This window comes from Cololabis saira, chromosome 21 (genome assembly GCF_033807715.1).
Source record: "Cololabis saira isolate AMF1-May2022 chromosome 21, fColSai1.1, whole genome shotgun sequence".
NCBI lineage: Eukaryota > Metazoa > Chordata > Actinopteri > Beloniformes > Belonidae > Cololabis > Cololabis saira.
The window spans coordinates 2,316,139-2,604,496 of record NC_084607.1 but is presented as its reverse complement, the minus strand read 5'-3'; the positions used below and the strand labels follow the sequence as shown (position 1 = coordinate 2,604,496).

Genomic DNA, 288,358 nt, shown 5'->3' with positions numbered 1-288,358 from the left:
ACCTTGTTCGGTAAAAGCAGCCCCACACTGATCACATTTGTACGGCTTTTCTCCAGTGTGAATACGCTGATGACGCCTTAGATGATCTTGTTGGGTAAAAGCTGCCCCACACTGATCACATTTGTACAGCTTTTCTCCAGTGTGAATACGTTGATGACTCTTTAGCTGACCTGACATGGTAAAAGCTGCCCCACACTGATCACATTTGTACGGCTTTTCTCCAGTGTGAATACGCTGATGACTCTTTAGACTACCTTGTTCGGTAAAAGCTGCCCCACACTGATCACATTTGTACGGCTTTTCTCCAGTGTGAATACGCTGATGACGCCTTAGATGATCTTGTCGGGTAAAAGCTGCCCCACACTGATAACATTTGTACGGCTTTTCTCCAGTGTGAATACGCTGATGACGCCTTAGATGACCTTGTTCGGTAAAAGATGTCCCACACTTATCACAGGTGTACAGCTTCTCTTCAGTATGAATCATCTTTTGTACCTTCACACCTGGTGAAGGGGTGAGGACTTTATCCCTCCTATCACAGCAGTAACTTGTGTTTCCCTCTTTGGCTTTATGTTTCTGTAAGGAAAGAGAAAAAGACTTAGATCCTGTTGTTGGCTGACCTGACAAATCCTTTTTCAGTTCAAGTCAAGTGTTGTCTGTCATGTTCGCAGTGAAACAATGAAGAGTTTTATGTCTGAGTGCTATGTTAAGCACGTTCTGTTATCAATGGCTCTTGACAGCCAGAAACATTCACATAAAACATCTCAATATGTCAAAACAAAAGTGTGAAGGGCTAAAGCTACCCACCCTCAGAACAAAATCATAATTTTTTTTATAGAAATTCCTTGAGATGACTGGTGGTGTGTTTAATGCATTCTGTACAATTATTATTTTGTTCATTGTGGATGGATTATATACGATACAAATATAACTGCCGGCATTCAAGGCTGTTTGTGGATCATTGTAGAGGTGACTGGGAGATTGGACTCTTGAATTTAGGATATTGTAGGAGACCGGTTCAATTATGATTATAATTACTGATATTGCTTATTGGTTGTTTGTGTTGTATTTATTTTTTTGTTATTTTGTCTTTTTCCTTTCTTTTCTTTTCTTCTCTTTTCTTTTAATTTTATTTAATTTTTATAGGTTATATATGATATTGTGAAGAAGGGACAGGACTAAATAAGCGTTCTGCTTCCTCCTGTTCCCTCTCAAACACATTGTTTTGCTGTGTGTTTTATTTTTGAATGAGACTGTTAAATTGTTTTGCTTTTTTTATATTTTGATGCTTTAATTTGATTGGGTTTTGTTGTGTTTGAGACAAAGCCAATAAAATTAAAAAAAAATAATAAATACAAACTCAAAATGTCATCAGTCAGCACTTCTTCTGCCCTGACCTTGTGTGTGCGGTACACAGTGTAGACAGCGAGCTAAACATTAAGACCCAATAAAGACCCTGACGCAACAAGGATAATTTAGTTATCTATATGAAGTACTTTAGTGAAACTGCAACAGAAACAGCAACACAGAAACAACAATAAATATCAGCCACAGTAATTGCATTAGATAGATTAGTCCACAAATGCCTAAAAAAAATCCCCAAGAACTTCAGGTGCACTATATGACAACTGTGATGTCCTCAACAAAAGAAAACTGTCATAAGACATACAAGTTGAGTTGATCTACAGTTGAACCGTGGAAATTATGCAAACATAAACTATTGGGTTTCTAAAGCTTACACAAAATAATTTGCTCTACACACAACGGATTTCACATAGACCAAAAAATAATTGCAATATTCAACATCTATTCAATTCTGCTGTCAATCTTGTGTCACCATCATGAGCGAAGTCAGCAAGAACACAATAGATCTCAATGGATGAGATGTGCATCCCAGAAAATCTGGGAACATGTTGAATAGTGGAGCTGCCATGTGTGGCCTGGCACCATTGGCTGTTACCAACAAGAAAGGTGCCACGAAGGGAACATACATCTACCGACACCAACAACCACCATTTCAAGCTTCTTCTCTGTCACTCCATTTCGCCGTGGTGCCGTACCGCCCGCAACCGCTAGTTCGCGATCTTTTCCTGAATGGTTTATCTGACTTTTCCGGTCACAGTGAATGAAAGAGATAAGGACAACTATTGTGTAAAAAAAATAAAATAAATAAAAAATAACACATACACGAAGAAAAGAGCGCTGTAAGTTCACAACTGCTTCAAACCGGAAACCGGAAATGCGTTGATACCAAGCGAACAAATCAAAGCCCTCTCGGTCTGCATCGCCTCGACGCGTGGTTACAATTTGTGGGAGGTGCGCGTCAGTGACGGCGTCAGTGACGGCGTGTGGTACACGCCGACGCGTACCACACGCCTAAGGCACGGCATCATTTTGACGCAGAACCATAACTCAGCCTTAAGTTATTATTATTGTTCATTCCTTGACCGTTAAAAGTATTGTGTTGCATTCAATACATTAACAGAATAGAATAAAGTTATTAATCTCCAAATGAAAATGTTTATTCAGAGGTTCTCTCATTACATGAATAAAAATACTTTTGAATTTGAATCCCATTCACTAATGCTCTGCTTACAGTCTACATCTATATTATATATTCGTATGTAGACAAGTTTAAAAGTCTCTTGGGAAGGTCACGTGTTTGTGTCTTCTGCAGGGCGCGCTTGCGCGAATCTCATACATATTTGTTGCAAGTTGCTTGGCGACCGAAAAAAAGTTTTTCCGGTCTGGCGCCGTTTTCCCATTCGTTTGGACGTACAGTAGCTACAGCTCGGTTTGCAAAATGCATGTGTCCCCGATTCAAAGAAAAGCCCTGGCTTTAGTTCTTCTTCTTCTGAGGAGGAGAAGACGAGCAGCAGCAGCAGCAAGGAGGGGATGGGTCCATGAAATCCTCATGAGAAGACTGGATTTGGGAGAATACAGGCTCGTTCGGGAGCTACAGATGCCCAGGTCCACTTCAGGCTGAATCATATTTTATTAAAAAACCTTTCTGAACTATGTTGTTGTTTTTTAGCTCATGTCAGTCATCTAGATTTTTATACTGAGTGGACCTGTAGTGCTTCAGTTTGCAAAAGTATTGACACGTGGTCTTTTCATAACCATATAGTTCTATAGTTCATAACCAAGATCATTCTTTCTTCCATCTTGATCGTCTCTGTTCTACAACAATCCTCATTCCTGGTCCTCGAGACCCGCTGTCCTGCATGTTTTTGATGTTTCCCTGCTCCAGTAAACCCTGATACAGATGACTGTGTCACCAACGGCAGCTGTCGCCGGCTTTCCCATTCATTGTGTATGTGCTGCCGCCGCGCAAAGGCGCAGGGCTTAGCGCCGAGGTCGGCAACGCGAAACAGGGCGCACCCCGCCGGGTTGCCGCGGCGGCAAGGGCGCAAGACGGCGCAAAACGGCGCAAGCTGCCGCTGCAAATTGAAATTTCACTATGCGCCCTGTGACGGCATCTCGGCGGTGTCCAAAAGGTGAGAAGGTGTTGGAGGGAGAAAAAAAACTTGCAGCTTGTAGATCAGAGACGATCAAGATGGAAGGAAGAATGATCTTGGCTGCGAGTCTGTGTGAGGAGCTGTGGGATGCGAGATTGCAGGACTATCGGGACATCAACAAAAAGGGAGAGAGAAATCTCCCAGAATTTGGACATACCTGGTGTGTTTAAAAGTAGGGGTGGGACGATACGGGTAACTCACGATTCGATACTGTGGCGATATGTGGCCCATGATATCGACAATATCACAATATTTTCGATATTCGATATATTGTAAGAAATTTCATCAACGATACATCTCGATATATGTGACTGAAAAAGAAAAAATACCCATAAAAAGGAAAACGTCTGTAGTTATGTACAGTATTTATTGAATAGCAAAACTTGTAACAAACAAAACAATGCAAAAAAGCGCATTTGTGGACAAATTAAAGTGCATGAAATATAATATTACACTGTAACGTCAGCAACAATTTAAATTAAAGCGCTTTATGTTAACCTGGGCAGTGAACACATCAAGGCATATTCTTCTTGAGGAACACTAACTGATCCGCATGCTCAGACGTAAGAGCACACCTCTGAGCAGAGATTATGTCACCAGCTGTAGAAAATATTCTTTCTGATGGCACACTAGTGCCTGGGAGACACAAGTATCTCTGGGCCAGTTTGGCAAGGTGTGGGTACTTGCATGCCTCAGATATCCACCAAGACAACGGTTCATCTGACAGTGGAAGAAGTGGAGAATCTTGATATCGCTGGACCTCCTTTTCAGCCCTGGAGTTAGGTGACGATGGGGTCGGGGCAGATCTAGCGTGCTGGAATGTTTGTCCAAGGAGGTTAGCAAGTGCAGATCTCCTTTTTTTTTGGTGTGTGTGGTGGTCCGTCCTCATCACTGACATGATCAGCAGGACCACTCCCCTCAGTACTTCCTCCCTCCTCAACATCACCATCAGACTTCATTCCCATGTCTGCATCCTCCTGTAAGACAAGAGAGCATTTGGCACACCTTCATTATAATTTTTATTAATAAAAACATGTTCATCACAACATCAAATCTTCAGCCACTAATAATTTAAAAATTTCACAAATCATTGCAGATGGTTGTATGTGCAGATGACATTTATCTACCAGTAGTGTTAGGGTTGAAACTTTAAAGATACAAATTCAACTAGAATTCAAATGACCTAACAACTGTTCAGTGTTTATAAGTTCTAATTACCATCAGCGCAGCAGCCTTGGACACCACTATGGCATACGTCTCCTGCACTTCTGAGGGCGACAAGAAGAGCATCGACTTGAACCTGGGGTCTAGAGCTGAATGAACATAGAGGAAGCTTTTCTCCTCTGCAGACATGTAGCGCTTTGATAGGTCCTCGTGGATGGCACGCTTTATGTCTTTGATGAGACGGGCATCCTCAATTGTGCTGAGCGTGTCACTCAGGAGTTGAGCGTGAAGAGAAGCGATGTCAGAAACGGTTGGGCTTTTCTCCTCACACATGCTCTTTGTTTCTACCAGCACGGGATGGAGAGCTTTCACAACCTCTTCTGCATTCCTGATGTCTCCATCAGTCAGGGCAGAGATGTCAGTGATATTCTTTCTGACCTTTTAAAGAAAGAAAAGAACAGAATGAAGGCTAATCAAAACCAATATATAATTTATTAACAAATTAATATACCATCAGAATTATATCATGTTAATGTAACACCATTTTTTATATTGTACAGGACTGTCTCAGAAAATTAGAATATTGTGATTTTCTGTAATGCAATTACAAAAACAAAAATGTCATACATTCTGGGTTCATTACAAATCAACTGAAATATTGCAAGCCTTTTATTATTTTAATATTGCTGATTATGGCTTACAGTTTAAGATTAAGATTCCCAGAATATTCAAATTTTTTAGAATTTTTAGGATATTTGAGTTTTCTTAAGCTGTAAGCCATGCTTGCAATATTTCAGTTGATTTGTAATGAATCCAGAATGTATGATATTTGTTTTTTTTTTAAATTGCATTACAGAAAATAACGAACTTTATCACAATATTCTAATTTTCTGAGATAGTCCTGTATATCATTCACAAATTTTTAAACACATCACACACACTACAGATTTTCCATACAATTCAGTAACAAGATATAATAAACACCTTACCTCTGGAGATAAGAGGGCAGCAGTAACAGCTGGCTGTTGCTCCAGAAAGCGGATGATCATTTCATAGGCTGTTCCAGCGGACAACAACATCAGCTATCAGCTTGTGGTGCGGAAGGTTTAGCATCTTCTCATTCCTCTTCAGGGCTTCAGCTGCTGGGGTGCTACTATGGAATAACGTGCAAATTCTCCTAATTCTCCCGAGCAGTCGAGCTGGCAGTTTCAGGGTGCGCTGCACCGCGAGATTCAACACATGAGCGAAACAGCGAACCTGTATATATCCTGTAATGATTACAGGATATATACAGGTTCGCTGTTTCGCCACCACAGTGATCCCGTGTATAAAGCAGCACATCTCTTCTCTGAGAGAAATGTTTCAGAAATATTTCCCGAACAACAGTGCTCAGTATGCCTGGATTATGGATCCATTCAGTGCAGCAGGTTGGTATTTTAAGATTTTATTGATCATAATCAATCATATATTTTATTTATGTTGTATATACTTACTAACTGAAATATACAGATTTCTTCATGTTTATTATGCAATGAAAAATAAAGTAATCCAATTTTTTTATTCTATCTGCAGTGCCTGCTGATTTGAGCCAACCTGAAGAGGACCAATTCATTGACATGACCTCTGACTCCACCCTGAGGCTGAGGTTTACAGCTCACACTCTTAGTGAGTTCTGGATTGGAGTTGAAAGGGAATATCCCCTCATCGGACAGAAAGCTCTTAACATCCTTCTTCCCTTTGCAACTTCATATCTCTGCGAGATAGGCTTTTCAGCTGTAGCTTCTCTGAAAACAAAGCACAGATCCCAGCTCAACATTGAGCATGATTTGAGGGTGGCAGTTTCCAGCCTGCAACCCCGTTTTGAAAAGATGTGCAGGGCAAAACAGGCACACTGCAGCCACTAGTTCTGTGTTGCAGGGAAAGTTCACTTGTTTATGTTTTAGTTTTTTGCACAGATTGCAAATTAAGTTGACACAACTGCACTTTTAATTTCTCTTTTTGAACTTTGTGCAGTGCAAAACAGGCACACTGCAGCCACTAATGCAGGGAAAGTTATCTTGTTTATGTTTTAGTTTTTTGCACAGATTGCAAATTAAGTTGGCGCAACTGCACTTTTATTTTCTCTTTTTGAACTTTGTGCAGTGCAAAACAGGCACACTGCAGCACTAATGCAGGGATAGTTCTCTTGTTTATGTTTTTGCAAATAAAGTTATTCTGTTGTTCTAATAAAGTTGTTCTCTTTTTGAACTTCGTGTTAATAGTTGTTTTTGATTTTGATTCAGTATCAAATATGACTGATATACTTGGTGCTAGTAATTTCAATACATTTAAAATAATTTCAAGTAATTCGTCAAGATTTCTGTTGGGGCGACGGGGGCAAGTGGGGCTTGAAAATCCCCACTTGTTCAAAGTGGGGAATGACGAAAAAAGTTTGAGAACCACTGCTGTAATCTCAACAGCTACGGACATGTTCGCTGCGTTGTCAGTAACCACTGCTGGCTCTTTTTCAGTGAGCTTCCACTCCTCTGCAGCCTTCTTAAGCACTTCTGCCATGTGAGCGCCAGTATGACTTTCATTCATAACCCGAGTTTGAAGGACGTAGGTTTGTGCATCCCAGTTTTCGTCTATGAAGTGGGCAGTAATAGTTACAAAGGACTCGTGGCCCTTGAAGTCCAGCCATCGCAGGTTAGTGCAACTCGTTTAGCAGAGTGAAGTGCAGCCTCCACTTTTGCCCTGGTCTCTGCATACAATGCGGGGATGACTTTGTCTGTGAAGTGCCGACAACTCGGTACCTCGTACCTTGGTTCCAGCGTTGCTAGCATTCTGCAAAAGCCATCATTTTCCACCACGCTGTATGGGCGAAGGTCCTTGCAAATAAATTTGGCGATGGACTTGGTGATACTCTGTGCCCTCGGCGACCCAAAGGGCAACTTTGCTTTAAAAGCAGTCGTGATTGTCGGCTGACTTTTTTTGCCTTCACCTGCGACTAGTTCACTGTGATAACGAACGAGGTGGCATTGCAGATTTGTAGTGTTGCTGTTAAATTTTACCTTCGCAAAACAGTTCTTGCAGATTGTATATTCCTTATCCAGTGTTTTCCCGTCATCTGTCTCGTAAAAGCCGAAGTGTCTCCACACTTTAGAGTGGAAACTTGCGGGTGGGTCTTTGATTTGTTTTTCTGTTTTCGTATTATCCGCCATTCTTGCCTGTTCCCCTCACGTGGTTGTTCTTCTTCTTCCGGTCGCTGCTTTTACCATTCACGGGATTAGAGTCCCCACAAACAGGACAGGATTAAGTACTGACGGTCGGTGACAACCGCGCAAATCCATTATGTTATAATAAAATATAAAATATCGATATTTGCCATCAGTATATTGATTATTTATTGCGACAGAGAGCACAACGATATATTGCAATATTGATTTTTTCCCCCACGACTATTTAAAAGTGGTAGAAATGTGATATTCTTTTGCTCTTTTAACAATAAAATGTTAATTTAAAATAAAATATAGCATTTACATGCCTCATATCAGCATCAATTGAATCATTTATCAATATATGGTTATGAAAAGACCACGTGTCAATACTTTTGCAAACTGAAGCACTACAGGTCCACTCAGTATAAAAATCTAGATGACTGACATGAGCTAAAAAAACAACATAGTTCAGAAAGGTTTTTTAATAAAATATGATTCAGCCTGAAGTGGACCTGGCCATTATGGAGCTGTAGCTCCCCAACAAGCCTGTATTCCCCCAAATCCTGTCTTCTCATGAGGATTTCATGGACCCATCCCCTCCTTGCTGCTGCTGCTCGTCTCCTCCTCCTTAGAAGAACTAAAGCCAGGGCTTTTCTTTGAAGCAGGGACAGATGCATTTTGCAAACTGAGCTGTAGCTACTGTACGTCCAAACGAATGGGAAAACGGGGCCAGACAAACTTTTTTTCGGTCGCCTAGCAACTTGCAACGAATATGCGCGCTGCTCTGCTCCGAGTCTGCGCCCACTCGACGCCGACTCTGCTCCCACCTGCGCCGTCTCTGCGCCGAGTCTTCGCCCACCCCGGCGGTGTGCCGCGTTCTATGTAAAAGTAGCTTTTTTCTGCTGAAAAAATGCATATGGAAAGTTCGGAAGAGTGTCTTTTAATTAAAAGTAATACGTGTTTACGAACAACAGCACTACAGTGGCTTCATTAATACGCAGCATATCGCTCTTAATTTCAATTTCTAGTTTTTGCTGCAGATAAGATATTTACTCCAGCCTGTCTGTGTGCTTGGCGAAGGACACGTGCACGGTTTGTGCGTGAAGGTGAGGGCATCCGTGGCGTGTCTGTAGAGCGTTGTCAGGATGATCCATCCATGATTTTGCGGGGTTTAACATAAATACACAATTGAGCTTGAGTATTTCGTTGAGTAATAGTATGTTTTGAAAGTTGAAAGTGATTCCATTCCTTTTTTAATAAATGTTGATTTCTTTAACTTTGTACCTTTGATTAAAACGTACTAAAAACAGAAGTAATTTCCAGGTTTGATAAATCACAGTGCAAATTTACATTTTCTTCCTTCCAGTATTGTGCAAAATAGTGTGTAAACGCCATATCTTGCATATTCCTTGAGACAAACTTATTAACTAATAAGGGCTATTTTGCATATTTGAAAGACAGTCCTCATTGCAAATCTGTGAATAAATCGGGTTGTACATTTACAGTATTTGCGTGTCATTACTGTGCTATGAGGTTTGCACACACTACAGGACTGTCTCAGAAAATTGGAATATTGTGATAAAGTTCTTTATTTTCTGTAATGCAATTAAAAAAAACAAAAATGTCATACATTCTGGATTCTTTACAAATCAACTGAAATATTGCAAGCCTTTTATGATTTTAATATTGCTGATTATGGCTTACAGTTTAAGATTAAGATTCCCAGAATATTCAAATCTTTTGAGAAAGGATATTTGAGTTTTCTTAAGCTGTAAGCCATGATCAGCCAGAATGTATGGCGTTTTTGTTTTTGTAATTGCATTACAGAAAATCACAATATTCTAATTTTCAGAGACAGTCCTGTACATGCAATGCTTAGTAGATCCAGCCCAAACACTGCATCCAAATGCTCCTGGCCCGGCCCGGACCCATTTTGCCTAAAGTTAAAGAAGTACATTTTAAAATTATGAATAAGGTCTATTCTGTGGCAGAATTTCTTAAAAAAAGATTTAAATTTGAGGTAGATCAATGTTCCTTCTGCAAAGAGGATGAAGAAACACTGGATCATTTGTTTTATGAATGTCCTTTGTCTCATTGTTTCTGGACAAACATACACAATTGGATTTCTCTTAAAATTAATAATGTTCCACCTTTTGATTTAAGCCATATTATTTTCTTCATGGGTGATTTGGAATTTTCTGTTTCTGATATTATTAATATAATTTTGTTACTGGGTCAAAGACGTATAAGGCCTTTGAGTAGCCCATTTTTAAAATAAAGATATTTTTGGCCATTTTCCAAACATTTGAAATGTAGTGTACACATACATGTATGTGAAAACTTCAAACAAAGGTATTTTTGTGTTTTTAAACCTTTAAACCGTCATTTGGGGCGACCATGTATCTCAAAATTAATAGATATCCATAACAAAATTTATATTTTAATAAGTATCAGTAATTAAATTAACTGTTCAAGAAAGATAGACACATTTTTCCTTTCATTTTTTGAAAACCATTTTTAAATACATTCTATCCATAATGGCAGTGTCACCCTCTTACTTACTCTAAAATTCATAAAACAGATTTAAAATGTGTACAAGGTGTATCCACTTATGCATGCTATACCAATAATTTATATTTGAACCAAAACTGATAGACATTCAATTTTGAATTTGATACAGAATTGCCATTTGTTGGTTACCCCACATGACAGGTGGTCACCCCACATGATGCTTTCAAGTTTAATCAAATATAACAGGCTAACAGTTAGCTATATGATCTAAGCTAGCTACTTCTCACCACATATCACTAACAAATTTACCTTCAAAATATAGATTTGCAAATAAAACGAATTATTTACAGTTTTAGGGTGGTCACCCCACATGATATCAAAATGTGACGTATACACTGCAGCAGTTAGAAAGAGGATTTATTTGTAAAGGAGAGAGAGACTACTGACCTGCAGGTTGTCTCTCTGGGACCCTCATGGAGTAACTGGCTGATGCAACATCCTCTTTGAGATGATTGTCAATATAAAAGTCCCTCAATTGTATCTTTTTCATGGTCACCCCAGATGATAATTCAGACAATGAACATATTCGGACAAGATTAGTTTGTGTATTATGATTGAAATGTGTGTACAAATGTTCCATAACTTTGTCAATAAATCTAAAACAAGTTTGAAAGTATGCCCAATAGGGCAAGCATTATTTTTAAATTGTTTTAATGTGATTTAAAACCAGTTGTCCAAACAGAAGTCAAGGTCGGACGGTCACCCCACATGATGTTTTCACACTTCAGATGGCAGAAAATGACCAATAACCAACATGTTTAAATAAAATAAGAGTGGGCACATGTAGAAGGAACGTATTAGACATACATGTTATATTTTTTATTCATGTTTATGTTTATTATTAGGTAAAAAGTTCCATCGGACAGAAAAAGTAAGCGTCACGTCTTTGACCCTACTGGGTAAGTAACCATATTCATTGTGCCAAATGGAGAAATTGTAAATCCTCCTTTTGGGGTTTTATTAACGATTTTCTAAGATTTTTTTCTCATGTCTCAAAAGAGTAGAAAACAAAAATGCAAGTAAAATAAGTCTACACATTGCTCGTTATTTGTTATTCTAATTTAATATTCAATCTCCTTTTCTATGCTCCATTATGTGAATTTAAATGCTTAATTTATTTTGTTATTCATATGCACCTTTTAATTCTTAGAGCGCCTTGTTTTTTTGTTTTTTGTATTCCTTACAAGAATCCCCATTTTTTAATTTTATTTTCCTTTCTTTTCATATTGCATTTAAATTGATATTTGTCCATTATCCTCTTTGAGAGTTTGTATATTTTCAATAAAGTTTTGTTCCAAAAAGAAAAGAAAGAAAAAGCTACTGACAATGAACTAAAGTGTTTGGATGATCAGCAGCAACAGAAAGAGCGAGGAGGAGCGGGAACGTGGACCTGAACACTGACCTGCAGACCAGCGGAGGAAGAGTCCGCTTTGGTCCTGCTGCTTGACTCCTGGTCCTGGTTCTGACCCCGGTCCTGGATCTGGTCCTGGATCTGGTCCTGGATCTGGTCCTGGTTCTGACCCCGGTCCTGGATCTGGTCCTGGATCTGGTCCTGGATCTGGTCCTGGTCCTGGTCCTGGATCTGGTCCTGGATCTGGTCCTGGATCTGGTCCTGGTCCTGGATCTGGTCCTGGATCTGGTCCTGGATCTGGTTCTGGTCCTGGTTCTGGTCCCGGTTCTGGTTCCGGTCCATCTCCTCCAAACTCGTGTCCACCACTCGAGTGTTTCCTGCTGGTAAATGTAGATTGTCGTCCCGGAGACTAGAATGTTGTATTTAGAGGGAAATGTTCTCCCCCCGACAGCGCTGGATTCACTCTAGTGTCTAATAGAGTCCAACACAAACTCACCTCTTGGTAGCGACATTCATTTGTCAGAGAACCTCCCGCGGGGCTACTGCGCATGCTCCTGACTACTGTGGCATGCTGGGAAATGTGGTTTCCATGTCACATTCGTCTAGCAACGCGCATCCTATTGGAGCAGCGGGATCACGTGACCGCGCCTCGACCCGCGGACCAAAATCTTCCTCCGCTCAGAAGAAACTAGTCCCGTTTTGCGGCCCCGATCACGGGACTCTTGGGGGGTTTTGAGCTCTGGACTTTTACTGATAAGGTGAGCAGGAATCAATCTTTTTGATCATACAGACTGTGTCGTCTCCAAAGGTGGGAGCGGGATGAAACGATAACGGGGTTCTAGGCTAACGGCTAACGGCTAGGCTAACGGCTAGGCTAACGCTAGGCTGGATCAAGCTGAGAGAGTTTGGTTTCTGTTCATTCCACGTGAGCAGATCGTGCTAAACTCAAGTTTGACTCCACAGTGTAACTTTTGAGGTGGTTCATCCGTTGTTTTGTCCTGGAGGACACAAAGAGGAGACCAGTATAGAGCTGCATCAGTCAGAGCTGCACTGATGCTTCTCTACAACAATAGAAATAGAAGAGAAATAGAAAGCCTTTATTATCATTAGACTGCTACAATGAGATTAGGCAGCAGCTCCGTAAAAGTGCACACATGCAAAGACTCTGGAAACAAAGACTGGAAACAACAACATGACAAACAGGAAACAGAAATATAGAAACACTATGAAAATGAGAGAATAATGATGCACATGAATGAGTAAAGAATATTGCACATGAATGGGTGAAGAATATTGCACATGAATGAGTGAAGAATATTGCACATAATGAGTAAAGAATATTGCACATGAATGAGTGAAGAATATTGCACATGAATGAGTGAAGAATATTGCACATGAATGAGTGAAGAATATTGCACATGAATGAGTAAAGAATATTGCACATGAATGAGTGAAGAATATTGCACATGAATGAGTAAAGAATATTGCACATGAATGAGTGAAGAATATTGCACATGAATGAGTGAAGAATATTGCTCAGTGTGAGGAGCTTATGAGTGTAGAAAGTTCCAGCTTGGGGAAAGAATGTGTCCCTGAGTGTTTGTTGGTCCGTAAGGACCTGAAATCCTCCCAGAGGAAACAGGTCAACGTGGGACGAGAGGACAGAGAGAGACTTTCAGGATTTTTATTCCTACCTCTGTTTTGAGTCGCCGTCTTGTTTATTTAAAAGAAAAAAAGAAAATTGTTGACACGATTCTAAGTTGTTGTTTTGAATAATTGAAGTTTGCACTTTAATATTTTCCCACCAGGAAACACTCGTGTTTGGAGGAGATGGACCGGGATCAGGACCAGGACCAGATCCAGGACCAGATCCAGGACCAAGATCAGATCCAGGACCAGATCCAGATCCAGATCCAGGACCAGGACCGGGGTCAGAACCAGGACCAGGACCAGGACCAGATCCAGGACCAGGACCAGGACCAGATCCAGGACCGGGTCCAGGACCAGATCCAGATCCAGGACCAGATCCAGGACCGGGGTCAGAACCAGGACCAGGAGTCCAGCAGCAGGACCAAAGCGGACTCTTCCTCCGCTGGTCTGCAGGTCAGTGTTCAGGTCCACGTTCCCGCTCCTCCTCGCTCTTTCTGTTGCTGCTGATCATCCAAACACTTTAGTTCATTGTCAGTAGCTTTTTCTTTCTTTTCTTTTTGGAACAAAACTTTATTGAAAATATACAAACTCTCAAAGAGGATAATGGACAAATATCAATTTAAATGCAATATGAAAAGAAAGGAAAATAAAATTAAAAAATGGGGATTCTTGTAAGGATTACAAAAAACAAAAAAACAAGGCGCTCTAAGAATTAAAAGGTGCATATGAATAACAAAATAAATTAAGCATTTAAATTCACATAATGGAGCATAGAAAAGGAGATTAAATATTAAATTAGAATAACAAATAACGAGCAATGTGTAGACTTATTTTACTTGCATTTTTGTTTTCTACTTTTTTGAGACATGAGAAAAAAATCTTAAAATCATTAATAAAACCCAGAAAGGAGGGTTTATAATTTCTCCATTTGGCACAATGAATATGGTACTTACCCACTAACACAATTATATTAATAATATCAGAAACAGAAAATTCCAAATGACCCATGAAGAAAATAATTTGGCTTAATTCAAAAGGTGGAACATTTTTAATTTTAAGAGAAATCCAATTGTGTGTCTGTCCAGAAACAATGAGACAAAGGACATTCATAAAACAAATAATCCAGTGTTTCTTCATCCTTTTTGCAGAAGGAACATTGATCTACTTCAAATTTAAAACTTTTTAAAGAAATTTAGCCACAGGATAGACCTTACTCATAATTTTAAAATGTACTTCTTCAACTTTAGGCAAAATAGGCCATTTAAGAATCATGGAACAATCTGGATTTAAAAACATTACAAATAAACTTGTTACCAGATTTTTTATCAGTCAGAGTACATCCTTCCATTAATAGATTTGGTAATACATTTGAAGCTGTATTATACACCAAAAAGTTCTGAATTAGGTGAATTAATGGTAGAGGAATAACGCTACATATTTAGTTGAATTCTCTATGAGAACAATTGAAATTATATATTTTTTGGAAATCTGTCTAACTTAAAAGAATCCCTTTACTATCCATTAAGTCAGTTACATATGGATAGAGCCATATGAAATCCGTGTTAACGGAATCGCGGACGGAATCGCGGAAATGACCAATAAAAATGGAATTAGAATAAAACGCGGAATATTACAGAATTGGCCCTAATCTGGCTTTAAATTCAGTTTTCGGGAGAAAATGGAACATTAGAAATCAAGTGAAGACGGTGGAGCGAGCTTAAGCCACGCACGCGAACGCGCATATACACAACACACACGTGCTGCTGTTTACATCATGATCGTCAAATGGTTTTACATTTTAATTTGAAGGTTTAACAGGATAATAATAATAATAATAATACATTTTATTTATATAGCGCTTTTCTGGGCACTCAAAGACGCTTTACATTAAAACAAAACACAGGATGTTCAATGTGTTTATGTGAGTTAAGATAACTGACCAGCGTCCTCCATGCAGTTGTGCTGTGTGTTAGGGTGGAAACAGAGCTCTCTGATTTTCACAATAAAATGGTACGGGCGTGTACTTCCACTTCCACAGTGCTCCACAAAAAACAATGACATCCAAGCGAGCGGCTCCCTCCCCTCTAGGGTCTGCAAAAAAGTTACGGAACTCCACGCTAAGTGCTACATACAGAGCAGAGCAGTACACTGACTTCTATGCATCAGGCAACAAGCTTTTTTGTAAATATTGTCAACATACGGTGGACTGGACTCGAAAAAACACGTGCGACGATCACATAGCCTCCAAAAGCCATGTAAGGAACAAGGAAAAACAACGTGCTTCTCAAAGCACACCAGCCCTGCAAGACTTTGTGGCTGTTTGCGCCGAGTCTGATATCCCTTTGAACAAGCTTAAGAAGCTACGACCGTTTCTAGTGAAACACTGCAAGCAGGGAGGATCGCTGCCCGAGAACGAAACGACGCAGTGATTCTTAACCATAGGGCCGCGGCCCACACTTGGGCCGCGAGCGCCATCTAGTGGGCCGCAAAGATTATTACAGGGGAAGAAAGAAAAACTGCAAAACTGTTCAATTGTTAAGATGTGTTTATATTAATTTATTATAAAAATGTGTTGAGACAATTAACAAAGAAAAGGGGAAATTCAAACTGCTGGTAAATAAATAAAATAAGATAGCATTTGAAATAAAATAAAATCTATTTTATTTTTAAGAGAGAAAAATATGTGTAATTAAAGTTACACATGTTAAGTTGCAAATATGTACTTTTTTTAATATAACAGTCAGATGCAGATGTTGATACAACTATGAGGCTACTTGAATATATATATATATATATATATATATATATACATATATATTATGATGTTCTGGACCTTCGCTTGAGTAAATTTTCTCTAAATGGACCTCTTAAAGTTGAATACCCCTGCTATACAGTGTTAATATTTAACTTAAATATTTAAGTTGCTGCCTGCATTGTTGCATAGTTTGATGCATTATTGTTGTTCATTTGTGCACTTTATGTTATTTTTATAACAAAACTCTGAGGTGGAGTGTTTATTATTTATTATTTCTCTTTAAAATGTAATTGAACAGTATTTCACTAATTTCAGGCACTTTAAACATTAAATGGACTGTTATATATTATTAAATTGTGGACATTTATTCATTTCCACTTACCAGACACTTTTTTTAATGGTAAAATGACGATAAAAAGCAAAATACAGAATTCAGAAATATTAAAATGGAAAAAACGGAATTTGAGAAAAAATAAAACGGAATTGGGCAAAAAATAAAACGGATTTCATATGGCTCTACATATGGAATGCCTTTATCAAACCAATTACATTTAAATACTGATTTTCTACCAATTGTAATGACTCTATTGTTCCATAAAGTTGACTTATGAGGAGAGAAGTTGTGGACAAATATCATTTTACAAAAACTAAGTATTTGTTTTTGAAAATTAGACAACTTAATGGGGATCCTGTTCACATCAAAATCACATTTCAAAACCAAATCTAGACATCCTATCTTCTTAAACAAAGATCTTGGGATGTGAAACCACGTGGAGTTTGGTTGTGACAGACAGACTTTTATCCAGTTCACTCTAAATGTGCCGATCATAGATTGGAATTCTGGAGCTTTAATAACACCATTGACATACTCCTTAACCAGCTGGGATCTTTTGATGTAATGTGTTTTATTCCTCCACAAGAACTGGAAAATGACTGTGTTGGCTTTATTAACATTATTTGAGGAGATATATAATGAGTGACAAGGATAAATCAGTTTGGAAATACCTTCCGCTTTAGATAAATTGGTTCTGCCAAAAATAGTAAGGTCTCTAGTCAACCAGTGGCTGAGTGATTTCTTCAAATCTAATATATGGCTGGAGATATTAGTGTCTTCTCTTCTAATTACATTTTTAGATATTGTTAATCCTAGATATTTAATTTCAGATTTGACTTCAATTGAAGCAACAGAGGATTCAGAGCTTGTATGTATAGGGAGAAGTTTGCATCTTAAATTCTTTGCTGAAGATTGTGACTCCTTGAATATCCTTAGAATTATTAATAAGTAATGTTAGTAGTTGTGTTGCCAGTATAAAAAGTTTCTGTGAAATCGGGCAGCCTTGGCGAATACCACGCAACACTGCAGATCTAGGAGTCATTCCAGGGTTAAGAGAAACAGCTGCTGATGTCGGTGTATAGCATTTTAACAATATTACAAAAATAATCCCAAAACCCAAAAAGTGCAGAGCTTTCAACAAGATATAATATTCAACCGTATCAAACGCTTTGGAAAAAATCAAGAAACATCACATAACTGTCAGTTTCAATATAGTCACTGTAGTGTAACAAATCAAGAATCAGTCTAGTATGGTTAGTTAAGTTTCTACCCTTAACAAAAGCTGATTGACACTCATCCACTAAAGTTGTTAAACCCATATCTAGTTTATTGGAGTACACATGTGCTAGCAATTTGTAATCATTGCATAACAAAGTTATCAGCCTCCAATTATCTAGTAAAAGTCTACCCTTGGGCTTTGGGATTAGGGTAATAATTCCCTGTTTCATGATAGAAAACAGGCGTCCAGTTGAAATACATTCTAAAAACATTATAAAGTAATTCTCTGATATCTTCCCAGAAAAAGACATAAAATTCCACAGTTAGACCGTCAAGCCCTGGAGACTTCCCTTTAGACATTGGTCTAATTGCTATATCCAGTTCTTCAATTTTAAGGTCATCCTCCATATTTTGCACAAAACTGTCATCAATTTATTTTCCACACCCCTTTATTTTTTTAAAACTGTTCACAATCCTCCCGTTGAAATATTGACTTATACAAATTATTATAAAACATTCTTATTTCCTCATTCACTTGATTTTGGTTATCAATGCTGGTATTTTTAATCAACAATATGAATTTTCCTTTTTGTCTGTGTTTTTCCAGACTAAAGAAATAAGAAGTGTTTTTTTCACCTTCCTCTAGCCAACGAGCTCTTGAGCGAATAAAGGCCCCTTTCTCTTTTTCCACATAAAGAATATCTAGTTGGTTTTGTAGATCATGCAGTTTGACTTGTTTTTCTTCTGTTAAATCTGATTTGTGACACAAATAGTTTATACTACTAATAATTCCTTACTGTTTTCGTTTTTTCTCTTTAGAAATGCATTTACTTGTGCTAATGGCAATTTCCCATATTTTAAATTTAAACCACTCCCATTTCATCAAAGGTGACATTTCCAAGTCATCAATTTCTTTTACCAGATTTTTAGTTTTCTTACAAAACTCTTTTATGTTCAAGAACAGGCATCAGATTCTTCCGCGGATCCGCGGAATTCCGCGGATTTTGGTCTCAGCAAAAGATTTCCGCGGTTTCCGCGGAACGGGGGAAAAAAAAAAAGTAGGGTTACGGCGTAGGTTCTGCGTCGATTTAACGCAGTACCATAAATCAGCCTTCACAGACAGACAGCCAGGACGCGGCAGCAGCAGAAATGAAGAGGAGCCGGCAGCTCAGTTCAAAATACATTTTTGCAGCGGGACAAAAAAGCAGCAGCACTGCTGTGTTGCAGGTAGGCTGTGCAGAGATGAGTATGGGCTCGCCACCCGCCCCTTGAAATACGGAATTGTTACGTAATTGGGAATTAAAAGTTGCGTTCTGTATTGAACCAATACGGAACCCCTTTGCGCTCCGTTGCCTAGTTAAGCCTAAATTATGGTTCCGCGTTAAATCGACGCAGAGCCTACGCCGTAGAGTACGCGGCGACCCGCAATGTACGGCGTAGGTTCTGCGTTGGTCTGACGCGGAACCATAAATCAGCCTTTACCTCTCACTGCTGCTGACTGCACCGACACACGCGACTTTAAACAAAAAAAAAAGTCAAGTCAAGATGTCTCCAGAGGCTCCAGACACCCCACCTCATCCTAAAAGAGGAAACAGAGGTCTCTCTGAGGTGTCAGACAGCATGCTGCAGGAACCTCCACAAACGTAATATAACATCCCAGAGGAGCCACAGTTCCTCATACCTGAAACATCCCCTGAGCTTGATATGGTGTGATATGGGACATATATTATGCTCTTATTTATTGCTCATAATATACAGGTGAAGGTCAGAAAATTAGAATATATTGCTAAACTTAATTAGTTTCAGTAAATTCAACTAAAGGTGAAACAAATATATGATTTCCCACTACATGCAAAGTGAGATATTTCAAGCCTTTATTTGTTATAATTTTGATGATTATGGCCCACAGTTTATGAAAACCCCAAATAAAAAATCTCAAAAAATGTGAATATTTTATGAAATCAATAAAGAATTAAATAATCAAAATTATAACAAATAGTTCAGTGGAGCTCCTCATCACTGAACTTTGAGCAGATCTGTTCGGAGTTCCACACCACAGTTCTGAAAGACAAGGAGCTGCTTGTCTTTTGTCGTTTTGTCATTTAATTTAGGTGTGAAAGGGGGATTCTGGCCATTGTAGAAGTTTAAGATATAATTATCTTCATTTCAAGATTTATTCATGCATGAAGAATTACCTATGAGGATGAATGCGTGTTATTATGTTATCAAAATGCATCATTCTTTGCAAAAATTCTGATTTTTTGTGTGTATTCTTGCATTGATAAAAGATGTGATTATGGAGCTTTGAGACCACCAGAATGCACCATTTTGAGTCTATTTTTCAAAATTTTTCGGGGGGGCATGCCCCCGGACCCCCCTAGAGGGTTCCGGCACGTTGCGCCCTCACTCGTCCGCGTCAAGAATTTTCCTCTTTTTTTAGGACAAGCCATTCTGATGCCTGCAAGAAGACTACTATTAAACTTCCATATAACATACATACATATAAGAAAAAGAAAAAAGACTCAAGCCCACCCAACCGAAGACACTTTTCAGCAGTTCAGTCTGCGTATCCACTTTTCCAGTCAGAGCCATAACTGCATGGAGAATAGCAGCGCTGGTCGCCTCCTCTTCCTCACCGTCCTGTTTCCCCCTATTTTTCATCTTCTCTGAGTGTGGACTTTTATTAGGCGTATGCCTCAAATTAAGTTTGCCTCCTTTTAGAGGAGTTTACGTCGACCTCAATGTCCTCAATATCGCTGTCCCCACACGTCTCCTGGAGAGCAGTTAAAGAGTAGTCGTGTTCGGACATGTCTGCTCCAGATTCAATTCAATTGTATTTATACAGCGTTTAATACAACAAAAGTTGTCTCTAGGCGCTTTCCAGAGACCCAGAACAGATCTACTTTCCAACAGTCTTCTTAAGTGTCCAAAGAGAAAGCTTTAAGAAGTGTGCTTTTTTTTGGTAAATTTAAGTGAGCAACAATGTCCAAGTGAAAAAGTTTGGGTTGTTGCCTAAAAATATAAATATTTTCAAGGACTAATTAGTGCCTCTTAACGGAGCCTGCAAAAATGCTGCCACTCACTCCGCCATCTTAGATCCTCTTCATTGTCAGCAGTTTGAACTGAGCAGCAGAAAACACAAACACGTGACCTTCCCAAGAGACTTTTAAACTTGTCTACGTCTGAATATATAATATAGATGTAGACTGTAGGCAGGGCATTAGTGAATGGGATTCAAATTCAAAAGTATTTTTATTCATGTATGAGAGAACCTCTGAATAAACGTTTCCATTTGGAGATTAATAACTTTATTCTTATGTTAATATATTGAATGCAACACAATACTTTTAACGGTCAAGGAATGAACAATAATAATAACTTGGGCTCATCAGTAGTAGTAATAATGAACATATAATTTTAAATGAACATGAAACACCTTAAATTGGCTTCAAATCAGACAAAACCAAATAAACTTCAATAAACACCTCAATAAATGAAAGTTCCAAAGGTACAAAATATCCATGCTGGGTTCACTGAGTTAGTCCACAAGCCCTGAACAAAGGATGCAACACTTAAGACAGCCCAGTTTTCAGGCCGTGTCCTAGTGGTGCTGCAGTGGTTCCCAAACTTTTTTGCCAGGTCTTTTGTACATAACAGAATTTTCGAGCCCCACACACACACACACACACACACACACACACACACACACACACACACACACACACACACACACACACACACACACACACACACACACACACACACACACACACACACACACACATCTGCAATTTATTTCATATATTGAATATATGTGCTAAAAAATTGTCCATCTCTGTAAAGATAGATTTTCAACCTGACCAGCTCACAGGGATTGAAACAACAACAATACAAACAACGGCCAAAATCTGAACATTTGCTTTACAAAAATTACACCATTAATCCCCACATTTTTTCAGTAGAATTTCTATAAACAATGTATGATTTTGTTTTGAGGATGGGTAGCTTTAGCCCTTCACACTTTTGTTTTGACATATTGAGATGTTTTATCTGAATGTTTTTGGCTGTCAAGAGCCATTGATAACAGAACATGCTTAACATAGCACTCAGACATAAAACTCTTCATTGTTTCACTGCGACCATGACAGACAGCACTTGACTTGAACTGAAAAAGGATTTGTCAGGTCAGCCAACCACAGGATCTAAGTCTTTTTCTCTTTCCTTACAGAAACATAACGCCAAAGAGAGAAGAAATAGGAGGGATAAATTCCTCACCACTTCACCAGGTCTGAAGGTCCGAAAGAGGATTCATGCTGAAGAGAAGCTGTACACCTGTGATCAGTGTGGGCGAGCTTTTACCACGTCAAGTATTTTAAGGAATCATCAGCGTATCCACACTGGAGAAAAGCCGTACAAGTGTGATCAGTGTGGGGCAGCATTTACCCACCAAGGTCATCTAAGGACTCATCAGCGTATTCACACTGGGGATAAGCCGTACAAATGTGATCAGTGTGGGGCAGCTTTTACCCAACAAGGTAATCTAAGGACTCATCAGCGTATTCACACTGGATTTAAGCCTTACAAATGTGATCAGTGTGGGGCAGCGTTTACCATGTCAGGTCATCTAAGGAGTCATCAGCGTATTCACACTGGATTTAAGCCTTACAAATGTGATCAGTGTGGGGCAGCTTTTACCATGTCAGGTCATCTAAGGAGTCATCAGCGTATTCACACTGGAGAAAAGCCGTACAAATGTGATCAGTGTGGGGCAGCTTTTACCATGTCAGGTAATCTAATGCGTCATCAGCGTATTCACACTGGAGAAAAGGCTTATAGATGTGATCAGTGTGGGGCAGCTTTTACCCGACAAGGTCATCTAAGGCGTCATCAGCTTATTCACACAAGATAAAAAATTGTGTCTGGTATCAGCGGGGGCAGCTTTTACTCGGAAAGCTCCGTTAAAGGTACCAATTTAGACATGTTATGTTCTGAGAAAAAAATAAATCTTTAGTTTTGTTTTCAATTTCAACTGAAAAATGTGTTTATCTTAAAGGGGACCTATTATGGCATTTAATGTATATTTTAAACAGGCCTTGAATGTCTTGAAAAGAATCTAAAGCTTGTTTTTTTTCTACATGAATCAGAAATTCAGCCTGTGGGCCATGTCTCTAGTTTTACCGCTTCTAACCTCTTTTCTGTGAGTAATTCTGAGGGGCGGGGCTATGATAATGAGGCTCTGTGCTGATTGGCTGCTTCAATGACGTGTAGCAGGGGAGGAGACAAAGCCTCTCCGGGCAGAGCAGCCGGCTGCGTACACAAAGCATGTCCTATGCGAGGGAGCTTCGGTGACAAAATCAATTACATCGCTTTATTTTTTTTGTATTGGACTGTCCTGACTGGCCGCGAGTTTAACGGTTTCAGTGTGGACAGAGAGCGTCCGATGTCCCGCAGCTCGACGCGATAGACGGCAGTTATGACACTGTGTAAACGGATCTTAAAGGGAAAGTTCGTTTTTTTACAACCTGGTCCATATAACGGTAGCGGATGGGGCACAGCGGGACACAGACGATGCAGCGTCTAAATAACACATGATTGCCGCGAAACTCGTTCATTTATTTTATGAATCAATAGATCTGCTTCCAGGACCTGTTGTCTACATCCGGGGCTGCGTGTGTAACAAATAAATCAGTTTGTAAACAAGACCTCTGAACTCATGACGTCATCTCTGTGCGCGCACTCTGTCCTCCGTTCAGTGAGCTCTTCAGCCGTATACTCTGGCTCAAAACGGTAAGGACGTCCATCATATTCAAAGTCGTCATCCACAACCTCAGAATTTGACAAATATTCAGACATGTTTCAAATAACTAACAGTAGCGAACTCCAGCTGTACACAGAGCTGTGTCTGGGATGCGCGCACAGAGATGACGTCATGAGTTCAGAGGTCTTGTTTACAAACTGATTTCCTTTTTTTATTTTTCTGGTGACTCTAAATGTTGAAATAGCAGTAAAAGCACATTCATTGATGAAATGACATAAGGGATGGAAAGGAGGGATGGCAGTTTTACAGGGGGGATGATTTGGACTGTTTTTATTTCGGGGGGGATGATTTGGACCGTTTTTATTTCAGGGGGGGCTGCCGTCCCCCCTCATCCCCCCTCAACTCCAGTACTGGTTATATATGTGTATATATGTGTGTGTGTGTGTGTGTATATATATATATATATATATATATATATATATATATATATATATATATATATATATATATATATATATATATATATATATATATATGCAGTGTTGTGCATGAACGCGTTCAAATGAACGCGTTCATTGAACACGTTCATTTCTGTGAGAACGTTGAACTGAACGCAACATATTTACACATAAAGAACTTGAACGTGAACTTGTTCATTCTGGAGATCATGAACTGGAATTTGAACTGTTCAGATTATGAGTTGCAGCTTCACTGTTTAGGTCCAATTAGTACGGAATAATCCTTCTTATTTCACCAGCGGGCGGCATATTTAAAATGCTCGACGAGCCCGGTGCAGTCTTTAGGAATGAAGGCTGATTTATGGTTCCGCGTTACACCAACGCAGAACCTACGGCGTAGGGTACGCGGCGTGCGGACCGTATGCATCGCGTCGCCGCGTACCTTACGCCGTAGTCTTCGCCGTCGATTTAACGCAGAACCATAAATCAGCCTTGACGGGTGAAGAGAGACGTTGCAGTCGCAGCGTCAGCGAGCCGTCAGATGAAGATCCGCTTATCATTATCTGCGGGAAGTTTACACATCGTCTCCCAAAGAGTCTGACGGTAGGAAACTAACCTTTATGTGTAAATTATGTCCACCTGCGCTGAGAAAACAAGTCTGAGCGTCTGCCTCGTTAACTTCAAATTTGAAACGTCATGTGGAGTTAAAGCATCAGTCCAGTGGGAGAAAATATCTGCGAGTCCTTAACAATCAAAAAAGTTCCCAGAAAGACCAAGAGGTCTGATTTCCCAGTAACAGGTAGACAAATTGATAATGCACTACAATGTTGGAGATTTACAGCCTCTGAATAAAGTTGAAACGCCACTAGGACAATACATGATTGTATTCAGCAGGGTCTCCAACCCTGTCCTGCATGTTACATGTTTCCTTGCATCATCACACCTGATTCTAATTAATGGCTGTCATCAGCTTGTCATCCAGGTCTGCACAAGTCTGTTAATGACAGTCATTTATATCAGGGTTCTGAGGGGAAATATCTAAAACATGCAGGACAGGGTCCTGAGGACCAGGGCTGAAGACCACTGGTATACGGTGAACAGTTTTAGGATAGGGGGACAGCGGCGTTTCATTCGTACTTCTCACCTAAAAATATTGAAATGAACTGAATTTGAACTAGTTCAAAATGAAAATGGTGAACTATGAACGTGAACAGTTCATTTTTAAACTATGTGAACTGAACTTTGAACTAGTTCATGAGAAGTATGAACTAGCACAACACTGTACATATGCATACACATACACATATGTATGTGTATATATATATAATATATATATATATATATATATATATATATATATGTATATATATGTATATATATATATATATATATATATATATATATATGTATATATGTATATGTATATATGTATATATATATATATATATATGTATATATATATGTATATGTATATATGTATATATATATATATATATATATGTATATATGTATATATATATATATATATATATATATATATGTATATATATATATATATATATATATGTATATGTATGTATGTATGTGTATATATATGTGTGTGTGTGTGTGTGTGTGATGTATATCCAATGTTCCAGTGTTTAAGTGTGTTACGTTGTGCAAAGTATGAACAATAAACATTAAATCCCGCCAAACCATGTTTTTTTTTTATCAGTACTTCACGGATGATATTGAAAACACATAAAAGCAAGTGTTATTTAGCGACATATTGTTAATTGTTGGGTTTAAAGTCAGGGCCTGTCGGGTAACAGCGCCACCGGTAGGCAGAGTGGGGCAATGCCTCACCTCCCTGCTGAGGAGAGGAAAATCCCCTGATGATTAGGTGACTGAGAACACCTGCCTTCAGTGCTCCAGCAGAATCACTTCAGACAAGAGACGAGAAGCATGTGTTCAGCTTGGGTCAAACCTTGAAGAAGCTACTGGTATGATTGTTTTGCACTTTAAAATCATTTAAGTTACAAGGACTTTGAATATTAAGTTAATTAAAATATTGAAAAAGTAAATACTACATGTTTTGTTTAAAAGTGATATTAATACATTTCTGTTTCTGTTCGAAGGTTTTCAACCTGACATCCTGATGTTCTGACATTCCTCCAATGAAAAAAAATAAAAATTGGAGAAAGGAAGGAAAGAGTTGTCCCGTTGCTTCCTTCATGGTTTACCAGGCCTTTGTCAAGTTTGGGCAGTAGCTGAATACTGAAAAACGAGATAACTTGTGAGTTGAAAACCAATGCATGACAGTGAAGACGAAGAAGGATTACAGGCCTGATAGAAGTCAAAAAGGAAGCTGTCGAAGCAGAAGGGAAAACTGGACTTGATTATAAGCTGTAAATCCTCACAAAATGGTGGAGGAAGCTTTTGGAAAGACAATGGGCCAACTGAAGAAAGAAAGGACTTTGGCTAAAAGTGCTTTCACCAGAGCAGCTAATTTCCTCACCAGAGGAGCACAAGACATGGCTAAAATTGAACTACAACAGGAGTTTAGAAAGCTCACCTGTGAAGCAAGACAACTCTGTGAAGCAAGTGATGACTACAAAGCTGGTTTACTAGCAGACCTTGAAGCTGAAGATGAAGAAGCAGATCTTAGCAAGCAACAGGAGGCTGACCTGGAGAAAACAATTAATGACTGTCAGTCAAAATTGGATGAAGTCAGGGAGCTGGTTCGATACAGACTATGGTCAAGCTATAGACAAGATGAATTGGAGACTGCAATCCAGGAAGCAGAGAGAGCTTGTGAGGATGCTGCTGCAATGCAGGTTAGTGCTGTAAATCAAGATGGCTATGAGGTACAGATGACCTTCATGAAACAGCTGGTCCAAGAAGCTACAAAGAGCCTAGAAGCTTGGGAGATGTGGATTCAAGTGGAGGAAAAAGCTGATCTGGAAGGCAGAGTGAAGGCCCTTAAACTAATGAGTAATAAGCTTGAAACGAAAAGAGCAAACTTTGCCATAGCACAAAGCGTTGCAAAGGAGGAGAAAGATGCAGTAGCCCCAGTGTCAGCAGCAGCTAGCATAGCAACCACACCAGCTGCACACGCCGCACCCATTGTGAGAATAAAGCCAACTAGTCTGCCCAGGTTTTATGGTTGCAAAAGAGAGTTTCACCAATGGAAAAAGGACTGGGAGAGCCTACAAAAGCAGGGGGAACCCACCGGCTCAGTAGAAGTGAAAAAAATGCAACTGTTGGACAGTGTGGATGAAAAAATCTCCAGAGACCTCTGTCTGTCATCATATAACAGTGCTCAAGACATGTTCAGAGTATTGGAGAACAGATTTGGAAATAAGTCCACAATCACTGTGGAGATAATCGAAGAACTTGAGAAGATTCCCGCCTTAAAAGCACATCAGCCAAGAAAGGTTGATTTAATCCAAACTGTTGAAAAAGCTCTGGCTGACCTTACAGAGCTTGGAAAACACGGGTGCCATCAAGAACCCTCTGGTAATTAAGTCCATCGTAAGCAAGCTACCAGACGTTGTGAAGAGAGACTGGCTTGTGTTCATGGTGAATCCCGCAAACAATGTCACTCCTGACAACCACTTCGATAGTCTCCTCAAGTTCCTGAAAACTCAAGAGAAAATTCTGGAGAAATTGGAGCAGCTCGGAGTAACTGAGAAGCCAGAGAGGCAAGAGAGGAAGTTCGAAAGGAAATTTGCTTCCACACGTTCTGCAAGACAAGAAGTAGGATGTGTTGTCTATGGAGATGTAAGGCACGGAGAGAAAGTTTTTGTTCTGTAAGCGGTTCAAGGAATTGAAGCTGGCTGGGAAACTGAATGCTGTAAAGAAGCTGGGAGCATGTAAAAGGTGCTTAGGATGTCATATAGAAGAGGATGAATGTACAAGCACCTACCTGTGCAGAAACAAAGACTGCAGAAAGGGGAGCTCATCAGATCACCATTTCTTTCTCTGTCCAAGAGGAGGATCCAGGAGGGGCGAGGAAGACAGAGGTGGGAAACACAGCAGGAAAAAGACTGAGCTTACCGAGGAACAGGAAAAATTCATGGCTGAACTCTCCCCTGAAATGGCAGACGAATGCAGACAGGCTTTTACCAACATGACTGCAATAACCAACTGTGCAGAGAAGGACCAGTTGGGACTAGTGAAGGCAAATGTATTTGAAGAGCTACCTGTTATTATGATGCTGCTAGAAATCACTGCAAATGCAGGTCAGAAGATCGGAACCTTGATCGACTTAGCATCGGACACCAACTACATCACTCACAGAGCTGCTGAAAGACTTAAGCTGAGGAGTGAAGCGATTACCTTAGTTGTCCAGGGAGTTGGAGAAATGGCGATGAGAGTCAACACCAGGCGATATCTACTCCGAGTGAGAGTCAAGACACCCCGAGGGACGGAACGAGCCCATGAACTCGTCTGCTATGGTCTAAATGAAATAGCAAAAATCCACAGAGTCATCAAACCTGAACAGTTGAAGTTCTTTCCAGAGACTGAGCTGGAGGATTTGAAGCGACCAGAGAGTGTTGAACTACTCATCAGCCACCGCGAAGGCAGACTTGCCCCACAGAGAGTGAAGATCGTTGGGGACCTCGTCTTGTGGGACGGCCCACTGGGGGAAAACTGTAGGAGGAGCTCATCCAGATCTCTTTGAGGAGGTTTACATGGCAGCACATCAATCTGAAACACAGTTTGCTCGCTCAATGAGAACAGCTGCTGTGTAATATGAAGAGCTCATTGAGGCAAGAGGGAGGCAGGCTGACACCATGGTTGCTGGCAGAGAGTTCCTTGATTGGTGGAAATGGGACAGCATCGGAGCAGCCTGTGAACTGAAGTGTGGTGGATGTCGCTGTGGTAGCTGTCAACCAGGGGGAAAGGAGATGACACTGAATGAAGAGAAGGAACTTGAAATTATAAGACAAGGCCTCACCTATGTAAGAGCGGATGACCACAGTAATGCCCCACACTGGGACACAAAGTATCCCTGGACTGAAGACCCAACTTCTCTTCCCAACAACAGGAGTGGAGTGGTGGCTACCTTTCTGAGGACAGAAAAGCAGCTCAGGAAGGACCCCGAGTGGCAGGCCGCCTACACAGCCCAAATACACGAAATGGTGACAAGAGGAGCAGCAAAGAAACTCACCAAAGAGAGTATTGACTGTTGGAGAGGACCGTTGTGGTATGTGAGCCACATAGCAGCACCAAATCCCCACTCTTTGACAACACCAATACGCATCGTATGGAACAGCAGCCAAAAATTCAAGGGGCTGAGTATGAATGATCTCCTTCTAAAAGGACCCGACGTTCTTAATCCAATCCAGGCAGTCTTACTCAGGTTCAGAAGAGGAGTTTTCGCAGCTCTGGGGGACATCAAAAAGATGTATAACTCTGTGTGGCTGGAAGACCGGGAGATGCACCTCCACAGGTTCCTCTGGAGAGATACTCAGGATGAGGAGATCGGAGAGTATGCAATCACCAGAGTCAACATGGGTGATCGACCAGCAGGATGCATAGCACAGCTGGCTATGCGGGAGACGGCAAGGCTTCCAATCTTCACTCACCAAGAGGAGGAGCGTAGAGTCCTAGAGGAGGACAGCTATGTTGATGATATCCTGACATCCCACAGTAACTCAAACAGGCTGGAAAAGACCATCAAGGGCGTGGAGGAAATTCTGAAGGCTGGTGGATTCTTCCTGAAGCCGTGGGTCCGATCAGGGCAAAGTGGGAGGCAGACAAACCCGGAGGCAGGAATACCTGGATCGGGAACATCAGCAGGAAAGGATGGAGTCATGATACTTCCAAATCAAAGGAGGGAAGGTGAAAACAGAGCCCTAGGGATTGGATACCTGGTCCAGGAGGACAAGCTTTACATCATAACCTCAATCAACTTCTCAAGAAGAAGAAAGAAAATAAGAACTGGACAAGACCTTCTTGAAGGGGAAGTGAAAGTAAAGACTCCTGACCCACTAACCAGAAGAGAGCTATTAAGCCAAGTAGCTGGACTCTATGACCCAATCGGGCTAGTCTCACCTACCAAGCAGAAAGGAGCCATACTTGTCAGGAAAGCATTCCAAGAGGCTGGAGGTGGAAGTCTGACCCGAGACACTTGGGACAAGCCACTTTCTGGAGACCTCAGAAAAGAAGCCATCAAACTGTTTGAGGAGTATGTGCGTCTTGGCCAGATCACTTTCCACAGAAGTCTCACACCAGCTGGCTGGGTTGGAAAACCTTGGGGTGTAACATTCTCGGATGGAAGTGACAAGAGCTTCGGAGCTGTGGTGTACCTCAGATGGGAGACAGAGCAAGGCATCCAGGTCAGATTGGTTGGATCCAAAGCAAAGCTCACACCACTGGACCAAAAATGGGAACCAGTCAAGGCAGAGATTTGTGGTGCAGTCTTTGCAACCCGGCTCAGAAGATACTTTGAAAAACACAGCCGAATGGAAGTAGAACGTTGGTTCCACCTGCTAGACAGCCAAACTGTGCTGGGAGCCATTCACCGAGACAGTTATGGATACCAGACCTTCTTTGGAAACAGGGTTGGTGAAATCCAGAAAGCCGGATCACTTGAGGACTGGTGGTGGATCCCAGGAGACGTGAATATTGCTGACATTATCACCAGAGGAGCAACTCCTGAGGTTCTCCATGAGGATTCAGAATGGCAAAAAGTGACCATGGTTCCTGAGGCAGCCAGTGGAGGTGTGGCCAAAGAAGTCAGCTAAAGAAGTTGCAGCAAATGCCAAGGAGGGCATAGACCGACTCCAAAGGAAGGCTTTCTCAGCAGTAATGACCAGGGCTCAAGCAAGGAGAAACCAGAGTGTTGCACCACAAACTACTGACTGCAGTAAACCTGGGACTCCTCCAATGACTCCTGATAATCGGAGAGAAGATCCAATCCGCCGACCTCCAGCAGGCTCTGCAATCAAACTGCTTGTTGATGAAAGGAGGTTCAGCAGTTTAACCAAACTGATCAGAGTCATTGCCTGGGTGTGGAGAGCTGCAACAAAGTGGAAGATGAAAGGCTCAGCTGTTAGTAAGCCAAAGTGGGAGGTAATAACCCCAAAGGAGGATGCTAAGACCAAGGCCAAACAAGCTGTACTGTCTGCTGGGGAGTGTGAAGACGCATTTCGAGACCTTTGCCTTGCGGCCCAGGAGGGGGTCACCTTTCATGACACTACCCTCAACAGACTGGCTGTATATAGAGACAAAGAATCAGGATTGCTGCTATGTGGATGAAGAATACAGATCTTCAATGAAGAGGAAACCGCAGTACCAATCCTACCATATGAGGCTTGGATATCGACACTTCTAGCTCAGGAAGCCCACAAAGTGAACCATGAGGAGGTAGCAGGAACACTCCTACGGATGAGGAAGAAAGCCTGGGTTGTAAGAGGCCGAAGATTGGCTAAGAAAGTTGGTTACAGCTGTGTGATATGCAGAAAAGCCAGAGCAAGGAAGTGCCAGCAGATCATGGGCGACCTTCCAATGGAGCGGACGCAGCCAGCCAGACCATTTGAGTTCACAACAGTAGATCTATTCGGACCGTATGAAGTGAAGGACGCGGTGAAAAAGAGAGTGAAGCTAAAGGTCTGGGGTGTTGTCTTCTGCTGTATGGCATCGAGGGCTATACACACAGATGTCGTTAGTGACCAATCAACCGAAAGGTTTTTACTTGTTTACTTAAGATTCACAGCATTGAGAGGGCATCCAAGAAAGCTGTGGTCAGACCCTGGGACGAACTTTGTGGGAGCCAAGCCTGCCCTGAAAGAACTTTATCTCTTTCTGCAGCAGTTAGAGAAGGCAGAACTAGAGAATGAGGCTTCCAAACACGGAACAGACTGGAGCTGGAAGATCCACCCAGCAGACTCGCCTCACAGGAATGGAGCTGCTGAAGCAGCCATTAAGCTCGTGAAAAGAGCCCTGCATAACCTGGGAGGAGATGGAATCTTTACGTGGGGGGAGTTTTAAACATTCCTTCACATGGCAGCCAACCTGGCTAATGAGAGGCCGATAGATGCCCGGACTCAGAGTCGAGAGGACTGCATAGACTACATCAGCCCAAACTCTCTACTGCTAGGTAGAGCTGGACCTAAGGGAGACCCAGGAAGCTTTGACTTTGAAAGCTACTCTTACAAGAGGCTAAGAGTGATCCAAGCAGAAGTTAACAAATTCTGGAAAAAGTGGAGTCAGTTGGCTGGCCCCAACCTGTTTGTCAGGAGTAAATGGCATACAAGAGAGCGCAATGTTGCCATTGGAGACATCGTCTGGGTAGCGGACCAGAACGCCTTGAGGGGCCAGTATAGGATGGCCAGAGTTGTCGGTGTCAACACCGACAGGAAAGGAGTCGTGAGGGATGTGTATGTTCGAACCTTCCCAAGCTACCCAGTCTCCTCTGGGAAACCTGCCAAAGGGGTTGGCAAAGCAAAGACGGAGCATTCAACCCAAATCCCTGCTACAGTTCTTCACAGAGATGTCAGGCAGATAGTCGTCTTGCTTCCAGTAGAAGAGCAGGGTAACACAGAAGATACAGGTGATGAAGAGGATGGACCAAAGGTGGGACAGGCCACCACTAAGTAGATGGCTGTGACCTCCTTGGGTTCAGGAACCAGGAGCTCAAGTGGGAGGTGTTGGGTTTAAAGTCAGGGCCTGTCGGGTAACAGCGCCACCGGTAGGCAGAGTGGGGCATTGCCTTACCTCCCTGCTGAGGAGAGAAAAATCCCCTGATGATTAGGTGACTGAGAACACCTGCCTTCGGTGCTCCAGCAGAATCACTTCAGACAAGAGAGGAGAAGCATGTGTTCAGCTTGGGTCAAACCTTGAAGAAGCTACTGGTATGATTGTTTTGCACTTTAAAATCATTTAAGTTACAAGGACTTTGAATATTAAGTTAATTAAAATATTGAAAAAGTAAATACTACATGTTTTGTTTAAAAGTGATATTAATACATTTCTGTTTCTGTTCGAAGGTTTTCAACCTGACATCCTGATGTTCTGACATTCCTCCAATGAAAAAAAATAAAAATTGGAGAAAGGAAGGAAAGAGTTGTCCCGTTGCTTCCTTCATGGTTTACCAGGCCTTTGTCAAGTTTGGGCAGTAGCTGAATACTGAAAAACGAGATAACTTGTCATTAATTAAATGTGCTGACTGTTCATTGCTCCTATCAGCCCGGTTAAAGTCCATTATACTGAATGGAGCGAATCACCAGTCCAATATGGCGGCCCCGCGTTATGTTCCGCCCATGAGCGGTTACGTTCGTTGCTCAGTCTAGTGTTCTATATGATGTCTATGGAGTTACCGCTTCTAAACAATGGCGGCGCTCCAGCCGGCTGAGTTGGTTGTGGGCGTGGTTTCATCAGAGGAGGCCTGCCTATGGAAATCTGCTCCTGTCCTTACGTAACGACAGGAGCAGATTCTGAACGGCTCGTAGAAGTCACATGACACTGGGGGCTTCAGCCGGGCGGGGGGTACAGACCTTGCAGATTTTCATGGCATTTCATCTTTCCTGTGTTGCCAGGGTGAGGGGAGACCACTTTATATATGTTAAAACAAGAAAAAACGTGTTTTTCATAATAGGTCCACTTTAAATTAGATTTTTCACCAGTTTATGTTCCATTGTTTAAATAAAAATGTTCTTTGTTTGCCTGCTGGATTTCAGTTTCCTGCTTACTGCAAACTCACAACAAGACATCAGTGTCAGAATATTAGAAAAGAGTCACACAGTAGTGCATTTGTCATGTGGTTTTTATCACCATATGTACTATTCATGCTGGATTTAAATTACCCCTGGACCTACAATAATTCTTTTTTTTTTTTTCAACCTTGTCTGCACACATATTAATGGTTGATACCATGCCGGGAAAAACCCAAGGCATATATATATATATGCATTATTACTATATTTAATATATATATATATATATATATATATATATATATATATATATATATATATATATATATATATATACATACATACATACATACATATACATACGCACGCACGCATACACATGCATATATATACACATACAAACCCAGTGAGTTTTTTTTTTTTTTTTTTTTGTGGGGCGGGAGACTACTGCTAACCCAGGAAGCAAGAGCACGTGGAGGCACATGCCGAGCACTGGAAATCTGCAACAAACACACATTAATTACTGCAATAAAATGACTTATTTGCCCTTTAGTGGACACATTAATTACTGCATTAAATTGACTTATTTTTCTAGTGGTCACATAAATTACTGCATTTAACTGCATTACCTGCATTTAAATGCATATATTTGCACTCAAGTTGACACATTAATTACTGCATTTAAATGCATTAATTTGCCCTCTACTGGACATATAAATTAATGCATTAAAATGACTTATTTGCCCTCTAGTGGACATTTAAATTACTGACTTTAAATGCATTTATTTGACCTCTAGTGGTCACGTAAATTATGGCATTTAAATGCATTTATTTTCCCTCTAGTGGCCATATTAATTACTGCATTTTCATGTATTTAAACGCATTTATTTGCCCTCTAGTGGACATATAAATTACTGAATTTGAATGCATTTATTTGCCCTCTAGTGGATTCATAAATTACTGCATTTAAATGCATTTCTTTACCCTCTAGTGTACATATTAATTACTGCATTTAATAACATGTATTTGCCCTCTAGTGGACATATAAATTACTGCACTCAACTGCATTTAAATGCATTTAAATGCATTTATTTGCCCTCTAGTGGTCACGTAAATTACTGCATGTAATTGCATTTATTTGCCCTCTAGTGGACATTTAAATTACTGACTTTAAATGCATTTATTTTCCCTCTAGTGGACATATAAATTACTGCATTTAAATGCATTTATTTGCCCTCTGGTGGACATATTAATTACTGCATTTAAAAACATGTATTTGCCCTCTAGTGGACATATAAGTCACTGCATTTAAATGCATTTACTTGACCTCTAGTGGACATATAAGTTACTGCATTAAAATGACTTATTTGCCCTCTAGTGGATATATAAGTTACTGCATTTACATGTACTTATTTGCCATCTAGTGGTCACGTAAATTACTGCATTTAAATGCACTTATGTGCCATCTAGTGGTCACTTAAATTACTAAATTTAAATGCATTTATTTTCCCTCAAGTGGACATATAGGTTACTGCATTTAAATGCATTTACTTGACCGCTAGTGGACATATAAGTTACTGCATTAAAATGACTGATTTGCCCTCTAGTGGACACATTATTACTGCATTAAAATGAGTTATTTGCCCACTAGTGGACGTATAAGTTACTGCTTTTACATGCACTTATTTGTCCTCTAGTGGATACATAAATTACTGCATTTAAATGCATTTCTTTACCCTCTAGTGTACATATCAATTACTGCATTTAAATCCATTTATTTGCCCTCTAGTGGTCACGTAAATTACTACATTTAAATGCATCTATTTGCCCTATAGTGGACATTTAAATTACTGACTTTAAATGCATTTATTTGACCTCTAGTGGACATATAAGTTACTGCATTATAATGACTTATTTGCCCTCTAGTGGACACATTATTACTGCGTTAAAATCACTTATTTGCCCACTAGTGGACATATAAGTTACTGCATTTACATGCATTTATTTGCCTTCTAGTGGAGAATTAAATTACTGCATTTAAATGCATTTCTTTGCCCTCTAGTGTACATATCAATTACTGCATTTAAATGAATTTAAATGCATTTATTTGCCCTCTAGTGGACATTTTTTTTTTTTTTTTTTTTTTTTTTTTATTTCGTTTATTTCGGCATGTTTATATAGACACATTTCATCTCCAGAACATTATACATTGCATACTCAGCACATGACGAAAAGGGTACGGGAGAAGCTGACGCTTATCAAAGTCCCGCCCCGTTCTATGTAAGATTCATGATCACATCAACAACAGAATTCAGTAAGATACATAGTTTACCACATAGCAATTTGTCTAATTTCATCCTTCACAGTCCAGATAGCATGTATGTTTGTACACGTGTCCAGTCCACTCATCCTGATCACCGTTCCTGTGATTTACTACTGTGTCCACTGTTCAGTTATTTTTATGTCCAAGCCTCTTTTTGCATGCAATCCACTTTGCAATGGAGGTGCGTGTGTCAATGCAGATTTTGATTAGTCGCCGTCCTCTGGCTCTCTAGCCGCCTTTGCCCCCTCCGCTCGTACTGACTTCATCTCTTCCCGAGCTTTGGACACCTCCGACCATACATAGAGCTCAATGTCACACACACACATTTTATAGTGACTTTGTTTTGTTTCCATGTTTTGTTTCCATGCCAGGTGTTCCAGTGCTGAATTTCCCACATTGCCATTGTTTTGTACACATAGCCAGACATTGCCTTCCTGTACCTAGGTTTGATAATCCTTCAATAACAGTTTCTTTAACCCATGTTTGAAAACAGTTACATTTCTTGCTAACTTTAATTCATTGTTTAGGCTATTCCACATTTTCACACCAGCTACTGACAAACTATGGCTTCCCATCGTTGTCATTTAAATTACCGACTTTAAATGCATTTATTTTCCCTCTAGTGGACATATAAATTACTGCATTTAAATGCATTTATTTGCCCTCTGGTGGACATATTAATTACTGCATTTAAAAACATGTATTTGCCCTCTAGTGGACATATAAATTACTGCACTCAACTGCATTTAAATGCATTTATTTGCCCTCTAGTGGACATATAAGTTACTGCATTAAAATGACTTATTTGCCCTCTAGTGGACATATAAGTTACTGCATTTACATGCACTTATTTGTCCTCTAGTGGATACATAAATTACTGCATTTAAATGAAATTCTTTGCCCTCTAGTGGACCTATTAATTACTGCATTTAAATGCACTTATTTGCCCTCTAGTGGTCACGTAAATTACTGCATGTAAATGCATTTATTTGCCCTCTAGTGGACATATAAATTACTGCATTTAAATGCATTTAAATGCATTTATTTGCCCTCTATTGGAGAATTGAATTACTGAATTTAAAAGCATTTATTTGCCCTCTAGTGGACATTTAAATTACTGACTTTAAATGCATTTTTTGCCCTCTAGTGGACACATAAATTACTGCACTCAACTGCATTTAAATGCATTTATTTCCCCTCTAGTGGATATATAAGTTATTGCATTTACATGCACTTATTTGCCCTCTAGTTGTCACGTAAATTACTGCATTTAAATGCACGTATTTGCCCTTTAGTGGTCACGTAAATTACTACATTTAAATGCATTTATGTCCCCTCTAGTGGACATTTAAATTACTGACTTTAAATGCATTTATTTGCCCTCTAGTGGACATATAAGTTACTGTATTGAAATGACTTATTTGCCCTCTAGTGGTTACATAAATTACTGCATTTAAATGCACTTATTTGCCCTCTAGTGGTCACTTAAATTACTACATTTAGATGCATTTATTTGCCCTCTAGTGGATATTTAAATTACAGGCCTAAATGCATTTATTTGCCCTCTAGTGGACAAAAAAATTACTGCATTTAAATGCATTAAAATGACTTATTTGCCCTCTAGTGGACATATAAGTTACTGCATTTACATGCAATTATTTGTCCTCTAGTGGTCACATAAATTATTGCATTTAAATGCATTTATTTGCCCTCTAGTGGACATAGAAATTACTGCATTTAAATGCATTTAAATGCATTTATTTGCCCTCTTGTGGACAAAGAAAGTACTGCATTTAAATGCATTTAAATGCATTTATTTGCCCTCTAGTGGACATATAAGTTACTGTATTAAAATGACTTATTTGCCCTCTAGTGTACGTATCAATTACTGCATTTAAATGCGCTTATTTGCCCTCTAGTGTTCACGTAAATTACTACATTTAGATGCATTTATTTGCCCTCTAGTGGATATTTAAATTACAGGCCTAAATGCATTTATTTGCCCTCTAGTGGACAAAAAAATTACTGCATTTAAATGCATTAAAATGACTTATTTGCCCTCTAGTGGACATATAAGTTACTGCATTTACATGCAATTATTTGTCCTCTAGTGGTCACATAAATTATTGCATTTAAATGCATTTATTTGCCCTCTAGTGGACATAGAAATTACTGCATTTAAATGCATTTATTTGCCCTCTTGTGGACAAAGAAATTACTGCATTTAAATGCATTAAAATGACTTATTTGCCCTCTAGTGGACATATAAGTTACTGCATTTACATGCACTTATTTGTCCTCTAGTGGTCACGTAAATTATGGCATTTAAATGCATTTATTTGCCCTCTAGTGGCCATATTAATTACTGCATTTTAATGTATTTAAATGCATTTATTTGCCCTCTAGTGGACATTTAAATTACTAAATTTAAACGCATTTATTTTCCCTCTAGTGGACATATAAATTACTGCATTTAAATGCATTTATTTGCCCTCTGGTGGACATATTAATTACTGCATTTAAAAACATGTATTTGCCCTCTAGTGGACATATAAATTACTGCACTCAACTGCATTTAAATGCATTTAAATGCATTTATTTGCCCTCTAGTGGACATATAAGTTACTGCATTAAAATGACTTATTTGCCCTCTAGTGGATATATAAGTTACTGCATTTCCATGCACTTATTTGCCATCTAGTGGTCACGTAAATTACTACATTTAAATGCATTTATTTGCCCTCTAGTGGACATATAGGTTACTGCATTTAAATGCATTTACTTGACCGCTAGTGGACATATAAGTTACTGCATTAAAATGACTTATTTGCCCTCTAGTGGACACATTATTACTGCATTAAAATGACTTATTTGCCCACTAGTGGACATATAAGTTACTGCATTTACATGCACTTATTTGTCTTCTAGTGGATACATAAATTACTGCATTTAAATGCATGTCTTTGCCCTCTAGTGTACATATCAATTACTGCATTTTAATGCATTTATTTGCCCTCTAGTGGTCACGTAAATTACTATATTTAAATGCATTTATTTGCCCTCTAGGGGACATTTAAATTACTGACTTTAAATGCATTTATTTGACCTCTAGTGGACATATAAGTTACTGCATTTACATGCACTTATTTGTACTCTAGTGGATACATAAATTACTGCATTTAAATGCAATTCTTTGCGCTCTAGTTGACCTATTAATTACTGCATTTAAATGCACTTATTTGCCCTCTAGTGGTCACGTAAATTACTGCATGTAAATGCATTTATTTGCCCTCTAGTGGACATATAAATTACTGCATTTAAATGCATTTAAATGCATTTATTTGCCCTCTAGTGGAGAATTGAATTACTGAATTTAAAAGCATTTATTTGCCCTCTAGTGGACATTTAAATTACTGACTTTAAATGCATTTATTTGCCCTCTAGTGGACACATAAATTACTGCACTCAACTGCATTTAAATGCATTCATTTCCCCTCTAGTGGATATATAAGTTATTGCATTTACATGCACTTATTTGCCCTCTAGTTCTCACGTAAATTACTGCATTTAAATGCACGTATTTGCCCTCACGTAAATTACTACATTTAAATGCATTTATTTCCCCTCTACTGGACATTTAAATTACTGACTTTAAATGCATTTATTTAGTGGACAAAGAAATTACTGCATTTAAATGCATTTATTTGCCCTCTAGTGGACATATAAGTTACTGTATTAAAATGACTTATTTGCCCTCTAGTGGTTACATAAATTACTGCATTTAAATGCATGTCTTTGCCCTCTAGTGTACGTATCAATTACTGCATTTAAATGCACTTATTTGCCCTCTGGTGGTCACGTAAATTACTACATTTAGATGCATTTATTTGCCCTCTAGTGGACATTTAAATTACAGGCTTTAAATGCATTTATTTGCCCTCTAGTGGACAAAAAAATTACTGCATTTAAATGCATTAAAATGACTTATTTTCCCTCTAGTGGACATATAAGTTACTGCATTTACATGCACTTATTTGTCCTCTAGTGGTCACGTAAATTATGGCATTTAAATGCATTTATTTGCCCTCTAGTGGCCATATTAATTACTGCATTTTAATGTATTTAAATGCATTTATTTGCCCTCTAGTGGACATTTAAATTACTAAATTTAAACGCATTTATTTTCCCTCTAGTGGACATATAAATTACTGCATTTAAATGCATTTATTTGCCCTCTGGTGGACATATTAATTACTGCATTTAAAAACATGTATTTGCCCTCTAGTGGACATATAAATTACTGCACTCAACTGCATTTAAATGCATTTAAATGCATTTATTTGCCCTCTAGTGGACATATAAGTTACTGCATTAAAATGACTTATTTGCCCTCTAGTGGATATATAAGTTACTGCATTTCCATGCACTTATTTGCCATCTAGTGGTCACGTAAATTACTGCATTTAAATGCATTTATTTGCCCTCTAGTGGACATATAGGTTACTGCATTTAAATGCATTTACTTGACCGCTAGTGGACATATAAGTTACTGCATTAAAATGACTTATTTGCCCTCTAGTGGACACATTATTACTGCATTAAAATGACTTATTTGCCCACTAGTGGACATATAAGTTACTGCATTTACATGCACTTATTTGTCTTCTAGTGGATACATAAATTACTGCATTTAAATGCATGTCTTTGCCCTCTAGTGTACATATCAATTACTGCATTTTAATGCATTTATTTGCCCTCTAGTGGTCACGTAAATTACTATATTTAAATGCATTTATTTGCCCTCTAGGGGACATTTAAATTACTGACTTTAAATGCATTTATTTGACCTCTAGTGGACATATAAGTTACTGCATTTACATGCACTTATTTGTACTCTAGTGGATACATAAATTACTGCATTTAAATGCAATTCTTTGCGCTCTAGTTGACCTATTAATTACTGCATTTAAATGCACTTATTTGCCCTCTAGTGGTCACGTAAATTACTGCATGTAAATGCATTTATTTGCCCTCTAGTGGACATATAAATTACTGCATTTAAATGCATTTAAATGCATTTATTTGCCCTCTAGTGGAGAATTGAATTACTGAATTTAAAAGCATTTATTTGCCCTCTAGTGGACATTTAAATTACTGACTTTAAATGCATTTATTTGCCCTCTAGTGGACACATAAATTACTGCACTCAACTGCATTTAAATGCATTCATTTCCCCTCTAGTGGATATATAAGTTATTGCATTTACATGCACTTATTTGCCCTCTAGTTCTCACGTAAATTACTGCATTTAAATGCACGTATTTGCCCTCACGTAAATTACTACATTTAAATGCATTTATTTCCCCTCTACTGGACATTTAAATTACTGACTTTAAATGCATTTATTTAGTGGACAAAGAAATTACTGCATTTAAATGCATTTATTTGCCCTCTAGTGGACATATAAGTTACTGTATTAAAATGACTTATTTGCCCTCTAGTGGTTACATAAATTACTGCATTTAAATGCATGTCTTTGCCCTCTAGTGTACGTATCAATTACTGCATTTAAATGCACTTATTTGCCCTCTGGTGGTCACGTAAATTACTACATTTAGATGCATTTATTTGCCCTCTAGTGGACATTTAAATTACAGGCTTTAAATGCATTTATTTGCCCTCTAGTGGACAAAAAAATTACTGCATTTAAATGCATTAAAATGACTTATTTGCCCTCTAGTGGACATATAAGTTACTGCATTTACATGCACTTATTTGTCCTCTAGTGGTCACGTAAATTATGGCATTTAAATGCATTTATTTGCCCTCTAGTGGCCATATTAATTACTGCATTTTAATGTATTTAAATGCATTTATTTGCCCTCTAGTGGACATTTAAATTACTAAATTTAAACGCATTTATTTTCCCTCTAGTGGACATATAAATTACTGCATTTAAATGCATTTATTTGCCCTCTGGTGGACATATTAATTACTGCATTTAAAAACATGTATTTGCCCTCTAGTGGACATATAAATTACTGCACTCAACTGCATTTAAATGCATTTAAATGCATTTATTTGCCCTCTAGTGGACATATAAGTTACTGCATTAAAATGACTTATTTGCCCTCTAGTGGATATATAAGTTACTGCATTTCCATGCACTTATTTGCCATCTAGTGGTCACGTAAATTACTACATTTAAATGCATTTATTTGCCCTCTAGTGGACATATAGGTTACTGCATTTAAATGCATTTACTTGACCGCTAGTGGACATATAAGTTACTGCATTAAAATGACTTATTTGCCCTCTAGTGGACACATTATTACTGCATTAAAATGACTTATTTGCCCACTAGTGGACATATAAGTTACTGCATTTACATGCACTTATTTGTCTTCTAGTGGATACATAAATTACTGCATTTAAATGCATGTCTTTGCCCTCTAGTGTACATATCAATTACTGCATTTTAATGCATTTATTTGCCCTCTAGTGGTCACGTAAATTACTATATTTAAATGCATTTATTTGCCCTCTAGGGGACATTTAAATTACTGACTTTAAATGCATTTATTTGACCTCTAGTGGACATATAAGTTACTGCATTTACATGCACTTATTTGTACTCTAGTGGATACATAAATTACTGCATTTAAATGCAATTCTTTGCCCTCTAGTTGACCTATTAATTACTGCATTTAAATGCACTTATTTGCCCTCTAGTGGTCACGTAAATTACTGCATGTAAATGCATTTATTTGCCCTCTAGTGGACATATAAATTACTGCATTTAAATGCATTTAAATGCATTTATTTGCCCTCTAGTGGAGAATTGAATTACTGAATTTAAAAGCATTTATTTGCCCTCTAGTGGACATTTAAATTACTGACTTTAAATGCATTTATTTGCCCTCTAGTGGACACATAAATTACTGCACTCAACTGCATTTAAATGCATTCATTTCCCCTCTAGTGGATATATAAGTTATTGCATTTACATGCACTTATTTGCCCTCTAGTTCTCACGTAAATTACTGCATTTAAATGCACGTATTTGCCCTCACGTAAATTACTACATTTAAATGCATTTATTTCCCCTCTACTGGACATTTAAATTACTGACTTTAAATGCATTTATTTGCCCTCTAGTGGACAAAGAAATTACTGCATTTAAATGCATTTATTTGCCCTCTAGTGGACATATAAGTTACTGTATTAAAATGACTTATTTGCCCTCTAGTGGTTACATAAATTACTGCATTTAAATGCATGTCTTTGCCCTCTAGTGTACGTATCAATTACTGCATTTAAATGCACTTATTTGCCCTCTGGTGGTCACGTAAATTACTACATTTAGATGCATTTATTTGCCCTCTAGTGGACATTTAAATTACAGGCTTTAAATGCATTTATTTGCCCTCTAGTGGACAAAAACATTACTGCATTTAAATGCATTAAAATGACTTATTTGCCCTCTAGTGGACATATAAGTTACTGTATTTACATGCAATTATTTCTCCTCTAGTGGTCACATAAATTATTGCATTTAAATGCATTTATTTGCCCTCTAGTGGACATAGAAATTACTGCATTTAAATGCATTAAAATGACTTATTTGCCCTCTAGTGGACATATAAGTTACTGTATTTACATGCAATTATTTCTCCTCTAGTGGTCACATAAATTATTGCATTTAAATGCATTTATTTGCCCTCTAGTGGACATAGAAATTACTGCATTTAAATGCATTAAAATGACTGATTTGCCCTCTAGTGGACACATTATTACTGCATTAAAATGAGTTATTTGCCCACTAGTGGACATATAAGTTACTGCTTTTACATGCACTTATTTGTCCTCTAGTGGATACATAAATTACTGCATTTAAATGCATTTCTTTGCCCTCTAGTGTACATATCAATTACTGCATTTAAATCCATTTATTTGCCCTCTAGTGGTCACGTAAATTACTACATTTAAATGCATCTATTTGCCCTATAGTGGACATTTAAATTACTGACTTTAAATGCATTTATTTGACCTCTAGTGGACATATAAGTTACTGCATTATAATGACTTATTTGCCCTCTAGTGGACACATTATTACTGCGTTAAAATCACTTATTTGCCCACTAGTGGACATATAAGTTACTGCATTTACATGCATTTATTTGCCTTCTAGTGGAGAATTAAATTACTGCATTTAAATGCATTTCTTTGCCCTCTAGTGTACATATCAATTACTGCATTTAAATGAATTTAAATGCATTTATTTGCCCTCTAGTGGACATTTAAATTACTGACTTTAAATGCATTTATTTTCCCTCTAGTGGACATATAAATTACTGCATTTAAATGCATTTATTTGCCCTCTGGTGGACATATTAATTACTGCATTTAAAAACATGTATTTGCCCTCTAGTGGACATATAAATTACTGCACTCAACTGCATTTAAATGCATTTAAATGCATTTATTTGCCCTCTAGTGGACATATAAGTTACTGCATTAAAATTACTTATTTGCCCTCTAGTGGACATATAAGTTACTGCATTTACATGCACTTATTTGCACTTACTTATGCACTGGATGTCCAGAAATTTCTTGCTTCTAAATTCAGATAAAACAGAGGTTATCATTCTTGGTCCAGAGCATCTTAGGAAGGGATTAGATGGTGTTGCGATGGCTTCCAGTGCAACTGTGAGAAACCTTGGTGTTGTTTTCGATCAGGATTTGTCGTTTAAACCATATGTTAATCAGGTTTGTAAAATAGCGTTTTTCCATCTCCGTAATATTGCAAAAATTAGGAAAATCCTCTCGCAGAGGGATGCAGAGAAACTAGTTCATGCGTTTGTATCTTCTAGACTGGATTACTGTAATGTGTTGTTAGCAGGATGTCCAAGTAATTTGCTGAATAGGCTCCAGCTGATCCAAAATGCAGCAGCACGAGTACTGACAGGAATTCGCAGGAGAGACCACGTCTCTCCAGTGTTAGCGTCGCTCCATTGGCTACCTGTAAAATTCAGAATTCAATTTAAAATTTTATTACTTGCATATAAAGCCCAAAACGGCTTAGCTCCGCAGTATTTACAAGATTTGATAGTACCTTATGTTCCTGGCCGAGCTCTCCGCTCCCAGGGTGCAGGTTTACTCGTAGTTCCTAGAGTATCTAAATGTAGATTTGGAGGGCGGGCGTTCTGCTATCAGGCACCATTACTTTGGAACCAACTTCCAATCTGGGTTAAGGAGGCTGACACCACCTCCACCTTTAAAACTAAACTTAAAACCTTTCTGTTTAGTAAAGCTTATAGTTAGTGTTAAGTAAACCTCTAGCTGGTGTTGGTAAATCTCTAGGTAGTGTAAACTTTAGTGTGTTAGAGTCAGTAGTCATTGTCGCAGCTATAGAACAAAACTATAATAGTTAGTCTCAAATATAGCTTCGCGGTAGATATGCTGCTATAGGCTTATGCTGCAGGGGGGCACCGACATGATCCGCTGGGCGGTGCCTCTCACCCTTCTTCTCCTCTCCTTTTCCCTGCCTCTCTTCTCCATTACCATTTTTATTTATTATAAATATCTCATAGCTATCATTTTTGTCCATCGTTCCTGTAGTTTCTTGTGCAGGCCCCCCTTTTTTCTCTTTTGTGTATGTTTGCAGGCCGGAGCCTCAGGAGCTGCGTTCTGGCCTGTGTTCCCGGCCCTCCCCCCCCTCTGGTCATCCCATTGCTTCTTCCACCTGCCTACGTGGATGTCTGCTGTTGCTGCTTCCGCCTGCCTGCACCCCCCCCCCCCTCTGGTCATCCCGCTGCTGCTTCCACATGACTGTTGTGTGCTGCTGATGCCCCCCCCCCCCCTCTGGTCATCCCGCTGCTGCTTCCACATGACTGTTGTGTGCTGCTGACGCCCCCCCCCCCCCCACCTCTGGTCATCCCGCTGCTGCTTCCACCTGCCTGCTGTGTGCTGTCGACGTCCCTGACTCCCCCAGTCTGGCCTTCGGCAGGAGGGTCCCCCCTTATGAGCCTGGTCCTGCTCAAGGTTTCTTCCCTCCTAAAGGGGAGTTTTTCCTTGCCACTGTTTGGCTTAAGGCTTTTCTCCCACTAAGGGAGTTTTTACCTGCCATTGTTTATATAATAATTGCTCGGGGGTTTATGTTTATGTTTATGTTTATGTTTATGTTTATGTTCATGTTCTGGATCTCTGGAAAGCGTCTAGAGACAACATCTGTTGTATTAGACGCTATATAAATAAAATTGAATTGAATTGAATTATTTGTCCTCTAGTGGATACATAAATTACTGCATTTAAATGAAATTCTTTGCCCTCTAGTGGACCTATTAATTACTGCATTTAAATGCACTTATTTGCCCTCTAGTGGTCACGTAAATTACTGCATGTAAATGCATTTATTTGCCCTCTAGTGGACATTTAAATTACTGACTTTAAATGCATTTAAATGCATTTATTTGCCCTCTATTGGAGAATTGAATTACTGAATTTAAAAGCATTTATTTGCCCTCTAGTGGACATTTAAATTACTGACTTTAAATGCATTTTTTGCCCTCTAGTGGACACATAAATTACTGCACTCAACTGCATTTAAATGCATTTATTTCCCCTCTAGTGGATATATAAGTTATTGCATTTACATGCACTTATTTGCCCTCTAGTTGTCACGTAAATTACTGCATTTAAATGCACGTATTTGCCCTTTAGTGGTCACGTAAATTACTACATTTAAATGCATTTATGTCCCCTCTAGTGGACATTTAAATTACTGACTTTAAATGCATTTATTTGCCCTCTAGTGGACATATAAGTTACTGTATTAAAATGACTTATTTGCCCTCTAGTGGTTACATAAATTACTGCATTTAAATGCACTTATTTGCCCTCTAGTGGTCACTTAAATTACTACATTTAGATGCATTTATTTGCCCTCTAGTGGACAAAAAAATTACTGCATTTAAATGCATTAAAATGACTTATTTGCCCTCTAGTGGACATATAAGTTACTGCATTTACATGCAATTATTTGTCCTCTAGTGGTCACATAAATTATTGCATTTAAATGCATTTATTTGCCCTCTAGTGGACATAGAAATTACTGCATTTAAATGCATTTAAATGCATGTATTTGCCCTCTTGTGGACAAAGAAAGTACTGCATTTAAATGCATTTAAATGCATTTATTTGCCCTCTAGTGGACATGTAAGTTACTGTATTAAATTGGCTTATTTGCCCTCTAGTGTACGTATCAATTACTGCATTTAAATGCACTTATTTGCCCTCTAGTGGTCACGTAAATTACTACATTTAGATGCATTTATTTGCCCTCTAGTGGATATTTAAATTACAGGCCTAAATGCATTTATTTGCCCTCTAGTGGACAAAAAAATTACTGCATTTAAATGCATTAAAATGACTTATTTGCCCTCTAGTGGACATATAAGTTACTGCATTTACATGCAATTATTTGTCCTCTAGTGGTCACATAAATTATTGCATTTAAATGCATTTATTTGCCCTCTAGTGGACATAGAAATTACTGCATTTAAATGCATTTAAATGCATTTATTTGCCCTCTTGTGGACAAAGAAAGTACTGCATTTAAATGCATTTAAATGCATTTATTTGCCCTCTAGTGGACATATAAGTTACTGTATTAAAATGACTTATTTGCCCTCTAGTGTACGTATCAATTACTGCATTTAAATGCACTTATTTGCCCTCTAGTGGTCACGTAAATTACTACATTTAGATGCATTTATTTGCCCTCTAGTGGATATTTAAATTACAGGCCTAAATGCATTTATTTGCCCTCTAGTGGACAAAAAAATTACTGCATTTAAATGCATTAAAATGACTTATTTGCCCTCTAGTGGACATATAAGTTACTGCATTTACATGCAATTATTTGTCCTCTAGTGGTCACATAAATTATTGCATTTAAATGCATTTATTTGCCCTCTAGTGGACATAGAAATTACTGCATTTAAATGCATTTATTTGCCCTCTTGTGGACAAAGAAATTACTGCATTTAAATGCATTAAAATGACTTATTTGCCCTCTAGTGGACATATAAGTTACTGCATTTACATGCACTTATTTGTCCTCTAGTGGTCACGTAAATTATGGCATTTAAATGCATTTATTTGCCCTCTAGTGGCCATATTAATTACTGCATTGTAATGTATATAAATGCATTTATTTGCCCTCTAGTGGACATTTAAATTACTAAATTTAAATGCATTTATTTTCCCTCTAGTGGACATATAAATTACTGCATTTAAATGCATTTATTTGCCCTCTGGTGGACATATTAATTACTGCATTTAAAAACATGTATTTGCCCTCTAGTGGACATATAAATTACTGCACTCAACTGCATTTAAATGCATTTAAATGCATTTATTTGCCCTCTAGTGGACATATAAGTTACTGCATTAAAATGACTTATTTGCCCTCTAGTGGATATATAAGTTACTGCATTTCCATGCACTTATTTGCCATCTAGTGGTCACGTAAATTACTACATTTAAATGCATTTATTTGCCCTCTAGTGGACATATAGGTTACTGCATTTAAATGCATTTACTTGACCGCTAGTGGACATATAAGTTACTGCATTAAAATGACTGATTTGCCCTCTAGTGGACACATTATTACTGCATTAAAATGACTTATTTGCCCACTAGTGGACATATAAGTTACTGCATTTACATGCACTTATTTGTCTTCTAGTGGATACATAAATTACTGCATTTAAATGCATGTCTTTGCCCTCTAGTGTACATATCAATTACTGCATTTTAATGCATTTATTTGCCCTCTAGTGGTCACGTAAATTACTATATTTAAATGCATTTATTTGCCCTCTAGGGGACATTTAAATTACTGACTTTAAATGCATTTATTTGACCTCTAGTGGACATATAAGTTACTGCATTTACATGCACTTATTTGTACTCTAGTGGATACATAAATTACTGCATTTAAATGCACTTATTTGCCCTCTAGTGGTCACGTAAATTACTGCATGTAAATGCATGTATTTGCCCTCTAGTGGACATATAAATTACTGCACTCAACTGCATTTAAATGCATTTAAATGCATTTATTTGCCCTCTAGTGGACATATAAGTTACTGCATTAAAATGACTTATTTGCCCTCTAGTTGACCTATTAATTACTGCATTTAAATGCACTTATTTGCCCTCTAGTGGTCACGTAAATTACTGCATGTAAATGCATTTATTTGCCCTCTAGTGGACATATAAATTACTGCATTTAAATGCATTTAAATGCATTTATTTGCCTTCTAGTGGAGAATTGAATTACTGAATTTAAAAGCATTTATTTGCCCTCTAGTGGACATTTAAATTACTGACTTTAAATGCATTCATTTGCCCTCTAGTGGACACATAAATTACTGCACTCAACTGCATTTAAATGCATTCATTTCCCCTCTAGTGGATATATAAATTATTGCATTTACATGCACTTATTTGCCCTCTAGTTCTCACGTAAATTACTGCATTTAAATGCTCGTATTTGCCCTCACGTAAATTACTACATTTAAATGCATTTATTTCCCCTCTACTGGACATTTAAATTACTGACTTTAAATGCATTTATTTGCCCTCTAGTGGACAAAGAAATTACTGCATTTAAATGCATTTATTTGCCCTCTAGTGGACATATAAGTTACTGTATTAAAATGACTTATTTGCCCTCTAGTGGTTACATAAATTACTGCATTTAGATGCATTTCTTTGCCCTCTAGTGTACGTATCAATTACTGCATTTAAATGCACTTATTTGCCCTCTGGTGGTCACGTAAATTACTACATTTAGATGCATTTATTTGCCCTCTAGTGGACATTTAAATTACAGGCTTTAAATGCATTTATTTGCCCTCTAGTGGACAAAAAAATTACTGCATTTAAATGCATTAAAATGACTTATTTGCCCTCTAGTGGACATATAAGTTACTGTATTTACATGCAATTATTTCTCCTCTAGTGGTCACATAAATTATTGCATTTAAATGCATTTATTTGCCCTCTAGTGGACATAGAAATTACTGCATTTAAATGCATTAAAAGGACTTATTTGCCCTCTAGTGGACATATAAGTTACTGTATTTACATGCAATTATTTCTCCTCTAGTGGTCACATAAATTATTGCATTTAAATGCATTTATTTGCCCTCTAGTGGACATAGAAATTACTGCATTTAAATGCATTTAAATGCATTCATTTGCCCTCTAGTGGACACATTATTACCGCATTAAAATGACTTATTTGCCCTCTAGTGGACATTTAAATTACTGACTTAAATGCATTTATTTGCCCTCTAGTGGACATATAAATTACTGCATTTATATGCATTTAAATGCATTTATTTGCCCTCTAGTGGACATATTATTTACTGCATTTAAATGCATTCATTTGCCCTCTCGATGACTTATTAATTACTACATTTAAATGCATTTATTTGCCCTCTGGTGGACATATAGGTTACTGCATTTAAATGCATTTACTTGACCGCTAGTGGACATATAAGTTACTGCATTAAAATGACTTATTTGCCCACTAGTGGACATATAAGTTACTGCATCTACATGCACTTATTTGTCTTCTAGTGGATACCTAAATTACTGCATTTAAATGCATTTCTTTGCCCTCTAGTGGACATTTAAATTACTGACTTTAAATGCATTTATTTGACCTCTAGTGGACATATAAGTTACTGCATTATAATGACTTATTTGCCCTCTAGTGGACATATAAGTTACTGCATTTACATGCACTTATTTGTCCTCTAGTGGATGCATAAATTACTGCATTTAAATGCAATTCTTTGCCCTCTAGTGGACCTATTAATTACTGCATTTAAATGCACTTATTTGCCCTCTAGTGGTCACGTAAATTACTGCATGTAAATGCATTTATTTGCCCTCTAGTGGACATATAAATCACTGCATTTAAATGCATTTAAATGCATTTATTTGCCCTCTAGTGGAGAATTAAATTACTGAATTTAAAAGCATTTATTTGCCCTCTAGTGGACATTTAAATTACTTACTTTAAATGCATTTATTTGCCCTCTAGTGGACACATAAATTACTGCACTCAACTGCATTTAAATGCATTTAAATGCATTTATTTCCCCTCTAGTGGATATTTAAGTTATTGCATTTACATGCACTTATTTGCCCTCTAGTTCTCACGTAAATTACTGCATTTAAATGCACGTATTTGTCCTCTAGTGGTCACGTAAATTACTACATTTAAATGCATTTATTTCCCCTCTAGTGGACAAAGAAATTACTGCATTTAAATGCATTTAAATGCATTCATTTGCCCTCTAGATGACTTATTAATTACTGCATTTAAATACACTTATTTGCCCTCTAGTGGTCACGTAAATTACTGTGTGTAAATGCATTTATTTCCCCTCTAGTGGACATATCAATTACTGCATTCAACTGCATTTAAATGCATTTATTTGCCCTTTAGTGGACATTTAAATTACTGAATTTAAATGAATGTATTTGCCCTCTAGTGGACATATAAATTACTGCATTTAAATGCATTTAATTGCATTTATTTGCCCTCTAGTGGACATATAAATTACTGCTTTTAAATGCATTTAATTGCATTTATTTGCCCTCTAGTGGACATATAAATTACTGCATTCATATGCATTTAAATGCATTTATTTGCCCTCTAGTGGACATATTAATTACTGCATTTAAATGCATTTAAATGCATTTATTAGCCCTCTAGTGGACACATTAGTTACTGCATTGAAATTACTTATTTGCCCTCTACTGGACATATAAATTACTGCATTTAAATGCATTTATTTTCCCTCTAGTGGACATATTAATTACTGGATTTAAATGCATTTATTTGCCCTCTAATGGACATATAAATTACTGCATTAACTTCATTCATCTGCCCTCTACTGGACACATTTACTGCATTGAAATTACTTATTTTCCCTCTACTGGACATATAAATTACTGCATTAAAATCACTTATTTGCCCTCTAGTGGACACATAAATTACTGCATTTAAATGCATTTATTTGCCTTCTAGTGGACATATTATTACTGCATTTAAATGCATTTATTAGCCCTCTAGTGGACATATTAATTACTGTATTTAAATGCATTCACTTGCCCTTTAGTGGACACATAAACTACTGCATTAAAATTACTTATTTGCCCTCTAGTAATAATAATAATAATAATAATAATACATTTTATTTATATGGCGCCTTTCAAGACACTCAAGGTCGCCTGACAGAGCAAGAAATACAGTGACAACAGTAAAAACAAGTTTAAAAAAATATAACACAATGTCGACAGCAGAGTCTAATCAAGATGTTCGTACGCCTGCCTGAATAGATGGGTTTTGAGGTGTGATTTAAAGGTGGGAAGAGTGTCTATGTTCCTGATGTCAGGGGGGAGGCTGTTCCAGAGGCGAGGGGCAGAGCGGCTGAAAGCTCTACCCCCCATGGTGGACAGGCGGGCTGGGGGAACAGTGAGGTTGGTGGAGGAGGCAGACCTGAGTGACCGAGTGGGAGTGTTGATATGGATGAGGTCTGACAGGTAAGGGGGGCAAGATTATGGATGGCATTGAAAGTGTTGATGAGGATTTTGTAGTCTATGTGGTATTTGATGGGAAGCCAGTGGAGTTGGTGGAGAACGGGGGTGATGTGGGAGATGGCAGGGGTTTTGGTAATGATGCGGGCTGAAGCATTCTGGACCAGCTGGATTTTATGGAGGAGTTTGTGGGGGAGACCGAATAGAAGGGAGTTGCAATAATCGAGACGGGAGGTGACCAGAGAGTGAACCAGGATGGCAGTGCTGTTGGGGGTGAGTGAGGGGCGGAGGCGGTTTATGTTGCGGAGGTGGAAGTAGGCGGACCGGATGGTGTTATTGATTTGTGTGTGGAATGAGAGGGTACTGTCGAGGACGACACCCAGGCTCTTGACCTGAGGGGAGGGGGAAACCGAGGAGTTGTCTATGGTGAGTGTGAAGCTGGGCTGTTTGGTGAGTGTGGTTTTGGTGACAATGAGGGCTAACTCGGTTTTATTGCAGTTTAGTTTGAGGAGGGATGAGGTGAACCAGTCTTTGATGTCATGGAGACAATCACAGAGGGAGGGAGGTGGGAGGGTGGGGGTGGGTTTGGAGGAGATATAGAGCTGGGTGTCGTCCGCGTAGCAATGAAAGTTGATGTTATGTTTACGGAATATTGAGCCAAGTGGGAGGAGGTAGATGATGAATAGAATGGGGCCGAGGACAGAGCCCTGGGGAACACCAGAGGAGAGGGGAGAGGAATGGGATGAGAATGATTTTAACTGTATAAATTGGGTGCGGTTTGTGAGGTAGGAGTGGAACCAGTGTAGGGGTGTGTCAGATATGCCAATGGATGCTAGGCGGTCGAGGAGGATGGAGTGTGAGATGGTGTCAAATGCTGCGGTCATGTCGAGGAGTATGAGGATGGATAAATGTCCAGAGTCAGATGCCAACAGGAGGTCGTTTGTGATTTTAATGAGTGCTGTTTCTGTGCTGTGGCGGGGCGGAAACCGGATTGAAACTGTTCGTAGAGGTTGTTGGTGGAGAGGTGGGCCTGTAGTTGAGAGGCGACAACTTTTTCCAGGATTTTTGAGAGGAATGGTAGATTGGAGATGGGGCGGAGATTATTGAAATTGTTGGGGTCTGAACCAGGTTTCTTTAGTAACGGTGTGATAGAGGCATTTTTGAGTGGGGATGGGACAGAACCAGATGTGAGAGATGAGTGAATAATGGCTGTTATCAGGGGAAGTATAGAGGGAAGGGAAGCTATGACAAGGGGGGATGGCAGGGGGTCGAGTTGACATGTTGTTGGTTTGGAAGTCCGGATGTGCAGGGGTTCTTAACCTTTCTGACCTCGAGGCCCAATTTTTTTCTTTACAGAGCGGCCCAGGGCCCAAGCAAAAACCTTGTCAAATAAAATGATCATCACAGACTTTTATGAAACATGTCAATGTTAACATGCACATGTCAAGCTCGATTTATACTAGGACAAATCAATCAGTTCAGGCTTATTAATAAAAGATCAATAATTAGATTTTACTTAAAGGAGCTGTCTGTAAGAAATGGCCAAAACTGGTACTGCAGTCACTTTCAAAATACTGTTGAGCGGCGTGTACCCTCCCCCTCCCCCCCCGATCAGAGGTTGCCAGGTAGGCTGCAGAATGCAGCAGGAATGTAGGCTGCCATGGCTGCGATAATTAGAGCCGAGCTGGCAACCCGGATGCCGAAACAATACTGACTTCGTGATTGGGAGATAGGTGGAGGGTGGAGCTTCAGGCCAAAACAAAAAATGACAACATAAACATCAGTTGAGGGCTGCAACTCCTCTTTTTAAACTGGAATATCCTGGCTTGAGTGCTGTTGTCAGTGACATAAGTATTTGAAATGAACATGATTTTTAAATGTCTGTTGACATATCGGGGTCATTTTATGATTTGTTTTATTATTGCTCTTACATACAGCTCCTTTAAAGCAGCACAACGTAACTTTCAGCTTTGTTGAGTTTGGCGCCTCCTTTGGACAAAAATCGGTAGTGCTTTACCAGAAAGAACATTCCATTTCCCATGAGCACCAGCGCTTACTGCCGGAAAACTCCTGTCCCCGTCGCGTGCATTTGTTTTGATGAGAGAAGACGGGACGGACTTTCAAAACTACTTTTCTGTTTTCAGTGGTCGTTTGCAGGATGGATAGCGAAGAGGTAATGTATCTATTTTTGGTTAAACAATATAATATGTCGATGTTGAAAAACACTAAGTTCAACTTGGTTTTATTAAGTTGTTTCAGCGAGATAATGCGCCCTACAAACTCATACGCTCTGCACCTTTTTCCTGTCACGTTTTTTAGAGGGACTTCGTCATAAATTAGTAGTCCAACATACTTACTGACAAAATGAAAAAATACTTTATAACCTGTGAATAACTGAATGCCCATTCCTTATAATTTGCAGATCAGCCCTGCACAATTTTACAGGAAAAATACTAGAAATGTTCTATACATTTTCTTTGCATTGCATTATTTCCTCTAGTGCTGTAATTCTATTCAATTGTATTATTATTTTATAAAGCTTCCTCATTGCGAATTACACATTTTTATGATCACTATTATTTTTCTGTCTGTTGTTGTTGTAATTTTAGACTTACCAAAACCAAAGACGAATATGTGAATGTGAATATGTGAAAACATTCTAATTTTGATTCTTATTGATCATAGAACTCTACATTTACATTTGTATCATAACAATTCTGTCTCTTGTTTTATCAGGAATCTGCTGTTCTTGAGAACACCTCTACCTCTACCTCATCAGAGTTTGAACCCCCACAAAGACAGAACCAACACGCAGCATATCGCCAGTTTGTGCTCTGGCAGCATGGTGGAAAATAAGAGACACCTTTCCAGACCCAATGGGACAGTACAGTGGTTTCAGGGCTCGCCGTCTTCTGTAGAATGGAACCTTTATGAGGATTACTGCAAATATTTTGATATTGTTTTTTTTTTGTTCCATTTTTTCCTATACAATTGTTTTTGTGTGTGTTTAAAATAAAGACATTTGTGCAAAACAAGACAGACTTTTATTTACACACCTTTCAGAAAATAGAACAATTCTTGAACTTTGTTATTTGCATAGTGACAGCAGTTATCCCATACATACTTATTATAAACAATAAGTAATCTGTATCACAGTAGCAGTAATGAACAACTGTATGACAGGATAAATTACTATGAATAAAGTAAACAAGTGTAAATAGAGTAGTAGAAAAATAAACTAAAAATAATGAACTGATAATAAAAACTGAACTATGAAACAGTGTAAGAAGTTACTGTAAATAAATACAATGACTATAGTAGCAGTAGCATCTTGTGTCCATCCATGTTTCGTGCTGGGAGAGTCCGTGTGCGATTCACTGCTGGAGTGTAGGAGAACCTTCCCTGATGATTCACTGCTGGAGTGTAGGAGAACCGCTTCCCTGATGATTCACTGCTGGAGTGTAGGAGAACCTTCCCTGATGATTCACTGCTGGAGTGTAGGAGAACCTTCCCTGCATGAGGATGTGATTCTGGAAGTTTTCCAGATCTGATGTAGTCCTGCAGAGAGTGAGAATAAAGATACAAAAACATTATGTCTTTCTGATAATTACTGACCTATAAATCATTCAACATACTTTGTTGATCACAAGTTTGAATTTTTTTCTTTGTTGAAGTCACTGTAATTACGCAGACAGTAAAAGCAAGTAATGTATAGCTATAGAAAAATTAGAGAAATATATTTATACACTCACAAGATAAAACGACACATTATAAACACCATATAAGGTTTATGTTACCCTTATTATTATTTTAATATAATTCCAACAAAGTAGATTTATTTTATATGCTTATATAGTGTTTATATTGTATTCTTTTTATCTGGAATTGTATACTTTGCCTATATATTTCATTTTTCTGGCTATGTTTTACTATATCTACAAATCTGTTGCGTTTACCATCAGTGTATAAGTATCTGTATATACAGACCTGAAGAGTCAAAAGGTTTACATAGATATTGACATTTGATACAGTAGCAACACTTACACCAGCTGTAGTAGTTTCAGGATAATTGTTTTTGTAAAACACACTGACATAGGCAGTGGCAGAGCGCGGGTCTCAGTACAGAGGGGGCGGAGCATTCTCGATGGGCCCTTATGATAGTCATTTTAACGTTCAACAACACCTCATCCTACCCCTCAAACAACATTTATTCTCACTTTTATTGAGCCAAGCAAGCCTATAGGCCTATGCTGCAGAAACACACACACACACACACACACACACACACACACACACACACACACACACACACACACACACACACACACACACACACACAGGCCTGACAGCTGTCAATCACATGGCTCTGAAAACTCAGATAGTCACGGACTGACTCAGTTCCATCTTTGATACAGCTTAAATACAAAAAAAACAAAACATAACTGGTCTAAAATTACACAATCTATTTCGATAGATATATACACAGCGGTCTATAACATCAACGAGCTCTATAACAGAGAATAGACTCGGCGGTCCAGTTGACAACAACACAAAGCTCATTCAAATTCAAAAATTATTTATGAAGGTTACACTGACTCACCAATGGCAGTTGACTCTTCCATAAAACTTTGTACATGCTTAGTCCTCTTTTAAAGTTTAGCGCTCATCTCCTTCATGGCAGCAAATTTGCCGAGTCGGCAAATTGGCTGTAACTGTTAAGGCTGATTTATGGTTCCGCGTTACACCAACGCAGAACCTACGCGTAGGGTACACGGCGATGCGCACGTACGTTGCTGTAGGCTTTGCCGTACCCTACGGCGTAGTTCTGCGTCGATTTAACGCGGACCATAAATCAGGCTTTACAGCTTTCATTAATGAACTGATTGGCTCACAGCCCTGATGCGTTCAAGACAGTTATAAAGTAAGAATTAGCCTACACTGGCCGCACAATGCACATTGTATCGTAATTATAGCCTACAATTTACGATTATATATGAACGTTTCACACAAAACGGGGCCCTATCATTGGGCCCTATGAGCTTGTGGGCCCCGGGGCGCCCGCCCCCTCACCCCCCCTCTGGCTCCGCTACAGGACATAGGTGTTGACAAAAGTGCATACCTGAAGGTGATGAACGTCTTTACATCCTTCAACCATCTCTTGTCCAAGACGACAGCTACAAGGGCTTGTAGCGAGAGAACGCCGGGCCAATGTTTATTCTCCACCTGGCATTTAGCTTGTTACTCTCCCGCTTTCTTTTTTTCGCCATCCTCCACTCCATTAAAAATTTTATTTTCTTCGTTTTTTTTCGCTGCTTCGGCCATGATAACAGCTCCGCGTTTAGCTCAACACCAGCTTCTGCCTTCTCCTAAGCACTGCGCTCCACGCCCCGCCAATTTTCGTCTCGACTACGAATCGGGAAGGAGGGGGAAGTGACGTATCCTGTAAAGCAGTCAAAGCCGTAAAATTTGTAGTTTTTTAGTGTGGAAGGGTTCCTACCATGCTCCTCAAAGTTACATAGTGCCAGTGAAGGCAATACAGACCCCTCAGACCATGACAGAGGTTCATTAAACCTGTTGGAAGTTGATGTACCATCACAATGACTCTGGAAATCTGATATTAAGGTGGAAAAGTTACATAGTGCCGCTTTAAGCGACAAAAACTCATAATTTAGCCACTATAACAAAGAATAATATATAAATAATAATAATTTCATAATCCGTGTATATGTCACGACAACGGCTCCCATTGACTTTGCATGGTACAATATCTGTGGTGCTCACACGGAATTATACCATTTTCCGTGTGAGCACCACGGAAAATAGTGCTGAAAGGTCGTGGGCATTTCACGGATTTTTGTGAGATCAGGTTGTACCTGCCACTCAAAACATTCTACGTTACTATTTAACAGTTACTGTGGCAACGTTAGTTCTGCTATATGACACACGCTGCGTCCAAAATCGCATACTTCCACCCTAATGAGTAGCAAAATGAGTATGTGAGATGTTTTAGTGCGTCCGAAACATTAGAACGTACTCAATAGTATGTACTATCCATACTCAATAGTATGTACTATCCATACTCATTAGTATGTAGTATCCATACTCATTAGTATGTACTATCCATATCAATAGTATGTACTATCCATATCAATAGTATGTACTATCCATACTCAATAGTATGTACTATTCATACTCAATAGTATGTACTATCCATACTCAATAGTATGTACTATCCATACTCTTTCCGGGTCATTTTTTTTAGTGTGGATTGATGGACACTAGCCGAGCAGAAACTTCCCACAATGCAATGCAGCGGCATTTGGTTGCTAAGTGATACGTATATGTCACAAGTATAATATTAAGTATACTAATATCATTATATAATATTAATATTATAATATTCGTATATAATAATATTATATAATGTCATCTTGTCATCTTGTCATCCCCCCCCCCTCCCTACGGCAGGGAGTGCCGTGTGCGCTCTTAATAGTACGTCCGAATTAATGCACACTACTGATATTTACTCAAAAGTGTGCCGAACTTAAGTACTTTTTAGTATATACTTTTTAGTACGGCATTTCGGATGCACCGACACTTGTTGGTTCTCTGTAGGTTGTGTTAAATGTTAGAAATGAGTTATTTCCTCTAACAGTTGGATTTCCTCCAGAGTAGCTTCTTCTCGGGGTTGAACTGGTCCGTCTAGTTCTGCTGGTGAACCTGCGGGAGAAGGTGTTGACGGATCAGGACACGCTCTTTCACCTGGGAATCCTCAGGTAGAAACAGCAGAACTAAATGTGTTTGGGTGTTTGAGACGCAGCTGAGGCGTGTCAGGTATGCACTTCCTTATCAACGAAACTAAAACAGCCTCTGCACTGAAAAAATAAATCTAATCATGTAATCATTTAAATCTGTGATATTAACAATTAAAAATGAAGTTTGGTGCTTTACATGAATACATGTAGTTTTGAACTTAATCTGCATTTTTTCAAAAAACAAGACATTGTGCTTTTTTTCCTTAACAAGCAATGATCTCGTATTTACTTTCCCTTTAACTATTTTAATCTATTGGGCAGATTGACCAACGTTTAGATGAAACATGTTTTATTTGTTTAAGTACAAACCACAGTAAAAAATATCTTGCTTGATCTACTTTAAAAAAATTAAGGCAACGTTTTTGCATGAGATTTTTATGTAGATCAAGACTAGTCTTTGTATAAACTACTTAATTTTTAGTATGTACAAAATTCATTTGCAAGTAAAGCGAACATAATTTTGTTAAATAAAGTAAACTTAACACAATTAAGTTGACTGCACTTGCAAAATGTATTATTTACATACAAAAAATTAAGTAGTTTATACAAAGACTAGTATTTCTTGATCTACATAATAATCTCATGCAAAAAGTTGACTTGTTTCTTTAAGTAGATCAAGCAAGATATTTGTATCAGTGTTTGAGACGCAGCTGAGGCTTGTCAAGTATTTACTTCCTTATCAACAAAACTAAAAACAGCCTCCTGTTGGTCGAATATCTGTCATCAACATCAACTTCGCCGCTGCTTCTGACGGTTTCTGAACTTTACTGATTCCATGGATCCATTCACTGAATCCAGTCTAGCAAGAGTTAACGAGACTGAATTACACCTGGAGACGAGGGGGCGGAGTCTGGACTCTCACCTGGAGACGAGGGGGCGGAGTCTGGACTCTCACCTGGAGACGAGGGGGCGGAGTCAGGACTCTCACCTGGAGACCAGGGGGCGGAGTCTGGACTCTCATCTGGAGACGAGGGGGCGGAGTCTGGACTCTCACCTGGAGACCAGGGGGCGGAGTCTGGACTCTCACCTGGAGACGAGGGGGCGGAGTCTGGACTATCACCTGAAGACCAGGGGGCGGAGTCTGGACTCTCACCTGGAGACGAGGGGGCGGAGTCTGGACTCTCACCTGGAGATGAGGGGGCGGAGTCTGGACTCTCACCTGGAGACGAGGGGGCGGAGTCTGGACTCTCACCTGGAGACGAGGGGGCGGAGTCTGGACTCTCACCTGGAGACGAGGGGGCGGAGTCTGGACTCTCACCTGGAGACCAGGGGGCGGAGTCTGGACTCTCACCTGGAGATGAGGGGGCGGGGTCTGGACTCTCACCTGGAGATGAGGGGGCGGAGTCTGGACTCTCACCTGGAGACGAGGGGGCAGAGTCTGGACTCTCACCTGGAGACCAGGGGGCGGAGTCTGGACTCTCACCTGGAGACCAGGGGGCGGAGTCTGGACTCTCACCTGGAGACCAGGGGGCGGAGTCTGGACTCTCACCTGGAGACCAGGGGCGGAGTCTGGACTCTCACCTGGAGACCAGGGGGCGGAGTCTGGACTCTCACCTGGGAACGTTTTACAGACTCAGATCTGGTTTTTCAGGCCGTGGAGTCGAGTCATCAGGAGAGCTGCGGACCGATCCAACAGACTGTAAGTTTGATTCATGTTTCAACTCTGACTCCAGAAACTGTTTTCTGTAAACTTGACTCTTTATTTAAAGCTTTTGTACAAAGTAAATATGAAATAAAAGACTATCATCCAGGTCAGAGAAACTCTCAAAGGCTGAAACAAACGTGACTTGAGGACAAGAAAAAGGACGTCTAGTTGACTTGTTTAAAACCTTTGAAAGAAAAGGACACAGATAAAAAAAATAAGCAGATCAAATTAAATTAAATTAAACTCTGACTATGAAGACTTATAGAGTGGTTCTGACGATGACCATTGGAATTTGATTTATGCCAATAAAACTGAAAACTAAAACACAAAAACCGCTAACTAACCCCAAAAACTACAGAGGAGCATGCAGGTGAACAAGCCTGTGTGTGTGTGTGTGTGTGTGTGTGTGTGTGTGTGTGTGTGTGTGTGTGTGTGTGTGTGTGTGTGTGTGTGTGTGTGTGTGTGTGTGTGTGTGTGTTGAGTATTGTGAATTTATAAAAAAAAAAATTATTTACAGAAATATTTTAAAAAGCTGGTTCAGTTTGAGAGAGGAATTCAGTTTCTTGATGCCGGTGATTCAACAGATACATAAATCCGGCTTCCCTTTTTCTGTTTCAACTGGTATAAACCGGTCTTATCAGGTTTTTATTTGTGCCTTTTTATTCTAAATGCAAATGAGCTACACTTTCCTAACTTCCTCTGAAAACTTCTCTGAAATAATAGAACGTAAAACAGCCGGATTCAAAAACGTGTGTTCGTGTGTGGCCAACTTTGAAATGGATAAAAAGGTTTATGCCAACAAAAGTGGGTATAAAAACAGATTCTGCATCTGCATTGATACAAATATCTTGCTTGATCTACTTGAAAAAAATAAGTCAACTTTTTGCATGAGATTATTATGTAGATCAATAAAGACTAGTCTTTGTATAAACTACTTAATGTTATGTATGTAAATAATACATTTCGCAAGTGTGGGGGCAAAAATTGTTGTTCGTTCAATAAAGGTGTTCAAAAATGAATGTCAGGACACACTCAGCTGTCTTTCTGGAGTTTTAATGAAAAGAGAAAAACATTCAATGAATGGAGGTTCAGACAATGCCGACCTGATCAGACGAACAGTCAGCCTGTAAATGCCCTAGCAATGTTTAAGCACACGCTACCTTATAATGGCCAGGCTGGGAACAACTAGACAAAATATCACCCTGGCAACCATGCTAGACTCTGTGTCAAAGGAGCATGACCTCGCCAAGGAATGTTCACTTGAAAACAGGATTTGTGCATTAGTGTTAAAGCATACAAGGCAAAAAACATTGTTATACCAAAATTTCCCATTACATTCCACCCTTTTTAGCATTTTATGCTAAACCATAATAAAATAGGAAATTTTGCAATGACCTACCCCGTGACCCTGATGCTCTGCCCCGCATCAGACAAACGCTAGCACACCCAGTCTCCAACTTGGGAGTTAAAAAACCCAGGCAGGGGATCATAGGTCACGGGTACAGAAGAGCCAAAACCCCTCCCCCCACTCGACACGAGGAGGGTAAAAGACTCATCCGTCTAGCTACACTGAACCTAAATAAAAGGGGGGAAAAAAATAATATGAAAGGGAAATGTCCCATAATGAAATATAAACTAATCTACTTCAAACAATAACAAAACAAATCACATTTAGCACAATAGTCCATGAAGGAAAAAGGAGAAGAAAAAAAAAGAAAAATCAAAATCACCATGTGACCAAGCAGTAAGGATAAAATGTGAGGAAAAAGGGTAAAATCATAAAAAAGAATGACAACATTTCTCATATGTCCTGGCATAACTCTCCATGTATTAACCCTTCGTAACACAGGGCTAATGCTTGACTCCCTCTCATTTTGTCAACAGGACATAACAGCTCAATACAGTTCAGAACAGCATAAATGAAAACATCCGCTTGAGGAACGATTAATGCAGAATATAAAGTTGAAGTAACTCTTCTTCCTCCACGAAAAGAGGAACCCACTCACCATCCCGATCCACCTCCTGGGCAAACCACCCAGGTGCGGTGGGGATGGCAGAAGCCACTAGTTTCTTCACTAATGGCACAATACAACAAAGAAAAACACACAAACCCAAAAGAATAGTAAGGGGGGGCAGAGAGGTGGAACAGCGCAGTTTACCACCCTGAAATGGAAAACCAGGACCTCCTCTGCAAATGCAACAAGTTATTCAGGTGTGCAACAACATGTGTCATATTGATCTCGTTGGTCAGCTTCCTCATCAGCGTGGCCATGGCACGGTACCACATGTCCTCTAGCTGCGCCGTCGTGTTGGTCGTGTAAACAGCAGACCTCCTCACCAGGCGGTGAGGTGTATTTGCCGCATCAGAATTGTGGTCAGGAGGAGGTGAGATTTTCGTGCTGTTGGCCTGTGATGTGTGGTCGTGCAGGCTCTCCAACAGCAGCAGAATCAACCCCGCCCCTATGGAGATGACCAGCAGGACGCTGGTCGCCACCCTTAGACCGCATCCGAGCCACCTAAGGGGATGGTACGGCCGTGGCCTCTCGATCAGGTACATGGCGTGCGTGTGGATCAGGTACGTGACTTCACAACAGACAAAATAAAGAAAAATTATTTACATGTTTCACGCTTGTCACAATCAACCCAATCATACACAGCTCATACTCGCAATGGCAAGAATCCCATTTCCATACAATCCGGGTCAAATACAGTATCAGAAAAGTAATCTGCAACCATTCGAATGGTGAATCAACTGAATTTTACAATTCTACGTCACCATGCCTCCATTCAGTGTCTAGAATGATTCAAAAAGACTATATTATTCCATTTCTAAACACTGGCCAAAACGTCCTCTGAAGCTCTTGTGTTGTCCAGCAGACAAAGATCTCCCTCGTCAGACACAGACCACACCACATCAAGAAGCCATTTATTTGCATCATTTTAACAAAAAGAAATGTCAACAGAAAGGAAATGAGATAACACCTCCCTCTCATCCACGCAGCTTCACGTGAACGTGCAGCAGACTGCAGCCGTTTACACACACGAGCATTTACACACACACACACACACACACACACACACACACACACACACACACACACACACACACACACACACACACACACACACACACACACACACACACAACCTTGGGCCCTGCTGCAGCCTGCAGCAGCCCCCTTTTCTCCTATTTTTCAATATCCCATCAAAACCCATGTTTCTTACGCCATTATCTATCTGAGGGGACATTGTCCCATTTTTAACATGCTTTTAGCCTTAAAGGAGCATGAGGCAGGATTGAGGCAGGATTTATGACAAAAATTTGTATACGTTTTAAGTTTTCTAGTAATAATGTCAGATGAAGCGTTCCAAACCAAAAAGAATGAGCCCTCTAGTGTATCTCTCTGTTGCCTTGAACAGGCTGTGTGCTGCAAAATGTGCTGCAATTGTGACCGGAATTTCCCGCGCTGTCCTGCGGATGTGACGTCACATTACGCTGCATGCGCGTTCTCCCCGTTCTCCCGTGCCGGCTTCGCAGTTGGCTGCAGTACCCCTGACGGCTGTCGTGGTCAAGGGTGGCGCTAATGAGTCTCATTTCTTAAAAGGAGCCTCATGCTCCTTTAAATTAGTTTAAGCCGTCTGTAAGAAATGGCCAAAACTGGTACTGCAGTCACTTTCAAAATATTGTTGAGCAGCGTGTACCCCCCCCCCCCCCCCCCCCCCCCCGACCAGAGGTTGCCAGGTTTTTCATCCAACACGTTTGTAGCGGCTGCTGCGATAATTAGAGCCGAGCTGGCAGCCCGGATGCCGAAACTTTACTGAATTCGTGATTGGGAGATAGGTGGAGGGTGGAGCTTCAGGCCAAAACAAAAAATGAAAACATCAACATCAGTTGAGGGTTGCAACTCCTCTTTTTAAACTGGAATATCCTGGCTTGAGAGCTGTTGTCAGTGACATAAGTATTTGAAATGAACGTGATTTTTAAATGTCTGTTGACATATCGGGGTCATTTTATGATTCGTTTTATTATTGCTCTTACATACAGCTCCTTTAAGTCCGTATATTATTTCGCATAAGATTTATTTTAATTCTCTCCAAAATCTTTATTTCCTAGTTTAAGGGACGTCTCCCGTCGACTAAGAGTATTTTAGAAATTATTTTAGGAAATCCTACTGAAGCAGTTAAAGCAGCACAACGTGACTTTCAGCTTTTCTGAGTTTGGCGGCATCTTTTGGACAAAAGCGGTAGTGCGTTTCCCATGAGCACCAGCGCGTACTGCCGGAAAACTCCTGTCCCGTCGCGTGCATTTGTTTTAAGAGAAGACGGGACGCTTTTCTGTTTCACCAAGTGAACAGACGGAACGCAAAAAAAAAGATGTTAAACTGCTGGAAAGGAACTGGAATTTACCGGGATTCCTTAAACAAGGAAGCCAGGGAGTGGTATATGGAGAAAATAATGATTATTAACGGTCTGGATCCATACGAAATCCCTACTAAAGAATGGAGCTCCTCGTCGGAGCGCCACTCTTTAGAAGGATTTACTGCCGCAGTTCTGCACAACCCACGTCTTAGGCTACCTTGTTTAGGAGTGTTTGGCAGCTGCTTTGGTAAATGTTTGACTCACCATGTGTTTCAATAAATTAGTATAATAGTACAACATACAGTACATGTTTTGTATTACTCTTACTTTTCTTTTCTTTTTTTTGACTGCTATATAATGCTGAAGAGGCTCCGAGGCGTGAGCAATATTTGTTTTTCCTCGTGACATTATTTTTTTCCTCTGCAGCTACAAATCAAAGGGAGGTCTATAGGATCAAAACAGTCTAGAGACAAGTCAGAGCCTAGGGAAGTCGCTAAAGCTGAAGAAATGCCCACAACCGGCTGGCTGATTTCTTCTCTAATTCTCGTGATTTTACTTTTAAAGAAGCTCATAAAGTCTTCACTACTGAGAGCTGCAGGAATGCACGGCTCAACAGAGTTGTAACTCTTTGTCAGCCTGGCTACAGTGCTGAACAGAAAACGTGGGTTACTTTTGTTATCCTCTATAAACGTTGAATAATAAGCTGTTCTGGCTTTGCGAATGGCTTTTTTATATACTATTAGAATATCTTTCCATTCACGATAGGAGTCTACAGACTTACAAGAGTGTCACTTCCTTTCCATTTTACGCACGTTTTGTTTCAACATGCGGATATCTGAATTATACCAGGGAGTTAAGCTCCTGTGGCTAGAAACCCTCCTTTTCAAAGGAGCAACTTCATCTAAAGCTGAATGCAACAAATCAGCAGTGTTACTAACAAGAAAATCAACATCAACATCAGAGCTAGAACCCAGGTCACTGGCCTCTATTGCTTCAGTAGAGGCTTCACTATTTTCCACTGTCGCAAGATGAGCAATGGCCTCCTTAAATTTAGCAATAGCTTCATCAGACAAACATCTGCTAAAATAATACCTCCTGCCCTGCACTTCAACATCGACAATATTAAATTCAAACGTTATTAAATAATGGTCGGATAAAAGGGAGTTTACAGGTGACACCAACAGATCATCAGTTTCAACACCGTAGGTGAGAACGAGATCGAGAGTATGATCAAAACAATGCGTCGGCCCGTCCACTTTTTGTGAGATACCCATTGATTCTAGAAGAGAATTGAAGGCTAATTTAAGATTATCGCTTTCAACATCCATATGAATATTAAAATCACCCACTATGATGAATTTATCTGTACTGATCACTAATCCAGAAAGGAAATCTGAAAATTCAGACAGAAACTCTAGATAAGCGCCAGCAGGGGGCCGATACACTACCACTAACAAAACTGGCTTCTCTGATTTCCAGCTTGGAAATTTCAGACTAAGCGTGAGGCTTTCAAATGTATTATAATTGCACTTAGGTTCAAATTTTGTTTGGAGACTGGAGTTATAAATTGCTGCGACTCCTCCGCCTCGGCCCGGGCGGAGTCGATTCATTCAAACTAACATACTCTTCCTCCTGTAACCATGTTTCTGTTAAGCAGAAAACATCACTCCTACTCTCTGTAATTATATCATTTACTAACAGAGACTTGGAGCTTAACGATCGTATATTTAGTAGTCCGCATCAAATTTTTCGGTCTCTTATTGGTAGCAAATGTGCATTGGTTTTAATTTCTACAAGATTATTTTGGTTAACGCCTCTATAACGCCGCACCTGGTGAACTTTTGGAAGGCGAGGAACTGCAACCACTTCTATTTTGCTAGGCACCTGGTTAGAGTTGCCAATTACATCATGTAATCCTATAGTTTTAGAGTCGCCAATTACATAATGCAATCCTACAGTTTTGTTGGCAGGCGTTGGTCCTCGAGAAGCAGCAGAGAAGTGTGTTAAACTACAGCTCTGCATCCTGGCCTGGAACAAATCTGCAAATCTGGTCCCAAGGGAAAGATTACTATCAGAGGGTTCTCTCAGACGTTTGTAAGTTTAATTTTCACGAAAGGAAAACAGTGTGCTACTCAAGGTTTACCCGTATCAGGGTCTGTGCAGCTCGCTGACGGAGATAGGAGTCAAGGTTTACACCGTGTCCTAACTGCATGCGACGCGAGCAAGCGTCAGCATCAAAAACAATTTCATTGCTTTATTTTATATTGGACTGTCCAAACTGGCTGCGAGCAACGCAGCGCGACGCGGCGCGCCGTTTTGAGCTGGACTTTTGTCGGAGGCCCGGTTTCTATTTTCTTCCTGTCGCTTGCGTTGAAAGCCGGTTGAAAGCGCTGTAGGAAACAGTCATTTCAATACAAGAACCTCAATAAAGTTAAAACTTCTAAAAAAGGTCAGAAACTTCAGCACTGACCCCACACACCCCGGACATGCCCTGTTTTCCCCACTCCCCTCTGGAAAAAGATATCGCACACTCAAATCCAGAACCACAAGACTGAGTAACAGCTTTTTCCATCAGGCCGTCAAAGCCATCACCCTACCCCTAAACCAGCCCACCTGACATGGACTGACACCAATCCCCCAACCCCTCCCACACACACTCATGACACTCGTGACCGTTTCCTACAGCGCTTTCAACCGGCTTTCAATGCGAGCGACAGGAAGAAAATAGAAGAACATTTAAATATCACAATATCAAGCTTGTTTTCTGTTTAGAAAGTACAAACGTAGGAAGATTACAAGTACTCACCCATCTTTTACTTTTCTCTTTACTCTTTTAGGAGTTTCTTTCAGGAGCGCACGGGCGGGGCTGAATAAAGACTGATTTATGGTTCCGCGTAAAATCGATGGCGTTGGGTCTGCGTTGGTGTAACGCGGAACTATAAATCAGCCTTTTAAAAAGCGAGTTTCAGCTGTCAATCAAAATAACGTGGGGGCCAATAACGCTTTCAGTGTGGACAGAGAGCGTCCGATTCCACGCAGTGCGACGCGATAGTCGGACGCTCGCGTGCAGTTAGGACAGGCTGAAAGATTTTACTTTACTCACTATTAAATTGAGATTTCTTAAAAATCTTTAAGCACAATAAATTTAGTTTTGATTTTAGAATAACCGCAATTTGGATTATCTTTAAAACAGAAAATAAAAGAGTAGCACTGCTAAATTTTAATTTTAATTTACCCTTTAACTTTAACCGGATTCCAGAAGAGCCGAAATTCCAACTTTAATTATTTTTCAAAATTAATTTTTTGTTCTCCAGACAGTCAAAATTGTTATGCCAGACATTAACAGACAAAACACAAACTTCTCCTTACTCCACCTGTCCTAGTATTTATGGCCCTAAGTGCCCCCAGGCCCGGTCTGGTGACTCTAGATTCCCGAAACTCAGAGCCCCCAATTTTCAAACTTGGAGTAAGTCTACCATTCTCTGACACAAAGCCTCTCGTTTTAATTTTTCCGACAAAATGAGGGCCTTTTTTCCCCTAAACGTGCCCCAAAAGTCACCAAATTTTGCACGCAAGCCAAGCCTGGTGTGATATTTAATAGTTTGCATTAATGGGCGTGGCCTAACGGTTCAACAGCGCTCCCTAGAAAACTTTGTTCCTCAAGCCCCACAATACGGTTGTGGCAGGGTGGAGGAGCAGCCACTCAGCTGATTGGGCACAAATGTGCACAAATGTGCCCAATCAGCCTCTCCACCCTGCCTGCCTTCATAAAGAGCAGCTGCACACCAGCAAGAGGTCTGCTGGGAGAGGGCTCTGCTGAAGGCAGGCAGGGTGGAGAGGCTGATTGGGCACAGGTGTGCCCAATCAGCTGAGTGGCTGCTCCTCCACCCTGCCACAACGGTTTGACGTACATGCACGAAAATCGCTACACACCTGTATCATGTTGCAACTTAAAGAAAAGTCTTTTGGCGCCATGGCCGAAACGGAACAGGAAGTCGGCCATTTTGAATTAATCGTGTAACTTTGGCGCAATTTATGCCTTTTTGTCGGCCGTTAATGTGGCCGAACCGTAACATGCACCCAGGTGTGTTATACATCAAAATGTGCGTCTCCATCCTGCAACGACGCACATTACTTTTCTCAGTCAAAAGCGTTACCGTGGCAACGATAGACGCCAAAAAGCGCAGCCCGCCTTCATCTGATTGGTCCATATTTGATAATCCCTACTTTCTGCCATAACTTTTGAATGGTTTGGTATAGAGAGTCGTGGGTGGTGTCATTCGCTAAATGTCCAGGCCTGAAGAATCTACATGAAGTCATACAAGCTTCCACTGCAGCCTGAACGTGCACACGTGTGGAGGCCCCGTTCATCGCCGCTTGCAGCTTCAATTATTGTTGTCACTGTTCTGTGTCTATTATGTGTGTTTCTCTGCAGATGAAGGTAGGTGTGTGTGAGCTGATGTGAATCCAGCAGCATGGATCAGTGTGAGGGCAGAGAGGAGGGAGTCATTCCGTCCAAAACCTCCCCGAGGGGAAAACCTGAGAGTCGGAGAGAAGAAAAGAGGTGAGATGATCAACTCTAACTGTCCATGGCTCTTCTGCACGTCAGAGTTCAGCCCTCACCTCACCAAACACCTTTATTACAGGAGACAACGTCGTCTTGGACCTGGATCTGAACCTGGACCTGTACCTGGACCTGGACCTGAACCTGGACCTGAACCTGGACCTGAACCTGGACCTGGACCTGGCCCTGGACCTGGACCTGGACCTGGACCTGGACCGGGACCTGAACCTGGACCTGGTCCCAGCTGTGTTTCCTTGAAGAGTGATGCATCAAAGTATTTATTTTTCACTTTTAAAGATGCTCCTGGTTTTCCTTCAGAGAGGTGAGTGGTTTCTAAACGTTGATTCTGAGAAACGTAACTGAAACGTTTCCATGGTAACATGTTTAAAGTGAACATTTCTCTGTTTTGCTGCCGTTGTTAGATGGTTGTTGATGTTTCCAGAAACACAGCAGACTATAAAGGGGGTGTTGGAGTCTCTTCTGAGTGACTGTAGTTCAGCGGTTTGTCCAGCAGGGGGCATCTTTCTGCTGTGGTTGCAACATCATTTAGGGAGGAAGTTCTCCTCAGGTGGACGGTGTTGCTGGATGCAGGAGGACAGATGGTTCCTGGAACCATGTGAACATTGATCTGATCCAAGATGGCGCCTCCTATGGTCGCCTCGGTGTTTCGCTCTCTGATTTCTTTCAGCTTTCTGTGTATTTTTCCTGTTTTCTGCTGCCCTTCACGGTTCACCTTCAGCAGAGAACAACTACTTAACATTAGGAAGTCTTCTCCCGGTACTTTTTGCCCAGTTTTCACCGATCCTGACAGCATAAAAGAGATTTTGGTCGGAGCAGCAGCGGCTGTTTACCGGCTCTACAGAAGACGCAGACGGGGAAAGCGCGAGGGAGCTCTCGTGCGGCTGAGAGCGAGAGGATTCCGAACCCCGCTCCCCTCCATCCACCTGGGGAACGTCCGCTCCCTTACTAATAAAATAGATGAACTTCTTCTACTCATCTCAAAGAACCGGAATTTTAGCAGATCTGCCGCCGTTTGCTTCACTGAAACCTGGCTCAGTGATCTCGTCCCGGACAACGCAGTACGGCTGCCGGGATTCCAGCTCATCCGAGCGGATCGCAGCAAGGAACTCTCAGGGAAGACATAAGGTGGTGGAATCTGCTTCTATATAAACGAAGGTTGGTGTACGGATGTGACAATGCTAAAAGACTCTTGCAGCCCTCACTTAGAGGTTCTCTTTGTGAACTGTAAACCTTTTTATTCACCGCGGGAGTTCTCATCCTTTGTTCTGGTCGGGGTATATATCCCACCGGACGCGTGTGTGGCTGAAGCCACGCAGCGGCTGGCCGACCAGATAACAGACTTGGAGAGAAAACTCCCGAACTCACTCTCTATTGTTTTGGGGGATTTTAACAGAGCAAACCTCACTCACGAACTCCCGAAATACAGGCCACATGTCACGTGTCCCACCAGGGACACGTGACTCTGGACCATTGTTACACCATTATTAAGAACGCATACCGCTCTGTTCCCCGCGCAGCTCTAGGACACTCGGATCACTGTCTTCTTCATCTGATCCCAACCTACAGGCAGAAACTGAAAACATCTAAGCCTGTGGTGAGGACTGTGAAGAAGTGGATAGAAGAGTCAAAGCTGGAGCTTCAGGCCTACTTCGACCATCACCACCATCATCATCATCATCATCATCACCATCATCATCATCATCATCATCATCACCACCATCATCATCACCACCACCATCATCATCACCACCACCACCCCCCTCCCCCCTGCTGCTCCACCATCACCATCCCCCCCTCCTCTCCCCCTGCTGGTCCACCATCACCATCCCCCCCTCCCCCCCCTGCTGCTCCACCATCACCATCCCCCCTCCTCCCCCCCTGCTGGTCCACCGCCACCACCCCCCCTCCCCCCCTTCGGGTCCACCTCCACCATCCCCCCCTCCCCCCCAGCTACCCGCTTTTTCACACCTCACCACAGCCAGCTGTGTGAGGTGCCCTCATGCCTCAAATGCTCCACCATCATCCCAGTTCCCAAGAAACCCACCATCACAGGACTAAACGACTACAGACCCGTCGCCCTGACGTCTGTGGTCATGAAGACCTTTGAGCGGCTGGTGTTGAGCCACCTGAAGGAGACCACACGCTCCCTGCTCGACCCCCTGCAGTTTGCTTACCGGGCAAACAGGTCGGTGGATGACGCAGTCAACATCGGACTGCACCACATCCTGCGTCATCTGGACACCTCAGGGACTTATGCGAGGATCCTGTTTGTGGACTTCAGCTCGGCGTTCAACACGATCGCTCCCGCAATCCTCCACCAGAAGCTCACCCAGCTCACTGTGCTGCCCCCACCTGTAAGTGGATCAGCAGCCTCCACCTGTCAGTGGATTACCAGCTTCCTGAGTGACAGGAGGCAGCAGGTGAGGCTGGGGAGCATCACATCCAGCACCCGGACCTTCAGCACTGGCCATCACCGACTGCACCTCAGGGGACCTGTCTGTGAAGCTCCTGAAGTACGCGGACAACACCACCGTCATCTGCCTGATCCGGGAGGGGGACGAGTCCCTGATCCGGGAGGGGGACGAGTCCCTGATCCGGGAGGGGGACGAGTCCATGTACAGACGGGAGGGGGAACAGCTGGTCCACTGGTGCAGTCGGAACCACCTGGAGCTGAACCCGCTCAAGACTGTGGAGATGACGGTGGACTTCAGGAAAAACCCACCGCCACTCCCCCCCCCCCCTCACCATCCTCAACAGCACTGTCTCCACCACAGACTCCTTCAGGTTCCTGGGATCCACAATCTCCAGGGACCTGAAGTGGACCACCCACATCAACTCCGTCAGGAAGAAGGCGCAGCAGAGGTTAAACTTCCTGCGTCAACTCAGGAAGTTTAACCCGCCACAGCAGCTGCTGATCACCTTTTACTCTGCCATAATCCAGTCTGTTCTCTGCTCTTCCATCACTGTCTGGTTTGGATCAGCCACCAAACTGGACAGGCACAGACTGCAACGGACAATCAGGTCGCCAGAGAGGATAGTTGGGACTAACCTCCCATCTATCGACGACCTGTACCGGTCCAGGACCAGGAAACGGGCAGGTCGAATCTCTGCAGACCCCTCACACCCAGGACCAGGACCAGTACCAGGACCAGGACCAGACCCCTCACACCCAGGACCAGGTCCAGGATCAGGACCTGGACCAGGACCAGGACCACACCCCTCACACCCAGGACACAGCCTGTTCCAACTCCTCCCCTCTGGACGGCGCTACAGAGCTCTGTGCGCCAGAACTTCGAGACACAGGGACAGTTTCTTCCCCCAAGCGGTTCCTCTGATGAACTCTCACAACTAATAGAGTCTCATAGTAACCAAACACGTGCAATAAAAAAAAATAAAAAATCATCTAGCACCTTCCTTGACAACCATGTCTGCCTCACTCTGCTGCACCCCTCACTTTGAATTTCTTTGTATAATTTGTATAATCTTTTTGTATTTTTTTTTGTATAATTGTCCTGTAAAATTCTTTTCTTTCTCTACCTCAAACTGCTGCACCTTAAATGTTTATTCTGTATCATAGAAATTCCACATTTGTTTTATTGTTTATTTTACTACCAAAGAGCGAAACTACCGGAGTCAAATTCCTTGTTCGACAATGTTCGAACCTGGCCAATAAAGATGATTCTGATTCTGATTCTGATATTGATCTGTTGAGAAGGTGGTCTTTGTGGACACTTGCTGGACCTTCTTGTACCACCAGATTGAGAGCTGGTACTGGGAGAAAGACGTGGACGTTCTCAGTCTGAGGAGGACCAGAGAACCTTTAACATGACAGGAAGTCCTCTGGTGGACTGTCCTAATCCAAACATGACTCCATGGACCTTCAGACATCATGTGACCTAGTTCTTCATGATTCCTCCACAGAGAGGACCAGCAGATCTCAGAGTCCCCCAGCGGTCCGTCTGTTCAGCAGCATCAGACCCAGCTGGACTCCATCTTTCAGGTCTGTACATGAACAACAACTCCTTCTCCACCTGTTGTCCTGATGTCCATCTGCATGCTGGTCTCTGGAGACCAGTGGACTGTCAGTCTGTCCAACATGGGTCTGATGTTTGTCTCCATGCTGGTCTCTGGAGACCAGTGGACTGTCAGTCTGTCCATCATGGACCTGATGTTTGTCTCCATGCTGGTCTCTGGAGACCAGTGGACTGTCAGTCTGTCCAACATGGACCTGATGTTTGTCTCTGTGGTTTCAGTCTGGTTGTGTCCTTCATGTGGTCTTCTGTTCCAGATGCTGGAAGACGACGTCATCATGTTTGTGAAGGACGAGCTGAAGAAGATCCTGAAGGTTCTGAGTCCAGATTACCCAGAATCCTCAGAGAGTCTGGAGGAGGATGAAGATGAAGAGCAGAAGAGCATCAGAGAGACATTCATGAAGATCACAGTGAAGTTCTTGAGGAGGAGGAAGCAGGAGAAGCTGGCTGACCTCCTGCAGAGCAGTAAGACGTTTCTCTGAACATCTGAGCTGCTGGATAAACCACACCCAATGTCTCAGTAGAGGACCAACATTCACAGATCAGACACAACATTAAACCCGCTGGAAGGTGGAGGAACTCAATTTAAGAATGTATTAATATTATTACTATACAAAGATGGTTGTTATTATTATTATTATTATTATTATTATTATTATTATTATTAATAATAATAATAATAATAATAATAATTATTATTATTCCCTCTATTGTTCCCTCCCGCGGGTCTCCTCGGCTGCCACTGGGGGGGCCCGCGGGCGGTGGGTTTCCTCCCGCCCTCTTCTCCCCTCTGTGGGGTTGCTGGTGGCCTGGGTTCCGGGTTCTTCATTGTCGGCCTCTGGTCTCGCGGGTGGCGGGGTTGCTCCCACAAACAAACAAACAAACAAACACACACATAATCATATACATACACGTACACACACACATAGACATACACACACATACATATACACATACACACACACATAGCCACACAGACATATACATACACGCACACACACAGATAGACATACACACTGGCTTGTTCACCTGCATGCTTGCTCTTTAGTTTTTGGGGTTTGTTAGTCGCGTTAGCTTAGCTCAGACTGTGATCAGATCTCGAGATTCGGGGCGATCGGTGCTCGTGTTTTGGTCGGTTCCGTGTTTCGTTTGTGGTTTTTGTTGCAGATTTCCAGTGCTTGACGTGAGGCCTCCGTGTGTTCTTGCTTCCTGGTTAGAAGTGGATGTCACCCCCCCCCCCCACCCACCCCCCCAAAAAAAAGAACAAAAAAAAACACTGGGTTTGTATGCGTGTATATATGTATGTGTATGCATATGTATGCGTATATATATATATATATATATATATATATATCAAATATAGTAACAATGCACATATATATACCTTAGGTTTTTACCAGCATGGTATTAACCATTAATATGTGTGCAAACAAGGTAAAAAAAAAAGTATTCAGTTCCAGCAAACACAAAACAAACACAACTCGTGTGTCTGAAGTGAATTGTTGAGGAATCACTTTTCTTGTTCCTCTGATTGATCGGAGGGGTTTTTGGGAGGAAAATGCTTCAATACTCCTCATTGAACCAGTGATTAGTGAATGTTGAAATTTTGATTCTTTAGAGGAAGTAGAACTTGTTGTGGGCTGGTTTTAATCACTACGTGGTTTTCTTTATTTCATCTTTATTTAGATACCGTTGATACCGTTTGTCAATCCAAACTCAAAGGTCAGCTGCAGAAGAAGCACCAGCATGTGTTTGAGGGGATCATTAAAGCAGGAAACCCAACCCTTCTGGAGCAGATCTACACGGAGCTCTACATCACAGAGGGAGGGGCCGGAGAGGTCAACGATGAACATGAAGTCAGACAGATTGAAGCAGCTTCCAGGAAACCAGAAGGAGCAGAAACAGCCATCAGACAGGAAGACATCTTTAAACCCCCACCTGGAAGAGGAGGACCAATCAGAACGGTGATGACGAAAGGAGTGGCCGGCATCGGGAAAACACTCCTAACACAGAAATTCAGTCTGGACTGGGCTGAAGGCAGAACCAACCAGGACATCCAGTTCCTGCTTCCATTCACCTTCAGACAGCTGAATGTGCGGAGAGAGGAGAAGTTCAGCTTGGTGGAACTAGTTCATCGATTCTTCTCTGAAACCAGAGGAATCTGCAGCTTTGAAGAGTTCCAGGTGGCGTTCATCTTTGATGGTCTGGATGAGAGTCGTCTTCCTCTGGACTTCCACAACAACAAGGTCCTTACTGATGTTACAGAGTCCACCTCAGTGGATGTGCTGCTTACAAACCTCATCAGGGGGAACCTGCTTCCTTCTGCTCGTCTCTGGATCACCACACGACCCGCAGCAGCCAATCAGATCCCTCCTGAGTGTGTCTCCATGGTGACAGAAGTCAGAGGGTTCGCTGACCCACAGAAGGAGGAATACTTCAGAAAGAGGTTCAGGAACAAGAAGCAGAGCAGCAGGATCATCTCCCACATCAAGACATCCCGGAGCCTCCACATCATGTGCCACATCCCAGTCTTCTGCTGGATCACTGCTACGGTCCTGGAGAACGTTTTGGAGAACGTCCTGGAAACCAGAGAAGGAGGGGGGCTGCCCAAGACCCTGACTGAAATGTACATCCACTTCCTGGTGGTCCAGGCCAAACTGAAGAAGGTCAAGTATGACGGAGGAGCTGAGACGGATCCACACTGGAGTCCAGAGAGCAGGAAGATGGTGGAGTCTCTGGGAAAACTGGCTTTTGAACAGCTGCAGAAAGGAAACCTGATCTTCTATGAACCAGACCTGAGAGAGTGTGGCATCGATGTCAGAGAGGCTTCAGTGTACTCAGGAGTGTTCACCCAGATCTTTAGAGAGGAGAGCAGCCTGTACCAGGACCAGGTCTTCTGCTTCATCCATCTGACTGTTCAGGAGTTTCTGGCTTCTCTTCATGTCCATCAGACCGTCATCAGCTCTGGAGTCAACCTGCTGGAAGATCAACGAACAACTCAACGTTCTTCAACCGGTTTCTATCAAACAGCTGTGGACAAGACCTTACAGAGTCCAAACGGACACCTGGACTTGTTCCTGCGCTTCCTCCTGGGTCTTTCAGTGGAGACCAATCAGAACCTCCTACGAGGTCTAATGACATCAAACCAAAGAAGTTCACAGAACAATCAGGAAACAGTTGAATACATCAAGAAGAAGATCAGTGAGGATCTGTCTGCAGAGAGAAGCATCAACCTGTTCCACTGTCTGAATGAACTGAACGATCAGTCTCTGGTGGAGGAGGTCCAAGAGTCCCTGAGGTCTGGACGTCTCTCCAGAGATAAACTGTCTCCTGCTCAGTGGTCGGCTCTGGGCTTCATCTTACTGTCATCAGGAGAAGATCTGGAGGTGTTTGACCTGAAGAAGTTCTCAGCTTCAGAGGAGGCTCTACGGTGGCTGCTGCCGGTGGTCAAAGCCTCCAAGAAAGTTGTGTAAGTACCAACAGACACATGTTGGACCTGTGGAGTGGAGGCTAGTTTCTGACTACGTCTGGTTTTACCTCCATATTTCATGTTTTCTTCACTTGTTTGGAGTCTTTTTTTCAGCACAACCTCACATGAGTGAGTTTACGCTGGTTCTTTCATTTCCAGAAACTTTAATGACACATTGGACCTAAAATCACACACAAGCATGAACTCTGACAAGGAAACACAACAGTGAAATAACCTGGTTGTTGTTCTTTTCTTCCGTCTGCAGACTGAGTGGCTGTCACCTCTCAGGGAACATCTGTCCAGTTCTGTCCTCAGTTCTCAGCTCTCAGTCCTCCAGTCTGACAGAACTGGACCTGAGCAACAACGACCTGCAGGATTCTGGACTGGAGCAGCTATGTCCTGGACTGGAGAGTCCACACTGTAAACTGGAGTCTCTCAGGTCAGGATTCATTCAAGTCTTCTCCAGGTCCAGAGAACATGCTGCTAAACGTGTCTGCAGCAGGACACTTGAGCAGAGAACATGCAGCAGACCTGTGTTGTGTGTCTGCAGCAGGACACTTGAGCAGAGAACATGCAGCAGACCTGTGTTGTGTGTCTGCAGGCTGTCAGGCTGTCTGATCTCAGAGGAAGGAAGTTCTTCTCTGGTCTCAGCTCTGACCTCCAACCCCTCCCACCTGAGAGAGCTGGACCTGAGCTACAACGATCCAGGGGATTCAGCAGGGAAGCTTCGGTCTGGACTGGAGGATCCCCGCTGGAGACTGGACACTCTCAGGTAGGACAATCTCAGGTAGGACACACTCAGGTAGGACACTCTCAGGTAGGACACACTCAGGTAGGACACACTCAGGTAGGACACTCTCAGGTAGGACACTCTCAATTCAATTCAATTCAATTTTATTTATATACCGTCTAATACAACAGATGTTGTCTCTAGACGCTTTCCAGAGATCCAGAAAAACTCCCCTTTAGGAGGGAAGAAACCTTGAGCAGGACCAGGCTCACAAGGGGGAGACCCTCCTGCCGACGGCCAGACTGGGGGAGTCGGGGGGGGGGGGGGGGGGGACTGGGAACGCAGGCCAGAACGCAGCTCCCGAGGCTCCGGCCTGCAAACATGCACAAAAGAGAAAAAAGGGGGGCCGGCACAAGAAACTACAGGAGCGATGGACAAAAATGATAGCTATGAGATATTTATAATCAATAAAAATGGTAATGGAGAAGAGAGGAAGGGAAAAGGGGAGGAGAAGAAGGGTGAGAGGCACCGCCCAGTGGATCATGTCGGTGCCCCCCTGCAGCATAAGCCTATAGCAGCATATCTACCACCAAGCTATATTTGAGACTAACTATTATAGTCTTGTTCTATAGCTGCAACTATGACTACTGATTCTAACACACTAGAGTTTACACTACCTAGAGATTTACCAACACCAGCTAGAGGTTTACTAAACACTAACTATAGGCTTTACTAAACAGAAAGGTTTTAAGTTTAGTTTTAAAGGTGGAGGTGGTGTCAGCCTCCTTAACCCAGATTGGAAGTTGGTTCCATAGTAATGGTGCCTGATAGCACAACGCCCGCCCTCCGAATCTACATTTAGATACACGAGTAAACCTGCACTCTGGGAGCGGAGAGCTCTGCCAGGAACATAAAGCACTATCAAATCTTGTAAATACTACGGAGGTAAGCCGTTTTGGGCTTTATATGCAAGTAATACAATTTTAAATTGGATTCTGAATTTTACAGGTCTCAGGTAGGACACTCTCAGATAGGACACACTCAGGTAGGACACTCTCAGGTAGGACACTCTCAGGTAGGACACTCTCAGGTAGGACACTCTCAGTGGTGGAGCGCAGGTCTCAGTACAGAGGGGGCGGAGCATTCTCCATGGGCCCTTATGATAGTCGTTTTAACGTTCAACAACACCTCATCCTACCCATCAATCAACATTTATTTTCATTTTTATTGAGCCAAGCAAGCTTATAGGCCTATGCTGCAGAAAGCAGAGTAAAGTCACAAACTTGTTCAGAAGAACACACACACACACAGTCCTGACAGCTGTCAATCACCTGGCTGTCACTGTCAGATAGTCACGGACTGACTCAGTTCCATCTTTGGTACAGCTTCAATACAAAAAAAACATAACTGGTCTAAAATGACACAATCTATTTAGATAGATATAGACACAGCGGTCTATAACATCATGTAAACATAATTTCTGAGCTCTATAACAGAGAATAGACTCGGCGGTCTAGTTGACAACAACACAAAGCTCATTCAAATAGGAAGGTGGTCAAATACCACAACATTCTGATAAATACATTATTTATGAAGGTTACACTGACTCACCAATGGCAGTTGACTCTTCCATAACCCTTGGCCCGAACAAAATAATCCAGGTAACGTGGAAAACAAGGTAACATTCAAAACTTTGTACTTTGGGGGTGTAGTGGATACAGGAGTGTCCTACAGGTGATGGGGGGGGGGGGTGTAGTGGATACGGGAGTGTCCAACAGGTGATGGGAGGGTGTAGAGGATACGGTGGTGTCCAACAGGTGATGGAGGGGAGATGTAGTGGATACGGGAGTGTCCAACAGGTGATGGGGGGATGTAGTGGATACGGGAGTGTCCAACAGGTGATGGGGGGATGTAGTGGATACGGGAGTGTCCAACAGGTGATGGGGGGTGTAGTGGATACGGGAGTGTCCAACAGGTGATGGGGGGGGGGGTGTAGTGGATACAGGAGTGTCCAACAGGTGATGGGGGGGGGGGGTGTAGTGGATACGGGAGTGTCCAACAGGTGATGGGAGGGTGTAGAGGATACGGTGGTGTCCAACAGGTGATGGAGGGGAGATGTAGTGGATACGGGAGTGTCCAACAGGTGATTGTTTGTTTGTTTGTTTATTTGTTTTCACATATAGAAAACATTTGTAACACAATATAAAAGTACAAAGAAATGTGAAATGATGGGGGGATGTAGTGGATACGGGAGTGTCCAACAGGTGATGGGGGGGTGTAGTGGATACGGGAGTGTCCAACAGGTGATGGGGGAATGTAGTGGATACGGGAGTGTCCAACAGGTGATGGAGGGGAGATGTAGTGGATACGGGAGTGTCCAACAGGTGATGGGGGGGGGGGGGTGTAGTGGATACAGGAGTGTCCAACAGGTGATGGGGGGGTGTAGTGGATACGGGAGTGTCCAACAGGTGATGGGAGGGTGTAGAGGATACGGTGGTGTCCAACAGGTGATGGAGGGGAGATGTAGTGGATACGGGAGTGTCCAACAGGTGATGGGGGGATGTAGTGGATACGGGAGTGTCCAACAGGTGATGGTGGGGTGTGGTGGATACGGGAGTGTCCAACAGGTGATGGGGGAATGTAGTGGATACGGGAGTGTCCAACAGGTGATGGGGGGGTGTAGTGGATACAGGAGTGTCCAACAGGTGATGGGGGGAATGTAGTGGATACGGGAGTGTCAACATAATTTCTGAGCTCTATAACAGAGAATAGACTTGGCGGTCTAGTTGACAACAACACAAAGCTCATTCAAATAGGAAGGTGGTCAAATACCACAATATTCTGATAAATAAATTATTTATGAAGGTTACACTGACTCACCAATGGCAGTTGACTCTTCCATAACCCTTGGCCCGAACAAAATAATCCAGGTAACGTGGAAAACAAGGTAACATTCAAAACTTTGTACTTTGGGGGTGTAGTGGATACAGGAGTGTCCAACAGGTGATGGGGGGGGGGGGGGGGGGGGGGGGGTGTAGTGGATACGGGAGTGTCCAACAGGTGATGGGGGGGGGGTGTAGTGGATACAGGAGTGTCCAACAGGTGATGGGGGGGTGTAGTGGATACGGGAGTGTCCAACAGGTGATGGGGGGATGTAGTGGATACGGGAGTGTCCAACAGGTGATGGGGGGGTGTAGTGGATACAGGAGTGTCCAACAGGTGATGGGGGGAATGTAGTGGATACGGGAGTGTCCAACAGGTGATGGGGGAATGTAGTGGATACGGGAGTGTCCAACAGGTGATGGAGGGGATGTAGTGGATACGGGAGTGTCCAACAGGTGATGGGGGGGTGTAGTGGATACAGGAGTGTCCAACAGGTGATGGGGGGAATGTAGTGGATACGGGAGTGTCCAACAGGTGATGGGGGGATGTAGTGGATACGGGAGTGTCTAACAGGTGATGGGGGGGGTGTAGTGGATACGGGAGTGTCCAACAGGTGATGGGGGAATGTAGTGGATACGGGAGTGTCCAACAGGTGATGGAGGGGAGATGTAGTGGATACGGGAGTGTCCAACAGGTGATGGGGGGGGGGGGGGTGTAGTGGATACAGGAGTGTCCAACAGGTGATGGGGGGGTGTAGTGGATACGGGAGTGTCCAACAGGTGATGGGGGGATGTCGTGGATATGGGAGTGTCCAACAGGTGATGGGGTGGGGGGGTTCTGACATCTCTGCTTCCTCTGAGAGAGACTGAGCTGGTCTGACCCTCCTGCTCCTTCCAGGGTGGAGCCTGCTGGACAACGATGGTTAACACCAGGACTGAGGAAGTGTAAGTGTGTTTTTATTCAACCATATTCACTCGTTCATGAGTCAATCAGTGATCAATAACTGATCAATAATAACTGCAGCTGCTTGTTTGTTCTCTCCATCAGATTCCTGTCAACTCACCATCGACACAAACACAGTCCACAAGAACATCAAACTGTCTGACAACAACAGGGAGATGACACTTGTGGGGGAGGATCAGTCATATCCTGATCATCCAGACAGGTTTGATGATGATGATCTTCCTCAGCTGCTGTGTAGAGAAGTTCTGACGGGTCGCTGTTACTGGGCGGTCCAGTGGAGTGGAAATGTTTCTGTATCAGTGAGTTACAGAAGAATCAGCAGGAGAGGAAACTCTGATGACGGTTGGTTTGGAGGAAACGATCATTCCTGGAGTCTGGACTGTTATCCAGGTGGTCAGTACCGTGTCTGTCACAATAACAGTGGAACATCCGTCACCTCCTCACATCCGTCTTCAGACTGTGGCAGAGCAGCCGTGTACGTGGACGTTCCTGCTGGAACTCTGTCCTTCTATGAAGTCGTCTCTGACAGACTGATCCACCTCCACACCGTCAACACCACCTTCACTGAACCTCTCTGTGCTGGATTTGGACTCTGGCCCTGGTTTGGTTATTGTTCCTCAGTGTCTCTGTGTCCAGTTTAGTCTCCAGAGTCTCCTGTCAGAGAAACTGTCTCTGTTGGATCCTGGACTTGGACTCTGGTTCTGGTTCTTCAGAGTCTCCATGATGATGACGATGATAATGATGATGATGATGAAGGTGATGATTATGATGAAGGTGATGATGATGATGAAGGTGGTGATGATGGTGATGATGATGATGACGATGATGATGATGATGATGGTGATGATGATGAAGAAGGTAATGATGATGATGATGATGATGATGAAGAAGGTAATGATGATGATGATGATGATGATGAAGTTGATGATGATGATGAAGGTGATGATGATGATGATGATGATGATGATGATGATGATGATGATGATGATGATGATGATGATGATGATAATAGCCGTTAACCTTTAGTTTTTTGGTTTATTGTATTTTTATTTGATCTTTTTCACATTTAAACATTAAATAATTTACTGGACAGTTGATATTTGATCATAAATTAGATTTTTATCTCATTATTCTTGTTTTATTTTTCATTCTGTCTCCAAATGTTTTTATCTTTGACTTCACATTTACATTCTTAAAGTTTTGTTTCTTCCCTGAAAGAAAATTTGATCTTCAAATCTAAACATTTCTATTTTATATTCAACTTTTCCAGTTGGTACAATATTTGATTGATTTATCTGATTGTTTTAATTTGATCCCTTCAGTTTTCAAAGTTGATGTAAAAATGAAGTGAGAAGATGGAAATATTCATGTAAGATCCAACATGTAAAAACACCAGCAACATGTTTAAAAGTATTCAAGTAGTCTTAAAACCAGTTTTTTAAGGGAAGGTTTATATACTGCAACTTTAAACGCTTGAGGTAAATATCCTAAGTTTAGGGATACGTTGATCTGGTCCAGTATTGTCGTACCAATAAGAGAAAAAAATTACGTATCCTCACCACCTTCTATAGGGGCCCACACCTACCACCACCATCCTCACCACCTTCTATAGGGGCCCACACCTACCAGCACAGTCCTCACCACCTTCTATAGGGGCCCACACCTACCACCACCATCCTCACCACCTTCTATAGGGGCCCACACCTACCACCACCATCCTCACCACCTTCTATAGGGACCCACACCTACCACCACCATCCTCACCACCTTCTATAGGGGCTCACACCTACCACCACCATCCTCACCACCTTCTATAGGGGCCCACACCTACCCACACCATCATCACCACCTTCTATAGGGGCCCACACCTACCACCACCATCCTCACCACCTTCTATAGGGACCCACACCTACCACCACCATCCTCACCACCTTCTATAGGGACACACCTACCACCACCATCCTCACCACCTTCTATAGGGACACACCTACCACCACCATCCTCACCACCTTCTATAGGGGCCCACACCTACCACCACCATCCTCACCACCTTCTATAGGGACCCACACCTACCACCACCATCCTCACCACCTTCTATAGGGACACACCTACCACCACCATCCTCACCACCTTCTATAGGGGCCCACACCTACCAGCACAGTCCTCACCACCTTCTATAGGGACACACCTACCACCACCATCCTCACCACCTTCTATAGGGGCCCACACCTACCACCACCATCCTAACCACCTTCTATAGGGGCCCACACCTACCACCACCATCCTCACCACCTTCTATAGAGGCCCACACCTACCACCACCATCCTCACCACATTCTATAGGGGCCCAAACCTGCCCCCACCATCCTCACCACCTTCTATAGGGGCCCACACCTACCTTACTTGCTTATGGCAGTCCATCGTTGTCGATGATGACTTCATATCTCCCGGGGGGGGGGGTTCAGCGCTTGGTGCGCTCATGCCACCTCTTGTGGCTGTGCAGACCAATTGCTGATCCGCACACTTTTCCACACAAGGGGCAGGTGTGTGTTGAACCTGGTTGAGCAGTCCTTGCAGCGCGCTCATGCCGCTGCCTGCGTTTTTCCGCACGTGTTAAGGATGACTTCTCCTCCAGGTGGGAGACACCTGAGAGGCAGGAGGATCGCCAGATGTCTCGGTCTGCTGCTGTCTTTTCCAGGTTGGTTGGTGCTATGTTGCAGTTCTTGAGCAGTGCCTTCATGTGGTCCTTGTAGCGCTTTTGTTGCCCTCCTGCAGACCTCAGGCCGGATTGAAGTTGACCATAGAGGACCTGTCGAGGTAGGCGGGCTGCAGGCATGCGGATCACATGACCTAGCCAGCGGAGCTGTCTGCGAGTCAGAATTACCTCTATGCTGGATGAGTTGGTGCGCTCGTAAATCTCTGCAAAGGTCATGTGATGTTCCCATGTGATGCCCAGGATCCTTCGCAGACAGCGGATGTGAAAGGCCTCCATAGATCTTATGTGTCGTCTGTATGGTGTCCAAGCTTCAGAGCCATACAGTAGTGTGGACACACATACTGCCTGGTACACTGCTGCCTTGGTTGATGCCTTCAGGTTCTTGTTGGTGAAGACCCGTGACCGTAGGCGACCAAACGCGGCTACCACCAGCATCCTCATCACCTTCTATAGGGGCCCACACCTACCACCACCATCCCCACCACCTTCTATAGGGGCCCACACCTACCACCACCATCCTCACCACCTTCTATAGGGGCCCATACCCACCACCACCATCCTCACCACCTTCTATAGAGGCCCACACCTACCACCACCATCCTCACCACCTTCTACAGAGGCCCACACCTACCACCACCATCCTCACCACCTTCTACAGAGGCCCACACCTACCACCACCATCCTCACCACCTTCTATAGGGGCCCACACCTACCACCACCATCCTCACCACCTTCTATATGGGCCCACACCTACCACCACCATCCTCACCACCTTCTATAGGGGCCCACACCTACCACCACCATCCTCACCACCTTCTATAGGGGCCCACACCTACCACCACCATCCTCACCACCTTCTATAGAGGCCCACACCTACCACCACCATCCTCACCACCTTCTATATGGGCCCACACCTACCACCACCATCCTCACCACCTTCTATAGGGGCCCACACCTACCACCACCATCCTCAACACCTTTTATAGGGGCTCAACTACCACCACCATCCTCAACACCTTCTATAGGGGCCCACACCTACCACCACCATCCTCACCACCTTCTATAGGGGCCCACACCTACCACCACCATCCTCACCACCTTCTATAAGGGCCCACACCTACCACCACCATCCTCACCACCTTCTATAGGGGCCCACACCTACCACCACCATCCTCACTACCTTCTATAGGAGCCCACACCTACCACCACCATCCTCACCACCTTCTATAGGGGCCCACACCTACCACCACCATCCTCACCACCTTCTATAGGGGCCCAAACCTACCCACACCATCCTCACCACCTTCTATTGGGGCCCACACCTACCACCAACATCATCACCACCTTCTATAGGGGCCCACACCTACCACCACCATCCTCACCACCTTCTATAGGGGCCCACACCTACCACCACCATCCTCACCATCTTCTATAGGGGCCCACACCTACCACCACCATCCTCACCACCTTCTATAGAGGCCCACACCTACCACCACCATCCTCACCACCTTCTATAGGGACCCACACCTACCACCACCATCCTCACCACCTTCTATAGGGGCCCACACAAATAAATGCAATAACACATGTGTCCACTAGAGGGCAAATAAATGCATTTAAAAACGGCAATTTATGTGTCCACTAGAGGGCAAAAAAAAGCATTTAAATGTAGTAATTTATGTGTCCACTAGAGGGCAGATACATCTATTTAAATGCAGTAATTTATGTGTCCACTAGAGGGCAAATAAATGTATTTAAATGCAGTAACATACATGTCCACTAGAGGGCAAATAAGTCATTTTAATGCAGTCATTTTTGTGTCCACAAGAGGGCAATTAAATGCATTTAAATGCAGTAACTCATGTGTCCAATAGAGGTCAAAATAATGCCTTTAAATGCAATAACTTTTGTGTCCACTAGAGGGCAAACAAATGCAAACAAAATTCCTATTGAACCGCCAGTGACAAGTTTTGTTACCCGCAGCTGCGCTGAGACGCAAAAAAAAAAAAAAAAAAAGCTACGCTGAGACCCTGCCGTGCAGCGCGGCTGTCGGCAGAGATTGTATGAGGTGAAGTGAAGTGAGATGCCTCACTCCATTGGGAAAAAAACGTCTGGTGACAATTGCCGACAATTTTGATTATCGCTTTTTGTCGACAACGTCGACGAATCGTTGCAGCCCTAATTATGATCGGAACACAAGCCATTTCACGGCCCAGTAGTAACGGCTCTACGGCCCGGTACCGGTCCGGGGACCGGGAATCACGGCTCTAGTGGACCTATTATTTACTGCATTAATATTACTTATTTGCCCTCTAGTGGACATAATAATTTCTGCATTTAAATGCATTTTTTGCACTCTAGTGGACACAAAAGTTATTGCATTTAAAGGCATTATTTTGACCTCTAGTGGACACATGAGTTATTGCATTTAAAGGCATTATTTTGACCTCTAGTGGACACATGAGTTATTGCATTTAAAGGCATTATTTTAACCTCTAGTGGACACATGAGTTACTGCATTTGAATGCATTTAATTGCCCTCTAGTTGACATATTAATGGCTGCATTAAAATAACTTATTTGCTCTCTAGACGACATATAAATTACTGCACTCAACTGCATTTAAATGCATTTAAATGCATTTATTTGCCCTCTAGTGGACATATAAGTTACTGCATTTAAATGCATTTACTTGACCTCTATTGGACACATTATTACTGCATTAAAATGACTTATTTGCCCTCTAGTGGACATATAAATTACTGCATTAAAATTACTTATTTGTTCTCTAGTCGACATATTAATTGCTGCATTTAAATGCATTTATTAGCCCTCTAGTGGACATATACATTACTGCATTTCAATGCATTTATTTGCCCTCTAGTGAATATATTAGTTACTGCGTTTTAATGCATGTATTTGCCCTCTAGTGGACATATTAATTACTGTATTAAAATTAATTATTTGCCCTCTAGTGGACACATAAATTACTGCATTTTAATGCATGTATTTTCCCTCTAATGGACATATTATTTACTGTATTAAAATTACCTATTTGCCCTCTAGTGGACATAATAATTACTGCATTTAAATGCATTTTTTTGCCCTCTAGTGGACACATAAATTACCGAATTAAAATGACTTATTTGCCCTCTAGTTGACATATAATTTACTGTATTCAAATGCATTTATTTGCCCTCTAGTGGACATATAAATTACTGCGTTTTAATGCATGTATTTGCCCTCTAGTGGACATATTAATGACTGCATTAAAATTACTTATTTGCTCTCCAGTCGACATATAAATTACTGCACTTAACTGCATTTAAATGCATTAATTTGACCTCTAGTGGACATATAAGTTACTGCATTTAAATGCATTTACTTGACCTCTAGTGGACACATTATTACTGCATTAAAATGACTTATATGCCCTCTAGTGCAGTGATTCTTAACCATAGGGCCGCGGCCCACACTTGGGCCGCGAGCGCCAACTAGTGGGCCGCAAAAAAATTCTGTTTTGTACATGTGGGCCGCGGGGGCCGCGGGACTGCATAGCAACTCCCGACCAAATGAGGAGGAGAAGACACTCAGCTAGCTGTACGTGTAATAGTAAGAGAAATGGTGTGTATTTACAGAGAAAATCCTTCATTTTGCACAGAGTACGTTTAGATCCGCCAGGATCAGGGATCGATTACTTGGGTCTGCGCCCAGAGCGAGCGAGCGTGGCGTGATCATTTATCCCAACGCGGCCGGGGAGGTCGGTGCTGCTCGGGCCGCGGCTCCGTCGTTACTGCTGAAGGATTGTAGATGTAGATGCGTGGGCTGTCGTGTCTGCTGGACTGGACTGTTCGGACTTTCGAAAAAGCATCGGAAAGTGACTCTGCTGCAGCGCGACCAGAGAGCTGCGGTGCTGGCTCTGCCCGTCTCAGCTGATCAGGCTCGGATGAAACCCGAAACACTGAATCCTGACAACTTATTAATGTAAATAACTTAAAGTAAAATCAAACTAAGTTTTGTCGTCGCTATATTTTTAAATATGCAACCCAGAATGGACAGATTCATCCTTGTTCAGTCTTCCCACTGGGACAAAACCAGTGTCTCATACGTTCAGAGACCGTGGCGTTCAAAGTGCGAAAGTGAAACGCCACTGAAACAAAACACAAAGTTTTTCATCAAACATATCCACTCAAGTCTGAACTGAAGTCACAGAAAATAAGCTGACCATCTTAAAACATGTCTGGGTCCACATACAGCTGTGAAGCAGCTTTCTCCACAATGAACATAATTAAAACTAAATATCGTTCCAGGTTCACAAGCACCTTCACATGTGGATGAGAACCTGACACCATCCTGCCCAGATTTAAAGTCCTGGCAGGAGAAGTTAGAGCTCAGTTCTCTCACTGAACGACAGAAAGTGGGGGCATAAGATTATAAGAGGGGAAGAAAGAAAAACTGTTAAATTGTTAAGATGTGTTTATATTAATTTATTATAAAAATGTGTTGAGACAATTAACAAAGAAAAGGGGAAATTCAAACTACTGGTAGAGAAATAAAATAAGATAGCATTTGAAAATAAAATAAAATCTATTTTATTTTTAAGAGAAAAAAATATGTTTAATTAAAGTTAAACATGTTAATTGGCAAATATGTACTTTTTTTTAATATAACAGTCAGATGCAGATATTGATACAACTATGAGGCTACTTGGATATACATATATATATATATATATATATATATATATATATATATATATATACCGTATTTTCGCGACCATAAGGCGCAACTTTTTTTTTTTTTTTTTTTTTTTTAAATGTGCCGGGCGCCTTAAGAAACGGTGCGCCGTGTCTATTACCTGAATTACGGTAATGTAAGGCCGGCCACCATGAGAACTGTAAAAAGAGAAGGGGGCGGGTGAAGCCCCAGTGAGTTGCGACGTGAATGAGACCATCCACTGAGCTGTTTAATGCGGAAACAGATGATGAAAACTTTTAAGGATTTGCTTGATGTGTAAAATACAACCAAACTAAGTTTTGCTCCGCTCTATTTAAATAAGCACACTTGTGTGTGCGTGTTCTGCAGCGCGTGTGTTTTGCATGTCAGAACCGAGGATGCACCTGCCGTGGGTTTGCGGGTCCGATCGCCGCATCCCGGGGCAGATCCGGCTGAAGTGCCGGTGCTCTTACCCCAGGAGTCCCTACTACAAGTCCATGTGGGCTCCTCCGGTCCCGGCCGGTCGGAAGCGGTCACTTTCCCCGGTTAAAGCCGCGGCTGGAGCAGCGCGGTGATGCGCGCTGCTGCAGCCGACTTCCTGGTTCCCAAAGCGGGTCCGATGACCTGGTTCCCGGCCGTTTTACGAGCAGAGATTTCTGGGGTCTGTCTCAGGTCAGATCAGCTTCACCTTCCGAAATTTGCAGCCAAATCTGTCGGTTATAAACCCGGTACCGGATCCCGACATGCGCGGGTGTTTTTCGCAGCGCGACACACACTTACTGGTTTATGTGGCGCTTGCCTGGCGCAGCTGATGGACAGAAACTGTATGGGGATTTTTTAAATAAAAACTTTGCATAAGACGTTTCCAGCCGGAGTCATTATAAGGGTGAATGAAAAGAGGGGGCTGGATGAAAGGATGATGATCAAGAAGCTGAGACAGGTCTGGAAATTCGGACTGGCAGCTGAATTAACGGAGCTCCTGTCGCATACAACCCGGTACCGGCTCCCCGACAGCGCGTGTGTGAGCGGGTCCAGCGCGGCGGTCCCGGGACCCGGGACCGCCGCGGGACCAGCGCGGGGGGGGGGGGCGGACCGGGACCGGGACCCGGGACCCGGTCCAGCGCGAGGGAGCAGACGGGGAGCGGGACCCGGGACCGCCGCGGTCGGGATTTTTAAAAGAAAAGCGTTCCCTAAAGAGACTTTTCCAGCCAGAGTGAAATGAAAAGGGCTGGATGGATGACGAGATGATCAGTGGCTGAGACAGGTTTATGTGCAGCAACCCGGTGTTTTTTTTAAATTCTTTAATGCAGAAACAGAATATGAACCTTTGAAGGGTTTGATTGATGTGAAAAGTGAAATAAAATATCAAACTAAGTTTTGCTTCCGCTGTATTTTTAGCGCGTGTGTGTTCTGCAGCGTGCGTGTGTGCAGCTCCGTCTCCGTAGACGGCGCCTTTTGGGTCGGTGCGCCATATGTGTGTTTTAAAACCAAAAATGACACACAAAACTGAGGGTGCGCCTTTCCACACAGTGCGCCATATGGTCGCGAAAATACGGTATATATATATATATATATATATAATGATGTTCTGGACCTTCGCTTGAGTAAATTTTCTCTAAATTGACCTCTTAAAGTTTTAGTTGAATACCCCTGCTATACAGTGTTAATATTTAATGGGCCACTCTGTACTGAAAAAATTGGGCCCCAAGGTCAGAAAGGTTAAGAACCCCTGCTCTAGTGGACATATAAATTACTGCATTAAAATTACTTATTTGTTCTCTAGTCGACATATTAATTGCTGCATTTATTAGCCCTCTAGTGGACCTATTATTTACTGCATTAATATTGCTTATTTGCCCTCTAGTGGACACATAAATTACTGCATTTTAATGCATGTTATCCCCTCTAATGGACATATTATTTACTGTATTAAAATTACTTATTTGCCCTCTAGTGGACCTATTATTTACTGCATTAAAATTACTTATTTGCCCTCTAGTGGAAATATAAGTTACTGTATTTAAATGCATTTATTTGCCCTCTAGTGGACATATAAATTACTGCGTTTTAATGCATTCATTTGCCCTCTAGTGGACATATTAATTACTGTATTAAAATTACGTATTTGCCCTCTAGTTGACATATAAGTTACTGCATTAAAATGATTAATTTGCTCTCTAGTCGACAAATTAATTGCTGCATTTAAATGCATGTATTGCCCTCTAGTGGACATATTAATTACTGCATTTAAATGCATTTATTTGCCCTCTAGTGGACACATAAATTACTGCATTAAAATGATTTATTTGCTCTCTAGTCGACAAATTAATTGCTGCATTTAAATGCATGTATTGCCCTCTAGTGGACATATTAATTACTGCATTTAAATGCATTTATTTGCCCTCTAGTGGACACATAAATTACTGCATTAAATTGACTTATTTGCCCTCTAGTGGACATAAAAGTTACCACATTTAAATGCATTTTATGCCCTCTAGTGGACATAGAAGTTACTGCATTTCAATGCATTGATTTGCCCTCTAGTGAATATATTAGTTACTGCATTAAAATTATTTATTTGCCCTCTAGTGGACATATAAAGCAGCCTGGGGTTGATTTAGTGAAGTGAAGTGAAAACAAATAATTCAAAAAATAATTGTATTTTTTTTTTTTTTAACTCTTCGGGGCCCCTAGTGGTCACGGGGCCCTAAGCAGCTGCTTAGTTGCCTTATGCCTTGGGCCGGCTCTGGCTGCAGGGGCGTCATTTCCACCGGGGACGGTGGGGACGCGTCCCCACCACTTTGTCTGACGAGCAGATTTGTCCCCACCACTTAAGAAAAAAAAAAAAAAAAAAAAATTAAGTAAGACGCGATTTGTCCTGTATTTTCATTAACGCCCCATACACACGTCTGTCACACACACACATCAACACTAAATGTATCAATAATGAACAAAATAAAACACAGGAAACATTAAGGCCAGCAAAAACTTTGTGGCGGGACAACAGGACCTGCTGCGTCTGTGCCCAGATCTTTATATGTGTGTGACAGACAGCGGGGAGGACTCGGGCTTCACTTCCAGGTAGGGCTTGGGAATTAGGAATTAAAAGTTGCGTTCCGCAGGCCTGGTTCTACGAGGGTGCATGCATTGCACCCTCATTTTATGTGTCTTCATGCTCAGTTGAAAAGACGAAAAGAAAACTGACAAATGCTGATTATGGCTTACAGTTTAAGATTAAGATTCCCAGAATATTCAAATTTTTTGAGATAGGATATTTGAGTTTTCTTAAACTGTAAGCCATGATCAGCAATATTAAAATAATAATAATAATAATAAGCAATGCCTATTATTTATCATGAAACCTCAATTCGGAAGTAATGGGCGTAGCTCGTACCCAGCACTTTTCAAACCTTACTCAGGTTTATGGTAAATGTCCCCAGCACTTCTGAAATCAAACTGACGCCCATGTCTGGCTGTGGAGGGCAAATATGGACTGTCCAGCAAGTTTTGATCTGGAGAAGCTGAATAACATTTGGACTTTTTTTTGTTGTCAAAAAAAATCCAACACAATCTTTCCCTCCACTGTTGCAAGGCTGTAGCGGTGATTTGTGGGTGGATATTATTAGACCAATTCTCAGAAGAGATTACAATTACCAGTTCAGTTTCCCATTTTATATTTATATAGTTTGTGGCGTGGCCCCGTAGGTCGACTATATACACGTATAGTTCAACAATCATTTTTCCAGATAATTTCGAGCTATAGGCCCTGATGAATATCTGAGTTGCAAATTCCTATAGAAATAGTGTTGGTCAAGCGTCATATCTTTCCCACATAGTTTTAAAGTCTATAAATTCCTGGTTATCAACCATCAGACAGAACGCTGTAATTCCTTTACTCACCCACTGGGTGAAGCTGCTGTCTTTCACAGCTGGCTCAGCGTTTGGATCGTAAGCTGGCCATAATAGTATTTGAGTTTCTTTTTTAACTTTGAGTTTCTCCACTAGACCAGACCAGAATTCCATTGAAAACCTAACCCACAGACTCTGGATATCATGTTTTGTAGCTGGTGTGTATTCTAGTAAACTCAGAAAGGGTTTATCTAAGAATGATAGCTCGATAACTTTCCATTTTGCAAAATATTCCAGATCACACCAGAGTATCAATGGTCTTATTTGTGATGCCAGATAGTCCTTGAGGCTTGGAAGGCTCATCCCTCTTTGGCAGTTGTAAGGTTGTGTATCTTATAGGGGACTTGCCACTCTATTTTAATCAGGATATTGACTTATCCCAGTTGCAAACTTGTTATCAGGGATTGGAATAGATAAAGCCTGAAATAAGTACAGTAATCAGGGCAAAATCAAGTGGCAGGGAAGCCCATCTATCCAGATCCTCTTTTATCTTTCCAGTAATATGTTGATAATTATTAGTGTATAGTTAGGATATGTAATTAGTTAGTGTCAGCAGAAGTATTTAATCATTATTGAGTCCTAGTAAAACGTGTATTCATTTTTAAGGTCTGGTATTGGGGTAACATTAAACACTAAAGCTTGCGTTGTGTCAATGTTATGGGTGTAGCCTGACATGGCACCATACATCTGCAGCAAGTCCATTATTCTGGACTTGCTGCAGTATTCCCTCCCTAAATGTACAGTTGAAGCTCTTATGCAGCATAGGTATTTCCATCATTGATTTATACCATTCTCAATGGAACCCGTCAGTCCCTGGAGATTTTTGCAGCATTTCAGCCTTATCTATTTCTGCAGTTGATATTTCTTTTATTCATTTGTCGTTATGTAATTTCCCCCGTGAGGGCAAGTCCAAATGGTTCAGAAATGATTTGACCTTACTGGAATCAAATGGTGTGGGCTGAGTGTACTGATATACTGAGAGACTGATAAAAATGTTCAAATGGTTTTTGTATCCCTTCTAATTCATTGGTAGTCTTTTAGGAAATAGGATTTCTAATTCTACATGCTGCATTTTCTGAAACGTTTTACTAGTTGGCTGCTATGAATCAGGCCAAAGGAAACAGAAGCAGCCGTAAACTGGAGGACGCCCCAAATATGTTTTGGAACCGTGGAGCTGGAAGCTGTTGCTGCAATTTGATAGTGATGTTGGAGCAGAAGGGTGCCATGGTGACACCTGACTGTTATTTATTTTCTCTGGAAGAAAACACAACACAAATTCTTTCAAAATGATTTCCACAGCAGTGGAAGCACGTTTCCCAAATACATGGCAAAAGTCTGCAAAGCCGATAGTTGAACCTCGGATTCAGGAGGAACAATGCGGTTTTCGTCCCGGTCGTGGAACACTGGACCAGCTCTATACCCTCCGCAGGGTGCTCAAGGCTTTGTGGGAATTTGCCCAACCAGTCTACATGTGTTTTGTGAATCTGGAGAAGGCATTTGACCGTGTCCCTCGTGCCATTCTGTGGGGGGTGCTAAGTGAGCATGGAGTCCGGGGCCCTCTATTAAGGGCTGTCCGGTCTCTGTATGATCGGAGCAGGAGTCTGGTTCGCATTGCCGGCAGTAAGTCAGACTTGTTCCCGCTGCATGTTGGATTCCGGCAGGGCTGCCCTTTGTCACCGGTCCTGTTCATAATTTTTATGGACAGGATCTCTAGGCGCAGCCAGGGGCCGGAGGGGATCCGGTTTGGGAACCTCAGGATTTCATCTCTGCTTTTTGCAGATGATGTTGTCCTGTTGGCTTCATCAGACCGGGACCTTCAGCATGTGCTGGGGCGGTTTGAGGCCGAGTGGGACGCGGCAGGGATGAGAATCAGCACCTCCAAAACCAAGGCCATGGTTCTCCATCGGGAAAGGGTGGCATGCCTTCTCCGGGTGGGTGGAGAAGTCCTGCCTCAGGTGGAGGAGTTCAAGTATCTCGGGATCTTGTTCACGAGTTCAATTCAATTCAATTAAATTTTATTTATATAGCGTCTAATACAACAGAGTTGTCTCTAGACGCTTTCCAGAGACCCATACCCAGAACATGACCCCCGAGCAGTTATTACATAAACAATGGCAGGTAAAAACTCCCCTAGTGGGATAAAAACCTTAAGCCAAACAGTGGCAAGGAAAAACTCCCCTTTAGGAGGGAAGAAACCTTGAGCAGGACCAGGCTCATAAGGGGGGACCCTCCTGCCGAGGGCCAGACTGGTGGGTCAGGGACGGCAACAGCACAGCAGGCAGGTGGAAGCAGCAACGGGATGACCAGGGGTGGGGACCGCAGGCCAGCAGGCAGCTCCCGAAGCTCCGGCCCAATCAGCAAGTCCCAGGTTGGGGTGCAGGGTCAGGGAAAGACTTGTGCTCCGTAATGCAAGCTACAAGCCACCCACGACCACCTGCAGAGAGAGAAAAGGGAGGAGAAGGGGGGCCAGCAACGGGATGACCAAGGGTGGGGACCGCAGGCCAGCACGCAGCTCCCGAAGCTCCGGCCCAATCAGCAAGTCCCGGGTTGGGGTGCAGGGTCAGGGAAAGACTTGTGCTCCGTAATGCAAGCTACAAGCCACCCACGACCACCTGCAGAGAGAGAAAAGGGAGGAGAAGGGGGGCCAGCAACGGGATGACCAGGGGTGGGGACCGCAGGCCAGCACGCAGCTCCCGAAGCTCCGGCCCAATCAGCAAGTCCCAGGTTGGGGTGCAGGGTCAGAGTGAGGGAACGATGGAGCGGGAGATTGACAGACGGATCGGTGCAGCGTCCGCAGTTATGCGGTCGATGTACTGGACCGTCGTGGTGAAGAGGGAGCTGAGTCGAAAGGCGAAGCTCTCGATTTACCGGTCAATCTACGCACCTACCCTCACCTATGGTCATGAATTGTGGGTAGTAACCGAAAGGACAAGATCACGGATACAAGCGGCCGAGATGAGTTTCCTCCACAGGGTGGCTGGACGCTCCCTTAGAGATAGGGTGAGGAGTTCGGTCACCCAGGAGGAGCTCGGAGTCGAGCCACTGCTCCTTCACGTTGAGAGGAGTCAGCTGAGGTGGCTTGGGCATCTGTACCGGATGCCTCCTGGACGCCTCCCTAGGGAGGTGTTCCAGGCATGTCCCACCGGCAGGAGACCCCGGGGAAGACCCAGGACACGCTGGAGAAACTATGTCTCTCGGCTGGCCTGGGAACGCCTCTGGCTCCCCCCGGAAGAGCTGGAGGAAGAGCTGGGGGAAGTGTCTGGGGTGAAGGAAGTCTCGGCATCCCTGCTGAGGCTGCTGCCCCCGCGACCCGGGAACGGATAAAGCGGATGAAGCTGAGTGAAGTCTGCAAAGTCACAGGCAGCCTTCCTTTATTTGTCTGCCTTCAATGGTTTTGATGCAGTTCTGAATTTCTCATTTTTAGATGACTATCGTTATCGGGAGATGATCACCATACTTTTGAGGGAGTCAAGGGAGGCTTTGTTTGGGCGTTCATTTCCAGACACACTTCTTCCCCTTAACTCCACCAAACCCATCAGGGTTACTGCCAAGTCTTTAACAAAGAGGGAATCTGGGAACCTGCCTCACTCACTCACCACGCATCTGCAATCAGCCCTGGACTTCTACTTAAGCACTCCACTCCCAGCAGGGACCTATCCACCTGTCCCCGACCTGTTCACCTGTCTCTGACCTGTTCACCTGTCCCCGACCTGTTCACCCATCTCTGACCTGTCCCTCTGTCCCCGACCTGTTCACCTGTCTCTGACCTGTCCACCTGTCTCCGACCTGTTCACCTGTCCCCGACCTGTTCACCTGTCCCCGACCTGTTCACCTGTCTCTAACCTGTCCCCCTGTCTCTGACCTGTTCACCTGTCTCCGACCTGTTCACCTGTCCCCGACCTGTTCACCTGTCCCCGACCTGTTCACCTGTCCCCGACCTGTTCATCTGTCTCTGACTTGTTCACCTGTCGCTAACCTGTCCCCCTGTCCCCGACCTGTTCACCTTTCTCTGACCTGTCCCCCTGTCCCCGACCTGTTCACCTGTCTCTGACCTGTCCACCTGTCTCCGACCTGTTCACCTGTCCCGACCTGTTCACCTTACCCCGACCTGTTCACCTGTCTCTAACCTGTCCCCCTGTCCCCGACCTGTTCACCTGTCCCCGACCTGTTCACCTGTCCCCGACCTGTTCACCTGTCCCCGACCTGTTCACCTGTCTCCGACCTGTTCACCTGTTCCCCAACCTGTTCACCTGTCCCCGACCTGTTCATCTGTCTCTGACCTGTTCACCTGTCTCTAACCTGTCCCCCTGTCCCCGACCTGTTCACCTTTCTCTGACCTGTCCCCCTGTCCCCGACCTGTTCACCTGTCTCTGACCTGTTCACCTGTCCCCGACCTGTTCACCTGTCCCCGACCTGTTCACCTGTCCCCGACCTGTTCAAAATCAGAATCAGAAAAAGCTTTATTGCCAGGTCAGACATAAATCAGACGAGAGAACTTGACTCCGGTCCACACCGATGGCACCATTAATACGGACGCCATTTTTAGAGGAAGGATGACACTGGGATGGGGGGGAGGAGGGAAAAGAAAAGGCATCTTCACACTGTGTATTAATACCTAGTGTCAAGGTGCAAGAAAACACCTCAGCACAGAAAAGCAACATACACACAACAAAACAACATCATGCTTATGGGTATATGATATGGGCAGGTCGGGGAGGAAGGGGGGCACGACCCGACAAAGGGTCATCCAAGTGAGGGCCGCGGCCATTGCAGCTGGCGCTCAAACCCGGAGTCTGTGGGGGAGGGGCTGATAAGAGGGGGGCCGAGGAAGGCGTTGACATTGAGGGAATTGTGTGTGCTTATCAGTTAGTGTCTGTGAAGCGGTGAGTCCATGAACCCGCTCAGAGTTGCTCCTCAGCCAGTTTCCTTGGTGTTATCAGACGGCTCGGTCAGTTCCGAAAACAGGTCCACGGGTGATCTGGAGGGGGAAGGGTTATTCCGTGGCAGAGTCACCTGTTTACATTCCTCCAGGGAGATAGTGACTACAGCGATCAGCCAAACCGCTGTGTCAAGGCCAGATTATAGAATCAACAATTTTTATTGAAAAAACAGGCAGACCAGTAATTTTCCGTCAACCTTCGAGTCTCTGGTTCCTCAATGGCGACTCCAAACAGACGAATTTGTGATCAATTCCCGCCAAGCCGAGCTTCCAACTTCTCCAGGTTCTTTTCCATCTTGCCAATGAGCTCAAAGACCGCCGCTAGCCTGCATCCAGCTTGCGGCCTTGCTCCAACAGCGTTAAAGTCAGAGTGTTAGTCGCAGCGCTTATCCCTTCAGTCACGTCAGGCAGCTTGGATAGGGCCAAAGCAGCTGTCACAGACTTGCGCGTTTGTCGATAGACGAGGAATCCCCCCGCTCCAATTAGGAGAAATCCTGCTATCATAAATCCAATTATGAAGGCATCTTCAACATCCTCAACTGATAAGATCTTGATGCATAAAGGCTTCCACTGCTTCCAGGAATCCATTATATATCCAGAAAAAAATGTCCCGTCGGGGCAAGAGGGCTCCCTCACCCCCTCATTTCTCATCGCAAACATTTGGTCAATTGTGCTGAGGGACCAGTTAATCAATTCCATGATTGTAGAGTTTCGGAGGAGTGAAAAGAAAAGACTCTGAAGACGAGACAGGACACAGGTCGGGGACACCTGTCCCCGACCTGTTCACCTGTCCCTGACCTGTTCACCTGTCCCTGACCTGTCACCTGAACAGTTACGCTTTACTCAGTTTCATACTGAAATAAAAAGTCAATACATGATGCAGCAACACCACATTAGTCTATATGCACCCTATATAGTGTAGTGATCTGATATTTTTAGATGATAATCATACAGAAATTAACCAACATCAAGCTTCACACGAGGTCTTTGAAGAAATCCAGATCAGCAGAATAACGAGAGGACACATGTGGCCTTTTTTATCTTGCTTCAAAGTCAAAGCAGCGCAAAACATACAGGGCTTCCACAGAAACTCTGATTACATTTACAATTAAGTTTACCGTTAGCATAGCAACTTAGAACATACTGTATGCCAATAACGCCTGTGGCAGGGTGGAGAGGTTGATGGGACACGCGCACCTGTGTTCCATCCGCCTGAGTGGCTGCCGCGCCTCCACCCTGCCTGCCTTATAAGGCAGAGCTGGACAGCAGCTCCTCCGACCCCCTTTGCTGCTGTCCAGCTCTGCCTTATAAGGCAGGCAGGGTGGAGGCGCGGCAGCCACTCAGGCGGATGGGACACAGGTGCGCGTGTCCCATCAACCTCTCCACCCTGCCACAACGCCTTTTTCTTAATTTGGTCCCTTTTCAGAATGTGACATGGTAGTCACTGAAATCTAATGCTTAATTGTCTGCTCAGTTGCTTTTGACTCAATATTAAAATGTAGTGTTAAATAAAGGGAATTGTTCAACAGAATGAGGGCAGTACAACACAGACTTCACTTCTCTAGTGTGAATCAGCTGAACGAAATATAGATGTCATGGTGTCATTTTAGAATTATTGCAAGTCCAGAGGTAATTTAAATCCAGCACAATAGTACATATGGTGATAAAAATCATATGAAAAACGCACTACTGTGTGACTCTTTTCTAATATTCTGACACTTATTTCTTCTTGTGAGTTTGCAGTGAGCAGGAAACTGAAATCCAACAAAGAACTTTTTTATTTAAATGATGGAACAATGGATCAATGGAACATAAACTGGTCAAAAATCAAATTTAAATTTTTCAGTTGAAACTGAAAACAAAACTCCAGAGTTTTCTTTTTCAGAACAACATAACATGTCTAAATTGGTACCTTTAACTGAGATCTCCAAGTAAAAGCTGCCCCACACTGATCACGGACAATTTTTTATCCAGTGTGAATATGCTGATGACTCCTTAGATTACCTTTTCGGGTAAAAGCTGCCCCGCACTGATCACATCTGTACGGCTTAAATCCAGTGTGAATATGCTGATGACTCCTTAGATGACCTTGTCGGGTAAACGCTGCCCCACACTGATCACATCTGTAAGGCTTAATTCCAGTGTGAATACGCTGATGATTCCTTAGACTACCTTGTTGGGTAAAAGCTGCCCCACACTGATCACATCTGTAAGGCTTATCCCCAGTGTGAATACGCTGATGACTCCTTAGACTACCTTGTTCGGTAAAAGCTGCCCCACACTGATCACATCTGTAAGGCTTATCCCCAGTGTGAATACGCTGATGACTCCTTAGACTACCTTGTTGGGTAAAAGCTGCCCCACACTGGTCACATTTGTACGGCTTATCCCCAGTGTGAATACGCTGATGACTCCTTAGATGACCTGACATGGTAAAAGCTGCCCCACACTGATCACATCTGTAAGGCTTAACCCCAGTGTGAATACGCTGATGACGCCTTAGGTCACCTTGTTTGGTAAAAGCTGCCCCACACTGATCACATTTGTACGGCTTTTCTCCAGTGTGAATACGCTGATGACGCCTTAGATCATCTTGTCGGGTAAAAGCTTCCCCACACTGATCACATTTGTACGGCTTTTCTCCAGTGTGAATACGCTGATGACTCCTTAGATGACCTTGTTGGGTAAAAGCTGCCCCACACTGATCACATTTGTACGGCTTTTCTCCAGTGTGGATACGCTGATGACTCCTTAGACTATTTTGTCGGGTAAAAGCTGCCCCACACTGATCACATCTGTAAGGCTTTTCTCCAGTGTGGATACGCTGATGACTCCTTAAAATACTTGACGTGGTAAAAGCTCGCCCACACTGATCACAGGTGTACAGCTTCTCTTCAGTATGAATCCTCTTTCGGACCTTCAGACCTGGTGAAGTGGTGAGGACTTTATCCCTCCTATTTTTTCTCTGTTTGGCTTTATGTTTCTGTAAGGAAAGACAAAAAGACTTAGATCCTGTCGTTGGTTGACCTGACAAATCCTTTTTCAGTTCAAGTCAAGTGCTGTCCGTCATGGTCGCAGTGAAACAATGAAGAGTTTTATGTCTGAGTGCTATGTTAAGCATGTTCTGTTATTAATGGCTCTTGACAGCCAGAAACATTCAGATAAAACATTTCCATATGTCAAAAAAAAAAGTGTGAAGGGGTAAAGCTACTCACCCTCAGAACAAAATCGTTTATAGAAATTGTTTATAGAACTTCCACTGAAAAGATGTGGAGCTTAATGGTGTAATTTTTGTAGAGAAAAGGTTCAGACTTTGGCCGTTGTTTGTATTGTTGTTGTTTCAATCTCTGTGAGCTGGTCAGGTTGAAAATCTATTTTTACAGAGATGGACAATTTTTTAGCACATATTTTTAATATATGAAATAAATTGCAGATGTGTGTGTGTGTGTGTGTGTGTTGAGGCTCGAAAATTCTGTTATGTACAAAAGACCTGGCAAAAAAGTTTGGGAACCACTGCAGCACCACAAGGACACGGCCTGAAAACTGGGCTGTCTTAAGTGTTGCATCCTTTGTTCAGGGCTTGTGGACTAACTCAGTGAACCCAGCATGGATATTTTGTACCTTTGGAACTTTCATTTATTGAGGTGAAGTTTATTTGGTTTTGTCTGATTTGAAGCCAATTTAAGGTGTTTTCATGTTCATTTAAAATAATATGTTCATTGTTACTACTACTGATGAGCTAGGTGTAAAGTTATTGGCCCGGTTTCCCAGATCAGTTAAGTAGCTCTTAACAGCAAAACAGTTCTTTCAACCCTTCTTAAGGAGCCTGTGAAAGAAAAACGCGTTTCCCAGAGTCGCTCTTAGCTTAATAATCTCTTTCATTAAGAAGGACATGTAAGATGCTGCTGACCCAGTCTTTACAACCATCTTAGTGAACAAAGACTCACAGATTCAGGCGCGTCAGGCAAATCAATATCACACCAAGCAATGAGATATTAAAACAATGCACCCCGCACAAATTTTTAACTATTTTATACTTTAGATTTATATTGTTTAGCATTCATTGGTGACAGGAAAGGGGGGGGGGGGGAAGAAAAATAAGGAATAACAAGTGTGTTCCTGAATATATGCTTTATGCATTAAGCACAAATAAAACAATCATCATAACCATAATTTATTCAATTCAATTCAATTAAATTTTATTTATATAGCGTCTAATACAACAAAAGTTGTCTCTAGACGCTTTCCAGAGACCCATACCCAGAACATGACCCCCGAGCAGTTATTACATAAACAATGGCAGGTAAAAACTCCCCTAGTGGGAGAAAAGCCTTAAGCCAAACAGTGGCAAGGGAAAAACTCCCCTTTAGGAGGGAAGAAACCTTGAGCAGGACCAGGCTCATAAGGGGGGACCCTCCTGCCGAGGGCCAGACTGTCAGGGGTGACTGAAGGGATATGGGTCAGGGACGGCAACAGCACAGCAGGCAGGTGGAAGCAGCAACGGGATGACCAGGGGTGGGGACCGCAGGCCAGCACGCAGCTCCCGAAGCTCCGGCCCAATCATCAAGTCCCAGGTTGGGGTGCAGGGTCGGGGGAAGGTTGAGAAGGGGCAGGGCCAGGGAGAGGAGTCTTGACGGACAAACCTCTCCCCCGCCTGCCCGGGCCGTTACCCTGCCCCTCTCACTCCCACACTGCAGGTTCCGGTGTCCGGCAAAGGATGCTGCAACATGGACAAAAGAGAGAAAAGGGAGGAGAAGGGGGGGCCAGCACAAGAAACTACAGGAGCGACTCTGGCACACTAGAGTTTACACTACCTAGAGATTTACCACCACCAGCTAGAGGTTTACTAAACACTAACTATAGGCTTTACTAAACAGAAAGGTTTTAAGTTTAGTTTTAAAGGTGGAGGTGGTGTCAGCCTCCTTAACCCAGATTGGAAGTTGGTTCCATAGTAATGGTGCCTGATAGCAGAACGCCCGCCCTCCAAATCTACATTTAGATACTCTAGGAACTACGAGTAAACCTGCACTCTGAGAACGGAGAGCTCTGCCAGGAACATAAGGCACTATCAGGTCTTGCAAATAATGCGGAGGTAAGCCGTTTTGGGCTTTATACGCCAGTCCTTGATGTCCCTCAGACATGCCTGAAGCCAAATTATGATTTATCATAATTTGTCTGCACACATCCCACATCTGCGTGCACATATGAGATAATGTACCACACTCAAAAATGCTTCAGGGCACATCAAAGTGGTCTTCAGACCTGGTCCTCAGGACTCCCTGTCCTGCATGTTTTAGATACGTATTTCCCCTCAGAACCCTGATAAAAATGACTGTCATTAACAGACTTGTGCAGATCTGGATGACAAGCTGATGACGAACATTAATTAGAATCAGGTGTGATGATGCAAGGAAACATGTAAAACATGCAGGACAGGGTTGGAGACCCTGCTGTAAACAATCATGTATTGTCCTGGTGGCTTTTCAACTTTACTCAGAGGCTGTAAATCTCCAACAATGTAGTCCATTATCAATGTGTCTCCCTATTGCTGGGAAATCAGACCCCTGAAGGAGCAGCAGTGGGACTGGGGTCGTTCGGGGCTGTTGGGTCCTCTTGGTCTTTCTGGGAACTTTTTTGATTGTTAAGGACTTGCAGATATTTTCTCACACTGGACGGATGCTTTAACTACACATGACGTTATAAATTTGAAGTTGACGAGGCAGATGTTCAGACTTGTTTTCTCAGCGCAGGTGGACACAATTTGCACAGAAAGGTTAGATTTCTACCGTCGGACTCCTTGGGAGACGATGTGTAAAATTCCCGCACATAATGATAAACGGATCATCATCTGACGGCTTGCTGACGCTGCGTCCGCGACGTCTCTCTTCACCTGTCAAGGCTGATTAATGGTTCCGCATTACACCAATGCAGACCCTACGGCGTAGGCTACTGCGTCGATTTAACGTGGAACCATAAAACAGGCATCATTCGTTAGGCTGCAACGGGCTCGTCGAGTATTTTAAATGTGCGCGCCGCCCGCTGGTTAAGATTATTCCGTAATAATTGGACCTAAGCAGTGAAGCTGAAACTAACATAATCTGAACAGTTCAAATTCCAGTTCATGATCTGCAGAATGAACAAGTTCACGTTTAAGTTCTTTATTTGTAAATATGTTGCGTTCAGTTCAACGTTCTCACAGAAATGAACGTGTTCAATGAACGCGTTTATTTGAACTCGTTCATGCACAACACTGCTGGCTGCACTGCGTTTTTACGCAGTGGGGAGCTTCCTGGAGGTGGTGGGGGATGGCACCGGACTGAGCAAGGCATCGGTGTCACGGAGTGCGGCAGCCGTGACACCGATCCTCCTGCGCCATGCCCGAGCGCACATCAAGATCTCACCACAAGGGAGGAGATCCGCCAGGTCCACCAAGGATTCCAGGCCATGGCTGGGATCCCCCGGGTGATTGGTGTTGAGGAGCAGCGCTGCGTTTCTCCACACACCCGCAAATACAACGTTGATGAATGCAAGATTCTGCTTAATAGTGAAAAAGGTCAAGCAGCTAAATAAACTTCAGAATTTTTTTTTTAGGTGAAGGATTCTGTTTTACTAGTCACGAGGATACAATGTGGTCCTATATGCTGATTGTTAAGTTAATTTGTCCTTTCGTCCATCTTTCACATTTAAAAAAAACAATACATTTCCTCATTATTCTCTTACCAAGACTACTTCTTATTTAGTTGCAGTCCTGTTTTCATCATGAAAAAGGGTCATTAAAGTAGTGGGCGACCGATAATCGGCCGTGGCCGATTATCGAATTCTATATTCATCATAATTTTATTAATAATCGATATCGCCCCCCCCCCCCCAAAAAAAAATCGAAAAAAAATAATTTCGATTTTTTATTTTTTAAGAAAATCGGCTGCATAAAGTGCATATCTTATATTTACATTTTTGAAAATATTTTTAAAATCTGCTGTATAGTTCTTAAATGATCAAAGTGGAATAATATACAGTACAGGCTTTTCTCGCTCTCTCGTCTCGTCTCTCCTTCTCTGAGACATAAAACAAGTGCACCCTCCCTGTTACACGTCAGTCACGTGCTGTCGTGTGTGCATTATCATTGGCCCCCGACCAGCTGCAGGTGTCGGCGCTGCTGTCCGGCACCGCAACTCGCTTTAACTTTTCCAAACTCGGCCCGTTTGCGCCATGAGCTCATCCGCGCGGTTGTTACGCGACTCTTTTCAAAGCAAACCGGTTTAGTAAAGACGGGAGGGGATGTTTTCTCCTCGCACGGCTCCGGAGAGCGGAGGAGCCGCTCAGCGCGACACGCGCAGCCCAGCATTTAGGCTGATTTATGGTTCCGCGTTACACCAACGCAGAGCCTACGGCGTAAGCGCGCGTCGCCGCGTACACCACCACCCTCCTCCGTACCGAGTGAGCGCGTCTTCAGTGAAGTTTCAGACATCTATGAGAAAAAAAGAAACCGTCTAACTGGAGAGCATGCAGAACAACTCTGCTTTCTGCACCACAACCTTGTGCTTCTTAACTGGGAGTATTGAACCTGAGGGTTTGACTTGTGGTGTTCTTTGACTTATTGTTTACACTTTACACAGTTTGAGTTACAGTATGAAGATTCCTCTTATTTAAGTTCTCCCATGCAGCTTTGTTTTTATTTATCATTATTGAGGAATGCTGGTGTAAAGAAGAGGGATGGGGGGGGATTGCATCTAATGTGATCATTTACTGAAATACTGCATTTTCTTTTTGTATTAAGAATGTTCTAGTTAAAGCAATAAATTGCTCACCATTCATTTAAATGAATTCTTGTATTGAAATGAGTTTTCTCCCAAAAAGGTAAAAAAGGGTAATAATCGTATCGGCTGATATCGGCTAAAAAAAAGCTGATCGGTCGGACACTACATTAAAGTATATTTATCATATACTTGCTGCAGTGCTGCGTGTGAAAATGCGCTGATAGTGATCGGTGATCGATTTGCCTGACATCGATTGATTTAGTTTCAGAACCGCGGTGGTGGACAGCTCCTCCAAAGAGCTTCTAAAATAGGGAAACTAAAGAACGGTGTTAAGAAGTCATCTGGGAAACACCCGTATCTTAGGGTCCTCTCTTAATTGAAACCTTCTTTGAACCTCTCTTAAATCCTTAAGAGAGGTCGGATCTGGGAAACCCCGCCATTGTTATTTCATTCCTTGACTGTCAAAAGTATTGTGTTGCATTCAACACATAAACATAAGAATAAAGTTATTAATCTCCAAATGAAGATGTTTATTCAGAGGTTGTTATTACATGAATAAAAATCCTTTTGAATTTGAATCCCATTCACTAATGCCCTGCCTCCAGTCTACATGTTGAGACATGTTTTTCATTGCTAACATTAGTTACATTATTAAGCATTAATTAACCATTTACAGATTAACAATCATTATGTATAGGAAACACATATAGCCTACAGAATGCAAAAATGTCCTACATTCTGGATTCATTACAAATCAACTGAAATATTGCAATCCTTTTATTATTTTAATATTGCTGATCATGGCTTACAGCTTAAGAAAACTCAAATATCCTATCTCAAAAAATGTGAATATTCTGGGAATCTTAAACTGTAAGCCATAATCAGCAATATTAAAATAATAAAAGGCTTGCAATATTTCAGTTGATTTGTAATGAATCCAGAATGTATGACATTTTTGTCTTTTTTAAATTGCATTACAGAAAATAAATAACTTTATCACAATATTCTAATTTTCTGAGACAGTCCTGTAAACTTGCTTGCGTGGTTGTGCTTGAACCACTTCTGAATATCCATGTTAGTTTGTGTTAACGGAGCAGCAGAGAGCAGCGTCTTGCAGATGAGTGAAGTACACTGGCTGATTTATGGTTCCGCGTTGCACCAACGCAGAGCTTAGGGCGTAGGATACGCGGGACGCGAACGTACGCCGCGCGTCGTCGCGTACCCTACGCCGTATGCTACGCCGTCGATTTAACGCAGAACCATAAATGAGGCTTAACGCGCGCGCATTTGTCAGTTTTCTTTTCGTCTTTTCAACTGAGCAAACACATAAACTGAGGGTGCAATGCTGATGCACCCTCGTAGAACCGGGCCTGGGCCTGTCCCTCGTATCTTAACCACGGGAACCGTGCCATTGTTGTTGAAAGCTGTACTTTTTTTTCCTTCTCCCCCGCTCTCCCCCGCCTCTTTCGCCAACCTGTCACTCTCTTCATCAGAAGAAGAAGAATCCATGATTCGTTTGTTGCCTCCATGGTTGCCTCTGGCACATGTTTCTTCTTAAAATAATCGGCTATAGACCGCTTCATACTGCATCTGCTCTGTTTACCTTTTTGAGCGCGCTGCGTGTACGCGCGCGTACACTGCTGTGCACGTAACGTGCGCAGACCGTACCAGGTGCAGTCAGACAGGTATAGGACTCACACTCGCAGGAATGAGCCAAAAAGTAAGATTGTATTATCAACCACTCCATTAATGCACTAACACAGCCGAGTTAATTTTTTTTTTTTTCCACTAGTCCTCTTGCAAGTAGCACCGGAGCGACCTCATTAAATTTTAACTCGCACCTTAAAAAATTAGGTCGCATATGCGACCTATTAGGTCGCATATGCGACCTATTAGGTCGCACTCTGGAGCCCTGTGTTGAGAGCATTCTTAGGACTGGTTATGTTATCAACATGTCAGGAGGCAGCACCAGACACATGGTGGTGATGCTGCTATGAGCTGTTGGACGGTGAGTATGAGTAAGGACAGTATCCCCACTAAAAGAAATGTGACTACACCACTGGCTGTAACGATTCCTCCAGTAACTCCATTAAAAAAAAAGATGGAGGAATTTTCTCTGCCTCGAATTCAGCCTTGTTTAATTGAAGGATAAATGTAAACCTCCAGACTGCTGCGTCCGTATGCGCTGCCACATTCATCATTATATATATTATATATTCAGACGTAGACAAGTTTAAAAGTCTCTTAGGAAGGTCACGTGTTTGTGTTAAGTTTTGCTCTCAATCAATCATATTATCTATAGTTATTTTAAGTTGTATAATCTCATGCCTTTCTGATATGCTCCCATATTACATGGTTTATGACCAGTTTGTTTTTTGCATAGACATATTTACATATCCGCCCCATGGAGCTGCTGCTGTGATACGTCAACGTCGCCGCCATATTGGATGTTCAAGACTGCGCTGAAAACTAATACAAGTAAATGGACTTATTTTCATAAAGCGCCTTTCTACGAAGAAATTTACGTTTTACGTCTCATTTATTCATTCACACACGCACTAATATACTTGGGAAACAGTTAGGCACCAATATAATATATTTAATTTTCTCAGATGGCAAAAATAAGAACTTTATTGATCTCACATAGGAGTAATTCATGTTATATCAGCTATAGAGAACAAGGTAGTGCCGAAAAACTATTTATATCCCCCCTCACAAAAATAAGAAAAATAAAGAAACATATTTTCTCATCGACAAAGCATATTTTAAAGTAAAAAACAACAACATTTGAACCATTTTTCAGACAATAAAATAACATTTGAACCATTTTTCAGACAATAAAATATTCAAGTCTCATTCAAGATTGTTCTTCCTCCTGTTCCTTTCCGACTACGGATATGTAAACTTAGTCGTTAAATCATTATCTGTATGGGTTTTGATGAAAAGATATACTATCATGAGCAGACTATAATAAAATAAATGAATGAATCGTGCACAGTGTTTTCCACCATTTAACGTTAGTGTTTTCCACAATGTTGGCAGATTATGGTGCTGAAATGCTTCAAATGTTACTTTATTGTCTGAAAATGGTTCAAATATGTTTTTTTGTTATTTCAAAAATTTTAAATATGTTTTGTTGATGAGAAAATATGTTTCTCTATTTTTCTTATTTTTGTGAGGGGGGATATATATTGTTTTTCGGCACTACCTTGTTCTCTATAGCTGATAGAACATGAATTACTCCTATGTGGGATCAATAAAGTTCTTATTTTTGCCATCTGAGAAAATTAATATATTATATTTGGTGCCTAACTGTTTCCAGAGTATATTAGTGTGTGTGTGAATCAGAGGTGTGGACTCGAGTCATGTGACTTGGACTCGAGTCAGACTCGAGTCATGAATTTGATGACTTTAGACTCGACTTGACAAAATGTTAAAAGACTTGCAACTCGACTTGGACTTTAACAACAATGACTCGTGACTTCACTTGGACTTGGGCCCTTTGACTCGAGAAGACTTGCTACTTTCACCAAAACACAAAGATTAAAAAGTATTTAAATAAAGAACGCGCTCTCACTCTCTCTCTGTGTGTGTGTGTGCGTTCGTGTGTGCATTTGTGTGTGCGCGAGCTGGCGCAGCATCCAATCAGATTAGAGCCACGTTGCGACAGCAGCCAATCAAGTTGCAGGACAACCAATGAAGAAGAAATTGAAACCAAAGCGCCAGTTTTTAAAAATGATACCGAAGGTAATTTCGTTTGGGTACAAAAAATACGAGGTAGTGAACAAAAAACGAATTGCAGTGTGCAAAACATGCGGGTCGAAGATCACAGACGGAGAGGCAACAACTTCCAACTTCGTCCGACATCTGAAGCTGCACAAAGAACGGTAAGTGGAGCTAGCGAGCTCATGCTCAGCTAACGTTACTTTATCTGCTAAGTAAAGTAACTTTGCTAGTTGTAGTTAATGATGCTGTACTGGTAACGTTACATTACAAACACGGTAATCTGTTGCGTTGCGTTGCGGCTTTAACCAGCGCTGCAAAGCCTCAGCTTCGAAGGTAACGCAACGTTCACGTTACTGCATGGATTTACAGTGTATGCAATTCAGATGGAGTGTTTTCAGCTTCAGTCTGATAGTCAGTATATCCAGTAGGCCTATTAGACACGGCTGGCTAAGCAGTGGTAGTCATTATTTTTGCTTTAAAAAAAAAAATCAATAAACATTCATAAATGTCTTAACACTGTACACAATTAAATTAATAGTAAGACAATGTTAAGATCAGTACTGGAGTTGATGGGGGATGAGGGGGGATGGCATCCCCCCCTGAAATAAAAACGGCCCAAATCATCCCCCTATAAAACTTCCATCCCCCCTTTCCATCCCTTATGTCATTTCATCAATGAATGTGGTTTTACTGCTATTTCAACATTTAGAGTCATCACCAGAAAAATAACACCAGAAAAATAACTTATTTGACAATTTTCACTGTTTCAAGTACATTTTCATTTGATTTTTCCAGTGATGAGTCTTGTTTTAAATGTAATGAATTTTCTTTTACTAAAATCAGACATTTTAACTAGAAATAAGACAAATATTCTTGTTAAGATTGTGAGTTTTTGCAGTGATCCATTTTACTTATCCTGTGAAGGACAGAGTCATATTGATAAGTTCAGAAAACTGTTCTTTAATGTTGTGTTTTGATGTATTTGATGTAAGTCCAGTGGATATTTAAAGCTTACAGAAGGCTGCATTTAACTTCTGCTATGTCATTCCTGCAGTATTTCTGCAGCTGTTTTGGTCAGTGCTATTATTTGTAATCAGCACAAATAATCTGCCCCCATATGATTAAATCCACCATCCCCCCTGATTTTATTTTACAACTCGAGTACTGGTTAAGATTGATATATTAATAATGTGAGTAATGAAGGGTAGTTTTCAAGTATTTCATGTGTGGCTATAAGCAATTTTCTGACATCTGTTTAATATGCTGGTATCTTGCAGATTTGACGAATACCAGATGAACAAAAGCATCCCAAATGAACCACAACAGCCTTCAATCTCACAATTCCTGGATACATCTGTTGGACATTACAGCATGAGTCATCCACAACAGAAAGCTATCACCAATGCAATATTATCTGACTTGATTATTGATTGCAACTTGCCCCTGTCTATCGTGGAAAACAAGAGCTTTCGCCACTTTCTGACAGTACTTGATCGTAAGTACAGCCCAGTGTGTCGCAGAACATTGACATCAAAAACAGAGAACCTCGCTGAAGAGAGACGTTCAAAATTAAAAACTCAACTGAGCAACACTCACCATGTTTCAGTCACTGTGGACATTTGGTCTGACCGAAAGATGAGGGGGTTCCTTGGTATCACTGTGCATTGGATAGAGAAAGAGGCGGAGACAATACAGCTAAAGTCCAATCTCTTGGCCTGTAACCGCTTCAAAGGCTCACACACAGCTGAAAGAATCTGTGACCAATTTGATGCAATATGCGATGAGTACAACATTAAAGATAAACTGGACTACATTATTAGTGACAATGCTGCTAACATGCGTAAAGCCTTCACTGTGTGCTTCCCCACCGTACAAGAAGAAGATGATGATGATGACGGGGATGATCTAGACGACCCAGAGCTCTGGCATGACTTAACCGTGGAAGACCAGCTAACAGTAGATGCTGCCATGGCAAAGAAACAGCGCTTGCAGTGTTTTGCGCACACTCTCCAGCTGGTGGTGGGAGACGGCTTGAAAGAAACGAAAGTGGCATCTCCTTCTCTTTCAAAGTTATCCAAACTCAGTTCACTGCTGCACACAAGCACGACGTTCAAAGATGTGTTTGATGCTGAATTTGGGGAACAGAAAGGAATTCCTGCTGCTGTGAACACAAGATGGAACTCAACACTAAGGCAAGTGAAGGCAGTTCTCCAGTGTGATCATCCAAAGCTCTGTGCTGTTCTGGAAAAGGCTGGGCACAAGGAGTTGTCATTCACAGCACGGGAGTGGAATCTGTTGAAGGAGTTGGTGGACATCTTGAAGCCGTTTGGAGAAGCAACAGATATGACACAGGGGGAGAAAGTAGTCACAATCAGTGCTGTTGTTCCATCTATCTTGTCCCTCAATCACCACCTTGAGAAGATGAAGCCTCAAGTCCGTTTCCTGAGCGGCCTGGTCAGAAGTCTCCAGGCATCCCTGAACAAAAGATTTCTTGGAATCTTCATCAATGTGAAAATGGCCAGGACACAAGATGGGGTCACTGCCCCCTTTTCAGACCCAGTCTACCTCAAAGCAGCTGTCTTGGATCCAGCTTTTGCTCTGTTGTGGGTGGAGCCCCATGTGCTCGTCAGTCGTGATGTCAAGGCAGAGGTGGCACGTTCAGTTGTTAACTGAACTTATGAGTCCCTTGATCCTTCCGGTTGATGTGAGTGAACGCTGGCGCGTCTTGGCTGCCGCTGCTCACCAACCCGACTTTTTTCCTTTTACTTGTTTAACACCATTTGATGCCTGCTAACTGCCTCTGCCAGCGGTATCAGTGTTTTATATGAATTACCTGCTTGCATCACTACGATCATCTGTCAGCCACTGAGGAATCCCACTGCTGCAAACGGGACCTCTCTGAGTTTGGCGTCCTGACGTGCGGCTCCTTACCACCGCTTCCTGGTTCTTCCTGCTGCGGCTCTGCTACAATGCGGATACTCAAGCTCCTGCTCTGGATTGCCTTCTTCTCCACCATCGTAACTGCTCTGCCTCGACTGACATACTCAACTGATGCAATCCGCTGGCTCCGATCACGGAATAAGCTACCAGCCAGCCTACTCGTCCACCGGGATATCCTCCGACGTCCGAGATACATCCACCGCGGGTCCCGCAGGAAATTCTGCTTTGATGACAGCAGTTCCATCCGATCTTTCTGGTCGAGGGATTCACGCCGACATGACAAGGCTGGAAACGCCGGTAGGACTGCTAACCATCACATATTGGCTTCTCTTCCCAGGACGGCGGAGCCTTCTCCCTCTAACTGTTTTAAATTCTCCACCTTCAATGTTCGCTCACTAACAAACAAAGCACTGCTTATATCCGAATCCATCACAGATTTAAAACTGGACTTTATATGTCTCACCGAAACTTGGCAGCAGCCGAACGACTTCTCTCATCTGAACCAAGCATCCCCACCTGGCTTTGTTTACATCTGTAAATCTCGCTCTTCCGGGAGAGGGGGCGGTCTCGCGCTCATCTATCGCGAGAACCTAAAAATCACGCCTCTACCAGTGACAGAGCCCTCCTCCTTTGAAGTTCTGGCTGCTCAGCTGAATGGTCCCATACCTACCCTTATTGTCACCATTTATCGACCTCCTAAACCCTCTGCCATTTTTATTAGCAAGTTCACATCCCTTTTAGCTGATCTTTGTGCTATGTCCCCTAATGTTATTTTAACTGGTGATTTTAACATCCATCTCGATAAACCCACTGAAACATTTGCAAAAGATTTTATTTCTATCCTGAACAGTTTTGACCTGGTTCAATTTGTTAATTTCCCCACTCACATCAAAGGACATTTTCTTGACTTAGTTTGCTGCTCAGGAGTCACACCTTGTAACCTCAGTACTGTTGATTTTCCCATTTCTGACCATAAGCTTGTTACCTTTGATATACATCTTCAACTTTCAAAATCCACCCAGAACCGTTCCATATCTTTCAGAAACCTTAAAAATATCAATATCACTGAGCTTAACAGTCTAATTAGCACCTCCATCCATTCCAGCTCCCCTCACTTCCACACTGCTTCTGAACTGGTTGATCACTATAATACTAACCTCCAATATGCTTTAGACACACTTGCCCCCCTGAAAACTCGCACAGTTACATTCACTCGGTCCTCCCCCTGGTACACCCCGGAGCTTCGCCAGCTTAAAGCGCGGGGTCGTCAGCTGGAGCGATTGCTGAGGAAAACCGGCCTAGTGGTACATCAGCAAATGTATCTTGACCATTTCACTTCCTACAAATCTGCCATCAACACAGCCAGGTCCACCTACTACTCCCATATCATCAACTCTGCTGACAGCAACACCCGGACTTTATTCTCAACTGTCAACAAACTCCTGAAACCAGCTGCAACTCCCTCTCATCTCATCTCCACCTCACAGTGTCAAGAGTTTCTGGACTTTTTCAATTCAAAAATTGTCAATATCCACCAACAGCTGACTCTTCCTGCACCAACGCAACCCACCTTCTCCCAGTGGAACACCCTGGACCCTCCACCCCCCAACACCCTGTCCACATTTCAACTCCCATCTGTTGACGGTATTAATAGACTCATCAAAGCATCCAAGAACTCTACCTGCCCTCTTGATCCTCTCCCCACTGCCTTAATTAAAGCCTGTCTGCCAACAGTCTCACCCATAATAACTGCCATAGTTCACTCCTCTCTTTCCACTGCCACTGTTCCACCATCATTAAAGATTGCTTCCATCACTCCCATTCTCAAAAAACCTGGTTTAGATCCAATCGACCACAATAATTATCGCCCCATTTCCAACCTCCCATTCATCTCTAAGATTCTGGAAAAGACAGTAGCAACCCACCTCCAGAACCACCTGCACAACAATAGCCTCTTTGAGCCATTTCAGTCTGGTTTCCGCCCAAAACACAGTACAGAAACTGCATTAATCAAGATCACCAACGACCTCCTCCTGGCAGCAGATTCTGGCCTTCTCACCATCCTCATCCTTCTCGACCTCAGTGCCGCCTTTGACACCATCTCCCACTCCATACTCCTGGAACGCCTGGCTGGCACTGGGGTCTCTGGTACTGCAATAAAATGGTTCACCTCATATCTCTCTGACAGGAAACAGTTCGTTCAAGGCAAAAATGTACACTCACAACCATCACTCATCACACATGGCGTTCCACAGGGATCAGTACTTGGACCGCTTCTCTTCATTGTATACATCCTCCCCCTTGGTAACATCCTCCGCCACTTTGGAATCCAGTTTCACTGTTATGCCGACGACACACAACTCTACATCTCCACTAAACCAAGCACCTCCCTCCCCCCCCCCACTCTTACTGACTGTCTCAACACCATCAATTTCTGGATGACAAACAACTTTCTCAAATTAAATGGAAATAAAAGTGAAGTCCTTCTCGTCGGCACAAGGTCCACACTCTCCAAGACCCACCCCTTCAATATCTCCATTGATGGTCACCCGGTCCACATCTCCTCCAAAGTCAAAAGCCTTGGCGTCATTCTGGACAGTGTTCTCTCTTTTTCCCCCCACATCAGTAACATTACCCGTACTGCTTTCATGCACCTACGGAACATCGCCAGAATCCGCCCATCTCTCACCCAGCACAACACCCAGGTCTTGGTCCATGCACTTGTCACCTCACGCATTGATTACTGCAACTCCATCCTCACTGGCCTCCCCAACAAACTTCTCCACCGTCTCCAAATCATCCAGAACTCTGCTGCCAGAATCACCACCCGTACAAAACGCACTGACCACATCACCCCCATCCTCATCCAGCTCCACTGGCTACCTGTCCACCACCGCATCCAATATAAAGTTCTTCTCCTCACATTTAAAGCTCTCCATAACCTGGTCCCTCAATACCTGTCAGACCTTCTCCACCCGTACACCCCCACCCGTGCTCTACGCTCCTCCTCAGCTGCTCTCCTGTCTGTACCCAAATTTAAACTGGCCACTATGGGTGGCAGAGCCTTCAGTTGCTCTGCACCCAGACTCTGGAACTCTCTCCCCCCCTGCATCCGTCAGATTGACTCCATTGGACAATTCAAATCTCACCTCAAGACCCATCTGTTCAGACTTGCATATCCAGTCTAAATTTTTTTTTGTATTCTATTTTATTTCCTGTTGTATTTTATTCGTATTTTCTATGTTTTTTGTAAGGTGTCCTTGGGTGCTCAGAAAGGCGCCAACAAATAAAATTTATTATTATTATTATTATCGAGTTAAAGGTAAATTTTATTGAGTTTGATGTAACTTTTTTTCCCCTCACAGTCTGATCTAATTGATTGCAACAATATTTTTTTCAGTCTAACTTCATCCCCCACACTAATGGTAATAAGGGATTGTTTGTTTCTACTATTTTTCTGTTTTGCCAGAACTGATCCTGCAGGATGCAGCAGGGACAGGGCAACCTGTGCCTCTTATTGACGAAGAACAGGCAGAAGAGCTTGGACAAGGAGAAGGGCTGTTTGCAGCATACCATAAGAGACAGAAGAAGGATGTGGGGACCACTCCAGCACTACAGCTAAGTCACTACCTTGACATAGCAGAAGGACATAATGCTCTTTTGTTTTGGGCAATGAACATGAAGACTCTTCCTTCACTGTTCCAAGTGGCCATCAGAGTCTTGGCGGTGCCTGCCTCCAGTGCTCCAGTGGAGCGAGTTTTCAGCCATGGTGGCATCATCCTACGGCCCCATCGTGCACAAATGACTGACAGACTTTTATCCAATTTGGTCTTTTGCAAATGCAATGCAGCATAGGGCCCTGAAATAACAGAAAATGTTCAACCCTGTTCATTGTTATGTTCATGTATTTATATTTTTCCTTCTCCGTCAAACACATGCGTGCGTACACACACACACACACACACACACACACACACACACACACACACACACACACACACACACACACACACACACACACACACACACACACACACACACACACACACACACACACACACACACACACACACACACACACACACACACACACACACACACACACACACACACACACACACAATATGAGATAAATACAAGATGGGTCAGAAACTGCTGTGGTGCTAGTTATAGTGGAATATGCTATGGAAATATAATGTCAGCACTTTTACTACTAATTTCAGTTGCACTTTATCAAATTTGTTTATTCTGTGAAGAGATTAGTCTAAAAGGAAGAATATTCTTGCAGAATATGAGTTCAATGTTAAATGATACTGGTTAATAGTGCAATGTCGACACTAGTTTTCTTGTAAAGTTCAATGGCACTTGTTTTTATCATTTGTTTTGATAAATAAATATAGATTTTAAAAGCATACATGATCTGTGTAAATTTAATATATTATTACTCTGTTGTTAAAATGACTCGAAAGGACTCGAAACTCAAAGTGTAGGACTTGCGACTCGACTTGTGACTTGTCAGTCTTGACTTGCGACTTGACTCGGGACTTGAGGGCAAAGACTTGGGACTTGACTCGGGACTTGAGGGCAAAGACTTGAGACTTACTTGTGACTTGCAAAACAATGACTTCCTCCCACCTCTGGTGTGAATGAATAAATGAGACGTAAGACGTACATTTCTTTGTAGAAAGGCGCTTTATGAACATAAGTCCATTTACTTGTATTAGTTTACAGCTCAGTCTTGAACATCCAATATGGCGGCGACGTTGACGTATCGCAGCAGCAGCTCGATGCTCCATACGTAAACATGTCTATGGTTTTTTGTATGAGATTGTATTGTAAGTCATACGGCCAGCTTCCTGGGATGTTATTACTGTCGTGATTCTATTTTATATGTTGTGACACTTTAGCTTATAAACTTTATTACAGGCTCAAATGTCCCACAGGGTATAAAGACAACAACATACACTACATCAAATATAAAAACATGTATAAAAGGTAAGAGAAAAAGGCAAAAAAAAAAAAAGTAAAACAAAAAAACAAAAACAAAGAAACACAGTCTCATGAGAGGCACTCCAGCCAGTGTCCTCTGATGGTGGATGTGAACCTTATTGCACTCAGCCCAGGGTCTGTCATTTGATTGATTAGGCAGTTCAATGAGCGGTCCAGTCTGCACAATTTAGTTCACTTTACAGGAAGGACGTTAAGGAGCGACAGGTCTTTTTTTTCTTCGGCCCCTTTTTCATGACATCCATGGCTACTGGAGTGTTTAACCAGTGCTATGAAGAAGTTAAAATAAACACATTTTGAGACCGTTTCCTACCGGCGGTTCTTCATGTGACTGCCAAGGATGGAGAAGCTGCAAATCTAACAGTTTGTGTTTTCTGCTGCTCAGTTCAAACTACTGACAATGAACTGAAGTGTTTGGATGATCAGCAGCAACAGAAAGAGCGAGGAGGAGCGGGAACGTGGACCTGAACACTGACCTGCAGACCAGCGGAGGAAGAGTCCGCTTTGGTCCTGCTGCTGGACTCCTGGTCCTGGTTCTGACCCCGGTCCTGGATCTGGTCCTGGATCTGGTCCTGGTCCTGGTTCTGACCCCGGTCCTGGATCTGGTCCTGGATCTGGTCCTGGATCTGGTCCTGGTCCATCTCCTCCAAACAGGAGTGTTTCCTGCTGGGAAAATATTAAAGTGCAAACTTCAAGCCATAATCAACAATATTAAAATAATAAAAGGCTTGCAATATTTCAGTTGATTTGTAATGAATACAGAATGTTTGACATTTTTGTTTTTTTTTTTAAATTGCATTACAGAAAATAAAGAACTTCTCATTTTCTGAGACAGTCCTGTATTTATGTTTCCTGTTTGTCATGTTGTTGTTTCCAGTCTTTGTTTCCAGAGTCTTTGCATGTGTGCACTTTTACGGAGCTGCTGCCTAATCTCATTGTAGCAGTCTAATGATAATAAAGGCTTTCTATTTCTATTCTATTTCTATTGTTGTAGAGAAGCATCAGTGCAGCTCTGACTGATGCAGCTCTATACTGGTCTCCTCTTTGTGTCCTCCAGGACAAAACAACGGATGAACCACCTCAAAAGTCACACTGTGGAGTCAAACTTGAGTTTAGCACGATCTGCTCACGTGGAATGAACAGAAACCAAACTCTCTCAGCTTGATCCAGCCTAGCGTTAGCCTAGCCGTTAGCCTAGCCGTTAGCTGTTAGTGCGAGTTGTGCTCTTGAAAGATCGTTGTATAAACTCTCTACAAACACAATAAACACACTGGTTTGTGATGGCTAACGAAATAAAACGGATTCCTCTGAATTATTACTTTTATCTGTGCACTCTGTTCTCCTGCATGCTCCTCTCTCTCTCCTCCCGTCGTCCGTCCCGCTAATCCGTCCCCCTCCTTCGTTCCGCTACAGCAGTGTTTCTCAATCCTGGTCCTCGTGGGCCCCTGTCCTGCATGTTTTAGATGTTACTGTGGTGTGTTAGGAATCACACACACGAAGTAATATCCATTTGTTGAACTTTAATTAACACCTTCAACACATACAGGTTCTGTGTAGTTGTCTCTCTAACGCAGTAGCTCGTTAATAAAACCTCGTGTGTCTCATCTCGCGATATGTTACTTTTATTATGAGAACACTAAAGTTACCCTTCATCAACACACCTGATTCTAATTAAAGGTCCTAATTAGCTTTTCATCCAGTTCTACACAATTCTGTTGATGACACAGGTACTTTTATCACGGTGTGCTGAAGCAGGGTAACATCTAAAACATGCAGGACAGGGGCCCACGAGGACCAGGATTGAGAAACACTGCACTACAGAATGTTAACCCCGTAAATGCTGATAGAAAACAACAGATAACTGTAGCCCAGTTAAAATATAAGCCATGGTTTAAATAGAAAATAATTAAATATGGGTTTGTTTATTTCAATTCAATTAAATTCAGACACATCTCGAGAAGAGGTCCATAGTAGGGCTGGGCGATTTTGGACAAAAATAAAATCCCGATTTTTTTTCTCTGAAAACCCGATTTTGATTTTTTTGGTAAAACTACAAAAGACAATGGAAATTGTTTCAAATATTTTCTCTTTATTTTTAAAGAAAAATAGCAAACAAATTTCCCTATTGGGAATGAAGTGCAATTGAAAGATCCTGTAAATCCTCCTTGAGTTTCGTAAAGTGACAACATTTACAATTTTCTTGACCAAACAAAGATGACTAGACGGGCTCTGTCTGTAATGCAGCTGCAAAAAAGGAAAATCAATTTTACGATTTTCCTTTTTTTTAACATCGATTGTGATTAATAAATCCGATTTAGATTTAAAATCGATTAATCGCACAGCCCTAGTCCATAGTACCATAAAAATATACATATAAGAGTTAGGGCTGCTACCCGTCCCGTAAAATACGGAATTGTCCTTTATTTGAGAAAAAATGTTGCGTCCCTTATTGAACTAATACGGGACTCGATTTGTCCCGTATTTTCATTAACGCCCCAAACACACGTCTGTCACACACACACACACATCAACACTAAATTTATCAATAATGAACAAAATAAAACCGGAAATATTAAGGCCAGCAAAATCTTTGTGGCGGGACAACAGGACCTGCTGCGTCTGTGCCCAGATCTTTATATATATATATATATATATATATATATATATATATATATATATATATATATATATATATATATGGAATATTATTATTAGTGTGTGCCAGACAGCGGGGAGGACTCGGGCTTCACCTCCAGGTAGGGCTTGGGAATTGGGAATTAAAAGTTGCGTTCCGTATTGAACCAATACGGAACGGACATATATTATGCTCTTATTTATTGATGTTATAATAAACAGGTGAAGGTCGGAAAATTTGAATATATTGCAAAACGTAATTCGTAGTAAATTTAACTAAAGGTGAAACAAATATATTATTTCCCCACTACATTCAAAGTAAGATATTTCAAGCCTTTATTTGTTATCATTTTGATGATTATGGCTCACAGTTTATTAAACCTCAAATAAAAAATAAATTAGAGAATATTTTATGAATTCAATAAACAATTCAATCATCAAAATTATAACAAATAAAAGGTTTAACATATCTTGCTCTGCATGTAATAAGACTAGGTAATATATTAGTTTCACCTTTTAAGTTGAATTATTGAAATAAATCAACTTTTACACCAAATTCTAGTTGAATTATTGGAATAAATTAACTTTTACACCATATTCTAGTATAATTATTGAAATAAATTAACTTTTACACCATAATCTAGTTGAATTATTGGAATAAATTAACTTTTACACCATATTCTAGTTGAATTATTGGAATAAATTAACTTTTACACCATATTCTAGTTGAATTATTGAAATACATTAACTTTTACACCATATTCTAGTTGAATTATTGAAATAAATTAACTTTTACACCATATTCTAGTTGAATTATTGGAATAAATTAACTTTTACACCATATTCTAGTTGAATAATTGAAATACATTAACTTTTACACTATATTCTAGTTGAATTATTGGAATAAATTAACTTTTACAACATATTCTAGTTGAATAATTGAAATACATTAACTTTTACACTATATTCTAGTTGAATTATTGGAATAAATTAACTTTTACACCATATTCTAGTTGAATTATTGGAATAAATTAACTTTTACACCATATTCTAGTTGAATTATTGAAATACATTAACTTTTACACCATATTCTAGTTGAATTATTGGAATAAATTAACTTTTACACCATATTCTAGTTGAATTATTGAAATACATTAACTTTTACACCATATTCTAGTTGAATTATTGAAATAAATTAACTTTTACACCATATTCTAGTTGAATTATTGAAATAAATTAACTTTTACACCATATTCTTCACCTGTATCTTTATTCTACATCTGGGCTGATGTGGACATACAAGCAGCAGCATAGGAGGATATTTCAGTTGTTATATGATTGTCTGTCTGTACAGGCATGCAAGTTCAATGCTATTAAAGCACTTTAAACTTTAAATCAAAACATTTGGTTTTTTCATATAAAATAAACACATTTTTATTCAGTTTAGAAGTTTTGGGGCTTTTTTTGGCTCCTGCGCTGCTGAAATCAGGGCGTCCTTTATTTCTATTTCTGAAAGGTGAAGAAGAGGTCCATAGTACCATAAAAATAAACATATAAGAGGTCCATAGTACCATAAAAATAAACATATAAGAGGTCCATAGTACCATAAAAATATAAGAGGTCCATAGTACCATAAAAATATACATATAAGAGGTCCATAGTACCATAAAAATATACATATAAGAGGTTCATAGTACCATAAAAATAAACATATAAGACACAACTCGCACTAACGGCTAACGGCTAGGCTAACGGCTAGGCTAACGCTAGTCTGGATCAAGCTGCGAGAGTTTTAGGCCGTAAGGTGAACCCCGTTATCGTTTCATCCCGCTCCCACCTTTGGAGACGACACAGTCTGTATGATCAAAAAGATTGATTCCTGCTCACCTTCTCAGTAAAAGTCCAGAGCTCAAAACCCCCCAAGAGTCCCGTGATCGGGGCCGCAAAACGGGACTAGTTTCTTCTGAGCGGAGGAAGATTTTGCTCCGCGGGTCGAGGCGCGGTCGTCATGTGATCCCGCTGCTCCAATAGGATGCGCGTTGCTAGACGAATGTGACACGGAAACCACATTTCCCAGCATGCCACAGTAGTCAGGAGCATGCGCAGTAGCCCCGCGGGAGGTTCTCTGACAAATGAATGTCGCTACCAAGAGGTGAGTTTGTGTTGGACTCTATTAGACACTAGAGTGAATCCAGCGCTGTCGGGGGGAGAACATTTCCCTCTAAATACAACATTCTAGTCTCCGGGACGACAATCTACATTTACCAGCAGGAAACACTCGAGTGGTGGACACGAGTTTGGAGGAGATGGACCGGAACCAGAACCAGGACCAGATCCAGGACCAGGACCAGGACCAGAACCAGGACCAGAACCAGGACCAGAACCAGGACCAGAACCAGATCCAGGACCAGATCCAGGACCAGATCCAGGACCAGGACCAGATCCAGGACCAGAACCAGGACCAGATCCAGGACCAGATCCAGGACCAGATCCAGGACCAGATCCAGGATCAGGTCCAGGACCAGATCCAGGACCAGATCCAGATCCAGGACCAGGACCAGGACCAGATCCAGGACCAGGTCCAGGACCAGATCCAGGACCAGGACCAGATCCAGGACCAGATCCAGGACCAGATCCAGGACCGGGGTCAGAACCAGGACCAGGAGTCCAGCAGCAGGACCAAAGCGGACTCTTCCTCCGCTGGTCTGCAGGTCAGTGTTCAGGTCCACGTTCCCGCTCCTCCTCGCTCTTTCTGTTGCTGCTGATCATCCAAACACTTTAGTTCATTGTCAGTAGCTTTTTCTTTCTTTTCTTTTTGTAACAAAACTTTATTGAAAATATACAAACTCTCAAAGAGGATAATGGACAAATATCAATTTAAATGCAATATGAAAAGAAAGGAAAATAAAAATAAAAAATGGAGATTCTTGTAAGGAATACAAAAAACAAAAAAACAAGGCGCTCTAAGAATTAAAAGGTGCATATGAATAACAAAATAAATTAAGCATTTAAATTCACATAATGGAGCATAGAAAAGGAGAGGAATTATTCAATTAGAATAAATAATAACGAGCAATGTATAGACTTAATTTAAGCTGGGCATACACTGTGCGATATTTAAAATGGTTTGATTCAGCCCCATCTCAAACTGCACGACTAGATCGCTGAGTTCAAAAGTTCACAGCCCACGATTTATGGTCTCACACTGTACGACCTGATGCTCGGATGCTCCGTCTGCTCACACTATACGTTCATAATCCTCCGTCTGTTCACACTATACGATCATAATCCTCACGTCGGACCTCTGTTACTGGAACTCGAGGCCGGTTTTGGGGCAGGGGTGGGCTGTGTCCACCCAAACGTGCGTCCTGCCCACCCGATCAAAGGTTATGGGGATCCTTTATTTTTTTTATTATTAAATTTTTTTTTATATACATAAAAAAAATCCCAAAATATCTGTACCGTTTCTGATTGGGCAGGCACTGCGCATCATTTTTAGACACAACAATGAACGCAAACCGCAAAAGTTGTGTCTCGGCGGAGGCAAAATGAACACTTCTTTGTGTTCAGAACAGCGCAGAGCGCACACTAAAGGCTGATTTATGGTTCCGCGTTACACCAACGCAGAGCCTACGGCATAGGGTGCGCGGCGACGCGCACAGTACGTGGGAAATGCAGTCTTTTTTTCTGCTATTAAAACATTGATTGATTGATTGATTGATTGATTGATTGATTGATTGATTGAATTGTTTATTTAACACATAAAAAAATATAAGATTTTAAAACAAATTCAAAACATACAGAAAAAAAAGCAACAACAACAAAAACGTAATACAAACAGGGGGGGAAAAAAAACAGTGTCCGAAAAGGAGCAGGTAGAAGTAAAACGTATTTAACCCTGCCCCTTTGTTACCTCTATCATAAATTAAACATAAATATTAATAATAAATAGCTGCAATTACCTAATAGGGTACAGATTTTCCCATTGGTTGAGCCTTTACACCTAACCAGCTAACAAACACCATATTGCCTTAACATAACTCCTCCTCAATCAAATAACTTCCCACAACTTCCTTTTTGTACCGTTTTTTAAATTGATTGCTACATTGCTTCAACCCACCACCCAACCCATTCCATAAATCCACTCCAACAACTGAGATACACATGCTTTTCCTTTTAGAATCAACACATTGTTGTTTGAAATTATATTTTCCTCTTAAATTATAACCCCTCTCCCTGTCACAAAACATTTTCTGTAAATTGCCTGGAAGTGAATCAGTTCTCGCTTTGAATATGATTTGTAGACTTTTTAGTTTGACAATGTCCCAGAATTTCAACACATGCGACTTTAAAAACAGTGTGTTTGTGTGATCCTTAAAACCCACATTGTGAAATATCCTGATTGCTTTTTTTTGCAGTCTGAATAGCGGTTGTAAATTGCTTATATATGTGTTGCCCCAAACCTCTACACAATAATCCAGATATGATAATACTAGTGATGAATACAGAATGTGCAATGATTTATAATCCAGCATGTATCTTGTTCTCCCCAATATTGCTACACTCTTTGCCAGTTTTGTTCTTATGTGATTTATATGGGGTTTCCAGCAGATTTTGTAATTCAGTATCACTCCCAGAAATTTATTTTCATACACCCTTTCAATAGGTACATTATTGATCGTTATTTGCACAGTATCAATTGGGATTGTGCGATTTCCAAACAACATAAATTTAGTTTTCTTAAAGGAACTGTATGTAAGAGCAATAATAAAACAAATCATAAAATGACCCCGATTTGTCAACAGACATTTAAAAATCATGTTCATTTCAAATACTTATGTCACTGACAACAGCTAGACCCTCCAGAAAAACGCGGGCAAAAATCCTTGATTCCGCGGACTAAAATCATTGATTCCGCGGGCTAAAATCATTGATTATGCGATTAAATGTGCGGGTTTTTTATGTGCTTTTATGCGGTGAAATTGCGGAATATGCGGAAAGTTGCAAAATATGCGAAATATGCAGGAAGTTGCGGATTCGGCGGAGCTCTTCCCTCTTAAATTCAGCGGGTCGTCTGATCTGAGGTCGAAGGAGGAAAAAAAAAGGAGAGCGCGGGTGGAGAGGAGAGGAGGGGCGGTGGCAGCCCGGGGGCCGGCCGCCTCTCTCCCTCCAGCCCGCGGCTTGGTGCTCGGATGATTGCCGGGCGCACCGGCGCGACGAGGGGGACGAGACAGCTCCGTCACCCCACGCGTCCGCCGCCACTATCCCCCAAGTGGATGGGAGCTCCGCCTCCGCCGGCCCTCGCAGGTGCAGTGGTGCGCGGTCAGCACGGATCCTGAGTCCACCGGCAGCCGCGCCCACCACGCAAGCGGGCTCTCTTTTTCCTCTCACCCCCGCGGGTGAGAGCTGCTGTTTGGGGGATGGCGGTTTCTGCGAGGGGGGTGCGGAGGTCCCCGGGCGGGCCCCGCACGTCGCGACCGGGTGTCCCGACATGTCACTGACAACACTCCCCCCTTTTTCCAAACTTTATGCGAAAATGTCGGCGATGATGCGGTGAAATCAAGCGAGCTCCGCATAATTCGCATATTCAGCGCGGACATATGCAATATTAACCCCAGTAAAAGAGATTTTTCTGCACCAGACATTGAAATCCACGGAAGGTCTGTAAATCCACGGACAGCCGTGAAATCCGCGAAAAATTCCGCGATCACGGAATCGCGGATTCCTGGAGGGTCTAATCTCAAGCCAGGATATTCCAGTTTAAAAAGAGGAGTTGCAGCCCTCAACTGATGTTTATGTTGTCATTTTTTGTTTTGGCCTCAAGCTCCACCCTCCACCTATCTCCCAATCACCAAGTCAGTATTGTTTCTGAAGCTCCACCCTCCACCTATCTCCCAATCACCAAGTCAGTATTGTTTCTGAAGCTCCACCCTCCACCTATCTCCCAATCACCAAGTCAGTATTGTTTCTGAAGCTCCACCCTCCACCTATCTCCCAATCACCAAGTCAGTATTGTTTCTGAAGCTCCACCCTCCACCTATCTCCCAATCACCAAGTCAGTATTGTTTCTGAAGCTCCCCCCTCCACCTATCTCCCAATCACCAAGTCAGTATTGTTTCTGAAGCTCCACCCTCCACCTATCTCCCAATCACCAAGTCAGTATTGTTTCGGCATCCGGGTTGCCAGCTCGGCTCTAATTATCGCAGCCATGGCAGCCTACGTTCCTGCTGCATTCTGCAGCCTACCTGGCAACCTCTGTTCGGGGGGAGGAGGGGGAGGGTACACGCCGCTCAACAATATTTTGAAAGTGACTGCAGTACCAGTTTTGGCCATTTCTTACAGACGGCTCCTTTTAAGGTTAAAACATAATTTGTTAACATCAAACCAGTGTTTTAATTTTTTTATTTCTGCTCTGACCAACTCCAAAAGCTGCTGTAGATCTTCCCCAGAACAAATGATATTTGTATCATCTGCGAATAAAACAAACTTAAATATTGCTGATGCTTTACATATGTCATTAATGTATAATATAAATAGTTTAGGTCCTAACACTGACCCCTGTGGGACCCCACAGGTAATGTCCAAAAGAGTTGACTTATGATCGCCCATCTGCACAAACTGCTGTCGGTTTTCAATGTAACTTTTCACCCACCTCAGCACCACCCCTCTTATACCAAGCTTTTCTAGTTTATTAATTAATATATCATGGTTGATGGTATCAAATGCCTTCTTTAAGTCTAAGAATATTCCTACTGCATACTTCCTGTTATCTAAACTATTGATAATTTCTTCAGTCAATTCCATTATTGCCATTGAAGTTGATCTGTTTCCTCTAAATCCGTACCGACTGTCCGTTAATAAATTATGCTTTTCAATGAAATCATCTAACCTTTGGATAAACAGCTTTTCCAGTATTTTAGAGAACTGGCAGAGTAGAGATACAGGCATATAATTTGTGAACTGATGTTTGTCCCCAGCTTTGTATAATGGAATGACTTTTGCAGTTTTCATTTTAATGATAAATTACAAATGTAAGTTAGAGGGTTTGCAATACCATGAATGACTTTCTTAACTACTGTCATATCAATTCCATTCAAATCAGTGGATGATTTATTTTTGCAGTTATTAGCTATATTTATGATTTCAGTTGTTTCTACTGGTTTCAGATAGATTGAGCTTTGATTCCTTACAACATGACTATCAACTACCTCCCCCTTCCTTGCCTGTGTGACATTTATTTTTCCGGCCAGCTGTGGTCCCACGTTTACAAAAAAGTCATTGAACCCATCAACTACTTCATTCATATCATTCCCTATTCTGTCATTGTCTGTAAAATAATCAGGATAATTGGTATTGGTGGAGCTATTTCTAATAACACTGTTTAATATATTCCAAATCCTTTTAATATTATTCCTATTGGTCTCTAATAATTTGGTATAATATTCCTTCTTGCATATCCTCATAATATTGGTTAGTATGTTTTTGTATCTCTTATATTTGTTTTCTGCTTCGATAATCCTATATTTTATAAATTGTCTATATAGAAAATAATTTTTTTACAGGCATTATGCAGTCCTTTTGTGATCCATGGCTTGTCTGTGTGTTTTTTTCTGCTGTTGCACTGTATAATTGGACAATTTTTATCATATAGTGACTTAAAAATTTCTAGAAATGTTTCATAGGCTGTGTCAACAGTTTCTTTTCCATAAACAGTATTCCAGTTTTGTGATAATAATTCAGTTCTGAATGCGTTCAATGATTCATCTGTTTTTAGTCTTCTATATTTGGATTCGCAGTCCTCCTTATCACTTCAGACAGTCACTGTCATGGATCACAAAAACAGGAAGATGATCACTGATGTCATTTATTAGCAGCCCACTCACTAAGCTGCTTTCCATATGATTTGTAAATATATTATCAATTAGGGTGGCGCAGTGTGTCGTTATTCTGCTTGGTCTGGTGATCAGTGGATTTAATCTCATACTATACATTGCATTGGTGAATTCTTCTGTCATTTTATGTTTGTTAGGATTAAGTAAATCTATATTAAAATCTCCACAGATGAACATAGTCTTCAGGTGTGTTTTGGTATACATTTCTTCCATACAGTTTTTAAAAGTTTCAATATTGGATGCTGGAGCTCTGTATACACAACTAACAATTACATTTTTTTGTTTTTCTATGCAAATATCTACAGTAATACATTCCATCAAGTCATCAATAGTAGTTGTCATGTTCCCCATAACCTTATAGTTGAGACTGTTGCTTACGTACAGAGCAACGCCGCCTCCTTTTTTGTTCCTCCTGTTGATGTAATTTAATTCATATCCTTCCAACTCGAAATCCGCTCCTACAGAGTCAAGCCAGGTTTCAGATATTGCTATGACTTGGAATGGTTTCTTGAATTGACTTAGAAATTATTTTATGTTTTGATAATTAGCATTGTAGCGACCCAGCTGATCTGACGTCATTAAATAATCCAGCCGTTCACGCCCCTCTCCTGCAACCAATGAGCACACGCCAACACCCCTGCAAATTACTTCAAAACACACCCATCCACTCTTGTCAGACCTGCGGTAAAACACAGCCAAAGACACAACTAGTGTTGACACAACTAATATTGATTGATCTTACCTGCTACGGGAAGTCCTTGTCCTTAAAGCCATTGTGCATTGAAGCCCACGGTAAGAACCTCCTGAGCATCTAGCAGTTACGAGCATCTTTCAATTATAACCATTGGTAAAAATAAGCCTTACTGAATCCATAGAGTTCCTAGCTCCATGACTGCTTTGTCCCCCAGACTGACCAGACTTTGCTGACGGGAGGTACAGTGTCTTGTTTTATTTTGTCTTTAAAATCATTTCACCATGTGGTGTGTTTACCTGACACTGTTTCCTGGTTGCCCGTAGGGTGGGGATCCGCGGTAAAACCCGGACCGGATCTAATTTTTGTATACTGGAATACACAGTCGGGGATCGGGAGTGGAATGACCGGAATTCCGGGATTATATGGAATGGACTGAAATACAAAGAAACAAACGGAAACTTGTGTTGTGTCTTGTCTGAATAATTGTTTATTTATTGTATGTTGGTTATTTTGGAGCACTATCACATTGTTGTACGGGTTGAAGGTCTGTTTATTTTTGAGTTGAAAGTTATTTTTATTTGTCAGACGTGACTCTGACTGGCACCCCTTAGACCAGCCCGTTACAGCATATAAGCTCCTGCTGTTGAAATTAATAATTGACATTTTCTGTTGTAAATCCACATCACTATTGAATAGCTCATCAGTGTAGTAGCCACATTTGTTGTTTAAGAGGTTGAAAAAATTATTGTCCGGATCAATGTCTATGTCCATGTTTAAGTGTAATGAGTTCTCACATGATTTATGTCGGAGATTACCTTAGATTTGTTAGCGTCACTGGTATTTGTCCAGTTCATCCATTTCCCTGATGGCCAACACTTTGGCTTCCTCCGGTGATCCGTTCAGTCTGATGAACACCTTACAGTTTCTGGTCCATGTTGACTGGATTTTTTTTTTGCTTTCTTAGAAAGCGTGCCTGCCTGGCAATGTCTGCATTTTTCTTGGTAAGATGTTCATTCACATAGACGTTGGATCCTGTCAGCTTCCTTCTTTGTCCAAGTACGGCGTTTCTTTGTTTTCTATTGGTGAATCTAATTATTATGGCCGGTTTGTCGTTCTTGTTTCTCCGAGGAAGCAGGTGGCATGCCTCGATGTCCGTTTTGCTGACGGGGATGCCTTTGTTGTTGAAAAATGCCGTTACCTGTTGCTCGACGGACTCCAAGTCTGCCTCGCTGGTTTCACCGGTGTTGTCCCGTGTCAACGCACAAGCGTATGACCGGGGCTTTGTCTCCAACCCGCTGATGATCACATCATTAATGCGGGAATACTGCTCCAGCTCCGCCACCCGACACTCTAGTATGGCCATCCTTCTGTCCTTCTCAGCATTTTGTCTCTTCAGTTCTTTTATTTCTCCCATCAAATCTATTATCAGTTTTTGTTGTTTAGTGACAGTCGCGATTTCCCCAGACATGAAGTTCAAAGCTTTCTTAATCTCCTCCACCTCCTCGTCCGAGATCGCATTGCTTTGTTTGTTTGCTTTAGGTGGCATTTTGTTGATTTGTCTGCAGTGTCGGCTGGTGGATGGGTTGCAGCTACAGTTGCTGCAGACAGGGCTTTGGCCTAGCCTGGCCTGGTGGATGGGATGGTATCAGTCAGGTGGTGGATGAGCTGGTAGCTGAGTTAGTGTTGGGGCCTGGTGGCTAAGCTGGCTTTGGCTTTGGGGCCTTGGAGCTGGGGCCTGGCCTGGTGGTTGAGCTCCTGCTATGGCCTGGGCCTGGCCTGGTGGTTGAGTTGCTGCTGCTGCTGCTCACCTTGCCATGGTGTTGTGCTGCTGCTGGGCCTGGTGAGGCTCCTCCTGGGCCTGGTGGTGTAAGCTTTAGAAACCCATTAGTTTATGTTTGCATGATTTCCACGGTTCAACTGTAGATCAACTCAACCTGTATTTCTTATGACAGTTTTCTTTTATTGAGGACATCACAGTTGTCATAGAGTGCACCTGAAGTTCTTGGGGATTTTTTTTAGGCACTTGTGGACTAATCTATCTAATGTAATTACTGTGACTGACATTTATGGTTGTTTCTGTGTTGCTGTTTCTGTTGCAGTTTCACTAAAGTACTTAATATAGATACCTAAATTATCCTTGTTGCGTCAGGGTCTTTATTGGGTCTTTATGTTTAGCTCGCTGTCCACACTGTGTACCGCACACACAAGGTCAGGGCAGAAGAAGTGCTGACTGATGACATTTTGAGTTTGTATTTATTTATTTTTTTTAATTTTATTGGCTTTGTCTCAAACACAACAAAACCCAATCAAATTAAAAGCATCAAAATATAAAAAAAGCAAAACAATTTAACAGTCTCATTCAAAAAAAAACACACAGCAAAACAATTTGTTCGAGAGGGAACAGGAGGAAGCAGAACGCTTATTTAGTTCAATTCAATTTTATTTATATAGCGTCTAATACAACAGATGTTGTCTCTAGACGCTTTCCAGAGAACCAGAACATGAACATAAACATAAATATAAACATAAACCCCCGAGCAATTATTACATAAACAATGGCAGGTAAAAACTCCCATAGTGGGAGAAAAGCCTTAAGCCAAACAGTGGCAAGGAAAAACTCCCCTTTAGGAGGGAAGAAACCTTGAGCAGGACCAGGCTCATAAGGGGGGCCCTCCTGCCGAAGGCCAGAGTGGGGGAGTCGCGGACGTCAGCAGCACACAGCAGTCATGTGGAGGCAGCAGCGGGATGACCAGAGGAGGGGGGACGCAGAAAGGCGGAAGCAGCAGCGGGATGACCAGGGGGGGGGACGCAGGCAGGCGGAAGCAGCAGCGGGATGACCAGAGGGTGGGGGCGTCAGCAGCAAACAGCAGACATCCACATAGGCAGGTGGAAGCAGCAATGGGATGACCGGGGATGGGGGGGGGGGGGCGGGACCGCAGGCCAGAACGCAGCTCCGAGGCTCCGGCCTGCAAACATGCACAAAAGAAAAAAAAGGGGGGCCGGCACAAGAAACTACAGGAACGATGAACAAAAATGATAGTTATGAGATATTTATAATAAATTAAAATGGTAATGGAGTCCTGTCCCTTCCTCACAATATCATAGCATATATAACCTATAAAAATTAAATAAAATTAAATAAAAGTAAAAGAAAAGAAAAGAAAAGAAAGAAAAGAAAGGAAAAAGACAAAAAAACAAAAAAATTAATACAACACAAACAACCAATAAGTAATATCAGTAATTGTAATCATAATTGAACCGGTCTCCTACAATATCCTAAATTCAAGAGTCCAATCTCCCAGTCACCTCTACAATGATCCACGAACAGCCTTGAATGCCGGCAGTTATATTTGTTTTGTATATAATCCATCCACATTGAACAAAATAATAATTGTACAGAATGCATTAAACACACCACCAGTCATCAAGGAATTTCTATAAAAAAATTATGATTTTGTTCTGAGGGTGGGTAGCTTTAGCCCTTCACACATTTGTTTTGACATATTGAAATGTTTTATGTGAATATTTCTGGCTGTCAAGAGCCATTGATAACAGAACATGCTTAACATAGCACTCAGACATAAAACTATTCATTGTTTCACTGCGAACATGACAGACAGCACTTGACTTGAACTGAAAAAGGATTTGTCAGGTCAGCCAACAACAGGATCTAAGTCTTTTTCTCTTTCCTTACAGAAACATGAAGCCAAAGAGGGAAACACAAGTTACTGCTGTGATAGGAGGGATAAAGTCCTCACCCCTTCACCAGGTCTGAAGGTCCAAAAGATGATTCATACTGAAAAGAAGCTGCACACCTGTGATAAGTGTGGGACATCTTTTACCGAACAAGGTCATCTAAGGCGTCATGAGCGTATTCACACTGGAGAACAGCCGTACAAATGTGATCAGTGTGTGGCAGCTTTTTCCCAACAAGGTCACCTAAAGAGTCATCAACGTATTCACACTGGGGATAAGCCATACAAATGTGATCAGTGTGAGGCAGCTTTTACCCAACAAGGTAATCTAAGGCGTCATCAGCGTATTCACACTGGAGAGAAGCCTTACAGATGTGATCGGTGTGGGGCAGCTTTTACCGAACAAGGTAATCTAAGGTGTCATCAGCGTATTCACACTGGATTTAAGCCTTACAGATGTGATCAGTGTGGGGCAGCTTTTACCAAGTCAAGTAATCTAAGGAGTCATCAGCGTATTCACACTGGAGAAAAGCCTTACAGATGTGATCAGTGTGGGGCAGCTTTTACCAAGTCAGGTCATCTAAGGAGCCATCAGCGTATTCACACTGGAGAAAAGCCTTACAGATGTGACCAGTGTGGGGCAGCTTTTACCATGTCAGGTCATCTAAGGAGCCATCAGCGTATTCACACTGGGGATAAGCCTTACAGATGTGATCAGTGTGAGGCTGCTTTTACCAAACAAGGTAGTCTAAGGCGTCATCAGCTTATTCACACTGGAGAAAAGCCGTACAAATGTGATCAGTGTGGGGCAGCTTTCACCTTGTCAGGTGATCTAAGGTGTCATCAGCGTATTCACACTGGATTTAAGCCTTACAGATGTGATCAGTGTAGGGCAGCTTTTACCAAGTCAAGTAATCTAAGGAGTCATCAGCGTAGTCACACTGGGGATAAGCCTTACAGATGTGATCAGTGTGGGGCAGCTTTTACCAGGTCAGGTAATCTAAGGAGTCATCAGGGTATTCACACTGGATAAAAAATTGTCCGTGATCAGTGCGGGGCAGCTTTTACTTGGAGTGTTCAGTTAAAGGTACCAATTTAGACATGTTATGTTCTGAGGAAAAACGAAATCAGGACTTTTGTTTTCAGTTTCACCTGAAAAATGTGTTTAAATGAGATTTTTCACTAGTTTATGTATCGTTACATTTAAATAAAAAAAGTTCTTTGTTTGCCTGCTGGATTTCAGTTTCCTGCTCACTGCAAACTCACAACAAGACATCAGTGTCAGAATATTAGAAAAGAGTCACACAGTAGTGCATTTTTTATGTGCTTTTTATCACCATATGTACTATTCATGCTGGATTTAAATTTCCTCTGGACCTGCAATAATTCCAAAATGACACCATGACATCTGTATTTTGTTCAGCTGATTCACACTAGATAAGTGAAGTCTGTGTTGTACTGCCCTCATTCTGTTGAACAATTCCCTTTATTTAACACTACATTTTAATATTGAGTCAAAAGCAACTGAGCAGACACTTAAGCATTTGATTTCAGTGACTACCGTGTCACATTCTGAAAAGGAACCAAATTTAGAAAAAAGCGTTATTGGCATACAGTATGTTTTAAGTTGCTATGCTAACGGTAAACTTAATGGTAAATGTAATCAGAGCTTCCGATGAAGCCCTATATGTTTTGCTCTGCTTTGACTTTGAAGAAAGATTTTTAAAAAAAGCTGTTTTTTGGTGTATTTTTTACTGCATGATGCGGCCACATGTGTCCTCTCGTTATTCTGCTGATCTGGATTTCTTCAAAGACCCCGTGTGAAGTTTGATGTTGGTTAGTTTCTGTATGATTATCATCTAAAAATATCAGATCACTACACTATATGGGGTGCATATAGACTAATGTGGTGTTCATTTGACATGTACATAACATGTAGATATGAAGATATGTGAATGATGTATGCAGATATGAATATGTATGCACAATTTAAATATAGCATGAGATATGAGTATGTGGGCATGACTGTAGTGTGACAGAGAATCATTTAATAAGGTCATACGCATATCAGAAAATATATTTTCCCTTATTCCATTCCACCCTTTCGATCATTATACTATCGCTCAAAAGAATAGACTAATCACACTGCAGCAATCACACCAGAATATCTGCAAATGGAAAATCATCAGTCTTCTCCACGGGGGGGTTCAACAGGTAACTTCTTATGGTAAACTTTAGTCAGGGACATTTCAATCAAGCAGTGGAAGACAGGAGTAGTGACATCATGTATGTTTTCCATTGTCCAAACCAAAAGAATCAACTTAAGGCAAGTTTATTTATACAGCATATTTTAGCATCAAAGCAGTTCAAGGTGCTTTACAGAATAAAAATATGAATAAAATAGTGGCAGAATAAAGAAAAGACTTAGCACCATTTCTCTCCCCGGGGGGGTCCAGCACAGTTTCTCTCCCCGCGGGGTCCAGCACCGTTTCCCCCTCCCCGGGGGGTTCACCACGTTTCCCTCCCCGGGGGGGTCCAGCACCGTTTCCCCCTCCCCGGGGGGTCCAGCACGTTTCCCTCCTCGGGGGGTCCAGCACGTTTCCCTCCCCGGGGGGGTCCAGCACTGTTTCCCCCTCCCTGGGGGGGTCCAGCACAGTTTCTCTCCCCGGGGGGTCCAGCACTGTTTCCCCCTCCCCGGGGGGTCCAGAAACCGTTTCCCTCCCCGGGGGGGGTCAAGCACCGTTTCTCTCCCCGGGGGGGTCCAGCACTGTTTCTCTCCTCGGGGGGTCCAGCACCGTTTCCCCCTCCCTGGGGGGGTCCAGCACCGTTTTTCTCCCCGGGGGGGGCCAGCACCATTTCCCCCTCCCCGGGGGGGTCCAGCACTGTTTCTCTCCCCGGGGGGTCCAGCACCGTTTCCGCCTCCCCGGGGGGTCCAGCACCGTTTCCCCCTCCCCGGGGGGTCCAGCAACGTTTCCCCCTCCCCTGGGGGTCCAGCACCATTTCCCTCCCCGGGGGGTCGAACACCGTCAGGTAGCCCCCCAGGCTACACGGCGAGCCCCGCCAGGACCCGCGCACCCGGGTACTGATGTTTTTCTAACAAAAACACATTTTGTTTTTCTTATCCTAACATGAGCTAGTTTCATTTACGTTAGTTTCATAGATACATCACATTGAACACGTTCATAACAGTTAAATAGTATGAAACAACTTCTTACTTGTGAAATTTTATTTCCTGTTTCTTGGTTTCTGTGTTTCTTTAACAATAACATCCATATGTGGCACAAACGTCTAGCATTTTGGTGTCAGACGCACATTCGGGCACGAAAACCGATCTGACTGGTCCAACTGCTTGTCAGAAACCCTGGCCCAAGTTGGCAGCCGTGTTGACGTGCGTGACGGGCCCGAATGCGGCATCTAAGTGTATAAGTCTATGGAGTGAACATCTCCAGCTCTTACTGGAGCAGGGAGGTGCTGCTGCGCAAATGCTGGGCTGCCTCTGCCAGCTTGAGAGGGAAGATAAATGCATTTAAATGCAGTAAAATATATGTCCACTAGAGGGCAAATACATGCATTTAAATGCAGTAATGTATATGTCCACTAGAGGGCAAATGAGTCATTTTAATGCAGTAATTAATGTGTCCACTAGAGGGCAAATGAATGCATTTAAATGCAGTAATTAATATGTCCACTAGAGGGCAAGTAAATACATTAAAATGCAGTAATGTATATGTCCACTAGAGGGCTAATAAACGCATTTAAATGCAGCAATTAATCTGTCGACTAGAGAGCAAATAAGTCATTTTAATGCAGTAATTTATGTGTCCACTAGAGGGCAAATAAATGCATTTAAATGCAGTAATTTATAAGTCCACTAGAGGGCAAATAAGTAATTTTAATGCAGTAACTTATATGTCCACTAGAGGGCAAAAATGCATTTAAATGTAGTAACTTTTATGTCCACTAAAGGGCAAATAAGTCATTCTAATGCAGTAATTAATATGTCCACTAAAGGGCAAATAAGTCATTCTAATGCAGTAATTAATATGTCCACTAAAGGGCAAATAAGTCATTCTAATGCAGTAAGTAACGTGTCCACTAGAGGGCAAATAAATGCATTTAAATGCAGTAATTTATATGTCCACTAGAGGGCAAATAAATGCATTTAAATGCAGTAATTTATATGTCCACTAGAGGGAAAATAAATAATTTGAATGCAGTAATTAATATGACAACTAGAGGGCAAATAAATTCATTTAAATGCAGCAATTTATGTGTCCACTACAGCAGGGGTTCTTAACCTTTCTGACCTTGGGGCCCAATTTTTTCAGTACAGAGTGGCCCGGGGCCCATTAAATATAAACACTGTATAGCAGGGGTATTCAACTAAAACTTTAAGAGGTCCATTTAGAGAAAATTTACTCAAGCGAAGGTCCAGAACATCATAATATATATATATATATATATATATATATATATGTGTGTGTGTGTGTGTGTGTGTGTGTATATATTCAAGTAGCCTCATAGTTGTATCAACATCTGCATCTGACTGTTATATTAAAAAAGTACATATTTGCCAATTAACATGTTTAACTTGAATTAAACATATTTTTTTCTCTTAAAAATAAAGTAGATTTCATTTTATTTTTCAAATGCTATCTTATTTTATTTCTCTACCAGCAGTTTGAATTTCCCCTTTTCTTTGTTAATTGTCTCAACACATTTTTATACTAAATTAATATAAACACATCTTAACAATTTAACAGTTTTGCAGTTTTTCTTTCTTCCCCTCTTATAATCTTATGCCCCCACTTTCTGTTGTTCAGTGAGAGAACTGAGCTCTAACTTCTCCTGTCAGGACTTTAAATCTGGGCTGGATGGTGTCAGGTTCTCATATGCATGTGGAGGTGTTCATTGTTGAGCCTGAAACGATATTTAGTTTTAATTATGTTCACTGTGGAGAAAGCTGCTTCACAGCTGTATCTGGACCCAGACATGGGCAGGATGTTTTAAGATGGTCAGTTTATTTTTCTGTGACTTCAGTTCAGACTTGAGTGGATATGTTTGATGAAAAACTTTGTGTTTTGTTTCAGTGGCGTTTCACTTTCGCACTTTGAACGCCACGGTCTCTGAACGTATGAGACACTGGTTTTGTCCCAGTGGGAAGACTGAACAGGATGAATTTGTCCATTCCGGGTTGCATATTTAAAAATACAGCGAGGACAAAACTTAGTTTGATTTTACTTTAAGTTATTTACATTAATAAGTTGTCAGGACTCAGTGTGTCGGGTTCATCGGAGCCTGATCAGCTGCGACGGGCACAGCCCGCACCGCAGCTCTCTGGTCGCGCTGCAGCAGTTACTTTCCGATGCTTTTTTGAAAGCCCGAACAGTCCAGTCCAGCAGACACGACAGCCCACGCATCTACATCTACCATCTTTCAGCAGTAACGACGGAGCCCACCGCCCGAGCGGCAGCCTCAGCCGACGTCCCCGGCCGCGGGGACGCGTCGGGATAAATGATCACGCCGCGCTCGCTCGCTCTGGGCGCAGACCCAATTAATCGATCCCTGATCCTGGCGGATCTAAACCTACTCCGTGCAAAATGAAGGATTTTCTCTGTAAATACACACCATTTTTCTTACTATTACACGTACAGCTAGCTGAGTGTCTTCTTCTCCTCATTTGGTTGGGAGTTGCTATGCAGTCCCGCGGCCCTCGCGGCCCACACGTACAAAACTGAATTTTTTTGGCGGCCCACTAGATGGCGCTCGCGGCCCAAGTGTGGGCCGCGGCCCTATGGTTAAGAATCACTGCACTAGAGGATGAATAAGTCATTTTAATGCAGTAATTAAGGTATCCACTAGAGGGCAAAGAAATGCATTTAAATGGAGTAATTTATGTGTCCACTTGAGGGCAAATAAGTCATTTTAATGCAGTAACTTATATGTCCACTAGAGGGCAAATAAGTCATTTTAATGCAGAAATTATTATGTCCACTAGAGGGCAAATAAGTCATTTTAAAGCAGAAATTATGATGTCCACTAGAGGAAAAATAAGTCATTTTAATGCAGTAATTAATATGTCAACTAGAGGGAAAATAAATGCATTTAAATGCAGTAAATCATGTCTCAAACTAGAGGGAAAATAAGTCCTTCTAATGCAATAACTTATATGTCCACTAGAGGGCAAATAAGTATTTTTAATGCAGTAATTAATATGTCCACTAGAGGGCAAATAAATGCACTTAAATGCAGTAATTTATTTGTCCACTTAAGGGCGAATAAGTCATTTTTAATGCAGTAATTAATGTGTCCACTAGAGGGCAAATAAGTCATTTTGATGCATTAATTTATACGTCCACTAGAGGAAAAATAAGTTATTTTAATGCAGTAATTAATATGTCCACTAGAGGGCAAATAAATGCATTTAAATGCAGTAATTAATATGTCCGCTAGAGGGAAAATAAATGCATTTAAATGCAGTAACATATATGTACACTAGAGGGCAAATAAGTAATTTTTTTTTTTTTTTTTTTTTTTTTTTAACCTTGTCTGCACACATATTATTGATTGATACCATGACGGTAGAAACCAAAAGTGTATATATGTGCATTATTACTATATTTAATATATACATATATATACGCACACATATGCGTACACATACATAAATATACACATACTAACCCAGTGTTTTTTGTTTTTTGTTTTTTGTTTTTTTTTTGGGGCGGGGGGGGGGGGGGGGGGGGTGACGACATCCACTGCCAATCCAGGAAGCAGGAACACACGGAGACACACGTCAAGCACTGGAAATCTGCAACAAAAAACCACAAACAAAGCACGAAACCGGCACGGAGCCAACCAAAACACGAACAGCAATCGACCTAAATCTTGAGATCTGATCGCAGTCTGAGCTAAGCTATCGCTACCGCTACCTAAACCCAAAAACTAGAGAGCCAGCATGCAGGTGAACAAGCCAGTGTGTATGTCTATGTGTGTGTGTGTGTGTGTATGTATATGATCATGCGTGTGTGTGTGTGTGTGTGTGTGTGTGTGTGTGTGTGTGTGTGTGTGTGTGTGTGTGTGTGCATGTGACTAAATGACTATGTGTGTGTGTGTGTGTGTGTGTGTGTGTGTGTGTGTGTGTGTGTGTGTGTGTGTGTGTGTGTGTGTGTGTGTGTGTAATAAACCAAACAAAGCTCCACCTGAAGTGTATCTATAGTGGGGGAGGCGGGGGAGCAACCCCGCCACCCGCGAGACCAGAGGCCGACAAGGAAGAGCCCGGAACCCAGGCCACCGGCAACCCCACAGAGGGGAGAAGTAGGAGGGAGGCAACCCACCGCCTGCGAGGCCCCCCCCCCCCCCACCCGGCGGCGGCCGAGGGGGCCCGCGGGCGGGGCCCCCACCGCGCGGAAAGAAGCAGCCAGGGATCCCGCGGCGGCGGACCGCGACCCGGCCAATCCCCGGCCACCCGGTCCGGGCCGGACACGCGGCCAGGAGGCCCTCACCCTTCAGGCCAACGACCCCCACCCGGCAGGGGGCCAGCCTGCCCGGAGAGACAGAGCCGCCCCGGCCGCCGACGCGGGCAGGCGCACCCGTCCCCCACGAAAGTGGCCCTCCAAGACCAGAGGGGCGCCCCGCCGTAGAGGCAGCAGGGGGGACCGGAGACGGGCCCGGAGAGAGGGAACCCCCCAACAAGGCGACACCCGCGCAGGCCCGACAACGGAGGGCCCCAGACCCAGGCATCCCATTCATTCATCCATTCACCTATCCGATACCTATACTAATAATAATATAATATACTATACATAATAATAATAATAATAATACTAATAATAATAATAATACTAATAATAATAATAACCATCTTTGTATAATATAATATTGATAAATTATTAAGTTTTTGATGTCCTGCCAATGGAGGCTCAAATCCTCCATGGCAGGACCCTTCCATACCGCATTCTCACCGACACAGACATACAATCACGCACCGTTTCCCCCTCCCCGGGGGGGTCCAGCACCGCCAGAAGGCACCCCAGGCTGCACGGCGGGCCCCGCCAGGCCCGGGTAACCCGACCCACCTGTCCCAGGCCGGTGAGGGAACGCGGGTGATGTGGGACCCCCTCCCGCCCCTTGTGTTGAGTGCATGTGATTAATGCCATAAAAACAGGGAGGAGGGAGGGCCAAGTATCGATTGACACCGACCCCCCCCCCTCCCGAACTACGTGTCCTTGTCAAGTGTATTTATAAAGTGTTGAATGTGCAGTGTCTAGTTTGCTATTAAAACCGTGAGGCGGGGAGTGCCGGGCCACGCGGGACAGTGCCCCCCACGACCCGGACCCCCCGCCTTTCGCCTATGTGCGTATGAATCGTGTAGGGGGGGCAAGAGGGGGAGCGGAGGCCGAAGCCAGGAGGCAGGACCAGCAAAGCCGGCCCTGATAAGACACCCGCGTCCCCCCACCGGCCATCCAGTAGACGGGGGCCGGCCCTCCGAGCCGGGCCAGGGCCCCACCGTACCTCCACGGGCGCCCCCGGAGCCGCCGGAGCCCCCAGACGGAGGGGGAAACGGTCCAACATCCTCCCATTCATACTGACAACATAAGACATAGATACCTGGGAATGGCGCCACCCCGCCGCCGCGCCCGCCCGTGCACCCCCCGGTCAGGGGAGGCCCGATCCCCGGACCCGGCCCCACCCCCCCCCGAGGCCACCCCGGTGGACACCCCAAGGGTCACGGAGTCCCCACATCCGCAGGGGCACTTGGCCCCCGCCCAGCGACGGAGGACCAAGGCAGCAATGCCCCCCCAGCGCAGACAGCCACCCCCCACCCAGGCAGGACCGGGCCCTCCGGGTGGGACCCCCACGTCCACGGCCCAGCCCCCCCCGGGAGGCCCGGAGACGCCCAAGCCACAGCCCCCCGCCCGAGACCTCCCCAGCCACCCCCCCCACCGCCATGAGGTACCCCCCCCCACAGGCCCCCAAGGCCCCCACCGGCCAGGGACAGGACCCCGCGGCCCCACCCACCGCCCCCCAGGGGCCACCAGAGGCCCGCGCCCCAGACCGCCCAAGCCGACCCCCAACCCCAAGGGCTACGAGATCACCACCCCCCCGCCCCCACTAGGTAACGAGGCCAATAATCGGGGACCACAGAGAGTGCAATTCAGCCGAGTGTTGTTCAGTGGAGGCAGACATTATCTCACTACTAATATGATCTGATAAAAGATTCCTAAAATGGTTAATACATAAACTGGATTTTTGTTTCCAATTTACTAGAATGGTTTTCTTTGCGATACATAAAGCAGTGAGAACCCGGTGTGTCCAATTAGGTTCTATTTGAGTGTCTCCCAGGTGACCTAATATACATACCGTGGGGCACACTGGGATTCTGTGGTCGATCCATGTGGATAAATCCTCACAAATCTCCTTCCAGAACCTCTGTACCGGTGTACAGAACCATAAAGCATGCATATAATTATCTGGGGTGTTCTCTGTGCACTGTGAACAGATATTAGAGGTGACAAAGCCCATCTGGAACATCCTTTGTCCAGTATAATGTATTCTATGAAGAACTTTATACTGTATAAGTTGTAAGTTTGGGTTTTTAGTCATAGTAAACGTATTTAAGCATATTTGTGACCAAGAAAACTGGTCGGTATTCAGAGAGAGATCCGCCTCCCACTTGGAGATCGGGAGAGAGACTGACTCGTCCAGTTTAGACACTAACCTGTAAAGTTTTGATAACAACTTTAAATTGCTTAGATTTAATAAATCTATTATCTTAGCGGGAAGTTGTAAGTCTAATTGTCTAATTTTGTATGTTTTATTTATTATGGCCTTGAGTTGTTGATACTCTAAAAATTTACTCCTGCTAACTCCGTATTGAACCATAAGTGTATTGAAAGGTACAAACTGTCCTCCTACAATTACGTGCTGTAAATACCGTATTCCTTGATCTCTCCATTGAACGAAGTTAACCATCTTTTTATCATTTTTCACGATGTCTGGGTTGTTCCATATGGGTGTACGGTCACATGGAAAAAGTGAAATTTTAGCTACTTTAAGAAATTCCCACCAAGCTGATAAAGTTGTGCTAATATTAATGCTTTTGAAACATTGATGACATTTGATACTTTGACTAATAAATGGTAACTCTGAGATTTCTAGTTCGTTGCAAAACACTTGCTCTGAGTCTAGCCATTGACTATCTAAAGGATGATCTTTTGACCATTTTACAATATACTGTAATTTATTGGCAAGGAAGTAATACTGAAAATTAGGTAGCTCTAAACCTCCATATTCTTTAGATTTCTGCAATGTCTTTAAACTAATGCGTGGAGTTTTATTTTTCCACAGAAATTTTGAAACACCTGAGTCCAGCGATTTAAACCAGGAAATAGGGGGTTTGAATGGTATCATTGAGAAAAAATAATTTACTTTTGGTAAAACCATCATTTTAATGGTGGCTATTCTACCCATGAGTGAAATGGGGAGAGAGCTCCATCTAGCAAGATCATCTTCTATTTTCTTTATAAGCTGAACATAATTTAATTTTATTAACTCTGACAGCCTAGGGGAGATGTTTATGCCTAAATATCTAATGTTCCCTGATTGTAATTGAGTATTGGATATATTCCTAAAATTGCAGTTCACGCACAAAACGTGGATTTAGACCAATTAATAGAATAATCAGACAGAGATGAAAATCCCTCTATAAGTGCGATTGTCTGTGATAGTGAAGATGGTGAGTTCTGGAGGAAGAGGAGTACGTCATCCGCATAAAGACTTATTTTGTGCTCTACTATTTTGCATTGTATACCTTCAATATTTTGATTTTGTCTAATAGCTGCTGCTAAAGGTTCGATAAATATTGCAAATAATGAGGGAGATAGAGGGCAACCCTGTCTAGTGCCTCTTTGCAAGGTAAAACTTGTAGAGATTTGATCATTTGTCCTTACACGTGCCTTGGGAGAGCTGTATAATATTTTTACCCAGTCAATGAAAGATTCACCAAATCCAAATTTATGTAAGGTTGCCAATAGAAACTTTCAATTTACCTTATCAAATGCTTTTTCCGCGTCTAAGGATATAATAGTACTTTCCTGTTTATTGATACTGGAATAATCTATAATATTTAATAATCTGCGAATATTAGTAGAGGAATGTCTACCTTTAATAAAGCCTGTTTGATCCGGATGTATAATAGAAGGGGTGACTCTTTTCAGACGTTCAGTAAGGGCCTTGCTAATTATTTTAAGGTCTACATTTATTAATGAAATTGGGCGGTAGCTCGATGGGAGCAAGGGATCTTTATCCGGTTTTAATAAAAGACTAATATTAGCAGAGTTCATATTTAAGGGTAAGCTTTTATTTTCCCTAATATTTAGAATCATTTTATAAAATGTTGGTGCTAATATGCTCCAGAATTCCTTATAAAATTCAGCTGGGAAACCGTCTGGGCCCGGAGCTTTATTATTGGGCATATGTTGAAGAGCTTCATGGAGTTCTCCTATTGAGAGTGGTGAATCTAAATTCGTAACCTGTTCCTGATGTAACTTTGGCAGGTTAATTTCTCCAAGAAACTCATTAATGGATTGATCAGATGGTTCAATTTGTGACGAGTATAATTTATAGTAAAAGTCTCTAAAGATTGAATTTATTAAACAGGGATCATGTGTAACTTCCCCTGACTGGTCCTTAATAGATGTTATGGTTGTTTTTTCTTTGTTTATTTTTAATTGATTGGCTAAATATTTTCCCGATCTGTTAGCATGTGCAAAGTTTTCCAGGCGAAGCCTTTGTACTAGAAACTGCGTTTTTGCGTCAATTATTTTATTTAATTCTATTTTAGTTTTCCTTATTTTGCTAAGGATACGTTCATCTGCAGAAGTCTGGAAGGCCTCCTCTAGCGTCTTTATTTCACCTTCTCATTCTTTTGTTTTTAAGTTGTCTTTTCTTTTTTTATTTGACGAAAAGGAAATTATTTTGCCTCGCATTACTGCTTTCCCTGCTTCCCATAGAACGCTTGCTGATATTTCCGGCTGGTCGTTAATTTGCAAAAAAATATCCCATTCTTTCTTAAAAAAGTTAGTAAAGTTGGGGTCTTTGAGTAATGATGTATTAAATCTCCAAACTTTGGAGGATGATACGCTCCCCCTCTTCCCCAGAGTGAAAGAAACAGGTGCGTGATCGCTAATATTGATTGGGTGTATTTGTGATTCTGAGATATCTCTCATCAGAGAGCTACTGACTAGAAAATAATCTAACCTAGAGTATGAGTGGTGAACGGCTGAGAAAAAAGTGTAGTTCCTAAGGGTTGGGTGTAAAGAGCGCCATGTATCGCAAAGACCCAGATCATTCATGTATTGCTTAACAATACTTGCTGACTGCCAACTCCTGTGTCCGCCTGCATTACTGAGCCTGTCCACTCCAGGGTCCAGAACCATGTTGAAGTCTCCTCCGATGATCACTGTGTTGTCTAGGTGAGCAGAAAGTGAGGTGAAAAAAAGAGTGAAAAAACGAGGAGTCATCAACATTTGGACCATATACATTAGAAATACATAAATTCAAGCTTTGAATTTGCAAGACTAAAATTAAATATCTACCCTCTGAGTCAATGTGTGTGTCCTTTACAGTGAAATTTACTCTTTTATTAATGAGAATTGCTACCCCTCTTTGTCTGGAGTTGTAACAGGCGGAGAAAGCGTGCGGAAATTCTGGCGTGGCCAATGCATCTGCTGAAGCTTTAACTAAGTGTGTTTCTTGTAGTAAAACAATGTCTGCCTGCAGAGTTTGAATCTGATTAAGAAGTTTTAATCTCTTTGCTGTGTTCCCGGCCCCGTTTACGTTCCAGGTGACGAACTTTAATTTATCCATAATCCAATCACTGAAAATAACATTATATGTAAATGGTAATGTTGCAGGAGTTGGATGTGTGTGTGCCATGTTAATCTAAATGTATGTTTGTACCAATTAACCAACCGGAAAGTGCAGCAGAGTGAGACATGGAGGGAAAGAGGAAAAAAGGAGTGTGACAATTGGGGTGGGGTGAGGGGGAGGGAAATAATTCTAACCATAATTAAAAGAAAAAAGAAAACAGAAAAAGAGATAGAGAAGAGGGGGAAAAGAAAAGAAAAAAAAGAAACGATCACCGATGTGTGACTGTAACTCATTGAGACTAGCAGATCAAAAATTATAAATACCTTAATATGTGCCGAAAATGTTTATGAAACTTTATCTGATCTAATCACCCAGTGTTTATAAAGCTATCTCTCTAACTAATTACCAAATGTTTATAAAGCTATATCTGATCTAATCACCATTTAGTGAGAGAGAAAGAGAAAGGAAAAAAAGGCAAATTGTACTTATCTCTCAGAAGAGGCACGGCGTGATGTTGGGGTTCCGGTAAAGCTCCCCGTTCACGTACAGCCGGTCCACGGTGATGACAGCCCGACATCCCTCCGAAATGAGCCTCCTCCGGACCGGGAAGAGGACTCGGCGACGGTCCAGGATCTCCCGGGGGAACTGGTCGTTCACGGAGAACGGCAATCCGCGCAGCTGTGGCCCCTGTCTTCTCACCTGCTCTTTCTGCTTAAAGTGTTCAAACTTGGCAACAATGGGTCTGGGTCTCTGGGCTTCCGATCTTCTTCCTCCAAGGCGATGGACGCGGTGAAACATGATGGAATTCGCCATGTCTTCGGGAAGCTTCAGGTGGTTGCGGATGAAATCATTCTCAAAGCCACTTAGCCGGGCGTCGATGGACAGCAGGGCGTCTGTAGTGGTGTTACCTGGGGGGGAGACGGCTCCAGGTGATTTCTCGTCCCGGGATCTTTTTGACGATGAGGCGTTCGGGGTAGCTGCGTCTTTTTTCCCCATTACAATTCGATTGTAACTTTCTTCCATATACTCCTGCAGGGACTCTATGGTTTCTTCCTGATCCAGATTATTTATATCTATGTAACCTCTCTGTTGAATAAATTTTCACTTACTGTACAATTTACTATTTGTTTGATAACCAAAAGTATATGTTTCCGCTCGACATTGAATGCTGCTGCTGTCTCTGTGTACCTCGTGCTCCTACCACATCTAAGTAATTTTAATGCAGTAATTAATATGTCCACTAGAGGGCAAATAAATGCATTTAGATGCATTTAAATGCAGTAATTTATATGTCCACTAGAGGGCAAATAAATGCATGTAAATGCAGTAATTAAATTCCCACTAAAGGGCAAATAAATGCCTTTTAATGCAGTAACTTATATGTCCACTAGAGGGCAAATAAAAGTATTCAAATGCAGGAATTAATGTCTACACTAGAAGGCAAATAAGTAATTTAAATGCAGTAATTTATGTTTACACTAGAGGGCAAATAAGTTCATTTAAATGCAGTAACTAATATTTCCAGTAGAGGGCAAATATGTCATTTCAATGTAGTAATTAATATGTCCACTAGAGGGCAATTAGATGCATTTAAATGCAGTAATTTACGTGACCACTAGAGGGCAAATAAGTAATTCTAATGCAGTAATTAATATGTCCACTAGAAGGCAAATAATTGAATTTAAATGCAGTAATTTATGTGTGCACTAGAGGGGCAAATAAATGCTTTTTTTCTGCACACATTAATGGTTAATATCATGCTGGTAAGAACCTAAGGCGTATATATGTGTATTGTTAATACAAAATGCTCCCTGACCCAATACAGAGGTTCTTTTCAATTCAGGAGACTCGTTACAATCTTAGAGGTGTCTGTAATTTCACAGTACAAATGGCTAAAAAAGGTATGAAAAGGAGATGTGTCTCCATCGTTGGAGTTAAATTCTGGAATGATGCCAAAATAAATTTAAAAACATGTCATTCTTTTGTTGTATTTAAGAAAATGGTTTTTAAAGCTATTTTTGAAGCTTATAAGTGCAATTGACCATCTGTTAATGTTTCTTTGCTTTTCTATTGTTTCTTTGCCTTTTGTTGTTTCTTTGCTTTTCTATTCCCTTTTTGGTTTTCTGGAGGTTGGTAGCCAAAAATAGAAAGTTGGTACTATAGGATAGGCTTTTATAAGCAATTTGCTTCTGCCTATGCCTTTTCAGTTATTGTTCAACACATTTTTTTGGTTTTGTATGAAAAGTTAATGCTGTGTACAATGTTTTTTTGGTGTTGTTTTGTGTTGCAATGACTGAATAAACTTCATTCATTCATTCATTCATTCAAAATATATATGATTATATATATGATGAGGCGCACATCGAGCACTGGAAATCTGCAAAAAAACAAAACAGACATGAAACAAGCAAGGAGCCGGTAGACACACGAGCAGCAACCGTCCCAGGTCCCGTGACCCAATCACAGCTAGGCTAGGCTACTGCGATTAACTAACCCCCAAAACTACAGAGCAAGCATGCAGGTGAACGGGCCGATGTAATTGTCTATGTGTGTGTGTGTGTGTGTGTGTGTGTGTGTGTGTCTGTCTGTCTGTCTGTGTGGCTATGTGTGTGTATATGTTTGTGTGGCTATGTGTGTGTGTGTGTGTGTGTGTGTGTGTGTCTGTGTGTGTGTGTGTGTGTGTGTGTGTGTGTGTGTGTGTGTGTGTGTGTGTGTGTGTGTGTGTGTGTGTCTTTGTGGCAATGTGTGTGTAATAGTCCTATCACCTGAACTGTATCTATAGTGGAGGAGGGAGGGTGCAAAAGGAAGAACCCGGAACCCAACCCAACAACGGAGGGCCCCAGACCCAGGCGAACCCCAACCACCCGGCCCGGGCTGGACATGCAGCCAGGAGGCCCTCGCCCCCCAGGCCAACAACCCCCACCCGGCGAGAGGCCAGCCTGCCCGGAGAGACAGATGTAGTAATTAATATGTCCACGAGAGCCCGACGCGGGCAGGCGCTCCCGCCCCCACAAAAGTCAGGGTCAGGGTATCATATTGACAATGACATTGTGACTCTAGTTTAAGTCTTTTCTTTACTCTGCCACTATTTTTTCTTTATTCTGGAAAGCACCTTGAACTGCTTTGATGCTAAAATATGCTGTATAAATAAACTTGCTTTAAGTTGATTCTTTTGGTTTGGACATTGGAAAACATACATGATGTCACTATTCCTGTCTTCCACTGCTTGATTGAAATGTCCCTGACTAAAGTTTACCATAAGAAGTTACCTGTTGAACCCCCCGTGGAGAAGACTGATGATTTTCCATTTGCAGATATTCTGGTGTGATTGCTGCAGTGTGATTAGTCTACTCTTTTCAGCGATAGTATAATGATCTAAAGGGTGGAATGGAATAAGGGAAAATATATTTTCTGATATGCGAGTGACCTTATTAAATGAATCTCTGTCACACCAGTCATGCCCGCATACTCATATCTCATGCTACATTTAAATCATGCATACATACTCATATCTGCATACATCATTCACATATCTTCATATCTACATGTTATGTACATGTCAGATGAACACCACATTAGTCTATATGCACCCCATATAGCAGGGGTTCTTAACCTTTCTGACCTTGGGGCCCAGTTTTTTCAGTACAGAGTGGCCCGGGGCCCATTAAATATTAACACTGTATAGCAGGGGTATTCAACTAAAACTTTAAGAGGTCCATTTAGAGAAAATTTACTCAAGCGAAGGTCCAGAACATCATAATCATCATAATATATATATTCAAGTAGCCTCATAGTTGTATCAACATCTGCATTTGCCTGTTATATTAAAAAAGTACATATTTGTAACTTGAATTAAACATAGTTTTTTCTCTTAAAAATAAAATAGATTTTATTTTATTTTTCAAATGCTATCTTATTTTATTTCTCTACCAGCAGTTTGAATTTCCCCTTTTCTTTGTTAATTGTCTGAACACATTTTTATAATAAATTAATATAAACACATCTTAACAATTGAACAGTTTTGCAGTTTCTCTTTCTTTCCCTCTTTTAATCTTATGCCCCCACTTTCTGTCGTTCAGTGAGAGAACTGAGCTCTAATTTCTCCTGTCAGGACTTTAAATCTGGGCTGGTTGTTGGTGGTCATGCCGTAGCCACGGTCATATACACTGGTCTTAAATGAAATAATAATAATAACAACATATTCATATTTATTTTCATTTATTGAACATAAAATAAAAACTAAACAAATAATATAGACAATTAGAGTCAAGTTCAACATTAAACAAAAGTCCAGAATGCTACCAGCACTTGAGCATCAGTTTTTCAATAGTTTTATATCCCCATTTCCCTCTTTAATCATCTTCACTATTGTCACTATCTTCCCATTCAGGATCAGTCCATGCACAGCTCAAAAAGGGCCCTGCTGAGATTCTCCTTGGTGCTTGCAACACCCTCTCCTGAAACCTGGACCCTTTTGTCCATTAAGCCTTTATCTTCATCTTCTTTCTCCTCAATGAGGTTGACTTGGGTTCCAGTGCTGATGAGTGTTGGCATGTTGACCTCAGCATAATCTTTACCCCCAACTCTGGGAAGAGTTTTGAGAGATGGGAGGTTCCTGGTTTGTTTCTGTCTTCACAGCTTGGTGGCTTCATTTAACATCTATTGACACTCAGGGGTTCTTCTTCCTGGGCCATTTATGGAGATGTGCAGGAGTGTAGAAAGCATGTCATTTTGAACCGATTATCCAGGTTTTTCACAAGCTCTGTGCTGTAGCTCTGGACCAATGTTGTAAGAAAGTGCATGATTTTAGGATCCTTTTCACCACTGAGTTCTAAAGCTGCACATGGACCATCAGAAGCAACATGGTCACTCAGGTCTTTGAGAACATCATAGTTGGTCTGGATGTTCTGAATCATAGCTTTTGTATGTTCAAGAGATGGCTTCAGACATGAATAACATGTGTGGTCTTTTTGAAAGATCTTGGACAATGTATTGAGGTGAGGTACCACTTTGTTAAGCATCAGTAGTGTACCAACAAACTTACTGTTGTTCATACGTTGTAAAAGACCAGCTGCAGTTGCATCATTATCTTGAAAGTCTCTGAAAGTCTGGAGTTGAAAGAGCAGAGCACACAGCTGAGCAGGTGTAAGCAGAGTGGAGAGTCTTGCTCTTCATTGCCTCTGGAAAGTACTCTTCCAATAGTGGGATGACTTCAGAAGGAGGGACAATATTCTTGTCTGGCTCTGTTGCCCTGCCTGGGTCTGCAGTGGAGCTGCATGGTTGTACTGTTGTTGCCCTGCCTGGGTCTGCAGTGGAGCTGCATGGTTGTACTGTTGTTGCCCTGCCTGGGTCTGCAGTGGAGCTGCATGGTTGTACTGTTGTTGCCCTGCCTGGGTCTGCAGTGGAGCTGCATGGTTGTAATGTTGTTGCTCTGCCTGGGTCTGCAGTGGGGCTGCATGGTTGTTCTGAATGTACTGTTGCCCTGTCTGTGTCTGCTGTTTCCTCTTCTGGAACTATAAAACAAACACGTGTATAATTCATGTAGCACATGATTGGAATTTACTTGCAGCAGTAACAATATAACACATGTAGGCCCACATTCAATATGACATAAGTGCTACCATTGAAATAAATAATCTGAAAAAAATTGAATTGGCAACAATGGATGTCCCTTTTGGGATGAATAAAGGAATCTGAATCTTAATAATATTCTGAAGCACTTCAACTGACAACTACTTTTCTTCTTTAAGAAGTCTTCCAAAGTTGGCTGAGTTGCCATTAATTTTCTTTTAGGCGGCATCTTTTTCCACACCTTTCTCCAAACCTATGGCCAGGAATAAACAATGAACATTCAAAGCAGGAGAACATTACTCCAAACCCGTTCATTTTACAGTGTTTCCCCTAGAATTTTTTTCAGGTCTAGTGGTACCCACCGAAAAACGATGCACCGAAATGAAAATTTTAGGCCAAAACAGAAGCCGAATAAAATTTAAAGACTTGGTTGTATACCGAGTACCGAATAGCCTACTAAATGCTGTTGTTCACAGTTTTTCATTTATTTTGCCTTTTTTTTCACAATTGCATAGATTAAATTGCAATGACATTATTAACAACAAAAACAGTAAACTATTAGTTGAGCCACTGTCAAGCAGCTGGCGATGCTGTTGCTTAAATTGACCAAAAGGTGGCTCTCTAACATCACAGATTGTCTACTGTGCGTGACTCTGACGGTGTCACATTCCTGGTAATTAAGGAGTTAAAACTCACTCGCCACTTACGGGACTTGTAGCCAGCAGGCAAACTTATTGCTCCACCAGAAATTAGCAGTAGGAGCATTTATTACATTTATTAACTGTAGTACCGCTATTATGAGAGGTTATTTCTCACAGTATTAGCCTAAAGGGACTTAAGCCTGAATTATGGTTCCTCGTTAAATCGACGCGGAGCCGGCACCGTAGGTGCGTGTTGCCGCGTACCGTACGCCGTAGGCTCTGCGTTGGTGTAACGCGGAACCATAAATCAGCCTTTACTCACTGCCGCAACGTGTTGCCTCCACTCATTTAAATGAGAAGGCGGCGGCAAGTCGCACCGCATTGCATATTCAGCGCCGCACAGAGGCTCCCAAATGGAAATGATTATTGATTTCTGAATGAATGGATAGATACGTCGCTTATTTTTGGCATATTATTTTTTTCTTTTCTGGCCTGGCGGGGGCTCTCATTGGCCTGGCGTGGCCAAGCCTGTACAATTGTAGGGGAAACACTGTATGCGTAATAGACAGGCTATATTAATTTTTCAGACATTTGCTCTATTATTATTATTATTATTATCGCCATCAATATCTACTCTATTTTTTATTATCATATCATATTATTACAATAACAAATTGCATCTTCTTTTATTCATTAGTGTAACTAATGAAGTGTATGAAAATACACTCTCACGTGTCTCAGGTGGTGCTAATTGAAAGCTTGAAGAGAAAACTTTTGGCGTCTCTTTTTAATACCAACTGATTAAACTGATGAAATTTTGCAGTGGATAGCCTGAGTAAGTAAGGACGTACCGTTTTTATGGTGACAAAAAAAAGCATTTGCTGAGCTCTGCTTGTTGCCTCCTTCCAACACATTCACTCCGCTGAGCGCGCGCACACAGCCACAGCCACGTCGGGACCCCCCCCCCTCCTGAAATAAAAATGAATGTGGTTTTACTGCTATTTCAGCATTTAGAGTCAACACCAGAAAAATAACTTATTTGACAATTTTCATCTGTTTCAAGTAAATTTTCACTTGAAATAAGTAGAAAAATCTTCCATTAGGACAAGATTTATCTTCTTATTACAAGCAAAACAATCTTGTTCCACTGGCAGATTTTTCTACTTATTTTAAGTGAAAATCTACTTGAAACAGGTGAAAATTGTTGTTTTTTCCAGTGATGAGTCTTGTTTTAAGTCTGAGATTTTTTTTTTACTAGAATGAGACATTTTAACTAGAAATAAGACAAATATTCTTGTTAAGATTTTGAGTTTTTGCAGTGATCCATTTTACTTATCCTGTGAAGGACAGAGTCATATTGATAAGTTCAGAAAAGTGTTTTTTATTGTTGTGTTTTGATGTATTTGATGTAAGCCCAGTGGATATTTAAAGCTTACAGAAGGCTGCATTTAACTGCTGCTATGTCATTCCTGCAGTATTTCTGCAGGTGTTTTGGTCACTGCTATTATTTGTAATATATTATATTATTTGTATTCAGCACAAATTATCTGTCCCCATATGATAAAATCCACCGTCCCCCCTTTTTTTTTTTTACAACTCGAGTACTGTCTGCCAGTGAATGTGAGCGTTTTCTTGTGTACACATAATTTGTTTGGAAAATTCAAGAAAACAATTTTCTTTTTAAAAATCAGGATAATGTCCTACTATTTAAATATCACTTAATCATCTGCTGTTACCCACCGCCTAATTTACCTGACATCAGTTGAATAAGGGGAGTACCGCCACTTATTTTTGTCCACTTAAAGCACTGCGCGGAACCATAAATCAGCCTTAATGCGGGCAGGAGTGTGTTAGCATATTAAAAAAACAATGAGTCTATAATTGTTCTCAAGCATATTTAGACTGTTCGATTCCAGCTCAACCAACTCTCCAGTGATTGGAAACACAATCCCAGTCACCAAAAAAATAAAAAATGATTCCGTATAGGCTAATTTAAACCAAGCACACTTTATGCATGAACATGCTCGTGGCATCCTATTGGGTTTTGTTTGTTTTTTTAAAATAACATTTTAAACACATGCCTTGTAGTTGCTCTAGGCTTCTGTACGTTTATCGATAATCGATTCAACATTCAGCCAAACATTTTATTGTAAACTACAGTCATTACAGGTACTCAATCATCCAGTATTGAATTATTTTAAATATTGAAAGAAAAATACCATATAGTAAAATTAAGCGATGCCCCCTTTCTCCTCAGTTGAAGAATTTAGACTAGAACCTAGTTGAATGTTTTGTCTTATTTAAACATGAAATTGACTGTGAAGATGCTTGAATGCCAAAACTACAAACAAACAGGATTTTGTAAAAATCAACTGTATAGATTTTATTTATCTAAGATCAATTTATGCTTTGATTTTTATTCAACAGAGGTGCAGATGTTTTTTGAGACTGTCACAAGATGGATGAGCTAAGTGACTACTTAAGGTCACGGCATGTGCCTGAGGAAGACATACAGCGAATGGAACAGGAGAAGGTATTTAATCTAGAAAATATTTAATCTTAACGTTTGGAAGAGCTTTGTAAATATCTGGTGCTGTATATGCAGGTTGTTCTTTGTTATAATTGAATGCACTTGACCTAAGAATTCATGACATATTTCTTCATTTTAGATTGATTCCAGTGTTATACACCTCATGACAGATGACCAGCTAAGCGAGTATCTGCCATCCTATGATCTGAAAATCCACTGGCTGTTTTTGGATACTGCAGACGGAAGGAACAAGAACCCAGCAGTCGCAAATCAAAGATCTTTGAGCGACTTAAAGGAAAGTTCAGAAGAAACAAAGGTGATACTGTGTCTGAGAAAGAGCATCAAACCCTTCCAAAGAATGCTCAGAAGAATCAGAGAAAAACTGAGCTGGGATGGATGCATTTCAGAGAAGGAGAATTTGTGCAGGTTCGCACCAAAAAGGATGGAGGAACCAGAAAAGAGAGTGTCCCAAAGGACAGTATAAAACAGAACTTGATTGAAAAGGCTGTGCAGTTGTTTTTTCCTGGTGGAAAAAATGCAGAGGGGAGCCTCACTGATTTTGAAGTTGATTCAACTGACTTTCAGCAGAATTCATTAGAGCATCGTATCACAGTTGGGGAACTGTATGAAAAGACAAAGTTACCTCTCTTGCGTTTCTATTTAACAGATGCTGTGGAGTTAAATACTTCAAATGTCATTTATGTTGGAAGCAGCACAGTAATTGCAAATGCAAGCAGTGAGAGTGTTTCCCCTCTTTACACCACAGTCGAGCCAAATGGTGCATCTAGTTTGCCAGAACATGAAACATTACTTCATGTGGATGATTTAGATGAAAGTGGCATTGTAACTTTCCGCACAGAAAGGATCTCTGAGATGGAGTACTCCAGTCTTGATGATACCTTGCCTCCCGAACTGTCTTTTGAATCACCTTTGCCTCCTTTCATGGATATGTTGCAGGAACAAGCCAATCAGAGAGAAAGAGTGAAGAAACTATTGTTCTTCATCGTGGACAGATTCTTAGAGAACTTATGGAAGTGTTTTCTGAGGAAAATATTGTTGGACCACACCCAGTGATCATGTGGACTGTTATAAAGGTTTATGAACATTTTGTGAATGTATACCGTATTCAAACGTTGAAACCCTGGTCAACCCCCCCCGGCCTGAAACTGGCTTTAATGTGCCTCATAAAATGGCGACTGTGCCATGAACTACAATCCCAGCATGCCTTGCGGGATGGGGCGGCGCCTGAGAGCGACGCGCACCCAATCCCGAGCGAGGCACTGATGACGTCATCGCAGCGCGCTGAGATACAAAACTCCATGCTGCACCGAGACTTGGCCTCTTCGCCTCTCTTCAGCCAACGATCCTGGACGCGCGTTGCTGTCCAGCAGCTTTTAGGAGCTGTGGGGGGGGGGGGGGGGGGTTTCAAGGAGCCCTCGAGGCCCGCACTGACGGGGCGCAAGGTCCGATCCCAGAGCGCTGCGCTGGACTCTGTCTCCCTGCCTTAACTCCTTTCTTTTTCCCCGAGCCCTGTCTTTCATCCAGGACGACCGCTCCGGGAGACAAAACCCGCCCGGAGCTCCAGCCTTTGGACCGCGAGGCCCTCGCGCAGCCCGGCGACACAACACGGGAGGAGTCGACGTTCTGAAGGGAGGAACCGGCCCCCGTGCGCAGCGAGGCGGTGTGCTGAGGACGCGGTCAGGACCAGAGAGCCGGTGTGAGGTTTCTCCAGCCACTGTTCACTTTTTTTTTTTTTGTTAGGAAAGGAGAGAGACCGAGCGGCCGCAGAAACTGAGGATCCCCGTCAGGAAACCCCTTGCAGGACCGAGCCGCAGGACGGAGCCTGCAGCCTCAGGTCCGGACTCCCGAGGACGCGTGAGCTGCGGTCTGGGCGATCAGTCACTGGTGTAGACCTGAATTTATGTTTAATGAAATTACTGTGTGCATATTACGGTTATTTGTTCATTTGGTGGCGCCGTTTCGCCAGTAGTCACGTTTAAAACACCGGGAGTAACACCCGGAGACCCGAGGAGGCGTGAGGTTTTGAGACCTGGGTGTTGGGAGTTTAACTGGGAGTGTTACAGAGCTAAATCTGTGTTCAGAGCTGAGATTACATCAGCATCATTATCAGGACTGTTGTCATCAATTTGTTGTCACTACTTTCTGCTAGTCATTCATGTTTTAAAGCGCCGTTTCGCCAGTTGATCACGGTTTAAGCACCGGGATCACCATCCGTTCTAATTGCACGTGGCGTGGTTACAGTTCCGCCATCTTTAAAAAACGCAGCCATCTTTATGCAGCCACAATATTTTAAACCATACATGTTCGTGATATCATTTTTATTATTGCTTTGATTTCTTTTTTTTTTCCATTCCATGCAGTTAACTTTCATGTCATATTTTTCTATTGATGTTTTTCTAGTTAATTAATTGTTTTATAATACTTAAGTTCTGCCATCGGGATTTATTGGGTATCCATTTACATCTTCTTTGATACCCGTATGTAAATAAATTCTGATTGATTTTTAATGAGTGGTTGTTGTTATTTCATGCAAGATTTGGTCACAAATTGATTTGTTTAAGCAGAGCCTAGTGTTCGGATATCACGCCTTCATTGTTATTCTGTAAGATATAGTAAGATTTGCTGTTCTGCAGGACAGCAGAACAGGATGCCTTACTCCCCCGGAGTAAGGCATCGGGGGTGGTGCCCCTACGAGAATTATCATTTTGATAAAACAATTTGATAAATAGTCAACTTTATTAATTATTAATAATTATTAATAATATTCATTAATAGCCTTCGATAACTGGACAGCCAAGCTACCCGAGTTGCACAACAATATCATGGAGGATGACATTTATTTTCGAGTTATTCTTCCTGATGGAAAGCTTGAAAAGGCTGTGGATGATGGAGGTGTTTTGAGGGATATACTGTCAGAATTTTGGAATGACTTTTAAGAGCAGTGCACTATGGGAAATGGCTTCAAAGTGCCATACCTACGTCATGATTTTGGTAAAAAAGAATGGGAAAGTTTAGGCCGAATAATCACTTTTGGTTGGCAAAAAGAGAAGTACCTTCCTGTAAAACTTGCGCCTGTACTTCTGGAGCAAGCTGTTTTGGGCTTTTGTGGAGAGTGATCTTGTGGACAGCTTTTTCAAGTATGTGTCAGAGTCTGAGCGAGTGATCTTTGAATCTTGTCGTTCAGATTTTGAAGGTGTTGACCAAGAAGAACTGTTGGAAATCATGGATATTCACAACTGCCGGAGGCTTCCAACAGCAGATAACATTGAGCAAATCTTGAGGGAGCTTGCTCACCAAAAACTGATTCAAGAGCCTGCCTTTGTGATTAAACAGTGGAGCAACATGCTCACACCTGTTAGATCAGAGCTGAAAGGGATTGCAGCAGTCTATGAAGAGCTACAACCAACATCACGAAAGATCATAAGATCAATTACTTACCCCAGTACCCAGAATGCACAGGAGAAACAAGTTGTCAAGTATGTAAGTACATACCTAAGAGAGTCAGACACCCAGCACCTCTCCTTTTTCCTCAGATTTTGCACTGGATCAGACTTGTTCACAGGAAAGAGCATCACTGTAAGCTTCACACAACTTGAGGGATTTCAGAGAAGACCTGTTGCTCATACATGTGGCTGTTACTTGGAGTTGCCAGTCAGTTATGACAACTACCCAGATTTTCGTCATGAAATGAACAAAGTCTTAGAAAGCTACGTATGGGTAATGGACATTGTCTAAGGTACAAAAATCTCAGCCAACAGAAAGTTCAGAAAGTTATTTCAGCACTTCAGCCCACAATACCTTCATTTAAACTGTAAGGTTGTTTTTTTTTTGTAATCCGTCTCCCATCTCAGTTAAATTTGTTGAAATTTCATGAACTAGTAGACCATAGTATTCTGCAAATTATGTTTAAAGCTCATAAAAAAACTTTACCAATCAACATTCAGAAAAGATTTGAAAAAAGAAAAAGCAAGTATAACTTAAAAGGAACAGAGATTTTTATAAAACCAAGATGCAGGACAAAATTGATGGAACGTTGTGTTTCTGTGAAAGGAATCAATTTATGGAACAATCTGAACAAAGAAAACAAAGAATCCAAATCAAACATTACATTTAAAAGAACAATTAAAACCTATATGTTAAGGAAATATAACGAAAAATGTTGAGTTTGATTGACATACCCGTAGGCGGTGGTAATTTTATTTAATGTTATTTTAATTTTATTTTAGTTGTTTTTATTCACTTAGTTTTTTGTTTTTTTTTTATTATTATTAAATGATGTTATTTGTGAAAGGGGCAGATCAGATAAGATTCTTCTTCTTTCTGCTCCCTTTTCATTCATAAGTTAGGAACATTTGTATTTGTGTTTGTATTGAATTGTTTTGTTTTTTTTGAATGAAAATAAAGAATAAAATGAAATGAAATCTTTTGTTTTGATAATAAAAAACGGAAAACGGATCGTTATCCATTATGCGTTTGCCGATTTCATTGATATGTTTGAAAATCGAAATTGGGAATTAAAACAGCGAATGGAAAACTTTGTCTATTTCCTATTCGTTTCCGAGGGGGGGGGCAGCTGTTTTTTTGACGCTGCAGCTGAACTGACTGTCACAACATCACTGCAGTTTCATGACGGAGTGAAGATAGATTAAACTCATGTTTCACTGCAGTGATGTTGTGACAGTCCGTTCAGCTGCAGCGTCCAAAAGAAAGCTGCGTGAACTCTAACATGCCCCCGCCCGAAATGAATAGGAAATAGAGAAAAGAGTTTTCCACCCACTGTTTGGTCCGTGTATCTTTTGGTCATTGGATTTTTCCATCATGAGTGGGAATCAAAAAACAAAAAACGATTGGTTTATTTGATTTTCCTTTTAAAACAAAAAACAAATATTGAATTACACTGCATTTTTTCTTTTTCTGTGTTAATATGATTTAACAAAGATTCAAAATACGCTTTTATTTTCATTTTCTATTTCATATAAGAAAAATGAAATTACTAGTCAACAGGAACGAAAAAACGAACCAAAAACAACCGTTTATTCATATTCAGTGCAGTGTTTGGCGGGTGTGCTTGTGAGAACTGGGGTCCCTGGAGGTCCTGGAGAGCCAATGTCCCCGTAGCGCGAGGTGTCCCCGGCGAGCTGCAGTGTTTGGCGGGCTGTCTGTGAGTGTCCTGGGGTCCCTGGAGGTCCTGGAGAGCACAAGTCCCCGTACCGGGAGCTGTCCCCGGTCCTGGCCGGGATCAGTGCAGTGTTTGGCCGGTGTGCTTGTGAGAACTGGGGTCCCTGGAGGTCCAGGAGGCAAAGGGAAAGCCCAAGTAGCCTACCCCCCGTACCGGGACGTGGTCCCGGTCTTGGCCGGGTGCAGTGCAGCGTTTGGCGGGCTGGGTGTGAGTGTCTGGGGTCTCTGGGTGCCTGGGTCCTGGTCCCGGGACTCGTGGGTCCCTGGGTCGGGTCCCGGGACTCGTGGGTCCCTGGGTCGGGTCCCGGGACTCGTAGGTCCCTGGGTCGGGTCCCGGGACTCGTGGGTCCCTGGGTCGGGTCCTGGGACTCGTGGGTCCCTGGATCGGGTCCCGGGACTCGTGGGTCCCTGGGTCCTGGCCACTTTCGCCCGATTTTCAGACACTTTGGCCGGGTTTCGGCTTCCTTCGGGCCCGCCTCTGCGGCGCTGCTCCCCCCGACCACCGGGGGGCTGGCAGCGCCTCCCTCTCGGTAGCGAGACCGAGTCGACCCGTCCGCCCCAGGTGTCCCCCCACGGAGCCCCGCCGCCGCCGGGAAAACGGATAATGGATAATGGATAACGATCCGTTTTCCGTTTTTTATTTTCAAAACAAAAGATGGGAAACGGATTATTTTGGATTATTTCTGTTTTTATTTTTCACTTCAAAACAAAACGGATGGCCGCAAAGTACACGGACCAGTCCTTGTTACAATGTATGTATAGATGGGTTAATATTAAATACTCCCTGTTGTAACAAGTCAAAATGAAGGTAAAATGAAATCATATGCTGTTCTGTATGCTGTGATTGTTTAAACATTTGAAATAAATAATTCAGCTGACACATCTGTGGATTTTGCATTTTTACTCAACTCTTACAAATAGTCATAAGGACAACAAAGTATTTTGTGTGTACATACTCTTTTGTTAGAAAGAACTGAAAATATTTGGCACATCTTTGTGTCTAAAATAGCTACAATTATATTTGCATTCATCACAGATAAAAATGTATTACAATTTTGACAATTGCAATCAGTATGTACGTTTCAATTTGTCTTGGATTGGAAAAAACATTTCTGATATATGAAATGTGACACAGGCCCATGAAAGTTAATGAACTAGATCTAGTTCATTGTTTATCAGCTGTCTGAGTTTAATATACAGGTTAACTGTTTCAAACACATCAGTTGTTAATTTCAGATTATACTCTGTCATTAGGTCCACACAGATATGGAACACATCTTCATCACATGGGAAGTCCTTGAACACACACTCTTCAAGGCAGGTTTGAACCTTCTCAAGGTCCACGTGGTGCAAACAGTCTCTGCCTCCGTACAGTTGAGGGACTGCATGCAATATCGAGGGGCGTCCATGAGGTGATCGTGAGTTGTGGACTTGACGGACTCTGTGGTTGTTCCAAGTCAATACAACCTCATTAAGTTCTTCCTAGGAGGCAAATAATATTCAATCCGTTGGTTTCCAGTGCTTGGACCAAAGGTTACACTGTCTCTTTCAGCTTGGTTCTCAGAAAAATGCAAAAACCGCTGCATTTCAGCCATATGGCCATTTTCTATTCCTAAATCCAGTCTGAGTCTGGCAGGACACCCACCAGCATCGATCACAGCTTCCACAAAGTAGCCAGCGATGATCTTTGGGTCATTGTTTGTTTTGTAAGCTTCAAGCCATATCATCTTTCTGGAAAACCCATCAATGCATCCACTGATTGCAATTCCAAATGGCTTAAGTTTGTCATAGCCATCAATGTGCCAAACATAGTTTGGGCCACAGCTGTGGTAAACACGCCTTCGGAGTCTGTTTCTTGTCCTCAGATCAACACCTTCACCATCCAATAACTGTAGCAATATTCGAACTGTTTCTCTGTCTGTGACAATTCCATGTAACCAACATGGCACTGACCAGATGTTTCCAGTTGCTGTTCAATGAAGGTTGCCACCTCAGCTACATCGGTTTTATTCTTTCTACGCCAGAGCTGCTTCTTGCTTAAAATCCTTTCAAGGGTGTGTTTGCTTAGTACAATCCCATGTGAATCAGCAAGCAAATTAAGTATTTCATCTGTTGTAAAGCCACGTTTAAAGTACTCCACAATGTACTCACAATTCATTTCTGTGTAAAATTGAATGTGCTAAAGAGCTCCTACTTTGACCGTAGTATGAAAGTATATCATACTTATGACTTTTTATCTCATAATTATGAATTTTTATCTCATAATTTCGATTTTTTTTATCTCAGAATTTTGACTTTTTATCTCATAATTTCGACTTTCTATCTCATAATTTCGACTTTTTATCTCATAATTATGACTTTCTATCTCATAATTATGACTTTCTATCTCATAAGTTCGACTTTCTATCTCATAATTTTGACTTTTTATCTCATAATTATGACTTTCTATCTCATAATTTCGACTTTTTATCTCATAATTATGACATTCTATCTCATAATTTCGACTTTCTATCTCATAATTTCGACTTTCTATCTCATAATTTCGACTTTCTATCTCATAATTTCGACTTTCTATCTCATAATTTTGACTTTTTATCTCATAATTTCGACTTTCTATCTCATAATTTTGACTTTTTATCTCATAATTATGACTTTCTATCTCATAATTATGACTTTCTTTCATCTTATTTTTTTTCTTTTACTGGCGGAAATGGGCTTCCATAAAATTGGTACCTTTAACTGAACTCTCCAAGTAAAAGCTGCCCCACGCTGATCACAGACGTCATTTTTTATCCAGTGTGAATACACTGATGACGCCTTAGATTACCTTGTCGGGTAAAAGCTGCCCCACACTGATCACATCTGTAAGGCTTAAATCCAGTGTGAATACGTTGATGACTCCTTAGACTACTTTGATGGGTAAAAGCTGCCCCACACTGATCACATCTGTAAGGCTTAAATCCAGTGTGAATAAGCTGATGACTCCTTAGACTACCTTGTTGGGTAAAAGCTGCCCCACACTGATCACATCTGTACGGCTTATCCCCAGTGTGAATACGCTGATGACTCCTTAGATAACCTGACTTGGTAAAAGCTGACCCGCACTGATCACATCTGTAAGGCTTAAATCCAGTGTGTATACGCTGATGACCCCTTAGACTACCTTGTCGGGTAAAAGCTGCCCCACACTGATCACATCTGTAAGGCTTAAATCCAGTGTGAATAGGTTGATGACGCCTAAGATCACTTTGTCGGGTAAAAGCTGCCCCACACTGATCACATCTGTAAGGCTTAAATCCAGTGTGAATACGCTGATGACTCCTTAGATTACCTTGATTGTTAAAAGCTGCCCCACACTGATCACATTTATACTGCTTTTCTCCAGTGTGAATACGCTGATGACACCTTAGATGACCTTGTTGGGTAAAAGCTGCCCCACACTGATCACAGCTGTAAGGCTTATCTCCAGTGTGAATACGCCGATGACTCCTTAGACCATCTTGTCGGGTAAAAGCTGCCCCACACTGATCACATTTGTACGGCTTTTCTCCAGTGTGGATACGCCGATGACTCCTTAAAATACTTGACGTGGTAAAAGCTGCCCCACACTGATCACATTTGTACGGCTTTTCTCCAGTGTGAATACGCTGATGACTCCTTAGATGACCTTGTCGGGTAAAAGCTGCCCCACACTGATCACAGCTGTACAGCTTCTCTTCAGTATGAATCCTCTTTTGGACCTTCAGACCTGGTGAAGTGGTGATGACTTTATCCCTCCTATTTTTTCTCCCTTTGGCTTTATGTTTCTGTAAGGAAAGAGAAAAAGGCTTAGAGCCTGTTGTTGGCTGACCTGACAAATCCTTTTTCAGTTCCAGTCAAGTGTTGTCTGTCATGATCGCAGTGAAACAATGAAGAGTTTTATGTCTGAGTGCTATGTTAAGCATGTTCTGTTATCAATGGCTCTTGACAGCCAGAAATATTCACGTAAAACATCTCAATATGTCAAAACAAAAGTGTGAAGGGCTAAAGCTACCCACCCTCAGAACAAAATCATAATTTTTTTATAGAAATTCCACTGAAAAGATGTGGAGATTAATGGTGTAATTTTTGTAGAGCAAATGTTCAGATTTTGGCCGTTGTTTGTATCGTTGTTTCAATCTCTGTGAGCTGGTCAGGTTGAAAATCTATTTTTACAGAGATGGACAATTCTTTAGCATTATGTTCAATATATGAAATAAATTGCAGGTGTGTGTGTGTGTGTGTGTGTGTGTGTGTGTGTGTGTGTGTGTGTGTGTGTGTGTGTGTGTGTGTGTGTGTGTGTGTGTGTGTGTGTGTGTGTGTGTGTGTGTGTGTGTGTGTGTGTGTGTGTCGGGGCTCGAAAATTCTGTTATGTACAAAAGACCTGGCAAAAAAGTTTGTGAACCACTGCAGCACCACTAGGACACGGCCTGAAAACTGGGCTGTCTTAAGTGTTGCATCCTTTGTTCAGGGCTTGTGGACTAACTCAGTGAACCCAGCATGGATATTTTGTACCTTTGGAACTTTCATTTATTGAGGTGAAGTTTATTTGGTTTTGTCTGATTTGAAGCCAATTTAAGGTGTTTCATGTTCATTTAAAATTATATGTTCATTATTACTACTACTGATGAGCCCAAGTTATTATTATTGTTCATTCCTTGACCGTTAAAAGTATTGTGTTGCATTCAATACATTAACATAAGAATAAAGTTATTAATCTCCAAATGGAAACGTTTATTCAGAGGTTCTCTCATTACATGAATAAAAATACTTTTGAATTTGAATCCCATTCACTAATGCCCTGCCTACAGTCTACATCTATATTATATATTCAGACGTAGACAATATTAAAAGTCTCTTGGGAAGGTCACGTGTTTGTGTTTTCTGCTGCTCAGTTCAAACTACTGACAATGAAGAGGATCTAAGATGGCAGAGTGAGTGGCAGCATTTTTGCAGGCTCCGTTAAGAGGCACTAATGAGTCCTTGAAAATATTTATATTTTTAGGCAACAACCCAAACTTTTTCACTTGGACATTGTTGCTCACTTAAATTTACCAAAAAAAAGCACACTTCTTCAAGCTTTCTCTTTGAACACTTAAGAAGACTGTCTGCGAGTAGATCTGTTCTGGGTCTCTGGAAAGCGCCTAGAGACAACTTTTGTTGTATTAGACGCTATATAAATACAATTGAATTGAATCTGGAGCAGACACGAACACAACTACTCTTTAACTGCTCTCCAGGCGGCGTGTGGGGACAGCGATATCGAGGACATTGAGGTCGACGTAAACTCCTCTAAAGGAGGCAAACTTAATTTGAGTCATACGCCTAATAAAAGTCCACACGTAAAGAAGATGAAAAATGGGGGGAAACAGGACGGTGAGGAAGAGGAGGCGACCAGCGCTGCTATTCTCCATGCAGTTATGGCTCTGACTGGAAAAGTGGATACGCAGACTGAACTGCTGAAAAGTCTCTTCGGTTGGGTGGGCTTGAGTCTTTTTCTAATGTTATATGGACGTTTAATAGTAGTCTTTTTGAACATAAAGAGTTTTGTAAGAAAACTAAAAATCTGGTAAAAGAAATGGATGACTTGGAAATGTCACCTCTGATGAAATGGGAGTGGTTTAAATTTAAAATGAGGGAAATTGCCATTAGCATAAGTACCGTATTTTCGCGACCATAAGGCGCACATTTTTTTTTTTAATGTGCCGGGCGCCTTATGAAACGGTGCGCCATATCTATGCTTCGGGTGAAGCCCCCCCCCCGTGAGTTGCAGACGTGAAGGAGACCATCCACAGACAAGGGGGAAGGGGGGGGGGGGGGGGGGGGGTGTGAAGCACCCGTGGTCTGCGGACGTGAATGAGGGGGAAGGGGGGGGTGTATAAATGGACAGGTATGTGCTTCACGCAGAACATTGTTGTCTTAACAACTCTGAAGATGGCAAAGAGACACGCTTATGAAGCCCAGTTCAAACTGAAGGCGATCAGCTACGCAGAGGAACATGGGAATCGAGCAGCCGCGAGAGAATATAAGATCAACGAGTCTATGGTTCGCAAGTGGAGGAAGCTGGAAAATGAATTGCGGAAGGTGAAGAAAACGCAGCCGAGCTTCCGCGGACACAAGGCGAGATGGCCGGACTTGGAGGAAAGTTTGGAGAGGTGGGTGATCGAGCAAAGAGCGAGTGGAAGGAGCGTTTCAACGGTCACCATCCGACGTAAAGCAGTAGCGCTGGCGGAGGAGATGGAAATTGAACATTTTCACGGAGGTCCGTCCTGGTGTTTTCGGTTCATGAAGCAGTGCCATCTCTCCATCCGGGCCAGGACAACAGTAGCGCAGCAGTGCCCGGCGGATTACTTGGAAAAGATGGAGAGCTTCCACTCATTTTGTAGCCGACACATAACCCAGAAACTCATCCAGCCCAGCCAAATAACGAACATGGACGAGGTCCCGCTGACGTTCGACATCCCCACAAACCACACGGTGGAGAGGACGGGGACCAGCACGGTCGGAATCCGCACAACGGGGCATGAGAAGTCCTCATTTACCGTAGTGCTTGCCTGCAGCGCTGATGGACGAAAACTGCCGCCGATGGTCATTTTTAAAAGAAAAACGTTGCCTAAAGAAACTTTTCCAGCCGGAATCATAATAAGGGCAAATGAAAAGGGCTGGATGGATGAAGAGATGACGATAGAGTGGCTGAGGCAGGTCTATGTGCGGCGACCAGGTGGTTTTTTTCCACACATCACCATCGCTGCTGATCTGTGACTCTATGTGCGCCCATCTCACAGACAGTGTAAAAAAAGAAGTTAAAAACATGAACGCTGTGCTGGCTGTTATTCCGGGAGGTCTGGCGAAGGAACTCCAACCGCTGGATGTCGGTGTGAACCGGCCGTTCAAGGTGAGGCTGCGGGCGGCGTGGGAGAGATGGATGACTGAGGGGGAGCACAGCTTCACCAAGAGCGGACGGCAGCGCCGGGCCAGTTATGCCACAGTTTCCACATGGATTGTTGATGCGTGGGCTAATATATCTGCTGGGACTGTTGTTCGGGCGTTTGCAAAAGCCGGCATTTCAGAGGGGCCGCACGATCGTGTCGACACAGAAACTGACTCTGAAAGCGAGGAATATGGGACTGGCGCAGCTGAATTAGCAGAACTGTTTAATGCAGAAACAGAAGATGAAGAGTTTGAAGGATTTGCTTGATGTGTATGGTAAAGTGAAATAAAATACAATCAAACTAAGTTTTGCTCCCGCTTTATTTTTTAAATAAGCACACGTGTGTGTGTGTGTGTTCTGTGTTCTGCAGCGCGTGTGACGCGCGCTGCTGCAGCCCGACTTCCAGGTTCCCAAAGCGGGATCAGATCTAATTCTCCTGGTTCCCACCCGCTTTGGGGGCAGGGATTTCAGGGGTCTGTCCCAGGTCGGATCAACTTCACCCTGCGAGATTTTCAGGCAAATCTGTCGGTTTGATCCCCGGTAACCGAGATGCAGAGGATGCGCTCAGGAGCCGCCAGGCTCCCGCCGTGGGTTTGCAGGGCCAGGGCGCACCATCCCCGGGGCAGATCCGGCTGAAATGCCGCTGGTCTTTCCCCGGGAGCCCCTGCTCCCAGTACAGGTGAGTTCCTTGGGTCCCGGCCGGTCGGAACCAGTCACATTCCCGGTTAAAGCCGCTGTGATGCGCGCTGCTCCACCCCGCCGGGGAGAGACGGGCTCTGCGCCGGGGGGAGACGGGGTCTGCGCGGTGGAGGATCCGCACAACGGGGTATGAAAAGTTTATTTACTGTTGTGCAGAAAGTGACTGACACCGAGGAAATTCGGACTGGCGCAGCTGAATTAGCGGAGCTCTTTAATGCAGAAACAGAGGTTTTGCTCCCACTCTATTTTTTAAATAAGCACACTTGTGTGCTTGTGTGTGCGTTCTGCATGTGTGTGCGTTCTGCAGCGGGTGTGTGTTTTGCGGCGGGCGTGTTTTGCGGCACGCGTGTGTGCAGCTCCGTGTCTGTAGACTGCGCCTTTTGGGTCGGCGGCGGGCGTGTTTTGCGGCACGCGTGTGTGCAGCTCCGTGTCTGTAGACTGCGCCTTTTGGGTCGGTGCGTATGTTTTAAATCTAAAAATGACACACAAAAATGAGGGTGCGCCTTTCCACACGGTGCGCCGAATGGTCGCGAAAATACGGTAAATGCATTTCTAAAGAGAAAAAACGAAAACAGTAAGGCATTATTAGTAGTATAAACTATTTGTGTCACAAATCAGATTTAACAGAAGAAGAACAAGTCAAACTGCATGATCTACAAAACCAACTAGATAATCTTTATGTGGAAAAAGCGAAAGGGGCCTTTATTCGCTCAAGAGCTCGTTGGCTAGAGGAAGGTGAAAAAAACACTTCTTATTTCTTTAGTCTGGAAAAACACAGACAGACAAAAAAGAAAAATCATAAGCTGTTGATTAAAAATACCAGCATTGATAACCAGAATCAAGTGAATGAGGAAATAAGAATGTTTTATAATAATTTGTATAAGTCAATATTTCAAGGGAGGATTGTGAACAGTTTTTTGAAAAAATAAGGGGGTGTGGAAAAGAAATTGATGAGAGTTTTGTGCAAAATAAAATTGAAGAACTGGATATAGCAATTAGACGAATGTCAAAAGGGAAGTCTCCAGGGCTTGACGGTCTAACTGTGGAATTTTATGTCTTTTTCTGGGAAGATATCAGAGAATTACTTTATAATGTTTTTAGAATGTATTTCAACTGGACGCCTGTCTTCTACCATGAAACAGGGAATTATTACCCTAATCCCAAAGCCCAAGGGTAGACTTTTACTAGATAGTTGGAGGCCGATAACTTTGTTATGCGATGATTACAAATTGCTAGCACATGTGTACTCCAATAGACTAGATATGGGTTTAACCAATTTAGTTGATGAGTGTCAATCAGCTTTTGTTAAGGGTAGAAACTTAATTAACCATACTAGACTGATTCTTGATTTGTTAGACTACAGTGACTATATTGAAACTGACAGTTATGTGATGTTTCTTGATTTTTTCAAAGCGTTTGATACTGTTGAACATTCTTTTTTGTTGAAAGCTCTGCACTTTTTGGGTTTTGGGATTAATTTCTGTAATATTGTTAGAATGCTATACACCGACATCAGCAGCTGTTTCTCTTAACCCTGGAATGATTCCTAGATCTGCAGTGTTGCGTGTTATTCACCAAGGCTGCCCGATTTCACCAAAACTTTTTATACTGGCAACACAACTACTAACATTACTTATTAATAATTCTAAAGATATTCAAGGAATCACAATCTTCAGCAAAGAATTTAAGATAAGTCAATTCGCAGATGATACGTCTATGTTTTTAAAAGATAAATCAATGGTGAATGAGGCTCTCAATACCATTTCAATCTTCTCCAAAGCATCCGGATTATCTCTTAATATTAAAAAATGCAAACTTCTCCCTATACAAGCTCTGAATCCTCTATTGATACAATTGAAGTCAAATCTGAAATTAAATATCTAGGATTAACAATATCTAAAAATCTAATTAAAAGAAAAGACACTAATATCTCCAGCCATATATTAGACATGAAGAAATCACTCAGCCACTGGTTGACTAGAGACCTTACTATTTTTGCCAGAACCAATTTATCTAAAGCGGAAGGTATTTCCAAACTGATTTATCCTCGTCACTCATTATATATCTCCTCAAATAATGTTAATAAAGCCAACACAGTCATTTTCCAGTTCTTGTGGGGGAATAAAACACATTACATCAAAAGATCCCAGCTGGTTAAGGAGTATGTCAATGGTGGTATTAAAGCTCCAGAATTCCAATCTATGATCGGCACATTTAGAGTGAACTGGATAAAAGTCTGTCTGTCACAACCAAACTCCACGTGGTTTCACATCCCAAGATCTTTGTTTAAGAAGATATGATGTCTAGATTTGGTTTTGAAATGTGATTTTGATGTGAACAGGATCCCCATTAAGTTGTCTAATTTTCACAAACAAATACTTAGTTTTTGTAAAATGGTATTTGTCCACAACTTCTTTCCTCATAAGTCAACTTTATGGAACAATAGAGTGTTACGGCCATAGAGTGTTGATGCCAGCGCCGTTGGGGCTGGCGCTGTGCTGATACAAGAAGATGCTGATGGGGTAGACCATCCTGTGTCTTATTTTTCACGTAAGTTCAACAGGCACCAAGTCCACTACTCCACCATTGAACAGGAAACCCTTGCTTTGTTGTGGGCACTCCAGCATTTTGAAGTTTACCTCGGGTCCAGCTCTTTGCCAGTAACAGTGTTTACGGATCATAACCCACTCACTTTTCTCACTCGCATGTACAACCACAACCAGCGACTGATGCGATGGGCCCTGCTTGTGCAGGATTTTAAGGGGGGGAGTGTTACGGCCGCTGCCCTTTCCTCCTTTATGTTTTGTTTTAATCTTGTTCTCTCCCCCTGCCTCTGCCAAGCTGCACAGCTCCTCCCTCGTTGGCCTGATTGGTGCGGCCTCCCGGCTCCTGGCAGTCCATCCCTCTGATCACCTGGGTCCCTAATTGGTGCGCCGCGTCTGGGGCTGGCCAATCCCAGCCGTCCAATCAGGAGTGAACACCTGATAAACCCCTGCCAGTCTGTCAGTCCAGGCGGCTGATTGTGGGACAGCTCGCCTCTGTGTGTTGTGCAGAACTTTGTGCTAAAAGCTAAACTTTGTCTAGCAGCTACTGTTTAAAGGGGACCTATTATGAAAAACACGTTTTTTCTTGTTTTAACATATATAAAGTGGTCTCCCCTCACCCTGCCAGCACAGGGGAGACAAAATACCATGAATTTCTGCAAGGTCTCTGACCCCCGCCTTACAGAGTCCCCCAGTGTCACGTGGTTTTTTTTGAGCCGATTAGAATCTGCTCCTGTCGTTACGTAACGACAGGAGCAGATTTCCATAGGTTCAGCCTCCGCTGCTGAAACCACGCCCACAACCAGCTCTCTCCGCTGCTGGAGCGGTGGTTCCTTCAGCCAGTCAAGGCGCCGCGGATCCGGGTTAAATCATCCAGGTTCCCGGGTGGTTTGGGAGCTGGGTCCTCGGGGGTCTGTCCCAGGCTGGACCAGCTTCACCCTCCGAGATATTCAGGCAAATCTGTCGGTTTGATCCCCGATAACGGGCGATGCGCCGCGGATGCGCTCCAGAGCCGATCTGTGCGCCCGCCGTGGGATTGCGGCGCCCGTCGCACAGCATCCGCCGGGCAGATCCGGCTGAAATTCCGCTGGTCGGTCCCCGGGAGTCCCTGCTACCAGTCCAGGCCGGTTCCTGCGGCCCCGGCCGGTCGGAACCGGTCAGATTCCCCCGTTAAAGCCGCGGTGATGCGCGCTGTTCCAGCAGCGCTGCTCCCGGGCCCCCGGCGTGGCTCCGGGGCCAGCGTTCCGCATCCGCCGGGTAGATCCGGCTTAAATAGTGCATAAATGTTATTTATATACAACTCATATTTTATTTTTTTAACAATAAAGTTTCCATTTGTGAAAATTCAGTGTTGTGATAATTTACAGACTCGGGCTGCTCTGGCGGAGCGAGGTTTATGCTCCTCCCCTGCTACACGTCATTCAGGGAGCCAATCAGCACAGAGCCTCATTATCATACCCCCCCCTTCCCTAAAAATGAGGCGCAGAAAAAGAGGTTAGAAGCGGTAAAACTAGTGACAGGGCCCACAGGCTGGATTTATGATTTATGTGGAAAAAACAAGCTTTAGATTGTTTTTAAGACATTCAAGGCCTGTTTAAAATATACATTAAATGCCATAATAGGTCACCTTTAACCTGTGAAGTGTGGCCAGGGTTTAGTTTGTGTTTTGTGTTGTGACTGATTTTGAGTTCCCACACCTAGTAACCTTTATGTTAGAAACTCTAGGTGCAGGGGGGCTGTTTTTGTTGTACTTTGGTTTTAGTGAGTGTAGACAGCCTTTGTTTTCCTTTTTGTTTTGAGATAGTTTGGTTATCCATTTTAGCTCTTAGAGAGTCCTTTTTGTTTTGTTTTTGATTTAAACAGCACCCACCGGCCCTCTTCCTTGGTTTGTTTTCTTCTTTTTTTTTTTATTTGTTAACCGGTGTTCCCGGTAATTTTGGGTAACAATAAACTACCTTACCTTTTACCAACTGGGTTTTTGTGTTGCTTCCCTTTCCCCTGCGAGCCGGGTTGTAACATAGAGTAATTACAATTAGTAGAAAATCAGTATTTAGAAGTAATTGGTTTGATAAAGGCCTTCTATATGTAACTGACTTAATGGATAGTAAAGGGATTCTTTTAAGTTGGACAGATTTCCAAAAAATATATAATTTCAATTGTTCTCATAGAGAATTCAACAAAATATGTAGCGTTATTCCTCTACCATTAATTCCCCTAATTCAGAACTTTTTGGTGTATAATACAGCTTCAAATGTATTACCAAATCTATTAATGGAAGGATGTACTCTGACTGATAAAAAATCTGGTAACAAGTTTATCTGTAATGTTTTTAAATCCAGATTGTTACATGATTTTTGCAGAAGGATAATTTGACATGATTCTTGCATGATAAATATAAACACATTAAACAAAGCACATTCCCAATGTATTAAATGGGCTATTTTGCCTAAAGTTAAAGAAGTACATTTTAAAATTATGAATAAGGTCTATTCTGTAGCAGAATTTCTTAAAAAAGATTTAAATTTGAAGTAGATCAATGTTCCTTCTGCAAAAAGGATGAAGAAACACTGGATCATTTGTTTTATGAATGTCCTTTGTCTCATTGTTTCTGGACAGACACACAATTGGATTTCTCTTAAAATTAATAATGTTCCACCTTTTGAATTAAGCCATATAGCCATAGATTTGGAATTTTCTGTTTCTGATATTATTAATATAATTTTGTTACTGGGTAAGTACCATATTCATTAAGCCAAATGGAGAAATTGTAAACCCTCCTTTTGGGGTTTTATTAACGATTTTAAGATTTTTTTCTCATGTCTCAAAAGAGTAGAAAACAAAAATGCAAGTAAAATAAGTCTAGATATTTCTAGTTATTTGTTATTCTAATTTAATAATTCCTCTCCTTTTCTATGTTCCATTATGTGAATTTAAATGCTTAATTTATTTTGTTATTCATATGCACCTTTTAATTCTGAGAGCGCCTTGTTTTTTTTGTTTTTTTTGTAATCCTTACAAGAATCCCCATTTTTTTATTTTTATTTTCCTTTCTTTTCATGTTGCATTTAAATTGATATTTGTCCATTATCCTCTTTGAGAGTTTGTATATTTTCAATAAAGTTTTGTAACAAAAAGAAAAGAAAGAAAAAGCTACTGAGAATGAACTAAAGTGTTTGGATGATCAGCAGCAACAGAAAGAGCGAGGAGGAGCGGGAACGTGGACCTGAACACTAATGATAATAATAATAATAATGACTTGGATTTATATAGCGCCCTTCTAGGCACCCAGAGCGCTTTACAGAAATCATTATTCATCCATACACATTCTCTCTGGTGTAGCCACAGCTGCCCTGCAGACTGACGGAAGCGTGGCTGCCATATCGCGCCTAACGGCCCCTCCGACCACCACCAACATTCATACACATTCAAACACATTCACACGGGGCAAGGTGGGTAAGGTGTCTTGCCCAAGGACACTACGACAGCAAACTGGGACAGAGCGGGATTCGAACCGCCGACCTTCGGATCATTGGACGACCCGCTCTACCACCTGAGCTACTGCCGCCCCGAAGTTTGTCACTGACCTGCAGACCAGCGGAGGAAGAGTCCACTTTGGTCCTGCTGCTGGACTCCTGGTCCTGGTTCTGACCCCGGTCCTGGATCTGGTCCTGGATCTGGTCCTGGTCCTGGTTCTGACCCCGGTCCTGGATCTGGTCCTGGATCTGGTCCTGGTCCTGGATCTGACCCCGGTCCTGGATCTGGTCCTGGATCTGGTCCTGGTTCTGGTCCCGGTCCATCTCCTCCAAACTCGAGTGTTTCCTGCTGGGAAAATATTAAAGTACAAACTTCAAGCCATAATCAACAATATTAAAATAATAAAAGGCAATATTTCAGTTGATTTGTAATGAATCCAGAATGTTTGACATTTTTGTTTTTTTAAATTGCATTACAGAAAATAAAGAACTTCTAATTTTCTGAGCCAGTCCTGTATTTCTGTTTCCTGTTTGTCATGTTGTTGTTTCCAGAGTCTTTGCATGTGTGCACTTTTACGGAGCTGCTGCCTAATCTCATTGTAGCAGTCTAATGACAATAAAGGCTTTCTATTTCTCTTCTATTTCTATTGTTGTAGAGAAGCATCAGTGCAGCTCTGACTGATGCAGCTCTATACTGGTCTCCTCTTTGTGTCCTCCAGGACAAAACAACGGATGAACCACCTCAAAAGTCACACTGTGGAGTCAAACTTGAGTTTAGCACGATCTGCTCATGTGGAATGAACATAAACCAAACTCTCTCAGCTTGATCCAGCCTAGCGTTAGCCTAGCGTTAGCCTAGCTGTTAGCCTAGCCGTTAGCCGTTAGCCGTTAGCCTAGAACCCCGTTATCGTTTCATCCCGCTCCCACCTTTGGAGACTACACAGTCTGTATGATCAAAAAGATTGATTCCTGCTCAGTAAAAGTCCAGAGCTCAAAACCCCCCAAGAGTCCCGTGATCGGGGCCGCAAAACGGGACTAGTTTCTTCTGAGCGGAGGAAGATTTTGGTCCGCGGGTCGAGGCGCGGTCGTCATGTGATCCCGCTGCTCCAATAGGATGCGCGTTGCTAGACGAATGTGACACGGAAACCACATTTCCCAGCATGCCACAGTAGTCAGGAGCATGCGCAGTAGCCCCGCGGGAGGTTCTCTGACAAATGAATGTCGCTACCAAGAGGTGAGTTTGTAATACTGGTCTGATGAGGAGAATATGAGTTCCTGAAAGATCCAGAAGATGGCAGCAATGCAACTAACTGGATGCAAGCTGCCGTTAAACCCCAAAGAAGAAGAAGAAGAAGAAGAAGAGGTGAGTTTGTGTTGGACTCTATTAGACACTAGAGTGAATCCAGCGCTGTCGGGGGGAGAACATTTCCCTCTAAATACAACATTCTAGTCTGCGGGACGACAATCTACATTTACCAGCAGGAAACACTCGAGTGGTGGACACGAGTTTGGAGGAGATGGACCGGAACCAGAACCAGATCCAGGACCGGGGTCAGAACCAGGACCAGGAGTCCAGCAGCAGGACCAAAGCGGACTCTTCCTCCGCTGGTCTGCAGGTCAGTGTTCAGGTCCACGTTCCCGCTCCTCCTCGCTCTTTCTGTTGCTACTGATCATCCAAACACTTCAGTTCATTGTCAGTAGCTTTTTCTTTTTCTTTTTGTAACAAAACTTTATTGAAAATATACAAACTCTCAAAGAGGATAATGGACAAATATCAATTTAAATGCAATATGAAAAGAAAGGGGGAAAAAATGGGGATTCTTGTAAGGAAAACAAAAAAAACAAGGCACTCTAAGAATTAAAAAAGGTGCATAGAATAACAAAATAAATTAAGCATTTAAATTCACATAATGGAGCATAGAAAAGGAGATGAAATATTCAATTAGAATAACAAATAACGAGCAATGTGTAGACTTATTTTACTTGCATTTTTGTTTTCTACTCTTTTGAGACATGAGAAAAAAATCTTAAAATCATCAATAAAACCCAGAAAGGAGGGTTTACAATTTCTCCATTTGGCACAACGAATATGGTACTTACCCAGTAACAAAATTATATTAATAATATCAGAAACAGAAAATTCCAAATCATCCATGAAGAAAATAAATGGCTTAATTCAAAAGGTGGAACATTATTAATTTTAAGAGAAATCCAGTTGTGTATGTGTAACAGAGTTGGAAAACCCACTTTAATCATTCTTGTTTTCAAATTGCGTTTAAAACTGCATTTAAAAGTATTAAACCCATCCATATTTACTTTAGCTGCTGTTATCAACCATCAAAAGCACTTGCGTTGGTTTTTTGTTTGTTTTTTTTCTCCACAGAAACAGTTAACACAGAAAGCAAAGTCACAAATGCAAGAAAAAATAAAATAAAATAAGGCCGTGGCACTACACCAAAATCTACCCAGTGCGCAAAAAGACGTCTAAACAACGTCTTTTTAAGGTCTTAGTTGGACGTCCCAGCAGGGTACAGGAATGTAACGCCAGATGACGTCTTTTTTTTACGTTCTTTTGACGTCGGGTATCAACGTCACCAGGACCTCCAGATAAGGGCCAATTCTAGTCCAAAACAGGTCATTAGGGACGTCTTCCTAACGTCTTTTTCGACATTGGAATGGACGTCTTTTTTTTTTACGTTCTTTTGACGTCGGGGATCAACGTCACCGGGATCAACGTCACCAGGACCTCCAAAACATGTCATTAGGGACGTCTTCCTAACGTCTTTTTCGACATTGGAATGGACCTCTCCCCCTCCTTACCTCAGTAGTGCAGCCATTACTACTCTAACAGAACCAAAATTTACCCATTATCTACTCTTCCTCATGACTATGGATACCCTAAAACACTTTTTTAATTTCCAAAACACAATTTCAGATTCTGGGGACAGCAGCTGTTTGGATATGGCAACTAGCTACAATGTGGTTTCCATAACACCATTGTATGAAAATCAGCTGCTGTTCCCTGAATCTGAAATTGTGTTTGGAAATTTCAAAGTGTTTCAGGGCATTCATAGACATGAGGGTGAGTAGATAATGGGCAAATTATGGTTCTACGTTTGAGTCCTTTTAATGTATTCTACCCAAAACTCCATTTGCTAAAGGAGATCACCATAGACAAACAGGTCACCTCTTACCCATAGGCTGGTTAAATTAAGATTGTCGATTTTCAAAGCAAAGAGTTAAACACAGTTTAACACCCAGCAATGGTGGCATTTTAAGAGAGTTCTTGAAAAGCAAGACTTGAACAGTAAACAAAGTCGATCTTCAGACAAATGCGACAATCTCACCCATACCAGACTGAAGTTCCTTGATGCTCCATGTATGCAAACAATGCAAAATAGCATTTCATGACAATTATATTGACTGCATTTTCAAATGAAATCACAATTCAGTATAATCAAAATTCACTGGTTTTTAATACAGAGAGCAATAAAATAGGAACATTTTTTTTTCCATTTTTAAAACAGAGCATGCAATACAAAGTAAAATTCAAATAGTAACTGTCACAGCCTGGCTCTTACAGCCATGACAGGGAGGGAGACACACCATGATAAGGAATAACAAAATAAGTTTATTAATAAGAAACGACTCAACTTAAATATGTCCAACAAAAGATTACAAAACATGGGATGTGGATGTCAGTAAAGTAAGCATGAGGTGCATGTTGTGTGAGTGGAGAATGTACTGTAGATGTGTGTTGTAGGATGCAAAACGAAACAACAGGATAAAAAAGGAAACTAAGGCTGCCACATCACCGACCAGGTGCCTGTAAGTGAAGGAAGAGAGAGAGAGTATGAATAACCGGCGTTCTACTGAACATTCAGTAGAATTTCTTTTCCAAAGCATTACAATAATAAATATATTCAAAACTTTCCCATTTTAAATGGAGAACACAAATAAAAAATGGTAACAATCAGTAAAATCAAGATGTTACATAGTTTTAGTAACATTTATCATTCCAACACAATAAAAACACAAAAAAGCAACACTACAACCCTGTAACAGCTAAGGACTCAATAGAAATGTAGAACTAGAGAGCACCAAGTAAATACATTTGACTATTTTTGTCTGGAGTGGGGCATATTGAAAACATATAGGCAAACATATTCCTTTAAATAACAGACAGTTTGTGTAGGGAGAGATGGATCAATGGCCAAGGAGGTTCAATCAATAAAACAAGACTTACCCTCCTGAGACAATGGGAACGTCCAGGTTTTAACATCTGAAAACGCAGAAATGCAGAGTTAGAAATTGACCATGGACAAACTGAACAGACTTGGGCTACAAACGAGTAATTTTAATCAGACAATCAGGCGTGCATTAGTACAAAATACTTGATTGCACAGCGCTTTTATTAAATTAAAATTAAACTCACCATATCTGGCGTAGCAAGACTTGGACGGGCGCCTGATGGAGTGAGACGTGGATGGATTCCTGGCGGAGGGAGACCTGGACAGGCCTCTGGTGGAGCGAGATCTAGACCTGGACCTATAACGACATTACTTTTTCTGAGAGGGATGCATCCATTGTTGGACCAAGTGTCATTGGAGTCACTTAATATTGCATTCAGTGCTCTAAATTAACGCCAAGCGGCCAAATGCTGGTAAAATTTCAGTTTGGCTGGTGTTAAAGAGCAACTTACTAGCCACTTTGACCCATTACTGAATGTGTGTTTGGCTAGTAGGATCTACTAGCCATTTTGACTGGTGATGAAAAAAGTTAATTTAGAGCCCTGATCGCAGTGTATTAGGCAAGTTACTCAACTGTATTAAAAAGGCACAAACATGTCATTAAGCATACCTGGAAACACCCATTTCTGCTTCTGGCTGTTCAGTCATTTCTGCATCAAGAGGGGGAGGAACCTTGGCTGGAGGCTCCGGGAAGCTTGACAGGGTTACACTTATTAGTAATACGTAATTATTTACAAATACCCATGCAAAACAGAAACATCATAAAAAATGACAGTAATGCTTAGATGAATTATCTTTTTAACTGTACAGTTCTCTTTTTTTCTCAAGGTAAGTATTTTCATAAATGTTTCACACATTTAATCAACATGAATTATTTCTAAGCCTTTACCATGAATTATGGTATTTTTTTATCCGTTTAACAGATGAAATAAAATTAATTTCAACACTCTTTTTAACCATTGCACACGTTATGTGTGAAATGAGCTGAAAATAACAAAATGCACCTTTAACACACATTAAAATAATACATTCAAGACTTCAGAGTATCTGAGAAGTTAAGAATTAACTTCTTTAGCAGGCTTTAACACATACCTCATAAACAGTGCATCTCAGAATAAAACAGAAAATACACACACAGAGCAGCAAAATAAATAGCTAATAGATAATCCGAGCAAAATAATAGCTTTACCTCTTAACACACACAGTGAAAAGTAGCCGTAAGTCACGTTCATGTTTTTTACAAGTTCTCCGCCATTTCATGCACCATGTGGCTACTGCTGTTAGCATTCGCTAGCTAGCGCGAGCTATCTCGCTCAGGTAACTCACCAGTCTCTGCCGAAAACAACTCACAGGTCTTCAAACACTGCTCCGCTTCCGGTAGGTATAGTTTCCAGAGTTTCCAACCGCTATTTGTTTAATAGATTGTGACTTTCTTCTCTATTCTCTATTTCTCATCTGCTCGTTGATTCAGCTGTTCTGCCCGCATTTCTCTCGCTCTAACTCTCGCGAGAATAGGTGGAACTCTCGCGAGAATAGGGTGGAATTACTTTCACTCACAAATAAGACTGAGTGTGTGCTAAATAAATATAATTACAGAATAATAACCAAATGAGAGTTAATAAATAAAATAAACATTTTCAAAGAAACAATAATATTACCAGTCCCAATTTTCTACTGGGTTTCATATATATATATATATATATATATATATATATATATATATATATATATATATTATTTCTAGTCCCAATTATCTACTGGGTTACATAAACAATACAAGATATATTCTTCTTTAATCAAACACATTTCTTGCACCTGTTTTAGACGTCTGCATGACGTCACAAAAAATTACCCAACCAGAGGTTGGGTAAGATATTGAACTGCATATTGACGTCTTATGGACGTTCATGTTTAGACGTCAAGAAATTGCACGTCTTATGGACGTTCATATTTAGACGTCAGGGAATTACACGTCTTATGGACGTCTAGAAATGGTCTTCGACGGACCGACCAAATATAGACTAGATCTGCACGTCACCTGGACCTCCAATGTTTGCTGGGTACAGTCCATCAAAACCTGACCATCCAATAATCCTGAAACACAGATCAGGACAGCAGCACAGCATCCGCGGCGATGAGCATCAAGCTGATCTGAAGATCCAAAGGGTCACGGCACCAGTGGAACAGGTTTGGATCCGTTGGGACAAATGACGAGTCATAGGTTTGTTTTCTACATTTATTTCTGCAGAAGACACAAAAGAACATTAATAAGTCTTCTGGACCCTCTTTTTACTCCTTCTGCTCCCCTCATCAGAGCAACGCAGCACTGTGTCATTTAATTGATTTTCCTCTACAATGCAGAGAAATACACTATTTTTAACTAATAAATCGCTAAATCATAACAGCCAATATGGGAACAGTGACAAACAATTAATTTGACAAAGGAAACATACCTGCAGAAGACACAAAAACACATTAATAAGTCTTCTGGACCCTCGTTTTACTCCTCCTGCTCCCTGAACAAACAAAACAAAACGGGAAAGTGAGCACTCGGAGGCTCTGCAGCGCCGTCTGGTCCACACTAGGGCTGAACCATTTTTGAAAATAATCTAATTGCGATTTTTTTCCTCAATATTGCGATTTAATATGCGATTATTTTTCAAGGTCCTGTTCTCATGTATTTTTCAACTACACAAGTAATAAATCAGTCTGTTTTATAATAAACAATGTCAGATTTATTTAAAGCACAGATTACAACAATAAAGAAAACAAACCTGTGGCTTTACCTCTTTAATGCGTCTACACACGTGTTATGCACTCCCTTCCCCCCCTTTTTCTTGTCTCCCTTCAGGTGCTCTGCATCAGGTGATTATCTGGCTCCGCCTGTATTAAAGAGGGACGGGAGGAGCAGGTGCTCTCTCTCAGACCAGGCAGCCTCACCTTGGTGCCAGGGTTGCTCCTGTGTTTCTTTGTTTGTGTTGCTTTGAGGATGGAGGTCTGTCAGTTTGGTTTTCTTTCCTCGGTTTTTGTTTTGAGGTTAGGTTCCTGCTCTGGTTAGGTCAAGGAGGGAAGTTCTGGGTCCGACGGCCCATTGCGTGGTTGGCTTGGGCTTCCCTCATGGTCTTTTCCTTTTTGTTTTGTTTGGTCAGACCTCCAGACTCATGGTGTTAAGTCATGGGGTTTTTCCTTGGTTCCTGAATAAAACCTGCTTTTTATACGCAACTGAAACTCGAGTGTGGTGTCCTTGATGTTCTGGTCACAGAGTTGAGCCGAGTGTTCTAACTGGTGATCGTAACAACACGTCTGTACACACGAGTGTTATGGGTCGTTCTCTCTGAACCCAATCACACGACACCAAACCGGGTTAAACTTCAGCCAAAACGAGGCGTAGTTTAATAGAAAAACACAGAACAACTCCCACAGGAAACAAAAAACCTTCTTCACAGGAAACTCAGAACTTCTTCACAAATAACTCAAAAATCACAGAGAGAAAAAAAAACACCAGCAAACAAACAAACCAACAAAGCTCAGAGTTAACAAAACCAACCAGCAATGAACAACTGGCAGCCCCGCTCTTTAACCTCCTGATGAGCTGACGAGCTGCAGGTGGTTTAAGGCTGATTTATGGTTCCGCGTTACACCAACGCAGAGTACGCGGTACGTACGGCGCGCGTCACCGCGTAACCTACGCCATAGCCTACGGCGTAGGCTCTGCGTCGATTTGACGCGGAACCATAAATCAGCCTTCACAGCGCGACTCCACTCCTCGCCGCACGCAGCTCCTTGCCACGCCGACTCCGCGCTCATATATTTAATACATTTATAAAGCCCATATATTTATAAAGCCCTGCCTGGCCGAGCCCTAACACTGAGGCCATGGTAGATTTAGGTTACACTGTTGACTTTTTTTCCCTGCCGGCAACGTGACCAGATCACGTGACTGGTCAAATCGCAGCCTTTGCGGTTAGAAAATCTCGTTCTATCACATCGCGATCACATCGCAAATGCACTTAATCGTTCAGCCCTAGTCCACACTACCACCTACTGGTTTAAACCAGTCACCGCCCGCCGCTATACAAAAAGGCGCGAAAACATCCACAAAAAGCATATTAATCATTAAAACAACACAAAACAGCCACGTAATGTCAGTGGCATTTAAAGTATACAACATGCGCCAAAAATGCCAACATGAATGGATAATTTCTGAATATACAAATATCATAAATATGTCAGCTCCTCACAGTGCTGCGTTGCTCTGATGAGGGTAAGTTGCGTTGGGAACTGCTGCTGCATTTCTTAACAGATTTTCTTTAAGAAATTATCCATTTATGTTGGCATTTTTTATTTTCCTGTCTGTTTTGGTAGCTTTTGCTTGAGAAAATGTAGGAGTGTATTTCTCTGCATTGTAGAGGAAAATCAATTAATTTACACAGTGCTGCGTTGCTCTGATGAGGGGAGCAGAAGGAGTAAAAAGAGGGTCCAGAAGACTTATTAATGTGTTTTTGTGTCTTCTGCAGAAATAAATGTAGAAAACCAACTTATGACTCGCCATTTGTCGCAACGGAACCAAACCTGTTCCATATGTCTGTCCAGAAACAATGAGACAAAGGACATTCATAAAACAAATGATCCAGTGTTTCTTCATCCGTTTTGCAGAAGGAACATTGATCTACCTCAAATTTAAATCTTTTTTAAGAAATTCTGCCTCAGAATAGACCTTATTAATAATTTTAAAATGTACTTCTTTAACTTTAGGCAAAATAGCCCATTTATCTTGCATATATAGAATAAAAATGCTTCTTGAATAAAATAAAACAAATATCCCTTTCCTGCATAAAAATTAAATTAAAATACACTGTGCAATTAATACAATGTAGACGGTAACAGGCAGACTTTTCCACTGAGGTTGACAGTTGTGCAAATAACAAAACATTTGTGCAAATCTCAAATAAAACATTCAAGTCAATTTGTCACAAAATAAGTATCAAAATCATTAAAAAAAAAAAAAATTAAATCAATATAAACGATATTGTCTCGTACCATATCGCGTTTGAAAATATATAGTTATATTGCCCAGCCCTAGTCTGGTCCATGGATGGTCCTGGTCTGGTCTGTTCCATGGATGGTCCTGGTCTGGTCTGGTCCTGGTCTGGTCCTGGTCTGGTCTGGTCCATGGATGGTCCTGGTCTGGTCTGGTCTGGTCTGGTCTGGTCTGGTCTGGTCTGGTCTGGTCTGGTCTGGTCTGGTCCATCATGGTCTCCTCACAACATCCAAGAGCCTCTCCTTCAGTCTGCTGTGCAGAGGTGTCTTCACCTTAAACAAAACAATTCATGCATTAAGTATTTTAGTATTTATTTTGACACAGACATAAATAGTGATAGTTCCTGCTGCATGGGGGTCACCGTGCTTTTGGCATAAACAGACCAAACCTTCCTCAGTTTGCCTGAGCAGGTAAATCGGTTCAGCCACCATTTGTCAAACCCACTGGTTCTGTGTTTTTGAGAAGATCTGTAAAGATGAATAAGAAGTCATGTTTAAATCACGTACACGTTGGCTTCACGTTGATATGTTCCTAATGACTTGGAAACTGACTAAAGGCTGATTTATGGTTCTGCGTTACACCAACGCAGAGCCTACGGCGTACGTTGCGCGTCGCCGCGTACCCTACACCGCAGGCTCTGCGTCGATTTAACGCAGAACCATAATTCAGGCTTAACGTTCCCCTCGCCTCTCCAGCTCGTCCTGTCCTGCACTCTGACCCTCGCTATCACCTTTCATGCATATTTGTTACTACTTTCAGCCCTGACAAAATTGCCGCATCTCGTCGGTAACATGATTTATTACTTTTTAACTGCCAGTAACGTTAATTGCACTGTTTCACCTGCACTCTTGCTTCTCCTGGTCGCAAGGTCGCTTTTTAAAGTACCGTTTCGGCCTGAATATAGGACGAATAAACAAGGCATGCTCGGATGCAAAAGAAACAATATTTACCTGTTTGAACAGCCAGGGAAAACCAGGACGCCGATTTTTAATACAACAAATAGCGGAAAACCGCAGAAAGTAATTCTCAAGATTCTGTCTTCTTCTGCTGGTGCACTGTCGTTGATACAGCGCCTCCACAGCAGCGTAATGCTGCAGCTGCAGTTAAAATAACATCCATCCAGTCCAACGCCTGCCAGAAAATAACAATTTACATGACGTCTGAGTTTTGCGCGGTGGAGCCAAAAAAAACCCCCAAAACTTCTAAACTGCATAAAAATGTGTTTATTTTATATGAAAAAACGTGTTCTTTAATAGCATTGAACTTGCATGACTTTACAGACAGCCAACCATATAGCAGCTGAAATATCCTCCTATGCTCTGTATGTCCACATCAGCCAATTCAATTTTTCAATTAAACTTTATTTATATAGCGTCTAATACAACAGAGTTGTCTCTAGACGCTTTCCAGAGACCCATACCCAGAACATGACCCCCGAGCAGTTATTACATAAACAATGGCAGGTAAAAACTCCCCTAGTGGGAGAAAAACCTTAAGCCAAACAGTGGCAAGAAAAACTCCCCCAAGGTGTAGAATATTGCTTCAGGTAAAGACTATGGTGTAAAAGTTAACTTATTTCAATAATTCAACTAGAATATGGTGTAAAAGTTAATTTATTTAAATAATTCAACTAGAATTTGGTGTAAAAGTTAATTTATTTCAATAATTCAACTAGAATATGGTGCAAAAGTTAATTTATTTCAATAATTCAACTAGAATATGGTGTAAAAGTTAATCTATTTCAATAATTCAATCTAAAAGGTGAAACTAATATATTACCTAGTCTTATTACTGTACATGCAAAGCAAGATATGTTGAACCACAGGGCTCAATTTTAGGACCCCTGCCTCTTTCTTTATACATGCTTCCTCTAGGATCGATTTTACGAAAGCATGGTATTGACTTTCACTGCTATGCCGATGACTGCCAGATATATGTCCCCCTTAGGAAGAGTGATGCCTTCTCCCTCAAACCCCTGCTGGCATGTCTTAATGACATCAAAGCCTGGATGGCCCTAAACTTTTTGAATTTTAATGAAAAGAAAACAGAGGTGATTGTGTTTAGCCCTAGCAGCTTCTGCTCTTCCTCCTCTGTCGATCTGGGTCCCTTGACAGTTCATGCAAAGTCTTCTGTTACTAACTTCTCTAATCGTCTCATCCTTCAGTCTGGCCTTGATGGTGGCTTTGGTGTCCTCGCTGACAAAGTCCAGTTTGAACCTTGGGTCCAGACTTGTAGCCATGTCGAGCAGCTCCTGCGTCTTTGGATCCTGGTACTTCTCCTCAAGGTACTGCAGGATGGATGTTTTGATGTCAATTGCGAGTGCAGGGTCGTCTTCCTCCACTTTCAACGTTTTTTGGAAGAGCTTGAGGACAGGCTTCACAGAGGAGACACTGATATACTGCTCTCCTGAAAGGGAATCTGTAAATTGTGCCAGTGGTGTCAGTGTTTTGTCGATCACCTCAAGAACCATGATGTCTTGCCATGACAGCATGTTGGGGCCAATCTTCTTGCTCCGGTCACTGGTCAGGCGGAGAACACGTGTAATGGCCTCTTGCTGTTCAAGGACCCTCTTGACCATGGCTAGCCGGGATCCCCATCTTGTTGGGCATGAGGTTTTCAGCTTGTGCTCAGGTAGCTGGAGCTCCTTTTGTGCTCGTTTAAGCTCTCGCTTCCTCTTCCAGCTGTAGCTGAAGCAGCTCACCACCTTCTTGCAGACTCCCATGGCATGACCGACTCGTTGGTCCTTCATTGAATTCTCTAGAGATAGAGAGGCAAAAAAAATAACAGAAAAATGAAATTAGTGTGGCAACTGGTAATGGTTTAAATTGTAAAAGCAAAAGAGGGGGGTAGTATATAGGCTAGGGCTGAACGATATATCGTTATCGTATCTATATCGAGATATGAACATTCAAGACATTAATAACGGAAAAGCAACGATATAAACGATATATTTCCGCTCGCCCTGCTTGTAAAGCTCGAGCAGTCTCCAAAAACATTACTTTTAAGATTGCCCTTGAACGCACCACTACCGCCAGCCAACCACAAAGCTTATTTCATGCTTGCTGTTGATCGACAGCTGAAGCAAACCAATGACAAACAGGAGGGTGGGAGTGAGGGAGACGGCCTGAGATGCACACAGCCACACGCACAGGAGAGCGGAGAAGAGCGGAGAAATCCAAACGGAGGAAAAGAGACATGAGTGCGAAAGATAATGCGGCCGGTGGCGGTGCAGAATCAAATTTGGTGCCAAAACATAAATCCTCCTCCATTATTTGGAGGTATTTTGGTTTTAGACAGGATGATGTTGACCAGCGCGAGGTGTTGTGCAAGTCGTGCTTGGTGAAAATTGCGACGAAGCAAGGGAACACAACCAACTTGTTTCACCACTTGAAACAACACCACCGTGTGCTGCACGATGAGTGTATGACATTAAAACAAACACCGGGGACCTCTCAGTCATCCCTTAAGAGGCCCAAGCAAACTATGATTGCTGATGCGCTTGGTAGTGTTACACCATACGAGTCGACGTCCAGCCGACACAAAGCAATTACAGAGTCAATTACATATCACTTAGCTAAAGACATGGCACCCGTGTACACCGTGTCAAAAGAAGGCTTTAAAAAAATGGTCCACACGCTGGATAAGCGTTATAAAATACCATCCCGAACACATTTCAGTCAAGTGGCCATACCAAAACTCTATAATGAATGTAAAATGAATGTTGAATCCGAGCTCCGCGAAATAGATAATTTCGCCACAACCACGGACCTGTGGTCGAGCCGGACAACCGAACCTTACATCAGTTTAACGCTCCATTTTATAACTAAAAACTTCGAACTCAAAACCCGCTGTCTGCAGACGTCCTTCTTCCCCGGGGAGCATACAGGGGATAATATAGCGCAGGAGATGAGAGGTGCGTTAGCAGACTGGGACTTGAAGGAGGACCAACAGGTTTGCGTGACGACTGATAACGCATCAAACATGATAAAGGCTTTGGAGCTGAATGGCTGGACGCGTCTTCAGTGCTTTGGACACAGGCTACACCTGGCAATAGGTACGTTTTGCTATTTTTATTTTAATAACTTTGAGAGGGGGAGAGAGAGGTGTGTGTGTGTGTGTGTGTGTGGGGGGGGGGGGGGGGGGGTCCGTGTATTTGCGGCCATCAGTTTTTTTTTTTTTTTTAATTACAAAATAAAAATAGAGAAATAAACCAAAATAATCCGAGGTAGTATCCAAGGATACTGAAAACAAGGATTGGACAAATGGGGGGATTGCACATGCGCAGTAATAAATGAAGAAAGTTGTTTCTGGTTCTTTTGTTGATCAGATTGAAAATTAACAGTTTTAGATTTTTAAATGTTGAAACAGAAAATAAATCAAATATGAAACCTGGGAGTGAAACATGAGTTTAATCTGTAATCTGTCTTCACTCCATCGTTTTTTATTATCAAAACAAAAGATGGGAAACAGATTATTTTGGATTATTTCTCTATTTTTATTTTGTCATTTCAAAACAAAAAAACGGATGGCCGCGAAGTCCATGGACCAGAGGGGATGAGGGTGAGAGAGAGAGAGAGAGAGGGGGAACAATTTGCATTAATATGTGGTTATTTAGCTATTGTAGTATACTCGCTAATTATTTTGTACATCTATTTTTTCTAGAAAACGCAGTGAAAGGTGACAACCGGATCAGCCGTGCAACAGGTGTCTGCAAAAAGTTAGTGTGCCACTTCTCACACAGCTGGAAAAAGAGAGTGGCACTTGATCAAGCCCAGAAGCGCCTCAACCTTCCAGTCCATGGACTCATAACTGAGTGTCAAACTAGATGGGGGTCTAGGGTGCTCATGATTAACAGGATTCTGGAGCAGCAGAAAGCACTCCACGAGGTCCTCTCAGAGGACAGAAACACCCGGCACCTAATTCTTGGACATCAAGATCTGGATGTGCTGGAGTCAGTCAGCAAGGCACTGGGACCACTGCTTGAATTCACGGATGCTCTGTCAGGGGAGGATTACGTTAGTGTTTCACACATCAAGCCAGTACTCAACCTGTTTAACACAACCATCTTGGCACCAGAGGAGGATGACACTGATATGACCAAGTCCTTAAAAAAGAAAATGTTGGAGTACATGAATAGCAAGTATGAAGACGGAGTCACACAAGAGCTCCTGGATATGGCATCCTTCTTAGATCCAAGATACAAGACACAGTACATCAGTGTTAATGACGTCCCCAACATCAGAGCCAGACTGGTGTCAGAGATGAAGACACTTATGGAACACAAGGTAAAAATAATGCTTAGAATGGATTAAATGAGAACAGTTCCTTTCATTTAAATTTAGTTGAATTGTGTTATTCATAGAGTGATGATAATTAATATATTATATTGTATTATAATATAAACTAATTATTTTTTTCTTCTTCTTTTTTTCCTATTTTCTAGCATTCTGTTGAGTCCACCAGAGTGGAAGAAGTTTCACCCCCACCCACCAAGATGGCTAAAAAGTCGTTGGCAAGCTTCTTCAAAAAATCCACTGCAAGTGCCCCAGTACCAATCGATCCCTCTGCTGCCATAGAAGCTGAGCTGAGTGCCTACCTGCTGTCCTCCACCATTGACAATGAAGAGGACCCCCTTCTGTGGTGGAGAACTCACAAAGTCAACTTTCCCCAGCTCAGCAACATGGCAAGAAAATACTTGTGCATGCAGGCCACTAGCTCTCCCTCAGAGAGAATTTTTAGTGCATCAGGAAACATTGTGAGTTGTGAGAGGTCCTGTCTGAAGCCAGACATGGTTAACAAACTAGTGTTCCTGGCAAAGAATCTGTAACTACTGTGCTGTAACTACCTCTGTTCTGTTATGCATTTTCTGCATACTGTTATGTTGTCATACAAAGAATATAAGATGTTGCACTTGAATGCACTTTCAATGTTTCACCTTCCACCAGCTACTGCATTGGTTATTTTTCGTTAAAGCGGAGCTACAGTTAAATATTTTGATTATTATTTATTATTATTGAGACTTTATGTTAATGTTGATGACTGGCAGTGAGTTCTAATAAATAAAACTGCACTCTTTTGATTTCTGATGTTTTTATTTTTCTGAAAAATGCTTGGTTTTCACCAAAACCGTAGTCATATCGTATCGTATCGATATCGAGATATCTGGCATGAATATCGAGATATGAAATTTTGTCCATATCGTTCAGCCCTAATATAGGCTATAATAATTTATTAAGACATAGATCAGAACAAAATCCTCATTATTAATTTTGGTCTAACAAAACACAGGACTGACAGTGACATTGTGACAATATGTTCTCAATTTGAGGAGGGGCACAGAGATCAGTTGTAGCTGCAAAGTAAGGGACGTCTTGCAGTTCTCCCTCGACTATGGCTTTGATCTTGTCGTACATAGCAGGCAGTGCAGTACGTGAAAAGTAGTTACGAGATGGCAATTCGTACCGTTTGTCTAGTGTCTTCACCAGATGCTTGAACCCAGCATTTTCAACGGTGTTTATCGATGCCATATCTTTAGCCAAAAAATAGTTGACAGCTTGTGTTATCTCTTTGTATCTTCGTGAGGTCTTGGGATATGGTGTTGTGGCGTTTAAGGCTTGGGTGATGGATGTTTGACTTACTTTGTAACCTGACTTTTTCTTTCTTGGCCTGGATGGCCCTAAACTTTTTGAATTTTAATGAAAAGAAAACAGAGGTGATTGTGTTTAGCCCTAGCAGCTTCTGCTCTTCCTCCTCTGTCGATCTGGGTCCCTTGACAGTTCATGCAAAGTCTTCTGTTACCAACTTAGGTTTTAAAATTGACAGTGATTTTAAACTAGAGAGCCAAGTTAGCGCGGTAGTTAGGTCAGGTTTCTTCCACCTTAGGCGGCTGGCTAAGGTGAAGCCTTTTTTATCGCACGAGCACTTTGAAACAGTAATCCACGCCTTCATCACGTCTCGGCTGGATTACTGTAACTCTCTTTATCTTGGAGTCAGCCAGTCCTCTCTTGTGCGTCTCCAGTTAGTTCAGAACGCTGCCGCTCGTCTGCTAACTGGAACGCGTAAGAGAGAACACATTACGCCCATACTGGCCTCCCTCCACTGGCTGCCTGTGCGTTTTAGAATCCATTTTAAGATTCTTTTATTTGTTTTTAAATCTTTAAATGGTCTTGCTCCTCCCTACCTCTCGGGGCTTCTTCACCCCCACGCCCCCGCCCGGTGCCTCAGGTCAGCTGACCAGCTGCTCCTCGGGGTACCGAGGTCAAAACGAACGCTCAGAGGGGACCGAGCCTTCTCTGTTGCTGCCCCCTAGTGGTGGAATATTTTACCTCTCCACATCAGACAGGCCTCCTCACTGTCTGCTTTTAAAACTGACATCAAAACCCATTTTTACGCATTGGCTTTTAACCCAGTATGAGACCTCGCTCTGTTTTTAGTGGTTTTATGTAATTTTATTTGTTTATTTAATTGTTTTTATTGTCTTTTTATCGTTGATTGTGTGTCCTCTCATGTACAGCACTTTGTTTCAGCTGTGGTTGTTTTAAAGCGCTTTATAAATAAAGTTGAGTTGAGTTGAGTTGAGAACCTTTATTTGTCATAATTTTGATGATGGAATTATTTATTGATTTCATAAAATATTCTCTAATTTATTTTTTATTTGGGGTTTTCATAAACTGTGAGCCATAATCAGAGAGCAGCATCTTGCTGGTGCAGGAAACTGCTGCATGCAGTGACGGACACTGGCTGATTTATGGTTCCGCGTTGCACCAACGCAGAGCTTACGGGGTAGGATACGCGGGAACGCGAACGTACGGTACGCGTCGCCGCGTAACATCATGCAGCCACTTCTCGGAGAACACACACGTTTTCTGTTCGATTCGGGTAGTGGTTCAGTTTGGCGTCTCTTTGGAGTTGGTGGTGGTGGAACGCCAAAATAATTACTTAATGGCGCTTGCTTCTTGGACATTTTGACGAGACGTGTCGGGGTTTGTTCAGTAAAGCTGATCCTTACCTTTCTTCCTGCCCAACCCCCCGCCGCAACGAGCATGGAGGGGGAGTAGGGACGCGCTGTGATTGGCCAGTACCAACTTTGAGTGGCAGTTCTGGGGAAAAGCTCTCGCAATAGATTTTTTAATATTAGTATTCTGGTCTGGCCACAAACAATAATATGAGCCCCAGCTGTTGGTACGCAAAAGCGCTTCGCAGCACAAGATTGACAGCGCACTGTAGATTTTGACGGCGCATGCGCTCTGGCGGCCCACTTATGTGCAGCCCAGCACATACATATATATATACATATACACCAGTGACGTGCGGTGAGGTTCATGGTTGGTGAGGCACTGACTCCTTTAGTGTCAGATTTACAAATCTATAAACCAAAAAGGGAAAAGGGAAGCTTATTCAATTGGCTACTGGTTATTTCATATCTCATCAGCATTCTTCACAGAAAAACACAGGGGAACACACATGCACCCGCGCACACACGGTACATATTACAGATACGTAAAGGTAAGAAAAACGTGCATTTGCTCTAAACCCTCCAGGAGGCAGACATTATATCACTACTAATATGATCTGACAGAAGATTCCTAAAGTGGTTAATGCATAAGCTGGACCGAAGAGACTTTTCAGCAGTTCAGTCTGCGTATCCACTTTTCCAGTCAGAGCCATAACTGCATGGAGAATAGCAGCGCTGGTCGCCTCCTCTTCCTCACCGTCCTGTTTCCCCCTATTTTTCATCTTCTCTGCGTGTGGACTTTTATTAGGCGTATGACTCAAATTAAGTTTGCCTCCTTTAGAGGAGTTTACGTCGACCTCAATGTCCTCGATATCGCTGTCCCCACACGCCGCCTGGAGAGCAGTTAAAGAGTAGTCGTGTTTGGACATGTCTGCTCCAGATTCAATTCAATTGTATTTATACAGCGTCTAATACAACAAAAGTTGTCTCTAGGCGCTTTCCAGAGACCCAGAACTGATCTACTCGCAGACAGTCTTCTTAAGTTTCCAAAGAGAAAGCTTTAAGAAGTGTGCTTTTTTTTTTTTGGTAAATTTAAGTGATTAACGATGTCCAGTTGAAAAAGTTTGGGTTGTTGCCAAAAAAAAATATATATATTTTCAAGGACTAATTAGTGCCTCTTAACGGAACCTGCAAAAATGCTGCCACTCACTCCGCCATCTTAGATCCTCCTCATTGTCAGTAGTTTGAACTGAGCAGCAGAAAACACAAACACGTGACCTTCCCAAGAGACTTTTAAACTTGTCTATGTCCGAATATATAATATAGATGTAGACTGTAGGCAGGGCATTAGTGAATGGGATTCAAATTCAAAAGTATTTTTATTCATGTAATGAGAGAACCTCTGAATAAACGTTTCCATTTGGAGATTAATAACTTTATTCTCATGTTAATGTATTGAATGCAACACAATACTTTTAACGGTCAATGAATGAACAATAATAATAACTTAGGCTCATTAGTAGTAGTAATAATGAACATATAATTTTAAATTAACATGAAACACCTTAAATTGGCTTCAAATCAGATAAAACCAAATAAACTTCACCTCAATAAATGAAAGTTCAAAAGGTACAAAATATCCATGCTGGGTTCACTGAGTTAAGCCTGAATTATGGTTCTGTGTCAACCCAACGCAGAGCACACGCCGTCACCGTGACGCCGTCGTGAACCTTCGGTCTTCTCCGTCATTCCATTTCTCCGCGGTGCAGTACCCCCCGTGACCGCTAATTCACGATCTTTTTCTGAATGGTTTATCCGACTTTTTCCAGTCACAGTGAATCAAAGAGATAAGGACAACTATTGTGCCAAACCAAAACAAAAAAAAATCACACATAGACGAAGAAAAGAGCGCTGAAAGTTCACGACTGCTTCAAACCGGAAACCGGAAATGCGTTGCTTCCAAGCGAACCAATCACAGCCCTCTCCGTCTGCGTTTGGTCTGCGTCGCCTCGACGCGTAGTTACAATTTTCGGGAGGTGACGTCAGTGATGGCGTGTGGTACGCGTGGACGCGGGCGTCGTTTTGACGCAGAACCATAACTCAAGCTTTAGTCCACAAGCACTGAACCAAGGATGCAACACTTAAGCGTCAGTTACAGTTGCCGTTCAGAACGCGTACGCGTGACGTCACGCGTATCCTGCGTTCATTTGTCTCGTCGACAGGCACGTTCTCAAATAGACACTGAACGCGTATGCGACCTGCAGTTCTCACTCTGGCCGCTAGTATCGCTGTTCCCGGTCTGATCCCAGCTGGCACTGCTGCTCTCAGCTGGAGAAAGTTCCCCATGCAGGTAAACTTCCCCCTTGTTAACTCACTTTAACTTCACTTTAACTTTACACCAGAATGTATTTTTTTTTTTTTTATTGAAAGATAGATACAAACAAACAAAGCACATAAAAGTCATATCAGAATTACAAACTTTCGCCTTGGGTTGAGCAACATCAGTATTACAAAATATACACTGAAAATCTAATTATTGTACAACATAAAATAAAAAATAAATAAAAAATAACTCACAAGGGCCATCTTATATTAAATCATATCTTTCAAGTAAAGAAAACAGTTTAAGGGCTTTCTTTTCTTTAACAACACTCAAGGACTTACTCAAGAGCTTTAGCTCATTTTTCCAATGGGTCAAACATGGTTTGGTCTTAAAAAAATCTACATTTGTGAATGAAGAACTTTCCCAATAACACCAAATTATTAAGGACAAAGTCCAAATTCTTGTCTTCAACAAGATATTATTATTCTAGTCTATTCCACCCATTTTTTAGAAAATCATATTAGGAACAATAAACCAGATGGAATGTCTATTTGTACGGAAAGATTTTAACTATTTCAGTTTCAAGACACCATTCATAATATTGAAATCAATCACATCCAACATACTCATAGTTTTGTCACCATGTCAATCTTTCTTATATATTGACATCTATTTCCCCATATGAACTTAAAATTAACTGTATTTATTGTTTCGTCATTCTTGTTGAGATGGGTAAGGAGAATGCCGGATAAATTAGTCTGGACAGACTATCCATTTTTGATAATAAGACTCAAAAAAATGAAATATCCCTTTGCAGCCACCTGAATTGACTTACACTTGTCCACATTGTTCCAAATATTCATCTTTTCAATTGCTGTTTTGTCCTTAGTGTCACGAACCGGGCCGCACGGCCATGAGAAAGAGGGAGACGCAACACAAGGAAAGCCAATCAAAAATGGTTTTTATTAAATAATACCAAATAATAAACCTAAAAGAAGAACCTTAATTAAGTATGGCGTGTGTAGTCAGTAGATCAGTGGTGTAAGTGAGTGCATGTGGGAAACAATGTGGGTGTATGTGTGTAAGGTGTAAAACTAAAGCAAACCCAAACCACAAACAAAATGCGGCCTCAGGGATGAGAGAGAGGGGAGAAGTGAGCAGCCAGAGCTTTTTAAAGGCTCATTGAGCACAGGTGCTGCCACTTCTCTGATGGCCCTCGGCCCCTCCCACTGCTACCTGCAAGGGAGAAGACCAGCCACAAGGCAGGAAGGTACAGAGGGTCGTCACACTTAGAGATAAAAATCCCCAAATATATGACCTTCTGTTTTATCTTTATATTATACAGGGATTATAACCAAAGCAATAATAATAAGATAAGATAAAATAGTCCTTTATTACGCCCTTAATGGGGAAACTCACGTAGCAGCAGTACACACACACACACACACACACACACACACACACACACACACATACGGGGAAGGGGGTAAAAAAGTAATAATAAATAAGTAATAAAAATGAATAAAGAATAATAATAATAATAATAATAATAACAATAATAATTCTGTTTTATGTAGCTTCCTTCAAAGCACCCAGAGCTTTACAGAGATCATTATTCATTCATCCACATTCTCCCCGGTGGTGGTAGCTACATTTGTAGCCACAGCTGCCCTGCAGACTGACGGAAGCGTGGCTGCCATATCGCGCCAAACGGCCGCTCCGACCACCACCAACATTCATACACACTCAAACACATTCACACAATGTTATAATCTCCTACATCATCCAATATTGTCCTGTAAAAGTGTTTGTTGTTCTAATCTGCTACCGCTGCTGCTGCTACTACTTCTGCTACTTAATATAAGTAGTTTTTCCAACTGTTGCTCTGCTTACTGCCCCCTATCGGTCACCACCGGTATGACGGGCTGTCCTGGCCAACTACGCGAGGTACGCTGGGAGCCGAACAGACGCGTACGCAGGCACCAACTGCAACTGCAACTGTAACTGTAACTGCGCCTTTAAGACAGCCCAGTTTTCAGGCCGTGTCCTTGTGGTGCTGCAGTGGTTCCCAAACTTTTTTGTCAAGTCTTTTGTACATAACAGAACACACACACACACACACCTGCAATTTATTTCATATATTGAACATATGGGCTAAAACAAATTTCCATCTCTTTAAAAATAGATTTTCAACCTGACCAGCTCACAGAGATTGAAACAACAACAATACAAACAACGGCCAAAATCTGAACATTTGCTCTGCAAAAATTACACCATTAATCCCCACATCTTTTCAGTGGAATTTCTATAAACAATTTATGATTTTGTCCTGAGGGTGGGTAGCTTTAGCCCTTCACACTTTTGTTTTGACATATTGAGATGTTTTATGTGAATGTTTCTGGCTGTCAAGAGCCATTGATAACAGAACATGCTTAACATAGCACTCAGACATAAAACTCTTCATTGTTTCACTGCGAACATGACAGACAGCACTTGACTTGAACTGAAAAAGGATTTGTAAGGTCAACCAACAACAGGATCTAAGTCTTTTTCTCTTTCCTTACAGAAACATAAAGCCAAAGAGAGAAAAAATAGGAGGGATAAAGTCCTCACCACTTCACCAGGTCTGAAGGTCCAAAAGAGGATTCATACTGAAGAGAAGCCGTACAGCTGTGATCAGTGTGGGCGAGCTTTTACCACATCAATTATTTTAAGGAGTCATCAGCGTATCCACACTGGAGAAAAGCCGTACAAATGTGATCAGTGTGGGGCAGCTTTTACCAATTCAAGTAGTCTAAGGCGTCATCAGCGCATTCACACTGGATTTAAGCCTTACAGATGTGATCAGTGTGGGGCAGCTTTTACCCAACAAGGTACTCTAAGGCATCATCAGCGTATTCACACTGGGGATAAGCCTTACAAATGTGATCAGTGTGGGGCAGCTTTTACCATTTCAAGTAGTCTAAGGCGTCATCTGCGTATTCACACTGGATTTAAGCCTTACAGATGTGATCAGTGTGGGGCAGCTTTTACCGAACAAGGTAATCTAAGGAGTCATCAGCGTATTCACACTGGGGATAAGCCTTACAAATGTGATCAGTGTGGGGCAGCTTTTACCGAACAAAGTAGTCTAGGGAGTCATCAGCGTATTCACACTGGGGATAAGCCTTACAGATGTGATCAGTGTGGGGCAGCTTTTACCCGACAAGGTAGTCTAAGGAGTCATCAGCGTATTCACACTGGATTTAAGCCGTACATATGTGATCAGTGTGGGGCAGCTTTTACCCAACAAGGTCATCTAAGGAGTCATCAGCGTATTCACACTGGATTTAAGCCTTACAAATGTGATCAGTGTGGGGCAGCTTTTACCCAACAAGATAATCTAAGGCGTCATCAGCGTATTCACACTGGATTTAAGCCTTACAGATGTGATCAGTGTGGGGCAGCTTTTACCCAACAAGGTAGTCTAAGGCGTCATCAGCGTATTCACACTGGATTTAAGCCTTACAGATGTGATCAGTGTGGGGCAGCTTTTACCCGACAAGGTAGTCTAAGGCGTCATCAGCGTATTCACACTGGATAAAAAATTATGACTGTGATCAGCGTGGGGCAACTTTTACTTGGAGAGTTCAGTTAAAGGTGCCAATTTAGACATGTTATGTTCTGAGAAAAAAAATTTTGGAGTTTTGTTTTCAGTTTCAACTGAAAAATGTGTTTATCTTAAATTTGGTTTTTCACCAGTTTATGTTCCATTGTTCCATCATTTAAATAAAGAAGTTATTTGTTTACCTGCTGGATTTCAGTTTCCTGCTCACTGCAAATTCACAACAAGAAATCAGTGTCAGAATATTAGAAAAGAGTCACAAAGCAGTGTTTTTCATGTGGTTTGTATCAGCATATGTACTATTCATGCTGGATTTAAATTACCTATGGACCTGCAATAATTCTAAAATGACCATGACATCTGTATTTTGTTCAGCTGATTCACACTAGATAAGTGAAGTCTGTGTTATACTGCCCTCATTCTGTTGAACAATTCCCTTTATTTAACACTACATTTTAATATTGAGTCAAAAGCAACTGAGCAGACACTTAAGCATTAGATTTCAGTGACTACCATGTCACATTCTGAAAAGGGACCAAATTAAGAAAAAGGCGTTATTGCGATACGGTATGTTTTAAGTTGCTATACTAACGGTAAACTTAATGGTTAATGTAATCAGAGCTTCCGATGAAGCCCTATACGTTTTGCGCTGCTTTGACTTTGAAGAAAGATTTTAAAAAAGCTGTTTTTTTGTGGGGTATTTTTTTTAACTGCATGATGCGGCCACATGTGTCCTCTCGTTATTCTGCTGATCTGGAGTTCTTCAAAGACCCCGTGTGAAATTTGATGTTTAATTTCTGTATGATTATCATCTAAAAATATCAGATCACTACACTATATGGCAGTGATTCTTAACCATAGGGCCGTGGCCCACACTTGGGCCGCGAGCGCCACCTAGTGGGCCGCAAAAAGAATTCAGTTTTGTACGTGTGGGCCACGTGGGCCGCGGGACTGCATAGAAGAGAAGAGGAGAGGAGAAGAAGACACTCGGCTAGCTGTACGTGTAATAGTAAGAGAAATGGTGTGTATTTACAGTGTAAATCCTTCATTTTGCACGGAATACGTTTAGATCCACCAGGATCAGGGATCGATTACTTGGGTCTGCCCAGAGAGAGCGAGCGAGGCGTGATCATTTATCCCGACGCGTCCCCGCGGCCGGGGAGGTCGGCTGAGGCTGCCGCTCGGGCGGCGGCTCCGTCGTTACTGGTGAAAGATGGTAAATGTAGATGCGTGGGCTGTCGTGTCTGCTGGACTGGACTGTTGAAAAAGCATCGGAAAGTGACTGCTGCAGCGCGACCAGAGAGCTGCGGTGCTGGCTCTGCCCGTCGCACAGGGCTTTCCACAAGCACCGGCTGCCGGCCATATAGCCGACTACACAATTAAGTCCAGTCGGCTACTTTAATGACCATTATTTTTATAGCCTATAAATATTATTTTTCGATTTTGATAAAATTAAATGTTTTTCTCACAGACTGACAATAATGTCAAACTGAACCGCACTCATTAAAGTTGTGATTCGCTCTACTTGTACTGATAATAACCACAAATCACCGCCGACTTCATTGAGAGAAACTCATCCGCGGCCCCGACGTGGCTGTGTGCCCGCGCTCAGCGGAGTGAATGTGTCGGAAGGAGGCAACAAGCAGAGCTCAGCAAATGCTTATTTTGTCACCATAAAAACGGTACGTCCTTACTTACTCAGGCTATCCACTGCAAAATTTCATCAGTTTAATCAGTTGGTATTAAAAAGAGACGCCAAAAGTTTTCTCTTTAAGCTTTCAATTAGCACCACCTGAGACACGTGAGAGTGTATTTTCATACACTTCATTAGTTACACTAATGAATAAAAGAAGATACATTTGTTGTTGTAATAATATGATATGATAATAATATATAGAGTATATATAGATGGCGATAATAATAATAATAATAATAATAGAGCAAATGTCTGAGAAATTAATATAGCCTGCCTATTACGCATACAGTGTTTCCCCTACAATTGTACAGGCTTGGCCACGCCAGGCCAATGAGAGCCCCCGCCAGGCCAGAAAAGAAAAAAATAACATGCCAAAAATAAGCGACGTATCTATCCATTCATTCACAAATCAATAATCATTTCCATTTGGGAGCCTCTGTGCGGCGCTGAATATGCAATGCGGTGCGACTTGCCGCCGCCTTCTCATTTAAATGAGTGGAGGCAACACGTTGTGGCAGTGAGTAAAGGCTGATTTATGGTTCCGCGTTACACCAACGCAGAACCTACGGCGTACGGTACGCGGCAACACGCACCTACGGCGTCGCTCCGCGTCGATTTAACGAGGAACCATAATTCAGGCTTAAGTCCCTTTAGGCTAATACTGTAGAAATAACCTCATAATAGCGGTACTACAGTTAATAAATGTAATAAATGCTCCTACTGCTAATTTCTCGTGGAGCAATAAGTTTGCCTGCTGGCTACTGAGTCCCGTAAGTGGCGAGTGAGTTTTAACTCCTTAATTACCAGGAATGTGACACCGTCAGAGTCACGCACAGTAGACAATCTGTGATGTTAGAGAGCCACCTTTTGGTCAATTTAAGCAACAGCATCGCCAGCTGCTTGACAGTGGCTCAACTAATAGTTTACTGTTTTTGTTGTTAATAATGTCATTGCAATTTAATCTATGCAATTGTGGAAAAAAAAGGCAAAATAAATGAAAAACTGTGAACAACAGCATTTAGTAGGCTATTCGGTACTCGGTATACAGCCAAGTCTTTAAAGTTTATTCGGCTTCTGTTTTGGCCTCAAATTTTCATTTCGGTGCATCATTTTTCGGTGGGTACCACTAGGCCTGAAAAAAATTCTAGGTGAAACACTGTAAAATGAACGGCTTTGGAGTAATGTTCTCCTGCTTTCAATGTTCATGTTCATTGTTTATTCCTGGCCATAGGTTTGGAGAAAGGTGTGGAAAAAGATGCCGCCTAAAAGAAAATTAATGGCAACTCAGCCAACTTTGGAAGACTTCTTGAAGAAGAAAAGTAGTGGTCAGTTGAAGTGCTTCAGAATGTTATTAAGATTCAGATTCCTTTATTCATCCCAAAAGGGACATCCATTTTTGCCAATTCAATTTTTTTCAGATTATTTATTTCAATGGTAGCACTGATTTCATATTGAACGTGGGCCTACATGTGTTATATTGTTACTGCTGCAAGTAAATTCCAATCATGTGCTACATGAATTATACACGTGTTTGTTTTATAGTTCCAGAAGAGGAAACAGCAGCCACAGACAGGGCAACAGTACATTCAGAACAACCATGCAGCTCCACTGCAGACCCAGGCAGGGCAACAACAGTACAACCATGCAGCTCCACTGCAGACCCAGGCAGGGTAACAACAGTACAACCATGCAGCTCCACTGCAGACCCAGGCAGGGCAACAACAGTACAACCATGCAGCTCCACTGCAGACCCAGGCAGGGCAACAACAGTACAACCATGCAGCTCCACTGCAGACCCAGGCAGGGCAACAGAGCCAGACAAGAATATTGTCCCTCCTCCTGAAGTCATCCCACTATTGGAAGAGTACTTTCCAGAGGCAATGAAGAGCAAGACTCTCCACTCTTCTTACACCTGCTCAGCTGTGTGCTCTGCTCTTTGAAATACAGAGCTGTCTAGACTTAAGGAGGGAGGCAAGACCCTGTTCAAACATAGTTGGCTCACTAATAAGGACATTGCTTATTCAGAGGAGACAATATGAGACTGCTTTTAGGCCAGCTGATTAAAAAGAAACTTATTTCAAAAGTCAAGGATGCCAAATATTATAGTATTTTAGTGGATGAAGTCTCTGACATTGCTGTGATCGAGCAGTTATTAATTTACATTGGTTACGTTGATGTTCATGGCGAGACTCATTTTGACTTCCTGGAAATCCAGGATGTACTTGAAAACAGTCCATCTGCAAATGCAGAAACCATGACAGAGCTCATCATTGAGGAGCTGAAAGAATGTGGATTGCCTCCTGAGAATCTCTGTGGTTTTGGTTCAGATGGAGCAAGTGTAATGACTGCAGTAATTATGATTCGAAGTCATTGTATTAATCACCATCTTGCACTGGCATGTGGGGACACTAATGACTTTGTAAAGTACATTCAAGTTGTTGAGACAACATTGAAACAGGTCTGGAAATGGCTTGAATACCCAAAGCACTCTGCAGCATTTGTAAAGGCCTATAAAATCACAAGAATGTTGGATGCTGAAGCTGGGAAAAAGATGAACAAAAAGATCAGTGTTAAATTGCCGATAGCATGTCGCACAAGGTGGCTTTCAACAGGCAAAGCTGTTGCCAGTGTTAGCCAACATTTAGTCCCACTACTCCAGACTTTCAGAGACTTTCAAGATAATGATGCAACTGCAACTGGTCTTTTACAACGTATGAACAACAGTAAGTTTGTTGGTACACTACTGATGCTTAACAAAGTGGTACCTCACCTCAATACATTGTCCAAGATCTTTCAAAAAGACCACACATGTTATTTATGTCTGAAGCCATCTCTTGAACATACAAAAGCTATGATTCAGAACATCCAGACCAACTATGATGTTCTCAAAGACGGCCACAGTTTGCCTGTGTCAACTGCTCTCTAATGCAGTGGTAGAAAGGGGTGCTAGTGCTGTTAAAAGAGTAAAAACCAGACTGAGGAGCACCCTTAAAAATGACATGCTTTCTACACTCCTGCACATCTCCATAAATGGCCCAGGAAGAAGAACCCCTGAGTGTCAAGAGATGTTAAATGAAGCCACCAAGCTGTGGAGACAGAAACACACCAGGAACCTCCCATCTCTCAAAACTCGTCCCAGAGTTGGGGGTAAAGATTATGCTGAGGTCAACATGCCAACACTCATCAGCACTGGAACCCAAGTCAACCTCATTGAGGAGAAAGAAGATGAAGATAAAGGCTTAATGGACAAAAGGGTCCAGGTTGCGGGAGAGGGTGTTGCAAGCACCAAGGAGAATCTCAGCAGGGCCCTTTTTGAGCTGTGCATGGACTGATCCTGAATGGGAAGATAGTGACAATAGTGAAGATGATTAAAGAGGGAAATGGGGATATAAAACTATTGAAAAACTGATGCCCAAGTGCTGGTAGCATTCTGGACTTTTGTTTAATGTTGAACTTGACTCTAATTGTCTATATTATTTGTTTAGTTTTTATTTTATGTTCAATAAATGAAAATAAATATGAATATGTTGTTATTATTATTATTTCATTTAAGACCAGTGTATATGATCGTGGCTACGGCGTGACCACCAACAACCAGCCCAGATTTAAAGTCCTGGCAGGAGAAATTAGAGCTCAGTTCTCTCACTGAACGACAGAAAGTGGGGGCATAAGATTAAAAGAGGGGAAGAAAGAGAAACTGCAAAACTGTTCAATTGTTAAGATGTGTTTATATTAATTTATTATGAAAATGTGTTCAGACAATTAACAAAGAAAAGGGGAAATTCAAACTGCTGGTAGAGAAATAAAATAAAATAATAAAAATATATATAAAAATATATATATATATATATTATGATGATTATGATGTTCTGGACCTTCGCTTGAGTAAATTTTCTCTAAATGGACCTCTTAAAGTTTTAGTTGAATACCCCTGCTATACAGTGTTAATATTTAATGGGCCCCGGGCCACTCTGTACTGAAAACATTGGGCCCCAAGGTCAGAAAGGTTAAGAACCCCTGCTATATGGGGTGCATATAGACTAATGTGGTGTTCATCTGACATGTACATTACATGTAGATATTAAGATATGTGAATGATGTATGCAGATATGAGTATGTATGCACGATTTAAATGTAGCATGAGATATGAGTATGCGGGCATGACTGGTGTGACAGAGAATCACTTAATAAGGTCACTCGCGTATCAGAAAATATATTTTCCCTCATTCCATTCCACCCTTTAGATCATTATACTATCGCTGAAAAGAATAGACTAATCACACTGCAACAATCAGACCAGAATATCTGCAAATGGAAAATCATCGGTCTTCTCCACGGGGGGTTCAACAGGTAACTTCTTATGGTAAACTTTAGTCAGGGACATTTCAATCAAGCAGTGGAAGACAGGAATAGTGACATCATGTATGTTTTCCAATGTCCAAACCAAAAAAATCAACTTAAAGCAAGTTTATTTATACAGCATATTTTAGCATCAAAGCAGTTCAAGGTGCTTTCCAGAATAAAGAAAAAATAGCTGCAGATTAAAGAAAAGACTTAAACTAGAGTCACTATGTCATTGTCAATATGATATCCTGACCCTGACTTTCGTGGGGGCTGGAGCGCCTGCCCGCGTCGGCGGCCGTGGCGCCTCTCCGGGCAGGCTGGCCTCTCGCCGGGTGGGGGTTGTTGGCCTGGGGGGTTAGGGCCTCCTGGCCGCATGTCCAGCCCGGGCCGGGTGGTTGGGGTTCGCCTGGGTCTGGGGCCCTCCGTTGTTGGATTGGGTTCCGGGTTCTTCCTTTTGCACCCTCCCTCCTCCACTATAGATACAGTTCAGGTGATAGGACTATTACACACACATTGCCACAAAGAAACACATACACACGCACACACATAGCCACACAAACATATACACAAACATAGCCACACAGACACACACACACACACACACACACACACACATAGACATTTACATCGGCCCGTTCACCTGCATGCTTGCTCTGTAGTTTTGGGGGTTAGTTAATCGCACTAGCCTAGCCTAGCTGTGATTGGGTCAGGGGACGGTTGCTGCTCATGTGTCTACCGGTTCCGTGCTTGTTTCATGTCTGTTTTGTTTTTTTTTTGCAGATTTCCAGTGCTCGATGTGCGCCTCATCATATATATAATCATATATATTTTGTATTGACAATGCACATATATATATATGCCTTAGGTTCTTACCAGCATGATATTAACCATTAATATGTGTGCAGAAAAAAAAAGCATTTATTTACCCCTCTAGTGCAAACATAAATTACTGCATTTAAATGCATGTATTTGCCCTCTAGTGGACACATAAATTACTGCATTGAAATTACTTATTTGCCCTCTAGTGGACATATGAATTACTACATTAGAATGACTTATTTGCCCTCTAGTGGAGACATTCATTACGGCATTTAAATGCACGTATTTGCCCTCTAGTGGTCACGTAAATTACTGCATTTAAATGCATCTATTAGCCCTCTAGTGGACATATTAATTACTACATTAAAATGACATATTTGCCCTCTAGTGGAGACATTCATTACTGCATTTAAATGCACGTATTTGCCCTCTAGTGGTCACGTAAATTACTGCATTTAAATGCATCTATTAGCCCTCTAGTGGACATATTAATTACTACATTAAAATGACATATTTGCCCTCTACTGGACATATTAGTTACTGAATTTGAATGCATTTATTTGCCATCGAGATGACTTAGTAATTACTGCATTTAAATGCACTTATTTGCCCTCTAGTGGAAACATAAATTACTGCATTTAAATGCATTTATTTGCCCTCTAGTGGACATATAAGTTACAGCATTACAAGGCATTTATTTGCCCTTTAGTGGAAATTTAATTACTGCATTTAAATGCATTTATTTGCCCTCTAGTGGACATATAAATTACTGCATTTAAAGGAATTAATTTGCCCTCTAGTGGACACATTAATTACTGCACTAAAATTACTTATTTTCCCTCTAGTGGACGTATAAATTAATGCATTAAAATTACTTTTTTGCCCTCTAGTGTACATATAAGTTACTGCATTTAAATTACTTATATGCCCTCTAGTGGACATAAATGTTACAGCATTTAAATGCATGTATTTGCCCTCAAGTGGACATATACATTTCTGCATTTAAATGCATTTATTTGCCCTCTAGTGGACACATTAATTACTGCACTAAAATTACTTATTTTCCCTCTAGTGGACGTATAAATTAATGCATTAAAATGACTTTTTTGCCCTCTAGTGGACACATTAATTACTGCATTAAAATGACTTATTTGCCCTCTAGTGGACACATAAATTACTCCATTTAAATGCATTTCTTTGCCCTCTATTGAACACATTGATTACTGCATTAAAATTACTTATTTGCTCTCTAGTCGATAGATTAATTGCTGCATTTAAATGTGTTTATTAGCCCTCTAGTGGACATATATATTACTGCATTTTAATGCATTTATTTGCCCTCTAGTGCACACATAATCTACTGCATTAAGATTACTTATTTGCTCTCTAGTCGACATAATAATTACTGCATTTAAATGCATTTATTTGCCCTCTAGTGGACATATAAATTGCTGCATTTAAATGCATTTATTTGTCCTCTAATGGGGAGGGGGAAATGGTGCTGGACCCCCCGGGGAGGGAAACGGTGCTGGACCCCCAGGGGAGGGGGAAACGGTGCTGGACCACCCGGGGAGGGAAACGGTGCTGGACCCCCAGGGGAGGGGGAAACGGTGCTGGACCCCCCGAGGAGAAAAACGGTGCTGGACCCCCCCCCCCCCCCCCGGGGAGGGGGAAATGGTGCTGGACCCCCCGGGGAGGAAAACGTGCTGGACCCCCCGGGGAGGGGGACATGGTGAGTGAATGAGTGTCCTGGTCTTTGTCGGTGAGTGTGGGTATGAAAAGCTTCTGCGACGGATGATGCACACATTTTGGGCCTTCATCGGCAGGACAAAAAAAAATGATATATTATTATAATAACAAGGATGGTTGTTATTATTATTCTCGCCATGGGCTAAAGAAATATTTGCATTATTTGAAGAGGTTGGATTACAGTATATTGTGAGGAACCAGAGCGGCCTCCCCACGTACAAGGGGACAAGGCAAAACTGGACCTGGGTGATGAGGTGTAAAAAAAACCTTGCAGAGCGTAGAATGCCAAAAAAATAATAACATACAGGCGGAAGGCAAAATCCGTATTCTAAAAAAAAAAAAGGCACAATGGGGCATAGCCTCTCAACAAGCTACCCCTACTCAGCAGACCCCCTCTGGTATACAGCTGCTGTTTATAAACCCAGGCAGGGTGGAGAGGTTGATTGGACACAGGTGTGCCACAATCAGCAGAACCAGGCACACCTGTGTGCTGCTCCCCCGCAGACCACGCCCAATCCTCCACACACATTAAAAAAAAAGTCCGGTGATGGTGAGAAGGGGAGGGGTTGCTCACTTTCTCACATATATGTATAGTAATAACTTAACCTGTTCAATAACTTCAATTAGTGATAGGTTATTTGCTTTACTTGAGACAAAATGGTTAAATGATATTTTGTTTAAACCCAAATTACGAACATACATCCAAATCAAACACAATTATGGCCCTGAACCTTATGTTAAAGCAAACCTAACAATAAATCAAAGGTCTTTAATGGCTCAGCTGAGAACAGGAATCCTTCCCTTGAATCTTGATGTCGGTAGATTTAAAAACATTCCAGAAGATGAAAGGTTATGTGAATTATGTGAACTTAATGAAGTGGAAAGTGAATCGCATTTTCTGTTATATTGCCCTCTGTATGATGAACTGAGAACTCCATTATTTACTGAAATGTCTGTTAAAAACCCAGAAATGTTCTGGTGCTCTGACGATGATAGAATGGACGGGTTGTTTAACTTCAATGGTTTTAAGTTGGCTCATTTTGTTTCTGAAGTCTGGATAAAGCGTCAGGATTGTTTATATGTTTAATTGGTACAGGGTCTGTTGTCTGGCTTTCATTTGCTTTATGTTCCTTTTTCTTTTTTTGGTGTCTTGTAAGCCCACTCGGGCTGGGCACATCATGTGCATGACACGTAAATAAAAAGTTAAATCAATCAATCAAAAAATATTATTATTATTGTTAGTATACTTTATTATTATTATTATTATTATTATTATATATGAATGGATGGATGAATGGGATGCCTGGGTCTGGGGCCCTCCGTTGTCGGGCCCGCGCAGGTGTTGCCCCGTTGGGGGTTCCCTCTCTCCGGGCCCGTCTCCGGTCCCCCCCGCTGCCCCCGCGTCGGCGGCCGGGGCGGCTCTGTCTCTCCGGGCAGGCTGGCCTCTCGCCGGGTGGGGGTCGTTGGCCTGGGGGGTGAGGGCCTCCTGGCCGGATGTCCGGCCCATGTCGGGTGCATTTATAAATAAAATGCACTTTTTAAAATTAAGATTTCAAAAAGGAAAAAAATCATTTGAATTTGTACAGTAATGAAAATAATCCTTTCCTTAAAGGAGCCGTCTGTAAGAAATGGCCAAAACTGGTACTGCAGTCACTTTCAAAATATTGTTGAGCGGCGTGTACCCTCCCCCTCCTCCCCCCGACCAGAGGTTGCCAGGTAGGCTGCAGAATGCAGCAGGAACGTAGGCTGCCATGGCAAGCGACGAGTCCTACACAGTAAGTTTATTTTCTGTATTTAATGCTTTATGAAAGATCTTTTGTGAAGTAATAATGTACTGCAAAATTTACTAATGGCGATTAGCCAAACAGAATCGTAAATGTTACCACATTTCAGTCGGAGCATAAGTTTTCAGTTAGTTACCCTATTAAAAATGTCTTTATTAGGCTAGTGTTGCGATGTAAAGCTTTTTATGAACGCATTTGAAAAATCCATGCAAATTCTAATTTTGGGCTATGCAGTAATTTAGTGTTTGGTTGGAAACACTATAGGCTCATATCGATGATAACCTTTTGTAACGTCGACAATACCACATGTAAAGTCGAGGGTAATTTTCCTAAAATACATCAGTCATGTAATGTCTACACGTCATGTAATGAAAAATTACATGACGTGTAGAATTTGAATCAAAAACACGTCCAAAAGTTCCATGTATGTGGACCAAATTATGCGCTTTTGGTATTGAGGATGTTGCCGTGGAATTATGCCTAATACTTCCAAACTAACACTAAAGTATTGCACAGGCTAAACGATAGAATATGCTTATAATACACGTTTATGTCAAGGTAGCCTAGCACTTGTACCTGATGATCTTTGCCTGTACTGCTCTCTCTTGTTTCAGCCTGATTTAGACCTCACTTTTGAGGTACCCTCTCTTGAGGCTGACGAGAGCTGGGCAGGTGAGAGGAGGCGGAGCAGACCCAGGAAAAGAAGAGGGAGAGGGACAAGAGAGGGTGCAGGTCTTGGTCCAGGAGACACAGAGCAGAGAGGAGAGAATCTAGAGGGAGGAGATGGACCAGGTGGCAGAGAGCAGAGAACTGAGAGAGAGAGTGCAGATCATGTTTCAGGTGGAAGAGGAGAGAGGGCAGGCCCTGCACCAGATGGCCAAGGCCAAAGTGGTGGAAGAGGTCAGAGAGGTGGAAGAGGACGAAGAGGAGGAAGAGGCCAAAGAGGTGGAAGACGACAGAGTGCAGGTCCTGGAGGTGGAGGTAATTCAGGTCCCAGTGCTGGAGGTGGTGGCAGAGGAAGGAGAAGGAGAGGAGGCAGAGATGCAGAGGAAGAGGGCAGAGTTCAGGTGCTCCGAAATGACCGTCGAGTACAGACAGAGGTTTGTTTCCAGAGTAGGCTATACTAAACATTTGATAGGCAGCAGTAAAATTATGACTTGTAATATCACCATCTGTATCTATGTCAGCATCTTATGTAGTTTTAATCAAATGTAAATGTCAAATGCTATATTGTGGTTTGTTTACTTAGGAACTCATTCAAAACATGAGTGAAATGGGGCTACGAGCACTCGCAACCCGGATCTTCTCCTGGAACCCTGGATTGGTTTTTGATGCCCTGCCTCCATTGGATAGCACCACTCTTCCACCTGCAGCTGCTCTTCCATGGTGTACCTGTGGGAACTGCAGGGAGATGGCCACAGATGCAGAAAGGAAATGCTGTGGCCAGGGGCCTGAGCACTGCATAAGCAAATTGCCTCATTTCGAGCTTTACTGCTTGGAAGATGGCTATTTGCGTATACACAGAGACTACAGGAATGATGTGTTGGTGGTAGCAGAAGTTACAGAACCAGGCGATGATAATAGGCAGTTTAGATATGCTGCTTATCGCCAGTACACCTTTTGGCAGCATGGATCACTGGGCCAGGGTAACCGTCGTGTTATCCCTAGCTGCTGCATTTGGAGAATAAGGGACAAATACCCTGACCCTCAAGGCCAGTACACTGGCTTTATACCCACAATGTGAACAAACTTTACCGACTCCAGTTTACTTGAAGTTACTTGTTGTATATACTTTGTTTTTACAAATTGTTTGTTTTGTTCCAAGTTTGTAAAGAGACTTCTTCCTTGTTCAATAAAAAAAGTTTATTTATAATAACAATGCTTTGCTTTTTACGATATAGAGGAACAGTAAAAAATAAATAAATAAAACGTGGGATAAACAGTATAAATAGTATAAATAACTATTGAACAATTAGCTGCTCTGTACTATGGAAACTTTATGAAATGGTTTAAAAGCAGCTTGTGGCAGAAAATGAAAATGACAAGGGCTGAGAGGCTCTGGAAACGGGTTTCACTGGTCTTCACTCTGGAATGCTGACACTGAGGAGAGCAAAATAAAAACAGAAATTAGATTATTTTAAAAATAAATGTAATATGCATTACATCTAACTTGGTGTGTGGTATGTAGCCGCAGATGCAAAAGAAATAAACGGGTATTCTACCTACCAAGACCTCTCCTGACTTGGGTGCGCAGGAGTTCCTCCTTGGTTGGTGCCGGCACAGGGGGAAGAGGTCCGTACTTTCTGGGGTCATCGGGTCAAAGACTCCTCCGCCTGGGCATTCCCTTGCCAGCTAGCCTCTTTTGCAGAATCTTTGTTTGCAGTTCTGGGATGTAGCCATAGGTCTTCGATGTCTTCTTGGTGTACAGCATATACCTTTGGGCATTTTTCTTGTACAGCCTCCTGTACCTAAAATAAAAGCAGAGAAAATAGATTGTTCACATTCCAAGGGCCATGTTTTACAGTCAGTGTTTCCCCTACCATTGCATAGGCCTGGCGGGGCCGCCAGGCCAACGAGCCCCCCTGCCAGGCCTAAAAAAAAATGTAATATGCCAAAAATAAGCGGCATATCCATTCATTCATAAATCAATGATCATTTACGTTTAGGAGCGCCTGTGCAGCGCTTTGTTGTTTAGCTTACATTTTTGTTCTGATTGAGCTTCTTTTTTTGGTAAGCAATAATGATGAAAATAACACAGACAATAGACTGTCTTTCCACTAGAACCACTAAAGGTTCATTTTTTCCCCAGGCATTTTTAAATGCATGTAACTCTGTTATAAAAAACGGGAAAAAAAGTCTTCTACAATGTTTAAATTATTTATAACTGATATAATCTCAATTGTGAATAGGGATGTTTTGTCACATATCCCGTCAGCACAAGCAGCCCGTTAAAAGAGGACCATACCAGAGGGTTTTCATAGAGATCCCTCTGAAATATATAGAAAAGATGTGCTCAATGCTCGTATGGGTCAGACCAGCACACTGCAGCCTTTCAGGCCCATGACACTTTGGTTAAAGGTTAGATTAAGCCTAATGATTTAATTGAAGTGATATAATTCTGCAATATAGGCCTACAATGATTTTTAATGTAAAACTTGGTTATATTGCTGCATGTCACATGTCCAATATGCCGTCCCACACGCCTCGTCTGTTTAGGGTTTTTTCGGTGGGTACCACCGGGCCTGAAAAAAATTCTAGGGGAAACACTGTTTACAGTACAGTGTTTTATATAGAGTTTCAATGGTGTAATCAGGTAAAATGGTTCCCAACATCCAACATGTAGAAATGAGCATGTCACTTACTGCTTGCTTCCATCAGACTTGCACAACTCTGGGCGGTCCTTGTGGTAGTTATAATCGATCGCTGCGAGGAGCATCCTGGCCTCAAAGACAGGAGGGCTAAATGCTGAGCGTTTGCTGGCATACATTAAAATATGATTTTGGAAGGACTCCAGATCAGCAGTGGACCTGTGGGGGTGGGACATAGAGACATTTTTTTTATTTTTTTTTAAATCACTTTCTAGGTACGGTATGTGTACACACTCATTAAATTACCTGAAGTTCAGGTATTTGTGAACTTCGTTGAGCCATCGCTTGTTTCGCACAATACTCTTCAGGGCCTCGTGTGCCATGGAGCCTCGCTCAAGCCACTCTTGAGTTCCCCCTGATTGCAAGTCTGCATGCTGGCAGCCTCCCAGTACCCACCTGTGTTCATTCGTGACATGGTGTAGGAGCCCAAACCACAGCTCCTACAAAATAATACAGAAATATAATGGACAGACACAAAAAGCATGGCAATTGAACATTATTCACTGCTAATGATGATGATTGTTAGTAATGTAAGTGGGTCATCTGATTGACCACAATGACACCTCTGGATAGGTACTTATGGTAATCAATAAGCTAATATCCAACATCAAGGTAACATCTTGCATGTTAGTTTCATACATTATTGACAACTATTTTCCAAACTATAACAACTTACAAGAAACTCTTGGCATGAATCAGCTGTTTTGCAGCACCACCAAAAGTGGTTGACAATATCTTTTAGCCAACAGCTCAAACTGGACTGACCCTTCACCTGTGAAGCCTGGGATATACAGTAGTCATTAGCTCAGATTACGGTAGATTGTCATGCAGAAAATAAAATCAAAGAAATAACAGCTGAACTTACAGCATGGATCCTTTTCGCCAAATGCTTGGCCCCATGCCACATATCCAAGCTGTGCTGTAGCCCAAGATCTTTGTACTTCCCTTTCTCTGATTAGGAAAAATAACATGTACAATTAGTACAGTAATGCCCTCCCCACACACACACACATACCCCTCCAAAAAGATTTAGTGCACAATTTCAGTGCCAACTTACTCATGAGTGCGGAGATCTGGACATGGGCATCAGTGCAGACCTCCACAAGTTTTACTTCCTTCAGAAGTGTGTCGACTGTCCGCACAAATGCCTCCCTCTCCATGATGACAGAGTTACGCCTAGTCTCCCGTTTGTCAACAGTTATTACGGAGATTATTTCTCTGGACTCATTCTCCATTGCAGTGTAAGTGCAGTACTGGGCGCAATGTCCAGGACTGTCCATTCTTCCATCCGCTATTCAATTTGTAAACAAGAAGCAATGATTTTCACAGAACATCAAATTGACATCAACAATCAATCTAGCCTTAATGAATAGAACTTGTACATTACCTACTATTACCACATCTCTGTCCTGTAGGCGATCTATAGCCTCAGCCCTCCTCTCCTCCCAAAACTCCTTCACTGTGTCTACGCCGTATGAATCCTGAATTGTGAAAAATGAACTACGGTCCACCATTCCCATGTTCATGAACTGAAACAGAAGTGCAACTTTGGCGTAATTGCTTCCTGACAGAAGGATGTTTGTGGCCAACATGAATTCCCCTGCCAGCATCCCGTACTTCACAGTGGGCTGTGAGCTCCATCTCCACACAGTATGGCCAACAGGACAGGTCTGACAATAAACGAGACACAAAAACTACTCAGCATTATCAAATACAAAGATTAAATTGCGACCACAACTCAAAGCTTAACTGATTTTCACAAAACCACTGTCATCCCATTACCGTTTCCCCATGAATAATCAACACTTGTTTGAAATGTTGTGGGATTATTACACCTACCCATTCCATGATACTTGCAGTACCCCTGCGGATAATGGAGACTTCAAATGGAGGGCGACACTGACACTCCACTTGGGTTACATCACATCTGTGTGGGCACTTTTGGACCGGAAGCACAAGGAATGTTGCAAGCTGCTTCAAACAGTCTTCATAAATCATAGAGGCACGTTTCCCAATTAAGTCATCTTCAGTCATGACTTCCAGAGTACCCGGAAAGTCAGGCTGTTGAAGAGGAGGTAAGGCGACTGATGGAGGCTCTACATCCGGGATGTCATGAACAGTCTCACTGGCATCTATCACCGGCAAATTGTCAAGGCAGGGAGGTGCCTGCAATGCTCCAGCCAACCTAAAGACATATTTGTCAATTGCAGATAGAAAGACAATCAGATGAATAAAACAAAAACGACAAATGCAGAGGTGGTTATCGTTGAGGTCAGCATTCATGGCTGTACTACAGAGACCAGGAATTCTATAAAGCACTCACATCTTTTGTGTTTACGTATTTCATTGAATGCATGTCCGAGGATGTAATGTCAATAATTTGTGTGGCACTTTCTATGAGAATCCATTGTTAACATACCGAATACAAATACAAGGGACATAGTCTTCATCTTCACTGTCATCTGCTTCAATCTCCTCATCCCTGCTAACACCTTCACTGTCACCCCAATCAATTCTGTCAAATTTAATAGAAAATTATAATGGTTAATACACAGCAGAACATCTTGTTACACACTATACAGTCAAACCTAGTTGAACTTACACACTGTTCATTAGGTCATTTATCTCATGTTCATTCATGAGCAGGGTTTCAGCATCCTGGATGCTCATGTTCTGTAGACTAAAAGAAAACAGTCAATCACAATGCGGTCACAATGTACATGTTCAACATAATTTCTTATATTTAGACAAATTCGAAAGCTTGAGAGTATTTATATACCTCCCCTCTAGAACTTCTGAGGCATCCATGGTGCACTCCTCATCTTCCAATGCTTCCCCTGTAGGTGGCAGGTCTTCTCTATAAATAGTTTAGTTGTTTTAGACAAAAAATGCTTCCAAATATGAAATGAAAATGAAAACAACGTGGCACTGATCACTGACCGATTTGAAAACGTTTCAGACGATGCATGTCCAATACTGGAAAGTGATGGTGCAGTCAGGTGGTGCTTCTTCAACTGTCTTTTACTTGGGGTTGAAGTGCTTGGACCATAATAGCTGAAGAGACAAGTGTTTTTGTCATAATTATGGAACACTCCACACATTTACCATAATATGCAACAACCAACACATTTACCACAGACTAGTGTCTAACCAAAGATAATGCGGGGAAAATTACGTCTGCATTCGTCATCAATGGCTAACGGCAGGGGGCAGATATTGGCAGAACACCGGTGCAACACCGGCCGTTCAAAGTGAACCCTGATTTATGGTTCCGCGTTAAATCGACGCAGAGCCTACGCCGTAGGGTACGCAGCTCTTTAATGCAGAAACAGAGGATGAGGACTTTGATGGGTTTGATTAATGTACAAACTGAAAATAAAGTAGCCTACAATCAAAAAAAGTGTTGCTCCTGCTCTATTTTTAAATATGCACACTCGTGTGATTGTGTTTTTGTTCCGCGGCGCACGTGTGTTTGTGTGTGTGTGTGTGTAGACGGTGCCTTTAGGTTCGGTGCGCCGTGTGTGTATTAAATACAGAAATTACACAAAACTGAGGGTGCTGCTTTCCAAACGGCGCCCGTATGGTCGCGAAAATATGGTATTTATATATGAAAGCCAAACATTTAGCTATGAATCTTACCTGTCCAGGAGAAAATCAGCAACGTTGGCGTCTGTCTTCAAATTCCTCTCCGCTTTCAGCCGTCTCCATCTATCAAAAGCATCTCCTATACAAATCCTGGTTTTATTTCGGACCTTGTCACGACGTAACTCGGATTCATAACGAGGTCTTTTAGTTTTTGGAACGCTAGACATGTTTTCATCCAACACGTTCGTAGCGGCTGCTGCGATAATTAGAGCCGAGCTGGCAACCCGGATGCCGAAACGCTACTGACTTCGTGATTGGGAGATAGGTGGAGGGTGGAGCTTCAGACCAAAACAAAAAATGACAACATAAACATCAGTTGAGGGCTTCAACTCCTCTTTTTAAACTGGAATATCCTGGCTTGAGTGCTGTTGTCAGTGACATAAGTATTTGAAATGAACATGATTTTTAAATGTCTGTTGACATATCGGGGTCATTTTATGATTCGTTTTATTATTCTTCTTACATACAGCTCCTTTAAAGGTATTGTGACATGAAAAACACATTTTTCTTGATTTTTTGTGTTTTGTTGGGTGTCTTGACATCAATTACACCCAAAAAACAACGAACTTTTAACATTCAGTGTATTGTGTGCTTTCTGGGATTTTTCGCATGTCTCATGTTCAAAGGATCTATCCCAGCATCAAGTAACACTCCACCATGACTGGCTCAAGCTGGCTACTCGGCCCACGCTTCAAGGACTTAAAGGGGACCTATTCTGAAAAAACAGGTTTTCTCTTGCTTTAACATATATAAAGTTTTCTCCCCTCAGCCTGCCAACTCAGAGATGGAGAAAAGCAACCAAATTCTGCAGTGTCTGTACAGCCGCCCGGATGAGCCGTCCAGTGTGATGTGGATCTACGAGCCAATAAGATTCTGCTCCCGTCGTTACGTATGACGGGAGCGATGCGTGAAACGACGCCCAGAACTAACTCCGCCGGCCGGAGCTTCTGCCATTTTTTCGTAGCGGTGTATCGCGTAATTCGCGTCAGGCAGCTAATCAGCACAGTGCCTCATCATCATAGCCCCGCCCACTCAAATGATTCAGTCATATACCAAAATCCATTTAAATTGAAACATTTTGCTTCTCCTGTCAAATATTGATATTCGATTAATTCTGATTAAATAATTACAAAGCCTCTAATTAATTAATTAGATAAATTATTTTAATAGAATCCCACCATGACAAAAAACATAAAATACTTGTTGCTGCCATATCAACCATCCACACCTCTCAGGGCTTCTGGTTCAGGTCTGCTCTGTGTCCCCAGAACCAGAACTGAACATAGAGAAGCAGCATTCAGCTTCTATTCTCCACAGATCTGGAACAAACTTCCAGAAAACTGCAGGAATGCTGAAATCCTAAATTCCTTTAAATCAATGGTAAAAACGAATTTGTTTACAACTGCCTTTGTAAACTATACTTAATTTATCTTTAAATAATGTTCATTTTGGTCCTAAATTGTAACTCTAGTTCAAAGGGGACCTATTATGTGAGTCACGACGGGAGCTGATTTCCATAGGTCGGCCTCCGCTGCTGAAACCACGCCCACAACTAACTCCACCGGCTGGAGCGTCCGCCATTGTTTAGAAGCCGTGACTGTTTCCACAGCGAGGGACAGTTTTTGCCAGAGCTGGATTAACGCAAAGGCAAACTAGGCATGTGCCTAGAGCCCGATTGACAGGGGAGGGGCCCCGACAGAGGGACAAAAAAAAATAAATATATATATATATTTATTTATTTATTTATTTTTGTCTTCACACATATTAATGGTTGATACCATGGCGGTAAAAACCTAAGACATATATATATATATATATATATATATATATATATATATATATATGTGCATTATTACTATATTTAGTATACATACATATATATACGCATACATACGCACAGGGCCGCCGCAAGGGGTGTGCGAACCCTGCGACCGCACGGGGCCTCACGCCCCATGGGGGGCTCGCGCTGTGGGGCGTTTTTTTTTACAGACCTAAATGTGTACTAGTCTGTGCATATCAATAAATATATGTGCAATGATGCCCCTGTCTGTTGTTCAATACAACTGATCAGACCAAGCGCAGACACAAGCTGCTCTGATCCAGACGGTGGAGTTGGAACAAACTGTCACACAATGTCGAGAGAACGAGACAGATTCAGGAAATTTCCATCAGGGGATGAAAAAAAGAAAAGAACGAAAGAAAATGGAAGAGTTTAATGCCTCTCTGAAAGGCACGTTTGATAAATTTGTTAGAAAAATCACTGATCCGACCGAGTCTCAAGCAGCGGTGTGGCCCCGCGTCGAGGCAAGAGATGATGATGAGGCAGGGGAAGGTATCCAGTATTTTGCTAATTGGAGAGTTAAAATTGCGCATATAGACACCCGATCCGACCCGAAAAACCCCAAAACCCCCCCCGGCCATTTCGCACAGGGTCTTGCAAATCTCCCAGACGGCTCTGCATACGCATACACATACAGACATACATACTACAGTACACTTTGTCTTACTGCAAACTTTATTGGTCTTTGTAGATTTGACTTCTTATTTAACTTTTCAATTTAATCAACACATTTAATTAAGATTTTCTGCAAAATGCAATAGCTTAAAACATTTATCTTATTTTACTCTTTTTACATAGCAATGCTGACACCTATTGGTGATTTACTGGTACTAATACCTTAACAATGATACTCGCAATCGATAAGATAAGGATAATTTAATAGCATTTAATAGAGCGGTGTAATAACGTATAAATAATACAAATCAAAAAAATAGTCTGATAGACTGTTTAATATACAACACATAACTTATTTTGGAATACAAAGAACCAACTTGACTATGACTATGCTATGTAAAATGTTAATTAACTTTTATTAGTAACTTTGGGAAGTTTAAGATTTCAATTCATAAATAACATCAATGGAGGGGGGCCCAAAAATCACAATCTGCCTAGTGTAGTCCATTTATTTAATCTGGCTCTGGTTTTTGCATCGACACTTACCCTCATAAAAGGATCAGTTCCCATAGTACGGACCCGGCAACTGCGCACCAGTCAGCGGTAAGTGACATTATGTTTTTTATGTTATTAATATTTGTCTTCAAAGTATGATCTTTGAATGGGCTAAGTATTTAGCTTAGCTCCGGAGCACCGGAGCCACTCACCGGACCGGACCGGTGAGTGGCCCCGGTGGCTCCAGTGTTCCCTAACGGAGTGTTAGGTAAAACCGGAGCTCTATTGGTAATACATTTTTCTTCTGTTCATGGTTTCAGATCTTCCAAGCACCTCAAGCTGTTCAACGACACCTTCAGAAGACGCACGGTCCTTCCTTGAGCCAGCAATAGTGCATACATGTTATTTATATACAACTTATGTTCTTTTATTTTTTTAACAATAAAGTTGCTGTCAGGCACACAAGGAATGGACACAAATGCAGACAAAGGGAAAACGGTTCAAAAGATTTATTTGAATAAATCTGAGCAGGCAAGGGTCAGGCAAAAAAGGTCAAAAACTTGAAAAACTCACTTGGCTTGATAAACGGCTTGAAGGCTTGGAGAACACAAGACAATCTGGCATGGACTGAAGAGTGACTGAGGCTTAAATGCTGTGGGCCTGATTGCACCAGAGTGATTGCAGGTGTTGTCAGGTAGGGGGGAAGGAGCCAGACACACCCACTCAACCTCAGACCGTGACAGTTGCCATTTGTGAAAGTTCAGTGTTGTGATTACTTTACAGTTAACATGATTCATTTGTCTTGTAACATAAATGAAATGATTAGGAATCGGAGTAAATAACTGTGGTGTACCTGTTTAGAATTCAATTAAATCTTCCTGTGTGAATTAGTGTGAAGACGAGTTGACCCTTTCCCTCTACAGGGAACTAAAGGCTGATTTATGGTTCCGCGTTACATCAACGCAGAGCCTACGGCGTAGGGTACGCGTCGATTTAACGCAGAACCGTAATTAACTCAGTAATAGTTTTTCAGTAATTCAGTAACCGTGTTACTGAATGAGAGCGTCCGACTATCGCGTTGAGCTGCGTCACATCGGACGCTCTCTGTCAAGACTGAAACCGTTAAACTCGCGGCCAGTTAGGACAGTCCAATACAAAAAAAATAAAGCAATGGAATTTATCTTGTCGCCGAAGCTCCCTCGCATGGGACACGCTTTGTGTACGCAGCCGGCTGCTCTGGCCAGAGCGAGGCTTTGTTCCCTCCCCTGCTACACGTCATTCAAGCAGCCAATCAGCACAGAGTCTCATTATCATAGCCCCGCCCCTCAAAATCCCTCATAGAGAAGGTTAGAAGCGGTAAAACTAGAGACATGGCCCACAGGATTCTGTTTTATGTAGAAAAAACAAGCTTTAGATTGTTTTTAAGACATCCAAGGTCTGTTTAAAATATACATTAAATGCCATAATAGGTCCCCTTTAAGTCTTTTCTTTATTCTGCCACTATTTTTTCATATTTTTATTCTGTAAAGCACCTTGAACTGCTTTGATGCTAAAATGTGCTGTATAAATACATTTGCCCTGCCTTAAGTTGATTCTTTTGGTTTGGACATTGGAAAACATACATGATGTCACTATTCCTGTCTTCCACTGCTTGATTGAAATGTCCCTGACTAAAGTTTACCATAAGAAGTTACCTGTTGAACCCCCCGTGGAGAAGACCGATGATTTTCCATTTGCAGATATTCTGGTCTGATTGTTGCAGTGTGATTAGTCTATTCTTTTGAGCGATAGTTTAATGATCGAAAGGGTGGAATGGAATAAGGGAAAATATATTTTCTGATATGCGAGTGACCTTATTAAATGATTCTCTGTCACACTACAGTCTTGCCCACATACTCATATCTCATGCTACATTTAAATCGTGCATACATACTCATATCTGCATACATCATTCACATATCTTCATATCTACATGTTATGTACATGTCAGATGAACACCACATTAGTCTATATGCACCCCATATAGTGTAGTGATCTGATATTTTAATGTATAATGATTGAAAGGGTGGAAGGGATGAGGGAAAATATATTTTGACCTTATTAAATGATTCTCTGTCACACCAGTCATGCCCGCATACTCATATCTCATGCTACATTAAAATCTTGCATACATACTCATATCTGAAGACCACATTAGTCTATATGCACCCCATATAGTGTAGCGATCTGATATTTTTAGATGATAATCATACAGAAACTAACCAACATCAATCTTCACACGGGGCCTTCAGCATGAATAACGAGAGGACACATGTGGCCACATCATGCAGTAAAAAAAATCTAATGCTTAAGTGTCTGCTCAGTTGCTTTTGACTCAATTTTAAAATGTAGTGTTAAATAAAGGGAATTGTTCAACAGAATGAGGGCAGTACAACACAGACTTCACTTATCTAGTGTGAATCAGCTGAACAAAATACAGATGTCATGGTCATTTTAGAATTATTGCAGGTCCAGAGGTAATTTAAATCCAGAAAAAAATAGTACATGTTGATAAAAACCACATGAAAAACGGACTACTGTGTGTCTCTTTTCTAATATTCTAACACTGATTTCTTGTTGTGAGTTTGCAGTGAGCAGGAAACTGAAATCCAGCAGGTAAAAAAAGAACTTTTTTTATTTAAATGTAACGATACATAAACTAGTGAAAAATCTCATTTAAACACATTTTTCAGGTGAAACTGAATACAAAACTCCTGATTTCTTTTTTCCTCAGAACATAACATGTCTAAATTGGCACCTTTAACTGAGCTCTCCAAGTAAAAGCTTCCCCACAATGATCACAGACAATTTTTTATCTGGTGTGAATACGCTGATGACTCCTTAGATGACCTTGTTGGGTAAAAGCTGCCCCACACTGATCACATCTGTAAGGCTTATCTCCAGTGTGAATACGCTGATGACTCCTTAGACTACCTTGTCGAGTAAAAGCTGCCCCACACTGATCACATCTGTAAGGCTTTTCCCCAGTGTGAATACGCTGATGACTCCTTAGATTATCTGACTTGGTAAAAGCTGCCCCACACTGATCACATCTGTAAGGCTTAAATCCAGTGTGTATTAGCTGATGACCCCTTAGACTACCTTGTTGGGTAAAAGCTGCCCCACACTGATCACATCTGTAAGGCTTAAATCCAGCGTGAATACGCTGATGACGCCTTAGATCACCTTGTCGGGTAAAAGCTGCCCCACACTGATCACATCTGTAAGGCTTTTCTCCAGTGTGAATACGCTGATGACTCCTTAGATGACCTTGGTGGGTAAAAGCTGCCCCACACTGATCACATCTGTAAGGCTTTTCTCCAGTGTGAATACGCTGATGACTCCTTAGATGACCTTGGTGGGTAAAAGCTGCCCCACACTGATCACATCTGTAAGGCTTTTCTCCAGTGTGAATACGCTGATGACTCCTTAGATGACCTTGTCGGGTAAAAGCTGCCCCACACTGATCACATTTGTACGGCTTTTCTCCAGTGTGGATACGCTGATGACTCCTTAAAATACTTGACGTGGTAAAAGCTCGCCCACACTGATCACAGGTGTACGGATTTTCTTCAGTATGAATCCTCTTTCGGACCTTCAGACCTGGTGAAGTGGTGAGGACTTTATCCCTCCTATTTTTTCTCTCTTTGGCTTTATGTTTCTGTAAGGAAAGACAAAAAGACTTAGATCCTGTCGTTGGTTGACCTGACAAATCTTTTTTCAGTTCAAGTCAAGTGTTGTCTGTCATGATCGCAGTGAAACAATGAAGAGTTTTATGTCTGAATGCTATGTTAAGCATGTTCTGTTATCAATGGCTCTTGACAGCCAGAAACATTCACATAAAACATTTCAATATGTCAAAACAAAAGTGTGAAGGGCTAAAGCTACTCCCCCCTCAGAACAATATCATAAAAACATCTCTACAGCCATTAACCATAATGCAAAAAAGAGCAATAAGAATAATCCACAATGCTGACTACAAGGAACACACAAACCCATTATTCCTGAAGTCCAAAATACTAAAATGTATGGATATTGTGGGCTATCAAACAGCGCAAATAAAGTTCAAAGCAAAAAATTATCTGTTACCAACAAATATACAGAAATTATTTAGTATTCATGAGGGAAGATATGGTTTAAGGGGCAAAAGTAATTTTAATGTCACATTAATACGCACAAACAGGAAAGGTTTTTGTGTTTCAGTCAGCGGGGTGAGGCTATGGAACAAGTTTTCAATGGAATTAAAGCAATGTCCAAATATTAAACCGTTTAAAATAAAATACAAAGATATTATTTTTCAGAGGTACAGGGATGAGCAAAATGCTTGGGTGCAATGATACAGTGTTTATTTTGTATTTATCTATTTTTATCCTTATTTTCTTACACTAGTCAGTAGCTTATGTTGCTACAATGTTTTTATTGTCTTGTTTTGATTGTTTTTGTTTTTTCATTTTTATTTATATATATATATTTTTTTTTTATTATGTTTGCATAATGTTATGTTCGCATGTGTTAGCTAGTCATATTTAAGGAGAGGGGGTGAGACTTTATAAGTTTTACTTCTTCTCACTCCCTTTCGAATATGTACTTTGTTATGTCTCATGTTAAGACGATTGTCTTATTTTCTTTCTTTTTTTATGATTCATATTCGAAATAAACTCTACTACTACTACTACTACTACTAAATTGTTTATAGAAATTCCACTGAAAAGATGTGGGGATTAATGGTGTTTTAATTTTGTTGTTTTGTTGTTTTGTTGTTATTTCAATCTCTGTGAGCTGGTCAGGTTGAAAATCTATTTTTACAGAGATGGACTTTTTTTTAGCACATACGTGTGTGTGTGTGTGTGTGGGGGGGGGGGCTCGAAAATTCTGCTATGTACAAAAGACTTGGCAAAAAAGTTTGGGAACCACTGCAGCACCACAAGGACACGGCCTGAAAACTGGGTTGTCTTAAAGGCGCAGTTACAGTTGCAGTTGGTGCCTGCGTACGCGTCTGTTCGGCTCCCAGCGTACCTCGCGTAGTTGGCCAGGACAGCCCGTCATACCGGTGGTGACCGATAGGGGGCAGTAAGCAGAGCAACAGTTGGAAAAGCTACTTATATTAAGTAGCAGAAGTAGTAGCAGCAGCAGCGGTAGCAGATTAGAACAACAAACACTTTAACAGGACAATATTGGATGATGTAGGAGATTATAACATCGTGTGAATGTGTTTGAGTGTGTATGAATGTTGGTGGTGGACGGAGGGGCCGTTTGGCGCGATATGGCAGCCACGCTTCCGTCAGTCTGCAGGGCAGCTGTGGCTACAAATGTAGCTACCACCACCGGGGAGAATGTGGATGAATGAATAATGATCTCTGTAAAGCTCTGGGTGCCTTGAAGGAAGCTATATAAAACCATAGCATTATTCAGGCATCAGATTCCGCGGAATTCCGCAGGTTTTGGTCTCAGCAAAAAATTTCCGCGGTTTCCGCGGAACGGGCGAAAAATAAAAAATAAAAAAGTAGGGTTACGGCGTAGGTTATGCGCTGTGTTGTTCTCATTCACGAAAACGGGAATGAAATATCTTCGTCAACGCCCATTTTTCACCGGACGAAAACGAGACGGAACTAGACAAAAAACATGTGTATAATCAATAACTAGGACAAAATCATTATGCAATTTCATTGACTAATAAAGACTAAACGAAAATATAGTTCACAAAATAAATACTCCACTAAAATCTATGGTCATTTTCGTTCACGAACAAAGACGATATGAAATATATAATTATAATGAACGTATCACTTCCTTCTGTCTCTTTTGCCACAGAGCGCCGCTGTGCGTTCGCAAATGCTCCCCGGGACTGTCCGGGAACACAGTTGTCTATCACTTTGTATTGGTCAGGGTGGTTAAATCAAAACAGACCCTTCCCCCGCACACACACACACAAACCAAGCGTTTGAAGTTTGCCGCCAGCACAGCATGCAGCTGCAGCTGCGACACAGACCCAACGCGGAGATTTCAAAAAATAAAATAATAATGCTTTGCACGGGGATCGGTCATACGTTGAAAGGAAAGAACAACCACAAACCTGAAACGACAAATCTCCATTTACCACAAAGAAATCAAGGTAAGCTAAGTTAACATAAAGTATGCTGCTGGTTGTTTACAACATTAAATCAACGTTGTGTTGTTGAGTGTAATGTCAGCTTAATGTGACTATAATAAAATCTACCCAAAACTAGTCTACTAGTTAACTTACGTTAGCTTCTTAGCATGTAGCAACCGCAGCCACTTGTAGTGTTGAATTAATGAAATGTACTTTGATATTGGTGGGGCAACTATTGGTTTCAGTTGGAAGTTTGGAAGCAACAAGTTTAGCCTATTTAAAGCAGACATACGTCGTAAGTGCAGTTTTCAGGAGAAAATATCAAAAACAAGAAATTGCCAAAATGCTGATGTTTACAGTATTATATAACTATTTTGTTATATACATTGGGAGTTTGTTTTTATTTTCTTATTTTTCTCTTATTTTCACTGACCTCATATCAATTTTCTTGAGTGAACTAGTCCATTAGGCACTTTATTTTATTTTCATCGCAGATGTATATTTATTTTAATGCAACCATCAATGTGTCTGAATTGTGATCCAAATAAATGTGCAAATTCATGTCAATTCATGCTCCCTTTCTAGATGTATTTCTTAAAATTGACATTTTTATCAAAAGGATGAGAGAAAATGCAATGGAAAATATTTTTCGATTTGATCTAGTGATAAATGTCTAAAATAATTGTCAGACTAAATTGTCAGACTAAAACTAGACTAAAATGCTCGACTTTTAGTCGACAAAAATGTGACTAAATAAAAAAAGGATGAGTTTGACTAAATATGACAAAAAATAACAACGGCGATTGAAACAAGACTAAGACTGAAACAAAATTTTAAAATAGCCGACAAGAACAACACTGGTTCTGCGTCGATTTAACGCAGGACCATAAATCAGCCTTCACAGACAGACAGCCTGGACGCAGCAGCAGCAGAAATGAAGAGGAGCCGGCAGCTCAGTTTAAAATACATTTTTGCAGCGGGACAAAAAAGCAGCAGCACTGCTGTGTTGCAGGTAGGCTGTGCAGAGATGAGTATGGGCTTGCCACCCGCCCCTTGAAATACTGAATTGTTACGTAATTGGGAATTAAAAGTTGCGTTCCGTATTGAACCAATACGGAACCCCTTTGCCTAGTTAAGCCTAAATTATGGTTCCGCGTTAAATCGACGCAGAGCCTACGCCGTAGGGGTACACGGCGACGCGCAATGTACGGCGTAGGTTCTGCGTTGGTCTGACGCGGAACCATAAATCAGCCTTTACCTCTCACTGCTGCTAACTGCAACGAAACACGCCACCTTATACAAAAAAAAAAGTCAAGTCAAGATGTCTCCAGAGGCTCCAGACACCCCACCTCGTCCTAAAAGAGGAAACAGAGGTCTCTCTGAGGTGTGTCAGGCAGCATGCTGCAGCAACCTCCACAAACGTAATATAACATCCCAGAGGGGCCAGGCATCTGTTGCACAGTTCTTACCTGAAACATCCCCTGAGCTTGATATGGTATGATACGGGACATATATTATGCTCTTATTTATTGGTCATAATTAGGGATGGGAATTGATAAAGATTTTTTCGATTCCGATTCCATTTTCGATTCTGCTTAACGATTCGATTCTTTATCGATTCTCTTATCGATTCTGATTTGGAAAAAAGGAGAAAAAACAATTTTAGTATCAACTTTGTTTTAATAAAACAAAGTTGATACTAAAATTGTTTCTTTGTTTCAATTTCTTTGTTTCTCTGATCTTTTTTTGTTCAAAGATATAAAACTTTTATATCTTTGAACAAAAAAATATAAGTGAGGTCTTAAGATGCCCTCAGCCTTGGGCTCCTCCATGGTGCCAGGGGGTCCCCACAAAATTATTTGTAATATACAGTAAAATATGTATTTAATATAAAATAATAATAATAAAATAAATATTCTTCTGTAGAAATTAACTAGAAACAACAAATTATTTTGTAGCAATTGCACATGAATGTCCAGTAACATGTTCAACACCACAAATTTAGTCACTGCTGATGACATTCATCTATTCTGGCCTGATACCCTTCCCTGCCTTGATGAAAGGAGAATCTAGTGGTATATGCTCTTTAACTTCTCCATAGATGAGCTGACGAGCTGCAGCTGTGTCAGGAGCTCTGCTGTCCGCCGGAGCGCCTGGCACGTCCGCGTGGCCGAGCGCGCAGCTCTTCTACAGCATGAATTATGGTTCCGCGTTAAATCGACGCAGAGCCCTCGGCCTAGGGTACGCGGCGATGCGCGCCGTACGGTGCGCGTCACCGCGTACCCTAGGCCGAGGGCTCTGCGTTGGTGTAACACGGAACCATAAATCAGCCTCACGCCGGCTGACTCCGCGCTCCCAGCGCATCAGCCGGCCGAGTCCTAACAGTTTCCCCCCTTTGTTGAAATGTCCACATTGCAAGAATTGTCGCCCTGTTGTCATCCTTTTTGGTAAAATGTAACCAAACTTTCGAGCGTTTATGCCGCTTTGTCTCCGTGTTTTCCTGCTGGGCGCGAATGCGCACGTTGCGTAACGTGCTTGGTGACGTCATTCGCGCCCACTGGAATCGATAAGGAAATCGTTTGCGAAAAAGGCAAACGATTCCAAGGAATTGAAACACTGGGAACCGGTTCTCAACAAGAACCGGTTCTCGATTCCCATCCCTAGTCATAATATACAGGTGAAGGTCGTAAAATTAGAATATATTGCTAAACTTAATTAGTTTCAGTAAATTCAACTAAAGGTGAAACAAATATATTATTTCCCACTACATGCAAAGTGAGATATTTCAAGCCTTTATTTGTTATAATTTTGATGATTATGGCCCACAGCTAATGAAAACCCCAAATAAAAAATCTCAAAAAATTTGAATATTTTACAAAATCAATAAAGAATTAAATAATCAAAATTATAACAAATAGTTCAGTGGAGCTCCTCATCACTGAACTTTGAGCAGATCTGTTCGGAGTTCCACACCACAGTTCTGAAAGACAAGGAGCTGCTTGTCTTTTGTCGTTTTGTCATTTAATTTAGGTGTGAAAGGGGGATTCTGGCCATTGTAGAAGTTTAAGATATAATTATCTCGATTTCAAGATTTATTCATGCATGAAGAATTACCCATGATGAAAATTCTGATTTTTTTGTGTGTATTCTTGCATTGATAAAAGATGGGATTATGGAGCTTTGAGACCACCAGAATGCACCATTTTGAGTCTATTTTTCAAAATTTTCCAGGGGAGAATGCCCACGGACCCCCCTAAAGGGTTCGGGCGCGTTGCGCCCTCACTCGTCCGCGTCGAGAATTTTCCTCTTTTTTTAGGAAAAGCTGGTTTGATGCCTGATTATTATTAATATCATCATCATCATCATTATTATTATTACTACTCTTTATTCATTTTTATTACTTATTAGGGCCCGAGCACCTTCAGTGCGAAGGCCCTATTGTATCTGTAGGAATTTTTAGGCCCCGAGCACCTTCAGTGCAAAGGCCCTATTGTATTTGCAGGAATTTTTATTATTATTATTTTCCTGACAAAAGGAAGGCCTTTTTGCCCCCCTAAACGTGCCCAAAAAGTCACCAAATTTTGCACCCAAGTCAGGCCTGGCGAAAAATTTGATATTTAATGGTTTGCATTAATGGGCGTGGTAAAATGGCTCAACAGCGCCCCCTTGAAAATTTTGTGCCTCAAGCCCCACGATACGGTTTGACGTACATGCACAAAAATTGGTACACACCTGTATCATGGGACAACTTAAAAGGAAAGTCTCTTGGCGTCATGCCCGAAACCGAACAGGAAGTCGGCCATTTTGAATTAATCGTGTCACTTTGGCGCAATTTATGCCATTCCTTCGGCAGTTAATTCAGCCCGAACCGTAACGTGCACCCAGGTGTGTTATACATCAAAATGTGAGTCTCCCCCCTGCGACTACACGCATTACTTTTCTCTTTCAAAAGCGTTACTGTGGCGACGCTAGACGCCAAAAAGCGCGCCCACCCTTCATCTGGTTGGTTCAGACAGAAAAAACTTTGCGCCTCAAGCCCCATAATACGCTTTGACGTACATGAACGAAAATTGGTACACACCTGTATCATGTCGCAACTAAAAGAAAAGTCTCTTGGCGCCATGGCCGAAACCGAACAGGAAGTTGGCCATTTTGAACATTCTGAATTAATTGCGTAATTTTGGAGCAATATATGCCATTCCTTCGAGAGTTAATTCAGCCCGAACCGTATCATGAACCCAGGTGTGTTATACATCAAAATGTGCGTCTCCATCCTGCGACTACACGCATTAGTTTTCTCTTTCAAAAGGGTTACCGTGGCGACGCTAGACGCCAACAAGCGCACCCCCCCTTCATCTGATTGGTCCATATTTATAGTTCCCCAAAATGCACCAAATTTGGCATGCAAGCCAGGCCTAGCGATAAATTTGATATTTCATGGTTTGCATTAATGGGCGTGGCAAAATGGCTCAACAGCGCCCCCCGGAAAACTTTGTGCCTCAAGCCCCACAATACGGTTTGACGTACATGCACGAAAATCGCTGCACACCTGTATCATGGCACAACTTAAAGAAAAGTCTCCTGGAGCCATGGCCGAAACCGAACAGGATGTCAGCCATTTTGAATAAATTGTGTCATTTTGGCGAAATTTATGCCATTCCTTCGGCAGTTAATTCAGCCCGAACCGTAACGTGCACCCAGGTGTGTTATACATCAAAATGTGCGTCTCCCTCCTGCGACCACACGCATTACTTTTCTCTTTCAAAAGCGTTACCGTGGCGACGCTAGACGCCAAAAAGCGCGCCCACCCTTCATCTGGTTGGTTCAGACAGAAAAAACTTTGCGCCTCAAGCCCCATAATACGCTTTGACGTACATGAACGAAAATTGGTACACACCTGTATCATGTCGCAACTAAAAGAAAAGTCTCTTGGCGCCATGGCCGAAACCGAACAGGAAGTCGGCCATTTTGAACATTCTGAATGAATTGCGTAATTTTGGAGCAATATATGCCATTCCTTCGAGAGTTAATTCAGCCCGAACCGTATCATGAACCCAGGTGTGTTATACATCAAAATGTGCGTCTCCATCCTGCGACTACACGCATTACTTTTCTCTTTCAAAAGGGTTACCGTGGCGAAGCTAGACGCCAACAAGCGCACCCCCCCTTCATCTGATTGGTCCATATTTGATAGTTCCCCAAAATGCACCAAATTTGGCATGCAAGCCAGGCCTAGCGATAAATTTGATATTTCATGGTTTGCATTAATGGGCGTGGCAAAATGGCTCAACAGCGCCCCCCGGAAACTTTGTGCCTCAAGCCCCACAATACGGTTTGACGTACATGCACGAAAATCGCTGCACACCTGTATCATGGCACAACTTAAAGAAAAGTCTCTTGGAGTCATGGCCGAAACCAAACAGGATGTCAGCCATTTTGAATAAATTGTGTCATTTTGGCGAAATTTATGCCATTCCTTCGGCAGTTAATTCAGCCCGAACCGTAACGTGCACCCAGGTGTGTTATACATCAAAATGTGCGTCTACATCCTGCAACACCACGCATTACTTTTCTCTTTCAAAAGTGTTACCGTGGCGACGCTAGACGCCAAAAAGCGCGCCCACCCTTCATCTGATTGGTTCAGACCGAAAAAACTTTGCGCCTCAAGCCCCATAATATGGTTTGACGTACATGAACGAAAATCGGTACACACCTGTATCATATCGCAACTAAAAGAAAAGTCTCTTGGCGCCATGGCCGAAACCGAACAGGAAGTCGGCCATTTTGAACATTCTGAATTAATCGCCTAATTTTGGAGCAATATATGCCATTCCTTTGAGAATTAATTCAGCCCGAACCGTATCGTGAACCCAGATGTGTTATACATCAAAATGTGCGTCTCCATCCTGCGACTACACGCATTACTTTTCTCTTTCAAAAGTGTTACCGTGGCGACGCTAGACGCCAACAAGCGCACCACCCCTTCATCTGATTGGTCCATATTTGATAGTTCCCCAAAAGGCACCAAATTTGGCACGCAAGCCAGGCCTGGCGAAAAATTTGATATTTAATGGTTTGCATTAATGGGCGTGGCCTAACGGCTCAACAGCGCCGCCTAGAATTCTATTATCTGCCATAACTTTTGAATGGTTTGACATAGAGAGTCGTGGGTGGTGTCATGGGACTCTGTAATGAGTCCTTAAGCTTCGTTGGCCTTAATTAGCCCCGCCCCTTCTTCTGATTGGTTGTCCCGATTTTCTGCTATAACTTTGGAATGGTTTGACATAGAGAGTCGTGGGTGGTGTCATCCGATTCTGTATGGAGTCCTTGACCTTCATTGGCCTGAATTAGCCCCGCCCCTTCTTCTGATTGGTTGTCCCTTTTTTCTGCTATAACTTTTGAATGGTTTGACATAGGAAGTCGTGGGTGGTGTCATGGGACTCTGTAATGAGTTCTTAAGCTTCGTTGGCCTTAATTAGCCCCGCCCCTTCTTCTGATTGGTTGTCCCGATTTTCTGCTATAACTTTGGAATGGTTTGACATAGGAAGTCGTGGGTGGTGTCATGGGACTCTGTAATGAGTTCTTAAGCTTCGTTGGCCTTAATTAGCCCCGCCCCTTCTTCTGATTGGTTGTCCCGATTTTCTGCTATAACTTTGGAATGGTTTGACATAGAGAGTCGTGGGTGGTGTCATCAGATTCTGTATGGAGTCCTTGACCTTCATTGGCCTGAATTAGCCCCACCCCTTCTTCTGATTGGTTGTCCCTTTTTTCTGCTTTAACTTTTGAATGGTTTCACATATTTGAAATATGCTGGTAATGTGTCAGCCAACCACAAAAATCTCTGGAATTTCTGTGGAATCATTTATTTTTTGTCCTTGCCCAGTGCAAATGACATAAATAAAGTGCGTGGTTTGGTTGTGAAAAAATAAAAGTAACGTTACGTGAACAATAAATCAAACGCTCCCTTCCATGCAGTGTGTGTGTCTAGGAAGTAAAGACTGGAACATGCTATTCACAAAAGCACAAATAGTGGGGTTTTACTAATATTTATATCTTACAAATATTTTAAAAATTACGAAAAAACAATTCGGGACTCAGATTCTATTGCTATGTTGGTCTGTCCTGAATCAGTCATTCAGAAATCAGCCAAGCTGAGTCATAGCTCAGCCAGGGCATTGCAGTCTTTAGTGCAGGAGATCATGAGTTCGAGCCCATCTGTGAGCAGAAATTTTTGTTTTTTTTTACGTCAAAATGTGCGTCTCTGTCCTGCGACGACGCACATTACTTTTCTCTTTCAAAAGTGTTACCGTGGCGGGCTTCCGGCTTAGCTGTACATGGGGTGAGGCGTAATTAGCGGAGCTCCTGCAGAGTTAATTTTAATTCAGCATTAATTGGCACTTTTTGTATCACTCCCACGGCTTTGGTTTTAACTAACCTATTTTCAACGCGGTTACTTCGACGACTTACCACGGAAATGCCTCCAAAGTCCATCAAAGCGGGGAATAACCCTCCAGCTAACCCGCGGCCTGCTGCTCATGCTGTCTCCTCGCCCCGCGGTGATTCTCCTCCTCCGGAGAGCACCTGCGCCGCGCAGGCTCCAGCTGCGGAGTTCAGCCGGCTTAAAACCGAACTTCTCTCCGCTCTTCGCAATGATGTTGCGGCTATATTTAGGTCAGAGCTTCAGGCAGCACTGAACGAGAATTTAACGTCCATTAAGTCCGAGCTGCTTTCCCTTAAAGCGGATCTTTCTGGCAGTATTTCCTCCATAAAGGCTGACGTCGCGGGTCTCGCAGCCACGGTTGCTGGGATGGAGCTCTCGCTCTCAAGCTGCTCAGATGACATCGTTGCTCTCCAGAAAAAAGTTGATCACTTGTCGAAAGAATATGTGAGGCTGGAGGACAGATGCGAGGATTTGGAGTCAAGGTCTCGTCGGCAGAATCTACGGATTATTGGCGTCCCGGAGGAGGATCCTGACTCTTCATCTGCAGCCGGTGTTTCCAGGCTGTTATCGGAAGCCTTCTCCCTCGACGCGGAGCCGGTGGTGGACAGAGCCCACCGCACCCTCATGCCGAGACCGAAGACCGGGGAGCGGCCCCGCGCAATAGTGGCCAGGCTCCATTATTACACCGACTGCGCTGACATCCTGAGAAAGGCGAGAGAGCGGCAGCGGATAAAAGTCCGGGGTATGAGCATCTCCGTGTTCCCGGACCACACCGCCAAGACAGCGCGGGCGCGTGCTGCCTTTAATGACGTGCGCCGTCAGCTGCGGGAGATTGAAGGAGTCCGGTATGGATTGCTGTATCCAGCCCGGCTGCGTGTAACCCATGATGGCCAGCAGCGTGACTTCACGTCGCCAGATGAAGCCCTGGCATTCATCAGGAAAATAAAAAAAGTGACTACCAGCTAATTTTCTGGGACGATTTATCCAGCTTGCTGTCCATGCGGGACTCTGGCCCGGGGTGAGTGACTGAGTCAATTCAGAAAATGGGACTTTATGTCGTAATTTTTATTTTTTATTTATTTATTAATTATTATTTTTTTTCTTCTAACTATCAATGGGAACAACACCGTTTAAAATTGAAGGCCTAATCATTTCTCTGGTATGATGCCTTGATTAGAAAATATGCACACACCCCTGTCTTTGCTTAAATTGTGTGCATGTGTGTGCGTGTCTGTGTGGGTGTGCGAGTGCATATATGTATATATCATTGTTCTATAGGCCCAAGATCTCCTTAATTTAATTAACGTTTGTTGTTACCCTGACAAGACAGCGATCGTCAGAATGGCTCAGATTGTTGGTTTCATATGCCTCATATTTTTTTTTTTTTTTTTTTTTAAGGTTTTAACTCTGCAGGAGCTAATTTTGTTTTCGTTTTTGTATTTAGCTTTATAGTCGAAAGCATCTCTTTTCGAGAATGGCTTCCTTTGAAGCCAGCACGGCTGTTTCCATCGTTTGGGGATGGGATCATCTAATGTGCGTTGGGTGGGTGGGCGGGGGTTATGGGATGTTGGCTTTTTGTCTCTGTAGGTATGTATATACTCCTGAGTTTTGTTTGTTTTGGTTTTCCCTTTTACCTCTTTTCCTTATATCTCCTCTGGTGGTGGGTGAGTCGGTCTTATTTTCTCTCAGAGAATGCCTATGAACGATCGTAATCTGCGCAAGCCTGATACTGGATCAAACATTACATTCACTAGCTGGAATGTTAAAGGTGTGAATAATCCAATTAAGCGATCAAAGATTCCACATTTGAAACGCTTGGACACTGACATAGCTTTCCTTCAGGAAACTCATTTGCGAAATAAAGATCATTTCAGACTCAAACGAGCCTGGGTGGGTGATATTTTTCATTCAAATTTTGATTCTAGGTCTAGAGGAGTAGCAATTTTGATCAACAAAAGAGTCAATTTCTCCGTCTCCAGGACAATATCCAATAAGAATGGTAGATATCTTATTGTTGCGGGCACTCTATACTGTAACCCTGTATTGTTGGTGAATATATATGCCCCTAATTTTGATGACCCCAATTTTACGGATAGGCTGTTTGGCAACCTCCCTTTCTTAAATACGCATATTACAATACTGGGCGGTGATCTGAATTGTGTTATTAATCCTTCTTTGGACCGTTCGAATCCTCGTACTTTGACTCAATCCTCTATGTCAAAATCTATTACCGATTTTACAGTCAAGAACGGGCTTGTTGATCCGTGGAGGTTCCTTTTTCTCAAGTACATCAGTCATATTCACGTATTGACTATTTTTTTGTTGATGGCCCTCTTCTCCCCAAAGTTACTTCTGTCGTATACCACCCAATTGTTATTTCGGATCACGCCCCTCTAACTTTGAATATAACATGGTCTGAGCGCCCCCGTTTTTCTTCTCCCTGGAGGTTTAATCCATTGCTTTTATCCGACGATGCATTTAATGTTTCTATATCTGCTTCAATAGATGATTTCATCGCATTAAACAAAACAGATTCTACCAGTTTTTCGCTAGTATGGGAATCACTCAAAGCATATTTGCGAGGACAGATTATCTCTTATTCAGCATACGCCAGTCAAATCCGCAGGGCTAAATTACAGGAGCTCACATCTAAAATTCAGGACACAGACAGACTAAACTCAGTTAACCCAAGTCCGAGTTTACTGAAACAACGGCTTGATTTGCAGTCAAAATTCGATCTTATAGCGACAGCCGATTCTGAGCGGCTCCTATTACGCGCTCATGCCAACTATTATGAACACGGCGATAAACCAAGCAGGTTATTGGCTCACCAATTAAAAAGGCAAGCAACGTCGAGACTGATTCCCAGCATTAGAGATTCTAATGGCACACTTACCACCGATCCAATCGCCATCAACACAATTTTTAAGTCATACTACTCCTCTCTCTATGAGTCAGAATCTCCACTTGACACAGCAGAAATGACCTCCTTTCTTGATAATATCACTGTCCCTACTATTAATTTGGATGTGGCTAATGGCCTCGATGCTCCTTTCAGCTTGCAAGAAATTGCTGCCGCCATTGAAGCTACGCAAAGCAACAAGGCCCCTGGTCCCGATGGGTTCGGAGCTGAGTTTTTCAAAAAATTCAAAGACAAATTAGCCCCCCTTTTACTTTCAATGTACAATGAGTCCCTTGATCATGGCTCATTGCCTCCCTCTTTAATGCAGGCGTCCATTGCCCTCCTTTTGAAGAAGGACAAGGACCCTGAATCATGCACTTCTTACAGGCCCTTGTCTTTACTGAATGTGGATGTCAAAATTTTAGCCAAAGCACTAGCAATTCGTCTTGATAAGATCCTTCCTAGCATCATATCTGAGGAGCAGAATGGTTTCATCAAGGGACGCCAGCTCTTTTATAATGTTCGTACACTTCTTAATGTGATTCTCTCTAAAGATTCTTCTCCACTCCCTGAAGTTGTTATCGCAATTGATGCTGAAAAAGCTTTTGATCATGTCGAATTTAACTATCTTTTTGCAACACTTCATAAATTCGGATTTGGACACAGGTTTATATCGTGGATTAGACTTCTTTACACTTCCCCTCAGGCCAGCATTCACACCAATGACAACTACTCCACTTATTTTACATTATCACGTGGCACGAGACAGGGCTGCCCTCTCTCCCCTTTGCTATTCGCTCTATCCGTCGAACTGCTTTCAATTGCTTTAAGAACTCTTCCTCTATTTCGCGGAGTCTCTAGGTCCAATGTGGAACTCAAATTGTCACTTTATGCAGACGACCTCCTTTTATATGTATCTGATCCTTTAACCAGCATTGCACCAATATTATCTCTGTTGAAGAATTATGGATCCTTCTCCGGCTATAAGGTCAATCTTAACAATTGTGAATGCTTCCCCATAAACTCCTCTGCTTTACAACTCAAACAATCTGATATCCCCTTTAAACTCAGCCCGTCGGGCTTTAGATACTTAGGGATTAATGTGACCCGCACTCTGCCCTCTCTTTTCACCGCTAATTTTTCCTCACTGGTAACTCGAGTGAAGGCAGACTTACAGAGGTGGAACTCCCTACCATTGTCGCTGATAGGAAGAATTAACACAGTGAAAATGACTGTATTGCCTAAATTTCTTTTTTTGTTCCAATGCACTCCTTTATTTCTACCAAAATCTTTTTTTAAATCACTTGACCAAATTGTTTCCAACTTTTTGTGGGCCGGTAAGACACCCAGAGTCAGGTATTCGCTTCTCCAAAAATTTAAATTTAATGGGGGTCTAGCACTACCAAACTTTATGCTTTACTATTGGTCAGCGCATATTCACAAACTAATTTATTGGCTTCAGTCTCCTGAGTTATTATGGTGCAGATTGGAGGCTCAGTCACTCTCTTCATCCTCTGTAACGGCCCTACTCTCCTCCTCTTTACCATTGAATCCCTCTAACTTTACAAATAGCCCTGTGGTACTTTCCTCCCTTAAGATTTGGTCACAGTTTAGGCGCCATTTTAAATTTGCTTCTCCATCCATCTATACACCTGTTACTAAGAATCATCTGTTCCCTCCATCACTAATAGACACCACTTTTATGATTTGGTACAACCGGGGCATTAAGCACTTCAGGGATCTATATAAGGATGGTATCTTTTCCACATTCTCAGATCTGAGGTCAAAGTTCAATTTGCCTGCCTCCCATTTGTTTCGCTACTTCCAGCTTCGACACTGCGCCTCTGCTCTGTTTCCATGCTTCCCTTCCCTTCCTGCGAACCAACCGTGGGATGATCTTCTAACTATGAAACTCAGTCAAAAGTCTCTGATATCTAAGATATATGCACTGTGTATGACATTTGATGATCATTCTGTAGATAAAGCTCGGGAGGGTTGGGGACGAGAGTTGGGCCTTGACTTCACAGGGGAGCTGTGGGATAAAGCTATCCGTAGCATACGATCTAGCACGCCTTGCGCTAGACTTGAACTTATTCAATTTAAGGTGCTGCATAGAGCCCACCTATCAAAATCCCGATTATCGGAAATATATCCGAATGTTGCAGACCTATGCGACAGATGCCAGGGTTCTCCCTGCAATTTAAGTTATATGTTTTTCTCCTGTCCTAGGTTACAGAAATTTTGGAGTGATTATTCTGTGATCATGTCTAAAGTTCTGGGTAAAAAAGTTGTTATGGCCCCTCTCTTAGCAATATTCGGACTCTCTGTTGACTCCTCACATATCAGCCCCACACAGTCAGAAGTATTGGCTTTCACATCCCTTTTAGCAAGACGTCGTATCTTACTTCTATGGAAATCCCCCAGGTCCCCGTCTATTTCTATTTGGCTTAGTGATGTTATGTTTTTTCTTAAATTGGAGAAGGTGAGATACTCTGTAAAAGGCAACTCAGCTAAATTCATTCACAAATGGCAATCCTTCATAGACCACTTTACCGCGTTGAAGACTCTACCCACCGACTGACCCCCCCCCCTCCCTTAATTTTCTTTTCATCTCCTTAATTTGTTTTTTTTATGTTTTATTTATTTCCAGTTTCATTTCTTGCTCATCTGTTTATTTATTATTTAACGCTACAGAGACTCTGTTCCTTAGTTAGGTTTTGTGTGTTTAAAAAAAAAAAAAAGGAGACAATGTATAATGCGTCTGTTTGACTACACGTTTCCATGTCTAAAGTGTATGTTGTTTCTTATAAAAAGATCAATAAAAAAAAAAAAAAAAAAAAAAGTGTTACCGTGGCGACGCTAGACACGAAAAAGTGCGCCCCCCTTCATCTGATTGGTCCATATATGATAGTTCCCCAAAAGTCACCAAATTTTGCATGCAAGGCTGGCCTGGCGATAAATTTGATATTTCATGGTTTGCATTAATGGGCGTGGCCTAACGGCTCAACAGCGCCCCCTAGAATACTTTTCTCTGCAATAACTTTTGAATGGTTTGACATAAAGAGTCGTGGGTGGTGTCATGGGACTTGGTATTGCGTCCTTGACCATAATTGGTGAAAATTAGCCCCGCCCCTTCTTCTGATTGGTTGTCCCTATTTCCTGCTATAACTTTTGAATGTTTTGACATAGAGAGTCGTGGGTGGTGTCATCAGATTCTGTATGGAGTCCTTGACCTTCATTGGCCTGAATTAGCCCTGCCCCTTCTTCTGATTGGTTGTTCCTTTTTTCTGCTATAACTTTTGAATGGTTTGACATAGAGAGTCGTGGGTGGTGTCATTTCTGATATGCTTATGGGGGGCGGTGGACGTGAGTGCGAAGGCCCGTTCATCGCAGCTTGCAGCTTTAATTTATTATTACTTTTTTACCCCCTTCCCCGTATGTGTGTGTGTGTGTGTGTGTGTGTGTGTGTGTGTGTGTGTGTGTGTGTGTGTGTGTGTGTGTACTGCTGCTACGTGAGTTTCCCCATTAAGGGAGTAATAAAGGACTATTTTATCTTATCTTATTATTATTGCTTTGGTTATAATCCCTGTATAATATGAAGATGAAACAGAAGGTCATATATTTGGGGATTTTTATCTCTAAGGACAAAACAGAAATTGAAAAGATGAATATTTGGAACAATGTGGACAAGTATAAGTCAATTCAGGTGGCTGCAAAGGGATATTTCATTTTTTGGCAGAGTCTTATTATCAAAAATGGATAGTCTGTCCAGACTAATTTATCCGACATTCTCCTTACCTATCTCAACAAGAATGACGAAACAATAAATACAGTTAATTTTAAGTTCATATGGAGAAATAGATGTCAATATATAAGAAAGATTGACATGGTGACAAAACGAAAGTTACGCCTGTAACTACGGTTCTATGAGTCCCGGATGACCGCCAGGCGGTGCTGTAAGCACTGGATATCTCCCCTCGCGCATGCGCATGTCGAGTACAATACCAACAATGTCACGTCACCCGTGACCCCTGCATGACCCCCGGAAGGGGTATATCTTCCGGGGTCAAGCATGGGATCGGCTCCTAGAATCTTCTCGCGAGAGCACGAGGATTCGGAGTGACCGGCAGGCCTGGCGGTCATCCGGGACTCATAGAACCGTAGTTACAGGCGTAACTTTCGTTCTATTTCGTCCCTACTGACCGCCAGGCGGTGCTGTAAGCACTGGATGACGAATACCAACAATGTCACATAGAATCCCGGTCACATACCTCACTGATCAGGGGCAGAAGGACCCTGGAGTAGAACCACGCCCAATGGTTGGGGAGTGGCGACATTGATCCGGTAAAACCTGGAGAACGTGTCCGGCGACGTCCACGAAGCTGCTGCGCAGATGTCCTCCAGAGGCACCCCCTTCAGGGCAGCCCAAGAAGCTGCGACGCTTCTGGTCGAGTGGCACCTCACCCCCACTGGTAAGGGGCGGCCACTGGCCCTGTAGGCGTGCTCGATGGTGTCCACCACCCAGTGGGACAGGCGCTGTCTAGAAATAGCGCGCCCCCTGTTAGGGCCACCATGACAGATAAAAAGCTGCTCCGACCGTCGCACAGGCGCGGTGGCAGCAACATAAGCAGTAAGGGCCCGTACGGGGCACAAAGGGCTTGGCCCACCCTCCGCAGGCTCGGGGTCGAACCGGGCAAGCTGGATAGGCCGATTAGCATGATCGCGTGGCAGGACCTTGGGCAGGAACGCCACGTTCGGCCACAACGTAACCCCTGAGCCATCCGGGTTCCACCTCAGGCAGTACCCGCTGACTGACAGGGCATGTAACTCACTGACTCGCTTTGCTGACGTCATAGCGAGGAGAAAAGCCGTCTTCATAGAAAGACACTTCAGGTCCACCTGGGCCAAGGGCTCAAAAGGTGGAGAAGAGAGGGCACCTAGTACCATAGACAGGTCCCACACCGGGGCCCTTGGGGTCCTCGGGGGGCGCAGCCTCAGAGCCCCCCTAAGAAAGAGAGAAACCAGCCGGTGGCACCCCACGGTGGCATTCTCGACCAGGGCATGTCGTGATGAAATGGCCGCCACGTACACCCGTAAGGTGGACTGAGCACGGCCATCATCCAGGAGGGACTGAAGGAACTCCAGGATCGTGGCCACAGGGCAAAGCATAGGGTCCTCTGCCCTGTCCGCACACCAGGCAGAGAATCTCCTCCACTTGCACTCATACTGGAGGCGGGTGGAGGGCGCACGAGCGTTCAAGATGGTAGCCCTGACGGGCTCAGTACAGCTTGACACTAACGGGTCGGGCCCTGCAGTGGCCAGACCCAGAGTTGAAGGCGACGGGGGTCGGGATGCCAAATCCGACCCCCCAGCTGGGACAGAAGGTCCCTCCGGTCGGGTAGGCGCCATGGCGTGCCGCAGCAGAGCCTCCGGAGTAGTGGGAACCACGGTCTCCCCGGCCAGAAGGGGGCCACCAAGAGGAGCCTGTGACCTCTCTGGAGGACCCTCTGCAACGTCGGAAGGATTAAAGGTAGTGGGGGGAACGCGTACAGGAGCCCGTCGGGCCACTCGTGCCCTAGGGCATCCTGACCCAGAGGACTGGTCTCCTCTGTCCAGGAGAACCAGAGGGGGCAGTGAGCCGAGACGCCCGAGGCGAAGAGGTCCACCACCGCTCTGCCGAAGAGGACCCAAATCATCCCCACTACCTCCGGATGAAGCCGCCACTCTCCTGGGGGAGGCTTGTGTCGGGACAGGAAGTCTGCCACCTGATTCCTGACCCCTGGCAGGTATATCGCCCGCAGGCTGAGGAGGCGAGGAGCGGCCCACGTCAGAAGGCCCCGGGACACCTGCAGCAGCTGTGCAGACCCGGTGCCCCCCTGGTGGTTGATCTGGGAGACAGTGGACACATTGTCCGACCGAACCAGTACGTGCCTCCCCCATAGGTGAGGTAAAAAGTGCTCGAGTGCTCGGTGTACAGCACGGAGCTCCAGCACATTGATGTGGCGTGTGCGGTCCCGCGCAGACCACTGCCCTTGGGCAGGCCTGCCGCGCCAAACAGCACCCCACCCCGAGAGGGAGGCATCTGCGGTGACAGTCTCCCGGAAGGAGGTGATAGTGCCCAAGGGCACACCCCCCAGCAGGAATGCCCCGTCTTTCCAGGGTGCCAGGGCATGGACACACACCCGCGACACCCTGACTAGCCTGTGCCTGTGCCTTTCGGCATCCAGGCGAAGGCTGTTCAGCCACATCTGCAGGGGGCGTAGCCTCAGCAGGCCCAAAGGCACAACAGCCGAGGCGGCTGTTAATCTGCCCAAAAGCTGCAGGAACTGGAGGTAAGGCAGCCGTCTGCCCCTCCTGAATCGGGGGAGGAGCCGCAGGATGTCGCTCACACGCCGCGGTGAGAGACAGGCCCTCATGGTCACCGAGTCGAGTACCAATCCTAAGTAGGCGACTCGCTGGGAGGGAGCCAGACAGCTCTTCCCTCTGTTCACTGTGAGCCCTAGTTTGGCCACATGCGACAAAAGGAGGGCCGTGTCTGCCACCACTTGTTCTCGGGACGGCGCGCATATCAGCCAGTCGTCCAGGTACGGCAGAACCTTCATACCCTGTGCCTGCAGGGGAGCGAGGGCTGCCGCCACGCACCTGGTGAAAACTCTTGGGGACAGGGAGAGCCCGAACGGGAGCACCCTGAACTGGTAATGGCGGTCCTGATAGGCGAACCTCAGGAACCGCTGGTGCTGTGCTGCAATCGGCACGTGAAAGTAAGCGTCCTGTAGATCTACCGTCGTAAACCACTCCCCCTGACCGACCGCACGCAGAACATCTGCTGTGGTCAGCATCCGGAAGGGCAGGGCCTTCATGTACCCGTTGAGGCCTCTCAGGTCCAAGATGGGACGAAGGCCGCCGTCTTTCTTGCTGACGAGAAAGTAGGTTGAGTAGAACCCCTGGGGCTGCAGCAGGGGGTCTACCGGCACAATGGCGCCCTTGGCCAGCAGGACGGACAACTCCTGAGTCAGAGCCAGAATGTTCGCCGGGTCTCTGATGACGGTCATCTTGACCCGGCCGGAGGTAGGGGGCCGGTGTCGGAACTGCAGTACGTACCCGTGGGTTAAGGTGGAAATTACCCAGGGGTCCGACGAGCAGGCAGCCCAGTGACTGAGCTGCTGCCGGGAAAAGCAGCCGACGACCGGCCCCGTGGCCCTAGCGCCGTCTCCCCCGGCCTCTGGACGTGCCGGGGGGGCGATGGTCGAGGCCAACACCCCGACGCTGCTGGGGCGGTCCGCGCACAGGGGGGCGAAACCCCCCGGCAGGCTGTCCAACGGGCCGTTGGGAGCTGCGCTGGCTCCTGCGGGCAGGAGGCTGGGGGCGACGTCCAGGGGCGGACGAAGGGCCCCTCGGTGTACTGGAAGCGGGCGCCCTCCTGTGAAGGTGCACCAGTCGCTGCCTGGTCTCATCGGCCAGGGCGGTGCGGTTCAGAGCTTCCAGGGCAGTTGCCCCAAACAGCTCCCCCGGTTCTGCCGGTGCCTGACGAAGAACCCTACGAGCAGTCTCTGTCAGGGGTGACTGCGCCAGCCAGACATGACGGCGTGTGTGCACCAGGGTGGACATCAGCCGCCCCAGTTCCCTCGTCTGGGAGGCAAAAGCCTGTAGGGACACATCACACAAGTCCCGTGTGGAATCATCCACCTGTGCATCCTGCAGGGAGGTGGAGAGGGCCAGTAGCAGATGAGAAAGGGTGTTCCCCAGCCGGCCGATGCGCGCCGCTGTTTCATAAGCCCTACAAATATGCCCATCAGTAACCCTACACTGGGTAGAGGGGCACTTGGGATCTGGCTTCAGAGCCTCATCAGGAGCCACTATCAGTGCTGCAATGGAGGGCTCGATGGGGGGCATGTGGTGGAGACCAGCCACTGCAGCGTCCTCCATCGCCGTCAGAGCACGGTCATCAGCTGTTAGCCTGGAGAGGGCTGTGACATCTCTCCAGCATGAGTGCAGCTCCCTCAAAAAATCCGACGAAGGCGGAATGGTGAATTCCACCGGAGAAGGATTGCGCCTGTGGAAGGCGCTAGAGGCCACCTCCGCACGCGGTGCATCCAGCTGCAAGTGTGCCAGGGCAGTGCGGATAATGCTCTGCACGGAGGAACAAACCGTCCCCTCCCGAGAGCTCTGGGCAGATGAGTGCGAGGAGAACCCCGAGCGCTGTGAGGCCGGGTCCCCTGATGACACGTTGAACTGGCTCGCCGAGGCTGCAATGGAGATTGCGTCCTCTGGCAGCGGCGGTGGCGACCCCAGAGCAAACTCTGGCACGGCAGGTTCCACCTGGCCAGTACCAGGTTGCAGATTGAGGAGGAGCGCCTTCATCTGCTCCATGTCGGCAGCCAAGCGATCTACCTTCGAGGAGAGCTGGCTCGTCATCCGCCGTCGTTTGGGGGCCCCCACCACTCTCTTCGCCGATCGCTTCAGCGAAGACCCCGGCTGGGATGAGGGGAGGCTGGCCGACGGCCCCGGCTGCTCAGGGCCCAGGCATGACACGCAGAGGTCCTGGTCAACCGCAGGATCCAGGGAGGCCATGCACCCTGGGCATGAACGCTCCATCACAGGGAACGGTGGGAGAGGGAGCGGACACGCTGCCGTCACCACGGATGTGCTGGCAGGAGAGAGGAGCGGACACGCTGCCGTCCACACGAATGTGTCGGTGGGAGCGGTCACGCTGCCGTCACCACGGATGTGCCGGTGGGAGAGGGGAGCGGACGCGCTGCAGTCACCACGTAGGTGTCGGTGGGAGAGGGGAGCGGAAACGCTGCCGTCACCACAGCGAGCACGCTGCCGTCACCACCAATATGAAGGCGGGAGAGGGGAGGGCCACGCTACCGTCAGCACGGATGTGTCAGTGGGAGAGGGGAGCGGAAACGCTGCCGTCACCACAGCGAGCACGCTGCCGTCACCACCGATATGCAGGTGGGAGAGGGGAGCAGCCACGCTACCGTCAATACGGGTGTGTCAGTGGGAGAGGGGAGCGGAAACGCTGCCGTCACCACAGCGAGCACGCTGCCGTCACCACCGATATGCAGGTGGGAGAGGGGAGCAGCCACGCTACCGTCAATATGGGTGTGTCAGTGGGAGAGGGGAGCGGAAACGCTGCCGTCACCACAGCGAGCACGCTGCCGTCACCGCCAATATGCCGGCGGGAGAGGGGAGGGCCACGCTGCCGTCACCACGGCTATGAGAAAAGGCAAAAAAGGCGTCTTTACTCAAAAAAAGAAGAGAACAATCTTCTCTTGTTTCTTTTCCCCTTTTTTTTTTTTTTTTTTAAGAAAAAAATTAAAAATAACTGCAAGGAAAAATAACAATATCACATCAGTAAGTGGGAGAGGGAGCAAATGCTGCCGTCACCCTGAACGAGCCAGTGGGAGAGGGAGCGGAAACGCTGCCGTCACCACGGCCGCAAAACAGGCAAAAAGGCGCTGTTCTTTTCCTTTCTTATATTATTATTTTTTTTAAAGAAAAAATAATCTGCAAGGAAAAAAATAATGTTGTCACTTTAATAAAGTGGGAGAGGGAGCGAAACGCTGCCGTCACCACAAGTGTGCCGGTGGGAGAGGGGCGTGGCCTTCACCACGGCTGTAAGAAGGACAAAAAAAGGTGTTGTTTTTTTTTTTTTTTTTTGAAAAAAAAAAAATAAATAATAATCCTTTTCTGTCTTCTTTTTTTTTTTTTTTTTTTTGCAGAAAAAATAACTGCACAGAATAATATTCAGGTGTCGGGCGCAGCCTACAGCTTACCTTCTGCCAGCTGGCCCAGGGGGGCGGGGCGGGGAGACGCCGCCGCCGCCGCAACGAACACCAATAAATACCGCGTGGCCACAGCCTCTTGGAGGACGACAGAGATCGTTACTCCTACCTTACGGCACGAAGCTGCACAGAGGCCGGCGGTTGTAGGGAGGAAAGGAAGAAGCTTTTAACCAGCCTTCTATTTCCGTCCTGTACTTCAGCGCGATGCGAGAAGAATGAGGAGCCGATCCCATGCTTGACCCCGGAAGATATACCCCTTCCGGGGGTCATGCAGGGGTCACGGGTGACGTGACATTGTTGGTATTGTACTCGACATGCGCATGCGCGAGGGGAGATATCCAGTGCTTACAGCACCGCCTGGCGGTCAGTAGGGACGAAATAGAACTATGATGATGTTGAATGTGATTGATTTCAATATTATGAATGGTGTCTTGAAACTGAAATAGTTAAAATCTTTCCTTACAAATAGAAATTCCATCTGGTTTATTGTTCCTAATATGATTTTCTAAAAAATGGGTGGAATAGACTAGAACAATATTATTTTGTTGAAGACAAGAATTTGGCCTTAATAATTTGGTGTTATTGGGAAAGTTCTTCATTCACAAATGTAGATTTTTTTAAGACCAAACCATGTTTGACCCATTGGAGAAATGAGCTAAAGCTCTTGAGTAAGTCCTTGAGTCTTGTTAAAGAAAAGAAAACCCTTAAACTGTTTTCTTTACTTGAAAGATATGATTTAATATAAGATGGCCCTTTTTTATTATTATTTTTTATTTATTTTTTATTTTATGTTGTACAATAATTAGATTCTCAGTGTATATTTTGTAATACTGATGTTGCTCAACCCAAGGCAAAAGTTTGTAATTCTGATATGACTTTTATGTACTTTGTTTGTTTGTATCTATCTTTCAATAAAAAAAAAGACATTCTGGTGTAAAATTAAAGTGAAGTTAAAGTGAGTTAGCAAGGGGGAAGTTAACCTGCATGGGGAACTTTCTCCAGCAGAGAGCAGCAGTGCCAGCTGGGATCAGACCGGGAACAGCGATACTAGCGGCCAGAGCGAGAACTGCAGGTCACGTACGCGTTCAGTGTCTTTTTGAGAACGTGCCTGTCGACGCGACAAATGAACGCAGGATACGCGTGACGTCACGCGTACACGTTCTGAACGGCAACTGTAACTGACGCTTAAGTGTTGCATCCTTTGTTCAGTGCTTGTGGACTAAAGCTTGAGTTATGGTTCTGCTTCAAAACGACGCCCGCGTCGACGCGTACCACACGCCATCACTGACGCGTACCTCCCAAAAATTGTAACTACGCGTCGAGGCGACGCAGACCAAACGCAGACGGAGAGGGCTGTGATTGGTTCGCTTGGAAGCAACGCATTTCCGGTTTCCGGTTTGAAGCAGTCGTGAACTTTCAGCGCTCTTTTCTTCGTCTATGTGTGATTTTTTTTGTTTTGGTTTGGCACAATAGTTGTCCTTATCTCTTTGATTCACTGTGACCGGAAAAAGTCCGATAAACCATTCAGGAAAAGATCGCAAATTAGTGGTCATGGGGGGTACTGCACCACGGAGAAATGGAATGACGGAGAAGACCGAAGGTTCACGACGGCGTCACGGTGACGGCGTGTGCTCTACGTTGGGTTGACGCAGAACCATAATTCAGGCTTAACTCAGTGAACCCATGGATATTTTGTACCTTTGGAACTTTCATTTATTGAGGTGAAGTTTATTTGCTTTTATCTGATTTGAAGCCAATTTAAGGTGTTTCATGTTCATTTAAAATTATATGTTCATTATTACTACTACTAATGAGCCTAAGTTATTACTATTGTTCATTCCTTGACCGTTAAAAGTATTGTGTTGCATTCAATACATTAACATGAGAATAAAGTTCTCTCCAAATGGAAAGTAATCTCCAAATGGAAACATTTATTCAGAGGTTCTCTCATTAAATGAATAAAAATACTTTTGAATTTGAGTCCCATTCACTAATGCCCTGCCTACAGTCTACATCTATATTATATATTTGGACGTAGACAAGTTTAAAAGTCTCTTGGGAAGATCACGTGTTTGTGTTTTCTGCTGCTCAGTTCAAACTACTGACAATGAAGAGGATCTAAGATGGCGGAGTGAGTGGCAGCATTTTTGCAGGTTCCGTTAAGAGGCACTAATTAGTCCTTGAAAATATTTTTTCTTTTTTGGCAACAACCCAAACTTTTTCACTTGGACATCGTTAATCACTTAAATTTACCAAAAAAAAAAAGCACACTTCTTAAAGCTTTCTCTTTGGACACTTAAGAAGACTGTCTGCGAGTAGATCTGTTCTGGGTCTCTGGAAAGCGCCTAGAGACACCTTTTGTTGTATTAGACGCTGTATAAATACAATTGAATTGAATCTGGAGCAGACATGTCCAAACACGACTACTCTTTAACTGCTCTCCAGGAGGCGTGTGGGGACAGCCATATCGAGGACATTGAGGTCGACGTAAACTCCTCTAAAGGAGGCAAACTTAATTTGAGTCATACGCCTAATAAAAGTCCACACGCAAAGAAGATGAAAAATAGGGGGAAACAGGACGGTGAGGAAGAGGAGGCGACCAGCGCTGCTGTTCTCCATGCAGTTATGGCTCTGACTGGAAAAGTGGATACGCAGACTGAACCGCTGAAAAGTCTCTTCGGTCCAGCTTATGCATTAACCACTTTAGCAATCTTCTGTCAGATCATATTAGTAGTGAGATAATGTCTGCCTCCTGGAGGGTTTAGAGCAAATGCACCATTTTATTTCCTTTACGTATCTGTAATATGTACCGTGTGTGCGCGGGTGCATGTGTGTTCCCCTGTGTTTTTCTGTGAAGAATGCTGATTAGATATGAAATAACCAGTAGCCAATTGAATAAGCTTCCCTTTTCCCTTTTCGGTTTATATATTTGAAAATCTGACACTAAAGGAGTCAGTGCCTCACCAACCATAAACCTCACCGCACGTCACTGGTGTATATATATATATATATATGTATGTGCAGGGCTGCACATAAGTAGGCCGCCGGAGCGCATGTGCCGTCAAAATCCACAGTGCGCTGTCAATCTTGTGCTGCGAAGCGCTTTTGCGTACCAACAGCTGGGGCTCATAGTATTGGTTGTGGCCAGACCAGAATACTAATATTAAAAATTTTTCCGAGAGCTTTTCCCCAGAACTGCCACTCAAAGTTGGTACTGGCCAATCACAGCACGTCCGTACTCCCCCTCCATGATCGTTGCGGCGGTGGGTTGGGCAGGAAGAAAGGTAAGGATCAGCTTTACTGAACAAACCCCAAAACGTCTCGTCAAAATGTCCAAGAAGCAAGCGCCATTAAATAATTATTTCGGCGTTCCACCACCACCAACTACAAAGAGACGCCAAACTGAACCACTACCTGAATCAAACAGAAAACGTGTGTGTTCGCCGAGAAGTGGCTGCATGATGTTACGCAGCGACGCGTACCGTACGTTCGCGTTCCTGCGTATCCTACCCCGTAAGCTCTGCGTTGGTGCAACGCGGAACCATAAATCAGCCACTGTCCGTCACTGCGTACAGCAGTTTCCTGCACCAGCAAGACGCTGCTCTCTGATTATGGCTCACAGTTTATGAAAACCCCAAATAAAAAATAAATTAGAGAATATTTCATGAAATCAATAAACAATTCCATCATCAAAATTATAACAAATAAAGGTTCAACATATCTTGCTTTGCATGTACAGTAATAAGACTAGGTAATATATTAGTTTCACCTTTTAAGTTGAATTATTGACATAAATTAACTTTTACACCATATTCTAGTTGAATTATTGAAATAAATTAACTTTTGCACCATATTCTAGTTGAATTATTGAAATAAATTAACTTTTACACCATATTCTAGCTGAATTATTGAAATAAGTTAACTTTTGCACGATATTCTAGTTGAATTATTGAAATAAATTAATTTTTGCACCATATTCTAGTTGAATTATTGAAATAAATTAACTTTTACACCATATTCTAGCTGAATTATTGAAATAAGTTAACTTTTGCACCATATTCTAGTTGAATTATTGAAATAAATTAATTTTTGCACCATATTCTAGTTGAATTATTGAAATAAATTAACTTTTACACCATATTCTAGCTGAATTATTGAAATAAGTTAACTTTTACACCTAATTCTAGTTGAATTATTGAAATAAAGTAACTTTTACACCATATTTTTCACCTGAAGCAATATTCTACACCTTGGCTGATGTGGACATACAGAGCATATTTCAGCTGCTATATGGTTGGCTGTCTGTACAGTCATGCAAGTTCAATGCTATTAAAGAACACGTTTTTTCATATAAAATAAACACATTTTTATGCAGTTTAGAAGTTTTGGGTTTTTTTTTTGGCTCCACCGCGCAAAACTCAGACGTCATGAAAATTGTTATTTTCTGGCAGGCGTTGGACTGGATGGATGTTATTTTAACTGCAGCTGCAGCATTACGCTGCTGTGGAGGCGCTGTATCAACGACAGAGCACCAGCAGAAGAAGACAGAATCTTGAGAATTACTTTCTGCGGTTTTCCGCTATTTGTTGTATTAAAAATCGGCGTCCTGGTTTTCCCTGGCTGTTCAAACAGGTAAATATTGTTTCTTTTGCATCCGAGCAAAAGGGGGGGTTTTATTGGCTCCTGCGCTGCTGAAATCGGGGCGTCCCTTATTTCTATTTCTGAAAGGTGCAAAATATGCCGTGAGCATCCCAATCTTGCCGATAAAACTAACTTACTTATACTGACTCTACAGACTAACACGCACCATAATTTGTTAATTCATCTTTATAAGTGAATAAATATCGGTTTGCCTATAACTTATTCCTGCATCCCTCTTTTATCAATCCGGCGAGACGGGTCACCGCGTTTTTGGAGCCTCAAGTCACATATCCAGGGGCTCCTCTGAGCACCAGACCAAAATAATTATGTGCAGCCCTGTGTATGTGTATGTATGCATATATATATATATATATATATATATATATATATATATATATATATATACACAAGCGGCCGAGATGAGTTTCCTCCGCAGGGCGGCTGGACGCTCCCTTAGAGATGAGTTTCCTCCACAGGGCGGCTGGACGCTCCCTTAGAGATGAGTTTCCTCCACAGGGCGGCTGGACGCTCCCTTAGAGATAGGGTGAGGAGTTCGGTCACCCAGGAGGAGCTCCGAGTCGAGCCGCTGCTCCTTCACATTGAGAGGAGTCAGCTGAGGTGGCTTGGGCATCTGTACCGGATCCTCCTGGATCCTCCCTAGGGAGGTGTTCCAGGCATGTCCCACCGGGAGGAGACCCCGGAGAAGACCCAGGACACGCTGGAGAGACTATGTCTCTCGGCTGGCCTGGAAACGCCTCTGGCTCCCCCCGGAAGAGCTAGAGGAAGTGTCTGGGGGGAAGAAAGTCTTGGCATCTCTGTTGCGACTGCTGCCCCCGCGACCCGGGAACGGATAAGCGGAAGAAGATGAGTGAGTGAGTGAGTGAGTGATGAGTGAATCATTTGTTTTATGAATGTCCTTTGTCTCATTGTTTCTGGACAGACATATGTAACAGGTTTGGATCCGTTGCGACAAATGACGAGTCATAGGTTGGTTTTCTACATTTATTTCTGCAGAAGACACAAAAACACATTAATAAGTCTTCTGCACCCTCTTTTTACTCCTGCTCCCCTCATCACAGCACTGTGTAAATTAATTGATTTTCCTCTACAATGCAGAGAAATACACTCCTACATTTTCTCAAACAAAAGCTACCAAAACAGACAGGAAAATAAAAAATGCCAACAAAAAATGGATAATTTCTTAAAGAAAATCTGTTAAGAAATGCAGCAGCAGTTCCCAACGCAACTTACCCTCATCAGAGCAACGCAGCCCTGTGAGGAGCTGACATATTTATGATATTTGTATATTCAGAAATTATCCATTTATGTTTGCATTTTTGGCGCATGTTGTATACTTTAAATGCCACTGACATTACGTGGCTGTTTTGTGTTGTTTTAATGATTAATATGCTTTTTGTGGATGTTTTTGTTTTCGCGCCTCTTTGTATTGCGGCGGGCGGTGACTGGTTTAAACCAGTAGGTGGGAGTGTGGACTAGGGCTGAACGATTAAGTGCATTTGCAATAATATCGCGATGTGATAAAATGAGATTTTCTAACCGCAAAGGCTGCGATTTGACCATCACATGATCTGGTCACGTTGCCGGCAGGGAGAAAAAGTCAACAGTGTAACCTAAATCTACCATGGCCTCAGTGTTAGGGCTCGGCCAGGTGGGCTTTATAAATATATAGGTTTTATAAATGTATTAAATATATGAGCGCGGAGTCGGCGTGGCGAGGAGCTGCGCGCTGCGAGGAGTGGAGTCGCGCTGTGAAGGCTGATTTATGGTTCCGCGTCAAATCGACGCAGAGCCTACGCCGTAGGCTATGGCGTAGGTTACGCGGCGACGCATACTCTGCGTTGGTGTAACGCTGAACCATAAATCAGCCTTAAACCACACCTGCAGCTCGTCAGCTCATCAGGAGGTTAAAGGAGACCTATTATGGCATTTAATGTATATTTTAAACAGGCCTTGAATGTCTTAAAAACAATCTAAAGCTTGTTTTTTCTACATAAATCATAAATCCAGCCTGTGGGCCCTGTCACTAGTTTTACCGCTTCTAACCCCTTTTTCTGTGCCTCATTCTAAGGGAAGGGGGGGTATGATAATGAGGCTCTGTGCTGATTGGCTCCCTGAATGACGTGTAGCAGGGGAGGAGAATAAACCTCGCTCCGCCAGAGCAGCCCGAGCCTGTAAATAAATACAACACTGAACTTTCACAAATGGCAACTTTATTGTTAAAAAAATTAAATATGAGTTGTATATAAATAACATTTATGCACTATTTAAGCCGGATCTACCCGGCGGATGCTGAACGCTGGCCCGGAGCCACGACGGGCGCCCGGCGTGGCTCCGGGGCGCATCGCCCGTTACCGGTGATCAAACCGACAGATTTCGCTGAAAATCTCGGAGGGTAAAGCTGATCCAGCCTGGGACGTACCCCAGAAATCCCTGCTCCCAAAGCGGCTGGGAACCTGGACAATTTAGTCGGACGGACCGCGCTTTGGGAACCAGAAAGTAAGCTGGAGCAGCGCGCATCACCGCGGCTTTAACCAGGGAATCTGACCGGTTCCGACCAGCCGGGACCGCAGGAACCGGCCTGGACTGGTAGCATGGACTCCCGGGGACCGACCAGCGGAATTTCAGCCGGATCTGCCCGGCGGATGCTGCGCGACGGGCGCCGCAACCCCACGGCGGGCGCACAGATCGGCTCCGGAGCGCATCCTGTGCGCATCGCCCGTTACCGGGGATCAAACCAACAGATTTGGCTGAAAATCTTTGAGGGTGAAGCTGGTCCAGCCTTGGACGGACCTCCGAGGACCCAGCTCCCAAACCACCCGGGAACCTGGATGATTTAACCCGGATCCGCGGCGCGGCTCAAGGATGGACCGCTCCAGCCGGGGAGAGAGTTGGTTGTGGGCGTGGATAATAGGTCCCCTTTAAAGAGCGGGGCTGCCAGTTGTTCATTGCTGGTTGGTTTTGTTAACTCTGAGCTTTGTTGGTTTGTTTGTTAGTTTGCTGGTGTTTTTTTTTTTTCTCTCTGTGATTTTTGAGTTATTTGTGAAGAAGTTCTGAGTTCCCTGTGAGGAAGGTTTTTTGTTTCCTGTGGGAGTTTTTCTGTGTTTTTCTATTAAACTACGCCTTGTTTTGGCTAAAGTTTAACCCGGTTTGGTGTCGTGTGATTGGGTTGAGAGAGAACGACCCATAACACTTGTGTGTACAGACGTGTGTAGACGTGTTAAAGAGGTAAAGCCACAGATTTGTTTTCTTTATTGTTGTAATCTGTGCTTTAAATAAATCTGGCATTGTTTATTATAAAACAGACTGATTTATTGCTTGTGTAGTTGAAAAATACATGAGAACAGGACCTTTAAAAAAATAATCGCATATTAAATCACAATCGCAATATTGAGGAAAAAAATCGCAATTAGATTATTTTCAAAAATGGTTCAGCCCTAGTGTGGACCAGACGGCGCTGCAGAGCCTCCGAGTGCTCACTTTCCCGTTTTTGTTTTGTTTGTTCAGGGAGCAGGAGGAGTTAAAAGAGGGTCCAGAAGACTTATTAATGTGTTTTTGTGTCTTCTGCAGGTTGGTTTCCTTTGTCAAATTAATTGTTTGTCACTGTTCCCATATTGGCTGTTATGATTTAGCGATTTATTAGTTAAAAATAGTATTTTCCTGTCTGTTTTGGTAGCTTTTGTTTGACAAAATGTAGGAGTGTATTTCTCTGCATTTTAGAGGAAAATCAATTAAATGACACAGTGCTGCGTTGCTCTGATGAGGGGAGCAGAAGGAGTAAAAAGAGGGTCCAGAAGACTTATTAATGTGCTTTTGTGTCTTCTGCAGAAATAAATGTAGCAAAACAAACCTATGACTCGTCATTTGTCCCAACGGATCCAAACCTGTTCCACTGGTGCCGTGACCCTTTGGATCTTCAGATCAGCTTGATGCTCATCGCCGCGGATGCTGTGCTGCTGTCCTGATCTGTGTTTCAGGATTATTGGAGGGTCAGGTTTTGATGGACTGTAGATTTTGGTGTAGTGCCATGACCTTATTTTATTTTATTTTATTTTTCTTGCATTTGTGACTTTGCTTTCTGTGTTAACTGTTTCTGTGGAGAAAAAAAACAAAAAAAAACAACGCAAGTGCTTTTGATGGTTGATAACAGCAGCTAAAGTAAATATGGATGGGTTTAATACTTTTAAACGCAGTTTTAAACGCAATTTGAAAACAAAAATGATTAAAGTGGGTTTTCCAACTCGGTTACACACAACTGGATTTCTCTTAAAATGAATAATGTTCCACCTTTTGAATTAAGCCATATTATTTTCTTCATGGGTGATTCTGATATTATTAATATAATTTTGTTACTGGGTAAGTACCATATTCATTGTGCCAAATGGAGAAATTGTAAATCCTCCTTTCTGGGTTTTATTGATGATTTTAAGATTTTTTTCTCATGTCTCAAAAGAGTCGAAAACAAAAATGCAAGTAAAATAAGTCTAAACATTGCTCGTTATTTGTTATTCTAATTTAATAATTCCTCTCCTTCTCTATGCTCCATTATGTGAATTTAAATGCTTAATTTTTTTTTTTTCATTCATATGCACCTTTTAATTCTTAGTGCCTTGTTTTTTCCGTTTTTTGTATTCCTTACAAGAATCCCCATTTTTTATTTTCATTTTCCTTTCTTTTCATATTGCATTTAAATTGATATTTGTCCATTATCCTCTTTGAGAGTTTGTATATTTTCAATAAAGTTTTGTTACAAAAAGAAAAGAAAGAAAAAGCTACTGACAATGAACTAAAGTGTTTGGATGATCAGCAGCAACAGAAAGAGCGAGGAGGAGCGGGAACGTGGACCTGAACACTGACCTGCAGACCAGCGGAGGAAGAGTCCGCTTTGGTCCTGCTGCTGGACTCCTGGTCCTGGTTCTGACCCCGGTCCTGGACCTGGTCCTGGTCCTGGATCTGGTCCTGGATCTGGTCCTGGATCTGGTCCTGGATCTGGTCCTGGATCTGGTCCTGGATCTGGTCCTGGATCTGGTCCTGGATCTGGTCCTGGATCTGGTCCTGGTCCATCTCCTCCAAACACGAGTGTTTCCTGGTGGGAAAATATTAAAGTACAAACTTCAAGCTATAATCAACAATATTAAAATAATAAAAGGCTTGCAATATTTCAGTTGATTTGTAATGAATCCAGAATGTTTGACATTTTTTTTTTTTTTTTTAATTGCATTACAGAAAATAAAGAACTTGTAATTTTCTGAGCCAGTCCTGTATTTCTGTTTCCTGTTTGTCATGTTATTGTTTCCAGTCTTTGTTTCCAGAGTCTTTGCATGTGTGCACTTTTACGGAGCTGCTGCCTAATCTCATTGTAGCAGTCTAATGATAATAAAGGCTTTCTATTTCTCTTCTATTTCTATTGTTGTAGAGAAGCATCAGTGCAGCTCTGACTGATGCAGCTCTATACTGGTCTCCTCTTTGTGTCCTCCAGGACAAAACAACGGATGAACCACCTCAAAAGTCACACTGTGGAGTCAAACTTGAGTTTAGCACGATCTGCTCACGTGGAATGAACATAAACTAAACTCTCTCAGCTTGATCCAGCCTAGCATTAGCCTAGCCGTTAGCCTAGCCGTCAGCTGTTAGTGCGAGTTGTGCTCTTGAAAGATCGTTGTATAAACTCTCTACAAACACAATAAACACACTGGTCTGTGATGGCTAACGAAATAAAACAGATTCCTCTGAATTATTACTTTTATCTGTGCACTCTGTTCTCCCGCATGCTCCTCTCTCTCTCCTCCCGTCGTCCGTCCCGCTAATCCGTCCCCCTCCTTCCTTCTGCTACAGCAGTGTTTCTCAATCCTGGTCCTCGTGGGCCCCTGTCCAGCATGTTTTAAATGTTACCCTTCATCATCACACCTGATTCTAATTAATGGTCCTAATTAGCTTGTCATCCAGGTCTACACAATTCTGTTGATGACACAGGTACTTTTATCACGGTGTGCTGAAGCAGGGTAACATCTAAAACATGCAGGACAGGGGCCCACGAGGACCAGGATTGAGAAACACTGCGCTACAGAATGTTAACCCCGTAAATGCTGATAGAAAACAACAGATAACTGTAGCCCAGTTAAAATATAAGCCATGGTTTAAATAGAAAATAATTAAATACAGGTTTGTTTATTTCAATTCAATTAAATTCAGACACATCTCGAGAAGAGGTCCATAGTAGGGCTGGGCGATTTTGGACAAAAATAAAATCCCGATTTTTTTTCTCTGAAAACCCGATTTTCGATTTCTTTGGTAAAACTACAAAAGACAATGGAAATTGTTTCAAATATTTTATCTTTATTTTTAAAGAAAAATAGCAAACAAATGTCCCTATTGGGAATGAAGTGCAATTGAAAGATACTGTAAATCCACCTTGAGTTTAGTAAAGTGACAACATTTACAATTTTCTTGACCAAACAAAGATGACTAGACAAGCTCTGTCTGTAATGCAGCCAGCTGCAAAAAAGGAAAATCCATTTTACGATTTTCCTTTTTTTAACATCGATTGTGATTAATAAATCCGATTTAGATTTAAAATCAATTAATCGCACAGCCCTAGTCCATAGTACCATAAAAATATACATATAAGAGTTAGGGCTGCCACCCGTCCCGTAAAATACGGAATTGTCCTTTATTTGAGAAAAAATGTTGCGTCCCTTATTGAACTAATACAGGACTCGATTTGTCCCGTATTTTCATTAACGCCCCAAACACACGTCTGTCACACACACACACATCAACACTAAATTTATCAATAATGAACAAAATAAAACCGGAAACATTAAGGCCAGCAAAATCTTTGTGGCGGGACAACAGGACCTGCTGCGTCCGTGCACAGATCACATATATATATATATATATATATATATATATATATATATATATATATATACACACACATACATATATATATATATATATATATATATATATATATATATATATATATGGAATGTGCCAGACAGCGGGGGAGGACTCGGGCTTCACCTCCAGGTAGGGCTTGGGAATTGGGAATTAAAAGTTGCGTTCCGTATTGAACCAATACGGACATATATTATGCTCTTATTTATTGATGTTATAATATACAGGTGAAGGTCGGAAAATTTCAATATATTGCAAAACGTCATTCGTAGTACATTTAACTAAAAGGTGAAACAAATATATTATTTCCCCACTACATTCAAAGTGAGATATTTCAAGCCTTTATTTGTTATCATTTTGGTGATTATGGCTCAGTTTATGAAAACCCCAAATAAAAAATAAATTAGATAATATTTTATGAAATCAATAAACAATTCCATCATCAAAATTATAACAAATAAAGGTTTAACAAATCTTGCTTTGCATGTAATAAGACTAGGTAATATTTTAGTTTCACCTTTTAAGTTGAATTATTGAAATAAATTACCTTTTAATAATAATAATAATAATAATAATAATGACTTGGATTTATATAGCACCCAGAGCGCTTACACCATATTTTACACCATATTCTAGTTGAATTATGTAATAAATTAACTTTTACACCATATTCTAGTTGAATTATTGAAATAAATTAACTTTTACACCATATTCTAGTTGAATTATTGAAATAAATTAACTTTTACACCATATTTTAGTTGAATTATTGAAATAAATTAACCTTTACACCATATTCTAGTTGAAACTTTAGAAGTTTTGGGGCTTTTTTTGGCTCCTGCGCTGCTGAAATCGGGGCGTCCCTTATTTCTATTTCTGAAATGTGAAGAAGAGGTCCATAGTACCATCAAAATATACATATAAGAGGTCCATAGTACCATAAAAATATAGATATAAGAGGTCCATAGTACCATAAAAATATAGATATAAGAGGTCCATAGTACCATAAAAATATACATATAAGAGGTCCATAGTACCATAAAAATATACACATAAGACACAACTCGCACTAGCGGCTAACGGCTAGGCTAACGGCTAGGCTAACGCTAGTCTGGATCAAGCTGAGAGAGTTTTAGGCCGTAAGGTGAACCCCGTTATCGTTTCATCCCGCTCCCACCTTTGGAGACGACACAGTCTGTATGATCAAAAAGATTGATTCCTGCTCACCTTATCAGTAAAAGTCCAGAGCTCAAAACCCCCCAAGAGTCCCGTGATCGGGGCCGCAAAACGGGACTAGTTTCTTCTGAGCGGAGGAAGATTTTGGTCCGCGGGTCGAGGCGCGGTCGTCACGTGATCCCGCTGCTCCAATAGGATGCGCGTTGCTAGACGAATGTGACATGGAAACCACATTTCCCAGCATGCCACAGTAGTCAGGAGCATGCGCAGTAGCCCTGCGGGAGGTTCTCTGACAAATGAATGTCGCTACCAAGAGGTGAGTTTGTGTTGGACTCTATTAGACACTAGAGTGAATCCAGCGCTGTCGGGGGGAGAACATTTCCCTCTAAATACAACATTCTAGTCTCCGGGACGACAATCTACATTTACCAGCAGGAAACACTCGAGTGGTGGACACGAGTTTGGAGGAGATGGACCGGAACCAGAACCAGGACCAGGACCAGATCCAGGACCAGATCCAGGACCAGATCCAGATCCAGATCCAGGACCAGGTCCAGGACCAGATCCAGGACCAGATCCAGGACCGGGGTCAGAACCAGGACCAGGACCGGGATCAGAACCAGGACCAGGACCGGGGTCAGAACCAGGACCAGGAGTCCAGCAGCAGGACCAAAGCGGACTCTTCCTCCGCTGGTCTGCAGGTCAGTGTTCAGGTCCACGTTCCCGCTCCTCCTCGCTCTTTCTGTTGCTGCTGATCATCCAAACACTTTAGTTCATTGTCAGTAGCTTTTTCTTTCTTTTCTTTTTGGAACAAAACCTTATTGAAAATATACAAACTCTCAAAGAGGATAATGGACAAATATCAATTTAAATGCAATATGAAAAGAAGGGAAAATAAAAATAAAAAATGGGGATTCTTGTAAGGAATACAAAAAACAAGGCGCTCTAAGAACTATAAGGTGCATATGAATAACAAAATAAATTAAGCATTTAAATTCACATAATGGAGCATAGAAAATGAGATTGAATATTAAAGAGCATATTGCAGGTTAGAATTTTTTCAAAAATTATACCTGACCTTATGTGAAAATGACTATGTGAGAAGTTAATGTAGGATTTAATATGTTTTACAAAACATAAGGGCACGCATTCAGAGGAAAAAGTGGCTGATTTTAGCCAAGCTCCTACAAACGCTTTTTTTTAGAACACCGCGTCATATGATGTAGCGGGAGGGAGACGTCTCCACAGCTCTGCCCCATCTGTATGCCCAGACCCGTCCACACGTAGCCGGGTATCTGCTTAACCGAAGATATTTTCCTACGTTTGGACCTGTCATCCACATGAAAACGCAAATAAACGAATGTTTAAAAAAAACTCCGGGCAAAGTGAAGATTTTTGAAAACTCAGTTTATGTAGATGCGTGTAGACAGAGACAGAGAGCAGTTTTGCGTTTTCGAACGTCACATTATGCTCCAAAAGAACAACAAATCTGCTCTGAGTCTGACGTGTAACGTGCGACCCAGAACTACAGATGATCCACAATCTGTCCCCCAGGCTATTTATTAAATAAATGGTCTCGGATCTTGACACGTTACACCGACGCGGAGCCCTACGCCGTAGGGTACGCGGCGACGCGCAGCATGGCTGCAGCCCGGCTGCGTCGGTTTAACACGGCAGCTCCGCGGCGGACACGGGGAGACTGGAGCTCGTTATCCGAGGAGGAGGCGCGGATCCCGGGAAGCGGCGCAGCAGAGGCGGCCTGAAGGCTGGAAGACCAGATGATCTACAGGTTTGGAATGCTTATAAATGTGGTCGAAAACGCATATCTTCGGTTCTGTGTGGAAGGTTTGATGTAATGTGGATACAAAATATTAAATTCGGTTTTAAAAATACCTGGTTATTTCGGATGCATTTAATCAGAAAAAAGAGAAGATAATAAGCCTGTTTTCTGTTTAGAAAGTACAAACGTAGACAGATTACAAGTACTCACCCATTTTTAAGGAGTTATTTTCGGAGTTTTTCTTTCAGGAGCGCAGGGCGGGGGCTGCAGTGAATAAAGGCGGATTTATGGTTCCGCGTAAAATCGACGGCGTAGCCTACGGTGTAGGGTACGCGGCGCACGCAGCGTTCTGTGCATCGCCGCGTAACCTACGCCGTTGGGTCTGCGTTGGTGTAACGCAGACTCATAAATCAGCCTTTTAAAAAGCGAGTTTCAGCTGTCAATTTATTTATTTATTTATTTAAAGGACAATGTGCAGGTACATTAAAAAGATGGCTGCGCCAGAGTTAGCCACAAGCTAATTTCCATCTGTAGTCCTTGACAAACATAAATACTACACATTAGGGTTTACAATGACAGTGTTCAAATACAAATACAAGAAACAGACTACTGTACAATGTCCTAAAACCACAATAAAAGGTTAACATTTAAAGCACTTAGTGCAAGTACAAAATACAGACTGATTAAAATAACATAGATTAGAATAATTGAACCTAAAATAAGGTTGGGTCAAGATAAATAAATCAGAAAATCCAAATGCCATCAGATGGTACCCACAAAGGAACCATCTGATGGCCAATCAAAAGAACGTGGGGGGCCTAACGGGTTGGTAATTATAAGGGTGTGGCCCGTCATATTGGTGTGAATACACATTCACAACCTCTTCAGTGTCACAACTAACATTAAGATCCATTATTTTTCCTATTGTTTAATTCACCGCGCTCCCTCCCGAGACGTCACTTCCGGTTCAACTTTTTCAGATGCGGAAGTAAAATACTCTCACAAAAACAACTCCGGAGGTCACTGTAGTATATATTTATGCGTATTTCAATGAAAATTCAGTTCCTACATTATTTTCCTACACATTGATTCACAGGGGTCTCCAACCTGCAATATGCTCTTTAAATTAGAATAACAAATAACAAGCAATGTGTAGACTTATTTTACTTGCATTTTTGTTTTCTACTCTTTTGAGACATGAGAAAAAAATCTTAGAAAATCGTTAATAAAACCCAGAAAGGAGGGTTCACAATTTCTCCATTCAGCACAATGAATATGGTACTTACCCACTAACAAAATTATATTAATAATATCAGAAACAGAAAATTCCAAATCACCCATGAAGAAAATAATATGGCTTAATTCAAAAGGTGGAACATTTTTAATTTTAAGAGAAATCCAATTGTGTGTCTGTCCAGAAACAATGAGACAAAGGACATTCATAAAACAAATGATCCAGTGTTTCTTCATCCTTTTTGCAGAAGGAACATTGATCTACCTCAAATTTAAATCTTTTTTTAAGAAATTCTGCCACAGAATAGACCTTATTCATAATTTTAAAATGTACTTCTTTAACTTTAGGCAAAATGGGTCCGGGCCGGGCCAGGAGCATTTGGATGCAGTGTTTGGGCTGGATCTACTAAAGCATTGCATGTACAGGACTGTCTCTGAAAATTAGAATATTGTGATTTTCTGTAATGCAATTACAAAAACAAAAACGTCATACATTCTGGATTCATTACAAATCAACTGAAAAAGCCTTTTATTATTTTAATATTGCTGATCATGGTTTACAGCTTAAGAAAACTCAAATATCCTTTCTCAAAAGATTTGAATATTCTGGGAATCTTAAACTGTAAGCCATAATCAGCAATATTAAAATCATAAAAGGCTTGCAATATTTCAGTTGATTTGTAAAGAATCCAGAATGTATGACATTTTAGTTTTTTTAATTGCATTACAGAAAATAAAGAACTTTATCACAATATTCCAATTTTATGAGACAGTCCTGTAGTGTGTGCAAACCTCATAGCACAGTAATGACACGCAAATACTGTAAATGTACAACCCGATTTATTCACAGATTTGCAATGAGGACTGTCTTTCAAATATGCAAAATAGCCCTTATTAGTTAATACGTTTGTCTCAAGGAATATGCAAGATATGGCGTTTACACACTATTTTGCACAATACTGGAAGGAAGAAAATGTAAATTTGCGCTGTGATTTATCAAACCTGGAAATTACTTCTGTTTTTAGTACGTTTTAATCAAAGGTACAAAGTTAAAGAAATCAACATTTATTTAAAAAGGAATGGAATCACTTTCTTTTTTTTCTTTTTTTTTACCTTGTCTGCACACATATTAATGATTGATACCATGCAGGTAAAAACCAAAGGCATATATATGTGCATTATTGCTATATTTAATATATATACATATATACGCATACATACGCATACACATACATAAATATACACATACAAACCCAGTAATTTGGGCACGTGCGTGCGTGCGTGCGTGCGTGCGTGCGTGCGTGCGTGCGTGCGTGCGTGCGTGCGTGCGTGCGTGCGAGCGTGTATATGTATGTGTGTTTAAATGTAAAGGCTCAGTTATGCTTCTGCGTCAAAATGGCGCCGTGCCTACGGCATCTGGTTTTCGTCGACGCAGAGGACACGTCGTCACCTGCGCCGTCTCTCCCGACCACACGCAGACCGAGAGGGCTGTGATTGGTTCACTTGGTAACAACGCCTTTCCGGTTCCGGTGGCATCCCCGCCACCCTGCCTTTTTTTAAATCACTTGACAACAATGGATCCGAGAGACGAGAGAGTCAGCGAGGAAGTGCGGCGTTATAAACACCTTTTATGATCAATCTTCACTCCATCATAAAGATGTAAAGATGGGCCAGAACTCCTGGAAGGAGATGTCCCTGAATATTGGCCTTGACGTGGTCGAATGCATTAAAAGGTGGAAGAAAATTCGTGATAAATACGTTCGGCTGAGGAAGAGGATGGTGTCAAGGAGCGGGGATCCAGGAGGGAGAAAAGTCCCAGAATACTTAAAGGGAAAGTTCGGTTTTTTACAACCTGGACCTTATTTATGACATTTTTTATGGTTGTATACTCACCCAGAAAAGTTTGGTGTGATTTGGAGTCCTTCGGAAGATATTAGGAGGTTTTTTGCGAGCCGCTTCTCCGTGTAATGGAGCGCATGAGGGCATAGACGGACGCAGACGATGCAGCGTCTAAATAACACATGATTGCCACGAAACTCGTTCATTTCTTTTATGAATCACTAGATCTGCTTCCAGGACCTGTTGTAACATTGTGGCGCGGTCTGTGTATTAAATAAATAATAAATTTCCGTTTGTAAACAAGACCTCTGAACTCATGACGTCATCTCTGTGCGCGCACTCTGTCCTCCGTTCCGTGAGCTCTTCAGCCGTATACTCTGGCTCAAAACGGTAAGGACGGCCATCATATTCAAAGTCGTCGTCCACAACCTCAGAATTTGACAAATATTCAGACATGTTTTAAATAACTAACAGTAAACTAACAGTAGCGTGAGGTTTCTGTACACGGAGCTGCGTCTGCGATGCGCGCACAGAGATGACGTCATGAGTTCAGAGGTCTTGTTTACAAACGGAAATTTATTATTTATTTAATACACAGACCGCGCCACAATGTTACAACAGGTCCTGGAAGCAGATCTAGTGATTCATAAAATAAATGAACGAGTTTCGTGGCAATCATGTGTTATTTAGACGCTGCATCGTCTGCGTCCGTCTATGCCCTCATGCGCTCCATTACACGGAGAAGCGGCTCGCAAAAAACCTCCTAATATCTTCCGAAGGACTCCAAATCACACCAAACTTTTCTGGGTGAGTATACGACCATAAAAAATGTCATAAATAAGGTCCAGGTTGTAAAAAAACCGAACTTTCCCTTTAAGTTTCCTTTCGTGGTTGGCGCCTCACGTCAAACACAGAGGCACGGACTCGAACTACGATGGGCAGGTAAATGAGCTCCTTTTTTCTACTGGTAACCCCCGGTTTGGGCTAACAATGCTAACAATGCTAACAAAGGGCATGATAAACAAAGCCCATACTTGGCTAACCTATTGTTTTCCACTCATACCGTCTTCATAGCTCATTTAATCCATACATTTAACAATAAAAACTACACATTAAAGCAGATGGACAAAGATTCCACATAATTTATTACATCAAAAATACTACCAGTGTGTACTCCACTACAAATTAAAGTTCTGCAGTCACAACCAAATTTAACTTAAAGTACATACATATATCAGCAGAATGTACTCATTGTGTAGTAAAACGCTCCCTCCGTGTTTTATTATAAGATATTTCTGAATTGGAAGTAATCCTGCATTAATGTGTATACTGCATTTGACTAAAATGTCTGTTTTTTCACTATCACAGGAAGGAAGCCCCTCTCCCCCTGCATGTAGCACCGAGCCATCGTCCCCCTCCTCCCCCTCCTCGGCTGACCCTCCACCGGGTTCCAGTACCCAGCTCCCTTCTGGTTCCAGCCAGACGGTCCCCTCAGCTACCCATCTCCCTCCCTCTCTCCCTCCGTCTCTCCCTCCCCTCCCTCCCTCTCTCCCTCCATCTCTCCCTCCCTCACCGTCGCCGCTTCTTTCTGGGTCCACGCCGGGACAGCGGCGAAAGCGGCGGGACCACCAGGATGAGCTGTTGTCCACGCAGATGGCGGAATACACCAACCGCCAACTGGAGCTCCTTCAGCGGCTGGGACAGGAGCCCCAGGATGATGCCTTCAGGCTAGGCATGTCACTAATAAGTCTTCTGAGAAGGGTCCCAGAAGAGGACATGTTCACAACATACCTCTCAATGCTGCATTCCGGGGAGGCCTTCCTGAAGAGCTAATCTGCATTCTTTTCAGCACTCTTTTGTTTGTGTGTGCGATTTGTTTTTTTGCACAGTTGGTTTATTGCACCGTTTGTGTGTGCGATTTGTTCTTTTGCACAGTTGGTTTATTGCACTGTTTGTGTGTGTGATTTGTTTTTTTGCACGGTTGGTTTACTGCACTGTTTTTGTGTGCGATTTGCAGTTTGTTTGAATAAAGTGCACTTTGATTATATTCTGACTCTGAGCATTTCATGTATCAGTATTTTCAATTATTAGGTATATGATAGGCCAGTGTGTATACACAAAACCATAGGGTTATGAATGAAGAGAACACACCAATTCCTTTACTTTTCAATTCTAAATTAATCAAAATTTTTTGACAGTATTTAAAACTGCGCAATTCAGGCGTAAAGCTAGGAACAACTTATTACCATCTCACTTGTAATATATTATTTGTAATCAGAACAAATTCTGTCCCCATGATAAAATTATCATCCCCCCTGATTTGTAAAAAAAAAGAAAAGAGTACTGTGTGTATAGTGTGTACATAAGTATATTTATATAAATATCTATATGGGCATGTGTACTAATATATAGAAATATGCAACTGTATGTATGCATGTATACAGATCTGTGTGAGTATAATTACAGTATATAATACTGTTACCCGTGTGAGTGCAGTGAATATTTATAAATACAGGTTAAGTGACCAGTGAATGGGGGTAGGACTAAATAAGTTTACACTTCTTCCTACTCTTTTTGTTAATGTAAATCAAGTTAGCAAGTTTTAAAGGATGACATTTGTTTTGTTTTCTTAAACTTCTCATGAAGTGTCTTTTAATTTTTTTTTTACACGTACAAATATAAAATAAATCAAACCAAAGTTTAAAAATGTAAAAACACAAATTATGAATTGTTTCAATATTCACCTATTTTAAGGCCAGCAACTATTACAAAAACAATACTGGGATGAGGAAATCAAACATTTATTTTTCTCCACTTAAGGAACATTTATCACAGCCCAATTGTTTATTCCCAAAACAAATATTTACAAAACATGACAGCTAAATTAACAATTTCATTATTAGCCAAGAGTGCCACGGCACACTATGCCATTCTGCCATGGCACAATTCCCTGCGGTTACAGAAAGAAGGCAGTCAAATCATTGCGGACAGCCTGGGCAGCTCTGGTGGAACGGCTCCTTGACATCTGTGAGGGATCTATGGGCCCCACCAGATTTGAGTCCCCTGCTACCAGTCCTCGCCACTCCCCAGGCTCCACTGATCCACCTGAATCAGAGTCTGCAAAGCTTGATGTATCTGCTCCCTGGTGTGTTCAGATCGTCAGTGTAGGCCAGGTAGTTGTGCAGGACAACACATGCCTTTACAACATCCACGACCTTCTCTGGCAGGAACTCAACATGCCGTCCAAGAATCCTCCACCTTGCCACCATGATTCCAAAGCTGTTTTCAATGACACGCCTGGCTCTGGAAAGACTGTAATTGAAGGTCTGCTTCTCCATGCTCAGATTGGTCCCTGCATCGGAAAGTACACAGTTTGAGTATTAATGAATAGAACATTGTTATGTCACAATCATGTGAAGTAAAAACAAAGTAAGTGGCCATTACAAAGACAACTACGTTTGAAATTAGGTATCTGCCATACCTGGGAACGGGCGCATGAGATTGCAGTGCAGGGGGAAGGCAGCATCACCAACAATCACATGGGGGATTTGGACTTGTGTTCCAGGGAGTTTCGCTGGTGCGGGCAGATTGAGCTCATGGTCGAGCAGCATCGAGCCAAATTTGCTCTCCTTGAAAACGCCCCCGTCACTTTCCCTTCCATATGCGCCCACGTCCAACATGGTGAAGCGATCAAAGAAATTGAGCATTATTTTGAAGTTGCTTAATCATTTTACATATCTACATTTTTAATGTAAAGAAACCCCTGGGTGTTCGGTTGTTTGCTGTTTTCTTGTATAATGTCTGTATGTCTGTTAATAAAAATAATTTAAATATTAAACATAAAAATAATATTAATACAATTTAATAAAGCAATACCTTGCATCACATGTTGCCATCATAACAATGGAGTGACAACCCTTGTAGTTAAAGTAATCACTCCCGGAGCGTGGAGGTGCCTTGATGTTGACGTGCTTCCCGTCGACGCTCCCTACACAGTTCGGAAAGTTCCACAATCTCCAAAAGTCTGCAGCAATAGCTTCCCACTGGCTAGTTGAAGGGCAAGGAAGAAATTCAGGCTGCAGGACCGTCCATAAAGCTTTGCAGACCTCGGACACTACACCAGATACAGTGCAGGAGGACAACTTGTAGCTCGCTGCAACAGACTGTTGGCTACCACCAGAAGCTAAAACTCGCAAAGTAACTGCAAGTCTCTGGGCTGCATCAACAGGCATGGAGTGTGTGCTCTGGTGAGATATCAGCGGCTGCACACGACGAAGCAGATCGTCAAATCGACTTGCTGACATTCTAAAGTACCTGCAGGAGAAAACAAAAAAAGCAGGAAAGATGTGTGAGCCTCAAAAGTTGTCCAGGAGAATAAAACACAAATTACAATGCATGAAAGCAGCTTTCCCAAAAAGCATAATCCTCAACAATAAATCAAGATCATGAGATAAAATACAACTTTTTATTTTATTTTATAATTCCAACATTTTCCATAATGTTTTCTATCTCCAAACTATACATTTTAATATCATTTTTTAAATCGCATAACTTCAACTTTGAAACCCAAATGTCATTTTATGATTTTGCATTTTTTTTGTATTATATTGGTGGAAATGGCCTACGATACCATTTATTTAGTAGTTTAGGGACCTGTGCTTGCATTGATCATTTTCAAGAAACGAGAAGATGGGCACCAGATTTAGTAGAAAGCTAATTCCATCTCATTGGTTCTACATGAAACATTGAAAATACACACCACATAATGAAACAATGGTAACAGAGACTGCTCTTTGCATGAAATCAGGCATGATGCCTGAGAACAATAGTTACCTGAAGTGCATTTCTTCCTCGATGTCTCGCAGAGGTCGAACAAGCACTGAAAATTCGCCCGTACTTTGCCTCGGTTGGTTCAATGGGCGCACATCCCATTTCCTCCTACTCCTCCTTCTTCTGTTGCGAATATAATTTAAGATAAACATATTTCTTTCGACATCCAACAACTGCAACTCCAGCAAGATCCTTTCCCTCTCGATCGCCATTGTTTACAATGTGGCCGGAAAAGCCGGAAGCTAAACAAAGAGTCAACTAGAGACCATCATAAACCATTCAGGAAAAGACCGCACCCCCCTAGCGCTCGCGGGGGGTACTGCTCCGCGACGAAATGGAGTGTTGCAGAAGTCCGAAGGGTTCACGACGGCGTCACGGCTGCGGCGTAGGCACGGCGCCATTTTGACGCAGAAGCATAACTGAGCCTTAACTGTGTGTGTGTATGCATATGTGTGGCTATATGTGTGTATGTGTGCATGCATGAATGTATGAATATGTATACGTGTACGTGAGTGTGTATATGTCTATGTGGCTATGTGTATGTGGGCGTGTGCGTGCGTGTGCGCGTGTGTGTGTGTGTGTGTGTGTGTGTGTGTGTGTGTGTGTGTGTGTGTGTGTGTGTGTGTGTGTGTGTAATAAACCAAACAAAGCTCCACCTGAAGTCTATCTATAGTGGGGCAGGGGGGGGGAGCAACCCCGCCCCCCGCGGGCCGGACCCGGTCCGGGCCCGACAACCGAGAGCCCCAGACCCAGGCATCCCATTCATTCATCCATTCACCTATCCGATATCTATACTAATAATAATATGATATACTGTCACAATAATAATAATAATAATAATAATAATAATAATAATAATAATAATAACCATCTTTGTATGACATAATGTTAATAAATTATTAAATTTTGTTGTCCTGCCAATGGAGGCAAACTAAATGTCCTTGTCAAATGTATTTAGTGTTAATATGTGTTAAAAGTGTTAAATGTGCAGTGTCTACAGTGCTGTTAAAACCGTGAGGCGGGGAGTGCCGGGCCACGCGGGACAATGCCCCCCACGACCCGGACCCCCCGCACCTTCGCCTATGTGCGTATGAATCGTGTAGGAGGGGAAGGAGGGGGAGCAGAGGCCGAAGCCAGGAGGCAGGACCAGAGCATCGGAAATCCCTACACACGTAGGGACAGATTCAAAGCCACTACACTACTTTTCTTCACTACCCCTAGGTGGAAAGAGGAATTGGGACACCACTACCCTCACGGGAACGCGCAAAATTTAGGGGTAGGGATGAAAACGAGGGGTAGGGGGAGTATTGGGACAGGGCCTTAGTGATTAACAATATCCAAGTGAAAAGGTTTGGGTTGTTGCCAAAACAATAAAATATTTTCAAGGACTGATTAGTGCCTCTTAACGGAGCCTGCAAAAATGCTGCCACTTAGATCATCTTCATTGTCAGTAGCTTTGAACTGAGCAGCAGAAAACACAAACATGTGACCTTCCCAAGAGACTTTTAAACTTCTCTACGTCCGAATATATAATATAGATGTAGACTGTAGGCAGGGCATTAGTGAATGGGATTCAAATTCAAAAGTATTTTTATTCATGCAGTCGTGAACTTTCAGCGCTCTTTTCTTCATGTATGTGTGACATTTATTTATTTTTTTTTGTTTGTTTTGTTTTGTTTTTTTGCACAATAGTTGTCCTTATCTCTTTCATTCACTGTGACCGGAAAAGTCGGATAAACCATTCAGGAAAAGATTGCAAACTAGCGGTCACGGGGGGTACTGCACCGTGGCGAAATGGAGTGACTGAGAAGTCCGAAGGGTTCACGAAGGCGTCATGGCGACGACGTAGGCACGGCGTCGGTTTGATGTAGAACCATAATTCAGCCTTTAGGCTCATCAGTAGTAGTAACAATGAACATATAATTTTAAATGAACATGAAAACACCTTAAATTGGCTTCAAATCAGACAAAACCAAATAAACTTCACCTCAATAAATGAAAGTTCGAAAGGTACAAATTATCCATGCTGGGTTCACTGAGTTAGTCCACAAGCCCTGAACAAAGGATGCAACACTTAAGACAGCCCAGTTTTCAGGCCGTGTGCTTGTGGTGCTGCAATGGTTCACAAACTTTTTTGCCAGGTCTTTTGTACATAACAGAATTTTCGAGCCCCGACGCACGCACGCACGCACGCACGCACGCACACACACACACACACACACACACACACCTGCAATTTATTTCATAAATTGAACATATGTTCTAAAAAATTGTCCATCTCTGTAAAGATAGATTTTCAACCTGACCAGCTCACAGAGATTGAAACAACAACAATACAAACAACGGCCAAAATCTGAACATTTGCTCTTCAGAAATTACACCATTAATCTCCACATCTTTTCAGTGGAATTTCTATAAACAATTTATGATTTTGTTCAGAGGGTGAGTAGCTTTACCCCTTCACACTTTTGTTTTGACATATTGAGATGTTTTATCTCAATGTTTCTGGCTGTCAAGAGCCATTGATAACAGAACATGCTTAACATAGCACTCAGACATAAAAGTCCTCATTGTTTCACTGCGAACATGACAGACAACACTTGACTTGAACTGAAAAAGGATTTGGAAGGTCAACCAACAAACTGATCTAAGTCTTTTTCTCTTTCCTTACAGAAACATAAAGCCAAAGAGAGAAAAAATAGGAGGGATAAAGTCCTCACCACTTCACCAGGTCTGAAGGTCCGAAAGAGGATTCATACTGAAGAGAAGCTGTACAGCTGTGATCAGTGTGGGACAGCTTTTACCCACCAGGGTAATCTAAGGCGTCATCAGCGTATTCACACTGGAGAGAAGCCTTACAGATGTTATCAGTGTGGGGCAGCTTTTACCCATCAAAGTAATCTAAGGAGTCATCAGCGTATTCACACTGGAGAAAAGCCGTACAGATGTGATCAGTGTGGGGCAGCTTTTACCCAACAAGGTCATCTAAGGAGTCATCAGCGTATTCACACTGGAGAGAAGCCTTACAGATGTGATCAGTGTGGGGCAGCTTTTACCCATCAAAGTAATCTAAGGAGTCATCAGCGTATTCACACTGGAGATAAGCCTTACAGATGTGATCAGTGTGGGGCAGCTTTTACCGAACAAGGTAGTCTAAGGAGTCATCAGCGTATCCACACTGGAGAAAAGCTGTACAAATGTGATCAGTGTGGGGCAGCTTTTACCCAACAAGGTCAGCTAAGGAGTCATCAGCGTATTCACACTGGGGATAAGCCTTACAGATGTGATCAGTGTGGGGCAGCTTTTACCAGGTCAGGTCATCTAAGGAGTCATCAGCGTATTCACACTGGATTTAAGCCTTACAGATGTGATCAGTGTGGGGCAGCTTTTACCTTGTCAGGTAATCTAAGGAGTCATCAGCGTATTCACACTGGGGCTAAGCCTTACAGATGTGATCAGTGTGGTGCAGCTTTTACCGAACAAGGTCATCTAAGGCGTCATCAGCGTATCCACACTGGATTTAAGCCTTACAGATGTGATCAGTGTGGGGCAGCTTTTACCCAACAAGGTGATCTTAGGCGTCATCAGCGTATTCACACTGGATAAAAAATTGTCTGTGATCAGTGTGGGGCAGCTTTTACTTGGAGAGCTCAGTTAAAGGTACCAATTTAGACATGTTATGTTGTCCTGAGAAAAAAAGAAATCTGGATTTTTGTTTTCAGTTTCAACTCAAAAATGTGTTTAAATTAGATTTTTCACCAGTGTATGTTCCATTGTTACATCATTTAAATAAAAAAAGTTCTCTGTTTGCCTGCTGGATTTCAGTTTCCTGCTCACTGCAAACTCACAACAAGAAATAAGTGAAAGACATACTATGTTGTCCTGAGAAAAAAATAAATTTGGAGTTTTGTTTTCAGTTTCAACTGAAAAATGTGTTTAAAGGGGACCCATTATGGCATTTAATGTATATTTTAAACAGGCCTTGAATATCTTAAAAACAATCTAAAGCTTGTTTTTTCTACATAAAACAGAAATTCAGCCTGTGGGCCATGTCTTTATTTTTACCGCTTCTAACCTCATTTTCTGTGAGTGATTCTGAGGGGCGGGGCTATGATAATGAGGCTCTGTGCTGATTGGCTGCTTGAATGACGTGTAGCAGGGGAGGAGACAAAGCCTCGCTCCGGCCAGAAGAGCAGCGGCTCCTGTTGAATAAAAATAATTCAAAACTAAGCTGAATATGTAAACTGCATGTGCTGGTTACCTAAATGTTTCTGTGTGTGCATTCTTCTGACTTTTCACTGAGACAACCATTCTGTAACAGGCACCAGATAAGAGGGGCCCCGAGCAATAAACTTGGGCCACCTTTCCCCCCCTTTTTCTGTTGAACTAATAAAGCAGCCTGACACACACAGAGCAGTAGATCTCAGCATGACGATTTAGAAGCAGGCTGCAAGAGCTCTGCTCTGCTGGATCTCCCTCATGAGGCCCTCTTTAAATCTATCCCAGTCTTGTGTCTTTATTTCACTTTTCCAGCTCAATCAACGAACCCGGGCTGATCAGTCCGATCACAACACTCCGTACACAAAGCGTGTCCCATGCGAGGGAGCTTCGGCGACAAAATCAATTCCATTGCTTTATTTTTTTTGTATTGGCCTGTCGTAACTGGCCGCGAGTTTAACGGTTTCAGTGTGGACAGAGAGCGTCCGATGTCACGCAGCTCGACACGATAGTCAGACGCTCGCATGCAGTTACACGGTGTAAACGGATCTTCAAGCCTGAATTGCGGTTCTGCGTTAAATCGACACGTACCCTACGCCGTAGGCTCTGTGTTGGTGTAACGCAGAACCATAAATCAGCCTTTAGTTCCCTGAAGAGGGAATGGGTCACCTCGTCTTCACACTAATTCACACAGGAATATTGAATTGCCTGCCTACGTGGATGTCTGCTGTTGCTGCTTCTGCCTGCCTCTACCCCCCCCACCCCCCCTCTGGTCATCCCACTGCTGCTTCCACCTGCCTGCTGTGTGCTGCTGACGTCCCTGACTCCCCCAGTCTGGCCTTCGGCAGGAGGGTCCCCCCTTATGAGCCTGGTCCTGCTCAAGGTTTCTTCCCTCCTAAAGGGGAGTTTTTCTTGCCACTGTTTGGCTTAAGGCTTTTCTCCCACTATGGGAGTTTTTACCTGCCATTGTTTATGTAATAATTGCTCGGGGGTTTATGTTTATGTTTATGTTCATGTTCTGGATCTCTGGAAAGCGTCTAGAGACAACATCTGTTGTATTAGACGCTATATAAATAAAATTGAATTGAATTGAATTGAATTCTAAACAGGTACACCACAGTTATTTACTCCGATTCCTCATCATTTCATTTCTTATGTTACAAGACAAATGAATCATGTTAACACTGAAGGTTCACAAATGGCAACTTTATTGTTAAAAAAAATAAAACATAAGTTCAGGTGCTCAGGTGCTGGTGGAAGATCTGAAACCATAAACTGAAGAAAAATTGTATTACTAGTAGAGCTCCGGTGTTACCTAACGAGTGATTGGCTCCGTTAGGTAACACTGGAGCCACTGAGTGGCCCCGGTGCTCCGGAGCTAAGCTAAATACTTAGCCCATGCAAAGATCATACTTGTAGACAAATATAAATAACATAAAAAAATAACGTCACTTACCACATGTGTCCTCTCGTTATTCTGCTGATCTGGATTTCTTCAAAGACCCCGTGTGAACCTTGATGTTGGTTAATTTCTGTATGATTATCATCTAAAAATATCAGATTACTACACTATATGGGGTGCATATAGACTAATGTGTTCATCTGACATGTACATAACATGTCGATATGAAGATATGTGAATGATGTATGCAGATATGAGTATGTATGCACGATTTAAATGTAGCATGAGTTATGAGCATGCGGGCATGACTGTGTGACAGAATCATTTAATAAGGTCAAAATATATTTTCCCTCATACCTTCCACCCTTTCGATCATTATACGATCGCTCAAAAGAATAGACTAATCACACTGCAGCAATCAGACCAGAATATCTGCAAATAGAAAATCATCAGTCTTCTCCACGGGGGGTTCAACAGGTAACTTCTTATGGTAAACTTTAGTCAGGGACATTTCAAATCAAGCAGTGGAAGACAGGAATAGTGACATCATGTATGTTTTCCAATGTCCAAACCAAAAGAATCAACTTAAAGCAAGTTTATTTGTACACCATATTTTAGCATCAAAGCAGTTCAGGGTGCTTTACAGAATAAAACTATGTATAAAATAGTGGCAGAATAAAGAAGAGGCTTAAACTATAGTCAAAATGTCAGTATGATACCCTGACCTCCCCCTCCCTGTTTTTATGGCATTAATTACATACACTCAACACCGGGGGGGGGGTACCCACATCACCCGCGTTCCCTCGCCGGCCTGGGATAGGCGGGCCGCGGTGCCTGGGTGGCCTTCTGGCGGGGCTGGATCCCCCCGGGGAGGGAAACGGTGCGTGAACGTGCGTCTTTGTCGGTGAGAATGCGGTATGAAAGGGTCCTGCCATGGAGGATTTGGGCATCCATTTACAGGACAATTAAATTTAATAATCTGGCCCCCCCCACTGCCCGCATGGTGGGGCGCTCCTTTGGTCCTGCGGGGGGGGGGCGCTTTCGTGGGGGCGGGTGCGCCTGCCCACGTCGGCCGCCGGGGCGGCCTGGGTTGCCTCCCACCCTCTTCTCCCCTCTGTGGGGTTGCTGGTGGCCTGGGTTCCGGGTTCTTCCTTCTCGGCCTCTGGTCTCGCGGGTGGCGGGGTTGCTCCCCCCCATCCCCCACTATAGATACACTTCAGGTGATTGGACTATTCTTAGCTGTCCATCGTGTACGTTGACGACGCTTGCTCCAGGGCAGGGAAAATTACTTATTTGCAGAAATTACTGCATTTAAATGCATGTATTTGCCTTCTAGTGGACATATTAATTACTGCATTAAAATGACTTATTTGCCCTCTAGTGGACATATTAGTTACTGCATTTAAATGCATGTATTTGCCCTCTAGTGGACATATAAATTACTGCATTTAAATGCATTTATTTGCCCTCCAGTTAACATATACATTTCTGCATTTAAATGCATTCATTTGACCTCTAGTGGACACATTCATTACTGCATTAAAATAACTTATTTGCCCTCTGGTGGACATATATGTTACTGCATTTAAATGCATTTTTTTGCCCTCTAGTGTAGACATTAATTACTGCTTTTAAATGCATTTATTTTTCAACACACGCACACACATAGCCACACAAACATATACACACACACATACTAAATTAATATAAACACATCTTAACAATTTAACAGTTTTGCAGTTTTTCTTTCTTCCCCTCTTATAATCTTATGCCCCCACTTTCTGTCGTTCAGTGAGAGAACTGAGCTCTAATTTCTTCTGTCAGGACTTTAAATCTGGGCTGGATGGTGTCAGGTTCTCATATGCATGTGGAGGTGCTCATTGATGAGCCTGAAACGATATTTAGTTTGAATTATGTTCACTGTGGAGAAAGCTGCTTCACAGCTGTATCTGGACCCAGACATGAGCAGGATGTTTTAAGATGGTCAGTTTATTTTTCTGTGACTTCAGTTCAGACTTGAGTGGATATGTTTGATGAAAAACTTTGTGTTTTGTTTCAGTGACGTTTCACTTCACAAGGAAAAGAACTTCAAAATGACAACAAGAAAGCAGGCGAGCAAGCTGGATGAGGATATTGAGGACATCAGAAAGTCCTTAAATTTCATGAGTGGTGAGATAAGCCAGCTTGTCAAGCAACAAAGTGAGCTGGCTGCACTCATGAATGAGGTTAAAACCCTCAAACTCCAGGTGAAAGAAAGAGATACAAAAATAAATTACCTGGAACAGAGACTGGATGAACTCGAGCAATACTCGAGAAGAGATGATGTGATCCTGTCGGGGATTAAAATCAGACCGAGAACCTATGCGAGAGCGGCCGCGCCCAGGTCAAGCAATGGAGAAGACGCTCCAGTCGAGGAGCTGGAGACTGTGGAGATGCAGGTCACCAACTATTTGGAGAGCCTGAACATACACCTGGACCCAAAAAACATCTCGGCATGCCACACTCTCCCCAGCAAGGACCGGAAAACCCCCCCAGCAATCATCATGCGTTTCGCAAATCGTAAAGAAAAAACAGCCCTAATGAGGCAAAGAAAGAAGCTTGCGAATACTGACATATTCATGAATGAACACCTCACAAAAAAGAATGGCACCATAGCAAAAGAGGCTCGCTTCCTGAAGAAGCAAAAGAAAATACAATCAACCTGGACATGGAATTGTGCTGTGTTCATAAAACTGAACGGATCTACACCAGAGGAAGGAAAGACAATAAAGGTAAAAGAACTCAGCGACTTAGACAAGTACAAATAAGGAAACACTGATGACTTTATTTTAAAAAAAAAAACCTCCAAAACCACATGATGGATATACTATTTTTCTTTTTCTTTCTCTATGAAATACCTGAACTGAGCTTTTTATTTTTTTGCATGGACTCTTTGCATGGATTCTGCACGCATGTTTTTTATTCTTTAAGATGCGAATATACTATTTTTCCCTCCTGCATGAGACAATTATCTGCCTTCCGATGGACTGTCTTTGTGTTGTGGACTAAATGTGCTGTATGGAAGCATAACCCCACTGCGTGGACTGCACTGACTTTCTGTTTAGTTTTTTTTTTTTTTTTTTTTTTCTTCTACTCATCCTCTGGATGCCCTGAGGGATAACGGCGCTGCGTTTAGTTTTCTTTGTTACTTTTCCCCTGTAGGCTACCCTGTGTTAATTTATTTTTTCCTTCGCTGGACTTTGTTTGACTTGTTTTTCTGTTTTTCAGCTTTTGTTTTTGATGATGCGGTTAACTTGTGTGCATGTGGCTGTGTGCGCGCACCCGCGTGTGTAAGGGTGCCTGTGTGTGCCAGTCTGTGTGTATGTGGGTGTGTGTGTGCGTGCGATGGCCTGTATGTTAGTGGCGTGTGGTTGTGTGGATGTGGCTGTGTGTACTTTGTGTGCTCAGCTGTGCACGTTGGCGTGAACAGTACGCCCGCACCTATATGTGATATGTGTCCCCCTGTCCGCACACTGCGCGACACTACTGCTCGGGAATGAATATTGTTTATATAGTACAAAAGCATGTTTTGATTGTTAAACAGAATGACTGAGATGCCAGAAATCATGTTCTCACACGGGGAAGTTGAGGAGGGAAATATGGAGGAAATAATGAACCAAAATGGTAGGGGTGAACATTTAGAAAATTTATACACCAAGTATGAAAACCTAAATTTCAAATGCTTTGACCCACATGAACACAAAACATATGAAATTGATAATGATTTAGATCCTGAAAATAATTTTTATAATAACTTAATTAATAACTGCCAGTACTACACTGATGAACAGTTCAAAGGATTACATACAGATGATAGTTTCACAGTAATACATTTCAATAGCAGAAGTCTCTACAAAAATTTCCAAAAAATAAGCAATTGTCTCAAAAGCTTCAAAAAAAAAAATCAGTGTGGTTACCGTGTCTGAAACGTGGCTTGATGATGAAAAGAGCAGTGCTGTAGAACTGGAAGGATATGAACTATATACATCACACAGGACAAATAAAATAGGGGGGGGAGTTGCCATATATGCTGATAAAGCACTCAAATCAAATCTAGTAATAAAAACAAATATTGAAAATATCCTTGAGTCCATTACAATAGAAATACATGTTGAAAATGCAAAAAACATAATCATCACCTGTATATACAGAACGCCTGGAACATGTCTCGACATCTTTAACTCCAACATGGAGAACATGTTTGGCAACACAAAAAACAATAAAACCTACATAATCAATGGTGATTTTAACATTGACATCCTTAACCCACATGGGAATAATAAAACCAACCACTTTATCGACACCATGTTTACTAATAATCTATTCCCCATCATTACAAAACCCAGCAGAATAACCATAGACACAGCAACACTCATTGATAACATATATACAAATGCTATAGAGAAACAAATAACATCTGGATTACTCATTAACGACATAACTGATCATCTCCCTGTCTTTGCTATATTGCCATATTACCTCAAAAATAAAAGTAATCAAACAAATCACTACTATGAAATAACACGACAAAAAACACCTGAGGCCATAAATGCTCTTAAAGCTGAGCTGCAGACACAGACTTGGAGTGAAGTCTACAACGCATCTGACCCAAATGAAGCCTATAATGCCTTCTTGGCTGTAGTAATTAATTCATATAATAAGCACTGCCCAATAAAAAAGACACTACGTACAAACAAACAAAAACAGGAAAAGCCATGGATAACTCAAGGTTTAAATAATGCATGCAAAAAGAAAAATCTACTATACAAAAACTTCTTAAAGCATAGAACCAATGAAACAGAAACACGATATAAAAAATATAAGAACAAACTAACCAATATATTAAGAATAAGTAAGAAGGATTATTATCATAAACTATTGGAACAACAGAAAAACAACATTCAAGGTACCTGGAAATTACTGAACAGTCTAATTAAGAAAGGCACAGGAAAACCACAATACCCAACGTTTTTTAAAAAGGATAATACAATAAAGGAAAACACAAAAGAAATCGCAAATGAATTTAATAAATTCTTTGTGAATGTAGGACCAAATTTAGCAAAGGAGATTGAGGACCTGAGAGAAAATGACGGCCTAGATGAAGGTCTCATTGATCAGAATCCACACTCCATCTTCATTGCTAGTGTAAATGAACAAGAAATATTGAAAATTGTTAACAATCTGAAAAATAAAAAATCAACTGACAATACAAATATAGACATGACTTTAGTCAAAAATATAATTGATACTATTGTAAAACCTTTTACCCATATTTGCAACCAATCACTCTCAACAGGTATCTTTCCAAATGAAATGAAAATAGCTAAAATAGTACCAATATACAAAAGTGGAGACAAACAACTATACACAAACTATAGACCGATATCACTCTTATCACAATTCTCTAAAATTCTAGAAAAACTTTTTGTAGCAAGACTTGATAGCTTTATTGAAAAACACCAATTACTAAGTAATAACCAATATGGATTCAGAACCAACAGATCAACCTCAATGGCAGTTATAGAACTGGTAGAAAACATATCTAAAGCTATAGACAATAAACAATACACTGTGGGGGTCTTCATTGACCTAAAAAAAGCATTTGACACGATAGATCATAAAATACTATTAAAAAAATTATATCGATATGGAATCAGGGGTATTGCCCTCTCTTGGCTGGAAAGCTATCTAAATAAAAGAATGCAATTTGTTAGCCTAAACGGAGTCGAGTCGGAACCCTTACAAATAACTTTTGGAGTTCCTCAAGGCTCTGTACTAGGGCCAAAATTATTTATCCTATATATAAACGATATATGTAAAGCCCTACGAAAAATGCAGTGTGTCTTATTTGCAGACGACACAAGCCTGTACTTATCTGGTACAGATCTGGAGCAGCTCCTGCATGCAGTACAGAAGGACCTCAACATAATGAATAAATGGTTTAAAATAAATAAGTTATCATTAAATATCAGTAAAACCAAATTCATTGTTTTTGGCAACAAAATGATAAATGTTCCAATAAACCTAATTATTAATAACATAAAACTAGAACAAACAAACACTACTACATTTTTAGGAATAACTATTGATGAAAAACTCATATGGAAGCCATATATTAATACCTTAAAAAGAAAATTATCTAAAACAATAGCTATATTATATAAAATGAAAGGTATTGTAAATAAAACATCATTACAAGTACTATACAGATCCCTACTTCTCCCATACCTGACTTATTGTGTGGAAGTGTGGGGGAATACGTACAAATCAATAATTCATCCCATTTACATTTTACAAAAAAAAGCAATTAGAATTGTAAACTTGGCTGATTATCTTGCACCAACAAACCCACTTTTCATTCATAACAATACACTTAAATTCCAAGACATAGTTAATCTGAACACCACTGTTATAATATACAAGGCTTACAACAATTTACTTCCGGGCTGCATGCAGGAACTGTTCAAACCAAGAGAGGGCAAACACGACCTCAGGGGAACTGCAATGTTTGACACAACAACAGTTAGAACAAATGCAAAGGGAAGATGTATATCTGTTTTAGGAGTAAAACTGTGGAACTCATTAGAAAATGACCTTAAACTAGCAAATTCAATAAAAGCATACAAAATATTATTCAAAGCAAAGGTAATGGACACATATATAGAAACACAATAAACAAACAATGAAGAATGCACACATGCACGAGATAAAATGACAACTTAAATTTGTTTTGCCGGTTTCCTTAGCATCTTTTCACTTTCTGTTTTCAGAGCTATCATTATTATTATTATCATATTATTGCTATTATTATTATTATTATTATTATTACTATTACTATTATCATCACCATCATTATTATTGTTATTATTATTATTATTATTATAACTATTATTATAATTATTATTATTACTATTATTATTATTCTGTGTAGACTTATGATACTTCATTTGTTTTTTTTTTTTGTATATTTTATTCTGTTAAAAGGTGGGCAAGATAAGCTTTATGCTTCAAGCCCAGACCTTTTCGGTCAAATCACAGGGAAAAACCTGTGTTATCTTGTTTGTTGATTTTTCATTTTTGTTTGTGATTGACCGAAATAAATATTTACTACTACTACTACTACTTTCGCACTTTGAACGCCACGGTCTCTGAACGTATGAGCAGTGTCGGCGTCATGGGTGCCCGCTTACTTCAGTCACTGTGCCCCCTCACTTTTCTTCTTTGGCGGTAAACAAATTTCCCGAATGTAATGCTCCTCCATTACATTATCCTCCTCTCCATCCAACACAGACTCAGCCATCCTGGTGGCAGTCTGTCCAGTCAGCCCCTTCAACAGAGCCTGACTTCCAGACTCTGCCATCTAGCTCTGTACACCGGTCGCTTCGCTCTGCGCAAAAACCTGCGCCCCACTTTGCGCTTCGCCCAGCGCAGCAGAGCTGGCTGTCAGCTCTGACAGGCTCTGCTGCCTGCCGTTCCCCCGCTCTGTTGGGGCATGAACGGATCAACTTGATATATTAAAAACATGTATGTGACCTCGTTGTGTGTTACGAGTAAAGCCTTTTTCACATAGAAGACGGCAACAGCGCCGGGGTGGCGCAGAGTCGTCACAGAGCAGGGCGCGCCTGCGCGCATGGGTCTCCAACCCTGGTCCTGGAGAGCACTATCCAGCAGGTTTTAGATCTTTCCCTGCTTCAGCACACCATGATACAAGGAGCTGTGTCAACAACAGAACTGTCCAGGCCTTGATGACAAGTTAATGACGACCATTGATTAGAATCAGGTGTGCTCATGCAGGGAGATACCTAAAACATGCTGGATAGGTGCTCTGCAGGACCAGGGTTGGAGACCTCTGTATATATTTGTTGCAGGTTGCTTGGCGACCGAAAAAAAGTTTCATAATATTGGTAAATGATTCAATTGATCCTGATATGAGGCATGGAAATGCTATATTTTATTTTAAATGAACATTTTATTGTTAAAAGAGCAAAAGAATATCACATTTTTACAGCTTTTAAACACACCAGGTATGTCCATATTCTAGGAGATTTCTCTCCAAGTTTGTCCCTTTTTATTGATGTCCCGATAGGCCTGCAGTCTCGCATCCCACAGCTCCTCACACAGACTCACAGAGACGCCCATCCCGGCGTGCGCCTGGATGCGTGCCGCCGACCTCGGCTGCAGACCCTGCACCCTTGCGCGGAGCCGCAGCACATACACAATGAATGGCAAAGCCGGCGGCGGCTGCCGCTGTGCGCACTCTATGTGAAAAAGGCTTAAAACGTTTTCAGTCAAAGTAAAATGTGCGCTTCCTTGCATTATTTCCACCTAAGTGATTTGATTTCTCCACATGTTTTAGACAGATTATTAATAGGAAAGTAGTGAGAATGCACTTTTTTCCTTAAAATGCTGCTGTCCTACACGACTGATTTGGTGCCCGCCCTAATAAGCCTCGTGCCCCCTCTGAATATTTGCTCTGGTGCCGACCCTGCGTATGAGACACTGGTTTTGTCCCAGTGGGAAGACTGAACAGGATGAATTTGTCCATTCCGGGTTGCATATTTAAAAATACAACGAGGACAAAACTTAGTTTGATTTTACTTTAAGTTATTTACATTAATAAGTTGTCAGGACTCAGTGTGTCGGGTTCATCCGAGCCTGATCAGCTGCGACGGGCACAGCCCGCACCGCAGCTCTCTGGTCGCTGCAGCCCAGTCACTTTCCAATGCTTTTTCGAAAGCCCGAATAGTCCAGTCCAGCAGACACGACAGCCCACGCATCTACATCTACCAACCTTCAGCAGTAACGACGGAGCCCACCGCCTGAGCGGCAGCCTCAGCCGACCTCCCCGGCGGGGACGCGCCGGGATAAATGATCACGCCGCGCTCGCTTGCTCTGGGCGCAGACCCAATTAATCGATCCCTAATCCTGGCGGATCTAAACCTACTCTGTGCAAAATGAAGGATTTTCTCTGTAAATACACACCATTTCTCTTACTATTACACGTACAGCTAGCTGAGTGTCTTCTCCTCATTTGGTTGGGAGTTGCTATGCAGTCCCGCGGCCCTCGCGGCCCACACGTACAAAACTGAATTCTTTTTGGCGGCCCACTAGATGGCGCTCGCGGCCCAAGTGTGGGCCGCGAGCGCCCTATGGTTAAAGGGGACCTATTATGAAAAACACGTTTTTTCTTGTTTTAACATATATAAGGTGGTCTCCCCTCACCCTGCCAGCACAGGGGAGACAAAATACCATGAAATTCTGCAGGGTCTCTGACCCCCGCCGGACAGAGTCCCCCAGTGTCACGTGACCTTTTTTTGAGCCATTCTGAATCTGCGCCTATGGTGACGTCACCATAGGCGCTCATTTCCATAGGTTCAGCCTCCGCTGCTGAAACCACGCCCACAACCAGCTCTCTGGCTCTGGCTGGAGCGCGGTCCATCCTTCAGCCAGTCGGACGCGGCGCCGCGGCGGAGCGGATCCGGGTTAAATCATCCAGGTTCCCAGGTGGTTTGGGAGCTGGGTCCTCGGGGGTCTGTCCCAGGTCGGACCAGCTTCACTCTCCGAGATTTTCAGCGAAATCTGTCGGTTTGATCCCCGGTAACAGGAGATGCGCCGCGGATGCGCCGCGGATGCGCTCCGGAGCGGATCTGTGCGCCCGCCGTGACGTTGCAGCGCCCGTCGCGCAGCATCCGCCGGGCAGATCCGGCTGAAATTCCGCTGGTCGGTCCCCGGGAGTCCCTGCTACCAGTCCAGGCCGGTTCCTGCGGTCCGGGCCGGTCGGAACCGGTCAGATTCCCCCGTTAAAGCCGCAGTGATGCGCGCTGCCCCAGCAGCGCTGCTCCCGGGCGCCCGGCGTGGCTCTGGGGCCAGCGTTCAGCATCCGCCGGGTAGATCCGGCTTAAATAGTGCATAAATGTTATTTATATACAACTCATATTTTATTTTTTTAACAATAAAGTTTCCATTTGTGAAAATTCAGTGTTGTGATAATTTACAGGCTTGGGCTGCTCTGGCGGAGCAGGTTTATTCTCCTCCCCTGCTACACGTCATTCAGGGAGCCAATCAGCACAGAGCCTCATTATCATACCCCCCCCTTCCCTAAAAATGAGGCGCAGAAAAAGAGGTTAGAAGCGGTAAAACTATAGACAGGGCCCACAGGCTGGATTTATGATTTATGTAGAAAAAACAAGCTTTAGATTGTTTTTAAGACATTCAAGGCCTGTTTAAAATATACATTAAATGCCATAATAGGTCACCTTTAAGAATCACTGCTCTAGTGGACATATAAATTACTGCATTTAAATGCATTTATTTGCCCTCTAGTGGACATATAAGTTACTGCATTTAAATGCATCTATTTGACCTCTAGTGGACATATATATTAATGCATTTAACTGCATTTAAATGCATTTATTTGCCCTCTAGTGGACATATGAATTACTGCATTAAAATTACTTATTTGCCCTGAAGTGGACATGGAAGCTGAATCCCAATCTCCACCCTCACAGACTCACAGACTTACGTGCGCGGTGCCGCGACTTGCGTAAGGGTTTAGGGCTGTCCCATTCCTAAAATCGTTAAGTGCGCGAGGGCTCCCGGCAGACATTTTGAGCCATTACTGCTCACTTCCCGTAAGTCCGCATCTCTGCAGACTTTTGGAAAGGGAATTACCCACAGATCATTGCGTTGTGACATGAAAGGAGGTTACCAGGGAGAATGTAAACAAAACAGGGGGCGGAGGAAAAGGAACCATGTGCGACTGCGAGACGAAAGAAGTTCACCTGTAAGTATAAATACATAGCTCACTGGTGATTTAAATTCAGAAACTGTTGTCCCGTGAGGATTTTTCAACGGCCCTATTATTTCCTTTACAAAAAGGGAGCTAAAATGTAGTTGGCTTCATCATTTTTTTCATGAGTTTCAATTTCTTTTGTTTTCATTTTATATTAGACAAATCCTCAGTTGACCTGGTGTTGAATAAACAAGACTTGCTTTTCTTTAATCTGAGTACAGTGTTTGAATTAAGATTTCCTTTGTTAACAGAAATGCATACATGTAAATACTAGTAAGATAGTATTAGATCCGACACAAACAAGTCAGGCAGTAATTTGGTTATTCATTTATTTATGACCACAAAATGTAAACAATTTCAGCAAGTTGAACAAAAACGTTGCAGTAAATAGTAATAATATAACTGTAATATTTAGCTCAGATTACCATCAATTTATACGCTGGTATGGGTAGATTGAAAGAAATACACTAGATTAACAAGGAAATACATATTGTATTATGCGCATATTTAAATTGTGTTCTTTGTTGAATTTTATGCTCCTTTATATAGGCTACCACTTTGTTTTCAAACATCCGTAGGATGATCATTCCCAAACTTATAATACCGGTACGTAACATTTTGATCTGACTAGGAATTTTGTAAATTGAAATGTTAAATAAAGTTTATTAAAAAAAAAGTCCGGTTTCTGCTAAGTGCTGTCCCATTCCTATTTATACCATTTGGAGCCCTCACACCCTCTCACACTTGATCACGTGCCGCTGACGGGTGGAGATTGGAATTCAGCAATAATTTACTGCATTTAAACAATTTTTTTCCCCTCTAGTGGAAACATTAATTACTGCATTAAAATTACTTATTTGCCCACTAGTGAACACATAAACTACTGCATTAAAATTACTTATTTGCCCTCTAGTGGACATAAAAGTTACTGCGTTTAAATGCATTTATTTAGTGTACATATAAATTACTGCATTTAAATGCATTTATTTGCCCTCTAGTGAACACGTAAATTACTGCATTTAAATGCATTTATTTGCCCTCTAGTGGACACGTAAATTACTGCATTTAAAGGGGACCTATTATGGCATTTATATTTTAAACAGGCCTTGAAAGTCTTAAAAACAATCAAAAGCTTGTTTTTTCTACAGAAATAAGAAATTCGGCCTCTGGGCCATGTCTTTATTTTTACTGCTTCAAACCTCCTTCTCTATGAAGGATTCTGAGGGGGCGGGGGTATGATAATGAGGCTCTGTGCTGATTGGCTGCCTGAATGACGTGTAGCAGGGGAGGACACAAAGCCTCTCTGGGCTGAAGAGCAGCATGGGACACTATTAAAGCGTGTCCCATGCGTAGCGACAAAATCAATTCCATTACTTTATTTTTTTCTATTGGACTGTCCTAACTGGTTCCGAGTTTAACGGTTTCAGTGTGGACAGAGAGCGTCCGATGTCACGCAGCTCGACGCGATAGCCGGACGCTCGCATGCAGTTATGACACGGTGTAAACGACTCCCTGGGATCTTAAAGCATGAATTACGTTTCTGCGTTAAATTGACGAGTACCCTACGCCAGTGGTCCTCAACCTTTTTTCAGTGATGTTCCCCCTGTGAAATATTTTTTCAGCCAAGTACCCCCTAACCAGCACAAATAACTTTTGGTTTTAAAAAAAAGACCTAAAACAGAGCACTGTGCCATCAGTAACTGATTTATTAAACATTAAAATATTGCTGCTGCTTCAACCACGACTCCATCGTTGGTCCAAGTGATTGACAGGTGAAGCCAGGTGATTGACAGGTTAGGTGGAACCATCCTGGTGTGGGGGATACTCTGCGGTTTTAGGATAATAAGTTGAATAGTCTACTGCTGAAGATGAAATTAATTTTATGAATTTAGACTTATATTTTCCTCAATTATTTATGAAATATTTATTTTTAAAGGATTTTTGCATGGATGCTACTTTTTAAATATATATATTTTAAAATCTCACGTACCCCCTGTAGTGCCTTCACGTACCCCCAGGGGTACGCGTACCCCCATTTGAGAACCACTGCCCTACGCCGTAGGCTCTGCGTTGGTGTAACGCAGAACCATAAATCAGCCTTTAGTTAGTTAATTTTTACTGTCCCTCATTGTTGAAACAGTGACGTCACCCTAGGCGCTCATTTCCATAGGTTCAGCCCCCGCTGCTGAAACCACGCCCACAACCAGCTCTCTACGCCGGCTGGAGCTCCAGCCATTGTTCAGCAGCGGTGGCTGTTTCCACAGCGAGGGACAGTTAAGATGAGGTTTTGCATCAACACTTACCCTTATAAAAGGATCAGTACCAACAGCACGGACCCGGCAACTGCACAAGAGTCAGCGGTAAGAACGTTATTTTCTTATGTTATTTATATTTGTTATATAAGTATGATCTTTGCATGGGCTAAGTATTTAGCTTAGCTCGGAGCTCCGGGGCCGCTCACGGACCGGACCGGTGAGGAGCCCCGACGGGTAACGTAATATATTTTTCTTCTGTTCATTTCAGATCTTCCTAGCAAAAGGCGGATTTATGGTTCCGCGTTACACCAACGCAGAGCCTACGGCGTAGGCTCCGTGGCCGTGGTTCCTCCGGGAGGAACCGCCGCCCGAGCGGGAGCCGAGCGTCGACTGCCGCTCGGGCAGCGGGCTCCGTCGTTTACTGTTGAAGGATTGTTAAAGAATAGATGCGTGGGCTGGCGTGTCTGCTGGGTTGGACTGTTGTTCGGGCTTTTTCAAAAGCCGGCATCATTTCCGAGGGGCCGTATGGCAGGAAAATGACTCTATCAGCGCGGCCAGAAAGCTGCGGGCTCTGCCCGTCGCAGCTGCAGTTCTCCTGGTCTCATTGATCAGGCTCGGATGAATGCAGAAACGGAGGATGGAGATTTCGATGGGTTTGATTAATGTAATAACTTAAATAAAGCACAATCAAACTAAGTTTTGCTCCCGCTCTATTTTTAAATACCACACTTGTATGCTTGTGTGTGTGTGTGTGTGTGTGTGTGTGTGTGTGTGTGTGTGTGTGTGTGTGTGTGTGTGTGTGTGCGTGTGGTTGTTAGCCTTCCTGTGTGAAGAGGAGGTGACTAAAGGCTGATTTATGGTTCTGCGTTTCACCAACGCAGAACGGAACCATAACTGCAGAACGCGTCGATTTAACGCAGAACCGTAAATCAGGCTTTAAGATCCGTGTAACTGAATGCCAGGCTTATGCTCCTCCCCTGCTACACGTCATTCAGGGAGCCAATCAGCACAGAGCCTCATTATCATACCCCCGCCTTCCCTTAGAATGAAGCACAGAAAAAGGGGTTAGAAGCGGTAAAACTATAGACATGGCTCACAGGCTGAATTTCTGATGTATGTAGAAAAAACAAGCTTTAGATTGTTTTTAAGACATTCAAGGCCTTTTTAAAATATACATTAAATGCCATAATATGTCCACTTTAAGTGTCTGTTCAGTTGCTTTTGACTCAATATTAAAATGTAGTGTTAAATAAAGGGAATTGTTCAACAGAATGAGGGCAGTACAACACAGACTTCACTTATCTAGTGTGAATCAGCTGAACAAAATACAGATGTCATGGTCATTTTAGAATTATTGCAGGTCCAGAGGGAATTTAAATCCAGCACGAATAGTACATGGTGATAAAAACCACATGAAAAACGCACTACTGTGTGACTCTTTTCTAATATTCTGACACTGATGTCTTGTTGTGAGTTTGCAGTGAGCAGGAAACTGAAATCCAGCAGGAAACAAAATAACCTTTTTATTTAAATGATGGAACAATGAAACAAACTGGTAAAAAGTCAAATTTAAGAAACATACGTTTTGTTTTGAGTTTCAACTGAAAACAAAACTCCAGATTTCTTCTCAGAACATCATAACATGTCTAAATTAGTACCTTTAACTGAACTCTCCGAGTAAAAGCTGCCCCACACTGATCACAGACAATTTTTTATCTGGTGTGAATACACTGATGACGCCTTAGACTACCTTGTTGGGTAAAAGCTGCCCCACACTGATCACATCTGTAAGGCTTAAATCCAGTGTGAATACGCCGATGACTCCTTAGATGACCTTGTTGGGTAAAAGCTGCCCCACACTGATCACATCTGTAAGGCTTAAATCCAGTGTGAATACGCTGATGACGCCTTAGATGACCTTGTTCGGTAAAAGCTGCCCCACACTGATCACATTTGTAAGGCTTATCCCCAGTATGAATACGCTGATGACTCCTTAGATTACCTGACTTGGTAAAAGCTGCCCCACACTGATCACATGTGTAAGGCTTAAATCCAATGTGAATACGCTGATGACTCCTTAGATCACCTTGATGGGTAAAAGCTGCCCCACACTGATCACATCTGTAAGGCTTCTCTCCAGTGTGAATACGCTGATGACGCCTTAGACTACCTTGATGGGTAAAAGCTGCCCCACACTGTTCACATTTGTACTGCTTTTCTCCAGTGTGAATTTTCTGATGACTCCTTAGATTACCTTGTTGAGTAAAAGCTGCCCCACACTGATCACATCTGTAAGGCTTATCCCCAGTGTGAATACGCTGATGACTCCTTAGATCACCTTGTTGGGTAAAAGCTGCCCCACACTGATCACATCTGTACGGCTTAAATCCAGTGTGAATACGCTGATGACGTATTAGGTGACCTTGTTGGGTAAAAGCTGCCCCACACTGATCACATTTGTACGGCTTTTCTCCAGTGTGGATACGCTGATGACTCCTTAAAATACTTGACGTGGTAAAAGCTCGCCCACACTGATCACATGTGTACGGCTTCTCTTCAGTATGAATCCTCTTTCGGACCTTGAGACCTGGTGAAGTGGTGAGGAATTTATCCCTCCTATTTTTTCTCTCTTTGGCTTTATGTTTCTGTAAGGAAAGAGAAAAAGACTTAGATCCTGTTGTTGGTTGACCTTACAAATCCTTTTTCAGTTTAAATCAAGTGCTGTCTGTCATGATCGCAGTGAAACAATGAAGAGTTTTATGTCTGAGTGCTATGTTAAGCTTGTCCTGTTATCAATGGCTCTTGACAGCCAGAAACATTCACATAAAACATCTCAATATGTCAAAACAAAAGTGTGAAGGGGTAAAGCTACCCACCCTCAGAACAAAATCATACATTTTTATAGAAATTCCACTGAAAAGTGGTGTCATTTTTGTAAAGCAAATGTTCAGATTTTGGCCGTTGTTTGTATCGTTGTTGTTTCAATCTCTGTGAGCTGGTCAGGTTGAAAATCTATTTTTACAGAGATGGACAATTTTTTAGCACATATGTTCAATATATGAAATAAATTGCAGATGTTTGTTTGTTGGTGTTTGTTGGTGTGTGTGTGTGTGTGTGTGTGTGTGTGTGTGTGTGTGTGTGTGCTCGAAAATTCTGTTATGTACAAAAGACCTGGCAAAGTTTGGGAACCACTGCAGCACCACTAGGACACGGCCTAAAAACTGGGCTGTCTTAAGTGTTGCATCCTTTGTTCAGGGCTTGTGGACTAACTCAGTGAACCCAGCATGGATATTTTGTACCTTTGGAACTTTCATTTATTGAGGTGAAGTTTATTTGGTTTTGTCTGATTTGAAGCCAATTTAAGGTGTTTCATGTTCATTTAAAATTATATGTTCATTGTTACTACTACTGATGTGCCTAAGTTATTATTATTGTTATTCCTAGACCGTTAAAAGTATTGTGTTGCATTCAATATATTAACATAAGAATAAAGTTATTAATCTCCAAATGGAAATGTTTATTCAGAAGTTCTCTCATACATGAATAAAAATACATTGGAATTTGAATCCCATTCACTAATGCCCTGCCTACAGTCTACATCTATTGTATATTATATATTCGGACGTAGACAAGTTTAAAAGTCTCTTGGGAAGGTCACGTGTTTGTGTTTTCTGCTGCTCAGTTCAAAGCTACTGACAATGAAGAGGATCTAAGATGGCGGAGTGAGTGGCAGCATTTTTGCAGGCTCCGTTAAGAGGCACTAATTAGTCCTTGAAAATATATATATATTTTTCGGCAACAACTCAAACTTTTTCACTTGGACATCGTTAATCACTTAAATTTACCAAAAAAAAAGCACACTTCTTAAAGCTTTCTCTTTGGACACTGAAGGTATAATCCCTGATGTTTGAGAGCTAGCAAGATTTGAAAGTGGCACCTCCTCTAAGCCCCGCCCCCTCCTCTCCCTCCCGTCAGCGCTCCGTCCAAAACCACGCCCCCACAAACTTTGGGGAACGCGCTTTTGCAGGAGTCGAGTTTTCCAGGACATTTTCGACAGCACATTTTCAACAAAACTACCCCATGTCTCATTCACCTGTAAGCGAGGCCGGTTTTAGGGGGGGTCAGGGGTGGGTGGTGCCCACCCAAACGTGCGTCCTGCCCACCCAATCAAAGTTATGGGGATCCTTTATTTTTTTATAAATATAAAAAAAAATTATCACAGAATATCTGTACCATTTCTGATTGGGTGGGCACTGCGCATCATTTTTAGACACAACAATGAACGCATACCACAAAAGT

General features: G+C 42.2%; 8 protein-coding genes across 12 annotated transcripts in view; 5 read left to right on the top strand and 3 right to left on the bottom strand.

The window, feature by feature from the left end:
• The first annotated feature begins 60,944 nt into the window (after positions 1 to 60,944).
• Positions 60,945 to 83,158, top strand: LOC133421848 (NLR family CARD domain-containing protein 3-like). Of its 3 annotated transcripts, none has more exons than XR_009770700.1 (10): positions 60,945 to 61,021; positions 69,822 to 69,950; positions 70,033 to 70,272; positions 73,893 to 73,971; positions 74,260 to 74,467; positions 75,689 to 77,471; positions 77,737 to 77,910; positions 78,073 to 78,258; positions 81,982 to 82,028; positions 82,132 to 82,173. XR_009770700.1 is itself a non-coding variant. In XM_061711635.1 (10 exons), exons 2-10 carry the CDS (start codon positions 69,862 to 69,864, stop codon positions 82,686 to 82,688), a joined length of 3,348 nt encoding a protein of 1,115 aa, XP_061567619.1. In that variant the 5' UTR covers positions 60,945 to 61,021; positions 69,822 to 69,861; the 3' UTR covers positions 82,689 to 83,158. The 3 variants fall into 3 exon arrangements, 2 of the variants coding, with proteins under 2 accessions (XP_061567619.1, XP_061567620.1); XM_061711635.1 differs by having other exon boundaries at positions 78,073 to 78,243; positions 82,132 to 83,158; XM_061711636.1 differs by lacking the exon at positions 60,945 to 61,021 and adding an exon at positions 63,019 to 63,602 and having other exon boundaries at positions 78,073 to 78,243; positions 82,132 to 83,158.
• A 16,623-nt stretch (positions 83,159 to 99,781) lies between these two features.
• LOC133421847 (zinc finger protein 239-like) lies at positions 99,782 to 256,127 on the bottom strand. Of its 3 annotated transcripts, none has more exons than XM_061711633.1 (3): positions 255,723 to 256,127; positions 118,232 to 118,421; positions 99,782 to 101,308 (listed from the first exon to the last, which is right to left on the bottom strand). In XM_061711633.1, exons 2-3 carry the CDS (start codon positions 118,394 to 118,396, stop codon positions 100,292 to 100,294), a joined length of 1,182 nt encoding a protein of 393 aa, XP_061567617.1. In that variant the 5' UTR covers positions 118,397 to 118,421; positions 255,723 to 256,127; the 3' UTR covers positions 99,782 to 100,291. The 3 variants fall into 3 exon arrangements, 2 of the variants coding, with proteins under 2 accessions (XP_061567617.1, XP_061567618.1); XM_061711634.1 differs by lacking the exons at positions 99,782 to 101,308; positions 118,232 to 118,421 and adding exons at positions 218,996 to 220,375; positions 252,456 to 252,684; XR_009770699.1 differs by lacking the exons at positions 99,782 to 101,308; positions 255,723 to 256,127 and adding an exon at positions 102,546 to 103,045 and having other exon boundaries at positions 118,232 to 118,349.
• LOC133422515 (zinc finger protein 501-like) lies at positions 122,488 to 133,864 on the top strand. The gene is made up of 3 exons (XM_061712543.1): positions 122,488 to 122,541; positions 122,951 to 123,100; positions 132,672 to 133,864. The coding sequence occupies exons 1-3, from the start codon at positions 122,488 to 122,490 to the stop codon at positions 133,701 to 133,703; spliced, it is 1,236 nt and encodes a 411-aa protein (XP_061568527.1). The 3' UTR covers positions 133,704 to 133,864.
• LOC133421987 (zinc finger protein ZFP2-like) lies at positions 165,437 to 196,387 on the top strand. Its single transcript, XM_061711822.1, has 4 exons — positions 165,437 to 166,003; positions 167,108 to 167,112; positions 174,713 to 174,764; positions 195,283 to 196,387. Exons 1-4 carry the CDS (start codon positions 165,437 to 165,439, stop codon positions 196,297 to 196,299), a joined length of 1,641 nt encoding a protein of 546 aa, XP_061567806.1. The 3' UTR covers positions 196,300 to 196,387.
• On the top strand, positions 187,502 to 188,330 carry LOC133421857 (zinc finger BED domain-containing protein 4-like). Its single transcript, XM_061711645.1, has 2 exons — positions 187,502 to 187,724; positions 187,883 to 188,330. The coding sequence occupies exons 1-2, from the start codon at positions 187,533 to 187,535 to the stop codon at positions 188,264 to 188,266; spliced, it is 576 nt and encodes a 191-aa protein (XP_061567629.1). The 5' UTR covers positions 187,502 to 187,532; the 3' UTR covers positions 188,267 to 188,330.
• Positions 208,650 to 213,596, bottom strand: LOC133421850 (uncharacterized). The gene is made up of 13 exons (XM_061711637.1): positions 213,021 to 213,596; positions 212,860 to 212,937; positions 212,683 to 212,760; positions 212,500 to 212,595; positions 211,920 to 212,265; positions 211,468 to 211,750; positions 211,138 to 211,371; positions 210,946 to 211,031; positions 210,757 to 210,861; positions 210,327 to 210,520; positions 210,075 to 210,239; positions 208,939 to 209,180; positions 208,650 to 208,812 (listed from the first exon to the last, which is right to left on the bottom strand). Exons 1-12 carry the CDS (start codon positions 213,179 to 213,181, stop codon positions 209,030 to 209,032), a joined length of 1,977 nt encoding a protein of 658 aa, XP_061567621.1. The 5' UTR covers positions 213,182 to 213,596; the 3' UTR covers positions 208,650 to 208,812; positions 208,939 to 209,029.
• Positions 255,952 to 269,305, top strand: LOC133421851 (zinc finger protein 664-like). The gene is made up of 3 exons (XM_061711638.1): positions 255,952 to 255,987; positions 256,104 to 256,372; positions 268,027 to 269,305. The coding sequence occupies exons 1-3, from the start codon at positions 255,972 to 255,974 to the stop codon at positions 268,957 to 268,959; spliced, it is 1,218 nt and encodes a 405-aa protein (XP_061567622.1). The 5' UTR covers positions 255,952 to 255,971; the 3' UTR covers positions 268,960 to 269,305.
• A 16,255-nt stretch (positions 269,306 to 285,560) lies between these two features.
• The window catches only part of LOC133422537 (zinc finger protein 665-like), a 4,559-nt gene continuing 1,761 nt past the window's right edge, over positions 285,561 to 288,358 (bottom strand). Inside the window, exon 2 of the mRNA XM_061712560.1 lies at positions 285,561 to 286,694. Coding sequence (XP_061568544.1) covers positions 285,772 to 286,694 — 923 coding nt within the window. The 3' untranslated portion in view covers positions 285,561 to 285,771. The remainder of the gene's footprint in view (positions 286,695 to 288,358) is intronic.

Coding starts and splice junctions, on each gene's coding strand:
- LOC133421848 (XM_061711635.1), top strand. CDS start 69,862: ATGGATCAGTGTGAGGGCAGAGAGGAGGGAGTCATTCCGTCCAAAACC. Junction 69,951..70,032: donor AGTCGGAGAGAAGAAAAGAG/GTGAGATGATCA, acceptor CCTTTATTACAG/GAGACAACGTCGTCTTGGAC. Junction 82,029..82,131: donor AACACCAGGACTGAGGAAGT/GTAAGTGTGTTT, acceptor TCTCTCCATCAG/ATTCCTGTCAACTCACCATC.
- LOC133421857 (XM_061711645.1), top strand. CDS start 187,533: ATGACCAAGTCCTTAAAAAAGAAAATGTTGGAGTACATGAATAGCAAG. Junction 187,725..187,882: donor AGACACTTATGGAACACAAG/GTAAAAATAATG, acceptor CCTATTTTCTAG/CATTCTGTTGAGTCCACCAG.
- LOC133422515 (XM_061712543.1), top strand. CDS start 122,488: ATGCGCAGTAGCCCCGCGGGAGGTTCTCTGACAAATGAATGTCGCTAC. Junction 122,542..122,950: donor ATGAATGTCGCTACCAAGAG/GTGAGTTTGTGT, acceptor GACCAGGACCAG/GACCAGATCCAGGACCAGGT. Junction 123,101..132,671: donor CTTCCTCCGCTGGTCTGCAG/GTCAGTGTTCAG, acceptor CTTTCCTTACAG/AAACATGAAGCCAAAGAGGG.
- LOC133421851 (XM_061711638.1), top strand. Junction 256,373..268,026: donor CTTCCTCCGCTGGTCTGCAG/GTCAGTGTTCAG, acceptor CTTTCCTTACAG/AAACATAAAGCCAAAGAGAG.
- LOC133421987 (XM_061711822.1), top strand. CDS start 165,437: ATGGCAAAGAGACACGCTTATGAAGCCCAGTTCAAACTGAAGGCGATC. Junction 174,765..195,282: donor CTTCCTCCGCTGGTCTGCAG/GTCAGTGTTCAG, acceptor CTTTCCTTACAG/AAACATAAAGCCAAAGAGAG.
- LOC133421850 (XM_061711637.1), bottom strand. CDS start 213,181: ATGTGTGGAGTGTTCCATAATTATGACAAAAACACTTGTCTCTTCAGC. Junction 212,596..212,682: donor AATGACCTAATGAACAGTGT/GTAAGTTCAACT, acceptor TAAATTTGACAG/AATTGATTGGGGTGACAGTG. Junction 210,521..210,756: donor ATTCATGCCAAGAGTTTCTT/GTAAGTTGTTAT, acceptor ATTATTTTGTAG/GAGCTGTGGTTTGGGCTCCT.
- LOC133421847 (XM_061711633.1), bottom strand. CDS start 118,396: ATGGACCAGGACCAGATCCAGGACCAGATCCAGGACCAGATCCAGGAC. Junction 101,309..118,231: donor CTTCCTCCGCTGGTCTGCAG/GTCAGTGTTCAG, acceptor CTTTCCTTACAG/AAACATAAAGCCAAACAGAG.